We start from the raw sequence: 288,358 nt of genomic DNA on the forward strand, positions 1-288,358 counted from the left end.
AAGTCCCCTTAGAATATTGTGTTTCAATAAGGTCCACCTCTCAGCCTTCTAAACTTCAATGGGTAGAAGCCCAACTGGTTCAACCTTTCCCCACAAGATAACTTCTTCATCCCAGGAATCAGTCATGTGAACCTTCCCTGAACTGCTTCTGATGCAATTATATCCAAGAGTTGCTTAGTCGAACAGAACTTGAGTATTGCTGAAAAAAGACATGTTTTTCGTTTTGTACTCATCAGGACAGATGCGAGAGAGCCAAATTTCAAAGGGAACAGCAATTTATACTTCATGAGGAAAGGGATGCTGATTGGTTGGCAATCAGATCTGATTGGTCAAGAAATGACCATGGTGAATGCATCAGGAAGCTATTGACCCCCAGGCTTTTGTTTGTTCAGAAAAAGTGCAATGTCTGGACATATTCCGTTTGCCTGCAAAGGACCGGTCCCTGCACATAAATATATGTAGATTCTAGCAAGCATAAGTGAGCTTCATTGAGAACCTGACTGATAATCTTAAATTGGTTGTTGGTGTAATTCTTAGCAAACATGATTGTTTAGCAAATGCTGCCCAATCACAGAATCACATGTAATGTTAGACATTACATTTTGAGTTTTGCCAGCACTGGTTGGTTGAGTACAGTCAGTACTCTGCCTATTGCAAACAAGATCATGCTGTTTGATATGACCCACCAGTCATTGGGACGTTATGTTCGACAGCATGTCTTTTTTCAGCAATAATTATATCCTTCAAGTAAGGAGGCCAAAACTGTACACAGTACTCCAAGTATGGTCTAAGGCCCTGTGCAGCTTCAGCAACACTTTCCTACTTTTATTCCCCTTGCAAGTAATACTAATATTACACAAGCCTTCCTGATCACTTTTTGCGCCTGCATGACAACGTTGCATCCCATGTAACAGGACACTCAGATCCCTCTGTACCACAGAGTTCTGCAGTCTCTCCCCATTCAAATAACATACTGCTTTTTTATTCTTCCTGCCTAAGTGGACAAATTCACACTTTCCCACATTAAACTCCATAAGAGACTTGAGACTGCAGGACAGGTCGTATAACTAAACTGATCTGAGAGATGCCTCGTATCGTACAAACAATTAAAAACACAACCTATTGGAAACATTGCATGCAATACAATATTAAGTCTTGAGCTGCCATCACCAAAAGCAAGTACTTACATATCAATTCAGTTCCTTCAATTACTTTAAACAAGGTTTCCCATCACTTTCCCTTCTACCCATAATTCTAAAAGATTTCCTGCTAATTCATACCCCTCCTTTAGAGGGTAAACTGGAAAGTGAATTATTTAGCATTTGTGCAACTAATAAACAATTTAAATGTCAATCTGCAGCTCAGAAAGTAATTTAGTGGTACACAAACTAAGTACAGTACTGTGATCTTACTTCCCTGGTCAAGCTACTGTTCGGTGATATGACATTTTCACACCATACTGCGACAAAAGGATGGGCACTCACTCAAGATTTCTCTTCAAATTAGAATTACACATCTACTACTCAAGTCAGTCAAGAAGTTTAATAGTCTTAGTGCTGTTCAACCTTTTAAAAAAACTCCTTGCATCAAATTAAGGCATAGGCATCCAAGTGCAATGGCATGAACTACACAGTGAATTTTAATTAAGGCTTAAGTATTCATGTTAAAACTTAGAAGTGCTTGTAACATTCAGGCGGATTCAAATAGTATGAATTAATTACATTTGAGTTCCCACTGCTTAATGCTAAAACCTTCCAAAAGTTGAGGCATTCCATCTGCCTGCTTCTCATTAGCCTTGTTCCTTCTTTCCTAAAGCCAAAGGCTACATCCAGGGGTCCAGTACCATTCCGTATGCTTCCCAAGTGCCCATTGAACTAGTGCAAAGTGTCACCAGGCTATTTGATTACAAGGACCATCACAGTTAACTATGATCCTTCCCTCACCTATCGTATCCCCACACACGTTGTCAGCGGGGATAGCTGGGTATTAGTCAAAGAGCTCTGACTGATATACTCATTTTGTAATCCAAGAATATTTTGGTCAATTACAACATCCCAACTGTCATTGCCCTCCTGTCATTAGCTAACTCATCACACGCCAGGGATTGAACTTCAAACCATCTAGAAGAATGTTTGCTCAGCTACTTACTATGAAAAGTGAGCCCAGAGTTCAGCAAATTAATCTGTTGTCACCCATCTTCCAGAGAGCTGCTTTTAAGCAGCACTTATCGATGACTCATTCCTCATGCTTTGGCTCTCAAGATGCTTTTCTATTAAATGCCACATCAATGCCGCCAACTCACAATGCAGGGGTCCAATAAAGCAGCCAGTGGCAACCCCAAATTAAAATTTCAGAGCTTGCTACGACTTGGCACCTTAAGGCTCGAAATATCAGTACATATCAATATAAAAGTAGCTTGAGCATTATTTGAAACAACATTTAGAACGTCTTACATGCATGTGCATTGAATTTGTACAATTAAATATTTTTTCTCCCTCTTTAGAAGATTAAAGAGGCAAAGGAGAACAAGCCAAGCCTACAGGTAGGCCCATGAAAATTGCTTGGATAGCATAACCTTCAAATGGCTTCCTCCACATGACATTATCGACCTTATAAAAATATGTTATTGCATCATATTAAATGCTCTTTTTACTAAGATCCAAGTTGGAATGAGTGGTAATTTAAGGCATGGCTATTAAATTACACTCAGCTCAAAACTGAAATCCACATTCTCAGATTGGGAATTATCTCCAATTAAAGATTCTGATCAGAGTGGTGAATCCTGAGCTTCTTAACATTCCTGAAGATAGAATAAATGCAAGGAGTGCATGTGAGATTTCCATCTCCAGTGTGTACAAGAGGCTTTATTGTTCAAACTCCTTGATCACACAATCATATTAGATTGGGTAGTCAAGGTAAACTTTCAATCATAGGGGACTCGGGGTCGGGGGCTGGGGTTAGTGAAAGAAACCAGTGACTCTGAACCCAAGGAAATAGTGCAGAAGCAGAATTTTTAAATAAAGTTGTGTATATATTTAAAATCAATCATGGCATTCAGGTCATTTTAATAAACTAGCACACTGGAATGTTCTTCAAGGCTCTCAATACATCTTTATTTTATAACATTCCAAGGTATCTATTACTTTTAGGCAACAAAATAATCAAATAATTGTCTTGCCAAGTAACTTCCACAAGTGCAAGAGACACAAACGTTCTCGATGATCTAAAGATTGTGAACTTCATAGCTTGGGCTCAGAATAAATCAAAGCACCAGAACACATGTGGATAGACTATTCAGGATAAAGTACCAACCTTATATGGCATATATTTTTAGAATTTATATGATTCACTTTCAATCATTTCTAAACTATACTGTTAAACATGCTTCACAATTACTCAGTACAATTTAAATTTAGTATAAATAGCAAATTCTGCAAAAGCAATCAGAATCAACTCCTTCCAAACATCACCTAAGTTGGTACTGACCTTAGGCAGTAATCATCAGCATACCAGTCTGTTCCAGTAAACAAAAAAAAAACTGGATCCAAATGCTGATAGAACAAGGTAGACTGAGTCAGTTATAGCAATGATTGATGGTAGGAAACAATGCCCACAAATTCATAATGGAAAAATACTTTCACTCATGTCTGTTTTGAGTTCTTCCTACCAGCTACCTGTAACTGCAATTAAATGAAATTTGAGACATGCTACAGGAAGAAATGTGCAAGCTGCTTAGGAGTTCCAGCGATTGTAACAAGCTCTCACTCATTTATTCTATTTCATTTCACTCCACCGCAACCCATTCCCCCCACCAAAAAAAAATCCAACTAACCTCAGCCTCCATTCCTCTTTGACTTCATCAGGCCAGCATAATGAGCATACAAAGCAAGGCATTTCTGCTGAATACCAATCCATTTTCACTGCCCACTTTAGCAAAACTAAAAACATCAATTTTCTTCTCTCGGCTCCCAGAAGTCCTAGTTTGCGCAGATCCACAGGCACGAGCAGCTTTCTTCATATCTGCGCCTAAGTGAACACCAGCAGCATATTTTTTTAATTCATTCATGGGATGTGGGCTTCACTGGCTGGGCCAGCATTTATTGCCCATCCCTAGTTGCCCTTTAGAAGGTGGTGGTGAGCTGCCTTCTTGAACCGCTGCAGTCCATGTGATGTAGGTACATCCACAGTGCTGTTAGGAAGGGAGTTCCAGGGTTTTGACCCAGCGACAGTGAAGGAACAGTGATATATTTCCAAGTCGGAATCGTGAGTGACTTGGAGAGGAACTTACAAGTGGTGTTCCCATCTATCTGCTGACCTTGTCCTTCTAGGTGGTAGTGGTCATGGGTTTGGGAGGTGCTGTCCAAGGAGCCTTGGTGAATTCCTGCAGTGCATCTTGTAGATGGTACGCACTGCTGCTACTGTGCGTCAGTGGTGGAGGGAGTGAATGTTTGTCGATGTGGTGCCAATCAAGCGGACTGCTTTGTCCTGGACCGTGTCCAGCTTCTTCAGCATTCAGGAGGATCACTAGAGCAGAGCATCAATCTGCCCTCATCCAACCTCCACACCTACACTTTCCAGATAGAGTCAAAGAAGAGAAGCAGAAATTCTGGCTGATTTATTCTCCCAACCCTACCGGAGGGGCACTACAGCCAATTGTGGATTGAAACTGGGCCAAATCAAAAAACTGCAGCCAAAGATTAAAAAATTCAGCTGTCTTTTAAAGGTTCACAAAAAATTCTGGACTCCTTTTCATTAGTTTGATCTAACGAAAAGGAAAGTGAACTGCTAAAAGTTTTGCTGAACAGTTGAACCTTAATCCGATATTTCCTCATTATAACATTGTCTACTTAGAATAGGGAACAAGTCAATTATTCATGTATTTTCCCCCCACACAAAGGTGGCTATTTCACATCTAAAAAAAAAGTCAATGGAATATAAATGTTTAAACTTGGAAAAATTCAGCTACCAGTAGAACCTGTAAAATTCCAAACACACTGGATTCCACAGCTATTATACACCTTTGCACTTCACTTGACCCTTATTGTTTTTCAGGTGGTAGCTTTGTCTTTAGCAGGACAAAAGATTGCAACAGCCTTTAAGTAGTAAGTGTTTACCTGCCGGCACATATTTATTAACATGATGCACGAGCAGTAGATAAAAAGGAGTTCATTTGAAATTGACACACTTGGTAAACAACCTTATCGCAATTAACTGAAGAATGCGAACTGTCCTTAAATATTTTCTCAACTAATAACCAAGTGATAAATAAGATAAATACTGTATAATCCTGAGAAACATGAGTTTCTTAATGTGCATCTATACTGCAAACACAACAAATGACTCAGGTTTTCTTCAATTTTGGAGAGTCAATTTGACTGCATTCTCCAAATTCTAATTTCAGCTGCAGTTTCAAACCTGTTGAAACATCAAAACAGGGAGAGTGCACATGTTCAAAGGGAGAAAATCTGAATTTTAAAGCTTTATTGTCACTCATGTAAGGAAGCTATCTGCAAATCGTAAGGTCAAGAAATATCTCACCTGACGAGAATGTGCAAAGCTGAATAAAATAGTCAGTTTACTGCATTAGATAAGTGAAGTTTAACAGGAAGATGGTGTCATTACGCTACAGTTTATCAAGTATGGCCTCAACTATGCACTTGGAACTTAAACTGCAGAGGACTGTATTGACCATTTATAACCTGCAGTCTATGTGCAAAGCCACCAGCTCTATTTGTTTTCACTTTGGATTCTAGTATTGTCACTGTCAGGATACCTACCAAAAGATGCAGTGACACAAACTACTGATTCAAGGCCAGTAACTGGAGTTTGATTTATAGCGAGTGAGAACCTCAATGACTTTGCCTGATTGTATCTCACCTCATATTGGGATGTGCAAATGCCTGAATATAGGTGCAAACAATGCACTTCCTCCCCCAACAGTTAACAACTTAAGTACTTTGAAAGCAGTGAGAGGAGAATCCTGGAAAACAACTTTAGATCTTGAACTCCCTCCTCCATCCCCACCCCCTTTCCGTTTCTTCCCCCTCCCTTTTGTTTTTTCCAATAATTTATATAGATTTTTCTTTTCCCACCTATTTCCATTATTTTTAAATCTATACCTTTAATGCCCTGTTAGCCTTTCCACCCCACCCCCACTAGAGCTGTACCAAGGATACCTGAGTGTCCTGCCATCCATTCTTAATTAGCACATTCGTTTAGATAATATCACCACCTTCAACACCTCTTTGTTCCTTTGTCTGTGACATCTTTTGATTATATGCTCCTATCACTGCTTGCTTGTCCCTACAACCACACCCCACCCCCCCAACTTCACTCCCCCCCCCAACCACCTTAAACCAGCTTATATTTCACCCCTCTCCTAATATTACTCAGTTCTGTTGAAGGGTCATGAGGACTCGAAACGTCAACTCTTTTCTTCTCCGCCAATGCTGCCAGACCTGCTGAGTTTTTCCAGGTAATTCTGTTTTTGTTTGTAGAGGAGAATCCTGGCCCTCCGAACATTTAAAGCAGGCTGTGCAGGTTTACAAAATGTCCAGAGTCGCCAATGAATCCAAGTACATTATAAACCAGATTTGGCAGCCCACTGGAAAAGCATGTGGAGCAGGAGCAGTTTTCACCAAGTTGCACTGTTTTTTTCAGCACAAATCACCCGAAATCAGACAAACCAGGCAAAAGATCACAGGTTTGTTGGTGCAATTTAATTTTTTTTTTACAATCATTTTTGTGTTAGTTTAAAAAAACTGTCCTAGGTGCCAGCCACATCTGTAAGACTGGCAAAGCCCCCAGCTCAAAACAGCAGCAACTTCCACTAATTAAACTCACTTGTAAGCCTTCAAGGAGCCTCTTAAAATGAAGCTTTTCTTTTAGGCATGAGGACACCATTTGGCAAGTTTTAAATCCTCTGGATTTTTAAAATTAAGAAACTGACTGCTGTACTCCCATTTAACTTGAAAATGCTCTGTACACTATTAAAATTAATTTTCAGTTATTTAAAATTAGGTTACTGTACTCAGCTGGCGGATTAGACGCGAATTACAAACTCTTGATGTAATAAGCCCACTTTAAGTTGCATTAAAAAAATCTGCATCAAGTTACCACTTGAATGTGTCAAGGATTTTTTTTAAAGCATGGCTTCTTTTTAAAATGGTATTTTAAAATGTTGCCCGATTACGCTGGTTCATGGCAGAGTTTAGGTTTGACAATATGCAAGCTACCTTAAATGGAAACTTAAGAAAATATACACTTCTCAAAACCAGCACAATCTTGGGTGCAATTTGGATATGGATCCCTGACTGCATCCAAAGCAGAAACAGAAGTGTCAAACAGAAGAGATTCACTCCATTTCAATCAGGAGTCAGGTCAGGTCCTTAACAGGGACTGAAGCATCCATTTTTTTTATTCTTTCAAGAGATGAGAATGTCGTTGGCAACAGCAGCATTTGTCACTCAACCCTAATTATCCTCAAGGTGGCGGTGAGCCACCGTATTGAACTGCTGCATTCCATCTAGTGTGGGTACACCTACAGCTTTGTTAGGGAGTTCCAGGACTTCAATCCAGTGACAGTGAAGGAACGGCGATATAGTTCCAAGTCAGGATGGTGTGTGATTGGAGGAAACTTGCAGGTGGTCCTATACATCTACTGCCTTTATCCTTCTAGGCAGTAGAGATCACAGGTTTCGAAAGTGCTGTTAAAAGGTGCCCTGGTTAGTTGCTGCAGTGCCTCTTGAATATGGTGCACACTGCTGCTACTGTGAGTTGGTGGTGGAGGGAATGAATATTTAGGATGGTGAACGGGGTGCCAATCAAGCAGATGGTGCTGAGCTCGAGTATTGTTAGAGCTGCAATAATCCAGGTAAGTGGACAGTATTCCAGATTCCTGACTTATACTTTTCATACATTGTCCCTCCCTATCCCTTCTGCCAAAATGCATCACCTCATGCTTTTCTGCATTCAATTCCATCTGCCATGTGCCTGCCCATTCTGTTAGATTAACAGATAAATCAAACAGGTCAGTGTTCCCACGATGCTATGTGCATATATTTTACAGATTTCTTTTCAATATGATCAGTCAAAAAGATGTCCACATCTAATAACTGTTAAATGGTCTTATATCATATAGGACATAATTTCCCAGGGTCCATGCTTGCTTCAATACTTTTGCCCGAGTAAAAAAAGTTAACACAAGTTGCAAGCATGAAAATGCAATTTCAGTTTTAACAGACAGTAGCACAAACTAAACAGAACCATTTGGTGCAAAAGCAGATAATTAAAACAGAATTTAAAAATTATCATTGCCCCAGTAACCAGAGCATTGGTACTCTAACAAAGTCAATAGCTGGAGTTCCCTGTTCTATTAAACTTGTTAAATAAACAAGTTCCAAGTCCACACAGATTTTTTTAGGAAGCAGATTAAGTGTGTCACAGGCAGAATGTGTTTTCTTATTGTTCAAGATCAAAGTGTTTGTATGAGAGATGTGTGTATCTTCACCATCAAAGTGGTTGTCCCAATTTAAATAATTCCAGCAAACCATTTTGAGCTTTAAAATAAAGGTTATTTATTACCCCATACTTTCCCCGTAAGTTTAAAAAACATGTCTCACTCTCACAAAGTTCAGATACGGATGAAGAAAAAAATACAATAGTTACAACTTGGGATTCTTTCAGTCTCTTTTGTAGCAGGCCCGTGTTTTATTAGATGAGTTGATGCTTTGGCGAGAATGAAGGACTTCAAAAGCAGAGGATTCCCAGTAAGCCTTAAGGCTTCTTCTGCTAGGGGGTTGGTTCTCAGTTGAACTTGAAGTTGGAACAAGTTGGAGAGGGTCCTTCTCCCACTTTTAAGGTATGGCTGTTAATTACCCTGGCTGCTTAGTTGACTGCAGCTGGTTTAATAGTATTCTGATGGTCTGAGTCTCTGCAGAGCTGATTCTTGTGGTTTTAAATGCAGGCAACTAATATGGCTGTCTTACACATGTGAGCTGTTACAAATCCAAAGTCCTCTTCCAAACAGGTGGTGTGTTAGGCCAATAAACATCCTGGTTTGTGGCTTCTCAGGGTTTGAGACATCCAAGGTGTTTGTTCGGATGAGAGGCCACCACAATACAACAAAAGATCGATAGGATCAATTTTACATTCATCTAATACCCATGGAGTTTCAATGTCTTTTTTGTCTACGGTGAAAGATGGAAATGAGCTATCTGCCAACCCCATAGTCTGTAGGTTTTGATCCATCCTAACAGCTTGTGTTCACTTCTTAAAGTACAACTTTAAATTGTCTGTACTGGGCATGACAATAGGTTAGCTGCATGATTTGCACACTCCCAGAAAATGGATATGAAAACCTGTTATCCTATTTAAGAGTGTTCTAATCAAGCTGTTGAGAAATCCACACCTACTTAGATGGTTTCTGTTTGCCCAATAAAGGAATCCACACTCTCCCTCCAAGCACACATTCCAATTACCCAGGTTCAGAACATCGAAGTACAGACTGCCACACGTCCAAGCAATGTGTTGGGCACTGCTGGAATTGAGCAATACTGAACAGCTGCTTGTCCAGTTAGACCATTCTACAGATTGGGGCTTTGGCTTACAGATCTATCTGGGGCAAGTCCTGGTTCCCACCAGCAGCTTTAATAGGCCAGGCCAGCTGATTAAATTTTAACAGTACCACAGAGTACTGCAATCTTCAGCTATCAGATGGCTGAGTCCACCCCATAGTGCTGACTTGGGTTTAAACTTCATAACAAGTATGTGATCTTGGAGCCATGTTGGCCCCAAAGAGACTCTGCTTACTTCTCAACACCATCCCTAACAAATAAGCAAAGCAGCAGCATTTATTGTAGTACACTAAACAGTAAACACCCCAAGGCACTTCACAAGAGACACTGAGCCACAGGAGGAGATAACAGGACAGATCACCACAAGCTTGGGTGAAGAGACAGATAGTAAAGGAGCATCTAAAAGGAGGAGAGGGAGGTAGGGGGGGGGCAAAGCTCTTTAGGGAAAGAATTCCAGAGCTAGGTCCAATGCAGCTGGAAGCATGGCTATCAATGGCAGAGCAATTAAAATTGGGGGTGTGCAAGCTACCAGAATTAGAATAGCACAAATCTTAAATGCTCATCAGGGTGGAGGTCTTACATACACAGGGAGGGGTGCAATCATGGAGGGATTTGAAAACAAAGGAAATTTAAAATTGAGGTATTGCTGGAGTAAGGAGCCAGTGCAGATCAGCAAGCAAAGGAATGATTGGTGAATGGGATATGGTGCAAATTGGCAGCAGAGTTTCAGACGAACACAAGTTTATATAGGGTGGAAGGTAGGACTCTGTCCATGAGATTGAAGGAACAGTCAAGTCTAAAGGAAACAAAGGCATGGACAAGGTATTCAGAAGATGTGCTGACAGAGAGTTGGAGTCTGGTGATGTTACAGAAGCACAAACAGGCAGCCTTGGCAGATATGTGGGCAAAATCTTATCTTGGGGTCAAATACAACACTAAAGCTATGAAAAATCTGGCTCAGCTTCTTAGTTTTCAGGGTGAGGGATGAAAATGGTAGTCAGGGAAAGGACAATGGCTTCTGTGTTCCCAATATTTAACTGGAGGAAATTTCTGCTTATTCACTCCTGGATGATGTAAAAGCAATGAGATAAAGCTGAGACAGTGGAAAGGCTGTGGGAAGATTGTGGTGAAATAGAGCTGAATGTCGTCAGAGTACATGTGGAATCTGACACTGGTCTTCAGGTGATGCCACCAAGGGGTGGTATGCACATGAGAAACTGAAGGGAATGAAGTTTAGATTCTTAGCTGACTCCAGTGATAACAGAAGAAAGAGAAGCCATTGCAGACGATTTGCTGTCTATGGCTCTATAGTTAAGAACAGAACCAGGCAAGCTTACCCCACCCAAAGGAGGAGCATTGGATGAAGATGGTGTGGTCAACCACGTCGACGGCTGCAGACATTTCAAGGAGGATGAGGAATAATAGCTTAAACACTGTCACAGACACACGGAATGTCATTTCTTGCTTTGAGTCCAGCCATTTCGGTAGTGTGAGGTGGGGGAGAGGGGGCGGTGTTGCGGGAGGAGGCCACAAAAAGGAAGGATATAATGTGTTGGTAGAATGTCACCCTATCCTGCCCATAGCCAGAGTTTGTGTGGGGGCAAGGCTGCACAGACGGCTTTGGAAAGCCCTTGCATTTATTTACTCCCGACAATTTTAGGAAAATTACTCAAATGCACTTATTGATTTAATTTCAATGAGGGGCAGGAAGAGTTCCATATTAGCAATTAATTTATATAGAATCAAAACACATGCAAGAGTTTTATCATATGATACTGTCCAGGACTAATGTAGCATAACAAAGACAATTAGCAGCAGTTCACAATACAGTAAATAAACACGAGGGATAAACAATGCTCTCGCTTGCAAGTTGGTAAATTAGTTTGCTTCAAGCCCAGCAATATTATCAATAAAACTGCAAAGAACCACCTGGTACAAGTTAAGTTGTGCCCCTTTTTCTTTGGATCCTAAATTCTACAATGACAGCATATTTGGCTTTTGCATATTATTGAAGCATAAGAAAGCAACAAGGACTCATTTAACTCTATCTCCCCATACACTTGATATGGTGCTTTAACAAAAAGCTGTGGAACAATAAATATAACTATAAATTCTTCCAACTACTCAACACTCACATCAGAAAGTGCTTCACAGCAACTAATGCATGTCCTTGGGTAGCAATATCAGTTTACTTTTGTTATCCTGCTCCATGTGCAATAAATACCAAACAGGAAATCAAATACACACCAATAACAGTTTTCATACATCAAGACAAAAGTTCCATTGTGACTCACCTAGAGAACATTTTACAATCAGGAATTTTCTAATTAAAGGCACCAAGTCCTGACCAACTGGGCTTGCCCATGAAGTTCATAGGTTAAACCAAGCCTGTAAACTGCTTTTATTATTGAAAACAAAAGTGGCAAGATCAAAAATCATTTCATCTTCTTTCCAAAAATTCAGGACTCATTCAATTTCGTTTCACATTGTTTATTCTTTTGTTCTATTTGTTTTACCTCAGTTTATATTATTGTTCATAACATTTACTATTTTGTCATACCACTAAAATCATCTCAAAGCAATCAACCCAACAGGGAGATGTATACATGGGGAGAAAACCTGGACACAAGTAAAAAGGGTACCATGCTTAACTCTGGATTAATGCCAAAACAAAAGCTCTGACAGAGACTGGGAGCAAAACCTAATCTTCCAAGTAACAGAGAAGAAATGCAGAAATTCACAGAAATAAACCTTCACAACTACCATCTCTAACAAAGAGCAAAAGAATCAGCTGCATTATAATACATTCAGCATACAGCTGGACCACTTCCAACCTTCTGGCCCTGTCAATGCTCCCACTCCATACTGCCTTCCAGAAGGATTGTGCCCTCTCAAATAAGTCTCTTTGGTTTTCCACAACCTTATGAAGAATGAATCCACAGACATCCTGGTTCTGACTGAAACATGGTTCATGGGCAGCAACTCCTTCCAATCTCTCAGATGTGTAGACATTTCACCTCAAATAGCTATATCACATATAGGTTTCTATGCATAATGCGCTACCATTTTCTTTGTCAAGATCTACATCCTTTCTACCTTTCACTCAATATTTTCATTGTTTACCACCCCTCAAAGTTCCACACTGACCTTCTCAATGAGATATCCGCCCCATTCTTCTTGTTTATTTGTTCATGTGATGAGAGATTCACTGGCAAGGCCAGCATTTGCTGCCCATACCTAAAAGCCCTTGAGGCGGTGGTGAGTTGCCTTCTTGAACTGTGGTCCATGTTCATGTGGTGTAGCTGTACACAGTACAGCGAATTGCAGAATTTTGATACAGTGACAGTGAAAGAACAGCGACATAGTTCTAATGTCAGGATGGTGTATAGCTTGGAGAGGAACTTGCATGTGGTGGTGTTCCCATGTACCTGCTGTCTTGGCCTTGTAGGTGGTGGAGGTCACAGGTTTAGAAGGTGCTACATGGTGCCACTATGCACCAGTGGTGGAGGTTTAAGATGGTGTATGGGTTGCTGATCAAGCAGATGGCGAGTTACTCATTGCTCTTGTAGCCTGAGGGTTTATATGGTTGGTGCATTTAAGTTTTTTGTCAATGGTAATACTCAGGATGCTAATGGTGGGGGATTCAACAACAATAATTCCATTGAAAGTCAAGGGGTGCTGGTCATTGCTTGGTATGTGTGGCATAAACGTTACTTGCCACTTAGCAACCCAAGCCTAAACACTGTCCAGGTCTTGCTGCATGCAGGCTTGGGCTGCTTTGGTATTTAAGGAGTTTAAAAGGGTACTGAACACATCCTCAGATGCACATATTTATTTCAAATCATCGATCAAGTTATACAGCATTAAGATAACCTGCTTCAACCCAGGCATTCACATGGTACGTCCTATTAAGCAAATACCCTGGTTAACTATATACTTTATGAAAATTTTAATATTAATGCTCAAATCAGCTCTCCACAGACATTTCTTTTGTATGTAGTTTACAATTTCTCTCAATCTGCTTCATGAACCACTTATCCACAACCAGCAAAACAGGCTTGTGACTCAAATGTTTGAAGAACACGTTTTACTCCTAATATCAGTGTGTGCAATCTCTTCAAATGCAAGAATTCACGCACTGGACATAGCCTCTTCTTTTGACCAAACATGGCACAAAAAGACCAGTCGTGTGAGATTAGATAAAGCTCTTCCAGACTTCAACAAGGACAAAAGTACAACATTCTATGATTTTGTTTGCGCAGAAAACTCCAACATGAATAAACTATAGCTACGGTTTGGAATTTCACACCACACTACAAATACTGTGCCACTTCTAAAGCAACAATATGTTTCTTTCTGCATTCACAGCCTCAAAGTGCCAAGCGACCACTGAGCAAGCTATTACAATAGTATGGTTCAATTGCAATAAGATTTAATCACTCAGGACTTGAAAAATGCACAAATATCAGATTTCGTCTTGCAGAATAATGAGGCCCAAAGGATTTTGAGCTCAGCAAGAACTCAAAATAACTACATAAGAAAAAAATATATACTCCTATGCCTAATATGGTGAATGTATTAAAAAAGGGCAAAGAAAATGTGATCTTACAAACTATGTAGTAATTCTACACAAACACTTAAAAGATTAAATAGCTGTCTACTTACAAAACACATGGCACAGGAGATCACAACATGCTCGAAATGCTTTTAACATTAAAAAATTAAAGGCAGTTTATAACATTATCTTAATGTGCCCTACAGTTTATGCCAATCCTGCTGGACATAGAAACAATGTGGATTATAAAGCCTGCAAAGTCTTCAACAGCTGACAGTTATATTGCAGGTTCAGCTGAAGTCAGATTCACTGCAATGCCAATGAAACAGGCTGTGCCAGACATTGCAAAGTAAATCTACAAAAGAAAAGGTAATTTTACATGATTTTTCAGCCACCGATCTCTGTGCATCAGTCATTTGATCTGCAGAAGATGGATCTGAATCCAGTTCAAACTGATGACATTTCATTCTCCTGTCTCTGTGCTGGTTATAATAGGTCTGGACATATGGCTCAAGGTGCACTTTTGGATCACAGTATAGCAAACTCTGCTCTGTATTTGGCTTATGTCATCCTTACCTGGGAGTGACTGATGGCAATACAAGTTGATAACTGCAGGGCTGGGGACAGAATTTTTCATTTGCATCATCAGCAACCAGAGTTCTGTCCAAATACATATTTATCCAAAAGGTGATGTTGAAGAAACACGTTAGCAAAAAGTTCACAAAAAAGCTTTGGACCATGTTTCCCTCCAATTTTCAACTAGAGTATTGCATGCTTCAAAATAGTAAACAATAAGCAAAGCCACTAATTCTAACAAACACAAATGCTAAGGATCAGACAGGCCTTTTAAAACAGGGAAATCCAAAATTCAGTCCCAAGCCTCAACAATCCAGTCCTTGAAGCCAGGGAACACTGTCATACTTGCTTGTTGAATTTCATATTTGTGTAGGTTGGCAAAGAGCCAGTTTCATCATGGCTGGTGAATATATTGTAAATCAGAACATCAAGATGTGTTAGTATCAGCAACTTGCAGTATATGCATGAATTACAACTTCCTTGATGCTCATGGTACAAAATTGCTGTGGCCCACAGAAACAAAGGATTGGCCACATTGGCCTAGATTTTGCTGTCAAAATAACAGCGAGGCTAGTGGTGCCCACCTTTCTTTATGAACGAATGGCACAGCAACTTCAGACAAGGGGCAAATGTGTGGCTAAACACATCTAAAAGTGGTTCAAGTTATGCCACTCCATTGTTAGCTTCAAAATGTCATCTCGCCATTGAAATTATTGAGCAGTATGCAGCTGCTGCATTTCGCACAATATATACAAACTAAACTTGGAATACAGTTCAGTCAAGTCATTTCAATTCTAAATATGCTTTTAATGTGATAAATGTTACTTACTGCCAACCTGCTGGCAAATGGAACCTCATGTTAGATGCCCTGCTACAACAAATTATGGCTCAATATATAAAGGGATAACCCAGTAACAATGCAACAGAGAAGGTAAGAAATGGGACAACCAGTTACATCGATCAAATGAAGCCTGGACGTTAAATTCTAGAAAGCATATAGGTCAGACAAGAGGGATCATTAAGGACAGAGATGGAGTCAGTGGGGTGTCATGGGCGGAGAGGGGGGAGGGTGGGAATTGGACAAGACACTCCCCTCCATCATTTTGAGATTGGCCAATGATGCTTTGGAAGATTGCCTCCACTTTGCTCCCAGGAAAGACTGTCACCTGTCCAGACTCCAGATATGGGTCTGTGGGGTTCCTGGCTCAGCCTTCAGACTAGTTAAGTCAGCATTCTTCAGTTTCCTTCCCACCAAGTCAATGTCCCCTCACCTCCACCCACGCTATATCAACAATGCCCCCAACCCCATATCAAGTCAGTCGTCTGCTGATTAAAAAAGTGAGGAAATAGGGCACACAGTGAGAACCAGTATCCAGTAACAAGAAAACTAATAATGAAACAAGGAATACATCAACTACTGTATTTATTACTAACCATTGTTAACCAACACAGGCAGTAAGAAAAAAAAATTATAAGACACCACATAAAAAACAGATCAAAAGGGGTAGTCAGTATAGTCTTAGGCCAATAATCATGCCTCACAAATCTACCAGAACTCTAATGTGGTAACTAGATCAGTGGGCTGAAGGTTATAGAGTACATAAAAATGAATTGGATTTTCATAAGAAATCTGAAGAAGTTCACCTGTTATGCAAAGTTCTCCCAACGTTGAGCGTACATAGTTAACAGCACATTAGCTATCTAAATTGGAAAGCCAGCTTTACAGCAGATAAAGTAAGTACCATTAAAAAATTAAAAAGACTGTCTTGGACAATAAGTGACCATATTCCCATAAAGTTGGGCTAGCTTCTCTATTTTATTATTCCTTCTTGGGATGTGGACATCACTAGCAAGGCCAGCATTTATTGCCCATCCCTAACTGCCCTTGGAGGTGGTAAGCCACCAGCAGTTCTGGCGATGTCTGGAAGGAGTTGCAGAATTTTGGCCCAGTGAGAGTAAAGGAACATCGACACACTTTCAAGTCAGGAATAATTAAATAGGTACTTTAGTAACATTGCAAAAACACCGACATTACCGAGCCACATGCAACAAAAGCTGAAATGTGAGGTGGACGCTTGGATTTATTTTCAGATAAGGATGAAAGCTTGTACATTATTGCATGAATTTACACACTTATTATACAAAGGTGAAAAAATTTTTTAAAAGACAAATAAAATTGATAATACACAAATTGTGATCTGGAATGCATTACCTCAAGGATATTGGAAGCAGATCCAACAATAATTTTCAAAAGGGAATTAGATAAATACTTGAAGGGGAAAATGAGCAGAGAAGACAGTGGCACTAATTGGACAGTTCTTGCAAAGAGGTGACACAGTCACAATGGACCAAATGGCCATGCCTCCTCCTGTGCTCTAAGATTTTATGATTCACAGGAAGTGTCTGGAAAAAAAAATCACTCAATTTCTCTAGGACATTTGAGAAACTACAATAGCTAATTTAAACATTGTAACCCTGCCAATGAGATATGCAATTAGAATATTGCATGCAGCTCTGGGCTTCAGATGGCGAGTGCAAGAGCACAACCCTGGGAAAGGCAGTCAGCAGCACCTAGAGGAGGGTGCGTGGGGAGGACCTAAAGAGCGGGGGTTTAACCTGTGAGGGAGCGGAGCGGTGCAGCTGCATAAAGAGCTGGAGCTGATTTTACTCGTGAGGGAGCCGTTTCTCACCCAGACACTCGGCAGTGCTGGCGTTCGAAAGGAATGATGTCAGAGCAAAGGAGAGAGCTGATTGGTAGGTAACGGGTAAGTGTTTTTTCCCACTTTAAAGCGACATTACAGAAGGTAAGAGTCTCAGCACTTTTTTTAAAGAAAAACTAAATAGCTTTCTACTTGGCTTAAATTTAAGGAGAGAGTCTTTTAATTAAAAACAAAGTTTGGCAAGGAAGCTCTGTCCAGTGTGTTGAGTGGCCTGCAGCATATGGGAATTCTTAAGACACTCCTTGAAGTCTGGATGACCACATGTGCAGGAAGTGCCACTGGCTTGACCAGCTTGAGCAACAGGTTTCGGAGATGGAGCATCAGTTGGAGACACAGCGGTGCATCCGTGAGGCTGAGGGTTACATGGATAGCACGTTTTTAGATGTGGTCACTCCGCAGCTTAAGGAAGTGCAGTCAGAGTGGGAATGGGTGACCACCAGCCAGAAGAGGAGAGGTAGGCAGGTAGCCAGGAAAGCTCCAGAGTGCATCTCGCTCAAGAACCATTTTTCTGTTGGAAAACAGTGAGAGTGAAGGTTCCTCTGCAAAGTGTAGCGAGAGCCAAGTTCACAGCACTGTGGGTGGCTCAGCTGCACAAGGGTGGGGGGAGGAGTAAGAGTGCAAAAGCAATAGTGGTAGGAGACTCAATAGTGAGGCACTTCTGCAGCCGTAGATGTGACTCCAGGATGGTGTGTTGCCTCCCTGGTGCCAGGGTCAAAGAAGTCACAGAACAGCTGCAGGGCAAAGTCAGAGGTCATGGTTCACATTGGTAGAAAGAGGGATGAGGTCCTGCAACAAGAATTTAGGGAGCTAGGTAACAGATTAAAAAGCAGGACCTCAAAAGTTGTAATCTCTGGATTACTCCCTGTGCCACATGCTAGTGAGTATAGGAATAGGAGGATAGAGAGGACCAATGTGTGGCTGAAGAATTGGTGCAGGAGGGAGGGCATTAGATTCCCGGATCACTGCACCTGTTTCTGGCGAAGGTGGGGCCTGTACAAGTGAGGCGGGTTGCACCCGAACCAGAACAGGACCAACATCCTTGCAGGGGGAGGTGTTTGCTAATGGAGTTTGGGGCGGTGGGGGGGGGGGGCGGGGTTTAAATTAATTTGGCAGTGGGATGGGAAACAGAGTGGAGGCACAGTAGGTGGTGATGCACAGCCAAATATAGATGAGAAACTTAAGTCAGTCTGCAAGGCAGAGCAAATATAGAGGTTTTAAGGCACAAGGGAATAATGTAAGGCTGGATCGCATCTACTTTAATGCAAGGGGTCTTACAAGTAAGGCAGGTGAATTGGGGGCACTAGTTAGACCTCACCTAGAATACAGCGAACAGTTTTGGTCCCCTTATCTAAGGAAAGATATACTGGCATTGGAGGCAGTCCAGAGAAGGATCACTAGGTTGATCCTGGGTATGGAGAGATTTTATAAGGAGAGGTTGAGTAGATTAGGCCTGTACTTATTGGAGTTTAGAAGAATGAGAGGCAACCTGTAGAGGCTGGGTCGTTAAGTACATTCAAGGTTGAGATAGACAGATGTTTAATCAGTAAGGGAATCAAGGGTTATGGGGACAAGGCAGGAAAGTGGAGCTGAGGATTATCAGATCAGCCATGATCTTATTGAATGGCGGAGCAGACTCAATGGGCCGAATGGATAGAGAGTTGGCTAACTCATAGAAGACAGAGTTGGAATAAGGGGGGCATTTTTGGGATGGTAACCTGTAATCAGTGGAGTGCCACAGGGGTCCATGCTGGGGCCGAATGGCCTACTTCTGCTTCTACGTCCTATTGTCTTAGGGTCTTATGACATGAAAATTGGTGGTGTCGGAAATAGGGAGGAGGAAAGCCTTAGATTACAGGACGATACAGATGGGCTGGTAAGATGGGCAGAGCAGTGGTAAATGGAATTTAATCCTGAGAAGTGTGAGGTGATGCATTTTGGGAGGACTAACGCAGCAAGGGGATACACAATGAATGGTCGAACCCTAGGAAGTACAGAGGATCAGAGGGGCCTTGGCGTACATTTCCATAGATGCCTGAAGGCAGCAGCACAGATAGATAAGGTGGTTAAGGAGGCATATGGGATTCTTCCCTTTATTAGCTGAGGTATGGAATGTAAGAGCAGGGAGTTTATGTTGGAGCTGTATAAAATGCTAGTTAGGCCACAGCTGGAATAATGTGTGCAGTTCTGGTTGCTACACTAAAGGAAGAATGTGATTGCACTGGAGGGGGTGCAGAGGAGATTCACCAGGATGTTGCTTGGGCTGAAGCGTTTCAGCTATGAAGAGAGACTGGATAGGCTAGGGTTGTTTTCCTTAGAGCAGAGAAGGTTGAGGGGGGACCTGACAGGTATACAAAATTATGTTGGGCATAGATAGGGTAGATAGGAAGAAACTTTTCCCCTTAGCGGTGGTGTCAATAACCAGGGGTCATAGATTTAAGGTAAGGGGCAGGAGGTTTAGAAGGAATTTGAGGAAAAGATTTTTCACCCAGAGGGTGGTTGGAATCTGGAATACACTATCTGAGGGGGTGGTAGAGGCAGGAACCCTTACAACATTTAAGTATTATTTAGATGAGCACTTGAAATGGCATAGCATACAGGGCTGTGGGCCAAATGCTGGAAAATGGGATTAGAATAGATATGTGCTTGATGGCCAGCACGAACAGATGGACTGAAGGACCTGTTTCTGTGCTGTATAACTGACTCTAGGACAGTCAGATAAAAGCAAAATACTTCAGATGATGGAAATCTGAAATGAAACGAAAACAAAATGCTGGGAAAACTCAGGTCTGACAGCATCTGTGGAAAGAGAAACAGAGTTAGCGTTGGGTCTGTATGACTCTTCTTCACAAGAGTCTGAAAAGTCATACGGACTCGAAACATTAACTCTGATTCTCTCTCCACAGATGTTGCCAGATCTGCTGAGTTTTTCTTGCATTTTGTGTTTCTATTCCAGGAAGACACTGATTTTGTTGGATTTTTCAACCAAAGGGTAAAAAGAATTATTCTTATAAGCTGACAAAGATGCTCACAGAAGTAAGCATAATTGGATTATGTCTATTCTGGGTCTTTTATCTAAGTGTTAAAAATTGTCAGAAGAACTACTGGGCACAAGGAGAAACTTGCCCACCCTCAAGTGACATTCAAAATAAGGATTCTGTCACCATCGCTAAGAGATATGTGAACTCACCTGAAAGTATCTAATTTGGTCTCAATTAATCGCTTTAGAAGCCAGCGCAAGAATATCTGATGAATAATGGGTTTAAAAGCTCAAGATGTCAGATGCTTTTATGGGATGTTATCCGTCTTGTTGGGACAATAACAACTTACGTCTGTGGAGGTCAACCTAAGGTGCATGTAGGCTTACATCCTTGAGCTTTTATTGACTACATTCGGAGAAGTCTGATCCATCAGCTTCCTGGTTGCTTATCCCCTTTTCTCAAGAAATTAACTAAACTTGGACTTAACCAAAGAAGCAGAAATCGTCAGAAAGGATGACACGAGTCAAATGGGCATGTCTTTTTGATGGCAGATACATGCACAATCAGATCATTCCAACAATAAGTATCAATTAAGTTTTTTATCCCTTCATTATCTCCACTCAAAGTTTTATGTCCAGTATACAAAGGAAGTTTCTACATTCATATTACAGCCTCACCTCCCAAACGGCACATCATCTGGTGCAGTCAGAACAAAACCAAGTGAATAAAAACTACAAAGGGATGATCTTTTAATGAGGCAGACCAGTGCTGATATGGATCTCTAAACCTTTTGAAAGAAGTTACTGCTTTTAACCATCATCCACCCAAAACACAATCCCTACTTGATTTCCATTGAAATCTCACACAACCAATTTAGATAGCTCTTAATTCAAATAATTAACTTCTAACCCAATGGTTCAATTCATGATAGCTGCAATTATCACTTCAGCACATCCTCTTGAAGTGCAGTAAAATGACTTCTGACCAAAAAAATTTAGAAACACTATTCACTTTATTAGATCATACTCACAACGTGACCTACAGTGATATGAATCCAAGTGCTTTCAATAGTGCCCATCATAAAACCATCTTGAACCAAGAAAGGGAATAAGTCTATAAAATGACTACACATGAGCAGTTTAGATCCCTAAAGTCATTCAAAAATGGTTTGCTTTTATTAACTGTGGTTCCTAGTTCACATCTACATCTAATTTCCATTCCCACAATGAGAGCTAGCTTCATCAGAAAATATCAGGAAACTTCAGATGTCTTACAAATGCCTCCCTTAAATTTACCAAAATTAAATTAGTTTCACTCGGCATGTCTTTCCAAAATAGCATTTTTTCCATATTTCAAATGATCTCTTACAAATAGGATTTGGAAGGTTTTTTGTATCCTCCCTTTCATCAATGCTTATGTAATAAAAATAAAAGCCATAACCAAGACCCACACTAGGTCTTACAACTGAGAATGACCTCTCTGGATAGCATCTACCTTCAGCCAGCTCCAATTAAGTTGAGCAAGCCCAGCAGGTACTGAGGTTCAGTTTGAGATTACTCTGTTTTTGTTTAAACTTTCGTAGTGTTTTCAGCCATTAAACCTTTAAGAGTTTTCAATTATTAACTTTCTGAAAGTCCGCAAAGTATTTTGTATCAGCTGCTTACATTATCACACTGAAAAATCTGCAACTCCAGAACAATTTAACAAAAGTTAAACTGTAAAATCTACTGCTGCTCAGCATTTATATATTTAAATACAGTTTAATAATGGAAACATCATATTTATTTTGTAAAGTTGTAATTGAATGGGGAGCATGTCTTAAACCAGAAATTGTTTTTGAACACCTCGTTGTTTCTGCTATTCCTGTTTAAGGCGTTTCTGTGTCAATGGCAACATACAAGTGTACTCTTACATCCTTAGTGCACAGTAACAGTTACAGAGTACAGGTATTACAAACAACTAGACTTGCTCTACTTTGCAGAGCAACAAAACAGCAAGAACAAAATGAGCTGCAGAATTTCTTCATTAAAGACATGCCGTTCACATAAAAAGTTAATCACACCTATCCGACACAGCTTGCTGCAAACGAAAAGATCCAGAAAAGCAGACTGCCAGTTTACTGGCCAGGGCACAGACAGCCCTAGTAACGACAACAACCGTCACCCCTGCCCTGGGCAGGTATCTCCTCACCTCTCACCATCCGTGGGCAACACACAAGAATGCTTGGCATTCACTCCATATTGTCAAAGCTAAACTGGGATAAAGTTTTACCTGGAACCAGATCCCTGCCTGGTCTCCGGTTTCTAACCAACCCACCACCAGAGGAAGGGGACCGTCCACCGCCAACACACCCAGGATGGCAGAGTCTCAAATCCCCTTCACTAGTCCCAAGACAGGGACTAATCAATCCCCTCCACCAGAAGAGCAGCTCCCATTCCTCCCCCATTTCAATGCACTTCCTTATATGGTGGTGGAAATAGATTCAATAGCACCTTTCAAGGGTGGGGGGGGGGGGGGACTGAATAAAGACTTAAAAGGGGAAAAAAAATAACTGCACGGATATGGGGAAAAAGTAATAGAGCAGGAATACCAGGATAGCTCTTCAAAAAGAGTAGCACAGACTCAGTGGGCCGAATGGCCAAACGCCTGTGCTGTCCTATGATTTTAATGAATTAGTCGCATACAGGCTGGAAAAGCATTGTTATAACATGGGCTCCCAACCCCGGGACAGGAGGGTCTCCATCTCCCCACCCAGGACAGGGGGTGTGGGCCGGGGAGCCTCCTCCCGGGTGCGGCTGCCCAACTTCAGCACATTCCCCTTCCCTCAGAGCGGCCGCGGGAACCGGATCGGGATTCGAAGCCAAACCCGCTTCTCCCCCGCCCCAATCATACACACGGAGCTCCTGAGCGCCCCCCCACCCCATTCCCGACCTCTCTCACCTCAGCGGTCGGTCGGTCAGTGTCTCGGCTCCCGGAACCCGGACACTTGCCGTCGGTGTGCAGGCCGGTGGGTGGACCGCGCTCCCGCTCCCAACTCCCGGTGCGAAGACGAAAACTGAAAACGCTCGCGCTCCCCGCTCTCACCTTCTCCCGCTCGGAGCCGCGCCTCCACTTACCGCGCGCGCGCCCCCGTGACTCCGCCTCGAGCGCGCGCCTCCAAGGCGCCACCTGCCGTCAGGAGGCGGTGCCGGCAGCAGCTCCTCATTTTGCAGGCTCTGTCTGGGCCATTCAAGGTGAGCGTTTGTTGCCCATCCCTAATTGCCATTGAGAAGGTGATGCGGAACCACCACCACCACCATCGTTCCAGTCCATATGTAGGGAGGGTGTTCCAGGATTTTGACCCAGTGGCAAGGAAGGAATGGCGATATACTTCCCAACCAGAACGGGAGGTGTCTTGGGGGTATTGGTGCTCGAAGCACCTGCTCCCCTTGACCTCTGGGTGGTAGAGCTCACAGACTTGGGAGGAAGCGAGTTGCATCCCAGAGTATCACTTGCAAAGAAGTCATATAGACTCAAAATGTCAACTCTGTTTATCTCTCCACAGATGCTGCCAGACCTGCTGAGTTTTTCCAGCATTTTCTGTATTTATATCACTTGCAATGGCTTCTTTTCCTGCTCCTGCACCATTACTTTTTTTGTTCTTTACAGACCTATCCTTGGCCCCTCCTATTTCTCATGTACACACACAGCCCCTCAGCGACATCATCCAAAAACACAACACTAGTTTTCACATGTCTGCTGACAATACCAAACTCTCGCTCACCATCATCTCTCTTGACTCCTTCACTATAGTCAAATTATCAGATTGCTTAACTGGCACCCAGAACTGAATGAGCAGAATTTTCCTCAAATTGAATATTGTGAAGATTGAAGCCCTTGTTATTAGTCCCCACTCCAAATCTTCTTCGCCAGTTACCAATTACATCGCTCTCCCTGGCAACTGTCTGAGACTGAACCAGTCTGCTTGCAACATTGGTGTCACATATGATCCGAAGATGAGCTTCCAATCTCATATTTATGCCATCATTAAGACCACCTATTTCCACCTCAGTAATGTCACCCAGCATTCAATTTGATCATGGCTGATCATGTACCTCAACACCACCTTCCCACACTTCTCCTTATCCCTTGATGTCTCCAGAAATCTTTCAATTTCTGTCTTGAACATGCTCAACGATTGAGCTCCCACAGCCCTCTGACCTAATATCTCCTAATGTGGCTCTTATAATGCTCCTTTGAAGTGTCTTGTGCCGCTTTATTCCATTAAAGACGCTAGATAAATATAAACTTTTGTTTTGTTGAACCCACATTTCTGGTGATAATGCCATTGTAGTCCAATAGTTGCCGAAATGGAAAGGATCAGGAATGCATCCCCTGAAGTGCTCCAGAGGTGATCAAGAGGTCATGGAAGGAGTGGGGAACCACAGAGTGATCTGAAAACAGAGTGTTTTGTGAACTGAGTGTTAAGTTGGGAATTTGATGGAAGTGGGAATTCGGTGCAGTGAGGGAGGTCTGCTTTTTAATCTTTTTGTTTTGCCTCCAAGGGGTGAATGTTCTTCTTGTGTTTCCAAGATAGGAAACTGGAACTTGCTATTACTTCAGCTAACTAACTTAGTAACTAAATAACTAATCAAGTGTACATGGTTAGACAGACATGGTGGGGCTAGTGGTGCTCCATGACTACCACATGTGGGAATCTGTGGAATGCATTGCAATCCCGAACGACCATATCTGCAGTAATACCTGCAGCTTGAGCAACTATGGCTCAGAGTTCCCGAACTGTAGTCTGGAATTGCAGATGCCTTGGGGCATCAGCGAGAGGTAGAGACCTGGACACCTTATTCAAGGAGGCAATCACGCCCCTTAGGCCAGGTAGAACTTTACGGTTGATCAATGGTCAGACACAGGAAGGTGTGACTAAGAGTCAGGCAGGTATAGGGATCCAGCATGTAGTGATGGCCTTGACTTTTATCAACAGGTTCAAGTAAATCTACCTATGTGGAAGAGAAGAAGGGCTGCAAGGTGGTTAAGCAAACTGACCATAGCACCATGGTGCAGGATGCCATTCAATTGCGGGCAATGAGAAGGAATGTGATAATGATCGGGGGCGTACAGTCAGGGGGATAGACACTGTTCTCTGCAGCTGTGACTGGGAGCTCTGAAGGTTGTGTTGCCTGCCCAACATCAAGGTTAAGGACATCTCCTCACAGCAGAGGATGAATTTGGTGTGAAAGGGGGAAAATCCAATTGTCATTGTCCATGTAGGAACCGATCAACATAGGAAGCACTAGCAATAATACTCTGTTGAGAGAGTTTGAGGAGTTCAGGTCCAAATTATAATGCAGAACCTCAAAGGTAGCTCCAGATTGTTACCTAAGCCATACTCCAACTAGCAAAAAGCCAACCAGATTAGAGAATTAAACCATGGCTCAAAGAGTGGTGGAAGAAGAGGTTTTGATTCATGGTGCACTGGCACCAGTACTCAGGAAAAAGAGAGTTATTCTTTTGGGAAGGACTCCACTTAAACCGGGCTGGGATTAGTGTCCTGACGAATTATATAACTTGGGCTGTGGATAGGACTTTAAACTAACAAAGTAGATGAGGGTGAAGGGTGCTTTAGAAATCCAAAGAGAGAAGTTGAGACAGCAGAACAGTGTAATGAAATGGATAAAGACAAGCTAATCGAGACACAAAGGGACAGAGAGTTTAAGAGTAATAGTGCATCAGCAAGCAAGGTCCAGGCAAAGGATAGTAGTAAAAAAAAATTAAAGGCTCTTTATCAGAATGCACAAAACATTTGCAATAAGATAGATGAACTAATGCCACAAATAGGAATAAATGGTTCACATCTATTTGCCATTACAGAGACATGGTTACAAGGTGACCAAGGTTAGGAAATAAATATTCCAGAGAATCCCATATTTCAAAAAGACAAACAGAATGATGACAAATGACAGGATAACATAAAGACATTAGTGAGAAAGGATCTTTGCTAAGAAAATCAGGAAGTAGAATCAGTACGGGTGGAGATTAGAGGTGGAAACGTCCCAGATTTGCACTAAGTGCGGTAGCCGTCAGATAAACAAACGTTTTACCTGCCAGCCGCATTGACAGCTTTTCACGCCGTATCATCCTAAAGTCGCCGCATTAATCATGCATTCCCGGGAAACATGCCGTTTCCATGGCAGGCGGGCTTTCATTCTCCAGCCACGCCATCACCTTGCTGCTTTGTCACGCCAAGCGCCATATTTAAAGTCTAGTCATGCACCCACCTCTCAGTGCTTCCAGCCCACGACTGCTGCATGGAAGACAGAATAGCCCCGACAGGCAAAAAGACTGCAGCCTCCAGGTTTATTAATGTGTCCCACAAGCGCCTTTTGGACCCTGTGGAGGCCCGCCATGATATCCTCTACCCCCGCTCTGGCCATAGGATGGGCAGCTGCATCACCAATCCAGCATGGGAGGTGGCGGCAGTTGTGGTCAGCGCCAATTCCCTACAAAACAGGACAGTCACCCAGTGCCACAACAGGATGAATGGTCTCACCTGTTCTACCAAGGTAATTCATTCTTCTCATCATTCTCAACTCACACGCGCACAAACCCATCACACATCCACAGGGATCTCACACCTCAAGAGACAACACCATTAACTCTCTCACACACCTGCACATCTCCATCAGGGTCATACCCTCTCGAGCTTGTGTCCTCATCCTGTCCATGGCTCCGTTCACCACACAAACATCCCATGCACTGCCATGTGTCCTGCTCACACTCTCTCCATCTGTTTCCATACAGGAGATGCCTGATCACTACAGCAGGGAAAGGTCCCAGACCGGGGGTGGAGTGGTCCACATTTGGCCCCTCACTCACTTTGATGAGTGTGCCATTTCTCTGACTGGTGAGGACATGGACCATGCCTGCGGTGAGGGTGAGATCGGCAGCGAACACCCTTGTGAGGATCCTCAACACATCATCCCTCTTTCAATGCAAATATGAGTGCTCTGTCTCCTGCTTTAGACTCTGCTGCTATGCACTACTTACCTCCACTTTGGTTTACAGGGAGTTCCGCCAAGCAACCCATGACCGCAGTCAGCCAGTCCCTCAGCTCTATCCACATCCTCATCTCCAGCTAAGAGGACACCTCCTCCATTGAAAAGCTGGAAATAAGCAGCCTGGAAGACTCGTCAGAGTGTTTACCCACACCCTGCACCAGCGCAGAGACACACACCTCAGTGGGACCTAGATCTAGAGCAGGCTCGGGTTCACAATCTGGTGGTCACCGCACAAACACATGTGCACAGCAACAGGAGGCAGGTTCAAGGCAGATGCAACCACCCCGGCACTCGGACTGCTGGGGATCGGGCATCTGTGAGGCCCAAGTCTGATGACAAGCCTCTAGATTTGGTCTTCCAACTCATTCTGGAGTCAGCAGAAGGCGTGGGAACATCACACAGAGCTGTTGATGGAAGCCCTCAACAGAGTGGCATGCAAGTCGGAAAAGTGCGTCCGCCTGCTCTCTGATGAAGTGGTGCCCACTTGTGCGTGTATGGAGGACTTCATGGGGAGGATGGCGGACACCATGGAGACCCTGGCCCAGCAGAACGCGGTGATGTATGCAGACCTGCACTCCACAGTGGGAGCCATGAGTGAGTTCCTGCAACAGCAACACAAGAGGGAAACAAGGCACCTCGACGTCCCCCCAGGTGCTCCTTCCCCTTGAGGAGTCAGGGTGGGGCCCCCGGGCACCTGAAGGGAGGTAGAGCGGCAGCTGGACATCCCAGGGTCATCCACTCAGGAATCTCAGAGGCTTTCCACTCCCTCTGAGTCTCCTTTGCCTGTGACCCTCTGAACCTTGTCCTCTGTCACCACAGAGGGAGCAGCTGGTGAATGAGTAATTCTAGAAAAAGTGTGTGTGTGGCAGGGCCTTTTGGAACCTCATGAAAGCACTCTCCCACGCATGCGCGGCTTCACATATCATACTCACCTCAATGTCCTGAGCATTTTGAATGCTGCCTGCTGGGGTTCACTTTCAGTTGCCAACGTGCATCTCCATCCACCCAATGATCACATTCCCATGCAACAGCTGATCTTGCCCACCAAGACTGTCATTTTCCTTTCAATTTGGACAGCATGGTCTGGATTCACTTTTTCACCAGCTCCCCCGTCTTTTCCTTTCCCCTATCACAGTTGACCCTCCTGGCATCATCTTCCACCATCCCTCTTTGACCTACCAGCCACAACCCTTTTCCTTCGGGGATGACCAAGTGAACGTGCATGTTCCCTTCCTTGCCGAAAATCCCACCTCCATCCACATTCGCCTCCCCGACCTCCTCCTTCCCAACCCCAGGGTCCGCGTCTGCTTCCAAGTCCCCACCAACCACCTTCATTGTCCCTTCTACCGTTACCGTTGAACCCTCATCCTCACTCTGCCCTCGGGCATTCTCAGCATTCCCTCATACCATGCCCATACTTAGTTCATTTCCCCAGAAGCAGTCATGGACCCATCAGAGCCCTCCCTTGCACATTCACCTTTACATCCCCCTCTCCGGAACCCTTCACCCCCGGAATACCATCCGCACCCCACCCCCGCAGTCCTCCCACCCCATCCCAACAACCCCCCACCCCGGACTCCCCCCTGCCACCCCCCGCTTAGTCCCTCCCCCTTCCTGGCGCCCTCAGACACCCTTACTTCTTCCGTCACCCTTAGTCCTTCCTCCCTCCCAACTCCTTCCTCCAGCCTTACCTCTTCCTCCAGCCTCACTTCTTCCTCCAGTTTTACTCCTTCCCCTTTCCCAACTCCTTCTTCGACCCTTACTTCTTCCTCCACCCTTACTCCCTCCTCTCTCCACACTCCTTCTTTCCCATGGACTTCTGCTCTTCTCCGCACTCCTTCCTTCCCCTGGACCCCCCCCTCCCTCTCAGGACTCCTTCCCCCCTTGGACTCCCTCCCCTTGCCGCCCTTCTTCCTGCCCCTGGACTCCTTCCCCTCTCCACACTCCTTCCCCACTCTGAATGCCTTCCCTTACACCTTTCACCACCCTTACACCTACCTCCCCTGTTGCCATCATCTCCCCTGTTATCCCTTCCTCCCCTTGTACTCCCTCCCCCTTCCCAACCTCAACCCTGACACCTTCATTCCCCCCTCCCAACCTCACCCCCCCGACACCTCTTCCACTCCCAGAGGATCCTAGACCTTCCTCTCCCACCCCCTTGACCATCGTCCATTGTGAGCATCAATGGTGACTTTCCAACTTCCGTGAACAGCTTCACAGCAGAGCCATGTCAATGAGGATCCACCCAGCATGCCATGGATGTTCCTCCAGGATCCTGTTGCTGTCAGACTCCAGCATCTTCTGCTCCTCAGATGTCCGCATGTGAGCAAGGTCTGGCAGTAAGATCCGACTTCTACATGTCACAGTTGTCAAGAAGTGTTCTGCTCCTGCATGTTTTCCTGTTGACGTGGGCGGACGATCCTGTGGGGGCGGGGTGGAGGATGAGTCCAGTGGGCTGGCCTTATAATGATATGCTGATGTATTGCAGTGAGGTTCCCGATGTCTGATGGCAGGGAAAACGGCCCACCATCAACAGGCTGAGCAAACGATTGCAAACTGGTTTCACGACATTGTGAAACTGATTTGGCCTTCCTGCCATACTGTCCACTCACACCACCAAACATGCCCGATGCCAGCGGGCATGGACAATTCTGCCCTAGAATTACCAAGGGTGAGAAAATGCTGGTGGGAGTGATTTATGGGCCTCCTAATATACATCATTGGGCAACAAGAAATTGTTGGAGCTTGTAACAAAGGCAATATAATAGTTGTAGGGGACCTTAATCTTCATATAGATGGGATGAATCAAACTGGCAAAGGTGATTTTGAAGCTGAGTTTCTCGAATGCTTTCATGGTATTTTCCTGGAACATTTCCTCAACATTGTGGAACCAACTAGGGATAAAGCTATTTTAGATCGAGTATTGTGCAATGAGGCAGGATTAATTATTATCTCATAGTAAAAGATCTGCTGGGAAATCATAGTGATCATAATGTATTGTAATTGAAATCCATATTAAATTTGAAAGCAGCATTCTCCTATCGCAACAAGAATCTTAAACTTAAACAAATCCAATTAGATAGGTATGAGGGGAGAGCTGACTGTGGTTAATTGGGTAAATAGTCTGAAAGGTATGGCAGTAAGCAAGCAGCAGGAAACATTTAAAGAAACAATTCAAAATTTTCAGCATAAGTAGATTCCGCTGAAAAACTCAGTGAGAAAGGTTTATCCATGGTTTACTAAGGAATTTAAGGAAAGTATTAGATTAAAAGAAGCAATTTATAATGTTGTAAAGAATAGTAGTAAATCTGAGGATTAGGTGTGTTTTAGAAACCAATAAATGGCCAGCAAAAAGTTGATAAAAAGGGAAAAAAGTAGAACATGAGAGTAAACCAGAAAGGAATATAGAAACAGATTGTAAGAGCTTTTGTAAGGGTACAAAAAGGAGGAGAGTAGCTAAAGTAAATGTTGGTCCTGCAGAGGCAGTGACAGGAGAAATTATTTTGGGGAATGAGGAAATGGCAGACTTGTGGAACAAGTATTTTGTGCCTATCTTCACAATAGAAAATATAAGTTACATACAAAAATGGTAGGTAACTGGGGGCTAATAAGGGTGAGAAACTAATGATAATTAATATCAGCGGGGAAAAATACTGGAGAAACTTAAGTGACTAACATCCAACAAATTCTCAGGGTCTAATGACCTACATCCTCAAAGAGATAGCTGCAGAAATTGTGGATGCGCTGGTTATGATTTTTGAAACTTCCCAGCAGATTGGAAGCCAGCAAACGTAACATTGCTATTTAAGAAAGGAGGAAGAGAATAAACAGGGAATTACAGGGCAATTAGTCTGACATCTGTTGTGAGAAAGTATGAGTTTTTGAGTCTGTAACTAGTAGGGTAGATAGATGGGAATCAGTAGATGTAGTATACTCGGATTTCCAAAAGGCATTCGATAAGGTATTGCATAAAAGGTTAATGTGCAAGGAAAGGGTTCATGGAATTGGGGGTAATATTTTAACATGGATAGAGGATTGGTTAATGGACAGGAAGCAAAAAGTAGGGAAAACTGGGGCACTTTCAAGTTGGCAGGGTGTGTGGATTGCCGCAAGGATCAGTGTTGGGCCTCAGCTATTTACAATCTAGATTAATGACCTAGACAAAGAGACAGAGAGTAATGTATCTAAGTTTGCTGATGATAAAAAGCTAGGTGGGAATGTAAACTGTCAGGAGGATTCAAAGAGGCTGCAAAGAGATGTAGGCAAGTTAAGTGACCAAGCAACAAGGTGGTCAGTAGAGTACAATGAGGGGAAATGTTATTCACTTTGGTCGTAAGAATAGAAAAGCAGAATTTTTTTTAAAAGGTGTGAAACTTGTAAAAGTCAATGTTCAGAGGGACTTGGGTGTACCTCTAAAAGGAACAGAGAAAGTTAGCATGCAGGTACAGCAACCATTTAGAAAGGCAAATGGTATGTTGGCCTTTATTGCAAGGGGATCGAAGTACAAGAATAAAGAGAACTTGCTACAATTGTACAGGGCTTTGGTGCAACCACACCTGGAGTTTTGGTCTCCATATTTAAGGAAAGATATACTTGCATTTGCATTGCTACAGTGAAGATTCATGATATTGGTCCCTGGGATAAAAGGGTTGTCCTATGATGAAAAGTTGATGCACAGTGGCAGCAGTGTGTACTATCCACAAAATGCACTGCAAGAACTCACCAAGGCTCCTTAGACAGCACCTTCCAAACCATTGACCACTACCATCTAGAAGGACAAGGGCAGCAGATACATAGGAACACCACCACCTGGATGTTCCCCTCCAAGTCACTCACCATCCTGACTTGGAAATATATCACCATTCCTTCACTGTTGCTGGGTCAAAATCCTGGAACTCCCTTTTTAACAGCACTGTGGATGTACCTACACCACATGTACTGCAGTGGTTCAAGAAGGCAGCTCATCACCCTTCTCAAGGGCAAATGGGATCGGCAATACATCGTAGCCCTGACAGCAGTGCCCATGAATGAATTTTTAAAAATTGGGTTTATATTCTCTGAAGTTTAGAAGAATAAGAGGTGACCTCATTGAAACACATAATATTCTGATGCGGCTTGATAGGGTAGATACTGACAAGTTGTTTCCCCTGTCTGGGGAATCTAGAACACGGGGGCATAGTTTCAGGAGAAGGGGCTGATCATTTAGGACTGAGCTGAGAAATTTCTTCACTCAAAGGGTTGTGAAACTTTTTAATTCTCTACTCAAATTGGTTGCGGATGCCCCATCATTGGATATATTTAAGGCTGAACTGAATATATTTAAAGATGAGATAGACAGATTTTTGGTCTCTCAGGGAATCAAGGGATGTAGGAAGGAAAGTGGAATTCAAGTTGAAGATCAACCATGATTGTATTGAAGTTTGTATCATAAGATCGAAAGTGGGGATGTTTGCTGCTGATGGCTCAATGTTTAGTGCCATTCACAACTCCTCAGAAACTGAAGCAGCTTGTGTCCATATGCAGCAAGACCTGGACAACATTCAGGATTGGGGTGATAAGTGGCAAGTAATACAAGTGCCAGGCAATGACCATCTCCAACAAGAGAGAATCTAACCATATCCCTTTGAAATTCAATGGCTTTACCATTGCTGAATCCCCCACTATCAACACCTGGGGATTGCCATTGCCCAGAAACTTAACTGAACCAGCCATATAAATACAGTGGCCATAAGAGCAGGTCAGATGCTGGGAATTTCGCAGTGAGCACCTCCTGACTCCTCAAAGCCTGTCCATCATCTACAAGGCACAAGTCAGGAGTGTGCTGGGATACTCTCCACTTGCCTAATCAATGCAGCTCCAACAACACTCAAGAAGTTTGATACTGTCCAGGGCAAAGCAGCCAGCTTGATTGGCACCCTATCCAGACCTTAAACATTCACTCCCTTCACCACTGATGCACAGTGGTACCAGTGTGTACCATTTACACGATGTTTTGTAGCAACTCACTAAGGTTCCTTTGACAGCGCCTTCCAAACTCGCAGCCTCTCCCACCTAGAAGGACAAGGCAGCAGATGCATCACCATCTGCAAGTTCCCCTCCAAACCACACACCATCCTGACTTGGAACTCTATTGCCATTCCTTCACTGTCACTGGGTCAAAATCGTGAAACTCCCTTCCTCACAACATTGTGGATGTTCCTACAAAACATGGATTGCACTGCTTCAAGAAGGTCGCTCACCATCACCTCCACTAGGGCAATTAGTGATGAGCAATAAAGGCTGGCCTACTCAGCGCCGCCCACATCCTGTGTAAAAAATAAAAAAGTGGCTCAACAAGCCATATGATCTACTATTCTTGTGTTCTTATAATTAATTAGTAGCAATGTAATGACTACAAGGTAGGAGTTGAATATGCTAAAGCACTGCCACAGAAGTGGATTGTGTTGGAGAGATGTTCATGAAGAATGGGTAAAAGGAATATAGGAGCAGGAATATCACAATCAGTCCCTTGAGCCTGTTACATTAGTTTCAGATTGGTTAGGTTGTTTACCTTTCAATCTGAAATTATCTTTTTCCATTGTAATGTTACCTGCTGAGATTTATCATGTTCCGTACACTACAACTTCAAAAGTTCTTTCTTTCTTGTCTGCAGTAGAACATGGCCTTTGTAATTGAGTCCAAAGCATTTTCTGACAGTATGTTTAAAAAGAAATAAAGTAAGTTTGGATCAATGTGGCTGACTGAGGTGGTCTATGAAGATCTCTCTTCTTAACTTCATCACAATGCACTCTTTCATTGAAATGTTTGTGTATTAAGATATAAATAAGAGCCCTTCAACTGCAGTTTTCACTGCAAAAATGTTGCACAACAACATGGAATAGATTGAGAAGGTAAACCTTCTTTGTTAAGATCAATCTACACAAATGATCTGTAAAGACAGATTAGTGTTAACCAAGAACATGAGAACAGCATGAGAAGTATAGATTTTGAGTCAAGTAGGTGAGAATTTGTAAGAACTTTGTATGCATATCATGTTTTTTAAAATTTAACCTGTCTGAGAAGAATGTTCTGGATTCAGAAAACGAAAGATGGAACTAACCATCAGGCAGGACAGCTTCAGGCTGCTTGATTCACCAAAATTTCAAACGAAGGAAGTCAGTCAGTCAAGAATCGAACTTTGAATGGATCGAATTCACAGCTGCAGATATATACTATAATACACATTAATGCCTTTATAATTATATAATTGAGGAAAGACTCCAATAACCAGAAACAGTGAGGAGACAGGAGAAATCAACAGCAGAAGAAATTTTAAAAATCAGTTTCATCCTCTTCACATGTCAAGAAAAATACTGACATTATTTTCATTATTCATTTTTGGGATCTGGGTATTGCTGATTTGCACGGCTGGTCCAGTTCAGCTTCTGGTCAATGGTGACTCCATGGAAATTAATGGTAGGAACTCATTAATGGTAACATCACTGCATTTTATAGGGAAATGTTTCTGCCCTCTCATATTGGAGATGCTAATTGCCTGGCACTTGTGTGGCAAAAATATTACTTGCCCCTTATCAGCCCAACCAGTCGGAATAAATGTTGGAATAATGTTGCACATCATGCTAAATAATTATAGTGGAAAGACTTCACGTTAAAAAACTCAAAACGGAAGACTTGTGGAAAACAGAGAAAGAAAAGGATTCTGTTAAAATAGGACTGACATTTTGAGGCATAGAAAAAATCTATGAGAAGATTCTAAGAAATACACTTAATAAATAGAAAGAAAGTAACAACATGCACTTATATATTGCCTTTCATAAACACTGAATATCCCACAGCACTTTACAACCAATGAAGTACATTTGAAGCATATTGACATTGTTCAAATGTAGGAAAGGCAGCAGCCAATTTGCTCACAACCAAATTCACAAACAATGAGATAATAACAAGACCATTTGTTTTAGTAATGGTGGTTGTGAGATACATAAAGGCCAGAACTTCCCTACTCTTCATCAGATAGTGTCATGGGATCATTTTTGCCCAATGAGAAGGCTCTCACCTGCGTCAATGGACTGTGGGTTCAGTTCCACTCCAGAGATTTAAGCAAAATCTAGGCTGACACTCCAGGGGTGCATTATCAGAGGTGTGATCCTTTGGGTGAAATGTTTCATCTGCCCTCTCAGGTGGATGTAGCAGAGTCCACTGCATTATTTTGAAGAAGAGAAGGGAAATTCACTCCTGGTCAATATTTATCCCTTAACATCTAAAAAATATATGTCCAATTTTTTCAGAGCTATTGTTTAAAGAACTGTAGTATTCTCTTTTTCCCATTTAATTAATGAAGAGGAACTGTATTCTCAAAGGTAGAGTTGAAAACAGGATTATATTTGTATTTTTCATAACTGCACAGTTGTGTTGTCATTGAATTCTTTATTCTTTCATGGAATGTAGGCATCCCTGGCACAACCAACACTGTTGCCCATTCCTAATCACCCTTGGACTGAATGGCTTGCTGGGTCATTTCACTGGGCAGTTAAGAGTCAACCACATTGCTGTGGGTCTGGAGTCACATGTAGGCCAGACCAGGTAAGGGCATTAGTGAACCAGATGGCTTTTAAATGACAATCAATGATAGTTTCATGGTCACCATTACTGAAACTAGTGTACAATTCCAGATTTTATTAATTGAATGTAAATTCCACCTGCTGCCTTGGTGGGGTTTGAACCCATGTCTCATGGGCAATTAGCCTGGGTCTCTGGATTACTAGTCCAGTGACATTACCACTACGTCAACATCTACCCCTGTTGTCATTAGTTGACTACACCGAAATAATTTTATCTTTTTTTTTATGGGAAGTGGGCAATGCTGCATTTCTTTTGCCCATCACTTGTTGAACTATAACAGGTCCTGGTGTAACTGAATGGCTTGTTTCATCACTTCACAGGGTATTAAGAATTAATGCTGTAAGTGTGGATTAGACTCACACCCTAGTCCACAATTTCTTATATTTATTGAATTCAATTTTTAAATTTGTCAGGACAGGATTTAAGCTCATGAATTCTGAGTTACTAGTCCCATAATCACAACACTACGATGCCTAATTGTTACAGTATGTGCTTTTAGTCGGCAGCAACATATCTCCAAAATGTACAAGAACTGGACTTTGTAGCTTGAAGAAAATCTACATGTTTGACCACAAGGTGGAAAGCTGTTAGGATAGTGTGCATAGCGATAGGAGAAGGCTATTCAAATTAACTTAGCAGAATTATACTTCAGCTAATAATGACAAAGCTAAACAGTTCCCATTACAAAAGGCCACAGTACTTGATGAAATATGTTTAAATAATGCAATACCCTCTGACATCACTCCAAAGCTCATTCACTTCAGCCTAAAACAATTTGCTTGTTCCTATCACCTTATTCTGAGATATGGCTGGAATGTGACCCAAAATGGCATGGGTGAATAGGTCCATTATTTTCCCTGTAGTGCATTTCAGGTTCGATTATCACAGTTATATTTATGGCTAACTGCTAAATTCTGCTCAAAATAACCTGTGGTAAAAGAGGGTGCAAAAAAATCACAAACAACAGCTGAGAAAATTAAATGGTAATGTACCTTATGCAAACATAGGAATTAAATTTCATTTACAACATAAATGATTGACAAAACTGTCATATTTATTGTAATATTGGTGACATTGCACTGCTGTGAATTATCTGAACACTTTCTTATCTTTGTTCCAACAAATATATTTCACTGTTTGTAGAATTGAATTAATTGAAGTGTCATCCTTTCAAGGATGGGATGTGCTAAAATTGCAACTTTCACCATGCTTTAAGCTTCCCAATTAATTGTCAATTACCACAGATTGTGAATCCTTACAACAGCTGTGGCTCAGTTCATAGCACCCTCGCCTTTGAATCAGAGGGTTGTGGGTTCATGTCCCACTCCCGGAAAACCAAGAACTGTGATTGTACTCAAAAGAGTTGCAATCTGTGACTGTTGATAACTCGAAAGAGTATCCAGTAAGAATTTTTGGAGGAAAACAATTTCAGACTAAGACAGCAACATAGTAACAGGTGTAGGCCATTCAGTCCTTTGGGTCCATTCCACAATTCAGTTAGCTAATTTATTCTTTCATGGGATGTGGGCATCGCTGACAAGGCCAGCATTTGTTTCTCATCCCTAATTACCCCTAAACTGAGTGACTTGCAAGGCCATTTCAGAGGGCAGTTAAGATGGAAAATAGTGATGGGGAAAAAATTAACATAACAATAATAAAAGCAACAACAACAGGGATTTTATTGAAAGTCAAACAGGTTATGCAAAGAAGGAAGGCAGCATGGGTCGTTCAGTAGGATAGAACTCTTGTGGGATAAAATTGTAAAAGGAGACTTTACAATGCCACAGAACACGACTCATATGTTTTATAAAACCCTGCAGTCTCCTCTTTTAAAACGTGACATCCCAGAGGTGAAATTGAAAGCAGCACATAGGGCAGAATCATCCCAGATTTGTACAAAGTGCAGTAGCGGGCGAGAAAAAAGTTGGTTTACCCAGCCAGCTGCAATGATGGGTTTTCGTGACGTATTGTCCCATTCCCGTCTCATTAATTATGCAGCCACAGGAAACACGCCGCCTAACTGGCGAGCGGCCTCCGATATGCCCGCCATGCCATTACCTCGCTGCTTCCTCATGCAGAGCACCATATTTAACTGCAGCCACGTGCACATCTCTCAATGCTTGACGCCCAGGACTGCTCCAGTGAAAGCATGGCCCCAAAAGCCAAAAGGAGTTCAACTCTCTGATTCAGTGACACATTCCTGGAAGACCTTCTGGACGCCATGGAGGCCTGCCGTGATGTCCTCTGGCCAGAGGAGGTCTAGCAGTCTCACCACTCAGGCTTGGGAGGCAGTGGCAGAGGTGGCAGTGCCAAAGCTGCACATAAGAGGTTGGCCATCCAGTGCAGGAAATGCATCTCATCCATGCCACCAGAGAATGGCAACCATCTTATCACACTAAACTCACACACCCAAGGCCATCACACATTCACTGGCATCTCACTCACTGCCAGCTCAAGAGATATCACCACTCGCTCTCTCATACACACTCACACTGTGGCCATCTGGCCTCATCTCCTCTGGAGACTGCCTCCTCAGCCCTCACCATATTGAGACCACTTGTACAGATCAACATGTGCCCCTGCCACATACACCCTGGGATACCCCCTTCCTCAGTACAGCCCTCGTCCTGCAGCCTCTTCCCTTGCCTGAGGCAACTTCTCCCCCTTCCCCAAGTTATCACCAGTCCTGCAGCCATTGAAAAGCCACCCCACCTTTCAGCTGGTCAAGTAGGTAGAGACCTGTCATAAGCCCCCCTAAAAGTGATGTGGTGCTGCCTGCGAAGCCTGGCACTGATGAGCGTGAGTGGTGCCCAAAGCAAAGTAGGCAAACAGACCTTGAAGTCCCAAGTGTACTTATGTACAGTTGTGAAATACGTCAGCGTGATTGCCCGGACGATCCAACGCTGGGGGATGATTCCGGCAAGCAGGGCTTATAATGAGGTGCTAAAGCATTAAAATTAGGTTCTCGACATGCAGTGGTGGGAAATGCCACCTGCCATTGACGGGTGGAGCGGGCGATTGCAAATTGGTTTTACGACAGCTTGAAACCGGCTTTGGGCGTCTTGGCAAATTGTCCCCTCCCCTGCCTGCCATGACGCCCGACACCAATGGGGCCGGAAAATTCCAGCCATAGACTAAAAGATAACCAGAAGGAAATAAACAACTAATAATGGAGCAGGATGCTTAGATGAGCCTAGTTTAATTTCTTAAATGACTTATTCATTTTCATATCCATATTCTTTTATAAAAATTGATTGATTGTGGGTATTGTGACAAGTTTAAAATGTTGACTTTAAACGTTGACTTTAATTTCTCATATCACGCCTAACTAATGTATTAATGTTGCTTCAGGGAGGATTGCCTGACGCTGATGAAAAGAATGGTGAGACAAGTGTTACTAATGATTGCCATTCTTGAGGCTGGCCAATTCACAGGTTGGAAGAATGTCACTCTCTGTATCAGCACTGGAGTGATGGGGGAGGCAAATAAAGAAATTGTTTAAAATGAAAACAAGGTCAAAATGGCTGCACAGAAACAAAGATTTTACTCTGCTTAGCAACCATACTAAAGCTAATGCTAATAGACACTTGAGTCACAGCAAAAGGTAGTTGGATGAACCTGCAAGTTTTCTTTGAATTTTTTTTTAATAGGATGTGTACTCAAAAGGATTTTTATTTGCTTTGCAATCAAACTATTCACAGAGGGGAAATTGTCTTTGAAGTGATATTTTGCATACCAGTCAGGGATTTGCAACTCCTCCAACCTATGGAAAAGAAGAGAGCTGTAAAAAAATCCAGAATAGCGAATTAAATTTGTCCATGTTTCTGACCCCCTGATTTCAGTTGTAAAGAATGACGAGCAGAGACCATGAACATCAGTACCGGGATTGTGAAAGTAATCAGAGGGAGAGCTGTGGCTGTTTTAGACTCATTAGCCTGAGCTGATTAGATATTGCATGAATGATTGGAAGTGAATGAAAGGCAGAATCTTCTGCTCTCGTTGGTGTCGAACTTAGAGGCAGGAAGGCCATGTAATTAGGTTGGATGATGGTGTACCTGAATTAAGTTCTGGGCGGGAGGACCCATGGTTGACCTTCCTGCCCTGCTGCCAATTGAGGTCCTTAAGTGGCCAATTAATGACCGCTTAAGGGCCTGTTCCCACCGCTGCTGGTATTAACAGAGTGGAAAGCAGGCTTGTTGACATGTGGTGTGCACAACAGGTAAAACTGTGCGGTCAGCTTATCACCTCTGGCAGTGGTGGGTGGCATGGGCTCCCACAATCAAAGACATTCAGTGCCTGTTCGAGGGACTGGACATTGGGAAGAGGCGGAACTGCTGAGAGCCCCCTGCTGCCCTTTCTGCTGACCCCCCCTGCACCCCTCTCCGCGTGACACCCCCATCCCATGAGCCACCCCATCCCCACTTCATTTACCTGTGGCCTAGATTGCTCTGCAATCTTGGGACTGTGGTGCCTGTCCTGCCAGCAGCAGCCACACCCTCCCCAGTGGCATTGCTGAGCACAGGAGCTACCGGCATCTGATTGGCTGGTAGCTTTCGGTAGGCGAGGCTTCCTCCCCCAGAATCTTGATTCCAGGGGAAAACCCGCTGCTAGCCTCGCCGTTGTTTGATTGGCTTGTGCTTCAGTATGCCTTCCAGAAAAGAGGCACCTCAGGCCTCTCTCACACTCACTATCATTGTCCTCATCCCATCCATGGGACCACTCAACACCCATGCAGGCCAGGTATACTCGTCATCTGGCCTGGCAGGCGCCCTGTTTACACTCTCTCCATCTCTATTCATGCAGGACAAGCTGGCACACAACAAGAGAGAGAGGTCGCTGACCAGTGGCAGAATGCCCGAAGTCAAGGTCCTCACGGACTTTGAAAACAGAGCCATCCAGCTGGCCGGCGAGGATCTGGACCATTCCTGTGCTGACGGTGAGGTCGGTGCTGCTCTATCAAATGAGAATCCAGCAGTGCAACATCCATCAGACAACCATGCCATGAGTGGTGTCCTTTTTCACAGGCCACTGCCATGCACTAATTATCTCCCCTTGCTTTCGCAGGCACATCTGCCGAACAGCCAACAGAGTCCATGACCCAGGGGCTCCAATCGAGCCCCGAAGAAACCTCTGAAGAGGAATCTGGAAGCACCCTCCCTAAAGTCCCATCACAGCGCTCACTTACACCCTCAAAAGTCGCTTCAAAGGCAGGGCTGCACTTGCCCCCATCACCACCAATCAGACAGGGCAGCACTTAACCCCGACCCCTCGGTGCCCCTGAAGCCTGCAAAGCAACAGGCGAGCCTGGCGAGCTCTGCAGAACATTGCTGTTCACTCACCTCCAGTTCATCCAGAATGCAGGCCACCAAGTGCACTGTGCTGTTGTGAAATACGGCGGCATGCTTTCCCGCTGATGTGGACGGATCATCCAACAGGGGTGGAAGAGCCTGGCGGGATAGCCTGATAATGATATGCTGATGTATTACAATGAGGTTCCCGATGACTGATGGCGGCAAATGTGACCCGCCACCGGCGGGCTGAGTGGACGATCGCGACCTGCCTTCCCGTCATTGTGAATCCGATCACACCATATTCTCCGTTCACGCCACCTACCACGCCCACCACCAGCGGGCAGGGAAAATTCCGCCCTTTGTTGGGGTTTCGGGAAATATGGAATTAGAACAAGTGCTGAGCAGAAAACTTCCTAAAAATAATTTTGTGAAATTTTCAAAATGGTGGGATGGATTTACACATAACTGAATGATGCATTGAGTTAGGACAGTGTCTGAGACTGGATTTGAATCAATCCCAAGATAAAATGAAAATCTCCTCTGACTGCAATTGCAATGCTCCTAATCAAAATGAGGTACAGTATTAAAGCAGTTTCTGGTGGCCGGGAATCCACAGTGACAAACTATCCATACTTTTGGGCTAAATCAGACACCATTTTACAGCAGATTGCACATGCAGGAAAGTAAAGCTTTGCACTGTGTAGAGCAAGGTGTTCTTCTGAAGCTGAGGTTAAAGCACCAGTTCAGGCAGTTTTACTTTGCATTAAGTGTGCAGCGGTATGCACCGTACAAATTTCTCAAAGGGATTGCAGGTCACATATCCCAGCCCCCAATCCTCGTATTGCTGGAAAGATCTTTGCCTGCAGCACTGGGGTCCTGAGCTGGCACTGGTGACCTATATTCTCCCAGGAAGGTCATGAGACTTGTAAGTTTTAACTTGGAGTACGTGACACAGTGGTAGCACTCTCGCCTCCGAGTCAGAATGTCATGGGTTCAAGTTCCACTTCAGAGACTTAAGCACATAATCTAGGCTGGCACTTCAGTGAAATACTGAGGGAGTGCTGCACTTGCAGAAGTGCCATCTTCTGGCTAAGGTAATAAATTAACAATCTGGCTACCCTCTCGAGTAGATGTAAAAGACCTCTTGGCACTATTTAAAAAAGAACATCCTCATCCATCTGAAAAACAGCACTTCCAACAGTGTGATGTTCCCGTGGTATTACACCAGAATGTCTGCCTAGATTGTGTGCTCAAGTCTCTGGGGTGGGAATGAACCTATGACCTGACTCATAGAGTCATAGAGTTTTAAAGCATGGAAAGAGGCCCTTCAGCCCATTGTGTCCACGTCGGCCATCAAACCCCTATCTACTCTAATCCCATTTTCCAGCACTTGGCCCATAGCCTTGTATGCTATGGCATTTCAAGTGTTCATCGAAATACTTCTTAAATGTTGTGAGGGTTCCTGTCTCGAGTTCCAGATACACCCCACCCTCTGGGTGAAAAGATTTTTCCCCAAATCCCCTCTAAACCTCCTGCCCCTTACCTTAAATCTATGCCCCCTGGTTATTGACCCATCCACTAAGGGGAATGGTTTCTCTTATCTACCCTATCTATGACCCTCATAATTTTGTACACCTCGATCAGGTCCCCGTTCAGCCTTCCCTGCTCTAAGGAAAACAACCCCACAAATCTAGTCTCTCTTCACAGCTGAAATGCTCCAGCCCAGGTAACATCCTGGTGAATCTCCTCTGCACTGTTACGCTCCTTCTGTCAGGTCGCTTTGCTCAGCAAACACAGTTGCACGCCTATCTACTGGTCAGTGAGTTGGTAAGCAAGATACTGCAGACGCAGAGACCAATGTAAGATGAAGCACATGCTGTTTATTAACACAAGTAACAGAGCACTAGCACATGTGTGCTTCTCCAACCAGACCCTATTCTAAACTACTGATTAACATTGTAGCCCGTGCTACACAACAATTGGATAATACAGTTATGTGGTCAATCTGCTCACATTCTCTTAAAGGTGTATTGCACCTCAAATTACCACATCCCTCCCCCTCTACTGGAAAGTACAATTTACAATCTTTACAATACATCAACTATTTACATAAATAAACTATTTACAAATTCAGTCTCTTTGGAGGCTTCTTCAAACATGTCGAACGTCATAGTTCTACGACTTTGGATGTTTTGTCGGAGGCCTCCCGCTCAGGATTCATCTGTCCACTAGCCTCTCCAGTAGGAACCTGCAGGTTTGTTTCTTTGACCCTCTCAGGCTCAACGGATCCTACAGGTATTTCCAAACCAAGGGGAGTTCCTTCCATAGTGTAGATTCCAACGGGAATGGTTGGCGCATCTTTTCTTGTAGATCTGTTTCCCTTCTCCTGAAGTGATCTATGTGTCTTCTAATTATCCAAACTTCAACTGATATGTGATAGGAAAGGGGTCCTGTCACTGCATTAATTTCACCTGATAGCCATTTGGGCCCATCTTCAAAGTTCTTTGCAAAAATTGTGCTCCAACAGTGAAGTTTCTTTCAAGACTGTGTCTATTTTTCTGGGCCTCCTGACTTCTCTTTGCTCTCCCCCTAAATTCAGCTTTATGAGACTCAAACGTGTCCTGAGATGGCTCTTCAGCAATAACTCTGTGGGGGCAATTAGGTGGTCATGTGTGGTGTAGTCCTATGGCTGAGTAGGAAATGTGATAAGCTAGTTGCAATAGAGTCTCCATCCAGTATTTTGATTCCGGACTTGAAGGTCTGGACTGCCCTCTTGGCCAAACTATTGGATGCAGGGCGGTATGGCAAGGTCCTAATATGTGTTAAGCCATTTAGACCTGTAAATCGTTCGAAATCCCCGCTGGTGAATGCCGTTCCATTATCAAACACTATTATCTCCGGTAACCTGTGTATCACAAAACTCTGACACAATCTGTCTATGGTGGCAGCAGATGTGGGTCATCTCACCTCGTATACATCCATCCACTTTGAGTGAGCATCTATAATCAAGAGGAACATTGTGCCCAAAAAAGGCCCCCCATTGTCAATGTGGAGGTGGACCCATGGCCTTCCTGGCCAGACCCATGGCCTTCCTGGCCATTCCCAGGGATGCAATGGAGCCAAAGGGGGAAATTTCTGTACCTTTTGGCATGGCATGCAGCTCTTAACTAAGTTTTCGATTTCTGTGTCCATCTCCGGCCACCACAAGTAGCTACGCGCCAACATTTTCATTCTAGAGATGCCGGGGTGAGCACTGTGCAATTCGGTCAATAATGGCTTCCTTCTTCTTGAAGGCTCAATGACTCTTGTTCCCCACAGCAAGATGTCACCCTGGTAGGTGAGCTTGTATCTCCTATTAAAATAGGTCTTCAATTCGTCAGACTTTGGCTCATTAGACCATCCCAGTGAGACTTGTTCCCTGACATGAGACAAAACTGGATCGCGGTCTGTCCACTCCCTTATTTGTTTGGCACGTACTGGTGACGAATCCAGAAAGTTTAATAACAAGACAAGTTCTTGAGGGATGAGGACATTCACATTGCTGTCTTTTAGAGGTAATTGGTTCAGTGCGTTGGCATTTGCAATCTGGCTTCCCGGCTGGTGGATAAAAGTATATTCGTAAGCAGCTAGAATCAGTGCCCATTTTTGGAAGTGTGCAGAGGCAATTGGGGGTATTCCCTCATCTTCCCTGAACAAGCCTAGTAGTGGCTTGTGATCAGATACAATGGTGAAGTGGCGACCATGGATGTATTGTTGGAACTTCTTAATGCCAAATACAATGGATAAACCTTCTTTCTCTATTTGTGAGAATCTTCATTCTGCCATGCTGTGTGTTCTTGAGACATAACCAATGGGCTGTTTGGAGCCATCTGCCATCCGGTGGGAGAGAACTGCCCCTACTCCGTAAGGGGATGCATCGCAGGGCAAAATGAATTCTTTCTTTGGGTCCAAATGTACCGACAGGGCCGATGAATGTAGCAACTGCTTTACTGTCGTAAAAGCCTGTTGTTGTGGTGCTTGCCAAGTCCACCTGTGGTTTTTTTTAAGTAAACAGTATAATGGGGCCAGTACTGTTGACAAATTTGAGAGAAAACAGCCATAGTAGTTAACCATTCCCAAGAAAGACTTGAGTTTTGTGGCGTTTCTCGGTGCTGGCGCCTCATGAATAGCTCTCACCTTTTCTTCTACTGGGTGAAGGCCCTGCCATTCGACCCTATGACCCAGGTAAACTACCTCTTTTGCTTGGAAGATACATTTTTCTCTTCTCAAACGTACTCCAGCTTGTGAGAAATGCTTCAATACCTCTTCCAGGTGAGCCAGGTGTTCTTCTTCAGTTAGTCCTGTTACTAGGACATCATCAAGATAAACAACCACATGGGGCAAACCTTGAAGTAAATTTTCCATAGTCCATTGGAAAATGGCACAAGCCAGAGAGACTCCAAAGGATAACCTGGTATATTGATATAACCCCCTATGTGTGCTGATAGCCACAAAATCTCAAGAAGCTTTTTCTAGATCGACTTGCTGGGAAGCCTGGCTCAAGTCAAGTTTCATTTATGTGGTTCCCCTTGCCAGCTTGGAATACAGTTCAACAATTTTCGGTATAGGATGCCTGTCTAATTTGGCCACTTTGTTAACGGTCAACTTGTAATCCCCACATATTTGCACACTCTGGTCAGGCTTTAGTGCTGAAACTATGAGTGCTGTCCATTCGGAAAATTGTACAAGGTGTAAGACTTCAAACCATTCCAGCCTGACCAATTTGACATCAACTTTTTCATTTAATGCATAGGGGACTGGCCTCGCCGTCAAGAATCTGGGGGTAGCCTCAGGATCCACGTGGATTTTAGTTTGCAGCCCTTGAATTTTCCCAAGCTTTTCCCTGAAGACGGAGGCATATTTCTGTAATAATTCTTGCAGCTCTTTCATTCTGAATTGAAAAATTTCGTCCCCTCCAACTTTATTTCCTTGAGCCAGATCTGACCAAGTAGACCTGGACCCTCCCCTGCTACCACTATCAGGGGTAAATTAACAGACTGGCTCCCATACTGAACTGGAACTTTGCATATACCTCTTACTGGTGTGGGTTCACTAGTAGACGTCTTTAATTTAGCATCTGAATTTTCCAGATTTAGTGAGTGGCCTCCTCCATTCAGATATTTGAATGTATGTTGCCCTATAACTGTTGTGGATGCCCCTGTATCCACCTCCATAGGGGCGGGTTTCCCGTTGACTTTCATTGTCACGTAGATTGGTTCTAGTTTACCATTTTTAAGTTGTTTAGTGAGTCAATGTCTGACTCTGTTTCTTCTTGTTCCCCTATTATGCGGATTTCACAATTTCTAACTTCTTGCTTAAAGTTTTGTCTTAATCTGTCTTTACAATATCGCACAATATGCCCACTACAATGGCAGTAGAAACACTGGATTCTTTTAAATTGCCGTTCGCTTGCAAGCTATCTGGTTCCATTTCTGACATTATTGTTGTGGGTTTTCTCTATTAAACCATTGCTTTTTGCTGGTCTGGTAATAGTGGCTGTTTCCCTCCTTTCCATGGAGCCCAATGCTTCCATGCCATTTCTAACTGGTGTTTCCCTCCCCACGCGAAGGATGGTGCCATTTTGTGCTCCTTTGATTGCTTCTGAATCCTTGACTGCGCTCTCCATTGCGAGTGCCAACTCCAGTGCCTTGCTGAAGTCCTTAAGACCATAAGACATAGGAGCAGAAGTAGGCCATTTGGCCCATCGCGTCTCCACAGCCTTCTGTGGTAAATAATTCCACAGATTAACTACCCTCTGAGAGAAGAAATTCCTCCTCATCTCTGTCTTAAATGGGTGACCCCTTACTCTGAGATTATGCCCTCTGGTCCTAGACTCTCCCACAAGGGAAACCAACCTCTCAGCATCTACCCTGCCAAGCCCCCTAAGAATCTAAGAAGTTTAAATTTGTTTCTGATAACAACATTTTTTGAATGGTGTCTTCATTAATCCCACATACTAATCAGTCTCTTAACATGTGTTAATTGACGTCCCGAACTCACAGTGCTCTGTCAGTTGTTTTAAGGCTGCTACATAGCAAGTGACGGTCTCTCCAAGGGCACAACACCTCGAATTAAATTTAAAACGCTGCATTGTTACCAAAGGTTTCAGCTGAAAGTGGTTTTTCACAAAATTTATCAACCCATCAAAGTTCTTGGAATCTGGGACGTTGGGTGCCATTAGACTACAAATTAGGCCGTGTGTTTTACTGCCACATGTCGATAAGAGGATTGCTCACCTCTTCTCCTCCCCTGACATGTCATTGTCCAAAAAGAATAACACAAGGCGTTCAATTTAATGTGACCAGTCTGATCAAATGGTTCGATACGCCCAAACTGTGGCAGGGAGATAACGTCGATGACTATGATGAAGGCTATACTCACAATCGCCTTGCAAGGTATGGTGATTTACTTCTGTTTAATTTCCACAGCTTTCTTTGGGGTCGTGGTTTGTCACGTTGCCAGTTGTTATGTTCCTTCTGTCGGGTCACTTAGCTCAGCGGACACATTAGCACACCGATCTACTGGTGAGTGAGTTGGTAAACAAGATACTGCACACGCAGAGACCAATGTAAGATGAAGCACACGCTGTTTATTAACACAAGTAACAGAGCACTAACAAATGTGGGCTTCTCCAACCAGACCCTATTCTAAACCGCTGATTAACATTGCAGCCTGTGCTACACAGCAATTGGATAATACAGTTATGTGGTCAATCTGCTCACATTCTCGTATTGCACCTCAGATTACCACATGTACCCTCTCTAGTGAAAACACATCCTTCCTATAGTGTGGAGACCAGAACTGCACACAGTACTCCAGATGTGACCTAATTAACATTTTATACAGCTCCATCATAACCTCCCTGCTCTTGCATTCAATACCTTGACTAATAAAGGCAAGTATCCCATATGCCTTCTTAACCACCTTATCTACCTGTCCAGCTGCCTTCAAGGATCTATGGACATGCACACCAAGGTCCCTCTGATCCTTTGTACTTCCGAGGGTCCTACCATTCATCGTGTACGCCCTTGCCTTGTTAGTCCTCCCAAAATACATCACCTCATACTTTTCAGGATTAAGTTCCATTTGCCATTATTCTGCCCATCTGACCAGCCCATCTATATCGTCCTCTAGTCTAAGTCTTTCCTCCTCACTATTTACCACACCACCAATTTTTGTATCATCTGCGAACTTACTGATCATACCTCCTACATTCATGTTGAGATCATTAATGTACACTACAAGCAGCAAGGGACCCAGGACCGAACTCTGCAGTACACCACTAGACACAGGCTTCCAGTTACAAAAACAGCCTTCAACGATTACCCTCTGCCTCCTGCCACTAAGCCAATTTTGGGTCCAATTTGCCCTGGATTCCATGGGCTCTTACCTTTTTGACTAGTCTCCCATGCAACATCTCGTCAAAAGCCTTTACTGAAGTCCGTGTAGACTACATCAACTGCATTACCCTCATCTACACACTTAGTCACCTCCTCGAAAAATTCAATCAAATTTGTTAGACATGATCTCCCCCTGACAAAGCCATGCTGACTATCCTTGATTAATCCTTGCCTCTCCAAGTGGAGATTAATTCTGTCCCCCAGAATTTTTTCCAAATGTTTCCCTACCACTGACGTTAGATTTCCTGGCCTATAGTTCCCTGGTTTATCCCTACCATCCTTCTTGAATAATGGTACCACATTAGCTATCCTCCAGTCCTCTGGCATCTCTCCTGTGGCCAGATTGGATTTGAAAATTAATGCCAGGGCCCCTGCAATCTCCTCCCTTGACTCCCACAGCAGCTTGGGATACATCTCATCTGGGCCTAGGGATTTATCCACTTTTAAGCCCACTAAAACCTCTAATACCTCCTCCCTCTAAATGCTAATTTGTTCAAATATATCACAGACCCCTTCCTTAATTTCTATACTTACATCGTCCTTCTCTATAGTGAATACAGATGCAAAGTACTCATTTAAAACCTCACCTCCGTCTTTTGGCTCCTCACACAGATTGCCACTATGGTCCCTAATGGGCCCTAATCTTTTCCTGGCTATTCTCTTGCACCTAATATATTTATAAGATGCGTTTGGATTTTCCTTTATTTTTCCCACCAGTGGTTTTTCTGCCCCTTCTTCACTCTCTTCATTTCTTTTTTAAGTAACCCCCTGCACTTTCTCTACTCCTCCAGTGCTTCAGTTGTTTTGAACCCTTGGTATCTACCATAAGCTTCCCTTCTTTCCTTTATCCAATCATGTACGTTCCTCGACATCCAGGGTTCTCTGGACTTGTTGGTCCCACCCTTCACCTTTACGGGAACACTATTTCCTTTTTGAATGGCTCCTGCTGTTCTGATGTAGATTTTTCTATATGTAGTTGTTCCCAGTCCACTTTGGCCAGATCCTGTCTTATCATATTAAAATCGGCCTTCTCCCAGTTCAGAATCTTTATTTCCGGTCCATTTTTGTACTTTTCCATAACTACCTTAAATCTTACTGAGTTAGGGTCACTATCACCGAAATGCTCCCTCACTGACACTTCCACCACTTGCCTGGCTTCTTTCCCTAAAATTACATTCAGCACCACCCCCTCTCTTATAGGACTTTCTACGTGCTAGCTTAAAAAGCTCTCCTGGATACATTTTAAGAATTCCACCCCCTCTAAGCCTTTCACACTTTGTTTATCCCAGTTAATATTGGGGAAGTTGAAATCTCCTACTATTATTTCTCTATTATTTTTACACTTCCCTGAGATTTGCCTATATATCTGCCCTTCTATCTCTCCCTGACTGTTTGGGGATCGATAGTACACTCCAAGCAATGTGATTGCCTCCTTTTTGTTTTTAAGTTCTACCCATATGGCCTAATTTGAGGAACCTTCTAACATATCATCCCTCCTTATTGCAGTAATTGACTCCTTGATCAATATTGCGACACTACCTCCTCTTTTACACACTGCGCCCCCACCCCCCCATCTCGCCTGAAGATTCTATACCTATATTCAGCTGCTCCTCCCTCAACCATGTCTCCGTAATAGCAATGCTATCATATTCCCATGTGTTAATCAACACCCTCAACTCATCTACCTTACTCGCAAGACTCCTTGCATTAAAATAAATGCCATCTAGCCTTGCCATGCTCCCTTGTGCCTTAACTTGACTATATACGCTCTGCCTTCCAGAGACTTGGTTTTTCTTCTATACTTGTCTGTGCATCACCCCCTACTATACCTCCACTGTTACCCATCTGTCTGCTAAATTAGTTCAAACCCCCACCAACAGCACTAGCAAACACCCCCGCAAGGATGTTGGTCCCATTCCGGTTCAGGTGCAACCGTTGGAATTGTACAGATCCCACCTTCCCCAGAAATGGACTCAGTGATCCAGGAATCTAAAGCCCTCACACCTGCACCAACTCTTCAGCCATGCATTCACCTGCTCTATCTGACTATCCCTATACTCACCAGCGAATAGCTACAGGAGTAATCCAGAGATTATGACCTTTGAGGTCGTGTTTTTCAATCTGTTACCTAGCTCCCTAAATTCTTGTTGCAGGACCTCATCCCGTCATCCCCCTTTTTGCCTATGTTGTTGGTACCAATGTGATCTCTGACTGTTCGGCCCCCCCACCCTCCCCTTCAGAATACCCTGCAGCTGTTCAGTGACATCCTTGACCCTGGCCCCAGGGAGGCAACACGCCATCCTGGAGTCAGGTCTGCGGCTGCAAAAATGCCTGTCTGTACCCCTCACTATTGAGTCTCCTACCACTATTGCTCTTCTTCTCTTTCTCCTCCCTCCTTGTGCTGCTGGGGTCTGGCTGTACTCCCCAGAGGAACCGTCACTCTCACTGTTTTCCAACACAGAAAAACTGTTCTTGAGTGAGATGCACTCGAGGGGTTTCATGACTACCTGCCTGCCTCCCTTCTTCTGACTGGTGGTCACCTATTCCTTCTCTGACTGCACTTCCTTAAGCTGCGGGGTGACCACATCTAAAAATGTTTATCCATGTAACTCTCAGCCTCGCGGATGCTCTGTTGTGCCTCCAACCGATGCTCAAGCTTGGAAACCTGGTGCTCGAGCTGGTCAAACCGGTGGCACTTCCTGCAGATGTGGTCATCCAGACTGCCAGTAGCGTCTAAGACTTCCCACATACTGCAGGCCATGCAACACACAGGACTGAGCTCCCCTGTCATACCTCCAGTTAAAACACTCTTGCCCTAAATTTAAGCCAGGTAGAAAATTATTTAAGTTTCTTTATTTTTTTTAACAAAAAGCTAGAAGTCTTACCTTTCCTTAATGTAGCTTTAAAGTGGAGAAAAACAACCTACCCACTACCTACTAATCAGCTCTCTGCTTTGCGCTGACTGTCACTTTGGTCAGGCGGGGTTCTTGTTGGGGTTAGCTGCTGTTCCGACTGGCTCGATCTGGGCCTCGACCCTCAGGCTTTTACAGAGACTCTCCGCTTGCACCGTTCACTCCCAGGTTCACTCCGCTCCACTCCCGCTGCTGCTCCGACTGACTCAGAGGCTAGAGTACCCTGTGATAAACAGCTTATTCAGGAAGTTCAACATTTTGGTTACAGAATTTAATAGGGAGTTAACACATGGGTTTCCCAAAGCAGCAAGCCATTATTTGGAGTTGTGATGAGATGCTGATTCAGTTTTTAAAATGTGCAGTGGAATCTATGCAATGCTACAATTGTTGTATACCCTGTCTATAGAAAACAACAGGAAATTACATTTATATATCACTTTTAATATTGTAAAGTGTGACAAATATTTTCTATACTGCACAAATTCTATGCCCTAGGTTGCAGTGTTCCAATTATAAATGACATGAACTTTCTTAATTTAGTTCCCAGCGTATATCAATGAGTTCCCTAGGTATTGGATGGTGTGAGATCCAAATATAATGAATGACATGGTGATGTGCTGTGATGTTTGGAGTTCTGCTTTGTTAGCTATTGTGCTAGTTCTTTTTGCTGGGAGTATCATTTCTGACTTTGATGTCTTATTCAATGTGACTGGTCTTATAACCAGTACTAATTACGTTTCTTGTTTGGAATTTATCAATGTTCTGTGCATCTGCGTTTTGTAAAAAAAAATGTTGATACAATTTTAACAACATTTTCTTGGAGCCATTTTCCTCAATTCTGTAGCATTAGTTTTCTTCAAAGGTTAGGTGAACAAGCAATGTTTTAGATCTGGGCTAATAACATACCCTCTTCTACTAACATGACAAGTAATTCAAAAGATTACATGCCTGTATGAACTTCGGACTTTAAGGGGCAATTTTCCAACACAAATGGTTGGAAAACTGTAATGTAACCCATCTCCAAATTACTGGTATGTTCTCCTAGCAGACAAGACTCCCTGCTGAGAGTGCAAAATCAAAAAATGATCAATTTAATGTTAAATGCACTAATTACACGCTCACCACAGTGTATTTATTGAATGGGAGTTGACTTTCTAGCCATTTTTATTCACAACAGATGTCCATATGCAGGTCCGAGCAAGTCATCTATACATGATGCTGGAATGTTATTATTCCTTTTACAAGTTGACAGAATTCTGCAGGATGCAGTCAAGGTTCCATGCTTTATTGTGACCTGTCCTTTTTGAAAGTGCTATGAGAATGCAAATCATGCAATTATGCAAATCCCATTGCAAATAGAGGAGTATCAAACTTGTAGTCTGCCGTTTAGTAGAGATTATAATTAGCCTTGCTCCTCTTTTGGAAGGAAGAATAGAAAATCAGATAGTATCTACTACTTCCTTCTTAAGTTAACTAGTCATATTGGCATCACCTTGTGCGAATGAAGCTGCCTGTAATATTTGGTTGCAATAGCTGTACATTTTGACTGTTTTTCTCGCACTGTTATAATCAGATGAAGTAATATTCTTTAGTTTGGAATCACTTCAGGGGAAAATCTTTGGGTTGAAATTAATTTCTCTTTCTTGAACAGTGCATAAACCTCAGCCAGTTTGCTTCTTCATGACTCAATCACTAATATCCTACTGCTTCCAGAATCTCAGGGCGAACTTCTCCAATACTAGCATAGAATTTCTAAAAATGGAAGCGAAGAAGCACTTCTGTCCATCTATAATGATTCATGTTTATGATAAGCACCAGTTAAAGGCCGTAATAACTGTCATTTCCACCCTCTTGTGTATGGTCATAACAATATCATGGAAGGGCAAAGACAGACCAACCCATTGGATTTACTGGTATATGCAGCGAGTGGTTTGGGTCTGGAATGCGCTGCCTGGAAGTATGGTGGAGGCAGGTTCAATTGAGGCATCCACGAGGGCATTAGATGATTATTTGAATAGAAACAATGTGCAGGGGTATGAGGGAAAGGCAGGGCAATGGCACTAGATCATAATACTCATTTGGAGAGCTGTGCAGACATGATTGGTCGAATAGCCTCCTTCTTTGCTGTTAAAATTCTGTGATTCTGTGAACTGATCAAGAATAATCAGACTCCAAAAAGAATTGATGATTCTTTGATACAAAAAAAGCTATTGAACAAAAAAACAAATATTACTTTAAGGGAGAATATTTTGCTCCAGCGCTGCTGGGAAGCACATATGAACATACGAAATAGGAGCAAAAGGAGGCCATTCATCCCTTTAAGCCTGCTCCGCCATTCAATAAGATCATGGCTGATCTGTTTGTGTTTCGAGTTCCAAATTCCCATCTACCCCCGATAACCTTTGATTCCCTTGCCTTAAAAGGATCTATCTAACTCCATCTTAAAAATATTCAATGACCCCACTTCCACTGCCTTCTGAGGCAGCGAGTTCCAAAGTTGTACAACCCTCTGAGAGAAAACTTTCTCCTCATCTCTGTCCTATAAGGGTGGCCCCTAATTTTAAAACAGTGCCCCTAGTTCTCGACTCACCCACAAGAGGAAACATCCTTTCCACCTCGTCAAGACCGTTCAGGATCTTGTATACTTCAATCAAATCACCCCTCACTCTTCTAAACCCCACTGGAAACAAGCCCAGTCTGTCTCACCTTTCCTCATAAGACAACCCGCTCATTCCAGGTATCAATCTAGTAAACCTCCTCTGAACTGCCTCCAACGCATTTACATCCTTCCCTAAATAAGGAGGCCAAAACTACACAAAATAGACAAGTTGATCTCACCAATGCATGTGGTTTCACTCACTGAAGCATAACATCCTTACTTTTATGTTCAATTCTTCATGTAATAAAGGATGGCATTCGATTAGCTTTCTTCATTACATGTTAGTCCATCAAAGAACTACAATAAATTGGTTAAACATGATTTCCCTTTCACAAAACCATGCTGACTCTTCCCGATTACACTGAGTTTTTCTAAGTGTCCAGCCATAACCTCTTTAATGATCAATTCTAACCCCTTCCCCATGACAGACATCAAGCTAACTAGCCTGTAGTTTCCTGTTTTCTGCCTCCCTCCCTGCTTGAATAGAGGGGTTATATTTGCTACTTTCCAGTCTTATGGAACCTTTCCAAAATCTAGGGAATTTTGGAAAATTAACACCAGCGCATCTACTACCTTATTAGCCACTTCTTTTAAGACCCTAGGATGAAGTCCATTTGGACCCGGAAACTTGTCAGCCCGCAGATCCATCAGTTTGTTCAGTACCGCCTCCCTAGTGATTGTAATTTCACCAGGTTCCTCTCTCCCCTCCACGTTCCAAGTTATAGCCATTACTGAAATGTTTTTGTATCCTCTGTAATGAACACAGAAGCAAAATATTTGTTCATTTCATCTGCCATTTCCTTATTATCTACTATTAACTCCCCATTCTCACTCTCTAGAGGACCAATAGTCACTTTACTTACTCCAGGCTTGTCCACCGTTTGTTGTGGTGAGAGGGGGTGGGGGGGTGGTGGGGGGGGTGGCCACATCACAAAATTTTTCTTACTGATGAGCAAATTTTGGAAAGTTAATGTTTGGCACAACACTAAACATGGATTTCAAACAAATCCTGAGGTATGAAAAGAAAGAGCTTGCTGAGCAGAAAAACAATGAGTAATAAATGCAGATGAGTATTAGAGCGCATTTGAGTGTGTGTGTCCAGCTCACTCCCAGTCTCAGGGTGCTCACTCATTCACCCACTGTGACAGTAGGTGAGAGTGCGCAGGATTGAGGGTGAATGAGAACCATGACACAGGGAGTGAGCCAGACTCGTGGGTGCACTCTGCCCCGGCGCACACACACACACACACACACACATCCTTCACATTCTCTCCCTCCCTCCCTCACACTCTCTCTCTCCCCCTTCACATTCTCTCTCTCTCTCCTCACACTCTCTCCCTCCCCCCTCACATTCTCTCTCTCCCCCTTCACACTCTCTCTTCCCCCTCACATTCTCTCTTCTCCCTCACACACAGGTTGGAATCATCCATGGACACTGGTGTCAGGTGTGTTCAGTGGCGTGAGTGGATGATATGGCAAGAAGGCCAAAAATAGGTTTCAGGACGTCTTGAAACCGGTTTGCAATCGTCCGCTCAGCCTGTTGATGGTGGGCCGCGTTTCGGGAACCTCATTGTAACACCTCAGCATATCATCATAAGGCTAGCCCGCTGGACTCATTGCCCCCCAGCTGGTTCGCCTGCCTTCACAGCAGCATATATAAAGCATGCACTTGGCGGGCTGCACTTTGAGGGGAACTTGAAAGTGTGTGCACAGTAACATTGCGGAGTGCCCGCGAGGGAAAGCCTGTTGAATTTCAAGGTTGAGGTGCCTTGGAGGGGGTGGGGCAAAGGCTACCTTGCCGTTGAGGTGACTTTGTGGGGAGGGGTGGTGCACAAAGGCTACCCTGCAGTTGAAGGTAGTGCACAAGCAGGTGTGGAGTGGGGGTGGATGGGTGAGGGAAGCGGCCACGCTTTAAGGTCATCTTGTATAAAGTGACCATTCCTCTGCAGCTGAAACAGGCAAATTGATATGATTGGAGTTGGGCATCTAGCTTCTCTGCCCACTCAAGCAATGAAGAGGCATCAAAGTGCCTCCAAGTGCTCCAGAGCTTTTCACCCCTCAGGCACAGACTGCAGGCTAACGAGCATTTTAGTGGACTGCAGAACAGTTGGATGACTGCGCACGTTGTACAATCTCCTTGCTAAAGCTGCCATGGAACAGTCACTGGTGGAGGCGCTTACAGCCCCTTGCAATGTCAGCATCCTGGCTTGGACCGGTCTTCCTGTGGTTCAAGCTAACAGTGCAGCCTTGCAGCACAGGTTAGGAGAATGCCTGTGCCTGAGCTGAGAGCACAGCATGCAGTCCAATGGGCAAAGCTGCCGCCAATCGGTCAGGTGGAATGGGGTGGAGGTGGCTGGTGTTTCGGACAGCCATGCGGCGCACTCATCTCTGGGCATCTAAGTGGTAGCCAGCACTCTCTCGGATTCATTAAGGGGCCTTCAGACTTAACCTGAACAGGTTCTTAGTACACCCATGCTAACCCACGCATCTCTCTCTCATCCTGCAGGAGGAGTACATCAGGATCATGGAGCCTGGTAAACTAACTGTATGCCTTGTGGTGTACAGAGAGAGAAGACAACGGAGAACTGAGCGATTGAGGTGCCTGACTGCACAGAGGAAGGAGCAGCACCTTTTGGAAGAAAGGGCAGCTGGGGCTCCCGCATGCACTGCCAAATAGCCACAGCGAGCAGTCGTTGGTCGGTGCCTAGCTAGACCCAGGGTCTATAGATGCCACCTTTCATTTCTGCAGATGACCGAGAACCAGTGTCACTGAAGACTGCGCATATCTAGGGAACAGGTCGGTCACATATGTCACCTGCTGCAGGATTTCGTGCCACATGGACATGGAGGGCATTCACTGCCAGTGGCCGTGAAAGTGACCGCGGCACTCAATTTCTACACCAATGGCTCCTTTCAGGGCTCCATAGGTGACTTCTGTGGGATATCACAAGCCTCCAACCATAAATGCATCCATGAGGTCATGGATGTCATCTTCGCAAGGGCACACAACAACTCCTACATTCTCAGTCAATCACAGATCCCTGACGTCTTCCAGGGTCCACAGAGGCTGCAAGGATGGCTCCTAGGGGACAAGTGCTACCTGTAGAGGAAGTGGTTGATGATGCCTGTGTGGTGGCCTCAGACTGCAGCAGAGCGAAGGTATAATGAGGTCCATGCTGCAACTTGCAACTTGCTGGAGCAAAGCATCGGGATGCTAAAAATGAGGTTCCGGTGCCTGGACTGGTCTGGTGGAGCCCTGCAATATAGTCCACAGAGGGTGTCATGCATTTTCGTTGCCCACTGCGCCCTTTACAACCTGGTGCTGCAACAGGAAGAGGAGCTGACTGAGGAGGAGATGGAAGAGCTGGAGGTCTCCTCTGATGGGGAGGAGGTCGACGGAGATGAGGGTGAGGAGGTCCTCGAAGGTGATGATGATGGCCATGAGGGCCTCAAACTGGACAGACTAGGCAGGTGCACTCAGGAGGCCCTCATAGCTGCTAGATTTGTGGAGGATGATGACAACATGCAGTGAGGAAACACCATAAGATCCTCACATTGCATTTAGGAACGTTTGACTCCAGTCTGGCTTATGGTAGCACACATACCCTCTTTGATAAGACACCTGTCATGGAGATGCAGTGGAGGCCCTAATAGTTGCTCTATTGCAGGAGGATGATGACATCATGCAGTGAGGACACTCCATAGGTCTTCACATAGCCTCTGAGAATGTCTGACTCCTGTCTTACCGAGGACAGCTCGTTTGCATTCCCTGATCAGGGTCATACCATAGAGACGCAGCCATGAAACTTTAAAAACATCTGATCCTTTGTCTGCCTTCAGCACCTGAGGCCTTCAGGAGCACAGCGTCACTATTCACAGGTGCTGAAGAGATGGGGGCCAGCCCCACCTCAAAGGCGCTGAGAGCACACAGAGAGAATGACGGAACTCGGTGACGCCTGCCCACAACATTCTGGCAGCAATGACAAGCACCGTCGAGGTGCAGGCATCACTGACATGTCCAGGGAGTGTCGGACCATCACTGGTCTGAAGGCTGCACAAAGCACAGGGAAGAGGCCATGGACTGAGACACCTGCATTTATCTAGTGCGGAAAAGTCTCACATCTGAGTGACATGAACACTGCTCATCAGAACAAGGAGCCATAGGCAGGGAGACATTCTTGGGAGTTTATTGACAATAATGAACATTATGTACAAGTGATTAACACCCATGTCCAGGCTGTGCAACTACATCTTCTTTACGAGGTGTCAGCTGTGGCTCAGTTCATAGCACCCTCGCCTTTGAATCAGAAGGTTGTGGGTTCATGCCCCACTCCCGGAAACCAAGAACTGTGATCGTACTCGAAAGAGTTGTGATCTGTGACTGTTGATAACTCGAAAGAGTTACATCTTCTTTACGAGGTGTCAGCTGTGGCTCAGTTCATATCGCCCTCGCCTTTGAATCAGAAGGTTGTGGGTTCATGTCCCACTCCCAGAAACCAAGAACTGTGATCGTACTCAAAAGAGTTGCGATCTGTGACTGTTGATAACTCGAAAGAGTTACATCTTCTTTACGAGGTGTCAGCGGTGGCTCAGTTCATAGCACCCTCGCCTTTGAGCCAGAAGGTTGTGGGTTCATGTCCCACTCCCGGAAACCAAGAACTGTGATCGTACTCGAAAGAGTTGCGATCTGTGACTGTTGATAACTCGAAAGAGTTACATCTTCTTTACGAGGTGTCAGCTGTGGCTCAGTTCATAGAACCCTCGCCTTTGAATCAGAAGGTTGTGGGTTCATGTCCCACTCCCGGAAACCAAGAACTGTGATCATACTCGAAAGAGTTACATGCGATCTGTTGATAACTCGAAAGAGTTACATCTTCTTTACGAGGTGTCAGCTGTGGCTCAGTTCATAGCACCCTCGCCTTTGAATCAGAAGGTTGTGGGTTCATGTCCCACTCCCGGAAACCAAGAACTGTGAATGTACTCGAAAGAGTTACATCTTCTTTACTGCTTGGTGGGCACCGCGGGGATTGGGGTGTTTTATTGACCCCTTTAATCACATTTTGGTCTAATGTTTGTAAGTTTCCTTTAAACTTTGTCCTTGGTTTTACAGATGACCTGAATTAGGGACTATGCTTGATTTATCCCTTATTTTGTTAATTTAGTTTAATTGGTTGACTCTAAAAGAGTTACATCTTCTTTACTGCTCAGTGGGCACCGCGGGGATTGGGGTGTTTTATTGACCCCTTTAATCACATTTTGGTTTAATGTTTTTAAGTTTCCTTTGAACTTTGTCCTTGGTTTTACAGCTGAACTGACTTAGGGGCTGTGCTTGTGTTATCCCTTATTTTGTTAATTTAGTTTAATTGTTTTAACTCGAAAAGAGTTACATCTTCTTTACCTTCTTAACCCTGCCGCTATATCTTGTTGCTCCCCCGACAGCCATAGCAGAGGTAGAGGCAGCCTGCTGACTGCTACACCCTGTCTGTGATGACTGTGGCGCGCATCCTCTGGAGGACTGAGGCCTGGAGGGCCCCGGCCTGCTTTTGGGGTCCTGCTGTGTGGCAGTGGCACCCTCCTCGGCCTGTGGAGCTGGAGCTGCTGGGGTCACAAGATCAGGGTATTTTGATGGGCCGGACATTCCTGGGGTCACCTGGGTGGACGGCTCTGGAGTGTGCACCTGCTGATCCTCCTCCCTATGGGTGCCCAAGGACCTCTGGTTGACTCCTTGAGTAGAAGGGGCAGCTACAGTGAGATAAAGCTGCCCTGCACCCCTCTCGCATACATACTTTTGGAGGTCAACTATGGCATCAGTGATGGATTTCAGCCTGTGCAGCAGTGTAGGACTGATGTCCTGGACCAAGGTCCTCATGGCAGCCAACATCCTACTAGGGTTGACCTTGGTGCGTTGGCATGCCGGTGCTATCACCTCAGCCTGAAGGTGGACAGACTCCTCCATTTGCCTTGCACTCCTCAGATTGCAGCGGACACCCCTGCCTGATGTTCCTGAGCTTGCGTTTGCAGCTCCAGAAACTGTGACATGACCGACTGCAGAGGCTCGTCACCTGACTCGGACTCAGCAAATTTCTGGCCTCCAGCAGTCCTTTGAGTGCCGGACACCTGGAAAGTCCCTACCGCTGCGATCAGATAGTGTGATGTGCTCACCAGATTGTGATCCCAAGGCTACTCTAAAGCTAGGTCCCACTGAGGTGTGTGTCTTTGCGCTGGTGGAGGGTGTAGGTGAGCGCTCTGACGGGACTTCAAGGAGGGTGCCTTAGGATTCCTCTTCTGAGGTTTCTTCGAGGCTTGATTGGAGGCCCTGGGTCATGGAATCTGTCAGCTGTTTGGCAGATGTGCCTGTGGAAGCAAGAGGAGATAAATAGTGCATGGCACTGACCTGTGAGACAGGACACATCACTCAAGGCATGGCTGTCTGATAGATGTTGCACTGCTGGATCCTCACTTGGTACAGCACTGACAACCCCACCAGTTCAGAACCTTGCGAGCCAGCTGGATGGCTCTGTTTTCAAAGTCCGTGAGGACCTTGATTTCAGGCATTTCTCCTCCAGTAAGCAACCTCTCCCTTTTGTTGTGTGCCAGTTGTGCTGCATGAATAGAGATGGAGAGAGTGTAAGCAGGATGCCTGCCAGGCCAGATGATAAGTATGCCTGGCCTGTATGGGTGGTGAGTGGTCCCAAGGACAGGGTGAGGACAATGAAGGTGTGTGTGAGAGAGTGAATGATGATGTTCCTTGAACTGGCAGCGAGTGAGGGCCCTGTGGATGTGTGATGGGTTTGTGAGTGTGTGAGATGAGAGTGATGAGAAGAGTGACTTACCCTGGCAGAACAGAGGAGATCATTTATCTCTTGCGGCACTGGGTGTCTGTCCTCTTTTGCAGGGCATTGGCACTGATCATTGCTGCCACTGCCTCCCAAGCTGGATTAGTGAGGTTGCTGCCCATCCTGCAGCCAGAGTGGGGATTGAGGACATCACAGCGAGCCTCCACTGCGTCCAAAAGGCACTCAAGGGATGTGTAATTGAACTTGGGTGCTGCAGTCTTCTTGTCTTTCAGGGCCATGTCTTCTTTGCAGCAGTCGTGGGCTGGAAGTACTGAGAGGTGTGCATGCGGCTGGACTTTAATATGGTGCCTGGCATGATGAAGCGGCAAGATGATGGCAAGGTGGGTGAATGAGAGCCTGCCTGCCATGGAAATGGCATGTTTCCCGGGAATGCATAATTAACATGGTGGGTTTGGGACGATACAGCGTGAAAAGCCACCATTGCTACGTCATTTTACCCGGTTGCTACTGCACTTAGTGCAAATCTGGGACAATTCCACCCACAGCCTCCAATCACTCACTTACTCAGGCACCAGTGGGCTCTGCTCTGGCTGCCTCAAGCCCTCTCTGGCCTTCCCAGGCCCCACTCCCTGGCACCTCCACTCTGTGGGACTTGCTCCGTGGGGACCAAGCAGCGGGGCATCTTTGTGCAGTCATATGCTTTTTCTTTAAGTTTGAGCTTTCCCTAACTTCTTTTGTTAACCACAGATGTTGGGTCCTCCCTTTAGAATTTTTCTTTATAGTAGGAATATACTTATTCTGAGTATTCTGAAACATCCCTTTAAATATCTGCCACTGCTTCTCTATTGACCTATCCACCAGCCTAGTATCCCAGTTCATTTCAGCTTTCATGCCCACATAGTTGCCCTTATTTAAGTTTAAAGTATTAGTCTTAGACCCACTCTCCTCCCTTTCAAACTGGATGTAAAATTCAATCATATTGTCGTAGCTGCTACCTAGGGGTGCTGATTCTGAGGTCATTAATTAATTCTGTCACATTACCCAATGCCAAGTCACATATGACCTGCTCCCTCGTTCGTCCCAGAATGTGCTGCTCTAAGAAACTATCTCAAAAGCATTCTATGAAAGCCTCATCCAGGCTACGACTGACAATCTGATTTTTCCAGTTTCTACGTAGATTAAAATCACCCATGATTATTGCCATCTCTTTATCACAAACACCCAATATTTCTTCTTGTATACTTTGTCCTACATTGTGATTACTTTTAGGGGGTCTGTAGACCACTTCCACTAGTGACTTCTTTCCCCTACTATTCCTCATCTCCACCTAAACCAATTCTACATCCTGATCTCTTGAACCAAGGTCATCTCTAACTATTGCACAAATGCCATCTTTGATTAACAGTGCTATCCTTCCACCTTTACCTAGCTTCCTATTCTTCTTGAAGGTCATATGCCCCTCAATATTCAGGACCCAATCCCTGTCATTCTGCAGCCATGACTCCATAACAGCAATCAGTTCATATTTATTTACTTCAATGTGTGCTATCAATTTGTTTACTTTGTTATGAATGCTACACACATTCAGATACAGAGCCTTTAGTTTTGTCTTTTTGTTATCTTTGTAACATCTAGCCTTGATTGTTGGTGCATTCTTAGGTTTTTTTCTCTCTGTCCCTTCCAGTCATTCCCTGACCCTCATTTCCCACATTACTATTTTCCTCTCTGCCCTTGTCTCTACTCTTTAATATACCACATTTTACCACATTTGATCCCTTGCCCCCACTATTTAGTTTTAAAAGACTCTCTACTTCCCTAGTTATACAGTTCGCAAGAACACTGGTCCCAGTGTTCAGGTTCAGGTGTAAACTGCCCCAATGGTACAGCTCCCACTTTCCCCAGTGCTGGTGGCAGTGCCCCACAAACTGGAACCCACTTTTCCACACCAGTCTTTGAGTCATGTATTTATCTCTCTAAGTTTATGTACCCTTTGCCAATTCACACACATATCAGGTAATAATCCAGAGATTATAACCTTTGAGATTCTGCTTTTCAATTTAATGCCTAGCTCCTCATATTCCCTATGCAGAACCTCTTTCCTAATTCTATGCTGCTGGTATCTACATGGACCACACAACTGGATCCTCCCCGTCCCACAGCAAGTTCCTCTCCAGTCCTGAGCAGATATCCCAAACCCTGGAACTGGGCAAGCAACACAGCCAACTAGGCTCTCGTTCTTAGCTGCAGAGAAGAGTGTCAATCCCCCTCACTATACTGTCCTTTACCACCAATTTCTGCTCTCCCCATTTGGATTGCTTCTTGTACCATGGCGCCATGGTCAGTTTGCTCATCCACCCTGCAGCACCGCCCCCCACATCTGAACAAGCTGAGAAAACCTCAAACCTATTGGACAGTTGCAGAGGCTGACACTCCTGCACTCATGCCCTCCGGGTCACCTTACCTGTCTCACTCAGTCATATGATCCTGTCCCTAATCACTGACCAAATCAAAAGGTCTACTTTAAATGGTGTGACTGCCTCCTGGCACAAAGCATCCGGGTAACTTTCCCTCCCTGATGTGTCTCAGTCTGCAGCTCAGCCTCCAGCTCAATTACTCTGATCTGAAGTTCCTCGAACTACAAACTCTTACTGCAGACGTGTTTGCCCTGGATCACACTGATATCCAGGAGCTCCCACATGCTGCAGCCTTGACACATCAGCTGTCCTGCCATCCTTAATGTGTTTTAATTAATTACTAATATTATTCACTTATTTATGTTGCTTTTTGATATATTGTATTAACTTTACCACCAATTTGTATACTATTTTGAAACTTAGGAATAGAATAGCAAGATACTCACCAAACACCTAGCCCCTTTCCCTGTAGTAGAGGAAGAACCAATTCCTACAGGGTGAGAAAGATAGATAAAGCAAAGGAAACACCTTCTTCCCCCACATCACCAAACTCCCCCCATTCACCAAACTCTCAGGTTTGCACCCAGTTTCCTCAGCTGCCTATATTTGGGAATTGTACATAAAATTTGAAGTTTTTAAAGGTATGGAATATTGTTATCATATTAAATAAGCTATCTTATTTGAACATTGGGAAAGACTCTTCTTTTGCTCAACAATATAATTTTTTAATTAGTCGCTTTTCTTCCTCTCAATCAATCTAGTTGATCAATTTTGAGGGTAGGGGCAATCCCAATCTTTTCTTACTGAATATAAATCTTTACCTTCCTTTCCCTACCCCTTCATGCTTATCTTTTGTCAGGTGTGAGGAACTCATGGATTTCTTCATCTACAAAATTGCAGTTCTCCACTGAGCTGCCTCAGCATTATTCTCCTTTATCAAATATTACCTGTTGCCTTTCACTTGTTAAGTCAATGCTCCACAAGGCTCTTTCCAACAATTTTGTCTGACTGATGATTCACATCTGGAATTTCAAATAAAATTTATTCAGGGTGCAAAATAATTTATTCCCCTAGCCCTAAACTTAGCATCCAGATTGTTTTAGTGATCTTGCATGAGCATGATGATATTGCCCTCAGCGCAAGTTAAATAAATTAGTTTGCTTCCTGCACAGGTTTTACTTAAATTTCAGAGGTGAACCATTACAACAACTTATACTTGTTCAGCACTAGCATGTTGTCGAGAGGGAGGTAACAGATAGTTGAGGATAAGACATCCTCGTGTTTGATTTTGAATTTAATAAGACCACAAGGGGGCCTTCTCTTCATTGCCCAGGGGATGACATTTAGCATGTGTGAAAGCTGAAGATGGGGTTTACTGTCGGGCTGTCATAATTACTGTCTTCTGTAATAGTCCTATTGCTCTATCCAGCCCACAGGAAAACTTTCAAGACACAAGAATAAGTAGTCCTGGCAAAAAGCCAAGTCAAGTAATCGTTAGAATTGTGCCTGATATCTTTTTCCTCTTTCCTCAGAGGCATTCCTGAAGAAAAAAGTTCAGTTCTTTTTGTCATTTTGTCCTGATCTTTCTCCTTCTTCAGGAACTTCAAGCTGGCGACCTTGTGTTTGAAATTCCCTTTTATCCATTCATCAATTCAGGCACCATCTCAGGCCTAGGAGTGAGTCATAGAGTCCCTGGGAATTGTCTTCAATGTCATACCAGTTGAGCCATGCTTTAGAAGCTGAGGTTCCAAGGGAACCATAGAAAAAGCTCAGGCTGGAATTTTCCGCTCTTGTTGGCAGCAGGGCCATGGCAGGTGCGGGGTTGGGAAGGGGACGATTCGGGGAGGGGCAGAAATCGGTTTCACGCTGGTGTGAAATCACAGCGGGACCATCTGATGGCGTCTGCCATGGCGGATCACAAATCCAGCTGGAGGCCAACATGAATCCAATTTGCATCCATCTTCCATGGTCTCCATTGACGCTTTGGGCCTATTTCAGAACTTCACGGACTTCACCATGGGCTTGTATGGATGATTGGCGAGGGGGGTTGGTGGAGAGGAAAGTCTAGGTTGATGAATGGATAAAAGGGAATTTCAAACACAGGGTCACCAACTTGAAGATCCTGAAGAAGGAGAAAGATCAGGACAAAATGACAAAAAGAACAACTTTTTTCTTCAGAAATGCTTCTGGGAGGAAGGTTTACTGGAGAGGGAGGGGTGCAGGTGAGGTTGAGGCGGGTGGCAAAGGCGTTGGGGGTAATTGAGGTGGGGGGCTAGTTTGGGAGGGGAAAGGAGGGTATCCGGGGGGGGGAAGAGGAAACACGGAGAGAAGGGAGTATGGGGATGGGAGGGTCTAACAGGGGAGAATTCTGCAAATGAGGAGGTAAGTGTAAGGGAGGGAGTTTGGAGGGGGGAGGGTGTCCGGGGGAAGGAGGGAGTTTGAAGGGGGGAAGGAGGGAGTTTGGCAGGCGATGGTATCCGGTGGGGGGAGGGTGAGGGGGGGTGCGAGGAGGCAGCTCGGAGGAAGGAGTAAGGGTGGAGGAAGCAGTAAGGGTGGAGAAAAGAGTAAGGGTAGAATGTCCAGGTGAATGTGCAAGGGAGGGGTCTGTGGAGTCAATGACTGCCTCCTGGCGAACGAACTCAGGGAAGGCGTGGTAGGATAGAATGGTGAGTGTGAGAGGGGGCAGAAGGAGCTGGTACGATGGGAGGGTGAGGGTGTGTAAGTACCAGTAGAAGGGGGAGAAGGCTGTTTGGTGGGAACACAGAGGCAAACACGGACCCTAAGGGTGGGAAGGAGGAGGTCAGGGAGGTCATTGTGAAAGGGGGTGGGATTTTCAGGAAGGTAGGGAACATGCTCGTTCACCTGGACATCCTGGAATGACAAGGGTAATGGTGGAGAGGTGGAAGGTGATGCCAGGGCCTGGACTGTGATGGGGTAAAGGACATGGGTGACTGGGGGAGGGGAAAGGGTGGGGGACCTTATCTCAAACTTGACAACTACCATTTTGCAGAAATCATAAGTGAGCGGAGCCTCGTGTTGGGCACAGGTGCTGCATGGGAGTGTGATCAGTGGGTGGGCGGAGATGCAGGTCGGCTCAGATGGACAACTGAAAGAAAACCCCAGCAGGCAGCATTGAAAATTCTTGGGACATTGGGATGACTGTGATGGATGAAGGCTCCACATGCATGGGAGAGTGCTTGCACGAGACTCAGAAAGGCCCTACCACACACACACTTCTCCCTCCAGAATCAATAATGGTCTGGCTGCCTGCAACTGAATTGTTTGTGGGGGTATGGGGGCACGGATGGAGTGGGAGGACTCGCAAAGCCTGTAATTGAAACTGAAAGACAATATTTCACATTATTGAGCGAAAGTGAATATATTTTCAGTTTATAAAGTAAAAAAATGTGTTCACAACCACTTGTGATCAGGATTTCTTAACTTTTCTAGGCCTACCACTTCTTCTAGGTGCTGCCCTGACATCCGCAGCAGGGGTGGTGACAGCCTGTGCAACGATTGGCCTTGTTGCCTCTGATGTCTTCAGCATGCATCCTCTGGACAGTCAAGGCCTTGAGGGCCTTGGCTTGCTTTGGCTGTCCTTCTGTGGGTCAGCCATTCCCTCTGCAGTGACAGAGGACGAGGTTGAGAGGATCACAGGCAAAGGGGACTCAGAGGGAGCAGACAGCCTCTGAGATTCCTGAGTGAATGACTCAGAGGTGTCCATCTGCTGCTCCTCCTCCCTTCAGGTGCCCGATGGCCCTGGCCTGACTTCTGGAGGGGAAGCAGCACTTGGAGGGATGTCAATGTGCCCTGTTTCCCTCTCGCGCTGCCACTGTGGGAACTCGCCCATGGCTACCACGATGGGAATGCAGATCCATGCGCATCTCTTCACCTTCCCATGGAGACCTCCATGAGCATACATGTGGGCAACACTTCATCAGAGAGCAGGCAGACGCACTTCTACCACTCGCGTGCCACTCTGTTCAGGGCTTCCAACAGCTCTGCATTATGTTCTGCCACCTTCTTCTGACCCTCCACAATGAGTTGGGAAGTCAACTCCAGAGGCTCGTCATCTGACTCGGACTTCACAGATGCCTCTTCCCCAGCAGTCCTCTGAGTGCCGGAGAGTTCAGCTAAACCTGCTTCTGCCTGCTGTGGACGTGTGTCAATGCGACAACCACCAGATTGTGAATCTGAGTCTGCTCTAGATCTAGAGGTGTGTGTCTCTGTGCTGGTGGAAGGTGTGGGTAAGCGCTGTGACGGGTCTTCCAGGCTGCTTATTTCCAGCTCTTCAATGGAGGAGGAGTCCTCTTGGCTAGAGGTGAGGACCTGGATGGAGCTGAGGGACTGGCTGGCTGAGGTCACTTGGCAAAGCTCCCTGTGAACCAAAGTAGAGATAATTAGTGCATGTCAGCAGAGTCAAAAGCAAGAGAGAGAGCACTCACATTTTCATTGAGAGAGGGGTGATTTAGTGCAGGATCCTCATGTGGGTGTTCACCACCAACCTCACCGTTGCCGCAGGCACGGTCCACACTCTTACCTGTCAGCACAATGGCACGCCCTCCAAAGTGAATGAGGGGCCTAATGTTGGCCACTTTATCCCCGGTCTGGCACCTCTCCCTCCTGTTGTGAGCAGGCTTCTCCTGCATGTAAACAGATGGAGAGAGTGTGAACAGGACACATGCCACTGCATGGAATGTTTGTGTGGTGAGCAGAGCCATGGACAGGATGAGGGTGTGAGCTCCAGAGGATATGAGCCTGATGGAGATGTGAGGGTGTGTATGAGAGTTAGTGGTGTTGTCCCTTGAGGTGTAAGATCCCTGTGGATGTGTGGTGGGTTTGAGAGTTTGTGTATTGAGTGATGGTGTGGTTGACTTACTCTGGCAGAATGGATGAGAGCATTCATCCTCTTCCTGCACTGGATGGCTGACCTCCTCTGCGTTCCAGTGGCGCTGACCACTGCTGCGACCGTCCCCCAGGCCAGAATGACTACTCTGGTGGACCTCTTGTGGCCTGAGTGGGGGTTGGGGAGCTCACAGCGGCATTCCACTGCGTCAGCAGGTGTCCCAGAGAGATGGCTGCTGTCACCTTTGCTTGCAGAGGCCATCTGTGGCCAGGAGCAGTCCTGTCTGCCGACATGAAGTAGGCTGTGCTCTGGTGCACTTTAAATATGGTGCGTGGAGTGAGGAAGCACTGAGGTCACGGTGTAGCTAGCAAATATCAGCCCGTCTGCCAGCGATCCTGTGTGTTTCCCATGAATGCATTATTAATGAGGCGGGATGTGCTGGGAAGGAGACCAAGTGGCGCGAAAACCCGCCATTGTAGCCGGTGGGATGCCCGCTATCGCACTTAGTGCAAATCTGGGGCGATTCTGCCCTCAATCTTCCATCCTATTAGTTAGTTGTACAATATCCAACCTGGGTCATTTCTGCACCCTTGTCAGTCAAAATAAAACCATCCAACATTCAGAGCCTCAAGAGTTTTACAGTTTCCACCTTTTTTACTTATACTTTTCGTGAATCTTCTGCTTTTTAGGGCGAGGGGTGTTTGTGTTCGAGATGCAAATTTCCATTTTGCTTACCTAGTGTGTGGGTCAAGCACTCATAATTCATATATAGCATGGCTAAATGCAGAATAAAACTCTCCTTGCTTTACCTGATGCCCACAAGATGTCTCGGACATATCTTATAAAGGTGCATGTCCGATATGAGCCATTCTGAGGTCTTCTGTGTGAAAGTGAAGGACAGTGGTTGCTTTGGACCCTGTGGAAACTGGATTAAGCATTCATTGAGGAGTCTTAAAGCCACCAGAGGGCTATTTTAATTGAACCAATAGGGGTGGCATTGAGTTGCCCCAGTATCACCTGACAGAAGTTAGCAGCACATGGGCCCTTTTTGAAGGGCACCACTAATTTAATAGTTTAGCATGCAGCTCAATTAAATTGAAGTAAACTTAAAATATAACCACATCAGGAAAATGCCAAAATTAACCAACAACTTAGAAAAGGTATAAACAACTTATTGAAACATTCCAAGGTGTTTCACAGGAGCATTAGAGAGCAAAATTAAACACCGAGTCACATAAGGAGACATGAGAGCAGGTGGCTCAAGGCTTGGTCAAAGGGATAGGTTTTAAGGTGTATCTCATGGAAGAAAGAGAGCTAGAGAGGCAGAGAGGCAAGGAAGGAATCCTAGAGCTTAGGACCTTGGCAGATGAAGGCACAGCCACCAATAGTGAAATAGTAAAATCAAGGATGCTCAAGAGGTCAGAATTAGATGAATACATGTGTCTCAGAGAGTTCTGGGCTGGAGGAGAAAGGGAGGGGTGAGGCCATTGAGGTATTTGGAAACAAGATGAGAATTTTAAAAACAAGATATTTATTGATCAGGAGTGATGCAGGCTTGTGTGCATAGAAGTGATAGGTGAACAGAAATTAGAGTGAGTAAAGACATGGCAGGTGAGTTTTGAATGACCTCAAGACCATGGAGGATTGAATGTGGGAAGCCAGCCAGGTGTGCATTGGATTAGTCAAGCCTAGAGATAACAAAGGCACGAATGAGGGTGTCAACAGAGATACACTGAGGCAGATGCAAAGTCTGGCAACATTGTGGAGGCGGAAATAGGCATTCTTAGTGATGTGTAGTAGGAATTTCATCTTGGGATCAAATATGACACCAAGATTGTGAACAGTCTGGTTTAGTCTTGGAGGGTTGCTGGGGAGAGAGATAGGCCAGAATTTTTCATTGGAGAGTTGGGGGCGGGGCCTGCTTGCTGACGGGGGATGACGTCAGGGGGAACCCCCGATGTCACCGCGCTCCATTTATATATTCAGGAAGGCAAGCTGACAGCGAAATCAGCCCCCCCGCCCCATGCACAGAGCATCCAATTGGTTCTAAAATTGCAGGGATTTCGTTTACCGTTTTTCAAGCATGAACACTCTCCTGACAGCTGCTGTGCTGCTGTTGACCTTTGGGCAGCTTCGGTTTTCTGGCAGGATTTTCACAAAAAAATCAGACCCACAAATCTGCTCAGAAGCAGCAGGTCAGCAACTCAGTGAAACTGACACTGACAGACTGGCTTTAAAAGATCAGAACCCTACAGTTCCGATTTTTTAAAAGCCGCTCTGTGGCTCTGGCTGCTTAGTCTGGACGATGAGAAACTCTATTTAAAACACAGGGCCCGGGCCCCCTCTAACCATGGCCCTCAATGTTTGGCACCACCTGGATTCACCTCTCCCAGGCCATGCATCTTGTAGATGGATTGCTGTCACTCTGCACTGGTGGTAGAGGAAGTGAAAGTTTAAGGTGGTGAATGGGGTGTCAGTCAAGTAGACTGCTTTGTCCTAGGTGATGTTGAGCCTCTTGAGTGTTGCTGGAGCTGCAATTTCCTCCCTAACAACACTACAGGTGTACCTACACCACATGGACTGCATCAGTTCAAGAAGGCAGTTCACCACCACCTTCTCAAGAGCAATTAGGGATGAGCAGCAGATGCTAGCCTTCCCAGTGAAGCTCACATCCCTGAAAAAAAATGAAAGAATAAATTGTTCAAAGAACATTACTTATAGCAGCATCTTGGAGATTAATTATAAACTTCAGACAATCCTGGTAGCTGGCAGCATCTGTGGAGAGAGAGAGGAACAGAGTTACATTTCAAGTCCATATGACTCTTCTTCAGAGCTAAAGAGAAGTAGAAATCTGATGGATTTTATACTGTTTAAGAGGGGTGGAGCAAAATAGAAGGCCAGGGATAGGTGGGAGCTCAGGAGAGATTGACAAAGATGTCATGGACACAAGACAAAGGGAGTGTTAATGGTAGCGTTAAAGACTAGAGAAGGTGCTGAGAGTGGCATAAAGGTAAGATAGCAGAAGGAGTTAATAGCAGAACAAGGCTCAGCACTCTGTGAAAGCACAACATAGAGAATAATGACAGATGGCTCTGTGGACAGTGGCGTGAGGGGGCATTGGGGGAAAAGGTTAATGCATAAATTAATTAATTAATCAATCAATAAATGAATAGAAAAAATGAATAAATAAAAATAAAAAATATATAAATAAATACATTTTTTAAAAAAGGATTAAAAAGGGGTGAAGATGGAGGAGAGGGTTCATGGTCTGAAGTTGTTGAATTCAATGTTAAGTCCGGAAGGCTGTAAAGTGCCTAACTGGAAGATGAGGTGCTGTTCCTCCAGTTTGTGTTGGGCTTCACTGGAACATTGCATCAGGCAAAGGACGGACCTGTGGGCGTGAGAGTAAGATGGTGTGTTGAAATGGCAAGCAACAGGAAGGTCTGGGTCATGCTTGCGGACTGAGCAAAGGTGTTCAGCAAAGCGGTCACCCAGTCTGCGTTTAGTCTCCCCAATGCATCTGTCATTACTTTCTATGCTGTGCTTTCACAGACCGCTGACCCTTGTTCTGTTATTAACACATTCTGCTATCTTACCTTTATGCCACTCTCAGCCCCTTCTTTAGTTTTTAACACCACCATTAACACCCCCTTTGTCTTGTGTCCATAACATCTTTGTCAATCTCTCTACGTCAGTATCTCCCTTAGTACTTTCCCTGGTGTAGCAGCGTAGATTTTGACCTCGTCTTTGGAGTGGAGCTTGAACCCACAACCTTCTGGCTCAGAGGCAAGAGCCATGCTGACACCCAGTTACACAGTGCCCATCATGTCCTCAGGATGTGCAAAAGAATTTCATGGCCAATGAAATATTTCTGAACCTGAGGCACTGGTGGAATGTAGGAATAAATAGCAGCAAATTTATGAAAACAGGGAGAGCTCCTCTGCTCTTCTTTGAATTGCGGCAGGAGATTTTTTTACATCCACCTGAGAGGGCAGAATGGTGTAACCTGTCATCTGAAAGGCAGCACCTCCAACAGTGCTGCACTACTTCAGTAATGTACTGGAGTGCCAGCCCAGATGTGGTGCTCAAGTCCTGGAGTGGAAGCCACTGTTATTGGCAATTCAATGAATTCTGCTACAAAAAGGCTTATTTTCTGTCCTGCAAATTAAAAAGAAAACATTGTAGTGTTTAAGGTATGTGATGGATTTATATGATTCTATTTGGCAGGCAAGTTCCATGTTGAGATTTTGCATTGGGGTTGGATGGATTTTATGAATGGAGCACTGTCAATGGAAATGCGCATGTGCGGTTGCTGCATCCCAGGCCGCCTGACGCTATTTCCGCTGCGGCTCACGGGGGATCTCGAGGCACTGGCGGCGGATCGAGGGTGAGAGGGACTGTCACTGTCGGGTGGGCGGTTAGAGTGGGCGAAGGAGACCGACCGAGACCCGGAGGGGCGGGGAGTCCGTCTCGCGTTCGGGTACTGGGGAGGGGGATCGGGGGCTGGGGAGCCGTGTCGGGTCCGGGCTCTGACCGCCTCTCTCTCTCTCTCTCTCTCTCCAGGTTGCCGACGAGAGGAGCCGCGCTGCCTGGTGGCCGCTCGGCCGAGGCCTCGGGATGGCGATGAGACAAACTCCATTGACCTGCAGCGGCCACACCAGGCCCGTGGTCGATTTGGCTTTCAGCGGGATCACGCCTTACGGTTACTTCTTAATCAGCGCCTGTAAAGGTGAGGCCAGGCCCCGGGGGGCGGGGGGCTGGGAATCATGGTTTAAAGCCTCTCCACTAGGCCTGTGATTGGGTTCAACAGATTCCATGTGTTGACTTGGCAGCTTCCCACTTGTTCCATCTTTCAAATGCCATTTTGTGTTAAGTTACTGTCTAGTTAGGGTTTGTTAATGACATGACTGGGATAGAACCAAAGCACATTTAGACTTTTTTTATAGAATTTATTTTCAACAGACTGTAGATTTTTTAAAATTCTCCATAGTCACTGTATTTTTCAATGGAAGCGATTGAGATTGTACTGCATGTATTGATATTTAGACCTTGTTTATGCTGTTACCAGATATCCCCGATTTTGGAATGAGGTGGGTTAAAAATAGAGATGTCAGAAAATGAGTTTGAGTACTCTGGTTGGAGGGCTTCAATATCCATCATCAAGAATGATTCAGTAGCATTACTAACTGAGCTGCCTAAGTCCTGAAGGCTTGTGGCCTGTAGCAAGTGACGAGAACCAATGACGGAAAGACCTACTTTAGTTTGCCCTCAGCATCCTTAAGCCTGAGGTGAATTTGGTCATGGTGGTATTGATTGGACTGACCATGTGACAGTCCTGAAATATGAGCGTGCAAATTAGAAGTAGACCACTTGACCCTGCTCTGCCATTTAATAAGATCATGGCTGATCTGATTGTAGCCTCAACTCCACAGTTCCACCTATCCCCAATGATCTTTCACCCCCTTATCAAGGATCTTGCTACCTCTGCCTTAAAACTACTCAAAGACTCTACTTCCACCGCCTTTTGAGGAAGTGAGTTCCAAAGACTCACGACCCTCAGAGAAAATTTCTCCTCACCTCTGTCTTAAATGGGCAACCGCTTATTTTTAAACTGGGACCCCTGGTTCTAGATTCTTCCACAAGAGGAAACATTCTTTCCACATCCTTGTGCAGCGAAAGCCCTCTGGTCACACCGGGACACTTCACTTTTGCTGTAATTCTGACTGTTAAATGGGATATATTCAAATCAGATCTGGAGCTCAAAAGTGAATCAAGCTAGGGGAATAAGTCTGGTTCAACAAGAGTATAGGAGAGTATACCAGAAGTGGCACCAGGTATATAAAAATGAAGTGCTAACCTGTTGAAGCAACAACACCAGACTACATGCATGCTGAACAATGTATGGGATTGCTTAGCTGTATTCCATCCAACAGATCAGATTAAAGCTCTACAGTCTGACCACATCCAGTTGTGAATGGTAGAGCCCAATTAAACAATGAATTTAAAGAGGTTCCATGAACATCACCATCGACAATAATGCTGGAGGCCTGCAAAAGACTAGACTGAAATGTTTGCAACTATCTTCAGCCAGAAGTGCTGGATGGATGGTCTATCTCAGCCGCCTCCTTAGGTCTCTAATGTCACAGATGCCAACCTTAAGTCAATTTGATTCACTTCATGGATATCAAGAAACAGTTGAACACACAGGATATATCAAAGGCTATGGGCCCTGGCAACATACTGGCAATAGTACTGAAAAGTTATGCTCCAGAACTAGCAGTACCCCTAGCCAAGCTATTCCAGTACAGCTATAACATTGGCATCTACATGACAATGTGGAAAATTGCCTAGGTATGTCCTGATCACACTAAGTAGGACAAAGCTAATCTGATCAATTACACCTGCCCCCCCCCCCCCAAAATCCTGGCCTGGAAATATATCACTTGCTTCGCTGTCGCTGAGCCAAGATCCAGGAACTCCCTAACAGCAATGTGGGTGTACTTACACTATGTGGGCAGCAGTGGTTCAAGAAGGTGGCTCATCACCACCTTCTCAAGGGCAATTAGGGATGGACAAGTGAAAAAAAATCTTGTACCTGTGCTTTAAGCATAATCATGTAAAAGAGGAGTTTATTATGCTGACCTTTTCCGGTTGAATATGTTGAATTGTCTGATAACTTTCATATTTTAGTTGTCTGCTTTGTAAAGCTGTAAAGCATGGATTGACAACTTGGGTGAAACACCAGTTAAAAATGATACATCGGGTAATGCCTCTTCAAGTGACAGCATGAATCAACCCTGTAGAGTAAGAACAAGATTCAGAGGCTGAATTAAATTTGAAATGTTGTCCTAGTTTGGAATTTCAGCTTGGATTAGAGAACTAGGTTCTGCTTAAAATCTTGGAGTTGACAGACTAAATATGAGAAATTGATGTGCCTATAGCAGAAGAACATATGAGCAGGAGTAGGCCATTCAACTCTTTGAGCCTGTTCTGTCATTCAAACATCATGGCTGATCTCTACCCTCCCTCCAGACGAGGCTCCAGATCTCTCTCATACTGTTGGCTTGTGAAAATATTTTTATCTCTGATGTAAAATACATGAGCGAGCATCTACTGCCTTTTTATGGAGAGAGTTCCACACTCTTGCTGCTCATTGTTTCCTTGCTTTGGTTCTGAATGCCTGACTCTGATTTTAAGCCTGTAACCCTTTCTCCTTGACTCCCACACCAACAGAAAATCTCTCTCTCTCTCCCATTCTTTCTCTCTTTCAATTGCTTTCAAAACGGTAAAAACATAATTCAATCATCCCATAACCTTCAATAATCCAGGAAATAAAAGTTTAGTTCAAAAGGGCTCCAAGTTTAGATTAACATTTTAGTGAATCTGCACTGCTAGGCAATACTTGCTTTCTAAGTAGTGATGCCCAGCTCTATAAAACTACAGTAAAACTTGTTCCCCTTTCTATCCTAGCCCTCGAATTTGAAAGCTAGCATTCCATTAGCTTTTTTGATTTTCTCTTAGTGACCTGTGTGTGGCCCCCTAAATCTCTTTAGACCTCTGCTGTTCCTAATTTACACGATATAAATAATACCCTATAGTGTGTGAATAGTTGAAGCCCTAGCACATACCCTTGTGGGACATGAATAGTCCCTTCCTTCCAATTTGAGTGCATACCCATTATGCCTGCTGTGCTTGACTACTTAACAAATGTGCTAACTAAATGAATAATTTGTCTTCAATTCCATCAGCTTCAATTTTAGCTAACAGTCTCTTTGGTGGAATTTTGACAAATGCCTTCTGGGAGTCCATATAAACTGTTTATAAATGCTCACCTGTCTATTACTTTAGTTACTTTCTCAAAACAATTCAGTTTCTTTTACACAAGACCTACATTTGACAAATTCATGTTGGATCTCTCAGCTCCAGTTTCTCAAGTGTACAGTCACTCTGCCCCAATACCTTCCCCACAATAGTTGTTAGACTCTGAAGTCTATAATTTTCTGGTTTCTCTCACTTTTACTTTTTGAATCCTGCTATTTCTTTGGACATTTTAAGAGGCCCAGGCCTCAAAGGGACTGCAAAATCCCTTGATCTTTTTCCACTTGATCTCTGTAAAAGCAATGTATATTGAAAAATAACAACCCTTGTTGAAAAATTTTGGGCTAAATCTGCCCTGAACATTGTAGCTAGCATATTCTTGATTTAATTTTGCTTAATTCAGATAATTGGGAGAGTTTTAATTTTTAATGTAGATAATGGCTGAATGATTAGAAGTAGACTTATCCATGAGTATTGAACACAATTAAACTTTGGAAAAAGATACATGCTGCAGAAGACAGTGTTCCATTTTAATGAACATTACAACATAGTATGGCAATAAAAATGTTAAAATCCCATATCAGCGGATTTGTGTGCAAGGTATCAGAGAGTGATTTTAGCTCTCTTGGCTGAGAATTATGCTTTAAAGTTTAATGAATTGTCTTGGTTTATTGCCGCCTAAGTATTTTGAGAATGAATGTTACTTTTTCAGAGGCATTATCGCGGCTATTTGTAGAATTGATCTTTTTCATCTTCACTACTTTCCTCCCTCAGTCTATTCACCAAGTGACTTCTCTTTTGGTCATTCCACCCTGTACCTTAACTCATCATGCTCTCCCTTCTGAATTCAAGATTCCTATCTTCCCTTAAATCTCTCATGCAACATAAATCTTTCTATCCATATTCATTGGCACCCCCTTGATCTTGTCATCTTACATGACCTCGCTCTCCTGTGTCAGTCACGAGACCATTTCTGATCTCTTCCTTGTATTCTCCGCCCTGACCCCCACACCCCAGGCACGCCAATCTCTGGGGAAAATACTTTGCCTAATTACTTAAAATTGCATTTCTAAATTCAAAACTCTTTACCCTTTGGCCCTCCATTGACCAAGAGATTTCTGCAACTATGATCTGCTCAACCCCACCCTCATTCCACTTTTTATGTCACAGTCCCCTTCAAAACCCCTACACACTCACACTGCCCTTTGTTACTGTTATTCCCAGCATAAAGACTCAAACCAGGCTTCTTTCAGTATACACACAAAAATTGCTTTATTAGAAAACAAACTGCTTTTTAAAAAATAAGTTAATAAACTGGTTAACAAAGAAGTTGCAGTTTCGAATGATAACTATTTTCTCCTTTTTTAAAAAAACAGACTTTTGAACCCCCATACACTCTCAAACACAAAATAGGGCAAAACAAACACAGCCCCCTGCAGAAGCTGGAGTATGGGAATGTTTATTTTAAAATATATAATTCGATAAGATCCTGATGTTGATCAAACAGAATTCTGGTCACAATAGATCTGGAAGTTCCTTCAGATGGATTTTTTTTGGTGAAACTGTCCTTGATGACTTTTATGTATCCCAACTTTGCGAACTCTCAAAATAAAGCAGATGATTTATCCCGATGAGACATTTCTGTGGAAAGTTTCACACACAGGTGGGGCAGAGCGAGGGAAAGAGAGTCTTTTCTTGCAGCCTGCTTCTAAGGCACACCCACACTCACTCTGACAGAGTTTTAAAGACTAAAATGTTCAAAGAATACTTCTCTCATCAGGTGTTTTTAACCAGTCAGCAATTGTCTTTAGCCTGGCGACAGCAGTTCTTTCTTAATTTAGATATACAAAGTATCTCTTCCCTCTCCAGGTGTTCGCCGCTGGACATCTATCTTGATCCATGGTTTCTTGAAGAATGACACTTTCACAGCCCCGAATTAATATTGCAACTTTTAAAAATAACTCAGGAGGGAGAATGTCTAAAATTCAATGTCCTTCAAATTTTCCAAAGACCGGTTCCTCACAGTTGTTACCTCTCAAATCCATGCCTATCTTTCCTGCAACCCCTTGTTTGAATCCCACCGTTCATTTAACCCTAAGATGAGCTTCTGATCACGTAACTGCTGCATCAAGTCCATCTATTTCCATCTCTGTAAGATCACCTAACTGCTGCTGAAACCCTTATCCTCTGCACCTGACTATTCTTATGCTTTCCTGGCTGACCACCATCATCTACGATACATAAACTTGAGTTCATCCACCACTATACTGCCTGTATCCTAACTTGCACCAAGTCCCATCCATCCATCACCCTGTGTTCTCTGACCCACATTAGATCCCAGATTGGCAAAATTCAATTTTAAAATTGTCCTTGTTTTCAAATCCCCCATGACCTTGCTCTTCTCTCTAACTTCCTTCAGCCCTACAGCCCTCCTCGATCTCTGAACTCCTGTAATTCTGGCCTCTTGCAATTCTCCCTTTTTAATTGCTCCATCATTAATTGCTGTACCTCCACCTGCCTAGGCCCTGAGCTCTGAAATTCCTTCCTTAAACCTCTCCACTTCACTATCTTTCCTCCTTTACGATGCTTCTTGAAACCTACCTCTTTGACCAAGCTTTTGGTCACCTGTCCTGATATCTCCTTGATGTGGTTCAGTTCCAACTTTTGATTAATGCTCCTGTGAAGTGCCTTGAGACATTTTGCAATGATAAAGGCAATATATAAATGCAAATTGTTGTATAAATTCTGTAATTACAATTCATTTTAATATTTGATATCCATTCAGATGGCAAGCCTATGATGCGCCAGGGTGACACAGGAGACTGGATTGGGACGTTTCTGGGTCACAAAGGTGCTGTCTGGGGAGCCACTTTAAATAAAGAAGCCAATAGGGCAGCAACCGCAGCAGCAGATTTTTCAGCGTGAGTACTTCTCACTTTTGTATGTAGCGGCGGCGTGAATGGCTCATCACTAAAGACAATTAATAATCTTATTCATCAAAGAATATATTGTAATGAGATCAAGGAGGTTGTGGATTTAGCTTATTTAAAAAAAAACTCTACTGCACTGAAGAGAGAAAGTTAACCCAAATGGAAAAATTACTTTATTTGTCTAAAGTTTAAAAAAAAATGCAATTCTATATTGGCTAAAGGTCTACAAATGAGATTCCGTGAGCTGTGTGGCTGCACACGGCAGGCATTTGTCCAACCAACCCCTGGCAACTCGTTGCTTTGTTGTGTTTGTACCTTGAACCTGTGGAAGAGATATTTGTCAAGCTATTAACTCTAGTGGGCAATCCTAAATCAAAACACTAAGATCTGTTAGTATTAGCAACTGGAGAGGTACACAAATTAACCTCACATATATGCAGACTTGGAATGTCACTTCGAAGCCTTGATGTTTCATGTGGCCCAAGGAAATATTCACACTGCCACTCGATGTGCATGATAACTTAGCTGCTTTCGGTGGCTTTGTAGGCTGGATGAAGCCTTTGTAAGTGCCAGCCAAGTTTGGGATTAAAGTTGGGTCTGGTAGTTGGTATTCAGGAAAACTGTTTCAGCAGTCGTATATTTATTTTCACATGGTAGAGAGTTACTTCACCTGAATTTGTTTTTCTTTTTCCTCAGCAAGGTGTGGGATGCTGTGACAGGTGATGAATTGATCGCTTTAGCCCACAAACATATTGTCAAAACTGTAGACTTTACTCAGGTAAAATCTATTTCTAATCTAATTCAGTACATAGTCCTATCCATAATTTTTGGAACCATTTTAATTTGATTTTTTTTTTTCAGGATAGCAACAACTTGCTGACTGGCGGGCAAGATAAAGTTTTGCGTATTTATGATTTGAACAAACCTGAATCAGGTGAGGCGTGATTGCTATTGAAAAGGCTTTCTCTAGCTAGAATGTAAAACTAGGGCTTTTATTTCAACAGCCATATTGCGATGTTGCTGGAGAGATCGCATAAATGTATAATGAGCAGTGTTGCACATGGTGTTCGTTACTGGGTTATAAATGTGATCCAGCTAACCTTTTTGCAGTGATATAAGTACTTGGCTGTCAAGAAATTTTTCATTTATGTCGTATTTGAAGGAAAAGTACACATTCATATTGTTGATTATGGGAGAATGTTTAATGATTAATGGTTTTACATTGAATGTTGCTGGTTAGAACTTGTTCTTGTCTGGGGAGTTGCTTGAGACGAGTTTGTAAGCGCTTTCACCTGGATTAAGTATAAAAAGAAAAAGACTTGCATCTAGATAATCATGGCGGCTGCATCTCCCTCTATAGCCAATTAAATGATTTTGAAGTATAGCATAGAAAACGTGGTCACCTACTTGCCAGTTAAAACATGGCAAGATCCCACCAACAGCAATGTGATAATGACCAGCTTTTTATTTGTTCATGGGATGTGGGTGTCACTGACTAGGCCAGGATTTATGCCCATCCCTAATTGCCCTTGAGAAGGTGGTGATGTGCTGCTGCCTTGAATCGCTGCAGTCATCTTTCCATGCTAATATGTTACCCCCTACCTCATGAGTTCTTATTTTGTACAGTAACCTTTGATATTGCACCTTGTCTTCTGGAAATCTAAGTACACCACATCTACAGGTTCCTCTTTATACATGTTGCTTGTTACTTCCTCGACAAACTCCAGTAAATTAGTTAAACACAATTTTCCTTTCACAAAGCCATGTTGACTCTGCCTAGTGAGTTGAGATTTTCTAAGTGCCCTGCTACAGCCTCCTTAATAAATTCCAGCCTTTCCCCTATGACGAATGTTAAGCCAACTTGCCTGTGGTTTCTGCTTTCCATCTTCCCCCCTCTCTTGAATAGAAGAATTACATTTGCTATTTTCCAATCTGATGGGACCTTTCCAGAAACGTAGGGAATTTTCTTCTAACCTGTCACTAGCCTTTGTGGAATTGTAAGCTTTTCCTTTCAATCTGGTACCATCTTTAACTTCCTTAGTTAGCCACAGATGGGTAGGTCTTTCCCCTAGAATCTTTATTTCTCACTGGAATGTATTTTTGTTGATTATGAAACATCTCCTTAGATATCTGCCACCGCATCTCTGCTGACTTGTCCCTTAACCTAATTTCCCTGTTCCCTTTAGCCAGCTCTGTCACTGCCTTGCAATTTTCTCTCCCATGAACTGAATGTGAAATTCAAACATGTTGTGATCACTGATACCTATGAGGTCATTAATCCTGTCTCATTGCACATTACCAGATGTGTAACAGCCTGCTCTCTGGTTGGCTCTGGCACGTGCTAATCTAAGAAATTGTCCTGAAAACACTTATGAACTTCTTCCAGGCTACCTTTTGCCAATCTGATTCACCGATCTATATGTAGGTTAAAATCACCCATGATTATCGCCGTACCTTTCTCACAAGCCCCATTATTTCTTTCTAAAGTGTGGCTACTGTTAGGGGGCCTTTAAGCTATTCCTACATCTTTTTTTAAATCTCTGGGTAGATCTGTAGAACTAAGGCCATCTCTCTCCATTGTACTAATGTCGTCCTTAATTAAGAGTTACCCCTCCACCTTTTCCAGGCTTCTTGTCCTTCCTAAATGTCATGTACCCTTGAAGATTCAGCTCTCTCTTTGTCATCCTGCAGCCATGTCTCTGTAATGGCTATTAGATCATACATGTTTATTCCTATTTGAGCTATCACATGGGAGGGCAGACGGAGCCTCGGTTTAAAACCTCATCTTAAAAGATGACACCTGGCATGCAGCACTGCCAATTTGAAGTAGATCAGCTATTGTAACAAACATTTTTTGAAAATCCCAAATTGATCCTTTTTATGATCTTGGAGAAGGGATGGAACATAATGCAGGATTGTGTTGTACTTAAGAGGCTTATTAAACATTAAGAATCTGCTGACTAGATAAATGTGTGCATAGTACTTCAACGGTATTTGAAACTAAGGCCATTGAGGGGAAACAAGCGTCACGGCAAAAACATATTTAAAGATGAACTGGTAGAGAGTGAAATTGAAAATCCAAGCATTTGTATAGGTCACTGAGTTATATGTCATGTCTTCGGGTGTCAAATTTGTTAACAGGTTGGTCATTCTTGGAATGAGAAAAGTTCACTTGTCATTGTTGAATATGGTGGTTGCATGTAAAACCTGATGTTCTTTCTCTGTCAGAGCCTCTGGAGATCAGTGGTCATAGTTCTGGTATTAAGAAAGCCCTGTGGTGTAATGGGGACAGGCAGATAATTTCAGCAGCTGATGACAAGACTGTAAGGTAAGCATTTTTGGTGTGAAGTTGTCAAGTTTAAAATGAATAAACAAATATATACTTAAAGATTTTACGATAAGTAAAATCTGACCTTTTTAAGGAAAATGGTTGGGTTTTTTAGCTTCTCTGGTTGGAGAGGTGGGTTGAGAGGAAATGTCTGAATTCAGGTGACAGTGATTGAACTGCCTGACCTGTTGAGTGTTTCCAGCATTTTCTGTTTCTATTTCAGATTTCTTGCATCCACAGTATTTTGCTTTTATGTTAGCTATTTTCTGATGTCTCTCCCTCTGCTACCTTCCCACTTCTCCAACATTATCCTCTCCCTATGCTCTGCTGCCTTTGAGGCTGCTTGATGTGGTTATGTCAGGAGACCTGGCCAAAATCCCAGGACAACACATGTGACTCCAGACTAGAATTGGAAGAAGATTCTGGTAGTGTTAAACAGCTTAAACTTAACATGAAGATGGTATGAATGAAGGGAGGAGAGTATCCCTCAACCTATTGAAACTGTACATGAAACTTCTTTATTGAAAGAGTGTTTTATCTTCCTGTGTTTTTATTTGGACAGGCTCTGGGACAGGTCTAGCATGACTGAAGTGCAAACCATTCATGTTGGATCATCTGTAAGCAGTGTAGAGTACATACCTGATGGCGAGATATTGGTTTTAACCTATGGAAAAACGATTGCTTTTTACAATGCACTAAGGCAAGTTGAATACTTTAACATTTATTTTCTTTTGACTTTGTTCAACAAAATGCTGTCTTTCTTATAACTTAAAATAGTATATGATTCTGGAATTTAGTGAACCCTCTGAATTTATTAAATCAATTTGAGTTTTAGAAATGTACTGCTGTACCTGCAAAACAGGTTCAATGAAAATGTTTAATTATAAGAAATCCCACAAGTCATTAGAGAAAACATTTACTTTGCATTTATATAGTACCCATGTCCCACAAACCTTTGCAAGTGTAAGGTAAATTGAGCACTACGAAAAGGGACAAAGTTAAGAGGCCAAAGACTTGTAGAAGGAGGGCCTTCGGGTCGGAAGAGGAGGTGGAGGATTTTAGGAAGGTAATTCCAGAGCCTGGGTGGCTGAAGTCATGTCTGTCATTGATAGGTAAAGATAGGGTGCACAAGGATGAAGGATTGGTGTGGGGGGAAGAAGCAGTCGTGGTGTAGGACTGGAGGAAATTGGAGATGGCGAAAAAAAAAAGGCCATGAAAGATTTCAACAGAAAGGTATGAATTTTAAATATTTTGTTGAACTGATGCTTACAAGGCGGGGAATCAAGTTTATCAGGAATGATCCAGTCTGCAGGTAACAAAAGCAGAAATATGAGTTTCAGTAGCAAATGGATTCTGTGAAGGGTTGGAGGTGGGCATGTTATGGAGTGGAACTAGGTGGTTATGAAGGGCAGATTGAAGTTAGGAAATTCAGCTTGGAGTGAAACAAAATGCTGAAGTTGCAATAGTCTGGTTCAACTGGAGACTGGAAGGGTTGGGGGTAAAGAGTTGATGGCTGTATGGAGTTTGTGGCTGTGGTGGTGGTGGTGGGGCAGGGAGAGCAAGATAATTATTTCAGTTTTTGCAATACTTAGAGGAAATTATAACTCATCAAAGCTGGATGCTAAATAGGCTGTCTAGTGGCAGCGAAAGTGGAGAGGGATTTGTGTAGAGTGGGAGCCCATTCCATGTCTGTAGTTGTCAATGGGTCAGCAGGTAAAAGGCCAAAGATGGATCCTTGAGAACTCTGGAGGTGACTGTAACAGTGGGAAAAAAAGCCCATGGCTAGTGATGTTGCCGCTACAGAATTGATGCAGTTGTGTAATTAATTAGGAAGTGCCTGGCACACAACACCTAGGTTTAAAAAAAAAAGTAAGAGGTAGGTAGATTGGGAACCAAAGGTGGTGTGAATGTAGGCTTCAGTTTTAAATACCTGGAGCTTGTTGGATGCTGCAGAGACTTCTCCCCTTGAAGTCTGTCTTTCTCACTGGGATACCATCTAAAGATGCATCTCTACTGAGCTATCCCTTAACCTAATTTCCCAGTTCACTTAGCTCTGTCTTCATGCCCTCAATTGCCTTTATTTAAGTTTAAAACACTAGTGTTGGATCTCTCCCCAAACTGAATGTGAAATTCAATCATATTATGATGACTGCTATCTAGGGGTGCCTTCACCATGGCGTCATTAATTAATCTTGTCTCATTGCACATTAGCAGATCGAATGTAGCCTGCTCTCTGGTTGGTGCTAAAATGTGCTGCTCAATGAAACTGTCCTAAAAACACTAAGAACTCATCATCCAGGCGACCTTTACCAATCTGATTTGTCCAATATATATGTAGATTAAAATCACCCACGATTGTAGCTGCACCTTTCTCACAAGTCCCCATTATTTCTTCCTGTATATCCTGCCCTACATTGTGGTTACTGTTAAGGGGCCTATAAACCACTCCCATAAGTGAGTTCTGAGCTTTACTATTTCTCATCTCCACCCAAACTGATTCTACATCTTGATCTCTAGAACTAAGGTCAGCTCTCTCCATTGTATCAGCTCTTTCTATTGTACCAATGTCGTCCTTAATTAACAGAGCTACCAATCCATTTTTTCCTAGCTTCCTCCTTCCTAAATGTCATGCACCTTGAATATTCATGTCCCAGTCTTTGTCATCCTGCAGCCATGTCTCTGTAATGCTGCCAGATCATACATATTTATTTCTATTTTTGCTGTCAATTCATTTGTTTTGTTGAGAATGCTGCATGCGTTCAGATAGAGAGCCTTTAGTTCTCTCTCTCTTTTTTTGTAACCTCTCGTCTTATCTGCTTGGTGCACTCTTAGGTTTGTACACTCTGCCCTTCCTGCTACACTCTGATCATCATTTCCCTTGTTCCTACCTTGCTCGTTTGCCTTGTCTTCTCTATTTAATTCAGTATACCTTCCAAAACCTGATCCCTTGCCACCACTATTTAAAGGCCTCTCTGTGCTCTAGTTATACAACCTGCCAGAACACTCGTCCCAGCATGGTTCAGGTGAAGACCATCCCAGTGGCACAGCTCCCACTTTCCTCAGCACTGGTGCCAGTACCCCATGAATCAAAAGCCATTTCTCTCATACTAGCCTTTGAGCCATGCATTTAACTTTCTCATCTGATTTACCCTATGCCAATTTTCTCATGGCTCAGGTAGTAATGCAGAGATTATTACCTCTGAGGTTCTGCTTCTTAATTATAGCTCCTAGCTGTTCATGCTCCCTCAGCAGAAACCTTTTCCTACTTCTACCTATGTCGTTGGTACCTACGTGGACCATGACCACTGGATTGTCTCCCGCCCGTTGAAAGTTCCTCTCCAGCCCAGAGCACATGTCCCGAACCCTGGCAGTGGGCAGGCAACATAGCTGCCTGGATTCCTGCTCTCGGCTGCAGAGAACTGTCTTTCCCCTGACTATACTGGCCCCAACTACCACTACATTCCTATTAACTCCCCCTACTTGAATGGCTTCCTGTACCAATGTGCCATAGTCAGATTGCTCAACTGCCCTGCAGCCACCGCTTTCAGCCATACAGGCCAAGAACCTTGTACCTGGTGGACAATTGCAAAGGCTGAGGCTCCTCCACTTCTACCTTCTGGGTCTCCATAACTGTATCACTTGCAGGCACATCCCCTGTCCCTGATCACTGACGAAATCAGATGACCCTGTCCTCAGGGCAGTGACTGCCTCCTGGTACAAAGTGTCCAGGTAACTTTCCCCCTCCCTGGTGCATCGCAGTGTCTGCAGCTAAGCCTCCAGCTCAGTGATTCTGAGCCGAATCTCCTCAAGCTGCAGACACGAACTGCAGACGTGTTTGCCCTGGATCCAGGAACTCCCACATGCTAGTGGAACTTTGAATTGTGTTGTGCATTACTTTATTTAGTGTCATGAAACATAGGTGCAAAATAGTCAGGACTGGGAACTGAATAAACAAGTTGTATGGTCTAGAGCAGTGACTTCCAAACTTTTTCAGTCGTGTACCCCGAGTTTGAAAAAGACACGCAGAGTGGGAGAGACTTAGTTTGAAAAAGATGCGGAGAGCAGCGGGGACTTCAGTTTGAAAAGGGCGCGGAGAGCGGGAGAGACTTCAGTTTGAAAAAGATGCGGAGAGCGGGAGAGACTTCAATTTGAAAAGAACACAGTCGGGGAAAAAGAGAAAAAAAGCAACTATGATGTCACAGGAAGGTAGTAAGTTGATTGGCCAGTAAGTACTCAGTATAAGCGACAGTGTGTGAAAAACCAGCTTAAGACAGGCGAGTTGAGTGGATCTATGAATAAAAAGAACTAAAACATTAAAGTAAAAGAAACAAAAGTTGAAAACTTTAAAATTAAAATCATACTATAAAGATTTAAAAAAGCAATAAAAATAAAATAAAACAAGCATCTAAAACACATACCTTGTAGCTAAGAAGCATGTAACCTATAATTGTCTGTGGGACTAGCATTCAATAAACACAGGAAATTGTAGCATAGGAAGAAAGTAATTAAAGTAAATTTAACTAAATAAGTTAGAATAGCGGGGCGGTGTTATGTTGCAGCTGTGAGGTGTTAGAGCTTTTGGACGTCAAGGCGATCCATGACAAACACATCTACAGGAAGTGAAAGCAGCTTGAGGAATTTTGGATTAGGATTATAGATCTGGAAGCCGAAATGCAGACACTGCGCAACATAAGGGAGAGGGAAAAATACCTGGATACTTTGTTCCAGAAGACAGTCACATCTCTTAGAAGAGGGTCATCTGTTTTGGTCAGCAGTGAGGGACAGGAGGATGTGACTGCCAGTGAGGCAGGTAATGGGACCGAGCAGACAGTAGTGGACGAGCCTCAGGCTTTGAAATTGTCAAACAGGTGTGAGGTGCTCTCAACCTGTGTGGATGAAAGCAAAGTCTGCATGGTGAATGAGCTGGCTGGCCATGGCACTGTGGAACAGGAAGCTGTTCAAGCGGGTGGAGCAAAAAGGAATGTAGTAGTAGTAGTAGTATGCAATAGTATAGTGAGGGGGATTGACACTGTTTTCAGCAACAAAGAGCGAGAGTCCAGATGACTATGTTGCTTGCCTGGTGCCAGGGTTCGTGACATCTGCTCAGGGCTGGAGAGGAACTTGCAGTGGGAGGGGGAGGATCCAGTTGTCATGGTCCATGTAGGTACCAATGACATAGGTAGAACTAGGAAAGAGCTTCTGCAAAATCAGTATGAGGAGCTAGGTACCAAATTAAGAAGCAGAACCTCAAAGGTAATTATCTCTGGATTATTACCTGAGGCATGTGCAAATAGGCATAGGGCAAATAAGATTAGAGAGACGAATGCATGGCTCAGACTGGTGTGGGAGAAGTGGGTTCCGGTTTGTTGTGCACTGGCATCGGTACAGGGGAAAGTGGGGGCTGTACAGTTGGGACGGTTTACACCTGAACCATGCTGGGACAAGTGTCCATGCAAATTACATAACTAGGGAAGTGGAGAGGGCTTTAAACTAAAAAGAGGTGAGGGATCAAGCTTGGGTAGAGGTAGCAATTCACAGTGTAGAGTCAAGACAGGAGAGTAAAATAGTAATATGAGAAATGAAGGTCAGAGTGGCAGGAAGGGACAGAGAGAAAAAAAAAGAATACATCAGTCAAGACTACATGTTACAAAGGTCAAAACTGAAGGCTCTCTATCTGAATGCACGTAGTGTTCTTAACAAAGTAAATGAATTGATGGATCTGACAGCAATTACGGAGATGTGGTTGCAGGATGACAATGATTGGGCCCTTAATATTGAAGGGTACGTGACATTCAAGAAGAAAAGGAAGCTAGGTAAAGGTGGAGGGATAGCACTGTTAATCAAAGAAGGCATTGGTGCAATTGTTAGAGATGACCTTGGTTTGGGAGATCGGGATGTAGAATTGCTTTGGGTGGAGATGAGGAATAGTAGTGGAGAAATGTCATTAGTGAGAGTAGTCTACAGGCCTCCTAACAGTAGCCACAGTGTAGGACAAAGTATTCAAGAGAAAATATTGTGTGCTTATGATAAAGGGACAGCAATAATCAGGGTGATTTCAATCTACACACAAACTGGAAAAATCAGATTGGCAGTAGTAGCCTGGATGAGGAGTTCTTAGAATGCTTATGAGAGAGTTTCTTAGAGCAGCATATTCTGGAACCAACCAGAGAGCAGGTTATATTAGATTCGGTATTGTGTAATGATGTCAGAGTAAAGGCACCTAGGTAGTAGCGACCACAATATGATTGAATTTTACATCCAGTTTGAAAGGGAGAAGAGTGGGTCTAAGACTTGTATTTTAAACTTAAATAAGGGCAACTGTGGGAATGACACCTGTGCTAGCTGAAGTGAGCTGGGAAACTAGGCTAGAGGATAGATCAATAGAGAAGCAGTGGCAGACATTTAAGGGGATATTTGAGTCTTCAAAATAAGCACATTCCGACTGTAAAGAAAAATTCTAAGGGGAGGACCCACCATCTGTGGTTAACCAGAGATGTTAAGGAAAGCATCAAACTTGAGGAAAAAGCATACAACTCCGCAAAGATGAGTGGCAGGACAAAATATAAAGAACAGCAGAGAATGACTAAAAGGTTAATCATCAGAAAGAAATTAGAGTACGAGAGAAAGCTAGCTAGAAATGTAAAAACGGATAGCAAGTGTTTCCACAGGTACTTAAGAAGGAAAAGAGTAAGTAAAGTGAGTGGTGACAGCGGGGAGTTAATAGATAATAAGGAAATGGTGGAAGAAATGAACAAATATTTTGCTTCTGTGTTCACTATAGAGAATACAAAAAACATTCCAGTAATAGCTGCAAATCAGGGTAGGTGAACAGGAGAAAGGAACTTGGTGAAATTGAAATCACTAGGGAAACGGTACTGAGCAAATTGATGGAGCTGCATGCTGGCAAGTCTCCGGGCCCCGATGGGCTTCATCCTAGGGTCTTAAAAGAGGTGGCTAATGAGGTAGTTGATGCGCTGGTGTTAATTTTCCAAAATTCACTAGATTCTGGAAAGGTTCCATCAGATTGGGAAGTAGCAAATATAACTCCTATATTCAAGAAGGGAGGGTGGCAGAAAACAGGAAACTATAAGCCAGTTAGCTTGACGTCTGTCGTGGGGAAGTTATTGAAATCGATCATTAAGGAGGTTATAGCTGGGCACTTAGAAGAGCTCAAGGCAATTGGGAAGAGTCAGCATGGTTTTGTGAAAGGAAAATCATGTTTAACCAATTTATTGGAGTTTTTTGAAGGATTGGATAAAGGGGAGCCTGTAGATGTACAGTAGTTAGGATTTCCAGAAGTAATTTGCTAAGGTGCCATAATCCAAGATTATGATGGAAAATAAAAGCGCATGGTGTAGTGGGTAACAAATTAGCATGGATAGAAAATTGGCTGGTTGGCAGAAACCAGAGAATATGCATAAATGGGTCTTTTTCTGATTGGCAGGATCCCACAGGGGTCTGTACAGGGGCCTCAACTTTTTACAATTTACATCAATGATTTAGATGAGGGGAGTGAATACATGGTAGCTAAATTTGCAGATGACACAAAGATAGGTAGGAAAGTATGTTGTGAAGAGGACATGAGGTTGCAGATGGATATAGATTGATTGAGTGGGCAAAGATCAAGCAAATGGAGTTTAATGTGGGGAAAATGTGAAGTTGTTCACTGGCAGGAAGAACAAAAAAGCATAGTACGACTTAAATGGAGAACAGCTGCATAATTCTGAGGTGCAGAGGGATCTAGGTGTTCTAGTACATGAGTCACAAGTTAGTATACAGGTACAGCAAGTAATTAAGGTGGCTAATGGAATGCTATCCTTTATTACCAGAGGGATTGAGCATAAAAGTAAGGATGTTATGCTTAAGTTTTACAGGGAATTGGTGAGACTATACCTTGAATATTGTGCAACTTTGGTCTCCTTATTTAAGGAAGGATGTAAATGCATTGGAGATGTTTCAAAGGAGGTTTACTAGATTGATATCTGGGACGAGTGGGTTGTCTTATGAGGAAAGGTTGGACAGATGGTTTGTTTCCACTGGAGTTTAGAAGAGTGAGGGGTGATTTGATTGAAATATACAAGATCCTGAATGGCTTTGACTAGGTGGATGTCTAAGGGTGTTTCCTCTTGTGGGTGAGTCCAGAACTAGGGGGCACTGTTTTAAAATTAGGGGTCGTCCTTTTTAGGACAGAGATGAGGAGAAATTTTTTTGAGGGTTGTGTGACTTTGGAATTCTCTGTCTCAAGGTGGTGGAGGCAGGGTCACTGAATATTTTTAAGGCAGAGGGAGATAGACTCTTGTTCGGCAAGGGAATCGAAGGTTATCGGGGTTAGATGGGAATGTGGAAATTGAAACACAAGTAGATCAGCCATGATCTTATTGAATGGTGGAGCAGGCTTGAGGGGCTGAATGGTCTGCTCCTGTTCCTATTTCTTGTGTTCTTATTCAAATTTACCAATTTTTTGCCTATCCCTGCAGGCAGTTTCTGTTTGATGCCATGTTGTGTGACCATTGAATGGAAACAAAGCGCACAATTTTTTTCTGCGTTTGCTGTACTAATTGATACATTCAAAAATAATTGAAATATTCTAGTTACATTTTTTAACAATACAATGAAGAAGCTAATTACAACATTTTGATCGTGTTGTGAAAACATTTGTTAACTAAAGGATATATCAGTGAACCCCCTCCCCCACAAAGAATTGCTCATTCAGCAGCCCCACTTTCTAGCCCCGCTGATCCCTTTGTATCTTTGTGAGTTGGCTCCAACAGGACGATGCCCTGACATGGGAGGTCTTGCCTGCCCAGCAGCTCTTGTTCTCGCACCACTGCAATGCCAGAGCTTGGGCTTATGTGCTGCTCCAATCAGTGGTTGTTTTTCTCCTGCGCTAGTTGCTACTAGGCACACTTTTCATTCCAGTATTTTCCTAAAATTTTCAGTATAGTACTAGTGGAACTTTTATTAGTGCAGTTGTGCCGATTAGCAGCAAGCATATGAGTGCAGCAATCTGTAATTGGGGAGAGCAGTGGGAAGGTGAGTCGTAGCATTTGAGTACCAGATACAATTGTTTGGAAGCCCCTGAACAATGGAGAACAATTTCCATCCCTTAAAATCTGCCATTACACAATTAAGAGTAATTAAAGACATATGCAATAGCCCCAAGGTATGCATAGCCCACTTTGGGAACCACTGGTTTACAGAAAAGATAGCAAAAATGTTAGAAGGGGAGGAGTGGTCTTTGTGATTAAGGTTGAAATCAATGCTAAGTGAGGATGTAAAGAGAGTGAAGTAGACAGTGGAAAATTCTAGATAATTAAATAGAAAAGGATTTAAGGTAAAGGGAATAGTGTCTAGGTCCCATGGTTACAGCTGTGAATTGATATAGTATATGAATGCAGAGGTTAGACAAGCATGTAAAGGCAGGGTGGTTTTCATGGGGATGGGGGCAGGGTGCAGGCTTAGGTTCATAAAGATTGGGATAAATTGATGTCAGAAACGTAGTCAATTTCTGGAGGTTCAGGATAGCTTCCTGCGACAATTTTTCCTAGAAATATCGAGCAACTAGAAAACTTAGCCCAAATTTGAAGGACCTTCGTTTCTTTGTATTTTTGGCTAGCTTGAAAATTGTAGTACTATTGGCTGTATCTGCCCGAACGGTTTATAGAGGACATGAATTTAAGTAATCTGCACTGTTTTTAGAGTTATTAGGCATGGGTTGCTTAACTAAAAGCTGCTATCAAGGGAGAAACTACATCATTTAAAAGTTATTTTATTAAATATTTGAAGAAGATACTGTTGGAAAGCTGCGCCTGCCTGAAAATAGCCTCAATTTAGTATTGTTCAGCACTAATTAGACCACAAGATGGCTGTCAGAAATGGAAAATGTCACCCTGAATTTAGTTTGAGGTAATCTTCTATATTCAGGCTAAAAATATTAACAAAGTAGAGATATTGCTGAAAAAGAGACATTTTTGTCGGAGCTTTTCGCCTTGCATTCATCAGAATAATTTGTAAGAATACCAAATGTAAAGGGAGGTGGAGTCCACTCGCCAACCAATCAGCACTCTCTTCTCATACAGTATAAATTATTCCCAAAACATTTGGTATTCTTGCGAACTGCCCTGATAAGTGCAAGACGAAAAGCTTTGACAAAAGTGCCTCTCTTTGTTTTCAGCGATACTCAAGTTCTGTACCGCCAAACGACTGTTAGAGGTAGAGATAAAAAGAGATGCATTCTTGACCTAACTAACCAGATTGTTTTTGTAGTTTTAACCCTGCCTCCTCCCCACATTAAGTTTGTGGATTCTCCAGTCGAGTGCGTGATGGTGCCTTAGGGCTCAAACTGGTCATGCTTTGGAATCCTGTTTCTGTTTTTTGCTTCAGGGTACCAGTATTTTCATGCTTGTAGAATACAATTTTTGTAGATGAAAACAGATTTAGGTGCATTCCGTGAGGTTTTGTACTGGTTATTTTTTTACAGTCTTGAGCTGATCAAATCTTTTGACACACCAGCATCAATCAACTCTGCTTCTCTTCACCCTGAGAAAGATGTCTTTGTTGCAGGAGGTGATGACTTCAAACTGTACAAGTTTGACTACAATACAGGCGAGGATTTGGGTAGGTCTTCATATTTTTTCAAGTGGATTAGTTGCTTTGTGTGAATTGTATTTCAAATCAGTTTTTTGCCACTGCACATAGGATGGCTATTGCTTGGAGTTTAATTCCAGTGTATAGAATGCCCATAAGGAAATAGAAATTTCACTGTGCCCTTAAGGTACCTTACAAATTGTACAGATTAAAATTCATCTCAATTTTTGTCTGTAACAAATGTTTAGTTAACCCAGATACAGTTGTGCTTTGCTTTGCATTTTTTATTCAAGTGGATCTGAGGCATATTTTCTGTTGTCAGCTGGTGTGCTTTGCGTTTCTTTCTGGATCAGTGTAAAGGCTTGCAGCGATAAATGAGCTTGACAGGGCATTCCATGATTGTTTTGTTGGGTGGGGTAGCTGCAAATTTGACTTCAGTTACTCCATTAAAATGGTTGCTCTACTGCTTTCAAAATGAGGATATTGACCGCTGAGGAAAGAGCAGCAACAGGAGCTCAATGCGAAGAAGCCCATTAGAATTCAGAAGGACAACATAAACCTTGTGTCCTCCTATGCCCAGTCTCGCTATTGTTTTATTGGAAATTGGGTTCTTCAAGACCATTACATAAACTCCACCCTATCAGTTTCAGTGAAATTTTAGCACTATCAGTCAGCGCCTGCAGAATGAACTTTGTAATTACAGGAGATGAGCCCATACTGCTCATAACTCTTGGTTGCTGCAGGTTGACTATCCCTTGTTGATTAAAACTATGGATGCCAATTCTATTGAGGCTAACAGCAATACTGTACAAGAAACACTGGTTTTTGGCTGGACTTCTACTGACAGTAGTTTAATAATTTATAATTCTACAAATTAAATCTCAAGTTTCCTGTCTGAAATGAGACAGATTTCATGACCAACTTTAATCTGATTACACAACCAAGAACAAAACATGGTAGCATTGTAGCTTTTGCACCAGGAGAGGTGAAAATTATTTCTCTCCAGTGTGTGCAGAGTCTGGTATGCTGATTTATTTGTTTTTGAGAGCCTCTGCCCCGTAATTCTTTTGAATTAAATCTCCTGGATGAAATACTGGGGATATGTGCAGTTGTCAAGAATTGTAACCTCGTAATGGATACCTTTGAATGTTGACAAATCGAGTCAGCAGCAAACAAAGGCTGTTGAAAAATGGCATATCAGTCAAGATTAGTGAAGAGAAGAAATGAGTTGTGATTCCTGTCTGTTCACATGTGAAAATTGAATCTCCTTTGGTCTTGTTTACAGTTAGTTGGAGAAAATGGAAATGGTACTTAAAGCTAGCTGAAATCTGAAGCAAGTGAGAATTTGTTCCAGTAATACTGTTCTCAAAGTTTGCAGTGCCATCCCTGGAGCAAGCAAGAACAGGTGTTACTATAACAACATTGTTTTCAATGCCCTAGGCTTGTTTATGACAGTGCCATCAACTCAAGGATTTTAATATTATCACAGAATTGTTACGGTGCAGAAGGAGGCCTTTTGGCCCATCATGTTACCCACTATGGGTGCACTTCTGATGACCTTTTTGAACAAATCAAATTAGGAAGAAGGATGAGTTTAAATAATGTCTTTCATGACAAAGGATGTCCCAAAGTGCTTTACAGCCAGTGAAGTATTTCATACATGCAGTCACTATTACAATTTAAGAAACATGGCAGCTGATTATGTGCACTGCAAGATCCCACAAATAGCAATGTGATGAAGACCAGATGGCCTGGTGATGGGGCCTTTGTTTATGTCTCATCTGAAAGACTGCATCTCCGAAAAGTGCAGCACGCTCTCAGAACTGCACTGGCTGGATTTTTGAGTTTGTAGTCTCTGGAATGGGACTTGAACCTACAACCTTCTGGCTCAGCTGGGAGCGCTACCAGCTGAACCATGGCTGGATATTCCTGTAATTTTGAATTTTACAAAGCAAAGCACAGCAAAGTGGGAATTTAATATTTTAAAATTCAAGTGTAACAATTATTAAAAATCAAGGGTTAGCTGTATCTATTTCTGCTATGATCACTCTGTTCTAAGACAAATATAAATCCTTTTGTTAGAGTCATACAAAGGGCACTTTGGTCCAGTCCATTGTGTAAGATTTAGCCCTGATGGAGAACTATATGCGAGTGGTTCTGAAGATGGAACTCTTCGTCTTTGGCAGACAACTGTTGGTAAAACCTATGGGTTATGGAAATGTGTGCTTCCTGGTAAGTACATTTTGTTACATAGTTAACTGTGATATCAATCTTATTTCATGACTTAAATCTGAACCAATGCGTCTTTGTTATATAGAATCATTTGATTTTCTGAAGGAACAGTTTAATTCTCAGATGGCATGTGCTGAATGTGCAGTTCGATCATCCTTGAGTGAAATACTTGTTATACGAACATAAGAAATAGGAGCAGGAGTAGGCCATTTGGCCCCTCAGGCCTGCCCTGCCAATCAATAAGATCATGGCTGATCTGCCCTGTGCCTCAACTCCTCTTTCGTGCCAGCTCCTCATAGCCCTCAACTCCCTGATATTTCAAAAATCTATCTACCTCCTCTTTAAATACTTTCAGTGATCTAGCCTCCATCTCTCTGGGGGAGAGAATTCCAGACATTCACTACCCTCTGAGAGAAGAAATTCCTTCGCATCTCAGTTTTAAATGAGTGTCCCCTTATTCTGTAACTATGTCCCATAGTTTGAGATTCCCCTACTAGTGGAAACATCTTCTCAACACCTACCCTGTCAAGCCCCCTCAGAATCTTGTACGTTTCAATAAGATCACCCCTCATTCTTCTAAACTCTAATGAATAAAGGCCTAACCTGTTTAGCCGTTCTTGATAAGTCAATCCCTTCATCCCAGGAATCAGCCTAGTGAATTTCTTTTGAAGTGCCTCCAATGCCAGTATATCTTTTCTTAAATACAGGGACCAAAACTCTACACAGTACTCCAGGTGTGGCCTCACCAAAACCCTGTGCAGTTGTAACAAGAATTCCCTATTTTTAAACTCCAGCCCCCTAGCAATACAGGCAAAAATTCCATTTGCTGCCTTAATTACTTGCTGCAACTGCAAGCTAACTTTTTGTGTTTCATGCATAAGAACACCCAGATCCCTCTGCACTTTTTTGGAGCCTCTCTCCAATTAAATAATAGTCTGCCGTTTGATTGTTCTTACCAAAGTGCATGACCTCACACTTTCCTATATTAAACTGAAATTAATCTGCCATTGTGGCCAACTGCATGCATTTTACACTTGCTTCTTTGAATTACAGAGGAGCTTGGCTCTGAAAACTCTGATTCTATCTATGGCACCCCTCCAGAGGTAAAAGCTTGAGCTGCCAGCTTGAGAAAAAGGAGCAAGCAGCAATATCTGATGAACTGAAAAAAGAGCAAGCCTTCTGTTTTATATGGTCATGGCAAATGCAGACATCTAAATGGAATCATGTCAACTGAAGACAACTGTAGTTAACTGTATATAAGAGAAGAACTTGCTGTCTGCAAGGAAGGAAAGTAGTCGACCCGTTGCATGTTCAATGTAGCTGCCTCCCATCTTGTGTTGGTCTAATTGGGCCTGACCAGTAACATCTGTATATATTGTATCTTGGCAGAAGTTTCTCATTGAGGAAGTGTGGTCAAGTTACAGCTATAGCATAATGGATTCAAGTATGTTTTCCTTAGAAAGGAATCCATTTTTCTTTGCCCTCCATAAATTCAATGCTAATACTCTGGTTTAATAATAAAAAGTCATTCAAGCTGTCTTGTCATTCTATTCATTTAAATGATATACAATCTGTCACCATTTCAGGCATCTTATTTTTGCATTCGATGCCTCAAGCAGTATTAAACTGGCCCACACATGTGCAAAAATAAGCAAACACAAAATTCTTGTGTATTTGTACTCTTCAAATTTTGCGTGTTTACGGGTTTTTTTCTGTTTTGTGCAACTAAGTGTATGTTCAAAAGTACATTGGATCTGGATATGAGTGCTTATTGAAATCTGTTAATTCTTCATTGTCCACTGCAAAAAGAAATGTGGGCAGTAATTGCAGTGCTTTATTTGACAGGAACTATATTTGGTTTATCTTATGTGTTTACAATGTAGGTTCGCAATGTTGAATGGTTCACTTTTTATAGGCAACACCTTTGATTACTTACAGCATTATAAGATCAATGAGTGTCTTAGTAAGCTCTGGTTATGTTTAATGCTGCACCCCAATCATGGGCTTGAGGGTGACCTTTTGAGTTACTGCCTGATCCTGATATGCCCATTTACTTTTTTCCTAATTTTTCCCATTTGCAGCATTGTTGGGTTATAATGCTCTTATGAAAATGTTTTGTGACACTTGTGTCCCGATTTTAAAAAATTCAATAAAAGTGGGCCAGGATATGAAGCCTGCCTTTGCTTTACTAGACCATGTTCTGATATTACATTATAATGTGGACTAATGAGAAGTTAGTTTCTCAATTTGGTGTCACTAGTACAAATTGTTGCTTAAAATTCTCAAACTAACCAAAATGGTGGTTAATTCACAGGTGCTGTTAATAGAAGCGAGTATTTTAATATTGCAGTACTCCAACGTTCCAAATAGTAATACTCTTGTGTTCTTGAAGTAGTGGTAATACATATTACAATTTCTTGTGCTCGTGTCTCAAACCTCATGCGTGCAGGGGCCTGCTGAGTGAAGTTTTGAGTATCTGTCCACATGAAAAGGAAAAATCAGAATCATTGACCCCCCTCCCTTAATACTTTAAAAAGAAAACAGCCTTAGTTGCAAGCCTTTGAGCAGCTGCCGTTGAGCAGAGGGAATAAATTAAGGGGAGGGATGGGTGGTTGTTGCTTTGTGCTGAGCAAAATAAAGATAATGTACCCCCAAAAGAGAGATTTCTTACAGCACTGAATGCATGTGGGAAGGTCGTATGGGTGTATTATGTAAAATTTAATTTCAAACCATTTGTGTTTTTAGCGCCAAAGCCTTGATCAGATGTCGGTTAATGAGCCACTGCAGATGAAAATGAGTTCAAAACATGACTGATTCCAGATAAGATGACAAAATGACCTGGCACAAGAATATTAATGTATTAGAATACAACTAAAATTTCCTATGGATAACTTGACGACATTAACTCTAAGAGTTTCATCTTTTGGCACAAATTGTATTGTTGAATTGCTTTAAAAATTCGTCATTTGTAGATAGGGAAGCAATATGCAGTAACAGAGATTTAATGAGTATTTTTTTGGTTGTAAAATGCAATAAGTAATACATGGCTATATTGTTTCCAAAACTCAATTGAGTAGGGATTACATAACATTTCTCAAGTTGAAATGAATTGAATTTTTCAAGAAAGTGGTTTGAAACAAACCAACGTCATGACAGACTTCAGTCTTGCGTAAGTAATTAGCAAACTTATGGAATTGACTATTTAAGATCAAATGTCTGATGACTATCACTTCCTAATTTGTTACTGCTTGTTGGGTAGAACCTTGAAACCTGTACTCAATATTTGTCACTAAGAATAAAGGTGAGGAAATGCTGCAGAGAAGGTCATAAGTATATCCCCTGGTGCTAACAAGATGAACAGACTCATTTAGTTTTTTCTATGTATCCAGCCCCTGGTTAGTGTTATATATACCTGCCCATGGATAAGGTGAAAATGTGCACTCTATTCATAATTGATGTGATGGGTTCTACTCTCGTCATTGCTGATGTGGGAGCTTCTATAAAGGACTGAGTAAATGGATTCTGTATTGGGCAGTCTAACCAGTGATGATGAGATGGGGTCTGTAATAGTCTACCTGAAATGACTGGGGTGGATTCAAGATTGACCAACTCTATTAGATATTTACTTCTTGCTGATAAGATGCGTGGACTGTCCATTGCAGACCCTGAGACTGATTAAATAAATCCTATGATGGCTGGTCTATCTGGTGAATGGGCAGATGACTTGGGGTTGATGAGCAAGGCTCTATAATTGACAGGGCAGAAGGATTCTCTGTAAGAAGAGTCATACGGACTTGAAACGTTAACTTTTTTCTCCACAGATGCTGTTAGACCTGCTGAGTTTTTCTAGCATTTTCTGTTTTTCTTCTATAATTGATAATCTTATGATTCATGGACTACGCTGATTGGCTGGACTGGTGAATAGGCATTCTTCTTGGAGCTGATTGGCTGGACTTTAAGGGGCGAAGACAAAAAATACTGGAAAAACTCAGCAGGTCTGACAGCATCTGTGGAGAGAAAGAGTTAACGTTTCGAGTCTGTATGACTTCAGGCTTCCTCAGGGTCATACAGACTCAAAACGTTAACTCTGTCTTTCTCTTCGCAGATGTCAGACCTGCTAAGTTTTTCCAGCATTTGTCTTTTTCAGATTTCCAGCAGCTGCAGTATTTTGCTTTTATTAATAAAGGGGTAGTCTGCCTGGAGCTGATTGGCTGGACTCTAATAAAGGGACCCTTTTGTCCTTTTGTTTATGACATTTTTGGCAATCTCTCTTTGCCTCCACCTATCACTGGCCCTTTATCCAGCTCCACCTGTCCCACCTCACCTCAGTTCTGATGAAGAGTCATATGGACTGGAAACGTTAATTTTTTTTTTGCAAAAATATACTTTATTCATAAAATATCTTCAATCACATTCCAAACCATTCCAAAAACACCATTACAAGGGTACAATCCGGTTCAACTTTTACAAAATGTATCACCAGGTGCATCAGTACAAACAATATTACAATCATTTACAGCCTTTCATTTTGAGCTGTACAGCCCGAGGGGGTTTAAACAGTTCCCAGCCCCTCGGTGCGCTGTGGCAGAAAGGTCTTAGACAGCGACCCTTCCCCATTGCGCCTTTGCGGCAGCTGCCCCAAGCTTTAGTGCGTCCCTCAGCACGTACTCCTGGACTTTGGATTGTGCCAGTCCGCAACACTCGGTCGGGGACAACTATTTGTGCTGGAAGACCAACAAGTTTCGGGCAGACCAAAGCGCGTCTTTCACCGAGTTGATGGTCCTCCAGCTGCAGTTGATGTTTGTCTCGGTGTGTGTCCCTGGGAACAGCCCGTAGAGCACAGAGTCCTGTGTCACAGAACTGCTCGGGATGAACCTCGACAGCAACCACTGCATCTCTCTCCAGACCTTCTTCGCAAAGGCACAATCCACAAGGAGGTGAACAACGGTCTCTTCCCCACCACAGCCACTTCGAGGGCAACATGCGGAGGGGGTGAGACTCCTGGCGTGTAGGAAGGATCTGACGGGGAGGGCCTTTCTCACCACCAGCCAAGCTATGTCTTGGTGCTTGTTGGAAAGTTCTGGCGATGAGGCATTCTGCCAAATGGCTTTGACAGTCTGCTCGGGGAACCATCCCACAGGATCCACCCTCTCCTTTTCCCTCAGGGCCTCTAAGACGTTACGTGCTGACCACTGCCTGATGGACTTGTGGTCAATTCTGTCTTCCTCTGCAAAGATGCTATCGGACCTGCTGAGTTTTTCCAGTTTTTGTTTCTAATAAAAGGGCATATAATAAAGGGGCTGTCTTCCTGGAGCTGATTGGCTGAACTCTAATGCAGGGGTCGTCTGCCTGGAGCTGATTGGTTGGGCACTGTAATTAATAGTATTCTTCCTGGAGCTGATTGGCTCGACCCTAATTAAGGGGAAGTCTTCCTGGAGCTAATTGGCTGGGTTCAAAATAAATGGGCAGTTTCCTGAAACTGATTGGCTGGACTCGCTAATGAAGGGACAGATTACCTGGAGCTCATTGGCCGGGTTCTGTAACGAAGTTGATGCCGGCCTAGAGCTGATTGGTTGATCTCTGTGACGGAAGTGACAATTAGAGCGGAAGTGACCTAGTTTTAGTATTCGGTGCTATGGCGTCCCGGAATTGTGGGTGTTCGCTGGGTAAGGAATGGCCGAGTGCGGCCCGGGGCTGGCAATATGTTGTGCGGTGGTATCGGCCTCCGGGAGACTTTGGAGCGGGAGGTGAAGCTGGTGGGTGGGGGTGAGCCAGAGTTTCAGTGAACATTGACCGGTCAGGAGGCTGCGGACAGACTCTGAGCTCTGGGTCTCTGCAAGAAATGGCCTGGGTCAAAGTCCCCGTTCGACCAGTTAGAACCACCGTGGGTTTGGTGGAAGGAGCCCTCGCAAGTTAGATGCAGTATGGCCGGGAATAGTCAGTTGGCAATTGTCACCTGGCCCAAAGAATAAAATTCATGAAGCTGGAAAAAAACCAAAAAATGCTGGAAATATTCCCCAGGTTTGGCAGCATCTGTGGAGAGAGAGAAGCAGTTGACATTTCGTGTCCGTAACCTCTCAAATGTTAAAACGTACTTTCTCTTTCCACAGATATTGCCAAACGTGTTGAGTGTTTGCAGCATTTTCTGTTTGATTTTCAGCATATGTTTTCTTTTGCTTTTTGTATTGCTGAAGGTGAAATGGCACAGGTCATAAACCTGCCTATCACATAATATAAAGAAGCTATGTGAATTTTCATGGGCCCCTGTCTCTTTAGGTTCAAGTAGTAAATATATGAACATATGAATTAGGAGGAGTAGGAGACTTGTCCCTTTGAGCCTGCTCTGCCATTCAATAAGATCATGGCTGATCTGATGGTAACCTCAACTCCATATTGCTGCTTGCCCCTGATAACCTTTCACCCCCTTGCTTATCAAGAATCTATCTACCTCTGCCTTCAAAATATGCAAAGACTCTGCTTCTGCCTTTTGAGGAAGAGGTCGAAAGGCTTACGACCCTCTGAGAGAAAAAAAATTCTCCTCATTTATGTCTTAAATGGTGTGAGTAGAAATTAATTTGCTTCATTTGCAAATGTTGCGTTTCATCAATATTTATTTCTTAATCAACATTATTTAAAACATCTGCTCATTATGACTTTATTTGTGGTTGTATATTGGCTGCTGTATTTCCTACGTTATAATAGCGACTACGCTTCAAGAGCACTTATTTGGCTGAGTTCATGAACTGTGCTGTACAAATGCAGGTTTTTCTATCTTTTAAACAATTGAGCATAATGATGCATGTAGTGGGATAACCCAAGTGATGTTCCACTTGTAATCAAAGAAATTAAATATTTTACACACTTGATGGAATCTCAGCTTTGAAGCCAAATAATGGTAAAATAACAGATATTTCATAGTTACCAGTGAGGTAATTCATTAAAAACTGATGCAGAGGTTGAGCATCATGTGAAAATCCTTTGAATACTGCATATATCCAAATAGAATTTAATTACACATATAAGTTGCTTTCCTTCCAAAGATTTTAACTGTACATGCATGATCTATGAGAAGATGCAGTTGTTACAACTGTGAGGTTTATAAGATTGTTTTAGGACTGTGTCTTATAGGTAAAATGAAGGAGGTCGTGTGAGCTATCCTGAAGTTTGCCTGACAGTAAGCCTTGGTAATTGTTGGATATTAAAGGGGCCCGGGTTGCTTTACTGGGAAGATGGTGTAAGGTGTTTGCACTAGGGGAGAATGGCAGCTCCCTGTATGTTAACAGTAGATAGACTGAGCGCCTTCAAATTCTCAGAAAAGTGTTGCGAATGTCAGATTATAAACAGTTTTATTTTAAACTGACCTTTTAGTTCCAAGATAAGAGATTTGGAGTCTCAAGGACAGCTAATCAACATTTCTACTTGGATGCACGCTGTATTCAAGGCCAATGTGATTCACGCTGCCATGGAGCTGGGCTTTGAGAAAGGAAGGATCTAAGATATCTCTGAAACCTCACAGAAAGGGTTAGTCTGCCAGTGAAGGACAGTTCTGATATTAAAAGTTCCCAGTCTGAGAAAGGAAAAGAACAGAAGAAAACTCTCAGGAGCTAAGAATCACCTTGAACTGGTTCTGGAAAAGCTGAATGTCTACCTAAATGACAGTGTAATGTATATCGATGGTGTGTTTTTGGTTTTGCTAGAAGAAAAAGGGGAATGTTCTGTTTTGTTATCAAGATAATGTTTAGTCAATAGTGCTTTTGGTCTTTTGTTACAGTAAGCCCTAAAATGTGAAATCTTCTCGCCCTTTCGACTATTAACTGGAAGTTTGGTCTCCACAGAGATCGTAACACAATATGTCTGACTGCACTTTCAAATCAAAATTTGGTTGTTTTGATTTTTCATTACTGCTAAACTGATGTTTCCTAAATTTTGGGTGTTAAGGTCCAAAGTTAAGCAGCATGAGACTTCCACGGAATTCTCTCAGATTTACTCCTATCGGACTAATTTGCCACAAGTATACATTCCCTTAAGAAATAAAACAACAGGAAAAGTGGCCCAACAACAACTAACAAGCTGTTTTAAGATTAAGAGGCTTATAACATTGCCAAAAAAAAGAAGCCTGAGGATTTTAGAATTCAACAAAGGATGACAAAGAAATTGATAAAGAAAATATAATGAACTCGTAAGGGAGGCACAAACAGATTGTAAAGGTTTTTATAGTTATGTGAAAAGACAGTGATTAACAAATTAAAATTGGGCCCGTTAGAGGCAGAGATATTGGAGATTATAATGGAGAATAAGCAAAAGGCAAAGACATTAACAAATATTTTGTATTTTGTTTACAATAGAAGTCACACATTTTCTGGGAATAGTGGAGAGCTAGGGATCTAGTGAGAATGAGCAACTTAAATTAGTCAAGAAATAATACTGGAGAAATTAATGGGACCAAAAGTTGTCAAATCCCCTGGATCTGATGATTAGCATCATAGAGGTTTTTAGAGAGTTAGCTGCAGAGATAGTGGATGCACTAGTTTTGATCTTCCAGATTTCCCTAGATTCTAGAACAGTCCCCATTGGATTGGAAGATGGCAAATGTAACCTGTTATTCGGAAAAGGAGGGAGAACGAAAATGGGGAACTATAGGCTAGTTAGCTTGGCATCAGTATTTGGGAGAATTCTAGAATCTATTATTAGGAACATGACGACAGGGCACTTAGAATATCATTGTAATTAGGCAGAGTCGACGGATTTGTGAAAGGGAAATTATGTTTGACATTATTATTGTGTTTGTAACTAGTGGTTGTAATCTAATTGTATTTTCAAAAAGTATCCGATATGATGCCACACAAAAGATTCGTGCACAAAATTAGGGCCCCAAGTTGGGGTATTAGCATGAATTGAGAATCGGTTAGAGGACAGAGAATAGGAACAAACGAGTCATTTTCAGGTTGGCAGGCTGCAGTTAGTGGGATACTGCAAGGATCAATATTGGGGCCTTGGTTGTTTATAATCTGTATCAATTATTTAGATGAAGGGACTGAGTGCATTGTATCTAAGTTTGCTGACTACACAAATTAGGTGGGAAAGTAAGCTGTGAGGACAGATGCTATAAAGGAATATAAGCAGGTTAAGTGAGCGGGCAAGAACATGGCAGATGTAGTATAATGAGGGAAAATGTGGTTTTTAAATGGTGGAAGAATTTGTGCTGCAACACTGGGAGAAGCACTTCCTGCACATGCTCAGTTGCGGTCTGTGTCATTTGGCAGCATTAAAATAAACAAGTTGGCTTGACACAGACTAACAAAGTGCAAGCTATCCATTTTTAGGTCAGTGCAGTCCTTAACCAATTGCAAGTTCTTGTATCGAGTCCACCTTTCATTTAGTAACTGTAAAACATGCTTCTGACGATTATATATCTTCATCATTTACTGAATCAGGAAATTTCAGTAAATGAGATTCTCAACTTCCAATATGGAGAATTGATTGTAATATTTAGTTTAAGGACACTTTTGGTTAAAAAAAATCAATAGAAAATTTTGACTAAAATGTTCAAGAAAAAAATAATTACTCAGTGTGAGACTCAAAATGATCCCTGGGATGAAGAGCCCCTTTATGTATCAGCTGAGCTACCTGGGCTGCATCGAAGCTCCCTGCACAAAGCCTTAACACAATGGATCTTGCCTAAGAAGGGCTTTAACCTCCATTTCAATGTCTTAAGTTGATCAGTGGGAGATACGGCAAGATTAAAATCAATGATATGCAGACTAGATGTGTAAATTAAGCCTGTTGTAGCATCGCTCTGAATTTTTAAAACAAGATCCAAACTCCTACCGCTGACCAGAAAGGTGTCAGGAGCAGTTGCACATGCACTGGCGGCTAAAGAGTGGGCTGAGTGCACGTGTGCAAATATTCCTGACGCCTTTCCAGTCAGTGGCAGGAGTTACGGTGTTTGTGCAGTGTTGGTATTGAGAAGACCAGGGTGTCCACATACATGAATCACAGAACATTAACATGCAGGTACAGCAAGCAATTGGGAAGAAAAATGGTATGTTAGTCTTTGTAACAAAGAAATAGGAATATAAAAATAAAGAAGTCTTGCCAACTGTGATTAAATGTATTCCTGGAGGTTTCATCATGTGACTTGCCTCCACGCTCCAGCCATTAGTTGACCAATACATGCATCCTTGTGACGCACTGCCTTCCTACGCCAATTGGAAAGCAAAAGACTCATTACCGAATTGGATGCTGCTTAACTGCCAAACAGTCGCCTTTTCCCTATTTTCAATATTTTTGTATCTGGTAAAGAGAAATATTCAAAGAAAATTTTTTTTAAAACTTTTATTTTGATGTTCCTATGATTTTTCTTCAACGTTGCACACAGCAGTGCCCTGGAAATTCCAGCAATCCTGGAGGGTTGGCAATCTTATTTGGTGAGATTGCACCTGGAATAGTATGTCTAATTCTGGCCCCCTTATCTAAGGAAGCTTATACTTGCTTTAGGAGTGCACTGAAGGTTCACTAGACTGTTCCTGGAATGAGGGAATGTCCTTTTGAAGAGAGATTAAGGCCTGTATTCCCTAGAGTTTAAAGGAATGAGAGTTGACTGAATTGAAACCTATACAATTCTTAAGGGGCTTGACAGGGTAGATGCTGGGAGTCTAGCACATGGGGTCATAGTCTCAGAATAAGGGTCTTTGATTTAGGACTGTGGTGAGGATTTCTTCGCCCAGATATTTATGAATTCTCTACTTCAGAATATTGTACTCGGTTGCTGAGTGTATTCAGGGCAGAGATCAATGGAGTTCTGAGTACTAAGGGATATGGGGAATAATACAGGAAGGTGAGGTTGAAATAGAAGATGAGCCATGATCTTATTGAATGACGGAGCAGGCTTGAAGGGCTGAATGGCCTACTCCTATTTCTTGTGAGTCAGAAGGTGGTAGATTCAAGTCGCAATAAAGATATTGCTGATTGTGGGAGCAAATTGGCTGCCACGTTTTCTATATTACAACAGTGACTACACTTCAAAAGGTGACTTATGGACTTAACTTAATTATTGCTCCAAAAGTAGTTTTGAAGAAGCTGTTTTGCATTATATCATTTCTCCTTTGTAACTGTATCTCTTGGCTAATATGCTACTTTACTGAGTTTTTACAGCTGTTTAGATAAAATGTCAAGTTGAGCAGTTCCCTGAATTTGACAATGCAAAGGTATTAGCTCAGTGTGAGTCTTCAGCTTTTAGCATATTAGGGACAAAATAATACAAATTTAAAAACAAGGGAAAATCTTTCAATTCCAAGCAGAAACCTCATACCTAATCAAAATATTCTATATATCGGGAAGGCTGAAAAAGTATATGATTCAGCGCACTCAATTTGTTTGTTTCAATTTCAAAATCATCTCATCTATTGATTTTTCTTTTTCGAAACCTGTTCTGGTCTGTGTCTGCTGCATTTACTAAAGTAATCTTAATTATGTGGTGTGTTTCCTTTATGTTGAGAAACCAAAGTCAAGGGCGCCCCCCCATAAGCTGAGAAGAGAAAGTGAAGAGATGTAATAATTGGGGAATAGTGCTGAGCTAAAACCAAACTTGGATTTAGGTGGTGAATACACACTGAGCATGGAGGGCAAAGGGAGGATGTATTTCTGAGTTCTGTGGTAACCTGATGATAAAATATTCACTTTCCAGAGGTCTTTTACAAGCTCTTACCAAATTGCTGCAATACCCTGTTTCTGCAAGTTATGGTTCTAAGTACAGAATGGAATCTCCCTCTAGTGTACATCAATAATACTACATCATTTCATTGTGCTTGAGTCCCAAAAAGGGGGAAAAAAGGGCCTTTTAAAAAAAATTTGGCAGGGGGGGAGAAATGTTGGCCAATATTCATCAGAAATTGCCTTGGCAATGTAGGTGTGTCTTATGTCAGGGATACAATGCACCAGGCATAAACTAACTGCGCTATGGATTTAATGTGGTCTCTGAATGCCTAAGCCTTCCTGTCAACAGTTTATTTTCTAACATTGGTAACTTTTACTTTGTTTTTCAATGTATTTTGCTGTGGCATTGTGTGAAATGCATGAAGGAACAGCCACATGCTTGGAGATTCTCCTTCAAAATGGCATTTCAGAGATATTAAGCGGAAAGGAGAGTAATAAAGAAGCAGATTGTGCAGGCATGGTCTGCAACTTATGCCATGACGTTCTTTTAATAAGTTGAATGGAGGAGGGTCAGTCAGAGACAAGGATCTTGTGTAAAGTACATTCTGCTGCACAAGGTCAGTCTGTTGCGTTACAGTCTGTATCAACCGTGTCGAATGAACCTGTGACTTTATTATTAGTTTTAAATTTGATTCCAGGAGCATAAATCTAAGGCAGCTGAAAGATGCAGTGTTCTAGAGCTGAAGGAATGCATGTGAATTGAGTTAATTTGAGAACTGTAGTTGCTCTAGGGCCTGGTCAGCGTAGAGTGAATCTGATGATGTTTCATGTGTAGAATTTTCGATAGTACAAAGGCATTCAACACTGAAAGCAGTTACCAGGATTTGAGTGTACTCCTTTGCTGAACTTTCAGAATCTGTAGTGCTATACAGGCCTTTAAGGAGGCTTTGTATTAAAGGAGGACTATTAGAATTTTGGAGAGGCAAAGAATCTTAGAAAAATGCAGTCACTTTTCTACAATTGCCAAAATGGTGCGGTGATTTTATGACGTCCATGAACTAGCATGACACGTTGGTAATTTGGATGGCCATTGACTTTGGGTAGTTGAACTGGCCTGCCATACCTTGAACCAGGATTCCCATCAGCAGTGCAGACTTGTAACATTATCCCAATTGGGTCAAGGTGCTATTGCTTTCCCTCCTTCCAGTATCTTACAGATCCCAAGCCAGATCTTAGATTTCGGATCAGTTCTGTGGTAACTGGGAGTAAAACTTCCACTTCAAAATCACATGATACAGATGAGAGAGGTCTTTTGACCAATCTTGGCTAATCCATGTAAAATACTTCCAGCATGTCGGTGCACCCATGCATTGTGACTTATTGGCATATTGCTGCACCTTATGTCAGGGATGCCCAGATACGTTTTTCAGGCTTTTGTTGGGTGAATTATTTACTCTTCTAATTTAAGCACTGGCAATTATTTTGATATTGAAAGGTTGGATGTAATTTCTTTCAAAACTTGATAACTTGTCATTGTTTTTAATGTGTTAGTTGTGATGTTTTGTGTGAGGAGAGGAGGGACAACATAGTTTCATGATCTGACTCTCCATTCAGATTTGGGCTGGATATCCAGAGTTCGGGTGAACCAACCTGCTGTTGTGAGACGTGCAGAGCAAATACAGACGAGGAGGAATTTGGCCAAGGAGTGGCAAGTAAGTATTTAATTTGACATTCTTTCCTCGCCAATTTTGTTCGCAAAACTGAAGCCCATGGGATTCGAGGGGCAGTTGCTGTGTGGATATGAAATTGGCTAAGAGACAGAAAGCAGAGAGTAGTGGTGGACAATTTAAGACTGGATGGAAGTTTGTAGTGTTGTTCCCCTCAAGGGTTGGTTGGTTTTCAGACCACTGCACTTTTTGATATACATTATTAACCTGGACTTGGGTATATAGGCTGTAATTGCAAAGTTTGCAGATGACACCAAAACTTGGACATGTAGGAAAGCAGTGAGGAGGATAGCCACAGACATCAGGAGGACATAGACTGGTGAAACGAACAGACACCTGTCAGACGAAAATTAATCAGAAATATGAAGTGATGCTTTTAGATGGAAGATGGGGGGAGACAATATAAACTAAATGATGGAATTTTAAAGGGGGTGAACAGAAACAATTCTGGGCACCACACTCTAGGGAAGATGTTGAGGGTTTGGAGAGGGTGCAGAGGGGATTTAACACAAATGGGGGAATCTTCAGTTGTGTGGAGAGACTGGAGAAACTGGATGTTGTCCTTGGAGTAGTGCATGTGAAGGAAGGATTTAGTAGAGGCACTCAAAATAATGAATGTTTTTGATGGAGTAAAGGGGGAGAAGCAACTTTCACAGGTTGGAGGGTTGGTAACCAGAGGACACAAATTTAAGTTAATTGACAAACCCAGAGGGAAATGTTTTTTTCCTTTGTGATGCTTATCATGATCTTGGATGCATTTCCTGAGAGTGCTGGAATCTGATTTACCAGTAATTCAAAAGGGAATTGAATATGTAATTAAATTAGATATTTTGCAGGACTATGGGAAAGAACAAAGGAGTGGGACTAACTGGAAACTGGATCGCTCTTTCAAAGAGCCAGCATAGGCACAGTGAGCCAAATGGCTGCCTCCTGTGCTGTACAATTTTATTGGTTTTTCTCCAGCTATTTTGGTCTTATTCCCTCCACCTCTTTCCCCACCCCCGCCCCAGTCTCTCTCCAGCCAAGGCATTGACTCCTTCCAAGAGTCTGTTTCCATGGGTGCTATTTTGCTTCTGGTATCACATGCAAGTTACTGTTCTTTAATGTGTGAGCCTTGAAAATTAGTGTTGGCGGATTGTAATGAAGAGGAGAGTCTCAGATGAAAGGGATCCTATTCTGCATGTGAATTAGGAGCAGGAGTAGGCCACTCAGCTGCTCGGCTATTCAATAAGATCATGGCTGATCTGATTGTAACCTCAACTCCACATTCCTGACTACCCCTGATAACCTTTCACCCCCTTGCTTATCAAGAATCTATCTAGCTCTGCTTTAAAAACATTCAAAGACTCTGCTTCCACTGCCTTTCAAGGAAGAGGATTCCAAAGACTCACGACCCTCAGAGAAAAAACTTTCTCCTCATCTCTGTCTTAAATGAGCAACCCCTTATTTTTAAACAGTGACACCGAGTGCTAGATTCTCCCACAAGAGGAAACATCCTCTCCACATTCAACCTGTCAAGACCCCTCAGGACCTTAAAGGGTCCACAAATGCATACTTTCAGCATAAGCCAGTGATCAACAGCAGGAATCTATCACATTTCCCATTTCCCCCCCCTCCTCTCACCCCCATAATTCAGAAGATGAGATGTATTTACTCAAAATAGGCAAAGGATTGAATGTGAATCCTTCCTGGCCTGCATGACTGGATGCACTTGCTATATCGTTGGGATCAGCTGCTTTGAGTCCATTCATCAATTATAACTATGCTATTCCTCAGACGATACCAAATGATTATTGGTCATTGCTACAGAGAGCGCATAAGCCAGACCTCCATTGTGATGTTCTGTACCAGCACGAGAAACATGCACAGCTTAACACTGATGAAATTTCATATACCATATTAAACCTAAGATCTTTCTAGTCTTGTGACTCAGCATCATACTAAAGAGCTGAAATTAGAAGCTCTTTAATAGTGGGTGGCGGACTGCTTTTTTTGTTTTGGTGGGATTAACAAAACTAATGATATCACCTAAGTCATAAAGATCTAGTTTGAACTTGCATCTCCTTGCCATACTGTCCTGGATTTGGTTAAAGTAAATTCAAACCTCCCTTTTCAATATCATCCACTATTGTTTGCTCCTCCGTAACTTCATAACCCCTTTCAAGGTTGCAAAGCTCAAGTTTTTCCAGTCTCTGTTTATAATTTAGCTGTCTGAAACTGGGGGTGAGCCTTGTATTTCTTCACTGATCCATCACTTTAGTGACTTTATAACAGAAACGTGTGCCCTGGGCACCGTACGGTTTGAGCACGGTTTCCTCCGATCTGCACTCTACTGTTTTCACTTTACAATTCGGCATTCTGTTTGCTGGCTGTTGCTGAACGTTTTTTGGACTTGCTGAGAGCTCTTGTCCAGGCTGTATTTGCTTGATAGCCTGCTTTCCTTTGAGCAAGCATGAATGGCAAAGGAGGTCCTGTTTGAGATGCGAGAAGGGTTCATCAGTCAATCCTGCCATGCACCCTTTCTTTCCGAACCTGTGAATTTATTTTCTTTTTTACGCAAACAACCCCTAAACATAATTCGATCCCAGAATTCTGTAGCTTGGAGATAAAAAAGAAAAGCAAAATCCCAAAATATGATAAACTGAAGGGCTCTGAGATGCCTTGGGAATGTGATAAGGTGCTATATAAATGCAGGTTCTTTCTTCAAGTAATAAATAATTGGCATTAAACAGCAAGAGGCCATGATTTATTCTGAGCTGTAAACTGAAGAGCTTTTTCTGGGAATGTGCTCTATTTGTCTTGTGGGGTGTCGCTATAAATTACAACAATCATTTCCGCACAATGCGCACTCTTCCTATAGAAAGTTTTGACTGAATCAGCAAATTGATTTTTTAAAATTCCATTTACGGGATGTGGGCGTCATTGGCTAGGCCAGCATTTATTGCCCATCCCTAAAGAGAAAACCAATAACCCAACATAATGTCAAAGGAAATGGTGGAATTTGGTGGGGTAGGATTGGAATGGTAGCCACTTCAATCAGTGCTGCTGTGAAGAAGAGCTGTGCAGTTGAGAAATGTTTACATTGATTCAACACCCCATAAACATGATGCACAATAATTGTGTGTACCACAGTATTTAATGCAGTGCATTTGTAACAAATCCCATTGAGAGTTTAAGGATTGCTTATAGGTTATGACCAAATATCCACCATCAACAATACTGGTCAGTGAGGAAGTGTTCACTTCTCTGTTTTCTTCAAAAGAAAAGGATCTATCCAATTTATTTCTCGTTAGTGGTGAGTTTTGACTATATCTGGAAACAAATTGCTAATTATCTTGGAAGCCCAAGCATTTTAAACAAAATGAAGCAACCCCAACCATAACGGAAATAAGTTGCAATTGAAGACTATTTTGTAGATTGATGCACCTTTAGAAATTTCAGGCGAATCTCAAATAAACATTGGGCTTGTGCAGAATCTGTATGGCTGAGTAATAATTAGTATGGGGCTCTTCAAAGTCTAGATTCTACTATTTAAAACTTGTGAAATTTTACATGGAAGTGACAAGGAAAATAGGGTTGGAACAGGTAGCTTCGATTGAAAAGCTAGCACTGGACCAGGCATAATGGCTCAAATGGCTGCTTGCAGGCATAATGGATGAAATGGCGTCCTGTGCTGTAGTTTCTATGTCTGTATGGCAATCTGCTACTTAGCCAATTATCCTTTTAGTTTGAAGCATCAGGACTCGAAACGTCAACTTTATTCTTCTCCGCCAATGCTGCCAGACCTGCTGAGTTTTTCCAGGTATTTCTGTTTTTGTTTTGGATTTCCAACATCCGCAGTTTTTTGTTTTTATTCCTATGTTCAAACCCCTCCCTCAGCTGGGAATTGTAATGATGAGTCTGTCTGTAAACAGGCCTGTGCAAATCATTTGTGTGGCTTATTGTGGTTTATGTTAATAAGCTTGTGTGACTGTGGTACACACTAAGTTTCTTTCAATGTCACTTTACTCAGCCCTGTAATCAGTTGGGTCAAAATTGATGTCGGAGAACTAGGCTAGTCAAAAGGCCAAAGTTCAATCCAGTGGACAATTTCTAGAATGCTTTATCACTATCCACACCCTATTTCAAGGACTGGAATGTGTTAGCTCACTGGGTCTGTTTGAAAAAAAATTGTTCTAACTGTAGCTTCCACTGAGATGTTTTTAAATACTCTGTTCACAGCTAATGGCATGAAGTACAGAGTGAGACAAAAAAAAGCATAAAAATGTTCTCTTAATGTCACTCTAACCATATGGATATTTCAGTGATGCTGTACCTGTCTTTGTCAGAGAGAGGGGAAAGGACACTGATCGACAAACCTTTTGCACCAGGATTCAGAGCTGGAGTGCAGCTGTCAGAACTGTTGTATTCCTGCTGTTAAAGCTTTTGGTGACGATTGTGAATGTAGAATCTCTGTCTTATGGCAGAAAATGAATATCGCAGTGCCCTTTCTTCTGACAAATTATGCCAGGCTGATTCTTTGTCATCTCTTCTCTATCCCTATCCCCTCCCATTTACCTTCTGTTGTTTCACAGGCTGCATGGCTGTTGAAGGCTGTCACCTGTATCGACCTCACCACGCTATCTGGCGATGACACACCTTCAAATGTTCAGAGACTTTGCTACAAAGCCAAGCACCCAATCAGAGAAGACCTGCTAAAGAGTCTGAACATGGACAATAAAGGTAGTGGGACTCGAACAATGTTGAACACCTTCTGCAGGCACTGGTTATTTTTAAAGTATTGAGAAGCCTTTTTGGCCTAAACGGTGGATGGAGATGGCTACTTCTGGCTCCCTACACTTCTGGGCTTCTAAGGAAATTGGGCCATGAAGGCTAATTTATGTTTCTAGTCATATGTCACTAGTAGCCATTGCTGTCTCAGATTTGCTGGCCTTTGGGGGCAGGATTTCTTAGAAATTTTCCTGAAATTGGCCTCTGACTTCTGTCACCTTTCCCTAGGAGCCCGCGTTAATCATGATTGAGCATGGTAGAACATGAGATCGCCACTTCTGATAAGCTGAGCATTTATTCTACTCTTTCCATTCCCTGAGTCTAGTATCCACTGTATCCCTTTTCCTTTTATTGTGAAGTGATAGCCATTTGTCACATGTTTATGCCAAATAGTCACTTGACCTTTCATTTTAAGGATCGTGATGTTACTAACGACGAAGTTCTTGCTGAAAAATACTACGGTCTGACAATTGATCATTGTGGTGTTTGCTTCAGACGCAAAGGCCTTTGCTGTAAACTCCTTTTAACACATTCAAAGTATGACAAGATTTAGAATGATGATAAGCCACTGAGGACCTCAAACCTCTTCCTTTTGCAAAATACAAACTACCCTATCTTAGACTCTGATACACCCTGAGGGAAAACTGTACATAATCATTCCCTGATCTCCATATGTTTAGGCCCCAATCTCCAGAATATCATGTATTTTAACCTTTTAAGCATTTTACCCCACCCCCTAAATTGTAGCTCTGTTAGGGAAATATGTGGGAACTGTGTGAAAATGGAGCTCCTATTGCAGTGTAGCTCAAGTTTTTGGTCTTTATGGATTGCATAGAAATTTTAAATCCATGTTCCTGCTATTCTAGAGTGGGCGATACTAATAGATCATGGTGTTTTGATCTTAAGATTTATCCAATTAGTGAGGCAGCAGAGTTTAAAAACAGCCTTTGCAAACTTCTAGTCCTGTGAAACCGCCCTTGCCAAGGAATAAGAAGTACAAGTATAAATGGGGCTGAGATGCTCAGACATTGAAGGTTGGCATGTCAGGATTCATGGTGCGAGGCAGCAGTCTGTTCTATTCCATGTATATCTGTGGCAAAGTGTTTTGATTTTAAAAATATGTAGAATTCATAGGGCACTTCTGTTTTAACAGAAAATAATAAGGTCTTGGCTGTGGTGTATGAGGGTACTGTTGGGTTTAATTTTATAGTATATGTAGTTTACACCTTTATCCTGTTCAAAGTATTAAAGAGTGAATAGTTGATCTCTGCTGTCTTTGTAGGTATCACTACTGGTGCAGTGTGCGTTTATCCATCTCGGGTGTCTGATGCAGTACAAACATTGAAGAATATAGAGTGCAATATCCCTGTTGCTTCAGGTATTGAAGTTTCTTTAAACCTTTTTTGAGATGGTAGTTAAATATGTTGAACTTTTTTTAAAAAAAAATGCATTCAGTAAATATTTAGGCAATAATTCTTATGCAAACTCTGATCTAGATTTTCTGATTGGTATTATTTTATCTATGTCACTGTTAAATTATGACAATTTGAAAATGTAGGCTTGTAGTTTCTGGTCTTAATACTGAATCATGGTGTTTGCTCCGCTTCCTCTCCCACATCCATGTTGCCAAAGCACTTTTCATCCTCCTGTGCAGCTGTTCACCTCTACCCATATCTCTCGCCTCTGCCACTGAAACCCTAATCCAGCCCTTCATTAACTCAGCTGGATTTATTCAGTGGTCTGCTGTCTGGCCTCCTTGCAACAACTCTTCAAGTGTTAATTCATCCAAACATATGGAGCTTATGTCTTCCCCTGCAATAAGCTCCATATACCCATCGATTCTCCCTTATCCTCTTTCTGCTCCTCTAGCTTCATCCACCCAGCATGTTAATCTTGTTTCAAATCAAGAATGGCTTGGTTCCATCCATATCATAGCAATCTCCTGCTGCCATAAATGCCTGAATGCACCCTCTATTCCTCCAACACAGGGCTTTTCCTGTCCTCTGTTCCACAGCCACTAAGCTGTGTTCTTGCTTTCTAGTTTCTGTACCTAGTTCCCAAATATTTGTAGAACCACTTCTTTGATTGTGACTTTGGTTCCATACTGGTTTCTTTATGACCCTATCCTTCCCCCTTGGCTGATTTTCATGGAATCCCTTTTGGCTTTTTATTGCATAATGTTGTGAATTGTCTTCCTGTACACGAGGAGGACTATAGAAATGCAACTTATTTCTTTGTCTCAATTCAGTTTCAATATATATTTTTTTAATATATCAGTGGCAACTGGTTTTCCTGCTGGACAGACACCACTGGCGATACGTTTGCAGGAAATAAAATTGGCAGTTGAAGAAGGTGCTAGAGAAATTGATATTGTAATCAACAGAACCTTGGTGCTGAAAGGCCAGTGGGAAGGTAAGAGCTGTTCAATTGTCTGCAAATGAGAACTATTTAGATTATCTTTTGTTTTGTTTAAAAATAAATTGCAATTTGTACTGCTGTGACTACCTGCCTGCATTCTCTTCTGAACTGAGCACTATCAAAGGAGCTGGTTCTTTTGCTTCCGTTATATAGAATGGTAGTTGTCGTTGAGACAAGCTGTTTTGTTAAACAGATAGAGGGTGATATTTGAGCCTCCACTGTCGGCACAGAGCCTCGCTACTGGTGACAGTGCATCAGAAAAAAGTGTTTGCTACGCTTGTTAAAATATGCTTTCTGTAAGTTCTTCATTTCTGATCCAACTGGGGACGTTGATCAGAGCAAAGGGAAGGTGCTTGCCCGAAAGCAGGAAAGGAAAAATTAAGGATGAATTGTTTTGCATTAGTTTGTGTTTACAGAAAATATAAATGCCCTGTTGGATGCTTCACTGTCTCAATTACTGGGCTAATTGTCATTTCTGCTACAAAGGGTTTCCTGCTGATATCTACCTGCCAATTTGGAAATACCCATCATTGGTTATGGTAGTGTAGTGATTATATTCCTGGATTATTAATGAGTTCAAATTCCACCATAGCAGCTTAAGAATTTGACTCATTTTTTAAAGCTGCGAACAGTGAAAGTAACAATGAAGCTGTGCATTAAAAATCCAACTGATTCATTCCGGGGAAGGAAACCTGCAATCCTTAGTTTGCCTAGTCTATATGTGACTTCAGTCCCACACCAACTTGTTTGACTCTTGACTATCATCTGAAGTACTCTAACAAGCCACTCAGCTGTATCAAATCACTGCAAAAATTAGGATTGTGGGTGCACCTTCACTATAGGAATACATCAGAGGGAGAATGGGAGTAGTATATCAGGGATAACACATTGGACAAAGTGGAAGCAGCCTACAGAGAATAGATATCAGGGATGATATTTTAGGGAAAGTGCCTCTGATATACCAGGGAAAGCACATTGAGAAAAAATGGGAACAGCATAGTCATATTTGTAAATTGTAATTTGCTGTTTAAAGCTCTCAACATATATGGTGTTTCTAGAGCTGTATAAGGAGATTGAACAATGTCATGAAGCCTGTGGAGAAGCCCACATGAAGACCATACTAGGAACAGGAGAATTGGGATCCTTGACAAACGTCTACAAGGCTAGTCTTGTAGCCATGATGGCAGGTAATTTTAAATTCTGTTTGGAGTCTTACAAAAGTTTACATAAAGATCAGTTGGTAGCACTCTTGCCTTTGAGTGTGAAGGTGGTGAGTTCAAGCTCACTATTCAAGGTTGGTACTCCAGTACAGTACAGACGGAGGGCTACATTAGGGGAGATGTCAACTATTGGGTGAAAGTTCAGCTAGGTCCAGTCTGGCTTTTCTGGTGGTTAAGTAGGGCATGAAAGATCCTGTGGGTTCAATCAGAAATGAGCAAAACACTGACCCAGATCTTTCAGTCTCCGGATGGTCGGAGACAGGATGTACCCTGAAAGATGTGCTTTGGGACCCCTTGGATGTCCCAATGCAGGGACTCTGTGGGAATTGCCTGGGACATTTGAAATTCCAATGGGCAATTCCCTTACTCTCTGGCATCTTCTGAAAAAGTGTCCAACTCTGAGTTAGAGTTGGACACTTTGGACGGTTCCAACTTACTTATCTAGTTATCCAGAAAATGTCAGACAGAAAAAAACCTAGTTAATACCTGAGTAACTATACAACTGACCCCACTCGCGCAACCCCCAACCCCCAGGCAAGCTGACTAGCCCTCACCACCCAACAATCCCTCCCTGACCTGGCCTGACTAGCCCCCACCATCCGACCTGACCCGACTACCCTGACCTACCTGCCACCTTACCTACTTACCTTACCCACCCTATCCGCTTACACTACCTCCTCACACACTTGCCTTCCTTCCATAGCTTTTCAAAGAAGCTCTGGGACGTTTAAACTCTTTACTTACCGGAATACAGCAACTAGTGCCGTAAAAAGGGGACGTGGCTTCACAGATTCTCTCTGCTGCTCCCTCTGAGGTTTGCTGCACCAAGTCAGTTCTGCAGGATCCTCCATCAGAAGATCACTCAGAAAAATCAGGGGAAGGTAAATGTGCCTTTTTTTTGTTTGACCTGGGTCAGTAATAGAATTTCAGATCCTGATCGGAAGATCTGGGCCACGGTCTCATTATGTCGACCAACATCTCGTCTTCAACTAACAGTGCCAGAATCAAATTATTGTGTTTGTGTGATCCTGCCATTCGCTAATTGGCTATACTGGGCATGACTGTTTGTGTAGCACATTGAGAATTTTCCGACTGTGTGCATATGCAGCACTTTATTTCAAGTGTTTTCATTTCATTGAGCAAAATTTCTCCAAACAACAGTCTTCATAAAAAGATGAAGTGTATTGTTTTGTTGGTGCACTGCCGTGCTTCAGCAAATCGTATGATTGTGATGGTGTGAGGAGAACGAGCTCCTCGTCTTATCTGAACTTTTCAGTGGAACAAAGAGCTTTTCCACAAGAAGTGAGAGAAAATTATCAGGCTGGTCTCATCTCTTAGCAGCTTGCTAACTTTGCATTGCCAGAGGCTCAGGAGGATTTCTCATGCCTCTGACATTTTGCACAGAGGAAGGTGTGATTTAAATTTTAAAAAAGGATGATGGAGAACGCACAGAAATTTACGAGTTGCTTTGTCTAATGTTAGCATTAAAATGATTGCCTGACCACGCAGCGTGGTGAAGTTTCAATATGTTTTGTTACGTAGCCATTCAGCCCATTGTGCCTGTGCTGGCTCTTTGAAGGAGCCATCCAATTTTCCCCATAGCCCTGCAATTTTTTCCTTTTCAACTGTATATCCCATTCCCTTGTGAAGTTATCACTGAATCTACTTCCAGTGTCATTTTAGGCTGTGCATAGCAGATCGTAACAACGCATTGCGGGAAATGCATTCCCCTCATTTCTTTTTCGAGTTAACTTAAATCTCTGCCTTGTACCTACTGACAAATAGTTTCTCCTTATTTACTCTATCAAAACCATTCATAATTTTTAACACCTCTACTGAATCTCAGCAACACAGGTTTATACAACCTCCTCATACTGTGAGCTTTTTGACCTTAGTGGTGGGAAATGCCCAAAATAGGGACTGGTGATACCAGAAAAGGAAGGCAATAAACCTGAGGGACGGTAACCCAATGTTGCACCTATGGACCTCCAGGCATGGCTTTGAGAACAGTTATCAAGCCTGCTAGTACTGCTCAGAAGGTCCATGGAATGGTGAGACTTCATGAAAGAAAGAGATGAGAAATGATTGTTTAAAAAAAAAATGTGTACACTTCAGGTACAGCTCAATGTAGAATCATAGAAATGTAGAGCATGGGAGGAGGCCATTTTGCCCATCATGACTGTGCCAGCACTCTGAATGAAGTATTGCCTTAGTCTCAATCCATGCCTCTTCTGCATATCATTTTCTTTTCTTCTTCGTATTTATCCACTTCCCTTTTAAAAAGCTTTTAGGCATTCTACTTCCACCATTTCTTTTAGGAGAAAAATAATGGCACCTCTCCAAACATGCAAACTGCTGATCCAAATTGCTAGCAATCTTGTCATTCTGTTTGAACCTGAAGTGAGCTTCAAACCTCGTGTTCCATCCATCATCGACAATAGTTAATCCATCGCTGCAATATTGCCTAGCTCATTGCGTCCGCTGCTGAAACCCCCGTCTTTGGCATCATCAGACTTGACCATTCAAACACTGAGGAGGGTAAGACGGTAGTCTGGATACATGTCAACTTGTCCAAAATTCTGCTATTTATATTCTGTCCCATACTCAGACTGACTGATTTCTCAGCCCCATCCTTGCTAATCTACACTAGCTCTTCTTCCCCCAATACATTGCGTTTAAACAAAAGCTAAGTACTGTGGATTGCTGGAAACTGAAATAAAAACAAAAACTCCTAGTGGGTATCTGTGGAGAGAGAAACAGTTAAAGTTTCAGGTCAATGGTCTGGTCTGAACTGGAAGAATTTAGAGATTTTAACAGTTTATAAGCAAGTACAGAGACACGGGAAATGGGTGAGGGAGCAGGGGGAGTGTGGATAAGAACAAAGGTCTGTGATATTGTGGAGGGCAGGTGTGATTTTAAAATCCACATGCCCTGCAGAATGCTGAATCTCCTCTCTTTGCCTTGCTGTTGACAGCAGATCCATCAGCTGCTTCTGTTTTATTCACTGGAAATCCCCCACCTCAACCTTTTTAAAAAAAACCTTTTCAAATTCAATATTCTCAACCATACCTCTAATCACTCTTCCTAATTAATTTCTCCCTCATCTGCTTTCCCTACGCCTATCGGCAAAAAGCCTTGGTATGTTCCTTTGTTTTAAAGATGCTGTATAAATACAAGCTCACGCTGAAATCCCATGTGCTGACAGCCTTCAGCATAATAAACTTTCTTAAACACTAACCTTGTTCTTCATTTCTCAAATTTTTACCCTCCAGTTACTGACTCACAAACAAGTGGAAATAGTTTTTATTTAGCTTGTTCAAAACCCTCAAAATTTTGAACATTTCTATGAGCCGCCCTCATATCCCCTATTCTAGTGAAAAAACTCCCTCGTACTCCAGTTTCTCTTCAGCTCTGATATTAGAAAGCCCCTCCTGTACCTCTCCATGCCATTTTTACTTTATAATTCTTAAAAAATTGTCCATTGTTAGCATAAATGCATTTTCTCTAAGTACTGTAGGGTTTTAGCTGGTTGGATAGTTAGGAGTTATTTTAATGAAACTTTTTTTTTGGATAAGCATTCCAGTTGTTCCTAAGGCGAAGGAAATGTGCTCAAAATTGAGGGGTTTTGACAAGCTAAGTAAAAACCGTTTGGTGAGCCAATAACTAGAGAATGCAACCGTTTTAACCACAATGCTATCTTTGCTCGGTTACCCCATTTCTCTGCATCCATTGTGATGTTTGTTGAACACGATTGGCTCACTAATAGTATAACAGTGCAGGGCTGATTTTAGGACTACACGTATGCCCATCAGGAGACATGGAGAGTTCATCCCTAGATTTTTCTGCCCAAAAGTTGGCAGACAAATAATGGCATGTGTCTCCGTGATTTCTTGATGAGCATTCCTGTGATCTACTGACCTTTTCTTGTCTCTTCCTCCCCCAAATTTGATTTTAGTTATAACAGCAATGAAGTTGCAACATAATATCTTTTATATGAAAAAGGCAAAACATCATTTGAATGGCTAATTTTTTAAATGCATAAACAGTCCAGACTCTTCAATGTCACTAATATTGTAAATTACCTACTGTTGAGTCAAGGTTTTATGAAGTGTGTGTGCGTGTGTCTTGGAAGTTAATTGAATGGATTCCTGAGCAAGGAGCAATGGGGGGGGAGAGAAAGTTACAAATGTATATTTTTTAGAGGGAGGGAATTTTTGGAACTTTTTCTGTAGTACAGAGGAAGAGTTACATGCATTGGGGATGTATGAACAATGTGTTCCCAGTTGCCCACTGGCATTTACTGCTTCTGTAGACTACATTTTCATATAAGGGTGACAAGGACAAGATTAGGGAGGAGATAATTAATTCATTGTCGTGAATATAATACCATGTATATTTTGTATATATTTAAATGGCAGATGAACAAAATGTGGATTTCTATAACACCTCCCAATATTATTTGAAGTGTAATCACTTACATATGCAGATGTGAAATCTTATTGGTAGCCCCTTCCCCCTCAAGTCCTTGAACATGTTGCCTCCCAAATCCATGCTCATCTTTCCCAGATCTCTGTATTTGAATGCCTGAGGTTTACACCCCTGTCACTGTGCCAAAATAGTTCTTAACCAAGTCACAAATAACATCCTATGTGACGGTGACAAAGGTAAGCTACCCCTCCTTATCCTTTCTTGACCTGCCTGAAGCCTTTGACATAGTTGACCACACCATCTGACACCTCTCCACTGTCATCGAGCTGCATGGGACTGCACTTGCCTGGTCCATTCTTATCTGTCTAATTGTAGCCAGTGAATTGGCATCAATGGCTTCTCTTCCTACTCCTGCACAGTTAACTTCTGGTGTCCTCCAAGGATCTATCCTTGGCCCTCATAGTTTTCATCAACATGCTGTTCCACTGTAACATCACCTGAAAAACAATGTCAGGTTCCATGTGTACACTGACAATGCCCAGCTCGACCGTACCGCCACCTCTTGAAGCTTCCAGTATCTTTAAATCATCAGACTTCTTGCACACGCCCAGCACTGGATAAGCAGAAAAGTCCCCCAACTAAATATTTGGAAGGCCGAAGCTGCTCCGGCACAAGCTGTGTTCCATAGCCACCGACTCCATCTCTTTCCCTGGAAACTGAACCAGATTTCTTACAACCTTGGTATTGCCCTTGACCCAGAAATGAGCTTCTGACCACATCCATGCCATTACTAAGACCGCCACGTCCACTACTGGGCCTGACTCTGCCTTTGTTTCTGCTCACTTGCTGAAACCCTCATCATCTTCCATGCTTTTGTTACCTCTAGACTTCATTATTCCAATGTCCTTGTGGTCTGCCTCCTAACTTACACCATCTGTAAATTTAACTCTCCTGCCAATATCCCAGCTTGCACCAACTGCTTTTTACCCATCACTCCCGTGCTCGCTGACCTAAATTGGACCTGCCAAATTGAGCAAAGCCTCAGCTTTTAAAATTTTCTCCCATGTTTTCAAAACCCTCCTTGGCCTTGTTGCTCCCTATATCTGTAACCTCCTGCAGCCCTACAACCCTCAAAGGTATCTCAATCCTTCAATTCTGGTCTTCTCTGGATCAAAATTTTTTATTGCTTTCTTGTTGGCAGCCTTGCCTTCAGTTGCTGAAGACCTGAGGTCTGGAATTTTCTCCTCGAACACCTTCCCCTTACTACGTCCCCTCCTTTAAGATATCCACACCTATCTTTTATGATCACGATCTTTGGTCATCTGCCAAAATATCTCCTTATCTGGCTTCTTTGATAACTCAGTGTGGAGTGCCTTGAAACATTTTACTAGCTATTCAGTATATATTGGGAAATTAGTTTCTATTTGAAATGAGGTGAACTAAAAAGATTTTTATATTATTTTTCAGTTTGGGGGCATCATGCATTAGCCAGTGTTTAAATGTATCACTTAAGTAATCACACATTAGCTTTGCAGATTTTTAATTTTGCTGTAGGTGGTGCTGTTACTTGTGGTGCCTGTATCTCGTAAGTCAGAACTAGATGTTATTAAAGTGCTGCATACCAGAATCGTCAAGAATATATAGATATTCTGTGTCATCCCAACTATTTTTGTTGTGGTTAATTTACACTTTTTTTTTCTCACTGGCCCATTCATCCATTATATATTACTTTTTAAACCAAAAAGACAGGAAGATATTCTGACCCCATTGGAGACAGCTTGCATCTTCTAATCTGGCCAAATGCAGCCACTTTACAGAGATATGAATCTTGTGGGGCCAGCTACAATCTGAATTAAAGTTGTTGAGACCTGTGAAGGCCAGCTTCCGGGACTGCCATTTTTTGGGGCGGGGGGGGGGATGCTATCCAGTCAGTCTGAGTAGACTGACGACATAAAAGCAAGGGTGACCTGGGATAGCCTTCCCTCTTAAGATTGACCCCTTTAGAAAGAAAAATATCGACCACCTATTTGGGTGCACACCCAAGATTGTGTGACACCACTTGAAAAGGATCAGGGGAGTTCTCCCAATTTCTCAGCTAGCATTTGTCCATTAGCCAGCAGCACAAAAACAAACTCTGGTTGTTTATCTTATTTGTATTTTGTGACCTTGCTGTGCACAAGTTGGCTGTTACATTTGACTTCATAACAGTCATTGCACATCATCAAATCATTGGCTATAAAGTGCTTTGGGACTTCCTGAGCGCATAAAGAGTTGCAATATAAAAGCAAGGTCCTCATTCCTTTCCTGAAAGAGTGCCATGTTCAGCACTGGCTTTCGCGAGAGAAACTGAGAGCCACATTCTGTTCTGATGCTGTCCAGCCAACCGTGCTGATCCACAAAGTGCTCTGGCTGCTTTTCAATCCCATTGCATCCATTAGTTCTGAGTAACTTGTTCAATGTTAAAGCTGTACAATTCATGTTTTTAAAATACTTTGTAAAATTCTTGTCTAGTAATTTAATTTCACTTTATTACACACACTTGCGTTTGTCTGAAGCTATTTCTGACTGTTTAACACATCTTGAGCAGATGAGCAAATGGCCTTTTTTTTGTGGAGAGCATATGAATTGAGATGAAGATAGTAAAACTGTTGTGAAGGAAGATTCACATTATTTCTTGAGCAAGGTCAGTGATACTGCATTTCCTTAATTCCTTTAGTTGACAGTTGTTCTAAAGAGTATATTACAGTTCAAATCAATGAAAAAGGACTTTTGTGTTACTACATGTTTTGCTAGCAATGTGTAACTTATGTTTGTAGGACAGTAGTTCATTAAAATACAAATAGAACTAATTTAATGTAACTGTGGATGAGCTGGTGTGAAACATTTATCCTTCTACATTCATGTCTGCATACCAAATGTTTAATGCTGCCATCAGAATGGGGACTGGTGGGGTCACAGGTTCTTGCCCATTTAAAGATTTTTCTGACAACACCCTACTGCATTGTAAAGATGGATATATTTAGTACTTAATGCACGAGCACTCTTTACTTTAGGCCAGGTAGCCTACAGTATCATCTTGTGGCTTGCACAGACATTGCTGTGTTCTTCCTGCTTTGGTGAGGCAATTAAAACACTCTAGTTGCATTCTTATGTCAAACTTGTTTTTAGGTCCTTCAAGTTAGAAGGTGAAGGTACTCAACTGAATGGCAGTTTTATGTTTCCCCATGGTGCCATGTCTTCTGTACCCAGGGTGCACGACTCAGAGTTTAGACAGCAGGTCAGTCAGTATCTACAAAGAGAAAATGTAGGTTCAGATTTTGGGTGTGACATTTCCCCAGAACTGAAAAGCAAACAAGCATTTCAGTGAGGTTGAGAAACTTGGGAAAAGGGTACACTCCCTAAAAGTTTAATCCATATTTTCTCTTTGGAGATGCTGACTGACCTGCTGGATGTTTTTAGAATTTTCTGTGTTTATTTTGGATTTCTATTAATTTTTTTTTCTTGTATTCCTATTCCTGCAAACTTTGTTACAGGCTAAGACTCCATCCTAGACTTTCCAGAACTGCTCTTCCTTTGGGATTTTTGAGATTTCCCTTCCAAAGCTTCTGTGAAATTTCACAAACTTGGCATTAAGGAAATAAGAATGACTGAACCTCAACCACCATGTGTCATGGATTTGTTAGTGGAGGGAGTGTACTCTCAAGGCACATTATAGACAGAAGGGGCTGCTTATAAGGGCATACATTCTTTGTGCAATGTGACTCAAACCTTGTTCATAACTTTATATGCATGTTGTGCAGACCAAAAACCTATTGAAGTTTGCAAATTCTGATATGACAGAGGCAGGATGTAATGTGATTGTGTACCAGATTGTGATAATCACCATTTTGACTTTGTAACATCCTAGACTATCGTTGAATCAGTTAGCCAGTTGGCTTGTAATTGCCTCCTGCAATACCCTGTAAACCTTTAAAACCATACGACATTGAAGTTGTTCTGTCCTCTTTTGAAAAGGTCTACCCCTCCCCCAACATGTGCGCACGCCACATGCACACGCATGCGTGGCTCCAGTACTGTTAAATAGGATACTTCTTATTTGCCGAAACTTGCTCTTTCCAGTAACATGAGAACACAACCACGTGTTTTGGTCATCAGTTATGAAACAGAGCTAACCTCAAAGAACTGAATTATAATTTCTGTCTTTTATCATAATTGAAGATAAAGCTGATTATAACTAATTGCATGCTGATCTACTTTGAAAATTAATTTAACACTTTTTTCCAAATAATAGATCCTTATAGTCTGGTCTTTTCTCATTAAATAATCCGTGACTTTGAATTTTAAAATTAGAGTAATAATTTGATACATTGATCTTTGGAGTCAGTAATTTTATATCACTCTTCACATAGTCTTTTGGTTTGCAAATGAATAGTGCTTTAATACTGGAAAATATATTTAAAAAGCATTAGCCATTACGTGATAATTAAGAAAGATGAGTACAAAGGAAATAACACACAGAACATTTCTTTAATGAACTGAAAAATGTTAATCTTATCCTGTTTAGTGATGAGGTGCAGAATTGCATCAAAAACCCTTGGAGAATTGAAGCAAATGAATTTAGTAGTGGATGTAATTAAGACACATTGTGTAGCATCGAAAATAAGAATGTTATCTATCTTTTTCATCAAAAGCCGATTATTAAATGTCAAAAGAAGAAAAATCTGATTATGGACTGTATAAAAGATGAATTTGCCTGTGTAAAAATGAAGAATCAAGGCTACAGAGGCAACATAAAAAGTAATCCTATATTTTTCAATTGAAAAGTCCTACAAAAGAATCTTATTTTTTTAACAGAAATTTTCATTTATGTTTCAAAGTGATACGTTTAGATTCTATAGAGGTGGAAATGATGTCGAAGTAATTGTGTTATTGCTTATAATCGGGAATTAAAAATTGCTATTTTAGAGCTGTATGTTTTTCGGTGAATCTGAAAAGGATTCCTCCTTGATCTGCATATGTCTCTCTCCTGCCTAGACTGATAGTATGGAATGATTTGTGGGAGGATTTGATCTTGACTCCTCGGCATTTTGTCGCTCTACTTTCCATGCCTTGTTGGGAAGCGATGGATAGGCCTGGGGCAAGCCAGTATTCGGGTATATTAATCACTGCAGTGTGTGTCACCTAATGGTGTAGTCAAAACATGGACAATGCACATACTTAACGTATTCTTGCGCTCCTAGCATCAGCTTAAGGCAGAGTCATACAAGCAATCCTTTCCCATCTTTTGTGCCGGAGATATTCCAATTTGTTTCTAACTTAGTTTATCTTTAGGTTCAAGACTTTTATGATTAAGTTCTCTAATCTATTAGTGTGACCTGCACGTTTTTAAAAAAAAAGTGTTACTAATCTTTTGTGCACTGCAAGTGTTTGAGAATGCCTTATATTTAACAAATGTAACGGGGCATCCTTGTATTACACTTTTTAATTGCAAGGTCCTGGAAATCATTTGTTCATCCTGCACTTTACAAAGATTTAGGCTGTTCTCAAAGTGGAGATCACCACAGGATATTGCCTCTTTAAGAATTTTTACTTGTGGTACTTTTCATGTGATCTACCCTCTTGATTTCCTATTTGCTTCACTTGCTCCCATTGTCCACATAAGTGGATCTAAACAAAAAGTGCTTTGTAGTATTTCTTCAGAATCTCATTGAAATTAGTTTGTGGCCATATCCCAGTCATTTTATTCTGACAACATTATTCTCTAGCGATCATGTCCAAATCTTTAAGGCTTCAGTTGGCAGCCATCGTGACCTACCTCCCTCCTATGGAGGGACAGTCTGGTGGACAGCATCCACTGGTATGGCGACTTATGAAAGCTGCTTGGGAACACAAGCCCTTAACACCAGCTGAAATATTACCTTCCGCAGACTGACATATGCTCCCTTTTGAACAGATGGCTTCTTGTGACCTCAGGTTTCTTGCACTAAAAACTGTCACTTTGCACTCATTTTTGCATGCTGAGTAAATGAGCTTCACTCTCTAGTGGGGGATCCAATATCATATTGCATTTGGAACTTGGAAAGGGCTGTTTTAGGACCTTGTTCAAAATGCTTGCATAAATATAATTTCTCAAAATATTTTGTCTCCAGCAATGGTGTGTGGAATTTCCTGGAACCTTGTTTTGCTCAGGTTGAAAAGATTCCATAGTGCTAATAACTTGAAAGCCTCCCAATTCAAAATGGATGAAACTAAGGATATACGCCATTTCAGGCTATCGTTTGTTTTCAAATAAACCTTCGGTCACCTACTTGACAAAGAGTACTTTACTCTGAATTTAGTACTTTAATAATTAATATTAATAATATAGTTTTATTATATTCTGAATTACTGCCAAAGAGTAGTTTACCTTAAGCCTGATATGTATATGTGACCCAGCTTTAAATCAAATGGCAATACTCCATTGCCATGAAATGTATTGTCCTGTCTGCATAAAAGAAAGAAATGTGTTATTCATGTCAGTGCGTCCCATTGTATTTCACATCCAATCGGCTACCACAAATGCAGTCATCACTGTAGATGAAAATGGCAGTGAATTTACACGCTGAATTTAATCATCTCAGTCCCAGGACATCACTGCAGGAGTTCCTCAGGCTAGTGTCCTAGGCCCAACCATCTTCAGCTGCTTCATCAATGACCTTCCCTCCATCATAAGGTCAGAAGTGGGGATGTTTGCCGATGATTGCATAATGCTCAGCACCAGTCGCGACTCCTCGGGTACAGAAGCAGTCCATGTCCAAATGCAGCAAGACCTGGACAATATCCAGATTTGGGTTGACAAGTGGCAAGTAACATTCGTGCCACACAAGTGCCAGGCAACGACCATTTTCCAACAAGATTTAATCTAACCATCGCCCCTTGACATTCAATGTCATTACCATTGCTGAATCCCCCAGTATCAACATCCTGGGGGTTACCATTGACCATAAACTGAACTGGGCTAGCCATATAAATACTGTAGCTACAAGAGCAGGTCAGAGGCTCAGAAACCTACAGTGAGTAACTCACTCCCTGACTCCCCAAAGTCTGTTTATGATCTACAAGGTAAACGTCAGGAGTGTGATGGAATATTCTCCACTTGCCTGGATGAGTGCAACTCCAACAACACTTGAGAAGCTTGACATCATCCAGGACAAAGCCAATCAAGCCTACATGATTGGCATCCCATCCACAAACATTCACTCCCTCCACTACCGATACACAATGGCAGCAGTGTTAACCATCTACAAGATGTACTGCAGGGAAACTGCTACCATCTAGAAGGACAAAGGCTGCCACCATCACCTGGAAGTTCCCCTCCAAGCCACTCACCATCCTGACTTGGAAATATATTGCCATTCCTTCATTGTTTTTGGGTCAAAGTCCTGGAACTCTCTTCCCAACAGCACTATGCGTGTACCTACATCACATGGACTGCAGCAGTTCAAGAAGGCAGCTCCCCACCATCACCTCAAGGGCAATTAGGGATAGACAATAAATCCTGGCCTAGCCAGCGATGCCCATATCCCGTGAATAAATTTGAAAAACACAGCAAGATCCCACAGCAAGTGACTGTTCAGTCCGTTTTTGGTGGGGTTGGTTGAGGGACAGAGGTTGGCCTGAGCACTGAAAGGGCTCCCAGCTCCTCTTCACAACAACCAAAGAAATATCCTTTCATCTTGATTGCTTCTGCTGTGTTTTATAATTGAAACCTCACTTTGACATCATAAGCATCATTATTTTGGGGCTTTTCGCATCCACAAAACATGGAAGTCGGGGCCTTGACTAAACATCTCATCTGAATGATGCACCTCCAGCACAGTACTGAGTAAATGCTGTATTGTTGAAGTAATACTTAGATTGTTTGCCCCAATCATTGTGATCTTGAACACAACCTTTTGACTTGTGCAAGAGTTGCTACCAACTGAACCATGTTGATATCCCTTGATTCTTTCTCTTATCCTCCTCATTTTGGTCTTTGGTTTTTTTGAGATTATGTACAAGTGAGCTTTTACCCCTAGTTTATATTTACTACATTTCTACTTGACATGCTTGTTTTCTCTACATTGCTCTTCGTTTTTCTCTTAGTTTTTTAGGCCTCTTTCATCACCATCATCAATACAAGTTCTGAACAGTTAAGCAGAGAATTTCTGCTTTTGTTCAAAGGTTTACCTCCAAGGGATAAGATGGTGGCTTTCTATTAAATTTGCTCTATTTTAAATGTTGCTAATTTTTTCTTTAGGTTCTGATTTTATTAAAACCTCTACAGGAAAAGAAGGGGTGAATGCAACATTCCCTGTTGCCCTAGTGATGGTGCGGGCTATCAGAGACTATTATTGGAAGTTCGGCTACAAGGTACACCAGCAATCGGAAAATATTTTGGAGTAGAATTTCTAATCTTCATGATGGTTCAGCATTCCAAGTATTTTTTTTAGAATGATTTGTTTGCCTAAAAATATAAGCACAGCATAATGAACAGAAGCAGTGAAGATCTGCAATTTCATAAAAATTAGAGTTGCCAATGATTTGAGCGGTTCAAGAAGGCAGCTCACCACCACCTTCTCAAGGACAATTTTGGATGGGCAATAAATGCTGACCCAGCCAATGAAGCTCACATCCCATGAATGAATGAATCAAAAAAATATATATATTGTTTGGATTGAAAGATTGGATTGGAATCTTCAAATCTGGATATTCAGACCTGTGTGAAAGCCACAAAAATCAAGTTTTCTTTAATTGAAAGGTCAAGGACCCCTTTTAGATGGGCTTATGTAGGTTGGACAAAAACAAGTAAAGTTACAGAAAGAAAGTGCAGTTCTAGCAAAAATTCAATTATAGTATTACAGAGTAACAGAACAACACTGGAGTCAAATTTATATACAATTAGTCATGTAATTGCTTGCTTGGAGCTTGTATGCTTAATTCAACAGAGATTCCTAGTAAAGGGCTGTACATACCCTATGCTTAGCAGTGCTTTTGCCAGGAAATGTCAAAGTTGCAGCCCCATATTATGGCTTTTGCACTCTGAAGGATGCAGCAACTTGTTTTATACACGCAAATAAGTGATTACCTTTCCATTGTGTTAGTTTAAGCTCTTCAGTGTTTCACTGTGTAGTGTTACTTACATGCCTAAAGATTATGAGTTAGAGTTTCTTCTGTGTTTTTGTTCAATGCAACTCACTCAAATGATTACAGGATCTTAAGCAAAAATAATTCAGTGCTGATCAAGTTTCCACAATTTTTTTGTACTAGGTTATAATGTAAAATTGAGCAAGTAGTAGGCCCCACCCTCGGAACTGACCATGCCACCAGGATGAATTTCCATCATTGGAAATTCCTACTAACTGTGCTAGTTTGTGGGCCATATGAGGAGGCTCTTTAAAAAAAATTAAGTAGTTGTTACGGGTGCAAGGGCACTAATGGGTAGGTTTTTAAAGCTTTTGAATGTCATTTTTTAATTTACCAAGAAACTGTCTACTGTTCCCCAATATAATTAACAAATGGTTCTGTATATTTTTTAATGTTATTTTCAGTTTAAAATATGGTTATTCAGAGGTGGTGGATTGACTATGATTTAAAAATGCTTTTTTTTGTGATAAATCCATTTCAGTTGTATTAATCAAACTGTACCTAGTTACCACTCAAATATATCAAGGAATATTTTAAAGCAATTTTTTAAGCTGCATTCTTACAATACTGCCCAATTGCACTGGCTCATGGCAGGATTTGTTAGCTGATATGAAAATAAGTTGGAGTGGAAGCTCTAGGAAAGAAAACACTGCAAAACCAGTGCAATTTGCACCTAAATTGCCAATTGCGCTTAAAGTTGAAATATTACTGGATGTGCTTATGTGTCTTCAGCTGTTAATGTAGTAATTTTTAATTTTGCATTTCTTTTAAAAATGCAATTTTTCCAGATGCTATTGCTACAAGCATGTTTAATCATTACATATTTCCCTTTGCAGTATTCTTCGGCTTCCTGTTTGTATAATAATTATTAATATTAATTTAATAGATGTTGGAAGAATAGCTAAAGGGCCAGCATTATTTTATTTTGATTACAAGTAACTTCAACCAGCGTGGTGTTCAGTGCTTACTTTTGTACTTTATAATTGGGACTCCTAGTTTTGTATTACTGTTGAAATCTTAGCTGTCAAGTGCATTGTTGTATTGGAGCATTTGAAAATAATTTTTGCGCGATTCAAATCAATTGTCATGAATGAATCCAACCCATGCTATTCTATTAGTCAAATGGTCTGCATGCCAATGATGCATACTTTCTACAACCACATAGTTTAAGTTTAAATTGTGATATTGCATATTTGCTCTGCTAAAACTTTGATAATTCTTGGATAATAGTGATTCTTTATTAATAATATTTTGCATATGGCCTCAGCACTGCCACTTTGACTCTTCAGGTTGAGGGAACTGCAACAGTAGATTCTGACTGCCTGCTCAGTGATCCAGTTTCCCAGGATGATAGTGAGTCAGCAGGTTCATTGTTGTCTATCTGTCATGGAGACAGACTGGAGGGAGATGGAGTCAGCTGGAATAGGTCTTCAATTTTATTAAGTCAGCTAGTCATGTAGAAATTATTTTACAATAGATGTTGACGTTTCCTGTATCAACCCTAGGTGTGCTTGTATAGGAATGGCTGGATCCTGAGAGGAAGATGTATTGTTCAACACAGTACTTGTACAAGATGGTTATTGTAATGTAAAAGTAGATATTCCTGGCAAGCTAGTCACAGTAGGGACATAGTAATATGTAAAGACTAGTAGATTAATTGCAAAAGCTGATTATTATGATTCAGCCTTCTATTTTGAATGGTCCACTTAAGTGGATAGCATCCACTTTTTTGATCAAAAAGGTGTAAGCTTTAAACAAATGGAGCTTATCTTTCACCTGCCTAAAGCTGTAATTAAGTTTTTAAAAATTGCATTCCACTTTGCGCTGATAAATAATCTTCTCTTGAAAATTTCACATCAGTTGTATTCTGATATTTGGATGCAATTCAGTGGCATGTTTTGTTGATACACTGCACCCAAGAGCTGATGTATTGTCAACAGCTGCTTGATAACTTGCCAGGTAAAGGTAGATTAAGACTGACCGGCTGGGGTGGTTTATCTTGTAAGACAATTGGCAAGAAAGCTGCTCAGTGGGCATTGTGTGCGAGGAAGCTTTTAATTACGGCCGTGATATCACTGAGTGGTAGAACAGACATACTCTTATGTTCCAGGTAGAAATTGGAAATTTAAAATGCTAAGTTTAGAACGAGTGCTTATATGTCTGAGCTAAAACTTCTGGTGTAGCTACATTAACATTGTATTCTGTTTTGCAGGTTGGGTTTAAGCCAGCAGGTGGTATTCGCAGTGCGAAGGATGCATTGACCTGGCTGTCACTGATCAAAGAAGAGCTGGGCAACGGCTGGCTAAAGCCAGAATTGTTCCGACTGGGCGCTAGCACTTTACTTTCTGACATTGAAAGACAGGTTAGGATTCCAACAGCAAACTTTTGTGCTTTCTTTAAAAAAAAACAAAAATTCTGTTTGTTTGAATTGGTTTTGGTAATTTTTTCTAACTGCTGAGAATTTTTCAGAGTGTAGTCAAGAGGATCTGGTGTTTCTAAATATATTGAATTCTATTTAATTCTATTCAGATCTATCATCATGTGACAGGAAGGTATGCAGCAGCTCATGAATTGCCAATGGCTTAAAAGAGTACGTGTTACTGCCAGCCCAGGAAATGGTCTCAATTTTCATTCCCTGCATCATTTCTCCACCTCTGTGTATGTTACTTTTGCTGGAGCTTTGAAAATGTACATTTTGTTCCTTTTCTAATCACAAAGAATCAACTTTGTCACTTTTCACATCAGCTCTAAGTTTTCCATATTCTGAATATATTAAGTTGAGTTGTTAAAATACAAATGTTTTAAATATAATTTGATTCTGAATAAATTCAATTTTATGTTGATTTTATACTAAAAGTATTAAAATTGAGTTCCTTTTGGGAATGTGCAAATGGTGGCCTAAGTTTCTTGTGTCTGATTTGAAATGCTATATTCTGTTGCATAAAATAGATATATAATTTTATTTGGTCTACACTAAACAGTAAATTCAGTGATCCCTTGCTGCCTGTCGAGAACCTTCCTCATTAGGACAGCAATGTGGGGCTACAACATTGGAATTTGAGCTCTGATCTCTCACTCCCATCAAGGAGGCTGTCTGCTAGGAATGCATGGTCACTGAATTTACCCTAATGTTCTTGTTCTTATTCAATTTGATGAATGCAAATTGGCCAAGTAAGTGTGACTGGATTAATATGACAAATATTTTGAAGCATCCCAGGCTTTGCAATTATTTTGAGTTTTGAGAATTTTACTCTGAATATCAGATTAACATATGTTTGTTGTATAAAAATGTTATTCAAAGCTTAAAAACGGAAACACTGAAATATCTACGTTCAGCCTTTTTTCTTCATTCCTTTCTCATTTTTAATCCCATAAATATTAAACTGTGATATTTCAGTAGTATCAAACATGAACTTTTATTTGAACCAGGCCTTTCAAACCCATATGTGACTTCTATCCAGACAATTTTTCCAGGATTTGTACAGAAGATTTTTCATGTTAAAAAGTTTTTGTAGGTGTTTGTAGATTAGCGAAAAACATTTTTTTAAACCACAGTATCAGTGTACTAATAGGGTTTTACACCCTCCTTGAGATAACTGAATGTGAATAACCAGCTCAACACCTCTTTGAACCTGTCAACTCAGTGGTGCTCAGTTTCCATGGCAATTCTTTCTTCTGTGCTGTTTTGAGATGGTTAGGAGTCCATGACTTGCCAGCTCCCAGTTTGAAGTGCAAGGTCAGAACTTCTCCATTGGTAACCTACTTCATTAGGGAATTAACAAGAGCATTGCATAAGACCCCTTTGGTCAGGGCATGACTCGTTCAGTGCAAAGGTTGCCTGAAGTTCATTTGGTAGCTCAGGAATGCTGTTTTCCCCATGTGTTGATCCACAGTTTCAGTTCACATAAAAACTTGCTGCTTTGACTTTTTGCGGGTTTACTCTTGCAGCATACTTTTGTCACAAGGAGAGTTTGGCAAGGTATAAGCCAGCAGATGTCTGTGACAGCCAAGGTGTGGAGTCCAGCTTGCAGTCACTGTGAGCTGCTCCTGCAGACTACACAGCTGTGGCTATCAAGTTCACTAGAAGTGTGAAAAGGCATTTCTTCAGGGTAAGGAGATGAGGCCCAGTGAGGTTACATGAAGATAAACCCACAATATATGCAATGGGTAGCAATTTCTAGCTTATCCCAGATTTTATCTGCTGTTGAAGGAACTTTCTCAGTAGCAGACTGAGGTGTCTAGAATTTGGCACATGAGGTTGTCACAGTTTTAACTTTCAGAAACGTCTTCCACTTAGGAACAGTTCCAAAAGCAAACTGCATTGCTTATGAACTGAAAACTTTTGTCTTGTACTATTTGTACTGAGACAGCATTATTTAACAAATACCACCAATTATAAATGGTTTGCAGGAGAATATGAAGGGCCCTGTTTCCTGTCACTTGAAATGATGCACCATTGGAGCACAAAACTACAGACTAAATTATTGAATGTCTTTATACTTCAACTTGATTAGATACTGAGGCACAATCCACAATTAATGATAGATGCAAACTGTTTGCTTTAAAACAGTCCAGAATTCTTACAGTTTCTCTTGACAAACTCTTAAAGACAATGTGTTTGGGGGGTGGTAATTTTCAACTTGGTACCCAGATGGTAAACTGGGGTTCTGGATTGGCCACTTGTGATAGAAACTGTCCGACTTTCCTTTTCTGTTGAAATTGATTTCTCTGATACAAAGCGATTGCTTGTGGAACTGTACCATCTTAATTTATAGTGACAAGTGAACAGAAACTATCAAACACTGCAAGCTATTTTCTCTTTGAAATTTAAGCCATTTCTTTGGACTCAGGCAACCAAAATGTAACCAGTTTTGATACCTTTTGTCAACAGTGGTATCATGGTCTGCTACTCTTGCACTTCCTCTTGCAATCCCCTGCTTATTTTAACTCCCGATGATCTGAAATTGTGCTTTTCATCTGGCCTATCACAGCAGGAGTGATCTGAAAGAACAGATGCGTAAGATTTTTGGATTTGGGACCACATGCCTAAATAGGCAGTCGACTAGTCACAAGTAATTTTAAGATGGTTTATTAAGTTGATTAAGAAACAACAGTTTAGATATGATATATTAACTAGACAAGGAAAAAAAAAATACGACCCATAAAAGCTTGTGATAACAGCATTCCACTCTCTAGTCAAAGTGTTAGGAAACTCTTCCATTGATCTCTTGATGATCCTCCTCTGATCTCCTTCCATCTCAAGAAAGCAGCTGCCCAACAAGCACTGCTACCTCACCAGTATGACACCAATCTATATACCCTTTTTTGAAACTGGGTAAGCTGCCAGCCTCCCAACCATTTATCTAACTAACTATTCTATCCAATGGATACAAGACAGGTACTCAAAATGTCAGGGTGGACCACCCCACCTCCCCCCCCGCAACCCCCTTGTGCGTCACCCTGCTCGAAGTCAGCTTTTTAGTTTACATCTTACAGAGGGTCATATCCTGGTCATTTTTAACAATTGCAATGATAAGGGGGTACAGAAGACGCCATCTTAACTTTCAATGACAACATGAACTGAGTGACCTTGCCTGTTTCCACAGACTGTTTAAAAATTGTTGCCTTTTTAGAAAGCTTTTTAGGGAGTGTTATGTTATGCAGAAAATATGTTTTATTCAAGACCCCAATTTATTACAGATGTTTTTGATCAGTGTTCTCTAGCTGCAAGCTTTGCAAAGTGCCTCAGCGGCAATTTTAGTTTCCAATCAAACTTATGTAGGCCATTTTAGAATTATTAACCACTTTTAGAATGAGTTACAAGATATATATAATTAACAGAATGAAAATTCCATTTTTGTCACAAAGCCAATTAGGCTTGCTGGCAGATTGCAGACAAAGCTAGTGGAGATAGAATATGGCTTTTGGTGACTATGCTCTGTGGTGATGAGCAATAAAATCTCAAGGCTATCCATGAGATGGGCGCAAGGAGCAGGCCCAACTTTCACAGTTCATGTGGATCCATTGTGTGGTTCTCAATGGGTTCTCTTGGACTGAAGTCAGTTTAATACCACATCTAAAGATGGCACCTACAACAATGGAGTATTATCTAGGTACTGTACTGGAAAATGATCCTAGATTGTGTGCACAAGTTGAACTTGAACCTACTACCTTCTAAGCAGGTGAGAAATTTGTAACTTTACCAAGCTGACATCAACCATTTAGCAAGAAGTTATTTTAATATAGTGTTGAAATCCTTCTGATTTCAAATCTTTCAGGTAGTTGCCTCAATTAACAGAAAAAATATGTAATGCAGGACCATGTGTCTTTATTTACCTCATGTATCACAAAACAGACTTAATAACCAGATTTGGTGGAATCCTAAGTATGGCTTTTATTGGAAATTTTGAATGAGACTGCTGATCCTGTATCCAGATAGGTTTAGTTTGGTCAAAATTGAGTTTATCCAAATCACTCAGTTCACTGATTCTGGTAGGTAAGACCAAAGCCATGATGATGGCAACCTTCCACATGCAAAGTTTGTTACAGAGGCTCTTTGCTGTGAGGCAAAGGTGTGAATTCAACTCTAGGTAGAAGTGGTAATCTTATGAGGTAAGACTCAACAGTGGGTGATGTACTAGTAAAATCTCCCCACTCTCCATCCCCACAAAAAGAATACAAGATGATTATCTGGCCTTGTCAGAAGTGGAAGTGCTAATGTGCAAGTTGAATTGTTCATTGTTTCAGTGTCTTGATGTACTGTTTGGTTTCCTGGAGAGATCAAATATTATGAACTAATTTGTTTCCTAGCTGTACTTTCTATCTCGTCGAACACGCATCTGGAATTATTGTGGCTGCAGTTGGATATCATTCCTGAGTCTACCATTGAAAGGTTTATAAAGACGTTTCAGGCCGTTGCTCATTCTGGGCTAGGTGGGTGGGGGTGGGGATGGTTGAACAGGCACTTCATTAACCAATTTAGCTGAAATGGCCTCCTGACAGCATGGTGTACTAGACAACATAGAGCCAGCCATCCATTTAAGAGTCCTGAAGCAAGTTCCTGCTGTGATGTATTGCCGGTGTGAATTGAAGCCACCTGTTTTTGAATTTCCACAACATGTCCTGGTAACAGGTATGCTTATTCTCCATACTTAAAGCCTGACTCTTGTGGACCCAATAACTTAGGAGAGTTCCATGTAATAATGTGAGAAAATAGGAGTGAAAGTGAGATGACTCGATCATAGAAGTCATCAGGTCACTTTTCGAAGCAGCAGAGGAAACAGTTTGGGTGGTGGCCATGTTTCCTCCAGTCTGGGTATAAAATGGCAAATGTCAGGGTTAAAGTGGAAGTGGAAAAAGATAAACATATTTTCTGCAAAAGCAATAAACAGCCTACATGACTAGTATTTTTTGGTGAATTCTAATTTAAAGAGCCCTCACCAATTATTGTCGCTCAGGAATTCAAAGGTCACTACAGGAAAACCACTTTGCCCCCTCCTATCCCTGGCAGAGTTGTTTTTGGTGCCAGCATTCAATCTCAGTCTTTTAATTATGAAATTTAAAATTCCACGCAATGCCCACCTGAAGTGCCAAAATAATTTGGTGCAAAATATTCATAATTGGTTGAATCTCATGGGTTTAATCATGCAGGGTGTTACATAATGTGCATTTTAGTTGTCAGCAACCTGTCATAGAATCATAGAAATTACAACACTGAAGCAGGCCATTCAGCCCACATGCCTGTGGCCAGTTTTCAGCTGGAGCTGTTTTTCTAGAATTAATCCTGAAATGGAAGGTCAAAACACAGCACAACTTTAGTGTTGAATATAAGTACCATTTTAAATCATTCCAATATATGGAATTCTCTTTCCCAGAAAGTTATGGAGGCTGTGCCGTGTGTTGGCATGAATCGGTTCGTCTCCAGGTGGATTTCAGTGCAGCCCAAAGTAATAGGATGAAGGTCTTTCAGTTGGTTGTAACAGTGCTGCATTGAATGAGTATAGGGCACTTTCACTTCTTTACAGACGTGAGCAACTGCACACAATTCGGCATTTCATTCCTAAATATGGCGACTGTGAGAAATGGAAATCAATAGGTTGTTGCAATTCTGATTTAGGGCAAATTAAAGGGAGCTTTTTGTTGCATTTAACTATGGCATGAGAATGCTTGACCATAAGACTGGATTTCTAAAGTGGAAATGTGTTTTAATTCCAATGTTAATATCCCTGACCTACATCAATATGAAAATGCAATGAATAAATAATGCCTTAAACAGGTCGGTATTACCTTTGTGTCAACTTGACCTGAGCCATTTTAAATGATACAGTATTTCAATCGGCTAAGTTTTCATACTATGTTCCTGTGGGAACTGCTTTACACAGGCATTAATGTTTATTTTAAATTCAATGTTAAAATAGGCCCCCAGGACTGCTTTGAATGCATCACACATTTATATGTGAGCTTTGCTGATTGTAATTGCCACCTCCTGTACTTCCGACACTTTTTAAGAGAAAGAAAAAACCTTTCCTATTACACATTGCACTGCTTTAGAGATTTGCCCTCTGCTTTATGGCATTGAAAGAATAGTTTATGTAGTTTACAGCTACAAATTTTCAAAAAAAATAAACTCATTGCTAAGATAATCAGAGGCAATGGACTGTAAACCTCACCAACTGTTGAGAGGATAGAGATAACCTAGTTTTAGATCTAGGAGAGTGAGACTACTCGGGCTGGATTTCCGGTTGTTGGTGTGGGTGTGATCTAAAAATCGCTTTCCTAGATGGCATTCCTAGAGCCTGACATTGACGGAACATGCTCCGATTTTCAAAGAGAAAGCAGGGAACAGGGACCCATTTGCCTTAAATAAATGGCCCATTTAGCTCCTTAAGCTTGTTAATGGCTAGGGAGGGTGAGAATGGAATTTTCAAATGTTTTTAAATATTTGTTTACGGGATGTCGCTGGCTCAGCTGGCATTTATCGCCCATCCCTAATTGCCCTTGAGAAGGTGGTGGTGAAATGTATTTGGAGAACAGTCCAGTGCACATTAGCAGCACATGATTATCGGCTTCAAAGCAGACAGAAGTGAAAGGCTTTTTATATGCAAATGAAAAGTATTGGGACCTGAAGGATTTTGCTTATCTCTCGTTTGGTCCTTTGGTGTTCAGATAGGCTGCTGACCCTTCTTTCTTCAGCAAGGCAGCGGCAAATCCCATCCTGGCTGCCTGCTACTTGTGCTCTGCAGACAGCTCCCGCCTCCTGAGAACTCTCGGCTCCACTAATTGGGCACCAAGCTCACCTCAGGTCCAATTAGGGCATTTACATTTGAAAATTGCCTGGCGGAGTCGGGAGCCAGGGATTATCTGGACGAAGAGTTCCTGACGCCACTTTGAAAACCCAGCCTCTAGCATCTGATTAGATTGCTATTAGTTTGCAGCATTTTTACCCGCCACACTGATGAAAAGTCTGAAGCAGTTGAGAGACAAGTGAAGAAGCAAACTCTTTTTTAAGAAATGACGTGATGCAAGGGTATGAAAGACAGACATAGTAGGAAGCAAGTAACCAGACTATGCTCCAAATCACTGCTGTAAATTTTGCAGGAAGAAAGATTGCACGTTGTAACAGAACCAGCTGAATTTCCCTTTGCTTTCAAATGACTGGAAGGAAAACCGGCAGGTTCCGCAAGGGAGGAGCGTCGAAGGTGTTGCAAAATTTCCTGCCTCACTTTATTTTCTGCACCATTCGGGGAAAATTCATCAGCAGTAAGGATGAAATCTGCCACTGTTTTGCTTGACATGCACTCCGTTTATGAACAGTTCTGGAACAACTTAAGGGACTAAACATGGACAAATCTCCAGGACCTGATGGCTATAGATAGTGGATGCACTGGTTATGATTTTCCACAATTCCCTAGATTCTAAAATGGTCCCAGTGGCTTAGAAGTTAGCAAATGTAACACTGCTATTCAAGAAATGTGTATGTGGCCAGGATGTGACTGCACATGGGCAGGTTGGATTTTTTTTTCAACGTAGTTCGGGCCTATCACACATGCCAACCGGGAAAGGGCTGCACATGCGCAGTTAGTCTTTTTATGTTTGTAAGGCAGTCAGACTGGTTGGTTCACGTCTGGGTGGGTTGTTGAGAAATCCATGGAATTTGCTATGGCCATGTCTGTCACTTACTTTGGAGTGTTGTGTGTCTGACTACAAATCGCCCGTTGGTTCACGTACCACATACTTGCCCTTAATATTAGAGTATAAGATAGATATAGTGAATTGTTTATCTTTTTGAATTTGTGTCATCTAAGATATAGCTGGGGTGAGGGAATAGTGAATATTGAATCATTTTCTTGTGTTTGTATTGAGATCTTTCCAACCTTTTTTGTCTGGTGTTGTATAGTTCATTTTTTCTTCTTTTAATAAATATTTTACTTTTTGTGTTAACAGTTCATCAGCAGACTCCTGTGAATTTGTTCAGTAACTTTCCTCCACTCTTTCTTAAAAAGTTGGATCCATCAAGCCAGGTTCCCCTCTGGAACCTGACTTGTCTGATAGTAACATCAGCTGGGATCATAATACTATTACTAAGCAAGTCTTAACAATGCACTTAAATCATAGTATGGTCACACAAAGTCAAAATGGTTTTACAAAAGGGAAATTATGTTTTGACAAATTTTTGGGATGGAACTAGTAGGGTAGATAAAGGGAAACCAGTTGATGTAGTATACAGTACTTGGATTTCCAAAAGGCATTCAAGAAGGTACCATACATAAAGTTAATACACAAGATAAGGATTCATGGCAATGGGGTTAATGTATTAGCATGGAGGATTGGTTAAGTCAGGAAGCAAACAGTAGGGATAAATGGGGCATTTTCAAGTAGGCAGGCTGTGACTAACAGAGTGCCACAAGGAACAGTGCTATGGCCTCAGTTATTTGCAATATTATATGAATGACTCAGACAAATAAACAAGTGTAATGTATGGAAGTTTGTTGATACAAAGCTAGGTGGGAATGCAAGTTGAGGGGAGGACACAGGCTGCAAAGAAATACAGAAAGGTCAAGTGAGTAAGCAACAAGATGGTAGATAGAGTATGATGTGTGGAAGTTATTCACTTTGGCCATAAGAATAGAAAAGCAGAATATTTTTTGAAGGCATGAAATTTGTAATGTTGATAAGACTTGGGTGCACTCGTACAAGGAACACAAAGTTAGCACACAGGTACAGCAAACAATTAGGAAGGCAAATGACATGTTGGTGTTTATTGCAAGGGGATTAGAGCACAAGAATAAAGAGTACATGGAATACTGTATGCAATTTTGGCCTCCATATTTAAGGAAGGATATACTTGCATAGGATTTGGTACAGCAAAGGTTAACTAAATTGGTCTGTGAGATGAGAGGTTTGACCTATGATGACAGGCTGAGTAAATTGGGTCTTTATTCTCAGGAGTTTAGAAGAATGAGAGATGATCTCTTTGAAACATACAAGATCCTGAACGGAGTTTATAGGATAGACACGGAGAGTTTGTTTCCCATCTCTGGGGAATCTAGAAACACTGGGGCACAGTCTCAGGATAAGGGGCCAATCATTTAGGACTCAGAAGAGGAGAAATTTCTTCATTCAAAGGGTTGTGAATCTTTGGAATTCTCTCCCCCTAGAGGGTTGTGAATGCTTCATCATTGAATATATCAAAAGTTTGAGATAGACAAATTTTTAGAGTCCCAGGGAATCAAGGGATATGGAGAGCAGGCAGGAAAGTGGAGTTGAGACAGAAGATCAGCCAGAACTGTATTGAATAGCGGAGCATGCTCGAAGGGCAGTATGGTCGTCTACTCTTATTTCTTATGTTTTTTTAACTGTAAACCTGCAAGCAGTTTACGATATTTATGATGGGTACTTTTGAAGAACATAAGTTGATGTGGGTGATGTGAATGCTACAACTAATCAGCGCTTTTGTCTGGAACATATTCTTTTCATCTGACACCCCATCAAACCTTTTCACAAAGCTTTTTGTCACAAAATGGTTTGTTCTGAGGCACTAGTTGCACAGAATTAAATGTTAAAGGGGTTAAACTGCATTTTTGACTTTTGAAGTAATGATAGAAAAGTGCCAATAAAGCTGCAGTTGATTTGTTTCCTGGATGTGCATCTGGTCCTTTACAATCAACTGAGAGAAGAGAGTTTTATGAACCAGAAGAAGAGACTGGAAATGCTGATTGCTGAAACTCAAGCACAAACACTTGAAGAGCTTATTCTACAATCCTGTGTTAAAGGACAATTTGTTCAGGTACTGTTCATTTCCCAAATTCAATACAATATTGGCTTCACATGAATATTTGGATAATGGGTTTGTTTTGCTCATGGTGAGGGAAACTTCAAAACTGTGAGGGACGTTTACCCGCAATAAACTTGAGCTCATCCACATCTCTTTTGCCCATATCCTAACGTGCACCAAGTCCTGTTCACCCCTCTTGTGCTTGCTGGTTCCCTTGTCCTATGCTCCGGCAATGTCTCAAATATAAAATTGTCATCTTGTGTTCAGAACCCTCCAGGGCCTCACCGCTTCCTATCTCATAGCTTCTTCCAGCCCTACAACGGACTGAGATCCCTGTGCTCCTCTTAATTCTGGCCTCTTGCACCATTGGTGACCTCATCAGCTCGTTGAATCCTTTCCCTAAACCTCTCTCTCTTGTCACTTAAACCACCACTGAAACCTAACTTTTTGACCAATCTTTGGCCAACTGACCTAATATTGCCGTAGTTGGTTCAATTTCAAATTTTGTTTGATAACAATCCTGAGAGGTATTTTGAGGTATTTTAGTACTGAAGATGTTGTATAAATACAAGTCGATGTGGTGGTCAATTAGATATAATAGATCTTGTGGTTTTATTTTAAAAAGGCAAGGTGTTCTTCCAGCACTACCAGAGCAAAAACAAATGACTGATCATAGATCTTATCTGTTGTTTGTGGTTCTGTGTTGTATACAATTAGATACTGTAAGAACAGGACATATTCAATACTAAATCATTGGCTGTGAACCACTTTGAGATGCATTATTTTAGTTCGTGGATTAGTAAAATCTGCTTAATTGCAATATATGATAAGCCTACACTAATGTAGACATCCTGATGACTTGATCTAAGCATCTTTCTATGCTGTAGTGGAGAGCTGAGCCAGGGAAATAAATCATGGGCTGTGATGCTTCTATTTCCAGACATGTTATCCCACTCCCATTAACCCTAACCCTCACATCCTTTGGGTGCCTAGAATTGGGAGCCATAGTCATAGTGGGGTCGAACTGTTTCATATAGGTTTAGCAAAACTTCTCGGTTTTTGTACTCAATGCCTCTATTTATAAAGCCCATCGAAAACTCAGGTATGATACACTTCATCACCACTGCTTTGTCAGACAATTATACACAAGTTGGTCATTCATATTATGCAATCAGCTCCACTTCTTTGAACCTGGACAAATGCAATATCCGGACAGCAACATTCAAAAGACTTGAACCTCAAGCACCACAAACAACAATCCTATGTGCAAATGAGAATATGTTGCACTAACAGTGACATATTCTAGTAGCGCACAACTCCTTGTTTGACTTCCAAGTTTAAAAATGGCAAAAAAATTAATGTCAGTAAATTAGCACCAGTCAATTCACCTGCAATAATGTGCTATTTCTATCCATTCAAGCAGGCTTTGCACTGAAACAGAAAACTTAACGCTTTGCACTGAGTGATAAATATTTTCTCATTTTAAATTGAAACTAATCACACTTACAAATGTCCACCACGGAGCAGATAATAGGAGACTAAAGTACTGCAGATGCTGGAAATCTGAAATATAAACAGAAAATACTGGAACTACTCAGCAGTCCAGGCAGTCTGTGAAGAGAAAAACAGAGTCAACGCTTCATGTCCACGATCTGCACTGACGAAGGGTCACTGAACTCTGTTTCAGTCTGCACAAGTGCCGCTAGATGGCTGAGCATTTCCAACACTTCCCTTTTCTAATGGAGCAAAAATAACCTCTTTTACTAGCCCTCCAAAAAGCAATCAGACTTCTTGTGAGCCTCTCATTCCCCTTCAGCAAGAAACCCAGCAGCAGCTGCCTGAGATCTGGCTTGGCACAACATTTAAACATGAATTTCAAAAAAAAATGTTAAGGTATGAAGAAAACATAAACAACAATGTCAAAGCAATAAATTGATCATTTTAAAATTGAGTAATTAAAATGATCATTAAAAAGTGGCAAGCAACAGAGCTAACTAATAAACCTTTTTTTTAGCCTTTTTCACAGAATCACACAGTGCAAAAGAGGCCCTTTGGCCCATCAAGTCTGCACTGACACGTGAGAAACACCTGACCTACCTATCCCCATTTACCAACACTTGGCCCATAGCCTTGAATGTTATGATGTGCCAAGTGCTCATCCAGGTACTTTTTAAAGGATGTGAGGCAACCCGCCTCCACCACCCTGCCAGGCAGTGCATTCCAGACCGTCACCACCCTCTGGGTAAAAAGGTCTTTCCTCACTTCCCCCCTAAACCTCCTGCTCATCACCTTGAACTTATGTCCCCTTGTGACTGACCCTTCAACTAAGGGGAACAGCTGCTCCCTATCCACCCTGTCCATGCCCCTCATAATCTTGTACACCGCGATCAGGTCACCCCTCAATCTTCTCTGCTCCAACGAAAACAACCCAAGTCTATCCTACCTCTCTTCATAACTTAAATGTTTCATCCCAGGCAACATCCTGGTGAATCTCCTCTGCACCCCCTCCACTGCAATCACATCCTTCCTATAATGTGGCGACCAGAACTGCATACAGTACTCCAGCTGTGGCCTCACCAAGGTTCTATACAACTCCAACATGACCTCTCTACTTTTGTAATCTATGCCTCGATTGATAAAGGCAAGTGTCCCGTATGCTTTTTTCACCACCCCACTAACATGCCCCTCCGCCTTCAGAGATCTATGGACACACACGCCAAGGTCCCGTTGTTCCTCAGAACTTCCTAGTGTCATGCCGTTCATTGAATACTTCCTTGTCAAATTACTCCTTCCAAAGTGTACCACCTCACACTTTTCAGGGTTAAATTCCAACTGCCACTTATCTGCCCATTTGACCATCCTGTCTATATCTTCCTGTAGCCCAAGACACTCAACCTCACTGTTAACCACCCAGCCAATCTTTATGTCATCCACAAACTTACTAATCCTACTCCCCACGTAGTCATCTGTCATTTACATAAATGACATAATAGGGGACTGAGCACAGATGTGGTACGTCACTGGACACTGGCTTCCAGTCACTAAAGCATTCCTCTATCATCACCCTCTGTCTCCTACAACTAAGCCAATTTTGAATCCACCTTATCAAATTACCCTGTATCCCATGTGCATTTGCCTTCTTTATAAATGCTTAAGAAGCAGAGCTAGAGAGAGACAGACTAAGCCCCAAGTCCTGGTCACCAAGGAAGAGGAAGGGGGAGGGGACTGGGGCCGAGCTAAACATTTGGATTTGACTAACACTGACCTTGCGTTTGCCTGGTGGAGCACACGTCAAGCTGACCTCAGTAGAATTCATATAAAAGTGGGGGTTGGAAGTGGTTTGCCTTTCAGCCTGGGTTTTCCTCCTCACCTGGCGCTGTGTGTGGATAGGTTTTTGGAGAGGAAGGAGGGGGGTGTGAGATGGCATATGTGTATGTGTCCCTGCACCAACCACCATGTGTGTGTCCAGTTCACTCCTAGTCTCAAGGTTCTCAAAGCAATAAATTGATCATTTTAAAAAATGAGTAATTAATAAAAATGACCATTAAAAAGTGCCAAGTGGCAGAGCTCACTAATAAAACCCTTCATGACTCTTTGCTTAAGAAGCAGAGTTAGGAAGAGAGAGACGAACTATGGCCAAAGTCCTGGTCACCAGCGAAGGGGGAGAGGACTGGGGCCGAGCTAAGCAGTTGGCTTCACCCAACACTGACTATGCATTTGACTCTGGTGGCACACACATTGAGCTGACCTCAGTGGAATTCATTGGAAAGTGGAGTTTGGAAGCAGGTTGCCTTTCAGCCTGGGTTTCCCTCCTCACCTGGCCCTGTGTGTGGATAGGTTTTTGGAGAGGGAGGTAGAGGAGTGGAGGTGCGAGAGGGCATGTGAGTATGTGTCTCTGCACCAAGCAGTGTGTGTCTGGCTCACTCCTAGTCTCAGGGTTCTCAAAGCAAATTGATCATTTTAAAAAATGAGTCATTAATAAAAATGTCCATTAAAAAGTGCCAAGCAGCAGAGCTAACTAATAAAACCTTTTTTGACTTTTTGCTTAAGAAGCAGAGCAAGAGAGAGAGACGTGAACTGTAGCACAATTCCTGGTCATCAGGGAAGGGGGATGGGACCGGGACAAAGCTGAGGAATTGGGTTTAACTAACGCCGACCTTGCATTCTCCTCTGGTGGTGCACACTCCGAGCTGGCCTCGGCAGAATTCATACAAAAGCGGGGGTCAGAGGTGGGTTGCCTTTCAGCCTGCATTTCCTCCCCTCTTGGTCCATTGGTGTGGATAGGTTTTTTTGGATGGATGGAGGGAGGGAGGTGGAGGATTTGTGTGGGTTCCAGTCTCAGGGTGTCCACTCTCTCTCTCCCAGTCACTCACTCACTCTGCAGCTTTACTGAAAAAGCCCAAACTTCTCAAGTTTCTCTTCCTAACTCTGCCTCCTCCCCCTTCAGTCGTGTGCCTACAACGCACCTTTTCTATTACTTTTATATCCTTTCTATTTGAGGGTGCTCAAAACTACACAGTAATCCCAAGTACAGGCTAATAATGGTCCTGTAAAATTCCAATATCACCTCCTTTCGTTTGTATTCTGTACTTCTAGACACACCAAGGATTCATTTAACTATTTTATGGCCCTGTGTAGTTATGCTCCATCTTTTTAAGTACCTGCATATCTGCACCATCAAATTCCCCAGCTCCATTTAACCTCTTACATTTTTGAGGCCTGTATTTCCTTTCCATGTTCTTACTTGCAAAATCTCTTCACATTTTTCTACGTTGAATTGCGTCTGCCCAATCTCTGACCCTGACTATATCCTGCTACAGTCTTTCACAGCCGGCATTCACTCGAGGTTTGGAGATTAATATTGCGGAGGGGGAGTTCGGGGGTGGGGTGGCTGTGAGGGTGTAAGACCCGCTCCCGCTCTGTCCTGTCTAACACTCTAGTTGCCGCAGCCGCTCATTTTGCTGCACTCCGAGCTCCGCCATCTTGACTCGTATAGTCCGTTCGCGGGCCGGCGCCTGCGCGGGCGAGCGGGCGAGCGCGCGGCCGAGGGCGGACTACGTCACCCAGAATGCACCCTGCCGGCCAAAACAAACCGCCGCCCGGCGTCGGGCCTCTTGCACCGGGACCGGGGTAGTGGGGAGGTCTCGAGTGCTGGAACTTCGCCCCGGAGCCGAGCACCCACTGTGCTCGCCAGCTCATTGAAGGGTGAGGGGGCATTGCTGCCCAAGCCCTGCCCCACGAAGGCACAGGCTCAGGCTCCGGCGATTAACACCACGTCTCCCGGCCCTGGTGCAGAGGTAGAACTGCGAGTCGAAGAGCAAAGCAGAAGCCTGTGTTTTGAGCTGAAGAGCTAACAGTGATGTAACACTGCTTAATCGCTGCGGTGTTTGGCCTTTCTGAACAGATACCTCATCTTAGATGCGCCTATTGGATAAGGGACAGGGCACTTGTTCAGGTCTGTTTTTCTTTGTCAAAAAACAGAAAATGCTGCAAAAGCCCAGCAGGTCTGGCAGCATCCGTGGAGAGAGAAGCAGAGTTAATGTTTCGGGTCTGTATGACCCATCAGAGCTCTGAAGAGGATCAATATGTTAAAGGAGCTCTTCTGGATAAGTTAATAGAACATGAAAAAATCTCTGAAATTCTATGACAGAGAAACAGGGTTAATGTTTCGAGTCTGTATGACCCCTTCTTCAGAGCTCTGAAGAAGGGTCATACGGATTCGAAACGTTATCTGTTAATCTCTCCACAGATGCTACTAGACCTGCTGAGCTTTTCCAGCATTTTCTGTTTTTGCTTCAGATTTCCAGCACCCGCAGTATTTTGCTTTTTTTGTGTCAAGCTTTGTGGTGCTGTATACTAATCACAAGAGTTTTTGGCTTCTCCTGATATAGTTTGGTAGCTGTCGACAGAAATTTCTAGTCATGCACCTTTTTTATTAGATACCTAATAAAAAAAAGCAATGCACAGAAAAGTCCAGGTCATAATTTCGTCATTATTTATGAAGGAAAGTCTTTAACTCTGACCACTGCAGCTTTGTCTTGACTGTTGATGAAGATACTGGAGAAACTATTATTTTAGGGAATTCTGATGGACTAACAGCAAAGTGGCCCTCCCCACCAGAAACAGATGCCATCAGAAAGTCTTCCGCATAGCTGTGTTCTCACAATTCAGAGAAAAAAAGACAAGTAACTAATGGTCACAGTGCATAGACATAAACAGAAACTGACTGTAATGGTAATTGATCCAACAACTCATCCAACTGTAATTAGCACTGAGCTGTAAATGTAAACATACCCCATTTTGCGTTTAAGAGTATTCTATCTCAGCTCCAGTCATTGTGAAAGAACTAATAATACACTTGTGAACGGCATGATTAATAAAGATTTGTCCTTTGAAACTGAATGGGCTCAACAACAGCAGATAGCTCCTGTAACTCTACATGCTGAAAATATATCAGTACTAGCTTTGAAATAGATTGTATTTATTTTTTAACTTATTCCATCACTGCAATCAACCAAATGTTAAGTAATTTCTAAATTAAACTTTTTTTTACATTAAGAAATGTACTGTTTTACATAAGGAAACGCCAGATGCAAATGAAATATTTTTTGCATTAAACTATATGTGTACATGATACAAAAATATTTTTTACCTACCAAATATTTAATTTTGTTTCATTTGTAAACTTCCAACACAATTTCATATCAGTATTTCAATTCGCCAACCAAAACCAAACTAAATAGGGACTGACGAGAGCAGAACTCTCATTCAAAATGATGCCAGTTTCTTATGGAGAAAAGAACTGATACTTAAAGGTTAAGCAACAAGAGACAAGGTGATAACTAAAAAACTTGACACGCGTAGTTCCATGAAAAAAGATCGGTCGTCCATTCCCTAACACATTTCATGGCAGGACAAATTTAAGGGAATAAGGCAGGTAATGCCAGCACTACCCACTTTGAATTTGTTCTCATAGCGCTATCTCCCCAGGATGGAAGATGGAGGGACATTCCAGAATGCTGTCATAGAACTTCAGAGACTTTTCATGTTCTATCAACTTTTCCAGAAGAGCTCCTTTAACATATCGATCGTCTTCCTGTTGAAGATCTCTGTACCTGTGCGACAAGGCAAAAACATTACTTGTCTGCAACAACACAAACTGGAACATAGATGTATTACTCTCAATGTAAATACCTGTGAGAAATTCGCCATAATCCCAGAAGATTTAGCAGCAGGAACGCAGCCATGAGGAAAAAGAAAGTGTCCAAATTCCCAACATTCAGATTATTTGGAAACCAATCGCCTGATGAGGAAATAGCCAATGTAAAAGGAAACAGCAAAAGTAATGAACCAACGGAATGGATCCGGCCCCAATCAGAATAAATCCCACTTTTATCTATATATTCCACATTCAAGAAACACCATCATTAAGGCTGTGCTTGATAAAACTTGTCTGACTCTAGTTATTTTTCTGCATAATTTTGATCAGAAGACATCTCCAATCAAGAACAGTTGAAACAATTAACAAAGAATATGTACAATCTGATAGAAACCTTTTAATAATGAAAATACCATGAGCAAAACATTTCCTTTATCCAATTGTTCATATTAAGCAAATGCTGCAAAGTATGTGGGGAATGAATCAATGCCTGAACAAATGTTCTTTTAAATGAATGTTCCCATTAACATGATGCTCATTAACTCAATGTATGGTACTTAAACCGACATTCCCTCTGAAAAATTGAATTGCCAGTTAAAAATTAGACATTTTTTAAAAAAATTATATATTTTTAAAAATCTACATATTCATCTTTGCAGTGTGAGTATTTTGTCCGGCTTAAATAGCTTTTTTTGTTAAAACTGTTGCATTAATAATCAGGTTTAACCATAGCACTCAACTGCTGGGCTGAAGGATGGTGTTGTAAATGGGATAACAATTTAGCTGAATAAGAAAATACAAAGGGTAGTAAGCAATGTGATTGCTCTAATTAGACAACTTTGACCACTGGAGCTTTCCAGGGGCAACTGCAAATCACAGAATGCTTATAAATGATCTTGAATAAAGTATTAAAAAATAAAATGTCTAAATTTGTAGATTATGCCAAATAGTGTAGGAAAGATGAGGAAAGGGATATAATTCAAAGCAATAAAAAATCTTTTGCAACTTAACAAGATGAATCAAAAATGGACTTAACATTGATAAATGTGAGGTAGCATGATTTGTACTAAAAATATGATTACAAAAGAAGGATATATAATTAAATACAATAATTCCCAACATGATCAAAGTATAATATCTGGCTAAACACTGCCATTATTTTCACAGTGCATGGCTGCAGTACATACGAACATATTAACATATGAATTAGGGGCAGGAGAAGGCCACTCGGCCCCTCAAGCCAGCTCCGCCATTCAAAAAGACCATCGCTGATCTGGTTGCAACCTTCATTCCATGTACCTGCCTGCTCCCGATAATCTTTCACCACCTTGTTAATCAATCTACCTAGCTCTGCCTAAAAAATATTCAAAGGCTCTTTTTGCACCGCCTTTTGAGGAAGAGAGTTTGAAAGACTCACAACCCTCTCAGAGAAAACATTTCTCCCCATCTATGTCTTAAATGAGTGACCCCTTACTTTTAGACCCTAGTTCTAGATTCTCCCACAAGAGGAAATATCCTCTCCACATCCACCCTGTCAAGACCCTCAGGATCTTAAAGGTTTCAATCAAGTTACCTCTCACTCTTCTAAGCTCCAGCCTAATCTGTCCAACCTTTCCTTATAAGACAACATGCCCATTCCCGGTATTAGTCTGGTAAACCTTCTCTGAACTGCTTCTAACGCATTTACATCCTTAAATAAGGAGACCAATACTGTACACAGTACTCCAGATGTGGTCTCACCAATGCCCTGTATAACTGAAGCATAACCGCCCTACTTTTGTAATCAATTCCCCTCACAATAAACAATAACATACTATTAGCTTTCCTAATTACATGCTGTGCCTGTATACTAGCCTTTTGTGGTTCATGCATTAGGACACTCAGATCCCTCTGAATCTCAGAGATCTGCAACCTCTCACCATTTAGATAATAAGCTTCTTTTCTATTCTTCCTTCCAAAATGGACAATTTCACATTTGCCCACATTATACTCCATTTGCCAGATTTTTCCTGTAGTAATTATAGTTCTCATAAACATAGGATTGTAGCTTTAAGAGTGTTGAAAGATCAAATGGTCTATGTAAACCAATGAGTTAACAGCGCCGGGAATCTCTAGGTGAGAGTTCTTTATTTATGGAGTTCGATGTACGCAGGTAGCTCTGCTGTTGTCTTGTAAATAAAGTTCAATGTTTCCACCAAGAAAAGTTGCCTGGAAAATCAACTCTATAACAAACTGGTGATGAGGATAAATCAGATGCAGTGCTGTCCCTCGCCCAATGATTGTCAATATCTAAAGTAATTAAAAAGAAAGGAAGATATACTCATCTGAGATGCCATAATTTGGCAGAATCGATCCCTTTGAACCAGCCACAGACGACTGACCTTAATATGTAGAATGCCTTGCATTCTACTTTCAAGCCAACAAAATCACAGGGGAGGAAAAGAGGAAAGCGATTCTCCTGAGTATTTGTGGGAGCAAGACTGCCAGTTTAATTTGAAACTTGACGGCCCCCAGTGCCCCTGATTCAAAGGCCTTCAGTGAATTAGTAGACCTCATTAAGTGACATTTTCAAACCAAGCCCTCAGTCACAATGCAGAAGTTCAGGTTCGATTCACGGAATAGGGCTCCAGGGGAGACCATTGCTACCTACACGGCGAAATTAAAACTACTAACGGAATATTGTGATTTCGGTGAAACCCCGAATGATATGCTCAGGAATCGTTTGATTTGTGGCATGCAAGAGGCTGCTATTCAGTGAAGGTTGCTGACTAAAGTGGATTTTGATTTTAAGAAAGTGTTAAAAATAGTGCGATGGAAAGCGCTGTAAGGGATTCACAAGTGATTCAAGGTGCGTAAAATGGCGCCGTTTTCCTAGTTGGGCAGGAATGGTCAATTGAAAGTGGTGCCAATAAACCGGGACTCTGCTGAGAAGTGGGAAACTGCCCCCGCTAACTGAAAATTGAGAGGAAACGGTTTAGCAACAATTTAGAAAATTAATTTTATCAATGTATATAATCATACTCCTAACGATTGGCAATTTAAAAACATGGAGTGTAATTTTTGTCACAAAAGTGGGCACATATTGAAACATTGCAAAGCGAGATTTAAACAGGCTTCCAGGAAACAAATTAAGTCTAGTGAAGTATATAATGTGGAAGAGCCAGAAACAGTCAATTCTGACGTTTATTCCCTATTCGACATGAAAGTTGGGAAGACAGAGCCAATTACTGTCACATTGCAAGTGAATGGTAAACCCTTAAAAATGGAAGTTGTCATGGGTTCTTCTATCACTGTAGTAGGAGAACACACTTTCAGATATATAAATAAAGGTGCTCAACAATTAAATTTGGAACGAACGTCTGCCAAGTTGAAAACATACACAGGCAAAGAAATCCAGATAAAAGGTATCACCAGAGTACATGTTTATTATAGATGCCAAGCAGCACAACTACCAGTGATGGTGGTAGAATGTGAAGGACCAAGCCTTCTAAGTCGTGATTGGTTGGAAGAGATTAAATTAAGCTGGTCTGAAATCTTCCAGTTGCGAGCAGGGGGACTGCCAGAGGTGCTAAAAAAAATGACACCATCTTCAAGGTTGAACTGGGTAAAATCCAAGGCCTACAGGTTGAGATTTACGTAGACCCAGGGGCAACTCCATGCTTCTTGAAAGCAGGACCGGTGCCATATGCTCTGAGAGAGACAGTTGATGCTGAGTTGAACTGGCTAGAGAGGCTGGGTGTCATAAAAGTGGTCCAGTGTTCTCAGAGTGGGCAGCAGCTATAGTCCCTGTCCTAAAACTGGATCAGACCATCCGGATCTGTGGGGACTATAAGCTAATAGTCATCAAAGCTGCCAAACTGGACAGGTACCCTATCCCCAAACTTGAAGACTTCTATGCCAAACTAGCAGGAGGGACAACGTATACAAAGCTTGACATGAGTCACACATATCAGCAACTGGAACTGGATAATGCCTCCTGAAAACACCCACAATGGGTTATATCAATACACACGCCTCCCTTCGGTGTTTCTTCGGCCTGTGCCACTTTTCAGAGGAGGATGGAGAGCTTGCTACAAGGATTATCTCAAGCAAAAGCAGAAAATGCTGGAAAAACTCAGCAGGTCTGACAGCATCTGTGGAGAGAGAAACAGAGCTAATGTTTCGCGTCCGTATGACCCTTCTTCAGACCTACAGAAAAGTAGAAAGTTGTGGTCTACCTGGACGATGTACTAATAACTGGATTCACAGAAAAGGAGTAGTTTAGAGGCATCTAACTATTCTGGAGGAACTCCTGAAACATTATTTAGAAGCAAGAATGTGCCTAAAGAAGGAAAAATGCTCTTTTCAGGCAAATGAAGTCATTTATTTGGGCCACTGGGTAGATGCCCAAGGGCTACACCCTGTTGAAAAGAAGGTTAAAGCAATCAAAGAGGCACCTGCACCTAAGAACATCCCCAAACTTAAATCATTTTTAGGGATGGTAAATTATAATGGCCAATTTCTACCACATTTATCAACAGTTCTAGCTCCTCAATATTCACTGCCAAAGAAAAACTAGCATTGGGTTTGGAAGTCACCCCCAAGAAGAAGCCTTCATGAAAGTAAAGCAGCTTTTGCACTCTTCAAATTTGTTAGTGCACTATGACCCGACAAAGGAGTTGGTGCTAACCTGCGATGTGTCCCCCATGGAGTGGGAGCGGCACTATCTCACTGGATGGATGATGGTACAGACAGGCCGATAGGCTATGTATCCAGGACACTTACCACAGCTGAGAAAGGATATGCTCAGATCGAAAAGGAAGGTCTGTCGATTATTTTTGGTGTAAAAAAATTCCACTAATACGTGCATGGGTGACATTTCAAGATAGTATCAAACTACAAGCCACTTTGGGTCTGTTTAGCAAGGAAAAGGCTATCCCCCCCCCATAGCTTCTGCATGAATTCAAAGATGGGCCCTAATTTTAGTAGCATATGACTACATCTTTGTGCATAGACCAGAGATTCATATAGCCAATGCCGATGCCCTAAGTTGCCTTCCTTTGCAAGAGATCAATGACCATGTCCCAATTCCCCAAGAGCTCATATTAGTGATGAATTTCCTGGATTCCTCACCAGTCTGTTCCAGGCAGATAAAAAACTAGATGAACCGTGATCCAGTCTTGTCTCGAGTGAGAGACCAAGTGTTACATGGTTGGTCCCAGGAACTTGTCTCTGATGAATTGAAGCCATTTTTCAACTGAAGACACAAAATGAGCAGTCAAGATGGTATTCTATTATGGGGTGCATAAATAGTAGTTCCTTCACAAGGAAGGGAACCACTCTTACACAGTGTCCATCCAGGAATCTCACGAATGAAGACGATAGCGCAGGAATGGACAGTGATATTGAGAAAGTGGTAAAACACTGAGTGCAATGCCAACAGCTACAAAAGTTGCTGGTGGCAGCCCCATTACACCCTTGGGAGTGGCCTGGTAGACCCTGGGTGAGATTGCAAATAGATTACGTCGATCCTTTTCTTGGAACCATGTTCCTACTGATTATAGATGCTCATTCCAAGTGGTTAGATGCTTATGGTTTATGGGTAAACTTCAGGCGCTACTATAGAAAAACTACACCAAAGCTTTGCTATCCTTGGATTGTCAGAAGTAGCCGTCGCCAGAGAATTTGCTTTTCTATCCATGGATTGCCAGAAGTGATCGTCTCAGATAATGGTACTGCATTTACTAGCGCTGGATTTCAAAGATTTGTCAGCCTAAATGGTATCAATCACGTGAAGACTGCACCATACCATCCGTCATCTAACGGACTGGCGGAAAGAGCAGTCAAAAACTTTTAAGGCGGGAATGAAAAAGTTAACAGGTGAATCATTGGAAATTAAACTTGTTCATTTCCTATTTCACTACAGAACAACCCCCCCACACTACTCCAGGTGCAACACCTGCAGAATTACTGATGAGGTGCTGTCTGCAAATAAGACTAAGCCTGTGTTAGGGGGAAATATAGGGGTACAGTAAGAACTTATTGAAAGGGAATGAATTACTTAAAATCTCCAAGCACATTGGCAGTTAAAGGTTACCAGATGAACCTTGCACAGCCTTAGGGCCTGCAAAAAACAGAAAGACCTTGGGAACCGGACTGGAGTCAGAGCATTGGCAATAACAATCAAGATTAAGTGTGCTCTTCAACAGATAGGAGGGAAGGTCTCTGCCTGGATGAAAAATAGGGACATATGATGCGTGAACCTGTTACGAGATGTCTGTTTAATGTAAACCTATATATTGACGAGATCGGAATCTGGAAACTGTTCTTGTACGTGACCAATAATGTATAAATATGTTGAACATTTGTAATTTAGCAGAGTGCTATCTCAAGCTGCATTGAGATGGTTCTCCCCTTGCAATTTCTCGAATAAATGATCGTGACCAGTACCTGAGACTCCTGTGGTCCATTTGTCGAAGTGACCACAACAGCCTGATACTTCCCAATTTGGAGAGAAGGTGGAGAAATGTCAAGGGAGCCAAAAATCGACTGCTCTGAAAGGTCCAATGGCATATTTTTTCCAAGGAGCGGGAATTCTCTTTGTCTCCTGAGCAACATTTATCTGCAACCACTGAAAACCACTTTATTTCTCACTGTCTGTGAAACCTTGCCGAGCACAAACTAGCTGCCATATTTCCCACATAACAACCAGGACTGCACTTCAAATATTAAATCACTGGCTATGAAGCTCATTGGAATGTCCTGAGGATGTAAAAGGTGCTACATTAATGCAAGTTGTTTCTTATTTTTTATATAGTTTTTTGACCTTTAATTTTTGAAAGTAAAATGATTGACAATAAAGTACTACAATTGATGGCTCTGGACTCCTGCAGAGGATGTCCTGATCTCCTAAAACTAAAGAGGCCAATTAACAAAAATGCTTTGCATCTATTTGATAACCATCTGAGAAGCAAACCATCTGAGAAGCAATTCACATTTATTGTTCACAGAAAGATAACACAGCGGCTTATTAATGTGGGTTTCTCAAAATATATATTCCCAGGATACCTGGTCAGTGATGTAAATGTTGGTTAAGTCACTTTCAATGCCAAAGGGACATTTAATTTCATATCTCATCAAAGTTTGAAGGTCAATATTGTTTGGTGTACAAAGTCAAAGGAGAATAAAATCAGGTGGGGCATAAAGTTGGCATTTGACCGTACCTACTAAGTTTCCTGTCAGGTGAGTTAGGCTAAAATTAGCCCAAATGTTTCTACCTGGACACCGTAACAATTCAACAGCTTTGCACTGTCCTATGGTTCCACCCGTGATCTCGCGGGAAACATCTTACCAGACTGAAGCCTGGTTATGCAGCTTCATCATTTGTTTGGAGAGTTGAGCAAAAAGTGCCCTTCAAAAGTTTCCAATGGCAGAAAACAGGTTTTCTCAAGGACCACTAACAATGAACAGATATCTCTGGCTTCAGAAGAAAGAACTCTGAAGCTCAGCCACATGAACTTTATACCTGATTGCTGACCAAGTATCAATATAATAAGAAAAATAATAAAACCCACACTCCAGCTCATGTTCAGTCATTTGTTATTGTATCACAGGCAAAACGTACTTGTGCTAAATTGTTTTTTAATTGCACTCAGTGATTTTTTAAAAAATACATCCCTTAAACAAATGGCTCTCACCTCCAGATATTTGGTAGATAGTCTGAATAATAATCGCTCCCACAAAGCAGCCTGCACCATTGAAGAGAGTCATGAACTGCATTGCAATTCCTTGAATGCTCTTTGGAGATAGTCTGAATGTAATCAGTGTACCTGTAAACAAAGCTAAGCATTAGACTCAACCATTTACAGTAACTAACTTTGGAGTGCTTTCAATGCCATGGAACGCTGATTCTTTTTCACTGCTGCTCACTTGAAATAGGCTAGTTTAATTAACATTTGTATTTTAATCAACTCATTTGTACATATGAGCATTAGCCAACCCTTATAACAAAATATGAAGCCTCTGTGCAAATTAAACTGAATGGAATGTGTGCATATTATAATTTTTAGGACAACAGTTTGATTATTCAAGTTACCTGAGGATGAATTTTAGTGAATTCTATTTTATAAGTGCTTCAGCTGCTGCATTAAAAGATTCCTGGGGAGCACAGTGTTATCAGTAAATTGCTTTAAGAACACTCATTGTGATCTGTAACAAATGCATTACGGAAAGAGCACTATAGCTGCTATGTGAGTTAATATAAATTTATCTATGCATAAACATATGCATATTTTATACATACATTGGGAATGTGTCCTGAGCTCCTGCCAGAAACAGGGAGCCTTTGCCATCAGTCACACATGTCAGGGAAGTAAGATTAATTGATAGAAAATTGTGGGTAGCAAGTCCATGTCTTCCCAATGTACACTGTGGTTCCTTCCCAGCAATGAAAACTTAGAAAATTAATCCTAATGTTTTCTGGGCATGGTCGAAAGCAAACTGACCAAGTGCACTGTTATCAACATTGACTACATTAGCTGTGCATTACAATAAGTTCATTCACAGGGAAAATAATTTTGCAAATAAAAAGGCACATTTATTAGGCTGTGGAGGGGGCTGGCTAGCTCAGTTGGTTGGGTTGCTAGTGTGTGGTTCAGAATAATACCAACAGTGCAGGTTCGATTCCTGTTCCAGTTGAGGTAGACTTGGGGCCTGCCTCCTTGTCCTGCTCCTATGAGTGGAACGCAAAGGCAAACCACCACTGATAAAATGGAACTACCAATAAAACAGCTCAGGATGAAGCATCAGCAGGCAATGAGTCAAGGACCTGCCTTGAGTCAGAGATCACATGCCATGGCATTAGGATGTGGTTGTCAAAGGAAAGGTCATATTTATTGCTCATCCCTGAAAAGCTGGCAATGTGCCTTCTCCTTTAGTCTCTGAATTCCTCGTGATGATGGTACTGTGTAGGTAATTCCAGGATTTAACCCAGTAGCAATGAAGGAACGATGGTATCTGTCCAATCCATAAGCTGGATGTGATGGTGTTTCCATGACATTGCTGCTCTTGACCTTCCCCGTGGTAGGGATAATAGAGTTCAGAGGCTCTGCCAAAGTGCCTTTTGAGTGCAGTATGCTCCTCTCCAGCAAAGCTCCACATCAAGAGCAGATGATTACAACATTAGTCCAGTAGAGTGAGCATTCCCTGATTCCAGTTCAATTTTTGGAAAATTTTTGGGCAGACAAAATTTGTCACATGTAACATTTACATGTTTACATGATTTCAGCACAATTGCTTTCTGAAGAGTTAACATGTATGAAGGTTTGTGAATGAGTGTTAAACCATAAAATCTATCTGGTGAATCAAAACTCGAGCATTTATCAAGCTACCGGGGTTGCAAGGAAAGTCTTTTGGAATTTTTCAGAAGTAAAATTCTGGAAATAATTCTTAAAATGAATCACCAATCACATAAGAGACTTGTACTTACAGGCAGGTGTTACTAATGTCTCTGCAATTCCAAGCAAAAGGTACTGAGGAGCGAGTTGAAAGCAGGGCATCGAAGACACGAGGAGCACCTTTCCAGATAGCGTCTGCTCCACCAGCGGAAAGCTTCTCCTGTGCACCTCTGATATCCCAGCGACCACTATGGACAACACTGCACACAGGTGACCAGTAACTGGAGGAAGTTAAAAGTCATTGTGAGTTAATGACAGAAGGGGAGTCTGTGCCTCACAGGTCTTCCTCAGCTACAGGCTCATCAAAAGCATTATCCACAAATACCCATCTATTCACCTTTATGTTGTTTCTGCTGTTGGCAGACAAAAATATATCACAAAGATAATTACAGTTGAGGGAAGTCATGTTGTCTATATAAAAAGTTTTGAAAAAACTTGGGGACTTGGAGTTTCCTCTTTGGGTGCAATAAGCGCTTCAGATGCAAATCGCACCCACAATTGTGTTAGTTTTAAAAGAGTTTTATTTGCTCAGGTTTTAGATCAAACTGATTTACATAATGCTAAATATAAAGTCTGCCATGAACCAGCTCAATTGACAAATGTCAACTGGTTGCTGTGTTTGCCAACATTACAACAGCCACAACACTTCAAAACCACTTCATTGGCTGTGAAAAGCTCTAAGATATCCTGCAGTCAGAAAGGCACTATATATAAAGATGTAAGATAGTACTTTCTACTTAACGGACCTGATAATTTGGCAGTTTGTGTTATTACTACCCCACAGTGATGTATTAATTGCCAAATCTACTATCACCTCCATATTCCTTTCTTCTCAACATTTAGCTACTTTTACATCCTTTTTCTCTTCAGGGACCATGACCTGATGTTGGTAACCATGGATTTCTGTATTGCTCCATGGTTATGCTTGAAAAGAAACTGCAGTGGTTTGCCGTTGTCTACTGCAGGTGGATGACCAGGAAACTTGCTCGCTCTTGCCACCTGCCATAAGCATATCAGAAGGATTTACAGGTTGATAATCAACCTGTTTGGCCACATTATGAGCGCTACCTACTTCACCACAAGACCTTGCTTCTACATTACCCTTTGTACATCGTGGTACTCATTTTTTCTTTCCAATACACACACTACATTCAACTTCTACCACTGATTTGCCCACTTGCTTTCTCTGACTGAACTGCTCCACCTACAGTTTAATGCCAACTGCAAAGTTGACCACTTTAAGTTGAGCTTCTAAATCCATGGGCTAGGTTTTATGCTTCCCCGCCGAAGGGGCTGAAGGCAGAGGAGCACAATTACACAATTAATGGCCACTTAAGGACCTCATCCTGCTCTGCCGACATCTTACCGGTGATGGGGGGAGGTCCACCCATCCAGGAAGCTGGCAGCTTTATCTGCCTGGGCTGGTGTTAGGCAAGGAGTAAGGGAGGCCTCCTCTGTGGCTCCTCTGCGTCCACCAGAGGTAACCCCCCTACCCACTGCAGGAAATACTTCCACCTTTACCCTCCCCTCTGGCCTCTTGTGCCCAGTCCCCTCACTCCCCTCTTCTCCAAGACACCCAAACCCAGACTTACCTGTCAGTCCAGACTCCTCATCATCGGGACTGCTGGGACTACAGAGCTGCTGGCCAGTTAGATTGTCCAACAAGCCTCAAAGGTGGGACTTCCTCCCAAGGTAGGGCTGGAAATCTTGCATTAAAGCAATTAATGTTGCAGCCAATGTTAAATGCTGTGGGGCAGCCAACAGGATCGTTGGCAGGCTCCCCCCCCCACCCCTTCTTCCAACCCACCCACCTTTAAGCCCAGGGGGTGGCAGGGGGGGGAAGGGACTGCGGCACCCAGCAAAAATCCAGCCCCATTAATCTAGATTAGAAACATTGGAAGGCTTTAGTACTGAAACCCATGATAGCCCAAACAGAACTTCCCCTCCTGCTGACATCATTCCTCTAACAAGCACCCACCATCAATGCTCCCTCTAAGCGACATGAGTGTGTGGCCACGCAACAGTCCAGAACTTACCACGTGCGAGACCCTTTAAGACATGTGTGAATGCGACAATCTTAAAGGGACTGTACAGAGTGGCAACTAGACCGTGCACAGGAAAGGAAAATTAGGGAGAACATTACCCCCCACTTCCTTTCTCTCAGCCAGTTCTTTATCCACCCCCATGCTTTGCTTTGAATTCCCACTGGTCTCAGCAATCATTTGTAAGAAACTTTTTTGGAAGGCTTTTGGAAAGCTATGTTATATGGTTTTCCACCAACCACATGGAAAGTCACCTGCTCAAACATTTCCTCAAAATTGGATGAGCAATTTATCGGATTAGGCATATTTTGTTATTCCAGTCATATTTTCCAAATAGGTCAGCTCAGCGAAAAATGTTATTCACAGGAACTAGTAACACATAAAGCAAACAAGATGAATAAATCATTACTAACAGCCAGGCTGTGGAATAAATAAGTTATTCAAGGGCAGATATGACAGCTTAATGTTGGTGCTCATCACCCATGAAATATGTAGATATTAATCTTCAGTAGCATAAGAACATAATATGATGTGTGCATCACCTATTGAATAGCTTGAATTGCTTCCACTAAAGTCGCCCTATTCTAAAGAGATCAGAAGATGTTGTAAAAATTCAGTATGGAGAGAAAAGATCAAGTGTTTATGAAAAGTATTACTGAAATCAACAATATTGATAACTCTATGGCTCGTTTTGCAAAGACTCATTAGTGGCATGAAGTTTTGCATGCCTATCGCACACATTGAGAAATTGCTCATAATTTTTTAATTTTCTGACTGTGCAGCAGACAGGAGAGGCTTCCTCCTGCACATTCAGAAACTCGAGCCTCATGAATAAAGTTTGTCCTTTCTTCCCTCCCTCCCATTTTCTCCCCATGGACCCTGACCTCTGCTGTTCGCTTGGATGCACCTCCACAAATGCGACCAACTCTTCAATACCTCAGTCAATTTTTCATGTTAACTGAGGTGGTGAGGGTGGGCAGGCTTTCACGGCCCTCTGTCAGGGGAAGCACTGCTGTCTAACAAGACTACAAAGTGTCTTGGGAAAGCTTAGCAGCACTTGAAATTTTGAGGCTGCATCACCCACAGACTTGGGGAGGTGACCTGGAAAGGCTGCTTCCTGGGTCTCTCACTCTTACCTGAAGGTCCAGCTGACAGATCTGAGGGGCTGCAGTGAGGTGAACTTTCCCAAGGGTGAAAGGAAGAGGACAACCTCTTCAACCAAGCAAGTGTGGATCCAAGTGGCCAAGGAGGTCAACAGCAGGGGACTGCTCCCTCCAACCTGGGGACGGTGCACCAAGATGATGCAGGTTCTAAGTTGAGTGGCATAACACTTTCAGGTGCCAATCCTCACACTGTGAGAAATGCAGCATTCTCCTGCACAGCACTCCTCAGAACACACCTTGCAGTTCCATTCATTCCTCTCTCTCCAGGCACCTCATATCCCCAACTGAATAGCCAACACTCACACTCACCATCAGCCTATCGCCCTCTGACACCCATACCTCACAGTCACCCTTCACAGTTCAGTGTCCTTCCCTCTACTGTGCACAAGCAATTGTCAACACTCACCCCTCTCTGTGTTCTTTCCTTGAGAGAGAAGAGAGTACAGAACTTGAGGACAGGCAGAGATACAGATGGTGGATGGATTTCCAGTGACAGGCACCTTATTGACCACTGGGAGTGTGTGCCCACCTGCTCCACTGGGAAGGGGATCTTGTTCCAGGAGGCTGCAGATGTCAGCAGTGCCCTGCAGTGACAGCCCGAGCCTCCTGAGGCTTTGGTACTCAGACATGTCGCGAGATCTGAGCCTCTCCCTGTAGACCCTGTGTTCGGGGTCTTACCTTCTTCAAGTTGGATCTTGTGTCCATCCTATCTGCCCTGTGGAGGCGCATGTGGCTGAGGAGAAGGCAGCTGGTGCTGCTGCTGCTGATGGCAATGGTAAGCCCCACTGCTCTAGACCCTGCAAGATGGAGCTGCTTAAGCTGCTCCCACGTCATGGCTGGCAACGGAGAAATGCAATTGGGGGTGACTAAAGTGCTGGATGGGGTGAAGTGACTTCCAAGTAGTTAGCAAACACCTGTCAGTGATAGCGCTCTCCGAGAGAAGGAGCGCTTTGAATAACAGCCTCTTACCTGACCATAATAATAACAAAAAATTACTGCGCATGCTGGAAATCCAAAACAAAAACAGAATTACCTGGAACAACTCAGCAGGTCTGGCAGCATCGGCGGAGAAGAAAAGAGTTGACGTTTTGAGTCCTCATGACCCTTCAGCAGAACTGAGTAATATTAGGAGAGGGGTGAAATATAAGCTGGTTTAAGGTGGGGGGTGGGGTGGGGGGAGAGAAGTTGGGGGGGTGGGGCGGTTGTAGGGACAAGCAAGCAGTGATAGGAGCAGATAATCAAAAGATGTCACAGACGAAGGAACAAAGACGTGTTAAAGGTGGTGATATTATCTAAGAGAATGTGCTAATTAAGAATGGATGGCAGGACACTCAAGGTACAGCTCTAGTGGGGGTGGGGTGGAAAGACTGACAGGGCATTACAGGTATAGATTTAAAAATAATGGAAATAGGTGGGAAAAGAAAAGTCTATATAAATTATTGGAAAAAACAAAAGGGAGGGGGAGGAAACGGAAAGGGGGTGGGGATGGGGGAGGGAGTTCAAGATCTAAAGTTGTTGAATTCAATATTCAGTCCGGAAGGCTGTAAAGTGCCTAGTCGGAAGATGAGGTGCTGTTCCTCCAGTTTGCGTTGGGCTTCACTGGAACAATGCAGCAAGCCAAGGACAGACATGTGGGCAAGAGAGCAGGGTGGAGTGTTAAAATGGCAAGCGACAGGGAGGTTTGGGTCTTTCTTGCGGACAGACCGCAGGTGTTCTGCAAAGCGGTCGCCCAGTTTACGTTTGGTCTCTCCAATGTAGAGGAGACCACATTGGGAGCAACAAATGCAGTAGACTAAGTTAGGGGAAATGCAAGTGAAATGCTGCTTCACTTGAAAGGAGTGTTTGGGCCCTTGGACGGTGAGGAGAGAGGAAGTGAAGGGGCAGGTGTTGCATCTTCTGCGTGGGCATGGGGAGGTGCCATAGGTGGCATCCGCCCTCACGCCTTCTCCTCCCTCCCAGAAACATGATAGGGTCCCCCTTGTCCTTACTTATCACCCCACCAGCCTCCGCATTCAAAGGATCATCCTCCGCCATTTCCGCCAACTCCAGCATGATGCCACCACCAAACACATCTTCCCTTCACCCCCCCGGCGGCATTCCGTAGGGATCGTTCCCTCCAGGATACCCTGGTCCACTCCTCCATCACCCCCTACTCCTCAACCCCCACCTATGGCACCTCCCCATGCCCACGCAGAAGATACAACACCTGCCCCTTCACTTCCTCTCTCCTCACCGTCCAAGGGCCCAAACACTCCTTTCAAGTGAAGCAGCATTTCACTTGCATTTCCCCTAACTTAGTCTACTGCATTCGTTGCTCCCAATGCGGTCTCCTCTACATTGGAGAGACCAAACGTAAACTGGGCGACCGCTTTGCAGAACACCTGCGGTCTGTCCGCAAGAAAGACCCAAACCTCCCTGTCACTTGCCATTTTAACACTTCACCCTGCTCTCTTGCCCACATGTCTGTCCTTGGCTTGCTGCATTGTTCCAGTGAAGCCCAACGCAAACTGGAGGAACAGCACCTCATCTTCCGACTAGGCACTTTACAGCCTTCCGGACTGAATATTGAATTCAACAACTTTAGATCTTGAACTCCCTCCCCCATCCCCACCCCCTTTCCGTTTCTTCCCCCTCCCTTTTGTTTTTTCCAATAATTTATATAGACTTTTCTTTTCCCACCTAATCCATTATTTTTAAATCTATACCTGTAATGCCCTGTCAGTCTTTCCACCCCACCCCCACTAGAGCTGTACCTTGAGTGTCCTGCCATCCATTCTTAATTAGCACATTCTCTTAGATAATATCACCACCTTTAACACGTCTTTGTTCCTTTGTCTGTGACATCTTTTGATTATCTGCACCTATCACTGTTTGCTTGTCCCTACTACCACCCCGCTCCCCCCCACCCCAACTTCTCTCCCCCCACCCCACCCCCCCACCTTAAACCAGCTTATATTTCACCCCTCTCCTAACTTTACTCAGTTCTGCTGAAGGGTCATGAGGACTCAAAACGTCAACTCTTTTCTTCTCCGCCGATGCTGCCAGGCCTGCTGAGTTTTTCCAGGTAATTCTGTTTTTGTCTTACCTTGGAGCTTGTCAGATTCACTGAGGAAGTCCTTCCCACTGTGCAGTCGCCTTCTCCAGCCTACTGGGTTGCTGACACAGCATGGAACTCCTGTGCCTTTGGGAAGAGGGAATCCATGCACAAGTTTGCTCCTAATTACTTTCTATGGCGTTTCAATTGGCTTCCCCCGTGTCAATGGAGCTCCCCTGCTGTGTTCCCAACATACCCCTGGGAAAGCTGAAAGGAGCTGGATTAAATTGGGATTCTGACCCCGTGTCATCTTATGCAATTTTCCTGCTCTATGTGCCCCCAAAGTTGCCTCCACTGGCCTGGGGAAATGACCTCATAAAAACAGAAAATGCTGGAAATACTCAGCAGTGCTGGCAGCATCTGTGCAGAGTGAAACAGAGTTAACATTTCAGGTCTGCCACCTGCATGGTAAAAGTGAACACCTTAGGACATTCTGAGGTTGTGATAAGTGCTTTATATAAATGCAAGTTCTTTCTCTATTGTAGAAAACCATCAGCCCAGGTGAGAAAAACAGCCTGCAATGAAAAATGTCAACAATGAGGCACTGTTAATAATGTGTTGACTACCTAACACCTACCCATCTGTGCCAATGGTGATAATGGGTCTCTACGAACAGACAGTAAGCAAGCTCCAATATATTCCAGAAAAGGTGCGAGCAGCAATACAGGAATGAGACCTATTACATTCAGTGCTGCTATTGGAAGGAGAAATCCCCTCAGGTTCAGATTGGAGTGCATTGTTTGTATGAAATATGTTGACGGGATCTGTGTTTATAAATGATAACGTTAGCAATGATTTTGACAAGCCTCTTATCTTGGAATACATAGCCAATGTAAGTAAAGATTTCTAAATAGCATTTTATACATAAAATTCACCTCAAATATTTCCTGCAATTAAATCACATATAGAAATATGAAATTTGCAGACTAGATTAAATATAAGCACCACTAGCTATCAGTAAGAATAGAACTTTGGAATTTTATGACACAGAAGGAACTATTCAGTCAATTGTGACTCTTCAGTCCTTCCCCCATATCCTTGCATTTTTTTTGTGTTTTCTAATATTTCTCCTCTTCCCTTTTAAAGGGTATTGTGGATGCTGTCTCCATCACTGTTTCTGATAGAACATTCCATTACAATCCACTGAGTAAGAACATTTTCCAAACATCTCCCTTTGTTCTTTTGGTGATGATCCTAAATCTATATTCTCTAGTTACTGATTTACTGAACAGTGGAAATAGTTTGCCCTTCTGTACTTTATTAAAACCTTGAATGCCTCTCTCAGATCTCTTGTTAACCTTCAGTGCTCTATCGCTGGTATCATATTAGTGTATTATCAAATCACCCCCACATGGCCTTGACATATTTCTTAAAGTAAGGCATCTAAAAGTGGACATTGTATTCTAACTAGGACCTAAACAATCCTTTATACAGATTTAGCACTATTTCTTTGCTTCTGTACTCTGATTTATAAAGCTACAAACTAGCTATAAGCAATGAGTTTTTACAGTTTATTTTATTCATTCATGCGATGTGAGCATCACTGGCAAGGTCAGCATTTATTGCCCAATCCGAATTGCCCTTGAGAAGGTGGTGATGTGTCACCTTCTCGAATCGCTGCATGTCTGAGTGGTGTAGGTACACCCGCAGTGTTGTTAGGGAGTGCCAGGATCTTGGACCCAGTGACAATGAAGGAATGGTGATCTACTTTCAAGTCAGGGTGGAGTGTGGCTTGGGGAGGAACTTGCAGGTGGTGCTGTTCCCATGTGTCTGCTGCCATTGTTCTTGTATGTGGCAGAGATTGCGGGTTTGGAAGGTACCTGTTGAAGAAGCTTTGGTGAGTTACTGCAGTGCATCTTGCAGATGGTATGCATTGCTGCCATTGTGTACCGGTGGTGGAGCGAATGAGTGTTTAAGATGGTGCCAGTGAAGGGGGTTGCTTTGTCCTGGATGGTGTCAAGCATCTTGAGTATTGTTGGGGCTGCACTTATCCAGGCAACATGTCCTTGATGTCAACTTGTCCTTCACCTTTTAAAAATTTATGGATCTAAATCCATAAATCTTTCTGCTCCTCTACTTACTTTAATGTTTTGCCATTTAGTGTCTATTTACACTCATTCTTCTTCCCAAAATGCATCATATCACACTTCTCCACATGAAATTCATTTGATACCTATCCAATAAACTAACCTGCCTATAATCTTCTGCAATTAGACAGTCCTCTTCATTGTTAGCCATGCTATTTTTGTGTTGTCTAAAAAATTGATACGACGCCCCTACATTCAAGACCAGATCTTTTATATAATATATTGACAGAAAATATTAACAATCTCAGCCTTGCCCCTGAGTTACATTTGTTCAATCTAACAAAACATTCTTTACCCAACTTCTTAGCTAAACTGCCACATTTATTTTAAACCTTATTAAATGTATTTTATTTATGTACAGAAATCTGTTGCATTTCTTTTAGTAATACTATCCATTATTTCCAAATGTCCTCTATTATGTTTGTCATACATGATTTAATTTTTACAAGTCTATGCTGGTTGTCCTTAATTAACCCATATCTTTCTAGGTTTGTATATTTTTTTGTTCTGTATTATGAAGTGTGACCACGACTGATGTTAGGCTAGCTGGTCAATGTTTACCTTGATTATCCTTTTATTCTCCATCTTGAATTGTTACATTGGCCTGTTCTCTGGCACAGCTTCTGTATCTAAGGATGTTTCAAAGATTGTCTGGTCAAATTGTCTGCTTCTATGACTTCCCTCAGCATTGTGGGATGAATGCTGCCGAGGCTGCTATCTTTTCCACTTCAAACTACACCTTCTTTTTGGTTTTACTCCTTGCCTACTATTCTTCCCTTCTTGTACTGCCCCATTCCCACCATCATTCTTCTGTGAAAACCGAGACAATGCACCCATTTGGTATCTCCACAATTCCTTCATTCTACGTAAACAAGATTTCTTTTTTTCCTTTCTTTGCCCCGAACCTTTCTTTAACTATTCCTTTATTTATTTATAAAATTCTTTCCCTTTCCCCTTTATATTCCCTCGGAGTCTTTCCTCAAACTCTCCTTTAACCTTTCTAATGATTTTGCTTCCCCTCTCTATTTTCTATATCTTGCTTGGCTTTATTTTGTATTATAGCCCTAGTTTTCTCTTTTGCCCCTTTCCCTCCATTTTGCTTTGAACTTCACTGAATGAGAAAGACAGTGGTAAAGCGAAATGTGGGCCCATTAAAGGCAGATGGAGGTGAGACTATACTGGATCATAAGAAAATGGCAGACTTGCTTGATGAGTATTTTGTAACCATTTTCAAAAAGTGCAAAATACCAGAGGTGCAAGGGAACCTTATTAAGTTAAGGAGGTCATCATTCAAGAGATTCTCTTCACTTTCTGGTAATTTCTCATTTTTAACCTTAACATTTGCTGCCTGAGTACTTCCCTTAAAGAATTCACTCAGCTTATTTGAATACACCAGCTGCTGCAAACAGCTGAAGAAGCTTACCTGGAGTATGCAGAACCTATATAAAATCTGAAAGGCAAATAGTGGAATTAATCTGACAAGACATTTGACATTGTCCACATGGGCTTCGCTGTACCAGCCACCGTAGTTCTCCTTAGCTCGATCCAACCAACTGCTCACGTCTCCACTGATGTGACGGTATCTCATGCAACACATCTTCAGAGCGTTGACTAAAACACCAAAGACTGTCATCAGGGAGCCACCTACAAATAGAAACTTAAAGTAAAGATATGTCAAGGATCGCTGTGACATGTAACAGGTTACATCTGGTACTCTCTAACAATGCCTAAGACTTTTGGACGAAGATTATGGTTCACTATAAAGCAAGTGCTGTGACTTAGTCCTCTCAATGCAGACCCTCAAGTGACAGGAGCGCCCATCCTCACCTGGTTTGGTCTACATGTGACTCCAGACCGACAGCAATGTGGCTGACTCTTAACTGCCCTCTGAAGTGGCCTAGCAAGTCACTCAGTTCAAGGATAATTAGGGATGGGCAGCAAGTGCTGGTTTTGTCAGTGATGCCCACATCCCATGTAAGAATAAAGAAAAATATTGCCCAGGCCTGGTTGCCTGGAGAAGGTGATAGTAGGCAGCAGTTTTTCATTACAACTGAATGGTTTGTTAATGGTTGGATTAGAATACAAGGATGAGAATTTTAAAATTGAGGTGTTGCCCAACCTGGAGCCAGTGTAGGTCAGCAAGCACAGGGTAGATGGGTGGGTGAACAGGACTCGGTGTGTGTTAGGATGCTGGCAGCAGAGTTCTGGATTATGGAGGGTGGAAGATGGAAGTCCAACCAGAGGGCATTGAAATAGTCAAGACTAGAGGTACCAAAGGCAGTGATGTGGGTTTAAGCAGCAGCTGAGCTGGGGCAGCTGTGGAGTCAGGCAATGTTACAGAGGTACAAATAGATAGTCTTAATGTTACAGACAGGGGGGTGGGGGGAGTTAATTTAAACAGCCCTAATTCCTCCTCTAAGTTGTTTCCCTCTTTATAAGTGGTGGCGTATTTCCCAACCCCTAGGTTTTTTGTGTGATCCAATTTTCTATTGATAACCCCCACAGTAAACTCAAGATAGGGTGAACTCAAAGGGTTAGTTTACTTGCACACACTCAAAATGCGGGAAGGTTCACAACATCACCTCCACACCCAGGTAGCATAGGGAGGGATAGAGAAAAGAAGGTTTTTACAGTACTGAGACCCCAGAGAAAATAAGTATTGGTTCACATGAATCAAAGTCCAATGAGGCATTCCTTCACGGAGGTCGGCGGGTTGAAAACCGATGCTGTATAATTTCACTTTCCGATAGTGTTGACTTCGCAGGATGTGATAAGCATGCAGAGATGAATCAGTCTTGTGGGTGATGATGCAGAACTTCCAATGAAGCAGTGTAGATGGGGCTAGGTATTCAATCTGGGCAGAGCTCCTTTCCATGTGGCTGCTAGTCAGATGTTAAAAAGCAGAATGAGATATTCAGCTCAGCAAGGCAATATTAACTTGTTGAACAAGCCACCTCTCCACCAGGTCTCCAACAAAGGATGTGTATCCATTGTCTGGAATTCGGCTGGGAGTTCAGGAAGGTAGGGTAAAGCTGGATGTCATCAGCTTATATGTGGAAACTGACACTGTGTTATCAGATGATGTTGTCAAGGGGTGGCATGTAAATGAGAAATCAGAGCGGGAGCGAGGGGGGCAAGGATAGATCCATGGGGGACACCAGAGGTAACTGAGCGGGAGTAGGAAGAGAAGCCATCACAACTGATTCTCTGGCTACAATGCGATTGATAAAATTGGAACCAGGTGAGCGCAGCCCCACCCAACAGGACAAGAGTGGAGAGGCGTTGGAGGTGAATGGGGCGGTCAACCGTGTGACCCAAGTGGTGAAGTCCCAGGTTTTAACCTTCCACGGAAAATCTGGACAACCCTCAACCACTTGAGAGTGAGCCAGGGAAGATGTGGCCACTTGTTCCACAAGTTGAACATGAGGAACAGCTCAAATTGTGACTGTCAGAACATTGCGCATGTACTGAACGCCTGCCCCCTGAGATCCATTCCTGGTGGCATCACAATCATTCACACTGTGTAAGCTAAAGCCGTTGAATGGTTTGTTAACCTCGATTATGAACTAAAACTGCTTCCCCAGCCATACAAATTTTAAAAACTGTTTAAAAGTTGACAGGTCAAGACTGATAACAGACATTTCAGTACTCTGGCTGGGGATAAACATGCTTGCAGGGATTCAGTTCAAACATAGAGTTCTGGGAAAGATGGGCTCGGATTTGGGAGGGAACAACGCGTTCAACACAGACTTGAGAGGAAAGGGAGGTTGAAGATAGTGGTAGTTTGCAAGGATGGAGGGGTCAGGGTTTTTTGAAGAGAGAGCTGATGATGATAATTTGAAACAGAGGGAGACAGCACCTGAAGAGAGTACCGTTAACAATATCAGCTAATATGGGAGCCTGGAAGGGAATAATATGATCAGCAGTTTAAGGCAGTGGAAGGTAGCCCCAATGCTGTTAGGTAGGGAGTTCCAGAATTTTGACCCAGCAACAATGAAAGAATGGCAACATACTTCCAAGTCAAGAATACCTGTGTCTTGGAAGGAAACCTGATGGTGATGGCATTCCCATGTTCACTCATTGGTTTTGAACTCTGACTTCTCTTCCTCACTTTTGCTTCTGTTTGACTACATGCATCTTCATGGTGATCTGGATCAGATTGAAAATGGTGTGGGCTGGAGGGGTGAGAGGAGCAGAGTTGTAGAACAGAACCCATGCCCTGGCTTGTAACTTCATATTGTGATGTTGTTAATGCACTGACCTATTGGTTCTGGGGAATTATTGTTTTTGATTTATTGTGATAGCACCATGTACCAAAAAAAAACACAGCAGAGATAGAAGCACTGCTGAAAAGGAGTTACTAAAACAAACCAAGCACATAATTAATTTGAGGCAGTCAGCATTGCCATTTGGCATGGTTTTTCCAGCTCACTGCTCCTGAAACGTCCAGCACAATTTCTTGTGCTGGGGTAATTCAGTTTCTACATACCCATTTGCAATGATACTCATAGTGCCGCTATAAGTGAAACAATTTGAAATCATATCCATTATCTGAGCTGTAAATAGCACTGACTCCACAGGAATCACTATCAACACACCATCAAATTGCTCCCTGTACTGCATTTAGTGACAGCACCTCATGAACCTGAATCAGTTATGGTGAAATGTTAACGACCAACTTCAGTCTTCAAAACACTTGTTTGACAACTGTCACAGACTGCTCATAGCTACGATCACTGAACTATGGGTATTTTATAGCTCGACTCCTCATGACCAGCAAGTTTTAGAACTCACTTTAATTGCTACAGCTTGCAGCTAATTGTTAACAATGCCGTTTCATGTGATGAGCAAAATGGCTTCCGCCTCAATCTTTTGTTTACTGAAGGTGACCTCGGAGGTCACATGGCTATGGCAGGCCAGTTCTCAAAAGGTAACAGTGCACAAAGGCATTTCTTCGAACTTCCCCCTTTTCATAAAAAGGGAAAAAACAAATAACATGCACCATCATTTATAAAAACAAAAAGCTAAAAGCTACTGCGGATGCTGGAAATCCAAAACAAAAACAGAATTACCTGGAAAAACTCAGCAGGTCTGGCAGCATCGGCGGAGAAGAAATCAGTTAACGTTTCGAGCCTTCATGGCCCTTCGGCAGAACTGAAGCATAGTTAGAAGAAGGGAGAAATATAAATATAAATATAAATTTATATTTCTCCCTTCTTCTAACTATGCTTCAGTTCTGCCGAAGGGCCATGAAGGCTCGAAACGTTAACTGATTTCTTCTCCGCCGATGCTGCCAGACCTGCTGAGTTTTTCCAGGTAATTCTGTTTGTGTTATGCACTATCATTTGCAGTTACAAGTTTCCCACATCCATGGTCTATAAAGAAAACCATCACACGTGAACAACAAAACAGTTTGTTCTTTCTAGTCTTTTCTGGGATGTCATGAGTCGTGAATGGCTTTTTAGCTTGATGGCCATTACAAGCACTGCACTGGCTGATGTGGTTCTAAATCTCAATGCTCATGTTTGGCCAGTAGAGAAATTCTCCTGCCTTTCTCAGACTAGACTTGATTCCTTGATTGCTTGCATGGATGTGCATCAGCATCTCTTTCCTCATCTCCTTAGGGATGATGACTCTAGTTCCTTTGTACAAGATGCGCTCTTGTGCAATCACTTCATCTCTGTATGCTCAATACTCTCTTGTAACAACAGGTGTGCCTTTATGGTTTCAGGCCTTCCTTTCATCATTGCTTCCTGCAGCACTGGGAGAGTTGCATCGTTGCATCGTTGCATCTCATTGCGTAGTTTGCTTGGTCTGAGCAAGACGCTTGTCTTTTAGATTCAGTGTCTCTGCTGGGTTGATGACTTCCAGAGCCATCTCGTGCCATTTCTTCTCGTTGAGCCTGGATGATTTCACACTCTGTGCCAGCGTCATCAACTTCCTTCAAAGGGAGTGTGGCTCTCGACAGCATATTGGCGATATACACCTGCTTCCCTTGCTTGTACTTCACTTCCAAATGATATCCCTGCAAAGAAGGTAACATTTTTTGCAAATGCTGTGGAGCAGAAAGAAGCGGTTTGTGAAAGATGCTTTGAATGGCTTGTGGTCAGAATCTACAAGCAAAGATAATAGCCAGGCACACTTTCTTAATATGTGCATAGGGTCATTCAATTTATGTTAACACACTGGATGCAAACACAAGTGGTTGTCCTTGCTGCATGAGGGTTGCTCCAAGTCCTGTTTTACTGGCATCACACTGCAGAGTGTCTTCGTCATTGACATCATAGTACCTCAACACTGGCATTGTCATCACTAGTTGTTTGACATGAGTGAAAGCTGCTTCCTGTTCTGTGCCCCAATACCACTGAGCATCCTTTACAGTGAGCTTGTGCAGAGGTTCACACTCTGATGACAAATTGGGCAAGAACTTGGCTAGGTAGTTCGCAAATCCAACTAATTGCTGAACTGCCTTCACATCTGTTGGTTGCTGCATCGTTGCTACAGCTCATACCTCATCAGGATCAGAATGAAGTCCTTTTGCTGTCAATACATGAGCAATGTACTTACCTTTAGTCACTTTCAGTTGCAGGTTTTTTCTTGTTTAGCTTCAGGTTCATTTGGCGAGTTCTCTCTAGCACTCACTAGATTCTGATCGTGGTCTGTGATGGCTTCTTCCAACATATCCCCACATCCAGAGACTAACAGATCATCCATGATCGATTCTACTCCTGGAAGATCATTGACTATCCCATGCTATCTACATTGATACTCTTCTGGAGCAGTAGAAATGCCAGATGGCATGCACAATCTTCTATACCTCCCAAGTGGCGTCCAGAATGTAATCAGAAAACTACTGCTTTCATCCAGCTTCACTTGCTAGTATCCATCCCTTGCATCTAGGGTGGCAAGAAGTGGCAAGCTTTCTTCAATGGTTGGCATGGGGTAGTGAGATCTCTTCAAAGCTTTACTGAGATCCTTTGCATCTATGCACGCTCTCAGTTTTCCAGGTTTTTTCACTGTTACCATGCTACTAACCCAGTCTGTAGGAGTTGTCACTTTCTTGGTTACTCCCACCTTTACAAGCTCCTCTATCTTGTCTTTCAGACTGGACTTGAGGGCAGCTGGAACTCTCCTCGGATGATGCTCAGTTGGTCTCACATTCTTATCCGCTTAAAGATGATGTTCACCAGGAAGACATTCAAGACCTGGGAAATCCTCTCTGTAATTTGTCAGGATCTGCTCTGCAGTCAATGGTTTGGTGCCATGAGAAACATTGCAAAGCTCTTCTGGTACATGAAGGGTTACCAGTCTAAGCTTGTGGCTTGATTCAGCTGAGATGCAGGGATTTTGCTCAATGTCTACTATCTTCTTTCTTCCCATTGCATTGGACTCTCAGCTTAGTTTGTCCTCTTGGAGTGAGTATTTTCCATCAGAGAGCCTCAACTTTACCTTCAACAGATTAATTTTCAGGTCATCATCGTGAGCCACTTCACACAGGCCTGAGAAGCTCATGATGTCACACATAGCACTGGTGTCTATCTGACACTTCACATTAACTTGATGCTCTCCTTCTGTAATCATCATTCCCACAGTCACAAATCATTTTTTACCCTGAGATTAGATGGTGCCAACCTGTTCTAAGGTGTAGTGTGATTCGTCAGAATCATCATCCAACATCTCTCCAGAAACTGTCTTTATAGCCTTTTCTTCTTTCCAGCAAAACAGTTGTGTGCAAAGTGATCCAGCTTCTTGCAGTTAGAACACTGCTTTCCCCATTCTGGACAAGCTTCCTTTTCTTTTGTGTGGTGTCCTCCACAATATTTACAGCAGTTTTTTTTTATTAATTCATGGGATGTGGCCATCACTGGCTAGGCCAGCATTTATTGCCCATCCCTAATTACCCTTGAGAAGGTGGTAGTCAGCTGCCTTCTTGAACCGCTGTAGTACATGTGGCATGTGGTGCAGGTACACCCACAGTGTTGTTAGGGAGGGACTTCCAAGATTTTGACCCAGCGACAGTGAAGGAACAGCGATATATTTCCAAGTCAGGGTGGTGAGTGGCTTGGAGGGAACTTCCAGGTGGTGGTGTTCCCATGTATCTGCTGCCCTTGTCCTTCTGCATGGTAGAGGTTATGGATTTGGAAGGTGCTGTCGAAGGAGCCTTAGTGAATTCCTGCAGTACATCTTGTAGCTAGTACACACTGCTGCTACTGTGCGTCAGTGGTGGAGGGAGTGAATGTTTGTGGATGGGGTGCCAATAAAATGAGCTTGATTGGCTTTGTCTTGGGTGGCTTTGAGCTTCTTGAGTGTTGTTGGAGCTGCACTCATGCAGGCAAGTGGAGAGTATTCCATCACAGTTTATGCTAAGACTTATGGCTTGTGGATGGTGGGCAGGTTTTGGGGAGTCAGGAGGTGAGTTACTTGCCACAGGATTCCTAGCCTCTGATATGCTCTTGTAGCCACAGTATTTATATGGCTAGTCCGTTCAGCTTCTGGTCAGTGGTAACCCCCAGGATGTTGATGGTGGGGGATTCAGCAATGGTAATGCATTGAATGTCAAGGGGCAATGGTCAGATTTTCTCTTGTTGGAGATGATCATTGCCTGGCACTCGTGTGGTGCGAATGTTACTTGCCACTTGTCAGCCCAAGCCAGGATATTGTCCAGGTCAGCGAACACCCCCACTTCTGACCTTACGATGGAAGGAAGGTCATTGATGAAGCAGCTGAAGATGGTTGGGCCGAGGACACTACCCTGAGGAACTCCTGCAGTGGTGTCCTGGGGCTGAGATGACTGACCTCCAACAACCACAATCATGTTCTTTTGTGCGAGGTATGACTCCAACCAGCAGAGAGATTTCCCCCTAATTCCCATTGACTCTAGTTTCACTAGGGCTCCTTGATCTAGCCTTGATCTTTCTGCTGGCCCTTTTTTTAATAGTTCTTCCTTTTCACCATTGTCTTATGCTCAGAAGGCCTGAACTGTCTCTCAGCATAGTACAAAGCCTCTCTAGTTTTCCCACCAATACTCTTCAGCTGATGATTAACCACCTTAGAGCTTCTGCACTTTTTAATAGCTTTCTTGAGAGTAATTTTATCTTCTCTCAGCAGATGTGCTTTCATGGCAGGATCCCTTATTCCTAAGACATTCCTATCTCTGATCAGATAATCCTTCAATTGCTCAATTTCACAAGATTCAGCTAGTCATCTCAGGTGCAGTCAGTCATATGCTGATCATTGTTCTCCCCATCTTCCTGAACTCTGGTGTTGAACACATAGTGTTCATAAATAACGTTAGTAGAGGATTCAAAGTGAGCCTTCAATGCCTCCAAAATTTCAGAAGACTGGTTTTTCTGCTCCTCAGTGAGGTCAAGGGTGCAATACACTGATAACAGAGTTACTATTCTTATTTGTTCAGAATTCTCGTTTAACTCGGTGGAAATTTTGTAGTTCTGCCATTGAGACTGGAAGAATATCAAATTCATTTTCAAATCTCCCTTCACCTCTATGAGAGCAGGTACTGGAATATTCAACCCCATAGTGACTCACCCAGCAGTCAATGCCCTGTACAAAATTTCCAGACTGAAGTTTGAATTATTCTCTGCTGTTTCTTACAGCAGCTGCCTCTCTTCCAGCTATCCGAATCCACTCAGTTTCAGCTGCACACTCCTCACACCATGTTCCATGTGGCGACCTCAGAGGTTACATGACCATGGCAGGCCACAGTACTGAAAAGGCAACAGTGCACAAAGGCATTTCTCCCAACTGAGTTCAGATCTCCTGAATTATGACACACAAGTTTAAATTACTGCCTCAACAACTTCTGTGGTGCCTTCAATCATCCCAAGGCACTGCACATAAGTGTGAGGAATTAGATGGTCCTTTGGTCAAAGAATGGGAGATTAGGAGCAGTGATGAAAAGCTTGGTCACACAGGTGGGTTTTAAGGAGAGTCTTAAAAGAGTGAAGGACAGTGTAGAAGCAGAGTGTTTTGAAAGGAAGTTCCAGAGAGTGAGACTCAGGTCTGCTAAGGACATAGCTCCAGTGGTGAGGCAAAGGGAGGGAAAGATTCACAAGAAGCCAGAGTCAGAGGGACTGGGATTTCAGCAGATAGAGTTTGCAGAGCTGGAGGATGTTACAGAGATAGGGAAGATCAAGGTCATGGAGGGCTTTAAATACAAGAATGGGAATTTTAATTTTGAGGAATTGGGGAGTGGGAGCCAACACATTGAAGGTCACTGAGGGTGGACAGTTTCTTTTGCTGAATCTGAGGTTAATGGAGCAGAACTAGAAAGCTGCTTGATGGGAGGAGTTATTTGCTCCAATGAGTCCTTTCCTCTCTTCCAATATTACCTGGCTGGTCCTTGGCATCATATTATGTCCATATGTGGCTGGGCTTATGATGATTGCACATACTGTAAACCTGCACTTTTTGTGTTCTAGACCATGGGGCCCGCTGTTAGACCCCAGCATCAGTGGAGTGGTCTTGGCCCACAAAGAGGAGATTTTAGAGGGTTTGGTAGAGATAATAAGGAAAAACTATTTCCACTGGCTGGAAGAGTCAGTAACCAGCGGTCACTGATTTAAGTTAAAAGCAGAGGGGAGTTAAGGAAAAATTTCTTTAAGTAGCAAGTTATGATCTAGAATGCACTGCCTGAAAGGATGGTGAAAGCAGATTCAATAATAATTTCCAAATGGGAATTAGATAAATATTTTAAAAGCGAATATTTTCATGGCTATGGGGATTGGGACTAATTGGATCACTCTTTCAATGAGCCAGCAGAGGCAAAATGGGTCAAATGGCCTCCTTTTGTGCTGTTTGATTCTATGATTGTAGAGGCCTGTGCAAGAGCTTCTAGAGCAAGCTGTGCACCAAGAAATTATTTCATTTGCACATGCAATTATCTGTCTGGCCTCTTTCTCTCTATATGCAACAAGTTTAGGCCTCAAGGCCAACATAATCCCTGGCCTCTGCTGGACAGTCTGCCTCCTGTAGGTTAATGACCCTGGGGCTGGAAACACAATGGGGTCAGAAGATATCTCCGAGTATGTAGAAGAATGTTCCATTGAAGATGTACCCAGTTACCCAATATATCTTTTTGTTGTGTTTGTAACAGGCTAGGAGAGGCTGCAACAGCACCTCTGGCATAGGCCAGTTTGTAATATGAGCTTTTAGCGGTGGTTAAAGTGTCAGCCAGTGGTTGAAGTAAGAGCTGCTGGTGTTGCCATCACAGCAACAGAATTTTCCAGCCCCGTTGGCATGGGAGTCATGGCGGGCAGCATTGGACAATGTGACGAGAAGGCCAAAAATCGGTTTCACATCGTTATGAAACCAGTTTGAGATCGTCCGCTCCCATCAATGCAGGCTGCATTTCCCACCGCCGCATGGCGGGAATCTAATTTCAATACTTTACATCTCATTATAAGCCCTGCTTGCCAGAATCATCCCTCCCACTACACTGGATCATCCAGGCAATCATGCTAACGTGTTGCACAAAAGTACATAAGCGACGTGCACCTGGTGGGCTGCACTTCACTCGGGAATTTGAGGTTTGTTTGCCAACCTTGCTTCAGGCAGCACTCATGGTCATCAGCGCCAGGCTTCACAGACAGCACCACATCATGTTTAGGGAGGCTCACAGGCAGGTCTCTACCTACCAGACCAGCCATAAGGTGGGGGTGGCTTTTCAGTGGCTGCAGGGCTAGGGCTTGCTTGGGGAAGGGGGAGAAGTGGCCTCAGGCAAGGGAAGAGGCTGCAGGGTGAGAGCTATACTGGGGAAGGGGGGTATGCCAGGGTATGTGTGGGGGCGCATGGCCTCAAGAGGGTGAGGGCTGAGGAGGCAGTCTCCCTAGGAGATGAGGCCAGATGGAGATGTGAGGGTATGTGTGAGAGAGTGAGTGGCGATGTCCATTGAGCTGGCAGTGAGTGAGATGCCAGTGAATGTGTGATGGCCGTGTGGGTGTGTAAGTTTAGAGTGATGAGATGGTTGCATTACCCTGGCGGCACAGATGAGAACATTCACGCGTTTTCTGCACTGGACGGCCGACCTCTCGTGTGCAGCATTGGCACTGACCACCTCTGCCACTGCCGCCCAAGCCGGAGTGGTGACACTGATGGGCCTCCTACGGCCAGAGTTGGGGTACAGGACATTGCAGCGGGACTCCACGGCGTCCAGAAGGTGTCCCAGGGATGTGTCACTGAATCAGGGGGCTGCACTATTCTTGGCAGTCCTGGGCAGCAAGCAATGAGGAGTGTGTGCGCGGCTGCAGTTTAAATATGGTGCCCTGCATAAGGATGCGGTGAGGTAACGGCGTGGCGGGGAAATCGGAGGCCACCCGCCAGCGAGACGCCGTGTTTCCTGTGGCTGCATAATTAATGAGGTGGGAATGGAACGATACGGCGCGAAAACCTGCCACTGCGGCCAGCGGGTAAAACGATTTTTTCCCACCTGCTACCGTATCTCTAGGATGATTCCACCCATAGGCCGGAATTTTCTGGCCCTGTCATGGTGGGATCCGTCGCAGGAGATATGGCAGCCTAGCCAAAAGTCTATTGACTTTCAGCGGAACTGGAAAATGCCGCCCATAGAATAACACTTGTGTTTGACATAGTGTTACTAATCGGAAATGCAGCCAATTAAAACTAAATATTCCCTAAACTGTTTCAGTCTGAAAACAACCTTGGGAAAGCTTATTTGTAACACAATCGGGAAAAGTATTGCCAAAGTGGGTAAGCAGTTGCTAACAATTGCCAGTTAATTACTGTCTCACCTGATTTGGGTCGGTATATAAGTCTGTTCTGCACCATGTGTATGGTCAGCAGGGTTGTCAGGACGGATGCAAAAGGAATAAGGAAGCCCAGGTTCTTGGCTATAGATTGTTGAATATAGGCGATACTCACAAACACAACTGCAGAGTTCAAGTTCACAAACCAGTGAAACCTGTGGGAAGATGGGTCAAAGGTTGGAGTTGAAAACAAGATGGCAGATTTTGGTTGATTTACATGGTGATCTTAAAATTCTAATAATGTTACTTTGCCATGAAGCATTGAAGCTTGCAATGCACAAGGCCATTTTTTGATCCATATTGCATCTCTGCGCTGGAGCCATCCATAAATAATCGCACTACTCTTCTCTCTCTCCAACCTCTTGCTTTGCCCTGATCACAACACCCACAGGCTGCTCTCCCGGTCACCTTCTGACCCAGTCACCTTCTCTCTTGTGTTGTAGCACCGTTTCACCAGTCTCCCCCCATCCAACCACCCCCCACCCTACCCCACCTCATCTCAAAGCTAATACAATCTGCAATAGTAAACAGTCTAACAGCTGTCCTGCCTGGTATTCCACTCAGTAAACTTTCTAGCCACCATTCTGAAGGACTTGTGTTTCTCTGGGAGTTAACCCACTGTGAGGTGAACTGGATTGAGCATAACATAAATCTGTGTTGTAAAATTCTATGAAATCAAACCAGAGCATATAGGTAAAAATCCAAAAATATGTCACAGCCATAAAGAGAGAGAAATGAGAGAGTCAGAGTGTGAAAGAAAGAAACAGTAACATTAAAGAATGGGAAAAGCAGCAGAGAGATATACATGAAGAGAAATGTAATTCTGTTATCTGTGAGTAATAATGGGGCTCAAATATAATACATTGTTCCATTCACACACTCACATATACGCACGCTTTCACACAAACACACATGCAAACAAATGAAGCTCCTTCTAGGGGCTACCGACCTCCTTCAGCAGAAACAAAAAATGGCTAAAAATTCAATATTGCAAATAATTCAACATTTCACACATAGTAATGAATTCTACGTGAGTCACTTAACTTCTGGAATAAGCTGTACTAGACAGAACAATACAGTCTTTTCCTTAGAAAGAATGAAGCCAGTGACAAATGCATACTTAACACACCAGCACCAAGAGCATGAGGTCTCCTTTGATCATTCCAGTGAGATTCACTGGATTCACTCCAGTGAAAGAGGATTGTTTTAGTGAAGACCAGCTTTGTTTTGAACAGCAATGTAAATATGGCATAAAGGATTTCCTTTGGATCAATATCCATATCTGTAAAGGCTGCTTCCTTGTATGAAATGTTATTTGTTTTTCCATTAAATATACTAACAACAAACTGAGGTGCTCAGTTTGTTAATGCACTACTAAATTTTTCCTAAAGCCATGCCTTAGTGAAATCAATCCTTTTCTTTACCAGCCTATCAGCTGAATTTAAATTTACCACAATCTGAGACAACTCCCATTTGTTGCAGGTTTTATTACCTGATATTGTGGGGAGGTGATGGCATCGTGGTATTGTCGCTGGACTAGTAATCCAGACACCCAGGTTAATACTTTGGGGACTTGGGTTTGAATCCTGCCACAGTAGATGGTGGAATTTGAGTTCAATAAAAAAAAAATCTGGAATTAAAAGTCTAACGATGACCGTGAAACCATTGTTGATTGTTGTAAAAAAAAACCCCATCTGCTTTACTGATGTCCTTTAGGGAAGGAAATCTGCCAACACTACCTGGTCTGGCCTACATGTGACTCCAGACCCACAGCAATGTGGTTGACTCTTAAATGCCCTCTGAACAAGGGCAGTTAGGGATGCCCAATAAATACTGGCCTGAGTAAAAAATATATATATTTTTGGGAAATGATAGTTAAACACTGAGGTAGTGTTGAGGCAGTATTTTAAATTCTGCTTGAGGCTCCCTCTGTTTAGTAATGGTAGTTCTGTTGGAATGGAGCTCAGTGCAGTGCCAGGGGATTCAAGGTAACGGCTAGGTAATGATTTGTTGTGTTTAGAGCTTTGTCAGAGATAATGTTTGTTTAGATGTTGTTCATTGTCTAAAGTTGGCAATCCTTTGATGGTTTATTGGATCTATTTTTTCTGGCCTTGTTTGCTAGGTCTTCAACCTCATACTTGATGGTTTGTGAAGTGTTTGTCTGACCTTTGGCTTGGTAAAAATAAAGATGGATGGTGTCTTACCTCTGAGTCAGAATATTGTGGATTCAACTACACTTCATTGACTTGAGCGCAAAATCTAGGCTGACAGTCCAGTGCAGTACTGAGGGAGTGTTACACTGTCGGAGGTGCCATCATCCTGATCAAACCCTAAACTCTCAGGTGGACATAAAAGATTGCACAATACTATTTAAAGAAGAGAAGGGGAGTTCCTCCTGGCCAACATTCATCCTTCAACCAACATCACTAAAACAGAATATCTGTAATGATCAAATTGCTATTTGTGGGAGCTTGTTGTGCATTGTTTTCTACGTTACAACAATGACTATACTTCAAAAGTAATCCATTGACTGTAAAGTGCTTTGGGACATCCTGAGGTCACGAAATTTGCAACTTAAATGCGAGTCTTTCTTTTTTTAGGCAACTTCAACTTTCCTGCAGTGATTCCGAATGTCGATCAAGATAAAATCAAAACATGAACTAAAAACAGATAGTGCTGGAAATACTCTGCAGATCTGGAGGCATCTGTGGAGAGAGAAACAGAGTTAATGTTTCGAATCAAATATGGCTCTTTCTCAGAACTGACGGAAGGGTCGGCGAGAACAACAGAACTTTAAGTGGCAGTGAATTTACCACTAAATCAAAGCCAAATACTGCGGATGTTGAAAATCTGATATAAAAACAAAAAGTGCTGGAAATACTTAGCTGTTCTGGTGGTACCTGTGGAGAGGGAAACGGAGTTAATGTCTCGAGTTGAATATGACCCTTCTTCAGAACGGAAGAAAGGAAAGAACCAACACATTGTTTTCAATAGCCACAGCTGAAAGGCTAGCAAACTTAGAAGTGTGCAACATCAACAAAATTAATTTGCATTGCATATCTTTATCAGAAAAAAGACACCCAGGAAGAGCACTAACCAGTTGAAGAAAGTTAAAAGTTGGCCTTGGCTGTACTCCTGTAGGCGGTAAGCACTGAATGGACAAACAACGGCCCGGATTCCTCCTGAACCCAAAGATACTGACATGAGGCCAATGTAAAACAGCACAGTTTGCTCCTTTTTAGCAAGAGCATGAATGGTATGGTGAGTATCAATGTAGAAATCCTCAAAGGGGAATGCAACAACAGGCAGCATGACGGTACCTTTGGGAAACAAACAGAGAAAATCATCTTTACAGAGATAAACATCTCTTATTTAATTTATAAAGCACCTTAATACAACCTCAGGACACTCCAAAATATTTTGCAAATAATGAAACACCTTTGACTGCCTTTAGGGAAACACAGCAGCCAATTTGTGTGCAACAAGCTACCATAAACAGCAAATTAGATGTTTTCAGTATTGTTGATTGAGGGAAGAATGTTGGTCAGGACACTACGGAGAACTCACTACTTTTCCTCAGTGTTATAAATAGAATGTTCGTGTCATTCCTGAATATGCAGACAAGGCTTCACTTTAACTTTAAAGGATCTCTTGTAACATCTTGAAGGAGGGCAGGGAGAATTTTCCTTTTGTTCTGGCTAACAATCATCAACCAACCTCACAAAATCAGATCGGGGAGAAATTTGACAGCAATGCGATCATTTTACATATTAATGACAAATCTAGCAGTGTGATGGCACACACTCAGTCTTGGCATGCATTTGGATAATCACTAAATCTGTATTTTCAGGCATTCCAGCAGTCGCCCAGACCAGATCACAGGCCCCTATTGTATGTTAATGAGGTGGCTAACACCTGTTTAGGGATCCCTTGGAGAAAGTTGTGAACGGAGCAGGCATTGATTGGGCTTTCAGTAGTTTGTTGAGGCCTAGTCAGCATCTGCCAACAAGCAGGTTCATTTTAAAAATATACTTTAATGTGGAGTCTGGAGGAGCAGGAATTTCATAAGAGTTCTGATTCACAGCAGCAGAATGGCCTGCTGAGGTTTGCAATCAGCGCTCTCATGTTCTCGCTTCCTACCCCCCCAGGAATTTACCCAAGGATGGCTGCAAATAGGCCCAATTTTGATGTGGTCACATGGCCAGGCTGTCCCTGGCACTGCAATGGGTGCTAGTGGCAGACAATCAGCCCTGAGGCCCAATTTAAGGTGAGTGTCAGGCCTCCTGGTTTGTGTGCGTGCTGGAGGAATCTGGTCAATTATCCGATTGCTGTTTGTGGGATCCTGCTGTGTGTGATATGACAGCTGAGTTTCTCCAAATTACAGCAATGACTACACTCCAAACATATTTCATTGACTGTGAAGTATTTTGGAATGTCCTGAGGACACGAAAGACAATATATAAGCACAAATTAGTTTTTTTCTTTGTTAATCAAAATTCTGCACTTCCAACATTAAGTAATTGTACATTCATTCTGCCTAAATACAAATAAATGTAACTGCATATCATTAAAAATTACATGATAATAAAAAGACAACATTTGTAATAGATTTTCAATCAACAAAGCTCATAGTATAACTAATCTTGCAGTATTCATTAACATCATGGTGTTAAATGAAATTGTATTATTGTGACAATTTACAGTTCTTTCTGGAACATTCACTTATGTTGACCAGGCAGTGACAGGTACAAAAGATGATAAAATTGAACATCTCTATATATACTTTACTAGTGAAGAAGCTCGAAAAAAAATGTTTACACAATAAATTCGTACAAAATAAAGTCTTGATTCTGTCACAGTGTAACTAGATGTAGAGTGTGAAGACCAGCACCAAACCATATTTCACTTGGAATTCACTGCCTTGTAAACAAATGCCTTACAGAATTAAAATGTGCTTAAGCAAAGAATAATAAGCCAGTTCAGATAGTTAATAAAATGTATGTTTTTAACTGGTCAGTTATTAAAATGTTAACCTTCTATTTTTTACACCGTGCATCGGCATCACTCTTGCCTTTTGCAGTACAATATTATCACAAGTCACATTTAATGCAATGTGTTGTCCAGTCAAGGTTGTGGAAACTGAGGCCTTTGTGGCTCACCCTTGTTAATTTTTCTAGTTTGGCCTTCTGTGTCCACACAATGCCAAGCCCCGGGAGCTGCAGGTCAGTTGCAATCAAGCTCCACAACCACCTTCTAAGTTGCCTTCTGGCCACTTGGCCTCTACCTGCCTTTGTGCCCAGCTGTGCTCCTCAGTTTCCTATCAAGACTGACAGTTATGGCCAGATCAGCTCAGCATGTGAGCTGGGTATAATTTCTTACTCTGTGGGCTGGCTGCGTTGCTATTCAGAATCACTCTATTTCCAAACGATCTCAATATTTCAGTGATGCTACTAATTTGCTTGTGCAATTTCTGACTTTCAGTGAACTGGTTCCCACTAAGGCTAAGTAGGATTTCTTAACAAACAGAAGAGAAGACTATTTAAATGGGAATGTACATTTCCACTATTTATAATATTTTAATATTTATATTGGAGCAATTTCTTCTTAAGTAATTTTAAGAAAACAAGAACAGAATAATACAACATGATAATATTTTTAAAATACATATTTTCTTAATACCTAATACTTTTGCATTTGATGGTATTTAGAAAGAACAGTCAAGTTTAACCTCCCAATATGGGCACTTTCATTGGAAAATCAGAGAGTACATTTTTCAATCCCGCACACCCAGCAGCGAGCTGCACTTGAAGGGAGTACAGTTTTGAGAGGGTGCTACAACACTGTAGGACTAATTCTCACCCCACACTCTCTTCAGGCACAGCTCCCAGCTGTGAGGGCAGTGGCGGTGAATTTACATGCCAGCTTGCTCACAGGAGAAAGTAACCCCATAGAATTCTCTTCAGAAGCACTAAGAGCACAGTTTTTCTACAGCCACTGATATGTACAGTGTGACGCTCAACATACAGATGCAAGTTATACTACCAACTGTACCTGCCATTGGAACTCAGTGGTAGTGGACCTCTGTGCATTTGTGCTTGGACTGGTCATTTTAATATTGTAAGAATGGGAACCTTTACATGTTCTTAACATTACAAAGTCCTAAAAGTCTTTAGGAGGCCCATGAACTAATTGACTTGTTTAAAATATGGTTCCCACTGGATTGGAATTATATTGGTCACCCACATGATATGTCATATGACAAAGCTGCAACCTTCATCACCCAAAAGCAGCAGGCACATGGGAACACCACCACCTGCAAGTTCCTCTCCAAATCACACACCATCCTGACTTAGAACTATACTGCCGTCCCTTCACTGTCACTGGGTCAAAATCCTAGCACTCTCTCCCAACAGCTCTGTGGGTGTATCTACACCACATGAACTAGGGCTGTTCAAGAAGGCAGCTCACCACCACCTTCTCAAAAAACAACTAGGGATGGTGGTCAGCAACACCCACATCTCCAAAATAATTGTAAAAAATCATACGTTATTAACATTCAACTTTAAACATATTGAAATTTCCTCTTACCACTACACAACCTTAACAATTGCATGCTGCAAATGGATTTAAGAGAGGGAACGGTAGAAACTATAACAAATGCACATGCAACAATAACTCATTCGGAAATTCTAACATTCACTCATACCTATAAAGTGGAGGAATGCACAGATGTAAACCACTTTGGTTCTCCCCATGCAAGACTCTGCAAACCATCCTACCAACACTGGAGTCAAGGTACTAGCTCCAACAAAACACAGGTTGACAATCGCAGCCTGATAGTTCTTGTAGCCCAGTTTCAGAGTGCAGAAGAGAATCATGTTGCACACAATCCCAAAGTAAGTAAAGCGTTCGCACAGCTCCACCGACAGCAGACAGATGACAATCTGCAATTTCTTTCTAGAGTACCGTGCCCCTGCACTCTGCTCCGGATTAAAGCCTCTCGGTTTCCTTCTCTTTCGTTGAGAAGGATTAAGACTACCGATTTCTTGCAGATGTTTCAAATCCACCACTGCCATTGCGGACTGCCTCAGCGCCAGGCGGACTGAGGGCCTGGGCAGGAGATCTGTCAGTTCTCATTATCCAATTACCAGGCTGCTCCGACTCACTCCCGAATTCCACATGCAAGCACGACTATTTCACAGCTTTTTATCGCACTTTGATGTTCCTTCATCGATAACCACACGGCAATCTCAATAATTGAGTTTTGGGAGCTCAGGGTATATTGCAGCGTATAGCATCATAAAATAATTCGACTAGGGGTCCGGTAAAGGACTGGAACTGAAATGTTTACCTGCCTGGTTTCTCGAACGAGACTGACTGACTGACTTGAGTTGTGATTATCTCGAGGTTTCTGTTTTTTTCTCAGAATACCAAGATTTTCAGATTTGGTTGCGTTTACACGTCAAACAATTTGCTTGCAACGTCCTGTTTATCGATGTCAATGTTTTGCTATCCCTGTATGAGAGAGAGAGAGAGAGCATAACACTTCATCAATAATTCAAGAACGTCAGAATTACAATCGTCTTCTTTAGTTAAATAGATTTTCTTTTTGTTAGCCTGGGAAATTAAAGGTGTGTGGGAAAATGTATCACTTTATTTAGAAAAAACAAAATCCGTTTAAATGCTAAGAGAGGCGTGTTGGAGAGATTATCATTACAGTGGAACTTCGGGTCAGACCTAAAACGGGGTAACCCATGGAGGCCGCTTGAAAGATATTATACAGTCCGCAGTCCATGAACGACAACTAGAAGCAAATGATTAAGAGTCCCCTCAGTATGGACTCTAATCGCCGCCTCCCAGTTTTAGTATGTGGACTCTACATTGCTTTGCCTGGTGTGTGTGTGTCTTTGGTGAACCACGTGTCCGCCCATGAGCCCATAGCCTGCACGGCTGTACAAGGGCTGGTCACGTACAGACAGACAGCTGCCAAATTCCAGACAAGCGTTTCGAGGACACTATTAGCGGCGTGGACCCAGCCCCACTCCTGCATCTCAGGCTAACCCCACCGAAAAAATGTTTAGCTGTTTGTTGCTAAAAAAGAGAAACCGTCCGACCACCTCTGAAGTCAAAACGTGAAGTTCTGCACCCCTTAAAATGCAGCGCGCACTAAAATGCGATGTAATCATTTGAAACTCGTGTATTCGGTGCTGGGCAGGTCAAAGATTTCAATAAATCTGAGAGAATAGCCTCATTGAGGTTCTGCGAATCCAAAAAGAAACGCGAGCCATCCAATGATTTGCTTTATGTGAACAGGACACTTACCTCTCTGTGAAGTGCCAGTCTGCATTCTTGGCGGTGCGAGTGCTGGCATTTACTCTCTGTGCCACCTCCCTTCACGTGGCACTTTTGGTAGATATCCTAATACACTCACCCAGTATTCTCCTGTCCTACTTCATTGGGGAGATTTTGCAGGTCGGAATCTGAAATTGTGGCATCATCTTCTCTGGCCTTTCTCCTTCTTTGGCTGTCTCTGCCTCTGTCAGCCATTCCTGGAACAATAATAATAATACTAATAATGAGACAGCTAGCTGACAGTAAACTCACTGATCCGAAAATAATTGCCCCAACCAACTGCTGTAATCTTTACCTGGCGTCATCTTAAAGGCTGCACTCTAACATCAATGCACACAATGCAATGCCCCTTCTTTATAAGAGGGGAGGTAGGAACATAGGACTTAGGAGCAAGAGGAGGCCATTCAGCCCTTCGAGACTGCTCTGACATTCAATAAGATCATGGCTGATCTGGTTGTGGTATCAACTCCACTTTGTCACCTATTCTCAACCCCCCCCCATAACCTTAACATAACAGGGGTTGGCTTTCAGCAGCAGTCCCCTTCCCCTTCCCGATGCTGATTCCCTCAATCAGGCACTAAATGCCTTTGAATGAGGGACCTCCCTGGTGCACGCAAGCAAACATGCCAGGGTTTGCTTGTCGTGCTTGCCGCATGATGACCCCCCTGCCCACTGTTGGGTTGATACCATAGATGGTGGGTAACACCCTTAATTGGGCATTAATTGGTCAGTTAAGGGACTCAAATGTTGGTGGGGTGAGCCGCCAAGGACTTAATTGGAGGCAGGAAGATAGTGGGGCCCCACCCGCCACCCTCCTGCCTGATTAAATAGCCCACCACCACCAAACTCACCTGGGAGGGCATTAAAATCTGCCCTGTGTGTGCGTGTGTATATGTGTGTGTTAGTGAATATGTGTAAGCACACCGTATGCTAGGACTAGGAAGGAATGTTGTTTAGGGAGTGCTTTAAAGTAGTGACATCTGTATTGAAAATTACAGCTTAAAATGTAGTGTACATGGACTTCCAAAAGGCATTCAATAAAATGCCACACAACAGACTTGTGAGGAAAGTTATAGCTCATGGAATAAAAGAGACAGTAGCAACGTGGACACAAAATTGGCTGAGTGACAGGAAACATAGGGTAATGGTTAACAGATATTTTTTGGCTGGAGGAAGGTTTGTAGTGGAGTTCCCCAGGAGTCAGTAATGGGACCCTTGCTTTTCCTGATATATATTAATGATCTAGATCTTGGTGTGCAGGGGACAATTTCAAAGTTTGTGGATGATCTAAAACTTGGAAGCAATATGAACTGTGAGGAGGATAATGTAGATCTTCAAAAGGACATAGACAAGTTGGTGGAATGGCCGATAGGTGGGAGATGAAGTTCAATGCAGAGAAGTGTGAGATGATGCATTTTGGCAGGAAGAACATGAAAAGACAATATAAAATAAGGGATACGATTCTAAAGGGTGTGCAGGAGCATAGGGACCTTGGGTATATGTACATAAATCATTGAAGGTGGCAGGACAGGTGGATAGAGCAGTTTATAAAGCATACAGTATCCTAGGCTTTATTAATAGTACAAGAGTATGGAGGTTATGCTGAACTTGTATAAGACATTGGTTAGACCTCAGTTGGATTATTGTGTACAGTTCTGGGCATCACACTATGGGAAGGATGTGAACGCATTGGAGATAGTGCAGAAGAGGTTTACAAAAATGGTTCCAGGAATGAGAAACTTTACTTATGAAGATAGACTGGAAAGTTGGGGCTGTTCTCCTTGGAGATGAGAAGGCTAAGAGGAGATTTGATAGAGGTGTTCAAAATCATGAGGGGGCTGGACAGTGTAGATAGGGAGAAACTGTTCCCGCTCATAAAAGGTTTGTGAATGAGAAGGCACAGATTTAAAGTGATTTGCAAAAGAAGCAAACATGATGTGAGAAAAAACTTTTTCACACAGCGAGCGGTTTGGGTCAGGAATGCACTGCCTGGAAGTGTGGTGGAGGCAGGTTCAATCGAGGCATTCAGGAGGGCATTAGATGATTATTTAAATAGAAACAATGTGCAGGGTTATGGGGAAAAGGCAGGAGAATGGCTCTAAATCATTATGGTCATTTGGAGAGTCAGTGCAGGCACACTGGGTCAAATGGCCTCCTTATGCACCGTAACAGTTCTGTGATTCTTTGAAAGCAAAGTCACCTTATTTAAATGGCTCACGACCGAAAGTGGGATAGATACGATCTTTCAGCTAATAAATCAAACATCATTTCCTTTTTTATAGCTTGACAATTTATTTTTCAAAATGAAATCACCATTTAATTTGTGCTCATTATTTTAATGATTAAGAACATCTCAGTTTTTTAAGGAAAACCTCTAATGCAGAGCTAACTAAATTTGATTTTACTAAACGATAACATTTTTGTGCAAGTCCTGAGAGTTTGTGTAGGATTTTTAAATGGTTACACACTTTGGACCAGCTCGGTGCTGTTAGGAGTTAAGAAAAATGATTTATGATAACCAATTAATAAAAAAAATCTGGAATTAGCAGTAACAGTGAACCACGAAATTGTCACTTATACCATCAGGTTCACTAATATCCTTTGGGGAAGGAAATCTGCTGTCCTTATCTGGTCTGGCCTGCATGTGACGCTAGAAATGGTGGGGCAATTAGGGATGGGCATACCAGTGACATCCATATCTCATGAAAGAATAAATGATAAAAAAAACTCTCTTTTCTGCATCCTCTCCAAGGCTTTGACATCCTTCCTAAAGTGTAGTGCTCAGGATTGAACGCAATACTCTGGCTGAGGTCTAACCAGTGTTTTAAAAGGGTTTAGCATAACTTTATTGTTTTTGTACTCTATCCCTCTGCTAATAAAGCCAATGATCCTTTATGCTTTTTTAAATCAGCCTTCTCAATTTGTCCTGTCATCTCCAAATATTTGTGCACATAGAGCTCCAGGTCTCACTGTTCCTGCACCCCCTTTCAAATTGTACCATTTAGCTCTATTGCCTCTCATTTCCCTCCTACCAAAATGTGTTACTTCACACTTCTCTGCATTACAATTCATCTACCATATATCTAGCCAGTCTTTAATTAAAATATTTGAGCACAATTTCTAATGTGGGACATTGTAGAGCAAACTATTAACCCTAATTGAAAAGCTCTGTATAATATGCATTTAAAGGAGCAGTGTCAAGAAAAATGAAGGAATGCTTGCAGTCAAGTAATAATCAGATCTCACAAGGATAAAGTTCACACACGGTAATTATGACGTCCATACATCAATCCACTTGAGGGAGTCATGTTCAACTTTTGTGTGATATACAGTATCACTGATAAAATGCTGTCAAATATCAATATGCAAAATTTTGTCAGCTCTTTTCCCTAAATTCTCAAACTAATCTACCACGCGAAGTTGTTAAAAAGAGATTTACACTTAGATCATCAAGTGAATAAAATTCTGTGTTAATAATGTTCAAATATCTTGCTGTATGTTGTTCTACTTGACTCAGATCCGTTTGATTGAAGTAGCAAACAAAACAAAAGTACAAAATTTTCTGTTTTGGTTCGCCCTCCTCACCTTTGCTGCAGACACCGACTCTTCACTTGATACACTTGAACCATGATAGTGAGGATCAGCAGGTGGGTTGAGTGTGGGGAGAGTAGGACATTCTTAGACCGTGTAAGTTGACAGCCTGGGGCTCCAAAACAAAGCTTTCCCTGGATCTTTGCACGCCGCGCTTAACAAGGATTATCAAAGTCAAACTTGCCCATTCCGAGTGCTTGCTGCCTTACATTGGATGCTAGCCTGGCAATGCCTCAAATTTAAAACTCTTACCCTTACGTTCAAATTCCTTCACAGCCTCGCCCCTCCCTATCTCTGTAAGTTCTTTCAGCTTCACAACCCTCTAAATTTTCTGCCTTCTTCCACTTTTGGCCTCATGTACTCGTGGCCATGCCTTTGGCAGCCTAAACCCAATGCATTGGAATTCCTCCCATAAACCTCTCTCTACCTATCTCTTGGTTAGGATAGTCCACAATTCAAGTTCCACAATTGGTGCAGGTTGTAGAATGATGTATGGAACATTTGGTAGAACACTCTATATCTGTTTCAGGCTCTCTGTAACATAGCATCCAAATTGTAGCAAATGTCTTTGTTTGCATAGTTTGTAAATCAATACTTGTTACAACTTTAACCGGGCCTAGATTTTGCTCTGGTAATGATGGCACAAGTACTGAATCAGCATTCACCCTCATCACTCCACTGACAGCAACTTTGAAGTCTGCAGAATAATGAACAGAATAATGCAGAAATCCAAAAGCTATTGTCAGTGATTCTATGCTCCTCTATAGAAGTTTCCACAGTCTGCAATTGCAACCGTGAGTTAATGACTAATTCCACTTTAATGCTGGTAGTCTCAATGTTAAAAACCCGTGAAAAGTTACACATTATTGAATGAAGTGTAACTGGGTTGCTAATGATGTGCTAAGTTCAGAATAATGGCTAAGCACCCTCTCTGGTCCTGAAAACCTAATTTTATATTTGTGGATTGTCAAATTTTTCCACAATGGATAAAAAAATCCACATTTTTATTTTTTTAAAAATTATCTTTATATTAGCTTCTATCTTAATCCAAGTGTGATCATTTATTTCACTGCCCGAAAATTTAAATTAAGGGTTTTAACTTCCTGGTTTGTTGTGTGTGAATACTTTAACGTGATTTGTTCCTTACCCTTTGCTTGCTGCCAGATTTAAACTGCCATTGGGAGAGGAAAACTACTCTACAGAAATCACTGGATCACGGGGCAGCTTTTTTTGAGGTCAGCGGAGAATGTCCCCGCTTTGCCATGACACAATGGCAATTGAAATGAAATGCTTCATTCCTGAGCTCCTTCCATTTTTGTCCTTTGCAATGCACACAGTTTGAGAACTACTGATTTACAGAGGCTATCTCCCATACTATGATAGAATGTTGTAGAGTCACACAGGAGCAGGATAGGTGGAAGCTGAAAAATCAAGCTGTAATATCTGCACCTCTTTATTTCCAAGTCTGATCCCCCAGCAGGCTTTGTAGGGTGGTTTAGTGTATTCCCTCAGAAAATAAGGCATCACAATGAAGAATCCAACTGCTTCTTCATCCATATCGATTGCCAGGCCACCAACTTCAGCCAGACATGCTGCACTGTTGAGTAGTTGGGGGGAGGGTTCCCCAGGAAAGGAAACAAGACGCTGTGGGTATTGCCACTTCATATTAGATATTCTACTCAAGCACAGCATTACTGACTGTTCCCATAAGCAGATCTTGTTTTCCCTAGAGTTAGTTAAATGATGGCAAGACCTGGGATCAAACAGAGAAACCCTTCCCAGCGTATGCTAGTCTATTGAGAAGTATCACATGCCGCCATATGATTACTCTAATCTTTGGCAGGCATATTGAATCCGTTTTATTAAACTGAGGCTCAGACTTAAAATTATCTGATGATTTGTTTAAATAAAGTGGGTACATGAATGAAATACTGCGTAAGACAATGTGTCATAGTCTATCATCGCAGCCTTCTGTCTCGCGAGAAGATTTTTTTGCACTGTGGTGGTCAAATCTGTTATAAGTGTGATTATTTTTCTACATATCTATCAAAATATTAAAGTGCTGCTCCCTGAGCTGTCTCTCACATATGTACACCGAACATATGCAAATAGACATTCACTTCTTGTGTGGTGAAGTTCACAGTGGAATCAAGGATAGGGTCAGCTTGTTTTCATGAAGGTTCTATGTCACTGTATGTCCTCTGCTTGCTGAAGACTTACTATGACATGCCAACTAACCACCTGACAACTCAGACAAATTTCCCCAGGAATATTATTCCAATCCCTTTGGAAATACAATATAGCCCCCATTGATAAAGGATGGCAATTCCTATAATTCAATTAGAAAGTCAGCCACTGTTTGACAACTTCATAAGGTGCTTGTCATCAAATGTAATAGCTCCACCCATTTAAATAATTAACACTGTAAACTTCCTCTGGTTCATAAGAACAAGCCATTAAATTATAGATTATATTTGTGTAGCCCAAGAAAGCTACTCAGCAAAAGTGTCTGGTTTCTAAGCTAGTTTTCTTTGAAGAATACTCAGTTATCTCTGTTTGACTCTAAAATTAACCCTTCATGTGATGTTTTTCCAGAGCAGAAGTTAGGAGCTGGCAAGAGTCGGAAGACAAATGGGTATTAGCTCAGACATTGGAGATAAATTGTGATCTTGTGGGTATTTGGAAATGAGGGTGAGAATTTTCAGATCAGTGCACTGTGTTTGTGAGCTATGGAGTTTGGCAAGTACAGGAGTGACAGGTGAGTTGGATGCTGTACTGGATAGGATGTGAACGGTGGTGGTTACAACAAGTTGGAGCTTGTGTAAGGTGCAACTTGAGAGGCCAGAAGGAGGGCACTGTCAACCTCTGATCTACAGGCAATTAAACCAGGGACATAGATGGTGTAAGCAATGTTGGGGTATGGGGGTGCTTTGGGGGAAGTTGGTCTTGGTGGTGAGGTGATGGTTGTTCAAGGTATTCAAAGATGCTGGAAATTTCTATATTTTTCTTTCTAGGAGACTCCTTTTGAAAGAAAGAAAGATCTCTTGACAAAACATAGAAACATTGGATGGTTTTCCAGCTCTAGTCAATTCCAGATTTCAACCAGTGCAAACCAATTAGTTGGGATGGATTTAGTAAATGTTCGCTGGGATATTGCAGTAAATTATGGTGAATTTTTCATTAGAACTGGACATTAGGACTCATGCTTTAGAGTTTCTAACTGACTTGGCTGCCCTTTTCCTCGTATTTACATAATGTTGGATTAATAGAAGTAATAATGATTCGGTTTGAACCTTATTGTGAAATTGCTATTTGTAAAATAGACCTTTGGAATAGTTTTCTTTGAGTTGGCTAGCTCCAATCTGTATAACTCTGAAAGAAATTCCTGCTGGTGTCACTGTGTTATATTACTACAAATGCACAGTGACTTTAGATGTACATATGCACATTAATAACCTGGATCACTACTGAGCACATTAAAATCTTGACATGTTTAGCAGTTCCCCAGCAGGGTGTTTTAACAAATGCAGTATAATACAGCATGAAACACAGCCCCTATGAGCACTTGGAACTGTGCTGGCTCCTTAAATTAAGAGTAAGTCAGTTAAAGGCATTTGCATTACCATGAGCAAAGCCCACATATTCTAGTTATTTGACCTTGCTCCATTTGCCTTTACAATGTTTAAATAACAATAGCAACTTTCACATAGAGCCTCTAACGTAGCAAAAAGCCCCATGATGCTTCACAAGAGCAAAATGAGATAAAAAATTGACACTATGCTGATAAGGAGCTTTCAGGAAATGTGACTAAAAGCCTGGTTAAAAGGCAAATGTCCAAGTGTGTGTCTTGAAGGGGGGAGATGGAGGTGGAAAGGTTTCAGGTGAAAATTCCAGTGCTTTGGACCAAAATTGTCATGGAGAGCTTTTCTTTTAACATTTTATTTTAAAGGTGGAACAGAATGTTTTGTTATCCAAAGCTGACCAAAAACCCTGATAAAATTGAATTTTCCTTTGATTTAAGCTCCTTCCTAATGTATCACTACCAACATTAACGTGTTGCTGCATAGCAATTGTCAGGGAGCTACTGCTGGTTTTACATATCCACAGTGATAAAGTACACTTACATATTTACATATCTAACAGCATCAGCTGGTTTACCTTAATCTTTTCAATTTTGATTCCCTCCCTATCATTCCTGGGATGTTGCCATTGCTGGCAAGACCAGCATTTCATCCCAAGATGGTGGAATGGGTCTTCTTCTTAAACCACTAGTACACCACTTGAAAGTTCAACCACTTTGATGTGGGACCTGAAGTCACATATAAGGTGCATCTCTCAATCATCAGCAAAGTGATGGAAGGGGTCATCAACAGTGCCTTCAAGCAGCATTTACACAGCAATAACCTGCTCACTGATGCTCAGTTTGGATTCCACCAGGGTCACTCAGCTCCTGACCTCATTACAGCTTTGGCTCAAGCATGGGCAAAAGAGGTGAACCCAAGAGGTGAGGTTAAGAGTGACTGCCCTTGACACCAAGGCTGCATTTGACCCAGTGTAGCATCAAGGAGCCCTAGCAAAACTGTAGTCAATGGGAATCAGGTGGAAAACTCTCCACTGGTTAGAGTCATACCTAGCACAAAGGAAGATGGTTGTGGTTGTTGGAGGTCAATCATCTCAGTCCCAGGACATCACTGCAGGAGTTCCTCAGGGTAACGCCCTCAGCCCAACCATCTTCAGCTGCTTCATCAATGACCTTCCTTCCATCATATTCTCAGAATTGGGGATGTTTACTGATGATTGCAAAATGTTCAGCACCATTCACGACTCCTCAAATATTGAAGCAGTTCAAGTCCAATTGCAGCAAGACCTGAACAATATCCAGGCTTGGGCTGATAAGTGGCAAGTAACATTTGTACCACTCACGTGCCAGGCAATGATCATCTCCAACAAGAGAGAATCTAACCATCGCCCCATAACATTCAATGGCATTACCATCACTGAATTCCCCCATTACCAACATCCTGGGGGTTACCATTGACTAGAAACTGAAATGGACTAGCCATATAAATACTGTGGCTACAAGAGCATGTCAGAGGCTGGGAATTCTGTGGAGAGTAACTCACCTCCTGACTCCCCAAAGCCTGTTCACCATCTACAAGGCACAAGTCAGAAGTGTGATGGAATACTCCCCACTTGCCTGCATGAGTGCAACTCCCACAACACTCAAGAAGCTTGACACCATCCAAGACAAACTAGCCCACTTGAATGGTACCCTATCTGCCATCTTAGACATTCATTCCCTCCACTACTGGCACACAGTGGCAGCAGTGTGTACCAGCTACAAGATGCACTGCAGGAACTCACCAAGGCTCTTTCAACAGCACCTTCCAAACTTGCAGCCTCTACCACTGAGAAGGACAAGGGCAGCAGATACATGGGAACACCACCACCTGCAAGTTCCCCTTCAAGACACTCACCATCCTGACTTGGAACCATATTGCCATTCCTTCACTGTCACTGGATCAAAATCCTGGAACTCCCTAACAAGCACTGTGGGTGTACCTACACCACGTGGGCTGCAGTAGTTCAAGAAGGCAGCTCACCACCACCTTCTCAAGGGCAATTAAGGATGAGCAATAAATGCTGGTCTATCCAGCGATGCCCACATCCTGTCAATGAATAAATAAAAATTGTAAGCAACTGCAACTTGCATTTATATAGCAACTTTAATGTAGTTAAACATCCCAAGGCACTTTACAGGAACATTATTGGACAAAATTTGATACCTAGCCATATTAAGGATGTTAGAAAAGATGACCAAAAGATTGGTTAAAAAGGTGGCTGTTAAGGAATGTCCTAAATGAGAGTGAGGCAGAGAGGTGGAGAGGTTAGGGAGAGAACTCCAACACTTTGGCTCTGAGCAGCATGGCCGCCAATGGTCAGCCAATGGAAATCGAGGATTTGCATGAGGCCAGAATTGGAGAAGTGCTGAGATTTCAGAGGATTATAGGACTGGAAGGGGTTACAGTAACAGGAAGTAATGAGGTCATGGAGCGATTTAAAAACATGGATGAAAATCTTAAAATCAAGGTATTGCCAAACCTGAAGCCATTGTAGGTCAAGGGCTACAGGCATGATGGGGGAGTTAAGGGATGTGGAAAATAAAAGCTCACGGTGTAGGGGGTAACATATAGGCATGGATAGAAGATTGGCTAGCTAACAGGAAACAGAGAGTAGCCATAAATGGGTATTTTTCTGGCTGATGGGATGTAACGAGTCATGTGCCACAGGGATCAATGCTGGGGCCTTAACTTTTTACATTTTATATAAATGACTTGGATGAAGGGACTGAAGGAATGGTTGCTAAATTTGCTGATGACACAAAGATAGGTAGGAAAGTAAATTGTGGAGAGGATGTAAGGAGGCTACAAAGTGACATAGATAGGTTAAGTGAATGGACAAATACCTGGTAAATGTGAAATTATCCATTTTGGCAGGAAGAATAAAAAAGAAGCATATTATTTAAATGGAGAGACATTGCTGAGCTCTGAGATTCAGAGGGATGTGGGTGTCCTAGTGAGTGAATCACAAAATGCTAATATGCAGGTACTGCAAGTAGTTAGGAAAGCTAATAGGATGTTATTGTTTATTGTAAGGGGAATTGAACACAAAAGTAGGAGGTTATGCTTCAGTTGTGCAGGACACTGGTGAGACCACACCTGGACTACCGTGTAAAGTATTAGTCTCCTTATTTAAGGAAAGGTGTAAATGCGTTAGAAGCAGTTCAGAGAAGATTTACTTGACTAATACCAGGAATGGAAGGGTTGTTTAATGAGGAAAGGCTGGACAGGTTAGGCTTGTATCTGCTGGAGTTTAGAAGAGCAAGAGGTGACTTGATCGAAACCCATAAGATCCTGAGGTATCTTGACAGGATGGATGTGGAGAGGGTATTTCCTCTTGTGGGAGGACCTAGAACTAGGGGTCATGGTTTAAAAATGAGGGGTCACTCATTTTAGACAGATATGAGAAGAAATTCCTTCTCTCAGAAGGTTGTGAGTCTTTGGAGCTTTCTTTCTCAAAAGGCAGAGTTTTTGAATATTTTTAAGACAGAGCTAGATAGATTCTTGATTAACAAGTGGGTGAAAGGTTATCGGGGATAGGCGGGAGGTTACAATCAGACCAGCCATGATCTAATTGAATGGCGGAACAGGCTTGAAGGGCCGAGTGGTCTACTCTTGCTCCTGGTTTGTATGTTTGTATGTTCGTATGTTAAGATACGGGTAGCAATGTTTTAGAGAAACTTAGGTTTATGGTTGTATATAATTAGTTAAAGGACATTAAGGTACCAGTTGTGGTTTTAAATCAATCCAGCAGCTTTATGGTTACTGATAGCCGTTTACCATTCCACATGTTTAAAAATAAATTCATATTCTAAAACTACTATGGTGGGATTTGAACTCATTCTTTGGATCACTAATCCAGTAATATAGCCACTATGTTACTGTACCACGTGTGTATCTCATCGGGTTGCATAACTAGTTTTGTTTCTTTGTATTGCTGAGTGAAAATATTAATCACTGCCTGAGATACAGAGAAAGACACATTGACACAAGATCATGTAGTTCCCTCAAACTGCTATATCATTTAAATCAAAAAGTAACTTTATATGTGAAAGTTCATGTCACATGTTTGAGCCGGACTGATATAGCATTTCGATGTTGCAGCTTTCTCAAGGCTTGTAAGCGTTACAACAAGCAATGTTGGAACTAGTCCCATCTGAAAACGCCCCAGTATATATACTCTTATAAGAGAGCAATGCCTTGTCATTCTTGGCAAGCTGCAAAATAAGCATTCTTCAACAAGAGTTGCCAACATCAATGACACATCAAAAAAGAGCAAACTGCAAATGTACTTTCCCCCTGAGCTGTATCAAATTACAACAGCAGTTGTTCAGTAGGGATATTTTTCAAACTATTTTACTTAGTTAGGATGAGGTAACCCTTAAACAAAAGCATTTAAAACAACAACTTTCTATCCAGCCATTCACACCTCATTTATGACATATCTTTTGTTTTTCTTACTTTACCCATTACCACTCCCTTTGGTTTTTGTAACCATGAAGCGTTTTGTCATTTAATCTCTCCTACCCTGCATCCTATCACAGACCTTTCTCTGCCTACTCCCCCAACCCCCACCCCCACTTTACTTGGTCAAAACCTATTACATTTCTATCTTTCCTCAGTTCTGATGAAGAGTCACCCATTTCAAACATTAACTCTGATTCTCTTCCCAAATGCTGCCTGACCTGCTGAGTATTTCCAGCATTTGAATTCAGATTTCCAGCATCTGCAGTATTATATGTTTCAACAACTTGCATTTATTTTGCACATATAACACAGCATCCTAAGATGCTTCACAAGTTGATTTGATGCCAAGCCAAAAAGGAAATATTAGAGTAGAAGGCCAAAGGCTTGGTCAAAGAGGTAGGTTTTAAGGAGTGTTGTAAAGGAGTGGACAGAGAGAGCTAGAGAGGGGAGAGCTAGAGAGGGGAGAGGTTTAGAGAGGGGTTTCCAGAGTTTAGGGTCTTATCAGCTGGAAGCATGACTGCAAATGATGCAGAGATTAAGTTTGGGGATGTGCAAGAAGCCAGAATTGGAAGGGCACAGAGATCTTGGAGGATTAAACACTTAGATCATAACTGCCCCCTTTTAAAGAGGCAGAAACCATGAATTCCAAATTCTAACAAGTGAAAAGGGCACTCAGCAGAGGGCGTATCTCTGCCGTGTTGCGTTAACTCAACATTATTACAATTATACAGCTCTTCCTTAAGGCTTTTCTCTGCCTTATTGATGCTCTGTAACAACAAAGCTGAAAAAGAAATTATCAAGAGCTTCCATCTCAATAAGGAGACTTCAGGCCAATCCACATCCAATATCCTGCTCTAAAAATCCCGCTCACATTTTAATAACTGCGAAAAATTCCACCAGAGCAGCTGAGATGATCTACAACATTCTAAACAATCAACAACACTCTAAATATATCAATGACATTCTTCATAAATCGACACACAAAATTCTAAAAAAAAAGCCATTTTGTCCTGTCTCCCAATGTTAATGGACCCTTTAAACAATTCCAGGATCTGGATGTGGATCTTTGCCAAAAACTAATCAATACTTCCTTGAGCCATAACCCATCTGAGTACTATGTTTCCTTGAAATTTGTCCATCAGTTTTTGAGATATATTGTTTACAGACAAAATAGACCAACAGGAGCGAAAACATTACCTCCACCCCTCTTCAGTGGTGGAGGTAATCAAGAATCTTTTCATATTTCAATATTGTTCCTTTTATCTACAATGAACTCCAACCTGTCAGATGCCAACTGCTCGCTGGAAGCCTCAAGAATATTCTTGGACACTGCGTTTTTCTTTATTGATTTGTGGGATGTGAGCATCACTGGCAAGACCAGCATTTATTGCTTATTCTTAATTTCCCATGAGAAGGTGGAGGTGAGTGACTTTTTGAACCATTGCAGTCCATGTGGTATTTTACACAACAACCACAAACATCTTCTTTTATGCTAGGTAATCCAACCTAGGTTGGAGGTTCCACCCACCACTGTTCCATTCCCACCCCACCCACCAATTCCCAATGACTTCAGTTTTGCTAGGGTTCTTTGATGCTACACATGGTCAAATGTGGCCTTGATATCAAGGGCAGCCACTCTCACATCATCTTTGGAACTCAGCTCTTGTCCATGTTTGGACCAAGGCTGTGGTCTGGATCCAAACTAGTCTCAGGGACACCCAGTGCTGAGTTCAAACAGACCCCATTTTTGCTGGTGCAAGGTCTGTTTCCTGCAGTGTGTGACATACAATTTTTAAGAACAGATGCGAATATGTGTAAAAGGTGGATAAGATCTGTGGAACTATCACGATGTCAAGTTATTTAAATCCCATGCTCTTTAAAATGTCCCTGAGTTGAAATTTCAATAGCTGTCTGTTGACATAAGCCTGAGGGCTATCATTAAAATATTGTTGCTTGACTGATTCCACAATCTATCATTATCACTGTGGGGGGCCTGTAAGCCCACAGTCTGATTAACAGCTCCAAGAGTTTATTAAGGTTTTAGCTGTCTTTGATGTGGGGTAATGAACACAAACATTTGTTTTTTTAAATCAGCGATTAAGTACTCAAAGTGATTTAAAGGTGTTGAATGGGCTTTTATTGATGGGAGTTTTTTTTATGTAGTGAAGTCTGTAATAGATACTTATAACTTTAGTTTATTTATTGCCATATATTGCCACATTGCGAGCCCAACTGATAGTCTTACGTTTGTTGCCATGTAATTATTAGCAGACTCAGGATTGTTCAGTAAGTTCTATCCAATCACGGAGAATCACATCTGTTGTTGTAACTATCTACTGTGTTTTGCAAGCGCTGGTTGAGTATGGCGAATACTCTGCCTATTGTGAACAACTGAAGGGATATGCTGTTTGATATGATCCACCAGTTGTTGAGATGTACGGTCTACATACCTGGCATCACACCAGTGTTTGTTACCATGGGATTCCCTCTAGGGTCAGCTCTCACTTTTCATCAGTTTCAACAAGATACACAGTTTCATTGAATGACCCCTAGCTTCCTACCCTTGTATATTTCCAATACTTGTATGATACATTTGCTACTATTGGGTCTGCAGCTACATGTAAGGATTTCCTTACACACCTTAATGGGCTCCATCCTGCACTCAAATTCACCTCCGAAATGGAGCAGTCTATCAAGCTCCCTTTCCTTGACAAGCTAGTTGAGAAATCCACTAATGGGCTCTCTACTTCTGTCTACTGCAAACTTACTTTCACTGGTCAATAAATGCATTGGAATTCTTTCAGCTCCACACAGCATAAGATTTGCCTTATTGGCAACCTTGTAAATAGGCCCTGAGCCATTCGCTCACCATGCAGGCTTGGTGCCAAAATAGGGCACATCAAAGCTATCCTGTGGGAATAGGTATAGCTGGAGCAGATCATTGCTCATTATATATCACGTAAACTCATGAACAGCCTAAGGCTGACACTTTTGGTCCTGAAACGTGTAAGTCTACCTCAAATTACCCTAGAAGGGTAAGGTGTCTTAAAGATTTAAGCAACAAGTGAAGCTAGCCATTTCACGCTACTACTATGCACAAGTGGTATTCTTCACTAACAGGATGCTGCCATCAAGCCAAAGAGATGTTCTGCCTACCACACAAATGAGTAATGTGGTATATGAATTTCAGTGTCAGTTTTAGTCCAGGTATGTAGGCTGTACATCCCAACAAATAGTGGATCGTCGTCAAATATTGTTCACAACAAACAGAGTACTGACCATATTTAACCAGCCCCTGCTGAACATAGGCCAGGATTTTCTGACCCTGTCGCAGGCGGGGCTTGCTGCGGGCGAGGCGGCGCTCCAGCCAGAAGTCCATTGGCTTGCAGCAGGACCGGAAGATTCCGGCGACGGGCGGGTGTGGAAAATCCCACCCATAGCGTCTAACATTAGATGTGGTTCTCTGGTTGGACAGCACTTACTGAACACTCCAAAGTCTGCTAAGAATTACACTAACAATGAATTTAAGATTATCAATCAGGCTTGCAATGTGGCTCACTTACGCTTGCTAGCGCTCATATTTTAATATGCAGGGTCCTGTCCTCTGCAAGCAGAAGGAATATATCCAGGCATTGCACCTTTTTCAATTAAACAAAAGCATGGGGGATAACTGCTCCCTGGTGCATTCCTCAGGGCAATGTCCCAACCAATCAGAATTGGTTTGCCTTTTTTGAATTTAAACAAAAATTTGGGATAACCATTCCCTAGTGTGCTCTCCAGGGCAGCGTCTTGACAAATCAGAGTCCACTTGCCAACCAATCAATATCCTTTTCTCATGCAGTATAAATTGTTGTTCCCTTTGAAATTTGGTATTCTTGCATCTATCCTGATGAGTGCAAGACTAAAAGCTTTGACAGCGCGTCTCTTTTTTCTTCAATACTCAAGTTTTGTACGACCAACCAACTATATATTTTATTTCATCTTAAGATATTGAGATATTGGGTGAGTTGGCATGGAGGGCCTAAGACCAATGGGCAGTGGAAGGGGGGGCATGAGTTGGCATAAGTTAACATTAACTTGTCATAGGAACCAAAGGGAGCTTTGGGCATGAGGGAGCTCATGAGTTGACATGATTTGGCACTAAGTTGACAAAGGGACTATAAGGGGCCATGGGGTGGGTAGACAGGCATTGGTTAGCATGGAGGGTATAAGAGGACATAGAGAGTGGGTAGAAGGGCTTAGATTAGAATGGAGGATATGAGAGGGAACAGGGGGTAGGTAGAGGGACATAGGTTGGCGTTGAGGGTATGAGGGGCCATGGGGACGGGTGGGGCATGAGTTGGCATGGGTGAGGCATGGGGCCTGTGTGAGGGGTGATGGTCTAACTACTTTTATTACAAATGGGACAAAGTCCTGGGGCACCGAGGTGGGCCTTTTGAACATTCTGTCTTGGCACACAGCAGCGCCTGTGGCTGCTCCACACAGTTTCAGGGGATGGTGATCCAGAGTTCAGCATACGCCCACACTGCCGGATTGAAAATCGGACCATTCGGGCTGTGTCTCCCGAGGCAGATGCACCGAGCCAGGAGATTTCCCCACCTTGGAAGTGAAAATTCGTGCCTTCCCATCTCTCCCCCATGCCCAGGTTCCCCCTGGGAAAGGAACCAGAATGCTTGAGGCCTTCAGCGACTGGAGGCCCCAGAGGAACTAGACTGCTCACCACAAACAGGAACCTCAGCTTAATTTGATTGGCTGAGTTTCTTTTACAGATTTCAGTTTTTGTTAGAGTACATTAGTGGCGTATGCACTTCCTCTTATTTGGCAACCTTCTGGTTGGATCAAAATGAGGCAGAAACAGAGGAGGAGCCCCTGCTTTAAATTAGGGATTGTTCACAACTGACAAGAAGTGGAACAGAAGGATCTAAAATTCCTCAAATTTGGAAGTCATGTCAATTCCCCTTTCCCAATAGCACTTTACATTATGTTATCACAGGGTCTGGGAGAAGGGGTGCAGATGGTGCCAAACACCGGGCCCGGGGCTGGAGGTGGTTTGGGGGGTGCCGGGGGTGGGGGGTGGTGCTTTGTGTTTTAAACAGAATTTCTCGTTGTCCAGACAGGGCAGCCAGAGTTGCAGACCGGCTTAAAAAAATCGGAACTGGACCCTCCGGTTCCCATTTTTAAAAAAGCCAGTCCGTCAGTCTCAGTGTCAGTTTCACTGAGTTGCTGAGCTGCTGCTTCTGACCTTTGGGCAGGGTCGTGGGTTTGATTTTTTTTTTGAAAATCCTGCCAGAAAACCAAAGCTGCCTGAAGATCAACAGCAGCACAACAGCTGTCAGGAGAGTGTTCTTGCTTGAAAAACGGTAAGCGAAATCCCTGCAATTTTAGAACCAATTGGATGCTCTGTATGTGTGCATGTGTTGGTGGAGTGCTGGAGGGCTGTTGGGGGAAAGGTAGGGGGCAGGTTGGTGGTTGAGGGGAAGTTGGGGGGAGGCTGGAGTGTGGGTTAAGGGGCATTGAAGGGGAGGATAGAGGGGAAGTTGGGGGAAGGTTGGAGTGGCGGTTGTGGGGGGGGGGTCCAGGGGCTTTGGTGGGAGGTTGGAGTGGGAGTTAGGGGGCATTACGGGGTGGTTGGAATAGAGGTTTGGGGTGTTTGGGGGGGAGGTTGGAGGGGAGATTAGAGGAAAGGTTAGAGAGGAGGTTAAGGGGAGTTGGGGGGTGTTGAGGAAAGGTTAGGGGGGGGTTGGTGGAGGTTGGAGTGGGGTTGGAGGGGGTGTTGGTTGCAGAGGCTAGTGGCAGATTGGAGGAAGGTTAGCTACAGAGTTGAATTGTTTTGTAAATGTAGTGATTTCTCTGTAGCCACTTTCCTAACATCAGTTGATTGCTCTGTCATTACTCATCCTTAGAGAATCAGCATTGGGCCTCTAATTTCACCATTGCTACAGTCACTCTGCCTACTGCAGGCAAGTGTAATGAAAGAAAGACTAAACCTACATTTATACAGCACCTTTCACGATGTCCTAAATCACTTTACAGCCAATTAAGTACTTCCGAGTTGTAGGCTCCAGTATAATGTAAACAATGTTATCAAATGGTGGAGCAAGTGCAAGGGGCCCAATGACCTATTCCTGCACATTATATATTTGCTGGTACGTCATTCTGGGTGGATGAGATGAACTGGGCTAGATGGGCTTTGTCATCCATAATTATTTTGTGAATAGAGGGTGGAATCATGTTTGGAGTTCTGTTTATTTTATTGCTAATGAAAGTTTACTGTGAGTGGGATTTGTAGGGTGAGATTGCAGGCTTTGTTGGGTAAGAGTATGAGATTACAGACGGAAGTGTGTAATAGGCTCATAGTGAATCAGTGACCTGTTTTACACTGCACATATTCTCAAGACAATATCCATTGTCTTCATTCTTGTCCTATTGTCTACTTACCTATTATCCCACTCTACCTTGGTGCTTATTGTGAACCTTTGAGGTATTGAAGTATTGTGATAAAGTTGTATTGCATAGTAGATGTTGAAGATATATTGTAGTGAGAAGCAGTAATTAGCAGTCTTCAGACTGGCTGATCAAGAAAACATAATTATGAACCATTCAGTCTGTGTTCTGGCCTCTTAAAAGTTGTGTTGCACAGAGACACCTGAGGGCTCCAATGCCTTTTACTATCAGTGAAGATCTATGTTGTTCGATCATCCCATTTTGTTGCTTAGGAGTCATTTGATCTTTCTACCGTGAGATTATTGATAAAATAGAATCCAATTACACCCTTGTATGAAATAATTATATTGAATAATATCATGCACCCAGGCAGAAGAAAGCCTGCTTTTACTTCTCCAGAATGGAAGAGAACTTGTGCAGCTTATCTGGGTTGCAAGTATTGAATCTTTTGCCCAAATATGAATTTACTGTTACCGTGTCCATATGGTGCAATATGCAGAACATGTTAATGAGGGCTGAGGTAGTCACCCAAATCAGTGTTATCACACAGTGTTAGAAATAACTAATGGGATATTTTCCTGTCAAATTAGCAATATTGCTGTTAAAGTAAGATTTGTACTTTCTGGTTTGTTTAATAGTCACAGTGGGATCACCTATTGAATGCACACAAACTAACACTGAATTACATCGTTGCTGCTCTTAATATTATTGACCTATGCTACATATATACCGTACAATATTTGTAACTAGATGCCAACAATGGACATCATTTTACTAGGACCTTTCTGTGATTGGTGAATCTTGAAAGGGGAAAAAGTATCGTGCATAGGAGGGGGAGGGGGTGTTGAGATGGTGAGGAATAAGGGACCCGGGAACGATTTCCATGATTTTTCTCTCCCTGGTCCCGGTCTTATTGTTAGGTTGAAAAAAAATGAACAACTCAGAAAAATACTCTTAATGCCTAAGACCCCAGCATCAAGCCTAAGGGCACATTATTACCAATAACCTAAAGCTTGAGAGAAAAACACTTTTGAATTTAATGGAAAGCTGTGGTTAGGAGACACACCCCAGCAGGGTGCAGTCCTCCAGTATCCCATCGACCCAGCGGCTTGGACTTGCCCCGCCCCCTCGCAACAAAGTTACAAGTAGGGAGTTGAGGTGTCGGAGTAGCAGAGCAGGGTAATCAGCAGCGCTCAGAGGTGGGTTTAAAGTGGCTGGGTTTGATTTTTATTTGTAAATCCTTACTCGATTTTCTTTTTAATTGCAATTTTTCTTCCCCACATTTTTCTAGTGTTCATTCCTGATTTGGAAATGTCCGAGTTGTTGAACAGCGAGGTTTTCCTCGCCTATTCCACCTACGGCACCATCGTTCTGTTGAAAATGTTGTTCATGGGACCCCTGACAGGCTATTTCAGGATGACTCGTAAGGTAAGATCCAATAGCCAGAGTTAGAGGAACTGAGTTAAAATGGTAGCTAACTGCGCCCTTTTGTTCCTTTTAGCTGTCTTTAGAGGCATGTATTTCACAACTTTGAGAGAAACCTCTTAAACCGTGTCAGTGATTCAGGGAAGTTGCTAATTGAGGGAGATGTGTGTGCCTATAATGCACTTAGTTTAAGTGCAATATTTCTGGACCCGATTCTGCCTTGCTGCATTTCTATCAAGGTTAAGCCGACCCCCTGCTTCTTCTGTGCAACTTTGATTATCTCATTCTGCCCATGTGATGGACTCTGAACTGTATATGCTGTTATCTCTGCTGTTAACTGTGCCTCTCGTTTCAGCAGGTGCTGTGCTCAATAGCTCCACCCTCCTGATCTCTGAACTCTGGGTGTCTCATTCAAATTGCTGCCCTGTTCTCCCACTAACCAGCTCTTTCCCGTTTCTAGAATTAAACCCTTTCTTTCCAAATTCTAACACTCTTCTCCACTGCCCCCCAGATGCAAACACATCTTTGCTTGTTGCTGTTATACCCTGGAGCCTCCCTTCTCCTGGTTCCATGACCTCAGTTGTCATCAAATGACAGTTATCACCTCTTTCCAGCTGTTCAAAAATTCTGTTGTGATTCTAGTCTAAGTACCTCTCTGATAATTAGATAAAAGCAAAATACTGCAGATGCTGGAAATATGAAATAAAAACAGGAAATGCTGGAAAAACACAGCAGGTCTGAGCATCTTTGAAGAGAGAAACAGGTTTCATGCTTCAAGTCCGCATGACTCTTCAGGGTTGTGTGGACTCGAAAAGTTAACTCTGTTGCTCTCTCCACAGATGCTGTCAGACCTGCTGAGTTTTTCCAGCATTTTCTACTTTTATCTCTGATAATTAGTTTTCTTAATTTTCCCACATACCTGAGCCCACTGTAATGTGCAATATCGTCCACCCGCAGCGAGTTTTTTCTACTGCATGTTGCCAGGCCAATGTGATCTTTTTCTTGCTACCAGCACTGCCCCATCCTCCTCTCTGTACACTTACCAAGTTTGGTAAACCTAATGACCCTAACCCATGAAGCTGTACATTCCTGAACAGTCTCAGCTCTCCCAAACCAGTACTTCCAAACTCAAAGCCCCACTTGTTACACCAGTTTTACCAAGGAGGGTAATTATTCTCCGCACCCAACTTATCCCTGAACTCCTTATCCTCCTTTACTCCCCCCTCTCCAGTCCTCTTAAGCACTGCCCGCCTTTATGATCATATTCTGGATCCTTTGTTTTCAAAAAATATCTAAAAGTTGCATACATGTGTAAACCTATCTATAATGTCACTTATTTATATTTTTCATAGAAAAATTGCCAATTGAGAGAATCTGTCAAAATGGGTGTGTACACAAAAACATGGCCTATTTGGTTGCTCTGTATATCTGAAGCATTCCTGCTGCTATTTAAGTACAGTCAGCATTTTGCTTTATATTGAGTGCTTGAGCTAAAACTCCCATCTGCTGCTAATGTTGTGAATAAGTTAACATGTCCCCTTTATTGAACTTGTGTATTGTTCATAGTAAGTCATGACATATGCTGTTTAATGATGAACAATATCAATATATAGGGTCAATATTTACATCTTTATAAATCCCATTCCAATAGAGATGAAGTGACTTCCTTGCTAAGAAAGAGCTGTGTTTGACTTGGCATGCCCCTTTATAGCCATTGCTATACATTCCTTGTGGGGCAAAAGCAATACCTGGATGTCCAAGGCCAATTAGAGATGAATTGCAGGTGCTTAGGAAAGTTTGTATCTCAATTGCAGCTGCTCTTAAATTTCCAGCTCTTTTGGGCCTGGAACATTAAATTAATAAGCTTATCAAGAAGCTTGTTTTTAGTTATGATTCACTTTATGAATCATTTTTGAGTGATTAAGGTGCTTGTGTGATTTACAGGTACCAAGTAAGAAATGTAAGTGCATGAAATCAAATTTTTAGGGTCATGGCTCAGACAGTAAGCTGTCGATTTAGGAATAGATCCTGGTGTTTTTCTGTGTTCTATGAACTGAAAACTGGATTTCTTCCAAGAGACAACAGAAATTTAATGCCAATTAAGATTTGCACGTCACAGAAATGGTTTATGCCCTGGAGACCAGTTTACACTTATATCAGCGTGGCCCAGTCCATTGATATATAACAACTTTTATAACCTATTTGTGAACAGGTGTTTGCCAATCCTGAAGATGCCAAGGCCCACGGTGCAAAGGATGAAGAAGGCAAGAAAAAATATATGCGGACTGATCCCGATATTGAGCGTGTGAGAAGGTGAAGCTTGACATGGTGTGAAAAAAATGACATAAGTGGCTTCATTGTAACCACTTTTATTTCCGTTATGTTGCTTTCCTGTTTTTCATGCCCAATTAATCTCATTTTGTGGACATCAAGCTTATTGCAAATGAATAGTTGTTTAGTGTCTATTTAATGTATATTCAATGAATACTAATTGCTTTGATAATGCTATTCATCAAAAAATATTTGATTATAATCAAACCTGTAGCTTACGTTGAGTTATAAGATTGAAGGGTTGACGTTTTCTGCATCCAGCACAGGCATTTCATGTGTTTTATACATGACTGAATAATGGTTGCCATTTACCTGTTCACTTTTTGGCAGATAGTTTTGGTTTATGACAGGCTTATTGAATACTAGTGAGTTGAATTTAAATCCTGTTATACTAGGTGAGTTGACCTTGGTGTTATGTTGGTCTCCACTGTAAGTTATGGGGTTTGGTAGTTATGTGGCAGAAACTTGTACATGTGAAAAATGATCAGAATTTCTCCCTTCCTCTCGTGACACCAGATTCACAAGTGTACGGCTTGAGCAGAATGACCAGCGAGGCAAGTTTCTTATAAATCAAAATTGCTTTAGTGAATCACCCACAATCCCACAGTACAAAACCCAAAATTTAAAACAACCTATTTCCAGTTCCTGACACAAAGGCACCACGACTCGGATAAAACACAGGCAAAACATCACATCTGTCCTGAAACCTTAAGGGAAAAAACCCTCAGACCAATATCACCAAGATATGGCTGAGACAAGTTACAAGTTACTGGCAAAAAACACCAAATTTTCACCCCAAACCCTCACAAAACCCTCAGACCAATATCACTATGATTTGGCTGAACTTACAATCCCTAACACGGCTGGTCTGTCCAGTGTTGACTGAGTCAAGGTGACCAAACTTGACCCTTCTTCCCACTGTAGCCCAAATGCTCAAATCTGCTCTGCTTTTATAATAATTTAACTCAGACATGTAAAAACCTATTTCCTGTTGTTCCAATGTCCATTTAGTTGATTCCACGCAAATTCTAGACAAATGTCATCAGCTCCTGCTGGTTGAAACAATACAGGGTTTTCCATGGAAGATGTATTCAGAAAAATATTATCAGTTCTTATTGTATGAGCAATTCTTCTGCTGTTTGAGGTGGCACAGTAACAGTACCTGGCTCCAAAGTTAATGAGGGTTTGAATGACCCTATTCCAGTACTATTGTTTGTGGTGGTTGAATGATTCCATGAGTGTATTGTATTGATGAGATGTCCTTTGTGCCATTGTATTAGGTGATCAGACTTCTTGATTGTGTTAGTCAATGTCCAAACCCTTTTGATGAGTCGCTGTGTTTTCACTAAACGTCCAAATTAACCCCTTGCTGCCCAGCGCTGTAGTGCTGACTGCAGCTTATCTTTTTGAAATTTATAGTTCCAATCATGGGTAAAAACATGTCCCTGGGGTTCAAAATTATATTCCATAAATTTCCCAGTTAGAAGGGATTTCGATCCTACATCACCCCCCTTTAATATCTCTCTTATACCTTAAATGAGATATTAATGCTTATGAATCTTCTGCAGTGATGAGATATTGCAGGTCCCAGCCAAACCTTACATATTTTACAGAATCTCTACATTTAAATCCATCAACCCAAATCCCCCTTTAAATAACCCTTCCAATTTCACCTGTTTTGCCTTATGTTTTAATTTACATGATAGTATAAGTAGGTATAACACCATAACTAACTGTACAATTACTAATACATGTGATACAATTCAAATCCAAGGGGGTCTTCGATATTGAGACCAATATCCCACCAAGGTGGGGTAATTATCTCCCTGATCTCGTCACTTATTTTACTATTCTCAAGTTGGAGAGTATAATGTTTTTGTGAAAGCTCCACTTCTGTTAAATGCTCGGGTAATGGCAGGATGTCATATCCAAAATGAGATATTAGTGCTCGGTCACCATGTCTTTTGTCAACCATGGGTGACTGTAAGTGTTTCCTTCTCCTTAACTAACTAAGTTACATACTTATTTATCTAAGCAGTTACAACATCCCTTCTCTTTGCAATTTCATATAATCATACAGACATCTGGTTTTCTTACATCCACGTCTTCTCAAACCACACAGTAAATATAATACAATAATGAATTGCACAATACAGATCCAGGGATGGATCTGAATATCAGTGCCAAAATCCATCCCTAGTATCACTGATCTCTCTGGGTTGAAACAGCTTTTCCATTGTAACTTGAAAGTGATCTCTGAATAATATCAGCTTAGATTGATACTCCTTTCGGTATGACACTCCCGACCTGCAGATCACTTCACTTAATATCATTAAAATTACATCATGCACAGTCTTAAAAGGTCCTCCAGCTCTCCCTTCATCTGTATCCATCTTGTGGTTCCTCACTCAGGGTTCTTGCAATTTTTGTGCTTTTGCTCACCCATCTTATGGTTTCCCACTTGGGGGGGGGGGGGGGGTCTTGCAATTCCTGTGCTTTTCACATCTCAAAACTGTCCTAAATCCAAATAACAGCGTTGTTGGGCAGACAGATTTCTTGTAATATGTAATTCACTTTGTCCTCGGAAGAAACCTCTTTTCTATATTCATAGAAACCACATAGATGGTTTGTGTATGCCTTTTTTCCCCCCCTAGAATCGCTTTTGAATTTCAGATAATTTTCCCTCAAAATGTTTAGAGTACCAACCCATATGAATTAAAATTAATTAATCAATTTCTTGTGCCCAGACTTACTGGTTTTGAAAAGTCATAAACACATTGACCAATGAATGTCAATCAGATTTCCCATACTCGAGCACTTTGTTTGGGGAATAACCAATGGCCTGAATGGGTTAAGACCAAATTCCTGTTGGTTTTCCTTTGGTCTTTAGTCCATGACTATTTTGTCGAAGCTACTGCAGATCATGTTACTTGCAGTTTACCTGTTGAGAAAAACACAAAAGATCCATTTTGCTCGGGGCAAAATGAGTTAATTCGTTCAAACATAACTGACAATTGAGAAACTTAAAAATTTTGTTATGCCCAATACAAATAAATTTTAAAAAACAGAAACTGTTTCTATGTTTTGAATTCTCATGATATCTTTTATACACTTGCTCAGATTTCTTAACATTCTCCTCAGGCAGTATTTTAAATTACCCTTCCAATTGTTTAAAATTCCAAGCTCTCTTTTTATTTCCTCTACTTTTGGCAGTCTGAACACGTTCCAATTAGCAGTATCCAATTTCAAAATGATTCCTTTTCTAGGGACAAAATTCCCAAATCCGTAAACTTTGTAACAAGTTTCTAACCCAAGACCAATCCAATTAGGATTAGCCATGATTACTTCAAATATCCAGATTCCAATCAACCCTACCAAACATTAAAACTACCTCGCCCACGCTCTCATGTGTGAATTTGTATCCGGATTAAAATTCCCACATGTTTATCAAAATACCCTGGAATCATGATTCTGGCCAGTAATCATGACTCTGGGCTCAAACATTGAACATTTTACTTCACTAATTATACCTCCCTTTTAAAGTAGATATCACAGTTTCAGGAGAAATTTTAAAACGTACTCATCCACACAAAATCTTTATCACACACATTCTCTCGCAATATTACAACTTTTGAAACACATTAAACAACCATCTGTTTGAAAGCCACAAACGAAAACAGACCGCAAGAGATTAAGCAACTTTGAAGTGACGCAGACACACAGAGAAATCAGAGACAAAGACCCACTCTCTCTCTCACTCAGCACAAGTGTACAACACAATTGGATTTAACACTTCCAACATCCACTCATTGGCAGGCATTGGAGCACAGACACACAAATTCAAACAAGACACTCCATTAAAACACACAGAAACTGAATCCACTCATACACACAAGGTTTCTTTTACCATTCACACAGCATTTTAACTATACAGTGGGCGTAACAACTTAATTTATTTCTTTCCCCTAACCGTTTTCCATGACCCCAAAGTTTCTCTTATATCTCACATTAGCAAACAGCTGGAACATGGTCTTGCTGACAGAGGAGCTCACCTCTTCTCATCTCAGCAGGGACCAGTAGCTGTTGCCTGCCCATTTTCCCTTTTAAGTTCCCAATTCCCTTGCTTGCCCTGCATCTTACATTCTCTGACTCCTGAAAAGCCTTGCCGCATTTCTCAGCACAATAAATTGTTCTAAGCAAAAGGTCTGTCGCCTTTTCAGCTCTTAGCTGCTTCTCCTCCATCCATTTTTGAATGAACAGAACTTCTGCAAAAGGGACTCTGTCCCCCTCCTTCAGGCACTCAGTGAGCAGTGTCTGGACCTCTTTATTAGACAACTTCTCTATTTCCAAAGGCACCTTGTCCCTGTTCTGTTCCTTTACGAAATGGTAAACCACCTCCATACCCTCGTACTTCATCTTCAAGTCCTGAGCCTGTGCCTTGACCTCATAATATAACCTCTAATACTGGTTACTCTCTTCCTCTACCTTACAGACTTGGCCCTGATAGTAACTCACAGTCTGTTCGTGCTCTGACTGTTCTGTGGCCCTTTCTGTCTTTAGCTCCTCAAGTTCCTTCATCAAACGGTTAACCACCACTTCTCTGTCTGAGGCTTGTTTCCTCAGATCTCAACTTCTTTTCTGAGTTTAATATTTTCACACTGACCTTTACAGTGTTGATGGTCGCATCCATACAACCACACTGCCTTTTCTATCTTTTGCCTTTGAGATGACTCAGTCCACCCCCTGACCCATCCTAATGGATCCTCTGAATTAGCTATTTCCCTTAACCAAACCTCACTTGGTTTTAGCTTCTCACAGACTTCAGTAACCTAATTTCCCTTGTCATGGGAGGATCACTTTTCCTCCTCCACTTTGTCCACAGTGCCATCTGTTACTCCATATCACCTACTGGTGTCCTGCCGTGGTCTCCAATTGTGCAGGGGTTCCCTTTTCCCTCAGAGACCCTCCCCACTGACACTAGATTCACAAGTTTATGGCTTGAACAGAATGCCCAGCGAGACAAGTTTCTTATAATTCACAATATCCTTATTGAATCACCCACAACCCCACAGTACGAAACCCAAAATTTAAAACAACCTATTCCCAGTACCCGACACACAGTCACCACGACTCAGTTAAAACTTACAAAAACACAGGCAAAACACCATGTCCTGTCTTGAAACCTTAAGAAAAGAACCCTCAGACTAATATCTCCAAGATATGGCTGAAACGTACAATCCCAACACGGCTGGTCTGTCCGGTGTTGACTGTAGGTCTGAGTCAAGGTGACCAAACTTGACCCTTCTTCCCACTGCAGCCCAAATGCTTTGATCTGCTCTGCTTTTATAATAATTTAACTCACACATGTAAAAACCTATTTCCTGTTGTTCCAATGTCCATTTAGTTGATTCCACGCAAATTCCAGACAAATGTCATCAGCTCCTGCTAGTTGAAACAATACAGGGTTTTCCATGGAAGATGTATTCAGAAAAATATTATCAGTTCTTATTGTATGAGCAATTCTTCTGCTGTTTGAGGTGGCACAGTAACAGTACCTGGCTCCAAAGTTAATGAGGGTTTGAATGACCCTATTCCAGTACTATTGTTTGTGGTGGTTGAATGATTCCATGAGTGTATTGTATTGATGAGATGTCCTTTGTGCCATTGTATTGGGTGATCAGACTTCTTGATTGTGTTAGTCAATGTCCAAACCCTTTTGATGAGTCACCGTGTTTTCACTAAATGTCCAAATTAACCCCTTGCTGCCCAGCGCTGTAGTGCTGACTGCAGCTTATCTTTTTGAAATTTATAATTCCAATCACGGGTTTGAAACATATCCGTGGGTTTGAAATTATATTCCAAAAATTTCCCAGCTGGAGTGGATTTCGATCCTGCCGTCACCTGTCCTAATGTCTCTCCCTTTGTCTTGGTGTGAATTTTTCTTTTGACACCCTTGTGAAGCGTCTTGAACATAGTAAAAAGATCTTATATAAGTGCGGGATGTGTATTAAATAGTGCCACATTTGCAGCAGCTGCATGGAAGTGATGTAGGGAGGTGTGGCTATGCTTTCACCTGAGGCCGACAAATATATGATGAAACAAAGCAGTTGCACGTTTTGACCACCTTATGGAGTTGCAGAGAGAAATTTGTGTCCATAGTCAAAGCTATCTGAGATTTAAATGGCCTGTAAATGTTCAGATATCTTCAAGATGATGGCAGTGACTTTTCAGTGAGGGGCAGCTCACAGGGTTGTAGTAATTCTATTAAGCAAAGTTTTCATTCCACTGTTGTCCTAGTGGAATCTCAAATTGAAGAAAGCTCTTCCGACTTGTGTTGTAGTCTGAGTATTGCATTAACTTTGCCCCCATTCTTTGCTGTTCGGTCCCATTAAGCACCTTGCTGATCTCCAGTTTGCAGGCTGGATGAAATAACTCCATCTGAAATTTGAAGCTGTCCTCTGTATTTTCAGGCCCCTGAGAATCCTGCTTGCTATTTTCTTTGCAAGATTTTCAATTTTAAAAGGTTCAGGTTAAGTTATTTTGAACTTGGTATTTTCAACCAGCATTTTTAAAACTGCGTTAATTTGCATAGATTGCCAAGTCAACCATTACTCGGTGCCTTAACCTTGAATTAGCTGGATGAAGGATATTGCATACCCTTGCTAATGGGTGCAGCTTGCAAGCATGTGGTCTATTTATCTCCTAATTGGCCACAACTGCAAAGTGAAATGTCACACAGGGCCCGCTTCTAGTCATTTGCAGCTCGTCTGATCATTCTGCAGCCAAAGTGATTGGACATTACCCATAAGTGACATGGATGATCAAAGCCAGGGGTCTGAACTTTTGAATCCGTCACTAAATAGGCATTGGCTATGTTTGAAGCTCTTGCAAACAAGTATGTAAACTGGAGGTAACATCCAGGCTCCTTAGAGGAATTTTCCAAAGAGGGTTCCTTGAGCTCTATGGATTAGACACCGATTTTAAACCAGGCAGACATGGCAAGCCTTCCACCTTAAGGAGTAGGTTCTGCAAGGTGACCTGTTGCCTAATGTCAGGAGAGACAATTCTGGACAGGGCCAGCAGTTAGGCCTGGTTAGTTGGTCTGATGGTGTATGTTAGACAACGTTCATTCAACTGTGTGCCCATACATCTTGCATGAACAAAAGTGAACCAGACTTGGAAGCAGTACTCTGCAATAGAATAATTCCAGAATTTCTCGATGTCTGTGTATTGGCTTCCCAAGTTGAACCAGCTAGTCTGCTGATCAAGTCCTTGTCCAACCAGGATTGAGAGCATTTGAAGGGATAATTTTAAGCAGGTTCATTCCCTGGGCAGAGTTTAAATGCTTCATAATTGAAGGCAGTGGTTTGCATTCGTCTGTGATACATTTCACTAATACTAATAAGGGCCAAATTGATATTGTATTTTCTCCAATAAATGGGTAGTAGTAATGATAAAGAACAAAGGAGCTCTTGAACTACTTTGGTTATTAATAGCTTTTTCATACTTGACAGGAACTTTAATTTTTGAGTATAGGTGATGGAATTTATTAACTAATATTCAAATGTTTAACAGAGGTAAACAAAATCCACTTTTTCTAAAACCAATTACCCAAGTATGATGTATGCTAATATTCTAATTTATTTAAAAGAATATTTATACTTTGGTTTGGAACTTAGAATGAGTGGGTTGTCTTATGAGGAAAGGTTGGACAGACTGGGCTTGTTTCCACTGGAGTTTAGAAGAGTGAGGGGTGATTTGAATGAAGTATATAAGGTTCTGAATGGTCTTGACAAGGTGGATGTCAAAAGGATGTTTCCTCTTGTGGGTGAGTCCAGAACTAGGGGGTACTGCTTTAAAATTACAGGTTGCCCTTTTAGGACAGAGTTGAGGAGAGATTTTTTTTGATGGTTGTGCAACTTTGGAATTTTCTGTCTCAAGGTGGTGGTGGTCATTGAATATTTTTAAGGCAGAGATAGATTCTTGTCAGGCAAGGGAATCAAAGGTTATTGGGGTTAGATGGGAATGTGGAACTCGACACACAAGAAGGTCAGCAATGATCTTATTGAATTGTGGAGCAGGCTCGAGGGGCTGAACGGTCTATTCCTGTTCCTGTTAAGTTCTTATGAAAGCATTGCACAACATTGTCCTTTTTTAATGGACTTTATTAATGGTCCAGCAGTGAAACAGTCTATAGGCTTATAAACAAGCTGCCTTGAACAAACCTGCTCCCAAAACACATCTTCTAACCTGGTCCAATACTATTTTGCCTAAATACTTTCTGGATATACTTGTAGGAATTGCTCAAAGTCATAAAGTCCTATGTGTTTGTGATCACTATATGAAAGGAGTTTTTTTTTTAGAAGTCCACATAAAGCAAAGCCAACGACAAACAACTGGCTAAAAACAGTTGAGATGAATAACATAACGTTCTTTATACCAGTTACCTTATTGCACAGTACATTCTTTCTGCAGTTGTTTAGGCTTCAAGCTTGAGAACCTGTCGACTCCCCAGTCTATTTAATTCTACATTTTGCCAGTGTGATGATTCTGCAATCCAGTATTAAATCTAACTTTTCATTGATGTATCAATTCTATTTTCCAGTATTAAGTTGCACTTTGGTAATTGATTTCATATTTCTTCAGTGTTGAGAATGGAATTGTTAACTTCTGTTTGTACAAAGCAATTCTTAGTGTTTGATGCTTGTTTCTGCTTTCTGTAGATGTCATCAGAATGACCTGGAGAACATAGTTCCATTCATTGGCATCGGTCTGTTGTACACCCTCACTGGCCCTGACCTGAGTACAGCTTTACTGCACTTCAGAATCTTTGCTGGCTCCAGGATCTTCCACAGCATTGCTTATCTGGTTCCTCTTCCCCAGCCATCTCGAGGTTTGAGTTGGTTAGTTGGCATGGGAGTGACCTTTTCAATGGCTTATAGAGTGCTGAAGACAGTAATGCATCTTTGAGTGGAAGCAACAATTAGTAACACAGCATTCTATTTGGCAAACCTTCTTTGTTCATTCTGCTCTTATTCTTTTGATGTGTAACCTCACTAATCATGTTGAAGTAATGAAAATATAAAATTTGTGTTTAATTGTTGAAAATGAAGGGGTGAGGGAAGTAAAAGCAAAAAACAAACTCTCCAAACTAGGTTTAATTTTGTGTGCGTGTGTGGGAACAGCCAGTGACAAATGTTTGTCTTTTCAGTGGAAAAACTTGTTTGGGGACAGGTTTCAACCAGAACGATTTGAAGATTGTTAACCAAATACAAAAGACCCCACAGGAATTCAAATAGTAGAAAAAATCCACCGCAAACTAACTTGAATGTGAAGTACCCCTTTTTATATGTGTAGCATTTTGCCTTCCTGTTCTTTAAAAGGGTTTTACTGTGCAAATGTGTAACTGACAGGTAGCGCAGTTTTCGTGGTAGTGTGTTGAACCAGTTTTTGACCCTTGGGTGTTACTGCTCAGTACTTTACAGGGGAGGTGGCCAGAAGCATTGACTGGCACCAAGAGATGGCAGCTGAGGGAATGATCATGGGTGTGGTGCTAGTCTGCGGGGGCTAGTACTGATGGTGACAGCTGCTGATGGACAGCAGGAAGTGAGTGTCAAAAAACATGTACAGGACCTGGTGGTTGGATAGGTAATGACAGACAGGTGGCCAGGCCCTTGGCAAAGGTATCAAATAGCTTAGATATTTTTCAATCTTGCTTTCACAGTTGAAGTGTTGTCATTTTATCTTAGAAACCATCAGTTAGCAAAGCTTTACGTCGTGAGTGCAGAGGTTTTAACTTTCAAGCTTAGTGGGTACAGAGGAGATTGTTTTGACCTGATGCCTGGAGAGTATGAATTTCGGATTAAATAGGCCTGTTTGTATAATGTGACGCAACAAGTATGATCCCAAAAATTGTGCTGCACAATCTGTGTCTAGGCAGAGTTTTTTAAAATGTAACAAAAATCCTGCATGATGTTGTTTTAAAAAAATGTTATACTCACATACATGTTGCTGCTGGTCTGTTTACACCTTGCATTCAAATGAAATCTATTTCATCTCTTAAATTTATGCATTGCTAATAAATAAATATGTACAGTGCACTAAATCTTCACGTTTCTTATGGGTGCATGACAATTACAAGATAATAGCTGGCCAAAATGTTTAAAGCATTGTAGTAAGTATGGGAGTTTGAGGGTTTCCATAGTAAAATCCTGTTCATGAAGCTGTTGTCACAGGTTCATCTAATATGTATCTGAACCCAATGGTCTTTATGAATGGAGAGAGATCCCGCTAAGAAAAGTGTTCTGTACCTGCTACTAGTCAGTGGATTTACACACTGTGTAGTTCAGGCCAACTAGATGATTCCAGCATCTGCTGTGCTTTTAGCTGGGGCTGGTTACCTACACTTGGCTTTAACCACACTCTTTTCCTGCCCCTTCTTCCATCATAACCCCATAGGGAATGAAAGATGGGGTGAGGATTCCTGGTGCCGCTTACCTCTGTTAGAAGTGCATGCGTGCGAATGTTGGACAAGGACGGGATTGAATGTAATACCCCCACTGTTGTACTGCTTACTCATGAGACTAATGGCCCACTTGTGCCTGCAAGACAACATCATTGATACAGTCCCCCTGCAGGATGGCAAGGAATAAAAACAAATGCACCTAAAACATCTATTCAGTTATAATTGACCAGTTTTGTTTCAGGTTAAAGCTTGTTTATTGATTTTTGGGTTGGTAATGAGTTCTGCTAATTTTAATAGCTATTTGCATTTTTTTGCTTTAGATGGGAATGCATATTTTGTACTTCTCTCAATTTTTCTTCCAGTCACACATCCCTCAATGTATTCCACTTTATGTATTAATAAACACCTGAAGCAAACCTGTATTGTTGTGCTTGTGTTTTAATAAACCAGGACCTACTTTTTAGCTGAATTTACTTGGGTATCAGTGGGGAGAAAAAAGTCAGACTACCAATGCAGTTAATTTGACACACAAGATGTATTAAGGGGTGTGAGGAGGTGGGTGAAACAGATGGTTTATTATGAAGAGACGTGATGGTGAATTATTAAAAAGCTGAAAGCATTGTCTGAATGAGTTTTGATTTGCTGAAGATGCCAGAATTTATCCTGGTGTAATTAATTTATTGAATTTATTCTTTCACTTAAATTTGAATGTTTCCATGTCAATATTGTTAAGATATGGTGGTTGGCAGGGTTTATTCCCATTAAACAATTTGTGATAATGGTAACTTGTTTATCCCTCAATCAACATCTCAGGGGAAAAAAAACCTGGTCATTACCACATTGCTGTTTGTTGGAACCTACTGCCACCTTTTCATACATCACAACAGTGGCTACATTTCAAAAGTCCTTTGGCTGTAAAGCACTTTGAGATGTCCAGTGGTCATGACTGGTGCTATATAAATGCAATTTTGTTTTTAAATGGAAAATGTTAAGATATAGAGATCAAAGATGTGGTTCCAGGAATGCCATCTGATGTTCAGTGAAGCATTGCCTGTGAGCTGTTACTTAGTTTTATTCGTAAAGGTATTGAGGTTCAGTGAAAAGCATTAAGAATAATACAGGGTATGACTCAGTGAAGACTGGCTGAAAAAGCTGACTGACTTTTAGAAAATTTGGTTCTAAAGTTTTAAAAATCTTGCATTATTGGGTTAGAACGCAGCAGTTTAGTGTGCAGAGTTAGGAGAACAGTGCAGAGTACAATTACAAACTGAAGAAATGTGGAATTAATGCTACTCGAGTAGCCTCTTTGTTTTTGAACTGTGGAAATGGTACAGCCATAAGAATGTTGCCCTCCCAGTCACCAGAGAAACCACCTGAGCAAGACAGGTGGTCTGGAGGTGGGGGGGTAAAAAGTCACAGGTGAGTGAGCAAGAGTGCTAAAACTACAAAGTACAGCAGGTGAGGAAAAAAATGAGCCAGAGTAAGAACAGAAGCAGAACGATAATGTGGGATGGAATGAATGGTGACCATGTAAAGGTGAATAAGAAATAGCTGGTGTTGGAAAGCCTCATGCCAGCTGACTCACCAGGAGTTGGGGCAACCAACAGGATTGAGAAGCAAAAAATGATGGGTTTTTGGAAAGCTGTTTGAAATACTTGTTAAATTGTACTGTCCCTATATTATAAGGAATTGCAGTTTAGTCTGGCAGTGAAACAATAATCCATATGGGAGGAGGTGGTGAGATATTAATTCCCTGAAAGCTTACCTAGGCATTGTGGCTGAGACTGCAGGTCTGAAGCTGGGACAGAGCCTTGAGAAGCTGATGTGGATTTGGAATTGGGCTCAGTGTTGCACATAAATCCTGTTGGTATGGAAGTAATGGTAAATTGTGGCACTGAGACTTTTCTGGGACAATTTCCCCACTAGTGCCATTCCCCCGCATCTTCTCCCTGTGACCCTGCGCATTCTTCCTTTTCATATGACAATCTTTTTCTCTTTTGAGTGAACCTGTCTCCACTACATTCTCAGGCAGTGCATTCCAGACCTGAACCGTTCACTGCATGGAAATGTTTTCCCTCATGTCACCTCTGCATCTCTTGACAATTAGTTTAAATCTGTGCCCTATTGTTCTCAATCCTTTCACAAATGGGGACAGTTTCTCCCCACCTACTCTGTCCAGATCACTCATGATTTTGAAACCTCTATCAAATCTCCTCTCGGCCACCTTTCCTTCAAGAAAAACGGTCCCAACTTCTCCAATCTATCTTCATAACTAAAGTTCCTCATTCCTGGAACCATTCTTGTGAATCTTTTCTGTACTCTTTTCAATGCATTCACATCTTTCCTAAAGTGTCGCGCCCGGAACTGGATGCAATACTCCAAATGAGGCCGAACTAGTGTCTTCTACAAGCTCAACATAATCTTGGTCTTGTACTCTATGACTCTATTAATAAAGCCCAGGATACTGTATGCTTTATTAACCACTCCCTCTTAACCTGTCCTGCCACCTTCAATGACATATGCACATATACACCCAAGTCCCTCTGCTCTTGTACCCCCTTTAGAGTTGTACCCTTTATTTTGTTTTGTCTCTCTCTGTTCTTCCTGCCAAAATGAATCACTTCACATTTCTTTGCATTGAACTTCATCTGCTACTTGTCCGCCCATTCCACCAACTTGTCTTTCTCCTTTTGAAATTCTACACTATCCTCCTCACAATTCACAATGCTTCTAAGTCTTATATAATTCATAAATTTTGAAATTGTGCCCTATGCACCAAGGTAAAGATCATTAATATATATAAGGAAGAACAAGGGTTCCAACACTGAATCCTGGGGAGCTCCACTACAAACTTTCATCCATTCTGAAAAACATCCGTAAACCACTGCTCTCTTTCTTGTCACTCAGCCAATTTCGTATCCACATTGCTACTGTCCCTTTTATTCCATGGGCTGTAACTTTGCTCATAAGTCCGTTGTGCAGCACTGTATCAAATTCCTTTTGGAAGTCCGTGTATACCACATCAACAGCATATACCTCATCAACCTTCTCTTAACTGTTCAAAAGACTCCAGCAAGTCAGTTATACATGATTTTCCCTTAAGAAATCCATGCTGGCTTTCCTTAATTAACCCACATTTGACCATGTGACTTTTAATTTTGTCTCTAATTATAGGTTCTTGAAGTTTCACCACCAGACTGGCCTGTAGTTGCTGGGCTTATCTTTAGACCCTTTTTTTTTAAACAAGGGTGTAATGTTTGCAGTTTTCCAGTGCTCTGGCACCACCCCTGGGTCTAAGGAAGACTGAAAAATTATGGCCAATGCCTCCGCAATTTCCACTCCCACTTCCCTCAGTATCTTTGGATGCATCTGGTCCCGATGCCTTATCAACGTCAAGTGTAGACAATCTATTGAATACCACCTTTATCAATTTTATATCCTTCAAATGTATGAATTGCCTCCTTCACCATGACTGTGCAGCATCTTCTTCCTTGGTAAATACAGATGCAAAGTACAGTTAAATTTTTTTTGGTATCCAATGTGTTGCCAGTTAATCAAAAATGTCAGTTAATGGCGAGTCAATGGGTTATTTAATAAGTCAGGCTGGTCAAAATTTTAAGAAGTCAGTAGTTGCTAGATTTGCATTTCTGAAAGCTTACTACACGATACACAAGGGGATCGGAATCTGGGGCATACTGAAGCATAACAATTGGAAATCTTTGGGTTCTGGATAACTTCTGAATGGCTTCCAGTTGGTAAATTGACTGCACTGGGGATATCAGAAATTCTAGTTAATAGAGAATTCGGGTTGGTACATTGCTGGATAACACAAAAGTTTACTCATTTAATCTGAAAGATTTTCCCCTCGGCGATTTGGGGGTGGGGCCCGCTCGCCGAGGGGAAAATGACGCGGGATGACATCGGGAGGAACCCCCGACGTCATCCTGGTCCATTTAAATCTTCAGGAAGGTGGGCGGACAGCGAAATCAGCTGTCCGACCGCTGACCTGTCAATGGCCAATTAAGGCCATTGACAGGCTAATTAACCTTGTTAAAGACCCTGCCCGTCCAACCTTAAGGCTGGCGGGCAGGCCAGAAGCCCCGGCGGGCTCCAGATTATTCATGAAACTTCATCCACTGGTGGGATGAAGTTTCATGTCCGTTTTTTAAAAATTTAATAAACTTTGTTTCTTATTAACATGTCCCATCTCGTGTGACATTGTCACATGAGGGGGACATGTTAATAATTTTAATATTTCTCTATTTTTTGACTTTTCTTACCTGTCAGCATACTCCCTGAGACAGCACTTTGCCTCAGGGAGCAGTGCGCGAAAGAGTGCACTTTGACAGATGGGAATCCCCCCCCACCGCCCCCCCCCCCAACCCCTCCGTCTGCGCTTCCTGCCGGGCAGGCCGCTGAGTGGGCCTTAATTGGCCCGCCCACTCAAAATGGCGGCAGGCCCCGTTTCGGCGACAGGGGTTGGCTGCCTGCCTGCTACCGAGCTGGTGGGGCCCGCTCGCCCATCGAGGGCTAAATTCTGCCCATTTCTCAGCTCTGCCCCCTGCCTCCATGCGTAAATCTCCTTTTTGAACCCTAATCGGCTCTACTCCTTTTACCACATTTTTAATATTTATATGCCCATAGAAGACTTTTGGATTCCCTCTTATGTTAGCTACTAGCCTCTTTTCATACTCTCTCTTTGCTTCTCTTATTTGCTTTTTCACTTCCCCTCTGAACCTTCTATATTCATTCTGGTTCTCTGTTATATTTTCTACCTGAAATCTATCAGAAGCATACTTCTTCTTTTTCATCTTTAATCTCTATCTCTTTTGTCATCAGGGAGCTCTGGGTTTGTTTGCACTGAGCTGCTCCTTTGTGGGAATATACCTTGTCTGTGCCTTAACTATCTGTCCTTTTAAAGCTAGTCCATTGATCAGCTATTGTTTTTCCTGGCAACCTTTGATTCCAATTTATTCGGCCCAGATCCATTTTTACCCCATTGAAGTTGGCTTTCTCCCAATTAATATTCTTAATCTAGGTTGCTCTTTGTCTCTTTCAATAGCCCAACCTAAACCTTATGATACAATGACCATCATCTTCTAAATATTCTCCTTTTTATACTTGATCCACTTGGCCCACCTCATTCCCAAGAACCAGGTCTAGCAGTGCCCACTTTCTTGTTGGACTGGAATCATACTGTTGTAGAAAATTTTCCTGAATGCACTCTAGGAACTCTTATCTCTCTTTGTGCTATCCCAGCCTATATACTTGATACAAGTATATAATACAACTCACCAAGACTCCTTTGACAGCACCTTCCAAACCCGCGACCTTGCCTAAGGGCAAGGGCTGTAAATGAACGGGAACACCACCACCTGCAAGTTCCCCTCTAAGTCACTCACCATCCTGACTTGGAACTGTACCACTGTTCCCTCACTTTCGCTGGGTCAAAATCCTGGAACTCCCTTCCTGACAGCACTGTGGGTATACCTACAACAGATTGCAGAGGTTCAAGAAGGTGGCTCACAGCCATCTTCTCACGGGCAATTAGTGATGGGCAATAGATGCTGGCCTAGCCAGTGATGCCCACGTCCCATGAATGAATAATTTAAAAAAATTGGATAATTAAAGTACCCCATTAAAACTACTTTAAAATTCTTCCACCTCTAATTTCCTGCAAATTTGCTCCTCTACATCCCGTTGTTGGCGGCCTATAGACTACACCGAGCACCTTTTATGTTCCTTAGCTCCAGCCAAATAGATTCTGACCGTGAGCCCTCTGGGCCATCCTCTCTCTAGCACTGCCATGTTCTCTTTGATCAACACCATCACCCCTCCCTCTTTTCTTCCTTTCTTATCTTTCCTGAACACTTTGTATCCAAGAGTATTTAACACCCATACCTGTCGTCCTTCGAGTCAGGTCTCTGTTATAGCCACAGCCTCATATTTCTACATGGCAATCTGTGCCTGTAACTTATCAATCTTATTTACAACGCTCCATGCATTCACATACATGCACAGTAACCTTGCTTTAGATAAAAACAAAAAACTGCGGATGCTGGAAATCCAAAACAAAAACAGAATTACCTGGAAAAACTCAGCAGGTCTGGCAGCATCGGTGAAGAAGAAAAGAGTCGACGTTTCGAGTCCTCATGACCCTTCACGAGGACTTGAAACGTCAACTCTTTTCTTCCCCGCCGATGCTGCCAGACCTGCTGAGTTTTTCCAGGTAATTTTGTTTTTACCTTGCTTTAGACTTTATTAGTTTCTCCCTTACTCTGAGCCCGCCTAATAACTAACTATTCCCTACTCTAGTGCTATCTATCTCTCCCAGTAAGCTGAAGTAATGGTTTATAAATTGTAATGAGCCTTGTCAGGTTTCTGAATAGCAGCAAACTCATTGTGCAACTTTCTATCACTACCCTTGTGTACCCTGGTTATCTTTCCAGCTTATCACTTGTGCAGTTATAAGGGCCTAATATAGAAACAATATGACAAACCCAACAAAGAGTCATGCTCAACTCAAAACATTAACTATGGTTCTCTCTCTACAGATGCTGTCAGACCTGGTGAGTATTCCCAGCACTTTCTGTTTTTATGACAGAGCCAAATGCTGGATGGCACAGAGACACTAACTAGTAGGGGAATTGTGTATATAATGGACGATTCTAGATCCAGAACTCCACTCTCAATGATATAGAACCCATGAAACCCTGTCCATTAAAATTAATGGATGGGAAATTTTGGCCTGCATGCTGATATTACAATGTGCATTCCTTGGCCCCAGCAATCCTCTCAGTTGTGGAATCAATTGTGTGATGTACTAGTGGGAGTATTTTGAATGCATGAATCACCCTATTGTGTGTATTCTAAATATTTTTGAATGGGCTCCCAGATACTAAAATCACATCAGTTTTGATGACGTTATCAGATTAGCTTGGTCATTCTTCAGTGTGGCACATGCTATCTCCATAATGAGCATGAGGCTGAGGTCTGAATTGGGTGACTCTACAGAACAAAGTGCTGCTGCAAGACCTCTGTGATAAACTTGGAGTGCAGGGCTGGTTTCTTGTAAGAAACAGTAAACATTATTTACAGACTCCAAATGAGGCTACAAGCTTGTTCCAAGACGAAGGCTAAAAAGCTCCACCCCTAGGATTCCCCGCGCTTAGGGCTGATTCATCTGTACAGTCACATGATCCCCACAGCAGTAAGAAATAGTTTAACTTACAATTACTACATTCCTTCCCCTTTAATTTTATTTTACCCTCTTATTTACAAAAACATCTTAACCCATCTTATATACAATGATATATAGCTCATGCCATTATAAATTTAGTCTTTAAGAAGGTTTTCAGATTCGGGTAGAGCGATGCAACTCTACAACTAGAAGTTCTTCCATTGGATCAACTCAACAGGAACTGCAGCATCAGGGAAATCCTAAAGGCAGTTCGGAATTATTTACTTCAACAGAGACATCAGGTCTGTCTACTCTTTGTCGATTTGGCACCTCAGGGTCGAAGTTTCAACTTAGATTTCAGGCGGATTAACTGGTTGTTGGAGGGTTTCTCGACTTCTGAGATGATCCACGTGTTTCCTAACAATCCTGTTTTCCACTTCTACCTGGTAAGATAAAGGTTTCGTTTCAGAGATGATTGTACCAGGGAACCATCTTGACAAGTTGCCAAATTTCGTACAAAAACACTCTCTCCCACCTTTACTATGAACTCCATGATTCACTTTCTGACTACCCTGGTTTCTCTCCACCTTCCCCTCTAAGTTAGGGAATACGAGACTCAATCTTGTACGAAGTCGGTGCTTCATTAACAATTCTGAAGGTGTTAAACCTGTGATCACATGAGGAGTTGTGCGATAGCTGAACAGAAATCTTGAAATTTGTGTTTCTAGAAATGGACCTATATGTAGTCTAACCCAGGGTCAACCAGGCCACTCCCACGGATACAGTGGAGCTGAAATGGGCAACTTCTGCTGTTGCTGGCACTGGAGACAGTGTTTCACCATTTTCTCTATATCACCCTCTATACCTGGCCACCAGATATAACTTCGTGTGAACATCTTCATTTTCAAAATACCAGGATGCGCACTATGAAGTTCGTCCAATAATGGCTCTCTACCTTGCACAGGGACAATGACTCTTGCTCTCCATAACAAGATATCATCTTGACAACTCAGTTCGTTTCTATGTACAAAAAATAGTTTTAATTCTTTAGGGACTTTTACACTTGACAATCCTTGTAATACCTGTTCATGGACTCGTGCTAAAATCGGATCCAGATTTGTCCGATTCTTTCTGTCTTGCGCAGACTGGTGAGGAGTCCAGGAAATTCAATGCAAGTACTACCTCTTGAGGTAGTAGATTGTGTGTAATACTATCTGGCAAAGGGAGTTGACTGAGGGTATCTGCATTTGATATATGCACACCCGGACGGTGCATAAAAGTGTACTTGTATGCCGATAAAATTAAAGCCCATCTTTGAATTCTAGCAGAGGCTATCGATGGAATTGCCTTATCTTCACTAAACCAACCTAACAGTGGCTTGTGACCTGACACTTTGGTGAAATGTCGACCATGCAAATATTGATGGAACTTTTTTACTCCAAATATGATAGATAAATCCTCTTTTTAAATTTGTGAATAACCTTTCTCGGCTGCAGAAATGGTTCTGGATAGATATCCTATTGGTCTTTCAGATCCATCTTCCATCTTGTGTGATAATACTGGTCCCACTCCGTAGGGAGATGCATCACAAGTGAGTATCAATTCCTTAGATGGATTATAATGCACTAGCAGACATGATGAGTGTAGAAGTTTCTTGACTCTTGTGAAAGCTTCCTCTTGCCAACTGTGGTTCTTCTTCAATGATAAGTGTAAAGGGGCTAATACTGTAGATAGATTAGGCAAGGACTAACCATAATAGTTTACCATGCCCAAAGAAGACTTGAGTTCCGTGACTGTTGCGTCCTCTGCAATGGTGAATATATCCAAATCATATTTAAAAATCATGTGTATACTTCCTGTATACAAACTTTTATTGTCTAGTGTCACTACTTGTGTCAACCTTTTCCATTGTATTCCTATGCCCACAATTGTAATAGAAATTGCCTCCTTCAGCTCTCTGCATGGAATTGCACAATCTGGTCAACAGGTGGTGCTGCACTATCTTATCCCAAAATTGTCCAAAATGTTTTCTGAAAATATTTCAGTTGGCATTTTGCTTGGTAGATATTGACAAATTCACTAACTAAGCATTTAAACAAAATAATAATTCATGCATCTGAGTTCATTAATGTTTAGGGATGAAATTAGAAATTTATTCATTGAATTTTACTTGACTGTCTCAGCTTCTCTTCAAAACCCCAGGCTTGACAATGATGCTTTTGTCCAGATTTCTGATGTGGTCATCTGAATGTTGACTGTGTGGCCTGAGCACAGTGTGGCTAAATTTCCAGGATTTATTAAGATGTTTGCATCAGCTGTGCTGCTGGAATAGATTTTTTTCTTATGATTCTGGCAACTTCCATTGTTTACCAAATTATTTGAAGAAGAACTAGACTAGAATTTTCAAAAACCTTTCTTTAGATGAGATTTATGTTGGATTTCTTTTTCAAAACAGAAGTTTTGTGTTGTTTAAAAAAAAGAATAGCACATACCGTTTGCACACCTGTGTAGCTTATTTTTGTGTTCTTTGGAAAATAAATTAAACTGAGATAGATTTCCTCATGTTCCTTGCTCAATTTCCAAAGCAAACATGATAGTTGAATTTTGAAGCTGACTTGTTATTTCACCTATGTTTTTTTTGAGTTAGGACAAGTAAATTCTGAATGTTAACATCTGCAAGATAGAGATTCTATTTGCTAGCATCAGTAAGGCAAAGAAACAGCAATAGAAAGGAAGTCTTTACTCATTCTAAATTCTAAATGTGTGTTGAACTTTGAAAGTGAACAAAAGCTGCAAGGGAATCAAATGGGAAAATACGGTGGGAAAAGGGGGAGTTGGAGAGGAAAAGTAGTGCGTGAGATGTGCTATATCTCTCTCTTTGTTTTTTTTTGGAGGAGTGAGTGGGGAAGAATTGATGGAATATACAAGATGAGATGAGTGAGGGAGAATAGAGGATAGGAGTTCTGATTGGTTTTAAGTGGATAGATAGGGTGACTAATGAAAGGATAATGAGACTAAAGGATAGATGGTACAAAGGGAGCATGGTGCTGGTGGGGGATGGATGAGAACTGGGGAGCAGCTGAAAAGGGAATGAAGCCACTGAGAAACATTATCCCCCTATCCTGGTAAGGGTTGCACTCCAGTTGATGGTAGTGCACAAGCATGTGCTGGGTGGGGGTAGGAAGCGGCCATGCATTCGGGAAACCTTGTATAAAGTGACCATTCCTCTGCAGCTGAGACAGTTCAGGCACAGCCACATTGATATGATTGGAGTCGGGCCTCTAGCTCAACAGCCCCCTCAAGCAATGCAGAGGCATGAAATTGCCAACAAATGCTCCTGAATTTTTCATCCCTCGAGTACAGACTGCAAAGTAATGAGTGTTTTAGTGGACTGCAGAACAGTTGATTGACTGGGCACGTTGTACAATCTCCTTGCTAAAGCTGGCCATGGAGCAGTCACTGGTGGAGGCGCTCACAGCCCCTTACAATGTCAGCATCCTGGTTTCGACCAGTCTTCCCATGGTTCAAGCTAACAGTGCAGCCTTGCAGTGCAGGTTAGGAGAATGCCTGTGCCTGAGCTGAGAGCACAGCATGCAATCCAACGGGCAAAGCTGCCGCCAATCAGTCGGGTGGAGTGGGGGCAGAGGTGGGTGGGGTTTCAGGCAGCCATGCAGCGCACTAATCTCAGGCCATCCAAGTAGTGGCCAGCACTCTCCGGGATGCATTAAGGGGCCTTCAGACTTAACTAAGAGAGATTCTTAGAACACCCATGCCAACCCCCCACGCGCCTCTCCCTTTCATCCTGCGGGAGGAGTACATCACGAGCATGGAGCCTGGTGACCTAGCTGTATGCCTCATGGCGTACAGAGAGCGGAGATGAAGGAGAAGAGGGCTATTGAGGTGCTTGGCTGGGCAGAGGGAGGACCAACAACTTCTGGCTGGGGCTTCTTCACATGCAGCTGAAGAGCCACAGCAAGCTGTCGCTGTTCGGTGCCTATTTAGACCCAGGGTCTATAGATGCTGCCTTTCATTCCTATAAATGATCGAGAACCAGTGTCGTCAAAGACTGCGCATGTCTAGGGAACTGGTCGGTCACATCTGCCACCTGCTGCAGGATTTGGCGCCATGGGGACAAGGAGGGCATCCATTGCCAGTGGCCGTGAAAGTGACAGTGGTGCTCAATTTTTACACCAGTGGCTCCTTTCAGGGCTCCACAGATGACCTCTGTGGGGTCTTTCAAGCCTCCACCCACAAATGCATCCATGAGGTCACGGACGCCATCTTTGCGAGGGCACACAACTTTGTGCATTTTGCCCGGGACCAGGACAGTCAGGATGCAAGAGTGATTGGATTTGCCCAGACCTCAGGTTTCTCACAGGTGCAGGGTGCCACCGACTGCACTCAGGTGGTGCTCAGATCTCCGTCACAACAAGGGGTTAACTATGTCAGCTGCAAGGGCTTCCATTCACTGAATGTGCAGCTGGTGTGCAAGCACCCCAAGCGCATCCTGCAGGTGTGTACACGGTTTCCAGGGAGTGTGCATAACTCCTACATTCTCAGTCAGTCACAGATCCCTGACGTCTTCCAGGGTCCAGAGGGGCTGTAGGGATGGCTCCTCAGGGACAAGGGCTACCTGCAGAGGCCATGGCTGATGACACCTATGTGGCAGCCTCAGACTGCAGCAGAGCGAGGGTATAATGAGGCTCATGCTGCACCTTGCAACTTGGTTGAGCAAACCATCGGGATGCAGAAAATGAGGTTCCGGTGCCTGCACCAGTCTGGTGGAGACCTGCAATATAGTCCACGGAGGGTGTCACACATTGTTGTCGTCTCCTGTGCCCTTTACAACCTGGCGCTGCAATGGGGAGAGGAGTTGACTGAGGAGGAGATGGAGGAGCTGGAGGTCTCCTCCGATGAGGAGGATGTCGACGGAAATGAGGGTGAGGAAGTCCTTGAAGGCAACGATGATGGCAATGAGGCCATTGCACTGGTCAGACGAGGCAGGTGCGCTTGGGAGCCCCCATAGCTCCTAGATTTGTGGAGGATGATGACAACATGCAGTGAGGCGACACCATAAATCCTCATATTGCATCTGTGAATGTTTGACTCCAGTCTGGCTGATGGCAGCGTGAATACCCTCTGTGATAATGCTCCTGTCATGGAGACACAGTGGAGGCCCGAATAGTCGCTCAATTCCAGGAGGATGATGACATGCAGTGAGGACACTCCATAGATCTTAACATAGCCTCTGTGAATGGCTTACTCTTGTCTGGCCGAGGGCAGCTTGCTTGTGCTCTGTTATTAGGATCAGTAGCTTTTGCAACTCAGACACTGAAACAGTCTGTACCTACATGCAGAATAACCTGGATAACATTCAGACTTGGGCTTTGCACTACACAAGACAAAGCAATGACCATCTCCAACAACAGAGTACCTCACCACCTTGATGTTCAATGGCATTACCATCACTGGAAACCCCACCATCAACATCCTGGGGGCTAAAATTGACCAGAAACTGAACTGGACCAGCCATATAAATGTGGCTATGAGAGCAGGTCAGAGTCAGGGATTTCTGCAGCGAGTAACTCACCTCTTGACTCCCAAAGCCTGTCCACAATCTGCAAGGTACAAGTCAGGAGTGTGATGGAATACTCTCCACTTACCTGGATGAGTGCAGCTCCAACAACAGAAGCTCAACACCATCCAGGACAAAGCAGCCCACTTGATTGGCACCCCATCCACCACCTTAAATATTCACTCCCTCCATCTCCATCACTCTGTGGCAACAGTTTGCCCCATCTACTAGATCCACTGCAGCAACTTGCCAAGGCTCCTTCAACAGCACCGTCCAAACCCATAATCTTTACCATCTGGAAAGACAAGGGCAGCAGATAGATGAGAACAGCACTTCCTGCAAGTTTCCCCCTGCGCCTCACACAATCTTGACTTGGAACTATTTTGCCAGCTTTCACTGCCATAGAGTGTTTACAGCAGAGGAGGCCATTCAGCCCGTCATGTCTGAGCTAACTTTATGAAGGAGCCTAGTGCTACCCTCCTGCCTACCTGCACATTCTTCCTTTTAAGAATAATAATCGAATTTAATATCGATAATAATCCAATTCCCTCTTGAATGCCTCGATTGAACCAGCCTCCACCACTCACTCAGGCAGTGCATTCCAGATCCTGACCACTCACTGTGTGAAAAAGTTTTTCCTCATGTTGCTATTGCCTCTTTTGCCAGCTATCATAAATCTGTACCCCCTGGTTCTTGATCCTTCCACCACTGGGAACAGTTTCCCTCTATCTACTCTGTCGAGGCAGATCCTGGAACTCCTTTTCTCACAGCTCTGTGGGTGTGCTTACACCTCATGGACTGCAGCGGTTCAAGAAGGCAGCTCACATGCTCAAGAGAAATTAGGGGTGGTCAATAAATGCTGGCCTTGTCAGTGATTCCCACATCCCATGAAAGAATAAAAGATGTGTGGGCTCAGAACTCTCAAAATGGAGTGTCATTTAGTAATGTTAGGGATGCATAACCCTTTTAAATCTACAACTGATTGTACAATTTCCTCATCATTTGGGTGTCATCATTAATTATGCAAAAAGTTAAATAATGTCTTTGACTTCTTCTTATGAGCAGGTGAGGAGGGGTGGAATAGTTCCCCTCTTTTCCCACTCTTAGTTTGATTGTAGCAGAGGTTTGAATTTTAAAAAATGATGGATTTGCCAATTCAGTGCGTATATGTGTGGATGATAAAGAATTAAACAGACAGGATTTCTTGAGTTAAATAAAAGGGGCTCATTTCATTTGCTAAAACCAACCCAGGTAAAAATATTAAAAATGTAAAAATACGTCCTCAGTTCTGTAAAATGTACACGTATGTACACACACACACACACACACGAACCAAGCATAAAGATAATACAAGTCACAGAGTAAAGGAGGTTAAGGTTCAGAAAGGAAAAAAAAAGACAAATATGAGTTCACTGGTTGGTGTTCTGAGGCAGTTTTAAAGTCAGAGCTGAAATGTCCCTCTTCTTCTGGAGATGCTGCTGTAGGAAGTGAATGACATGAAGTGATATCAATATCTATAATGTTAATGGAAAGTATTTTTTAAAATAGAGTTCTAGTGGGGTCTGTGTCTATGTGTGTGTCTTAATTGGATTAAAGCCAGCTCGTCTGGGTGCTTTGATGTATAGTAGTTTTGAGATGTTAATTAGGTAAACGTAAGGAGGGCAGAAGGTAAAGTGTAAATTTGCATTTGTTAAAAGAAACCATTCAAGACTGGGTGAAACCTTACACCTAGCTAGAAGATGCCAAGCAATGTATTTATTTTTTTTCACTTACCAATAAAATTGGTGGGATGAAAGGATGTTATTGTTAGAAGAGGTAAAGTTAACAGCCTAGTGATACAATGGAAAATTTACATTCAAAGAGAAAGATATGTATAAAGGAGAAAGGAGATTGTGTGTAAGGGAGAAGCATTTTAAGATCCAACAAGTGTAAGAAGCCTCCAGCCTGTAAGCCTCAAGCTGCTTTCTGCAAGAACCCAGGGCTGAAAGAAACTCATTTTGAATGTGACTGTCCAGGTTGTGTTTCGCCAGGTGTCTCTTTAAATCTATGAGATTCACTCTTGCCTTAACGAAGGTGTAACTGAGAGTCAGATTAATTAGGGGATTTTTGTAGTTATTATAGTAGTAATTTTGTAGATGTATGTATGTGCTTACAATCAATCTTGTGTTAATAAATGTTCAATTTAGTTTTGTAAAAAACCTCTTGAGACTCTATGGTCTTATTACTACTGAATGCAAAGCCTGCATCTTGAAACATACAAATTGCAAAAATGGGTTATGAAAGTTGTTTCAAGTTTCCCTCCGGGATTTGAACAACTCGGCCTTTACCATTGGCTGTGTCATAATAGTGAAGTATATCAGTAGAATTTCTTGTTTGCTATGACACAGTCCAATCTGGCAAAACAGGGTCCAACCCTAGAGGAGGGAGAGAGAGCGAGCAAACAGCTCCTCCTCATGGCTGCTGGTACATTCTGCCAGCCCAAGTTCAAGTACTCACATAATGAGTTGTATCATGTGACCTCTTTCCATCTTGCCAACAGAAGTTCTAATAAGTCCACTGTATATCCAAAAAGGTAGCTTTGATTAGCTCAGGCCTCTATCATTGTCTTAGCCATTGTGTGTTATGGCTAAGGTGATTAATTTTAATATCCAAGCAATTAACTTCTGAATGGTTTGCTTTTCCAGGGTTGAACACTGTGAATCTTCATTTTTGATAAGGTAGGAAGGAAGTGGTTCACTGTGCTCCAGGGAAGCCATCGCCTCCTGGTGGGCTTTCGTAAACTTTTCATTTCCGCTGCAAGAAAATGGGATGTGGCTACATAGTAATGTAAGTTGGCAGCCATCTTTAGTTTCAGTTAATGTCCTTGTTTTGGTTAAAAACTGTCTTAAAAAAATCCAAGGTCTGTCTCCAGCCGATGAATTAAAAATTAATATTTGACATAAGCATGTCTTTGTAACAATCTATTTGAATTATTTAAAGTGCATAGATAGAATGCTTATTTTGAGAACTGTGGCAAATATTTCTCATTCCATTTTTTAATTTGCTTGCAGCTCAAGACTTGCCTTTTTGGCTGTACTCTTGTTTATCTCCCATGAAATTCCCCGTTTCATGCTTGTATTTGCTGTTCAGGCTTGCCCACTTCTCTGCTTTGCCAATGACCATCACATTTACTGTGATCCTGAACCTGTGCTCTTGCATTAGCTGTGAATAGGTGGGAAGCTAGGAATGAACAAACTTGACTTATCATCGTTCCTTCACTGTTGTCGTGCCAAAATCCTACAACTCCCTCCCTAACAGCACTGTGGGTGTACATATATCAGATGGACTGTAACAGTTCAAGAAGGTGGCTCAACACCACATTCGCAAGGGGCATTTATGGATGGCAACAAATCTTGCATTGCCAGTGATGCCCGCATCCCATGCAAAAAATTATTTTGGAAATTGTGGTATGGTTGTGTAGCAGTTATGTTACTCAACCAGAGGCATGGTCTATTAACTCAGAGAATTTGTGTTTAAATTCCACTATGGTAATATGAGAATTTGAATTCAGCTATATCAAATAAAATAATATGGAAACAAAAATCTGGTACCATAGATCATGGCGTAAAAGTTGACCTGGTCTATAAGATGGCCCTATTTTCTCGGCACCAAAAATCATATTTAGGTCTATAAGTTGACGCCCCTTTTCTGCTAAGACATACTAAAATTGCATTAAGACTCAGCCTCAATTTTTCACTTCATAAATGCATGTTTTACTCACATTATAAGTCGGCACATGAAAGTCGGGCGAAATGAGCCATGTTGCCAAAAAGATGCGCGTGAGATTAAGACGTGCCCACGCAGAGCAGACCGCGCATGGCGAGCGACAAAGATAAACGGGTCGCCCCGCAAAAAGAATGAAGTGTGAAGCTGGTTTCGCGCTAATGCCTTGACATTGCTAACGTGTCAAATAACTGCTGCAGCGAACGAATTTGGTATTAGTGAAAAACTGCTGTAAGAATGGAAGAAGGAACCCGCCCTGAAGAAGATGCCCGAGGCCAAATGTACCATGAGAAAGGGACCAGTCACTGGTCTGATCTTGAGAAGCATGTATTGGAATGGGTCCTCGAAAATTGTCAGAATGGTTACATCGTCACCAGAAATGCAATGCATATCGATGTGCTGAAGTGTACCAAATCAAACCCTGAGTCCAGCGAAGTTTTCAGAGCAACAGTTAGCTGGTGTAGTTGCTTTATGGACCTAAATAGTCTATTGTTGTGGCAGAAGACCAAGGTTGCTCAGAGACTAGAAGACCTTGATGCCAAGATTACTTTGCGTGGATGCGGAAGAAATGAATTTGACATTTCTAAAAAAGTTTTGATTGTGGTTTAAATGTATCCTTGTAGAATTAATTTATTGAATAAAATGTGTCACATTGGTTTAATTTGAATTACCCGCGTGATGTTTTTCTTCACATTTCAAAATGGCGACCACCCACACCAATACTGGTGGTTCACATTTTATACTTGGCGCATAAGTCAACCCCCATTTTTGGAAGGATTTTTTGAGGCTTCAAAGGTAAAGTTATATGTTGCGATCTACGGCATCTATTTTGGAACATATCTTTGGTGAAAGACAAAATATTCTGGATGCTGAAAACCTGAAACAAAAATAGACAATGCTGGAATTACTCAGTGAAGGTCAGACAGCAACTGTGAAGAGAGAAACATTTTGTATGAAAGGTCATTTTTACTTCACATTGGTAAAACATCTTTTGATAGATTTTGAAATGCAGTGTTGAATTGCCCAGAACTGTACACAATACTCCAGATGTGGCCTGCCCAATGTTTTGTACAAATTCAGTATCATTTCCTTGTTTTTATATTCACTAACGCAATGAATAGAAAGAGGAAAAGATATGCATTTATATAGCATATTTCAACATCAGGACTGCCTTTTACAGACATCAGAATAATTGTAGCACGGATGGAGGCTGCTCAGCCCATCCTGTCTGTGCTGGCTCTCCAAAGAGGAGCATTTCACTTCGTGCCATTCGCCCACCTTCTTCCCGTAGCCCTGCACATTCTTCCTTTTCAAATGATAAACCAATTTCCTCTTGAATGCCTTGACTGAACCTGCCTCCACCACACCTTGAGTCAATGCATTCCAGATCCTAACCACTCGCTGCGTGAAAAAGTTTTTCCTCATGTTGCCATTGCTTCTTTTGCCAATTACCTTAAATCTGTGCCCTCTGGTTCTCGATCCTTCCACCAATGGGAACAGCTCCTCCCTATCTACTCTGTCCAGACACCTTGTGATTTTGAATACCTCTCTCTAATCTCCTCTCAACCTTCTCTACTCCAAGGAAAACAGTCCCAACCTCTCCAAACTATCCACGTAACTGAAGTTCCTCATCCCTGGGACCATTCTTGTGAATCTTTTCTGTACCCTCTCTAATGGCTTTACATCCTTCCTAAAGTGTGGCACCCAGAACTGGACACAATATTTCAATACTCATTTAAGTACTTTTGAAATGTCATCACTGCCGCAATGTAAGGGGCAAAATATAAAACACAAAATTTCATTTGTGTCTTGTTATCCCCATTACAAACTTTAAGGGTCTATTTTCCGCACCCTTGAGTTTTTACTCTTCCTTTACTCTATTAGGAAGCTTAATGTTTAGTGTATACTTGCTGTCATTGATCTAAATGCAGTACTTCAACTTCACCTTTTCGTCCACTCCAATAACTGATTGTGGTCCTCCTGAGATCTTATGTATTCTTTCTCAATATTTGTTGTGCCTTGGGTTGCCAACTGTGATTAAATGTATTCCTGGAGGTTTCATCACGCGACTTGCTCCCCGTCCCCGCTCCAGCCATTAGTCAGCCAACACGTCCATCCTTATGCAACACGCTGCAACACATCAATTGGAAAGCAAAAAGGCTTTCAACCCAATTGGATGGTGCTTGACTGTCAGCCAAACAAACTTCCACCCACCGCCTCCATCCGCCCCCCCCCCCCCCCCCCCCCGCACCGCCCCACCATTTTCAATATTTTAGTACCTGGTAAAAAATGTTCAAAGAAAATTAGAAAAAGAATATTAATGGCCCTATTAACTTTTTGTCCAGGGTTGCATACAACAGTGTCCTGGAGACTGACCTTCAATTGCTTAAGACTCCAGGCCAATCCTGGAGAGATGGCAACCTAGTATTTGTGCCCCTTAATTTTATATCATGGATAAACTTTAACATCATTCATAATGTCTCTATCCCAAACATATGTATGGATGGAAAGCAAACAAAAAAATCCCAGCATCGACCCTGCGGACACACCTATAACTTGAAGCTGGGAGAAAAAATCTCTCCTGTGTTTCATGGGATGCTGCAGTTGCCTGACACGCCCCAGCAGAGCCCGTTCTTCAGTATCACGTCGACTTACCCCACACCGTCTCCACAAAGTTACAAGCAGAGAGTCCGGGTGTCGGTGTAGCAGAGCAGGGGCAACAGCAGCGCTCAGAGGTGGGTTAATATGAATATGCAACAAGGAAGGAACAAATCGTTCTTTAATTGTCGAATGCAATCCTTCCAATTTGCTTGTTTTCGGTGTCTATGTGAAGGTTTAAAGTGGCTCAGTGTTTTTTTAAATTTCCTGCAATTCCGGCTACAGTTCAAAAGTATTTCATTGACTGCAACGCCCGGTAGTTGTGAAAGGTGCTATATAAATAGTTTAACATATATTAAACTTTATTTTAGAAAACTTAGTTTCTTTTAAATTCTATTTTTTTCCACATTTTTTCTAGTGTTCACTCCTGAAATGTCCGAGTTGTTGAACAGCGAGGTTTTTCTCGCCTATTCCACCTACGGCACCATCGTTCTGCTGAAAGTGCTGTTCATGGGACCCCTGACAGGCTATTTCAGGGTGACTCGTAAGGTAAGATCCAACAGCCAGAGTTAGATGAACTGAATTAAAATGGCATCTAGCTCCCCCGCCCCACTCCCAAAATCACCCTTATTGCTCGTTTTAGCTATTTCCTAAAACTGGATTCTGGCATGGGTTTTGCCTGCTGGGACAGCACCAGGCACATCTAACTTGAAGCTGCAACACAGGGCCACCCAGCTCTTCTTCGGCAATTCCTCTGGAGTGAGGATAACTTGCTTCCACTCTGTTGCGATGGGTTTTGAGATAAGTCCAATGCGCAATATTGTAGACTCTGTCATATGCGGGTGTTGTTTGAAGGATCGGGTAGATGGGTTGTCTGGGGGTTTGTGCACTCTCTCCAATGCCTCGACATCATCTCTGCACGATGAAGCCTTTCAATGTGTTTAGTACCTTCCTGAATGAATCTTCTCCATTTTGATCGCTCACACAAGCCAGGGACTCCCGTGAGTTGATGGGAATATTTGATCTCTTCAGGAATGCTTTGAGGACATCCCGGAGGCATTTCCACTGACCTCCTGGGAGTTGTCTGCCCTGCCTGAGTTCCAACGTGAACTGCTGCCCGAGAGGCCTGGTGTCATACAAGTGATAAGTCCTGCCCAACAGAGCAGGTTTTAAGTGATTAGCGCTTGATGCTGGACATGTTGCCTTGGGCGAGGATTCTGCTGTTGGACTATCTTTCTTGCCACTGGATTTGGAGGATCTTGTAAAGGCAGCAAAGGTGGTATTTCTCCAATGTTTTGAAGTGCCTGCTGCAGGTCATCCAAGTCCCTGAAGTATACTGGAGTGCGGGGGTTAATGCTATCCAGTAAACCATGGCTTTATTCTCAGGTTTGAGATCGTAGCCCTTAAATATGCTTTTCCTCAGCCGGCTGAATGTTGAACTGGCACACTGGAGGTGATGATGAATTTTATCACCCGTGTTTGCCCTTTATTGAGAGGAGACTCTCAAGATACAGAAAATGGTCCTAATTTTCCTGTGCCCCTTAATTTCATTTCGTGGATAAACTTCCCCCTGTGTCTTTGGGTCCTAAGCACTTATATATGATAGGTATTAATTCATGGGGTATGGATGTTGCTGGCAAGGGCAGGCATTTATTGCCATTCCCTAACTGCCCTTGAGAACAAGGTTTTTTTGGGGCGGGGCGGGAACCTTCTTGAACCACTGCAGTCTGTGTTCTGATCAATTATGAGATTTCGTGCCAGAGCTAAAACCTCCATCTGCACCTTATTCATGCATATATTAACAGATCCCCTTAGTTTTTTTTTATTCTTTCATGGGATGTGGGCATTGCTAGCAAGGCCAGCATTTGTTGCCCATCCCTAAATGCCCTTGAATTGACTTTGCTAGGTCATTTCAGAGGGCAGTTAAGAGTCAACCACATTGCTGTGGTTCTGGAGTCACATGTAGGCCAGACCAGGTGAGGATGGCAGATTTCCTTCCCTAAAGGGCATTAGAGAAGTGGACTTCCTGTAATGTTGTTCATGGTAAGGCAGATCATATACAGTTTTATGATGAACAATCTATTAAGTAGGGTCAATATTTACATCTTTATATGTCCCCGTTCAATTGGGGTGAAGTGACGTTCTTGCTGGGGTGGAGCTGTGTTTGACCTGGCATGTCCTTTTAAAGCTGTTGCTATCCACTCCTTGTGAGGAAAAGTTCTACACAGGTGCACAAGGCCAGTTAGAGACTAATTGCAGGTGTTTAGGAAAGTTTGTACCTCGATTATAGCTGCTCTTAAATTCTCAGCTCTTCTTTTTACATTAGGACATAACAGTATAAAAAATAGGAGCAGGAGTAGGCCATTTAGTCCCTCGAGCCTGCTCCACCATTGAGCAAGATGGCTGATTACCACTTTATTGCCTGATCCCTGTGACCTTTGACTCCCTTGTAGATCAAAAATCTGTCTAACGATGGGGCTGGAAGATTAGATTATTAAACTCAGCAAGAAGATTGTTTTCAGTTGTGATTTACTTTATTGAGTGAATAAGATGCTTATATGTTTTGCATGCACTATAAGAATTGTATGTGCAATACGGTCGGATTTTTATGGTGGTGATTCAGACAGTAAGTTGTCTTCAGAAATGGATCCTGGTGATTTTCTGTGTTCCATGAGCTGAAAACTGGATTTCTTCCAAGAGACAACAGAAATTTAGCATCAATTAATATTTGCCCGTCACAAGAAATGGTTATACTCTAGAGACCAGTCTGCTTATATTTTGGTATGGCCCAGTCCACCGGCAAATAACAATTTACAACCAATTTATGAACAGGCATTTGTCAGTCTTGAAGATGCCAGGGCTCACGGTGCAAAGGATGAAGAAACCAGGAACAAATATATGCGGATTGATCCCAATGTCGAGCGTGTGAGAAGGTGAGGCTTGACGTGGTGTTGAAAAAAGACATAGTGACTTCATTGTAACCATTCTTATTTCCATTATGTTGCTTTCCTGCTTTTCACGCCCACAATTAGTCTCATTTTGTGGACATCAAGATTATTGCAAACTAATAGTTCTTTAGCACGTATTTAGTATATATTCAAGGAATACTAGATGCTTTGTTAGCATTATTCACCTAAGAAATATTTGATAGACTATAATAAAGCATGTAACTTACATTGGATTATCAGGTTGAAGGATTGAAATCTTTTACATCCTGAACAGGCATTTCATGTGTTTGATATGTAGATAAGTTCTGGTTGGCATTTTCTGGGTCCCTTTTTGGTAACTTGTTTTGGCTGGTGGCAGACTCTTGAGTGACAAGCAGTGGAATTGAATAATAGTGAGTTAAATTAGTTATACTAGTTGAGTTGGCTTTTGTGTTAAGTTGGTCTCCACTGAAAGTTATGGGGTTTGGTATATATGTAGGAGAAACCAGTGCTTGTGAAAAATAACTGGAGCTGCTCTCTTCTTCAACCGCTGCCATAAAGCTGCTTTTGGTCATCTGCCCTAATGACTCCTCTTTTGGCTCAGTGTGATTTATTTTCTTTTGATACCGCTGTGAAGCGCCTTAGGGTGTTTCACTGTGTTAAAGGTGCTATATAAATGCAAATTAGTGCAGCAGCTGTGGGAAGGTGTGGCTATGCTTTCCTCAAGAAGCTGACAAAGTTGTCTAGCTGTTATAAGTTTTGAACTTCGTATGGAGTTGAGGGGTAAATATGGACGCTATTTCCATGGGAGAAGCTACCTGAGGTTTAAACAGCCGGTAAAAGTTCAGGGATCTTCAAGATGGTCGTGACTTTCCAATGAGATACAGCCCACAAGAGTGATGTGCCTTTCATGCTTGTAATAATTCTATTAAGACAAATTTTCATTCCGCTATTGCCTTAGTGAAATCTCAAACTGAGGAATGCTCTTCTGATTTGTGTTATAGCCTGGGTATTGTATTAACTTACCCCCATTCTTTGCTGTTCCATCCCATTAAGCATCTTGCTGATCTCCAGTTTGCAGATCGGATGAAATAACTCCACCTGAAACCTGGAGCTGTCCTCTGTATTATCAGACCCTGAGGGAAGGATTTTCAGATCCGGCCGGGGGCAGGGACAGAGATGGACGGGGCCCCGAAATGCTGGTGCCAGCTGGCATGCCAGTTTGCTGCACTGTTCCTGGTGTCTGCCATTTTGGAGGAGGTGGGTTTGGGGCCGACAGGTCTACTCTCCCCATGAGGTGGGTAGCCAATTAGGCTCGTTAAGAGCCTCATTAACTCTAAAAGAGGCTGACTGGGGATGTTTTCCAAACTGGTGGGGACGGATTAGGTGCCTGGAAGTGGGCACCTGGAGGTGGGGAACCTGGTGGCAGACACCTGGCGGCAGTCTGCGGTGCCAGCGATCCAGGGAGGTTTAGTGGCCCTTCCTCCCTCCCACCTTCCCTGACTGGATGCAAGAGCAGACACATCCGAGAGTCCTGCTGGCTTTTTAAATGGTTTTTATTACATCTTTTTTTGACTTTCAATTTTAAATTTCATGCCTCTTTTTTTTTTGGAGTTTTGTGTCTTCAACAGGTTTTTTTTTAACAGTTTGTATTTGCATAGACTGTCAAGTCAACCTTGCCCTTAACCATTCAGTAGCTGGGTGGAGGACATTGTGTATATTTATTAGGGAACCAGGTAGCCCTTGCCAATGGACACAGCCTACACATGCATGGCTTATGGGGAGGCTGTGGCATTGTGGTATTTTCACTGGACTGGTAATCCTACACTGGGAACCCAGGTTCGAATCCCACCACAACAGATAGTGAAATTTGAATTCAATAAAAAAAAAATCTGGAATCAAAAGTCTCATGGTGACCATGAAACCATTGCCGATTGTTGTGAAAACCCATCTGGTTCACTAATGCCCTTTAGGGAAGGAAATCTGCCATCCTTACCTGGCCTGGCCTACATGTGACTCCAATAATGTGGTTGACTCTTAAATGCCCTCTGAAAAAGGGGCAAGTTAGGGATGGGCAATAAATGCTGGAAGGCACATCCCATGAACGAAAGAAAAGATATTTTCTTACTGTCCACAGCAGCAAAGCAGAATGTCACAAAGGTCCCACTTGTAGTCATTTGCAGTACACCTGATCATTCTGCAATTAAAGTGATTGGACTTTACCTACAGGTGGCTCAAAAGATCAAAACCAAGGATCTTCACTGTTTGATCCATCACTAAGTAGGCATTGGTTATGTTTTAAGTTCTTCCTTGCGAACCAGTATATCAACTGGAAGTAACGTCCAGGCTCCTTAGTGGAATTCCCCAAACAGGGTACCTTGAGCTCAGATCGCGGATTGAATGCCAGTTTAAACTAGGTAGATGCGATTGATTTTGCACCTTAAGGAGCAGGTTCTGCAAAGTGGCCTCTTGCCTAATGTCAGAGGGACAATTATGGACAGGACCATCATTCAGGCCTGGTTGTTTGGTCTCATAGTGTCTAATATACACTGGGATGAAATTTTGCGGTCCCCTGCTCATGGGTTTGAGGGCAGGGGCTTGCAATGCAGTATGTGGCCTGCACAGGAGCCTACCTGCCCGCCCTGTCTCCCATTTTACAGGGGTAGTGGAGGTGTTGGGGAACCCATCTGCCCTTGGACCTATTGAGGCCCTTAAGATTTTTTTTTTCGATCATGGGATGTGGGCGCCACTAGCTAGGCCAGCATTTATTGCCCATCCCTAATTGTCCTTGAGAAGGGCAATAAATGCTGGCCTGACCAGTGATGCCTACATCCCATGAACGAATACAAAAAAAAATGGCAGGGGAGGCCCACACTGGCTGGATAGCCTGGCAGCTTTTACTGCATGGGTTGGTGTCAGGCAAGGGGTGGGGAGAACTTCTTTAGGGATCTCCTGTGCCTACCAGAGGTATTCCTCCTACAAGGTCATACACCCAGCCACCAACCCCGGCCAATGAAACCCAGTCCCCCATCCCCTTGCTGGGCCTGCCAGCCAGGCCCCCCCAGTACCCCTGGACTTACCTGAAATCCGGCATCCATAACTACCTCCTCTTTCAGCTCTGACTGTAGCCCTAGCAGTAATCACTTGAACCTGGCGCTGTTGGGCCTACAGAACTACTGGCCAACCTGATTGGTCAACAGCCCTCTAAGGTGGGACTTCCTCCCCAAAGAGGGGCAGAAGTCTCGCCCTCAGACAACAAATGCCCTGTGGAGCATTAATTGACTGTGGAGCAGCCGGGATCTGTGGGGTTGCGTTCTCTGTTTACTCTTCAGGTGGTGGGGCAGCGACCCCCACCATCTGAAAAATCCTGCCCCTGGTTTCATTCAACTGAGGATCTACTAATCCTGTGCGAGCAGAGTTGAAGCACACTGGGGAGCAGCACTTGAAAAGGAATAACACATGGCAATCCTAGAGTTTGACTCTTTGTGCTTTGGGTTCCTAAGTTGAAGCCGCTAGTCTTCTGATCAAATTGTTTCTTGCCCAACAGGAATGAGGACGCTTCAAAGGCTAATTTAAGAGACTGAGCCCTTGTGCAGCGATTAAATGCGGTTTGCATGCCTCTACTATTCATTTCAGTGTTAATAATACTTAACGGGAAGATTAATATTAGATTTTCTCCAATAATTGGGTTGTAGTCACGATATGAGAAACAAACCTGGCAAGGTTTGGAGCTCTTCAATCGAGACTTTTACCACTTTTAGTATATGTAAGTATGGGGAATTCATCATTAAGCAATGATTAAAGTGGTTGATACAGATTGTAGACCAATTTATTAGAGTTTTTAAAGAATATGTTTATATTTTGGTAAGGGACGGTAAACGAAGGCACCCCACGATATCGTCCTTCTTAATGGGCTGAATTGATGATCTTCATCAGTGAATCAGTCCGCAGAGTTCTGGGACCAGGTTATTTTGAATAGACCACATGTTGTTGATCTGAGAGACCTGCCCACAAAAAAAATCTAACCTAGGCCAGTGCTATGTGCCTGACTACAGCCCCACTCTTAAAGCCCCACGTGTTGTGATCACTATACTAATAGAGTCCATGTAAAACAAAGCCAATGGTCCTATAACTGATTAAATACCAGCTGAGGAGATGAATAACATAACATTCTTTGTACCAGTTACCTTATTGCACAGTACATTCTTTCTGTAGCTGTTTAAGCTTCAAGCTTGAGAACCTGTCGACTCCCCAGTCTCTTTAATTCTACATTTTTCCAGTGTGATGATTCTGCAATCCAGTATTAAATCTAACTTTTCATTGATGTATCAATTCTATTTTCCAGTATTAAGTTGCACTTTGGTAATTGATTTCATATTTCTTCAGTGTTAAGAATGGAATTGTTAACTTCTGTTTGTACAAAGCAATTCTTAGTGTTTGATGCTTGTTTCTGCTCCCTGTAGATGTCATCAGAATGACCTGGAGAACATAGTTCCATTCATTGGCATCGGTCTGTTGTACACCCTCACTGGCCCTGACCTGAGTACAGCTTTACTGCACTTCAGAATCTTTGCTGGCTCCAGGATCTTCCACAGCATTGCTTATCTGGTTCCTCTTCCCCAGCCATCTCGAGGTTTGAGTTGGTTAGTTGGTATGGGAGTGACCTTTTCAATGGCTTATAGAGTGCTGAAGACAGTAATGCACCTTTGAGTGGAAGCAACGATTGGTACCACAGCATTTTTTTCAATTTTTTTTTTCCCATTCCATGCTTGCATTTATTGAAATCAGTCATTGTGTTTAAGCGATTAAAATGTGTTTAATTATTGAAAATGAAGGGGTAAGGGAAGACAAAGTGAAAAAAACTTGCCCTCTAAGCCAAATTTAACTTTTTGTGTGTATGTGTGACTAGCTGGTGGCAATTTTTTGTCTTTTGTTCAAGTGAAAAAAAACCTGCTTTTATATTGTAGTTTTTGGGACTTGGGTATTTGTTGACCAGCTCCCAGAGTTCATACTGTTATATCAGTTATATCACTCGTAGATGTGGTTTTACTTATGGGGCCACAGAAAATGGATTTAATGCTAAGTCAACAATTGCCTTACAACTGGTAAGCTTACGAAATTCAAATCGAGTCCATCCAGTATCAGCACATGTATAGTTCGAATCTGGCACCAGAATGAGTCAGTATTCATAGGTTAAGGGCTAAGGTTGAATCCTAGTCACCTAAAGGCACAGAACTTGCTTTTTGGGAACCTGACCCTCTAATGTGTCTGATATTTAAAATGTTTTCATTCTTTGCTGCTTTGGTGATTCACTTTGCAGGAAGATAATGACTGTGTGAGGTTCCCTTGCAAAAAACATACTTTCACACACCTATGACTGCATTTAGGATCAGAAAAGTCACCTTAATGTAAATGTGGAGAGCAGAGGCAGGGATCCTATTTTCCCACAAACCAAACGACCGAGACAGCAAATGCACAATAGTTAAAAACGTAGTACCTTGTAAACGCTAGTGCTATTGAGGGTTTGTCCTTTTAGCTTAGTTGTGAATTTATATTCCTAGCAACAACCTCCATTGTCAGAAATTGCCATAAAGATAGTGAACTTGGATGAGTGTACTATGAACCCTCAATTTAAATACTAAACGATCCTTCTCAATTTGGATAAAAACAGTTGTGGCACAATTTGTTGGATTAGCATTAGTGTTAGTTTAGCCATCTCAAATTTGTACAAATTCTTTTGTACAATGTACAAAATACCTGGCAATTCACGTAGTATCGTGAGAAGCTAGTGCAAATTAACTTCTATATGAAGCATTTCTTTGAACTTTTTTACAGGTAGCCTATTGCTATCCTGTTCTTTAAAAGGGGTTTACAGTGAAAATGTCTAACGGGCAGGTAGTGCAGTTTTAGTGGTAGTGTTACTGACAAAGCTTATGACCCTCAGTGTTACTGCTCAGTACTTTAGAGGGGAGGTGGCCAGTATACTCTCTGTTACTTAGAGATGGCAGCTGAGGGAACAATAGGGTGTGGTGCTGGTCTGGGCTGGTAGTGGTAAATGGCGGCGCGGCCCCGATCGGGTTCGCGCCCACCCCCACACAACCCCCCCGACGGAGGGAAATTTCTGGCCTTAGTGGATCTCTTGAAAATTTATACATTTACTAATGAACAAATAATGTGCACAATATACTAAACCTTCCACATTTATTATGAGTGAATGATGATTACAAGGGAATAGCTGGTCAAAACGTTTGAAGCAAGGAGGTAAGTATGATGGTTTCCACAGTAAAATTCTGTTCATGAATCAATTATCACAGGTTCCTCTACTGCATATTAGAAATGCTGAGAACATAATGGTCTTGGTGATGAATGGAGGGAGAACCTGATGAGTAGAAGTGTTCTGTAACTGTCACAAGACATGATGGGTTTACATAATAAGTAGTTTTGGCCATCCTAGATGATGCCTATATCTGACCTCTGTTCCACTCTTCCTCTCCCCCCCCCCCACCCTCCGCTATCCCTCATCCATCCCCAGCCCAAGGAAAGAAAGATGGGCCTGGATTCTTGCTGCAGATCACCACTCAGCAACTTCTGATAGAAATGCTTGTGTGTGAAAATTGAGCCAGGATGGGATTGAATGTGATGTTACCACAGTTGTATAGCTGCCACCACTCACGTGGCTAACATGAGTGAGGGAGTATGGGACTGTCACCCAGCAGAATGGCCGGAAGTAAAAACAAACAACGCTTAAGGCATCTATTCAGTTGTAATGGAACAATTTTTTACTTAAAGTCAAAACTTGTTTATTGGTGTTGTGGGTTGCGAATGAGATCTGCCAATTTTAATAACTATTTAAATATTTGTTTTTAAAGGGAAAAGTGTTTTCTGTACTTTCAACAATTTTTCTTACAGTCACACATCTCTCAATGTATTCCACTGTTTTCGTATTAATAAACATTTGAAGTAAATCTGTTTTGTTGTGGTCGTCTTTTAATAAACTGGGCCCTACCTTTTTAGCTGAGTTTACTTGGGTACCAGTGGAAAAAATGTCGGACTGCAAATTTAGTTCAACACAGGGTTCTTAAGAGGCAAGGGTGGATGGGCTTATTATGAAGAGAAGTGATAGTGAGCTATTAGAAAGCTGAAAGCATAACCTGATTCTGAATTATGATTTGCTAAAGATGCTAAAATTTATCCTAGTGTAATTAGTTTATTGATTGTATTTCACTTAATTTTTAATCTGTTTTACCCAACTCATGGTGGTTGGCAGCATTCTATAACAGTGCCCACCAAACCCCCATTAAAACATTTGTGATAATCATTTAAACAGAAAATATTAGGATAAAGAAATTGAAGATAGGTTCCAGGAACAAGCTTTAATGTTCAGTGAAGCATTGGTAAGATTACCTGTAGACTATTACTTAGTCTTAATCACAAAGGTACTGAGGTGTTGGGATTCAGTGAAAAGCATCAAGAGTAATAGTATTTTCTCCAAAAATGTCCAGAAACTTTGATCTGCTGCCTGGCATTTTTAAAATGGAATTGTACTTCCTATGGATATAGCACAAACTATTCAAAGGAAGTCTTATACCACTTGAATGCTGTGTGTCCTGGGCTGCTTGCACTATTGAATTTCTGCTATAATTGATGGAGATAAGCTCGATTAAATTCAAACAAAGGTCCCAGAGTTTGAAATTATAAAGTTAGCCTGCAATTGTCCCTAATGGTTCATCTAACAGCCTTGAGTGGTCAAAATAGAGTCCGCTTAAATCAGGTCCAGGAGAATTGCTAGTGGGCAGTTTTCAAATCCCCATTTCATTATCTGAGTATCTCTTGTAGTTGTTTTATATTGTTGAATAGTGGTGAATTTCCCCAACATGAGTAGTGTCTGTGTGAAAAAGAGGGCTTTACATTTATACAATATATTGTGTATTCCTGTCTAGTCTTCAAGGAGTGAACTGTGGAATTTTGAGTAAAGCTTACTGAATTTTTCATAAAGTGCCTGTTCCCTAACACCTTATTTCAATAAATTACTTATGACTTATGGTTTGAGAGTTTAGTTTTACTATTGTTCCCCTTCATAAGATATTGCATCCTCTGCAACAGTCAATATATTGAAATCATTAAAAAATCTCTTGCACACATATGTGGCCTTCCTATGTTCAAAGCCTTACTTCCTATCGTTACTATTTTTATATCGTGATCCTTTATATTCACGTTTATAATAGAAATTATCTAATTAAAGTTGTCGTCTGGATTTGCACAATAAGCCACCAGGTACGTGTACATTTTCTTATCCCAACAAATTGTTCAAAGCGGACTAAAAGTTGCATCGCAGTTTAGCCAGGCCATAAACAAATACAAACTAAGCACCAGGTTTATTTCTGGAGGGACAGAATTGACAAGTAGGGAGGTAATGCTAAACTTGTGAACCTTGGTTAGACCATGTTGGAGTACTGTGTGCAGTTCTGGTTGCTATATTATAAAATGTGTTATGGCAGGCGGATGGTAAATGCCAAGCTGCTCAAATCCCAGAGGGGAACTTGAAGCAGCTGCTACAACTATTTGCAATTTGTATTTATTTCGAGATGCAGGCTTTGAATTCAGTAAAAAGAAGGCCACCGAGGCTTAGAGGTTTTTTTTTACAAAACTAAATTAAACATTTATTAATAAAAGAAAAGATTGTAAGCCTCTACATATGTCTACAAATTACTGCTATAATAACTTCTAAATCCCCTAATTAATCTAACTCCCAGTTACACCTCTGTTAAGGCAACAATAAAACATACAGATTTAAATAGACCCAGGCAAAGCACAGACCCAGGCAAAGCACACACCCTGGGAAGTCAAATTCCAAGGGAGCTTTTTGTCAGCTTTGGTTCCTTGTAAACAGCTAATTTGAGCCTTTTCCTACTTGTGTTAGATCTTAAAAATGCCTCTCCTTGCAGACCGCCTTCTCTCCTTTATACATATGTTCTCCATTGAATGCAAATCCCCATTGTTTCACTGTGTCTTTGGACTTTAACTCTCTAATAATAAAAATCTATCATAGTACCAAATTTGCCAGTGATCTTTAGGAAAAATAACCTTAACTTCTAACTAGGTGAAACATTTCACCCCCTCTTTGGAATTCAAGCGACTGTGGTTTATTTAAAAATGCGAATGTTCCCTTTACACCTCACGTTCTAAAACTTCCTCCATGTTTACCTAGCTTCTCTTATTACATCAAAGCCTTCAGACCAGCTGTCTCTAATTCAGTTAAGTCCCACACAAACAGACACACACGCACACACATCCATGGACACAGACCCCACTATTACTCGACAATAAATTCCAAATAATATAATGAAACTTATATCTTCCTGACAAAAGGGTGTAGAGGCAGTAGAGAGGGTGCAGAGAAGACTTACAAGGATGATACCAGAAATGGGTGGGTATACATATCGGAAAAGGATTGCCAGGCTGGGTCTCTTCTCTCTTGGGGAAAAAAAAAAGGCTGAGGGGTGACCCAATAGACATTTCTAAAATTATAAAAGATTTGATAGAATGGATACAGAGAGAATGTTTCCTCTTGCAGGGAAGAGCATAACTAGAGGCCATCAATATATGTATCGTCACCCAGAAATCCAATAGGGAATTCAGAAGAAAATCCTTTATCCAAATAGTACCACAGGGAGTGGTTGAAGTGAATAGTATAGATGTATTTAAGGGGAAACTGGACAAGCATATGGGAGAGAATGGAATAAAGGGTTATGATGATAGATTTAGATGAGAAAATATGGGAGGAGGCTCTAGTGGAGTATAAACATCAGCAGAGGTGGCTGGGCCTGTTTTTGTGTTGTATATCCAATGTAATCCTATGCTCTGAAAACATTTTAGTTGATTTTTTCAGTAACTGAAATTGCTGATGTCTCCAAAGGTTTCAACAAAGTAAGTATCACTGCATCCAATTTCACCAACATTTAATGAAATTATAAATTAATCCATTGAACTGTTTTTTTGTATTTTAATGCCTTCAATTTTTTTACCTAAACGTCTTTGCTTCTCTTCAAAAGCTGGGCTTTGCCTTGATAATTTTGCCCAGATTTGTTTCACTGTTTGCTGAATTTTGACTGTGTTGTCTGAGAACATGGAGTGTGGCTAATTTCCCAGGGTGCATCGGTATTGTTGCATCAGCCACATATGAAGGAATGTTTTTTCTTGAGATTCTAGCAGATTCTGATTGTTTAGAAGTCATTTGAGGAAAGGTTAGAGCTCAAATTTCAAAAGCTTTTCATGAGGTAAGATTTATATTGAGATTTTTAGGTAGAGTTTGTATTCATGAAAAATTAATAGAATACTTTTTACACATGTATGTCGCTTTTGTTTTGTGCATTCACCTGCGAGAAACTGATTTCCTCATGTTAATGGTTCAGCTTCCTGCACAAAATGCACCAATTTAATTTGAAAGTTGATTAGTTGTTTCACCTGTGTTGTTGAGAGTTAGAGAAGTAAATGTTCTAATTGCTTACACTTGGGGAAACTAAGGGCTGGATTTTCAGGTTCTGAAATAGGCTGGAACGGAGGGGAAATGGTGGTGATATAGTGCATTTGGGGTGTTCCATCTCCGTTCCCACTGTCGTCAAATTTTCCTGAGGCATGGTGGGAGAGGGTGGGGTATTTGGGCCTGTGAACTCACCTGTGCTCCTAAGCAGGCTAATTAAGGTAATTGAGAGCTTGTTAAAAGTTCGTCTCTATCAATGGTTTGCATTTTCCTGGAGGTGGCCAGCCTTTTGGGGCTGCCTGCTTCAGCCCAGCTGAAGGCAGGTGTGAACCATATCGAGGGTGAGTTATGGTAGCCAGAAAAGTTTCAAATGTGAGTGTTCATGCTTTTCATAGGCTAAAAGGCGTACTCCTTTGAAATTAAAGTAGCAGAGGCCCATCGTAGGTCAGGGGAGGAGTCAGCATTAAGAACTTTGCCAATGACATTGCATGGGCACCAGAGCAGTGGGCAAGGCTAATTGGACTCCATCTGAGCACCAGGAATGGTGCAGCTGGAAATGAGTGCTGCACCCTAGGAAACCGAGGTCATTAGAGATGAAGAGCAACAGCCTGCACAGGAAGGCAGAGTGCCAGGCATCAGGAGGCCAGAGGAGAGGGATGAGGCATACAAAGGAGAGGGAGACACTACCCTGAGCACAGGAGCTATAGGCAGAGACAAAACTACCTGGACAGGACTGAGAACCAGTTCTGAAGGAGACTGTGAATCTATAGGCAGATGGTCAGAGATATCTGTGCCCTCATCAGTGTGGACCTCTGCATTAGCTCACAGCTGGCTGCACACTGGTGCATTACCCAGATGACAGATGCCCCCTTCACTAAGGCTGGAAAACCTATCAGAATCACAACTGGGACATGGCAGGCTGCGAGGGCACAGGGTCTGGTGCTTGGAACTTCGGGTGGTCCCCTCCAATATGCTCTTGCAAGGGTCTCTATCTATCATTGTGGTGGTCTGCTGTGCTCTCCATAACATGGCCCTTTAGAGAGGTGTGGACCTTGAGGACGGTGAGGCTCTGGATGAAGCCAATTTAGTGGGGCAGGAGGTAAGAGCAAAGGAGGAATTAGAGGCAGCGGGAGATGGTGCTGAATACAGAGGTGCCCCTGCTGCATGATAACATCTGTGACCCTGCTAGAGGAGGACCTCTCCCCTCTCCCTCATGGGTGCCACGCCTCTGACTCCAACGTGATATCTTGCTTCCCTGTGGCAATGTAGAAGGCTTTGGCACAAACTCGCTCCATCAGGCCAGCCAGCAGCTTAGTGGTGGCTGTCATGAGTGTGTGTATGAGTCCTCCTCCACTTCATCTCACCCACCACTGTTCTTGCCCCTATTAGCTTCAATTGGACAGGAAAATCATCTCCATATCAATTAAGGGGCTTGCCCCCATGAAAGTCTGAACTTTGTTCAGTTTCCACCTGGAGGTGATTTCCTGAAACAAAAATGGACACGACTCCTGTTTTCCATCTCCATGGCAAGAATCCTGCCCTAAGATTCTACTTGCTACCACTTGTAAGACAGAGCGACAGCAGGAGAGAGAGAGAGAGAGAGAAAGTATCTTGCCTCATTCTAAACTGATACAGTGCATTGAAATTTGAAAGCAAAAATAACTTCTGAAGGAATCTAATAGGAAAATACAGTATGAAGAGGGGGGACATGGATGGGCAAGACAGTAGATAAAATATCATAAATACTCTTGCCACCCTCCTTTAGGAGGAGTGAGTGGGGAAGAGTGGACGGAAGATACAACATGAAATATGTGAGGGACAAGAGAAGATACAGATGCTGAGCAGTTTTTCAGAGAGATAAAGAGAGGACTGCTGATGGAAATGAAGGCATGATAGGAATTGGCGAGTGCAAGTATGAGTGATCATGGGGGCAACCGAGAAGGGAAGGAAGCCATTGAGACCCATGTTTTTGCACAATTCCCACTACAGCAGGTTGATCCACTCAAGATCTGAACAAATCCCACCCGAAATGCATCTGCAACCACTGGTGGCTTCCTTTCATGTTGCAACACCTACCATTGCCACCCTAAAGTTATGGAAAGTGACTGAGACAAACAGCAACATGAAGATGGCAGTACAGATAAAGAAAGGGCTGCATTTTATAACATGTTTAATGACCTCCGAATGTTCCAAAGTGCTTGACTGTCAATGAAGTATTTTTGAAGTGTAGCTACTACTGTAATGTAGAAAACACAATCTATCCAGCAACTATAGGCAGTCAGTTTAACCTGGGTGGCAGGGAAGCTTTTTGAGATGTTAATCTGGGTCAAAATTAATAGTCACTTGGGACAAATGCAGCTAAATTAAGGATCGCCAGCATGGATTTATTAATGGAAAATTATGTTTTAACTAACTTGTGTGACTCTTTTGATAAGATAACAGAGAGGGTTGATGAGGGTAATGCTGTTGATGTGGTATACATGGAGTTCCAAAAGGCATTTGATGAAGTACTGCACAACAGACTTGTGAGCAAAGTTAGAGCTCATGAATTAAAAGGGACAGTAGCAACACGGATATGAAATTGGCTGAATGACAGGAAACAGGGAGTAGTAGTTAAGTTGTTTTTCAGACTGGAGGAAGGTTTGTAGTGGAGTTTCCCAGGGATCAGTGTTAGGACCTTGCTGTTTCTGATAAGATATATATCAATGGCCTAGACCTTGGTGTTCAGGACACAATTTCAAAATTTGTAAATGATACAAAACTTGGAAGAATTGTGAACCATTAGGAGGATAGTGCAGAACTTCAAAAGTACATAGGTCGGAGGAATGGGCAGACAAGTGGCAGATGAAATTTAATGCAGAGAAGTGATTCAATTTGGTAGGAAGAACATGGAGAGACGATATAAACTAAAGGGTACAACTCTAAAGGGGGTGGAGGAGCAAAGTAACCTGTGTGTATATGTGCATAAATCACTGAAGAAGGCAGGACAGTTTGAAAGAGCAATTCATATGGCATCCTGAGCTTCATAAATAGGGGCATAGAAGACAAATGCAAGGAAGTTATGTTAAACCTGTATAAAGCCACTTCTGGGCACCAGTTTGGGAAAGATGTGAAGGCATTAGAGAAGGTGCAGAGAAGTTTCTCGAGGATGGTTCCAGACATGAGGAACTTCAGTTATGTGGAAATATTGGAGAAGTTGAGACTGTTCCCCTTGGAGAAGAGAAGGTTGAGAGGAGATTTGACAGAGAGATTCAAAATTAAGAGTGGTCTGGACAACATAGCTAGGGAGAAACTGTTCCTATTGGTGAAAGGGCCGAGAACCAGAAGCCACAGATTTACTATAACTGGCAAAAGAAGCAATGAAGACATGAGGAAGAAGTTTTTCACACAGCGAGTGGTTAAAGTCTGGAGTACACTGCCTGTGTGTGGTGGAGGTAGGTCAATTAAGGCTTTCAAAAGGGAATTGGATCATTATCTGAAATGGAAAAATTTGCAGGGCTACCGGGAAAAGGCAGGGGAGTGGCGCTAGGTGAATTGCTCCTTCAGGGAGCCAGCAGACACGAGGGGTCAATGGCCTCCTGTGCTGTAACCATTCTATGATTCTATTTGCACACAGCAAGTTCCCACAAGCACCAACGTGTTTAAGTTGATTGTGGGATAAATATTGACCAGCACAATGGTGAGAACACCCTTCTCTCAAAAATAGTGCCATGTGATCCTTTGCGTTCACTTGAGTGGGCACACAATTTAACATCTCATCCAAAAAGACAGTGCTTCCAATAGTGCATTACTGCCACCCAGCCCCTCCACCCTCTGTCCTGCATCAGCAGACCTGCCAATGTTGGAGAGCTAGGGGTGCGGATGGGGGGTTGTGGGGACGGGGGAGAGCCAGGGTGTTGGGGGCTGAGGTTTTATACCACACTGCCTAAAAATATATTTTTTTTAACAGGTAGTAACTTTTGATTCCCAATTAATTTCTGAATATAAACTGAATTCAAGTTCTCAATTATAGAGTGAGATTTGAATCTGAGTTCTCTGGATTTTTAGTCCACACCTCTGGTCCAATTACGTAACAAACACAAACAAAACATTGGTCTCCCATGCCATTCACAGCAAATGCAAGGGCACAGGTTCCAAGGCATAGGGTATGTGATAGACAGTTAACAAAACATAAAAGTTCATGAACAGCCTAAGCTATAATCAAAAGATACAGCTGTTGTCACAGGAAACAGAAAAGGGTGCAGCCAAAGAGGCAAGTCTTGAGATGCAAGCAAATTTTAAAAATGGAGCAAGTAATGTTTACCACAGATCCCAAGCTGAGTGTCCTATCTGTGCAATTTACATTAAAGAATTTAAATGTAGAAAATATAAACTTATGAAAATTATAGAAGAATAAGTTATAGATTTAAAAGGTTATACAGTTCTGGCAAAACTAATAGCTTGTCATTTTGAGCATCCTAAGCTACATACATATGATAACAATAGAGAGGTAACAATAGTCAGCATGGATTTCAAAAGGGAAGGTCTTTCTTGAACAACACTGAATTTTTTTGAGGAGGTAACAGAGAGAGTAGACAATGGTAATGTAGTAGACATAATTTATCTGGATTTTCAAAAGCCCTTTAAAAAACGTCCATAAGAGACTAATGAATAGGGTCAGAGAATTCAGAGTTAGGGGACGAGTGGCAGAATGGATTGCTAGCTGGCTTCAAGACAGAAAGCAGAGAATGGGAATAAAAGGTGGTTATTCAGAGTGGCAGAAGGTGGGACGTGGAGATCCACAGGATCACTGCTGGGACCAACCACTGCTCTTCACAACTTGCATTATCGATTTGGACTTTGGAATCATAAACACAATTTCTATATTTGTGTTTAATGCCAAACTGGGGCGGATGGTCAATACTGAGGAAGACTGCAACAAATTCCAGGAGGACATTAATAAATTTGCAGAATAGACAAATAATTGGCAAACAAAATTCAACATAGATAAATGCGAGGTAGTACATTTAGGTAAGAATAATAGGGAAGTCACTTATTGGAAGGTGCGAGTCTAGGTGGGATAGAGGAATAAAGGGAACCCGGAGTACAAATGCATCAGTCACGAAAAGTGGCACCCCAGTTTAGCGAAAATAAAAGCAAGCCAAGCGCTTGGCTTTATTTCTGGAGGGATTCTGTCTTCTCTCTATTACAGCCACCAGCAAGAAAAGGAACTGCGACACTGCTAGCCAGCCTATCAGCCCCAGCCTTCAGAGCACCTCGGATGAGGATCCTGAGGAAGCATCTGCTGAACACCTGCATCCTCCACCAATGCAGAGAGACACACCTCAATGAGACTAGTTCTAGAGCAGGCTTGGTGTCACTATCTGGTGAGCACAGCACAGAAATGGGTCCACAGTTGGCGGCGGCAGTGACAGCCAAGGTCACCGATACTCATGAGGGTGACTGGAGGCCAGGCCCCTGCTGAGTCTAAGTCCGAGTCAGATGAAGGGCCAATGGAATCGGCCCTCAGAGAGATGTTGGAGATGCAAAAGCAGGCAGGGGAACAGCAGGCAGAGTTGTCAGAGGCCTTTAGTAGATCTGAACGAAAGATGGGGGTCTCCACATTCTGTCTGATGTTGTGGCTCTGGCATGTGAGTGCTTCGAGGTCACCATTGGAAGAGTGTCATTCGTAATGGAGACCCTGGTCCGGCAGTTTCTGCTGGATATGCGCTTGGACCTGCACACCTTCACTTTGGCCATGAGTGGGATCCATCAGTGGCCAGGCACTGGTGGAACAGAGCACTTCGACCTCCCTCCAGGTGACCCTTCTCCTCAAGGAGTCAGTGAGGGGCCTTCGGACACCCGCAGGGTGGACGAGCATCAGCCAGACACCCTGGGGCCCTCCACACAGGATACTCTAAGTGCTGAGCTGCTCCAAGTCCCCTCTGTCTGTCACCCCATCAATTCCAGCTGGTCAGGTCGAGGAGGGCGCACCTGCCTGCCCTCTTCAGGCCGGGTCCCTCCAGGCCTCCAGAGGATGTCTGTCAAGGTCACCTCAGACAACAGGGTGTAGTAGTCTGCAGGCTGCCTCCACCTCTGCTGCGGATGTTGGGGATGCACCTAGATGTAGCAGTAGGGTTAGAAAAATTAAGTAGTACTGAGAGCACAATGGTGGCACGGGTGTGTATATTTTGCACATATGTAAATATATTATGCTTGTCTGTCTCAAAGTCTCAGCTAGTGAATGGTTCTTCCATGTGATACAATGTTCTGCAGTCATCCAAGTGTAAAAAGATGCCCCCCAACCCGACCCTCCTCCAGCATCTTCCATCCTGTCCCTTAGGTATATGGTGTTTTGCTCAATCTCTGTTCAATCAGTCACCTTTATATCCACGGAAGCAATATGAACAAAGCCAGTTGCTATATGAATATGGTGGTTGGACAGGACGTGGTGTTTTGCCTGTGTTTTTGTAAGTTTTAACTGAGCCGTGGTGACTTTGTGTTGGGTACTGGGAATAGGTTGTTTTAAATTTTGGGTTTTGTACTGTGGGGTTCTGGGTGATTCAATAAAGCAATTGTGAATTATCAGCAGAAGCTTGTCTTGCTGGTCACTCTGTTCAAGCCATACACTAGTGAATCTTGTTCAAGCCATACACTAGTGAATCTGGTGTCACAAACTGGAGTGTGGGGAGGGTCTGAGGGAAAAGGGGAACCCTACAACTTGCACAGACCTGCATTACCTGCTTTCGGTGATCACGGTTCAGCTGCTTGTTGAGAGAGTGGAAGTCGTTTCTGTTGATAAATTTTAGTGGCTGATGCCAGGGAGCTCTTAAGGCCACATGTGCAGTTGATGGCACCCTGCACCTGTGGGAAGCTGGAGATCGCTGAAAATCCTACTGCTCTGGTGCAGCCTGGCTGGCTTCATCCAGGGAGGACTGGACTTAATTGTGTGCCTTATTGAAAAGGGCATCGGTGACCTCTCTTATGCATTTGTGAATGGAGGATTGTGATATTCTGCAGAGGTCCCCAGTGGAGCCCTGGAATGAGCCGCTTGCAAAAAGGTTGAATGCGTCACCGTTACAGCCACTGGCAATGAATGGCCTCCCAGTCCCTACGGCATCAGATCCTCCTGAAGAATGTGGGAGATGTGAGGCACAACATCCTTTGATGAGCGAAAGCATCTGTGGCACTGTCTCTCGCTCATTTCCGAGCATGAGAGACATCTTTGGTGCATCCTGGGTCGCGCCAAACACCTCCATGGAATTGATCTTTCCTCCTCAGCTTCTGGGTTTTCATGGGGCCTTGCTGGTCCATGTTCCTTGGAGCGAGGCTCTTCCGTTAGTCCTGCTGGGTGGCGATGGGCCCTTCTTCTCCTCAGTTGCCTCAAAGCCATGAAGAAGGCAGCATTGCCTGTTGCCTGCATTCTGCAACCTTTCTTGTGTCTGTGGAATAATAGTTCAGAGACATGACTGCACCTTACCCTGCAATGATCACCTTGCATCGCCAAGCCAATGTGTCATTATGAATCCCTTGGGCTGTCCTCATTCCAGGCGTTCCATCCCCAGGACCTCCCTTGCGGCTGAAGCACATCCTGAAGGATCACAGGTAGCTGAGCTTTTGTCCCCTTGCCACCACTACCCCAGGTACAACAGTGCATTCACAAAGGGGGTTGGATCTGGATAAGTATAGCCAGGTGCTATCAGCCTGAGTCAGGGCACTGTCAAGCTGTCTCCTTTTGAGTATACTAGATCTCTGTCTTGTACTAATTTAATGACTGCAATTGTTGAGCTGTGTAAGCTCTGAACATCTCAACTGCATTGTGTAGGGTTGGCTGGAGCTTTTTAAAAATTCATTCATGGGATGTGGGCTTTGCTGGCTGGGCCAGCATTTATTGTGCATCCCTAATTGCCCTTGAGAAGGTGGTAATGAGCTGCCTTCTTGAACCGCTGCAGTCCATGCGGTGTAGGTACACTCCAGTGCTGTTAGGGAGTTCCAGGACTTTGACCCAATGACAATGAAGGAACGGCAATATATTTCCAAGTCATGATGGTGAATGACTTGGAGGGGAACTTCCAGGTGTTCCCATCCATCTGCTGCCCTTGTCCTTCTAGGTGGTAGAACCTTCAGTGTTGTAGGAGCTGCACTCATCCAGGCAAGTGGGGAGTATTGCATCACACTCCTGAGTTCTGCCTTGTAGATGGTGGACAGGCTTTGGCGAGTCAGGAGGCGAGTTACTCGTCACACGATTCCTAGCTTCTGACCTGCTCTTGTAGCCACAGTATTTATATGGCTAGTCCAGTTCAGTTTCTGGTCAATGGTAACCCCCAGGATGTTGATAGTGGGGGATTCAGTGATGGTAATGCCATTGAACATCAAGGCATTATGTTCCATATGTACTGTAGCTGTGGCCTTTCAATAATTTGATCCTTCCAATTTTTTCACATTCCTCTGTAAGGGACAAATGATCAATCATACCAAATCTACATTTGGCCCCAAGCCCTAATGGATTCTAGCAAAAATGCACTTCACGAATTAAGGTGCCCAAATTCTTCAATTGACATTTAGGTCTTCCTAACATGTCTCAGCTGAGCCTTGATCTCCATGTCCTGAAGCAGAAATTATTAGGGTGTCCCTTCAGTCGACCCAAAAGTGCAGTAATCGACTCCTCCCACTAGTCCTCAGACCCCTCCACGTAGTGATTTTTTTCCAAGGTTATTTTTCAACTGCGTCATTCCATCGGCTGCAAGATGGTGCTGCTCTGCTTCTATCCGATTCCAACCCCCTCTTGTTACTATCCAAGTCCCTCCTATCGTCCTGGAAGAGCATCTTTTGCAGGTTTCCCTCCCTCCAATCACATTCCTGCCTCCCCCTTTAACCTTGGAACCCCTTGTCATTGGAGTCGATATCCCTGTCCTCCCCTCTGAAACATTTTCTGTTGATGTTGCCATGCCAACCTTACACCTCCCTTATGCACAGTGACCTATTGGGACATCCCCATGAGACCATCAACTACCCCCATCTTACTTACCAGTTACCCATTTACAGGCTGAAGATGCCTCCCCAACCGTGACTGTGCCATCTGCTATCCAGTACTAAACAACCAGCCACCAGGAGCCAAATGTATGAGGAATTGACCCTGCCTTGCACACCATGCTGTGCACGACCAACACAGCACAGACAGGCCCTCCCCATCTTTGGACTGGGACCAAGATATATGTGGCAGGCATAGCTCTGTAGCATGCTCCGTACTGCCCCAAGACGGCCTTTAAATTTTGCCCCTGACAATGTGATCTACATTGCCCCAGGACTGCCTTTAAATTCTGGCCCCGACACTGCTGCGCACTACTCCAGGACTGACTCTCACTTGTACCCCGCTCTTCCTGTGTCTTTGTCCACCGCTCCCTTCCCAGGCTCCAGTCAAGTGCAGCCTTCCAGCCTTTCCCTAGTCTTTGTCCAATTACTGGCCACTGCCACCCCGCCCACTGTCATGTGTCTGCCTCCCATCCCTTCTCTTTCCGCTGGTCTTACCTGAACAGCCTTGGCACGGAGTTGGAGCAGCTGCAAAAGCAGCGCAATGAAAGGTAGGCGAATGCTGCTGTGTGAATCAGACTGATCTAATTATCCGCTGGTGGGGCGATTAAGTTCAGAGTGCGAACATGATTCCGGCGAGCTGGGCTTTTAATGAGCATTCATGAGATGCAAACGGATGCAAATGCGGCTCCCGACATGGAACAGTGGGAAACTTGAACCGCCATGCAAGTCGGGAGGGGAAAATTCCAACTTATTTTCCTGCTGGCGGAAAATTGACTTTTGCCATCACTCCAAATTTTGTGCCCCTGCCCCCCATGGTTCCCCCCGCTGGCGGGAGCGAAAAGTCCCGCCCCATATGTAATCCTATGCACATAATCAAAGAAATAATTGAACAGTGAATTTACTACTTCACTACATATGTTCTTGGAAGTTCATTATATAGAGATTGGAGATCATTAGAGATGATTTTAAAATTGTGCTTTATTCTAATCTGGCTGACACCAATTAGACTTTATACATATCGTTAATGATCATATCTAACAATCTTAAGAATGATTCTTGCTGGGTCAAAATCCTGGAACTCCCTTCCTAACAGCACTGTGAGTGTACCTACACCACATGGACTGTAGTAGTTCAAGAAGGCAGCTCACCACCACCTTCTCAAGGGCAATCAGGGATGGACAATCAATGCTGGCCCAGCCAGTGAAGCCCTCATCCCGTGAACAAATTTTTAAAAAATCAAATTTTTAATACTTCCAAGTGTCTAATACTTGTGTATTTTACTTATTGTCTTCCAGTTCAAAGGGTAGTATTAGGAAAAGACCAGTCAACAAGATGAGAAGCAATACCAATGTCACTTTTTGATCATTCTTTTTGGTTTTGGGACTGAACTGTGTTTTGGGGATATGTTTAAAAACAACAGATTTGTGCAAATTTAAAATGAAAGGCTTGCAGGCATTGGAGACTGAGTATCAAAATCAGATGAGACCGCTTCAGATTATCACCGCTCACAGACTGTTTGATACTGAGAATGAACCATCCTAGGCCCATCATCTGGGTGACCAGGAACATCCTGTCTGTGATGGCCAAACAGTCCCATCTACAGTGGTGAGGATCATTCTGTTCATATTGGAATGAAATGGGGTGACAATGATGCATATACTCCTGGGCGAGGGGCTGTTAGTGTGGTTAGCAGGCCTGTTGACGAATGCCTACATGGAGAGGTGTCAGAGACACCGTATCTCTTGGTTTCCAGGGGCCACAATTAACCAGGAAGTGGAGACAAAGGTGATGTTTTTGAATCGAGGATTGTAAGACTTAGTCTGGAGTTGGAAACAAAATTGTAAAAAGCTCAGTTTTACAGTTCGTAGTCTGGTTGAGAGGAATAATGCCAAAACATGTATAACCAAGGAAGGTACGGGGGCAAGCTTTATTAATTTTTCCTCATGTCCTTTGAGGAAAAGTGAAGTTGAGCTAAGAAAATGGATTTTTTCTTATTGTGCCTCTGTGTGTTCACTTACTCTGTGAACTAAAGCAGCTTAATGATTCATGAGTGGTTTCTTCTCTCTAAATGGCTTGTTCTTTGAAAAGACCAGAGAAACCGTGCGCCAAGAACACAATACCCAGTTCACATCTGTTGTTACCCACCCCTGGCTTCTGTTATTTATATTAGGCAGAATGGACACATCCCTAAGCATAAAACCCTCTAATCACTACAAGTTCTGCTCCTGGGGGAATATCCAAGACACGTGTTAAACCCGTAACAGCCAGTTACTGTAGAAAGAAAAGCATACAGGGGTATTAGATTGACGATTTTCAAACTATTATTTTACCTTTTGAAATACTAGCCCCAATAGGATTGTCTTTCTCTCTAGTACTAATAAGGGTCATATGAAGGGATGAAATAGAAAAATCCATTTTGCCCATCAATAATCCAGTCTATTGTTAAATCAAGCCAATCCATTCACCATGTAGTTTCTCTCTCTTTCTGGCTCTTTCCATAACAAGTAGAGTTACAAACTAACCTTCCCATTCCTTCTTGGTTGTCTTCCTTCCTTTGCATAATATTTCATGCTCTCCCTACATCAGGTATGATCATGTTCCACAGGGTGATCATTGGGATTTATTTTCCCGGTCCTCCGTTCCAATCTATATAACCCTGATTTAACAGCTTATTTTTAAATTGAAATCAGCACAGCAATAACCACTATAGATGTGAGCCTCTTCCAGCTGCCACCTATTCTTGTGAGGGAACTAAATTTTCAAATCTTGTTTAAGGCTTGTTAATTTGATAGATTTGAAATCTCACTGAGAAACCATCAGGCTTTATGTGGTTTGACCATTTACTAATTCAAGTGGGTTGCCATGAAGCTATTAATGTATATAATATTATTGGAAAATATTTTTCTTTTAAAGTAGAGGTTTAGTCTGTGGCTGTGTCTTCATTGGATTAAAGCCAGCTAGTCTGGGTGCTTTGATGCGTACTAGTTTTGAGATATAAGAGAGGTAGAGTGCATTTGCATTTTTTGAATAGAGCATTCAAGAAGGTGAGTGAAATGTGGCACCTAGCTAGCAGAGACCAAGCAATATGTTTGTATTACTAATAAAATTAGTACTATGAAAGGGGTTTTATTGTTAGAAGAGGCTGGTGATACAATGAGAATTTACATTCAATGATAGGTATAACTTCAGTTTTCGTGTGTGCAGAGCAGAGGCAATGTAAGATCAAAGTAGCTGTAAGCCTCCAACTGTCTCCACAGGAACTAAAGAGAGAGGAACCTCATTTTGAATTCGTAAGGTGAAAATGCTTTGCCTGGTGTCTGGTTAAGTCTATGGGTGGAAACAGGCGTTAAAAATAGAGACAACCTATGCAGCTCTTAGGGAAGTTATTCGTTTGGAAGAATTTAAAGATTCAATCCCTTCAGTAGTGAGAACTCATGTGGAGGAACAGAGAATTGATCTGTAAGACAAGCTGCAGAGATAGCTGATGATTGTGAGTTAGTTCATAGAGCTAAACCTTTTTTCCGTCACCCTTTCAAACTGGAAAAGGTTAAAAAGTGGGAAGGTGAAAGGAAGGTGGGTAGTCAGGGAAGACGAGTAGCTGGAAGTTCCCAGGAAGTTTTTTCTCAGAATAAAAAGGAAGGTGCTGAGGGTAGAAGTGACATTTGAAAATTGAGGCATTTTCATTGTAATAAAGTGGGGCACACGAAGTGAGTGTTTTGGAGATTGCAGGAAAAATCTGTTGGAATTGTTGGGGTACAGAAAAGCTCTGGAAGTAAAAGTATTGTGGGTACTGAGGTTCAGGAGAAACCAGTGTTTTGTGTACAGGTGAAACAGGCAGAATCAGTGAAAGGCCAAGAAGTGGGAATGTGTTCACAATTTACTCAAAAGAATTCTGAGGAGCAGGTTGCAGAAATGTTTAAAGATTTTGTATGTGAAGGGAAAGTCTTTCCATGTGTACAGGTGGAGTAGGTAAAGATGTTAAAATTTTAAGAGACATGGGCTAGTTAATCCTTAATGTTATGGGATAGTGATATTTGTTGTTCAAAGGGAGTATTGCAGGAGAAGCTAATAATAAGTGGGATTCATGATGATGCTAAATCTATACCATTGTGGAAGGTAAATTTAAAGAGCGAGTGGAAGACAGATGAAGTTATAGTTGGAGTGGTGGAAAAATTACTCATTGCGGGGGTTCAATTTATTCTGGGTAATGATATAGCTGGATCGCAAATGTGGGTGATGCCTATGGTAGTTGAGCAGCCTGTAGAAGTGTTTTCAGCAGAGGTGTTACAGAAGGAACATCCTGGATTGTTCCCTGATTGTGTCATAATGAGATCCAAGGCTCACTGGGAAGAACAAGATAAACGAGATAAGCAGGCAGTTCAAAGGTGAGGACAAGGTATCGAAATCCAATTAGCTGGCACTGTATTTGATAGAATTGTTCAAGAGGAAGGAATACAGGAAAAATCAGTTGAAGAGGTTTAACTTAAAGAGGTCAGTGGAATTACAGAAAAATAATTTGCAATTAAAACAGTTATATCAGAAAGCTTATTCAGAAACAGAAGCAAAATGTATTCCAGTATGTTATCTTCAAGGAGGTATTTTAATGAGAAAATGGCGGTCGGATCATGTCTCAGCAAATGAAAACTGGAGGGAGGTGCATTAGATTGTTATCCCATTAGGGTATAGAAATGAGATTCTGAGGATTGCTCATGAAATTCTAGGAATTAGGAAAACACAGGAAAAGATACAGAGGTATTTTCTTTTGGCCAGGATTGCATAGGGATGTAATCAAATTTTGTAGAACCTGTTATACATGTGAAATAACAGGAAAACCACAAGCAGTGATTAAGCCGGCACCTTTAATCCCAATACCAGCATTTGAAGAACCTTTTAGAAGCGTCATGATTGATTGTGTAGGACCCCTCCCTAAGACTAAAAGTGGAAATCAGTATTTATTGACAATAATGTTTGTGTCTACCAGGTTTCCTGAAGTGATACCTTTAAGAAATATTATAACTAAGAAGATTGTGGAGGAGTTAATTAAATTTTTGTTTTACAAGTTATGGTTTACCTAAGGAAATACAATCAGATCAGGGGTCAAATTTCATGTCACAGCTGTTTAAGGAAGTAATGAACCGTTTGGGAATAAAACAGTTTAAGTCAACAGCTTATCATCCGGAGTCACAAACTGCTTTGAAAAGATGGCACCAAGCTTTAAAAACTATGATAAAAGCGTACTGTCAGGATTATGCACAGGATTGGGATACAGGAATTCCACTTTTGTTATTTGCTATTAGAGACGCTGCTAATGCATCAACTGGTTTTAGCCCTTTTGAACTAGTTTATGGTCATGAGGTAAGGGGACCACTGAATTTGACTCATGAGAAATTGGTGGGTCAAAATTCAGAAACTACTTTCCTGGATTACGTATCAAATTCCAGGGAAAGGTTGAACAAGGCATGTGAGCTGGCTAGGGAGCATTTAAAGATCTCACAGTAAGTGATGAAAGTGATAGCAGATAAGAAGGCTAAAATTCGTAGTTCTGTTTCTGGGGAGAAAATACTAGTTTTGTTACCAGTACTAGGTGATTCATTAAATGTAAGATTTAGTGAGCCTTACAGGATTGAAAAGAAGTTGAGTGAAGCAAATTATTTAATAAATACTCCAGATGGAAGAAAAAAGCAGAGGATGTGTCATGTAAAAATGCTTAAAAAGTACTTTGACAGGGAAGAGGAACAAAAAGAGCTGTTAGTGATGGTGGATGATGAGAAAGAGGTAAAAGTACAGGACTCTGAAATTGATTTTCTTCTAATCAAATTGGATAATGAGGGGGCGCTTAAAAATTTAAATGAAATATTGAGCTACCTTCCAAGCAAGTGTCAAAGTGATTTGGAAAAGCTATTACGGTCACACAAACCCATTTGTGGAAATAAACTGGGAAGGACAAATTTAGCTTTACATGATGTATATATTGAAATGTCACCTTCAATAAGGCAACAACCTTGTAGATTAAATCTGGCAAAGTTATCACAAGCACAAAAATAAATTGATTTCATGCTTCAAAATTATATCATTGAGTTTAGTTGCAGTAACTGGAGTTTGCCTATTGTACTGGTACCAAAACCAGATGGAATACAAAGACTGTGTGTGGACTATTGAAAGATTAATGCGGTGACAAAAGTGGATTTATATCTCATACCACAGTTGAAGGATTGCATTGAGAAAGCGGGACAATCGAAATTTATCACAAAGATTGACTTGCTAATGGCAGGTACCATTGTTGGAGAGGGCAAAGGAGATATCAGCTTTTGTAATGCCAAGTGGACTATATCAGTTTAAAGTCATGCCATTTGGTATGAAGAATGCACCTGTGACATTTCAAAGACTGATAAAGTAATTGCAGGCCTAAGCAATTGTGCTGTTTATATTGATGTAATCGTTTTCAGTCAGACATGGGAGGTGCAATTACAGCATGCAGAAGAATTATTTGCTTGACTACAAGAAGTTAATTTGGTGATGAGCTTGGCTAAAAGTGAACTTGCAAAAGTGCAAGTTATATACCTAGGCCATACCACTGGACATGGTAAGGTGGCTCCAAGAGATGCGAACGTCAAGGCTATCATGGATTTCCCAGTGCCTACAACAAAACGAGAAGTTTTGAGATTTCTGGGCATGAGCGGGTTTTGCTGGAAATTTGTACCAACTTTTAGCCAAGTGGTTGCTCCACTGACTGAACTATTAAAAAAGAACAAGAAATTTCAATGGACACTGGAGTGTCAGAAGTCATTTGATAGTTTGAAAACTGTATTAATTACAACACCAGTTTTGGCAGTACCCAATTGTGCCAAGCAATTCAAGTTGGCCATTGACGCAAGCAATATAGACATTGGGGCTGTACTGTTACAAGAAGATGACATTGGAATTGAAAAGCCGATAGGGTATTTTTCACGGAAGCTGAATGTACAATGATACAAAGATATTCAACGATCGAAAAAGAGACTTTGATTTTGGAGTTACCATTGCAGCATTTTGAAATTTATGTTGCAAACAATTCATCCAAAACAATTATTTATACAGACCATAATCATTTGAAGTTTTTGGACAAATTTCGAGGCAGAGTGCAAGGCTTTTCAGATGGAGTCTATTATTACAATCATTTAGTCTACAGATTATATATGTTGCTGGAAGAGAAAATCTGTTTGCAGATGTGTTATCAAGAGTTTGAAGCTTAAAGGAAAATGGGAGTTAAAAAAATACCCTGGAACTGAACTGGAGTGTTCCTGTTGATACCAAGGACTTGTGTACATATATTGTTATGTTAATGCATGCATCTGGTAATGTAATAGTGTAATAAGTGTAGGAGATAGTGTGAGATGGGTTATTAAAATGAAGCTATCTTTTAGAATTATGATGGTTCATTTTTCGATAGGGAGGGGAATGTCATGAAGCTATTAATGTATATATTATTGGAAAATATTTTTCTTTTAAAATAGAGGTTTAGTCTGTGGATGTGTCTTCATTAGATTAATGCCAGCTAGTCTGGGTGCTTTGATGTGTACTAGTTTTGGGATGTAAGAGAGGTAGAGTGCATTTGCATTTTTTGAATAGAGCATTCAAGAAGGTGAGTGAAATCTGGCACCCAGCTAGCAGAGACCAAGCAATATGTTTATATTACTAATAAAATTAGTACTATGAAAGGGGTTTTATTGTTAGAAGAGGCTTGTGATACAATGAGAATTTACATTCAATGATAGGTATAACTTCAGTTTTTGTGTGTGCAGAGCAGAGGCAATGTAAGATCAAAGTAGCTGTAAGCCTCCAACTGTCTCCACAGGAACCAAAGAGAGAGGAACCTCATTTTGAATTCGTAAGGTGAAAATGCTTTGCCTGGTGTCTGGTTAAGTCAATGGGTTGCTGTTACCTTAATGAAGATTAGTTTGGGCATTTATTAAAAGTTATGATAGTAGTAACTTGTAGCCATGTATATGTATTTAACTTGTGTAAATTAATAAAATGTTTCATTTAGTTTAATATAAAACCTCTCGAGAACTGGTGGTCTGATTCCTGAATTTAGAGTTGCATCCCAAACGTACCGCTTAATATATAGGTTATGACGGTTTTAAAATTTTCCTTCTGGGATTTTTAAATAACTTAGCTTTACCGAAAGGCTGTCTCATAACATGGGTGTTAAAGCAGATTGTATGGTCAGAGTAGGGGCACCTCAGTATTCACCTGACACTGCTTTGTCTGTCTTGGCACTGGCTGCGCTGATACTGGGTTTCTTAAAAGACAAATATCTCCCCTTGATATTCATTGGCACTACTATCACTGAACCTCCCATCATCAACATCCTGAGGGCCACCATTGACCAAAAACTTAACTGGACCAACCGTATAGATACTGTAGCTACAAGAGCAGGCCAGAGTCTTGAGAATTCTGCAGCGAATAACTCACCTCCTGACTCCCCAAAGTCTGTCCAGCATCTACAAGGTACAAGTCAGGAATGTGATGGAATATTCTCCACTTGCCTGGATGAGAGCATCTCCAACAACACTCGAGAAGCTCAACACCATCCAAGGTAAAACAGCCCGCTTAATCGGCACCTGATCCATCACATTAAACATTCACTGCCTCCACTGCCGGCACACCGTGGCAGCAGCGTGTACCATCTACAAGGTGCACTCCAGCAACTTGCCAAGTTTCCTTTGACTGCGCCTTCCAAACCTGCAACCTCTACCAACTAGAAGGACAAGGGCAGAAGATGCAAGGGAACACCACCGCCTGCAAGTTTCTCTCCAAGCCATACTTGGAACTATATTGCCGTTCCTTCACTTTTTCTGGGTCAAAAACCTGGAACTCCCTGCCAGCACTAATGGTGTATATACACCAGATTGACTGCAATGGTTCAAGGGCAATTAGCGATGGGCAACAAATGCTGATCTTAACAGCAATGCTGACATCCTAATGGCAGAAGTAAAAATAAATATTTGCTTCCCCAGTTTTGCTATTCCTCATCTTGATGACAACTAAACTTAATGAAACAAAGCAATATTTTGTTTAAATATTTTGAACACTATGGTATTTTAACAAAACATGGAGATTTGAAAATTCTCCACCTTTCATTTTTAAGTTCCTTATTATGCTGGAACGCGGAAAATAAGCATATGTTGTGATATATTCTTCAAATTGCAGTCTGCCTACATAAGGTGGTTTTTAAAAAAGCCTGGTCTTGGATTACCAGACACAGTTTCATTCTCAAGAGCAGGATTTTCCAGTCGTCAGGCAGGCGTGGCGGGCGGGCTCGGGAGTGGCTGGGAAACGGCCGGCTGCCCGCAATTGCCACCCCCCTGACTGCAATTTCATGCTGGCTGGCTAGTTCAGCGCTGGCGGGAGGAGGGTGAGCGCTAAAGCCTGCGCCATGCGCGGGGGAGCGTGGACTGAAAGGTCCTTGAAGGCCCAGAGCTGCCTCAGGAAGCTGAAGAATCGTAGAAACAAAAGTAAAGATCTCAAAAGTGAGAGAAACATGTCCCCACATATGACTCGTCACATGAACAGGGACAGATTAAAAATGATGTCCAAAAGTTTTTTTTTAAAATTACTGTTGGAAACCTCAATGCACCCATGGATGAGGTTTCATAAAAAATCTAAAGGCCGCCTGGCCGATTCGCCTGCCCACTAACTGTAAGGTTGGACGGGCGGCGAACAATGGGTTTCAATTATTTGATTAAAGGCCTTATTGGACCTCTTAATTGTTGGTGGGTGCGCTGCCGACTCTCACGAGGCGCCCGCCGACTGAAATATTGCGCGAGTGTATGATGACGCCAGGACGCTTGCCCGATATCATCGCACGCTATTTTATGCCCAATCGGGTCGTGCGCGTGCCTGCCCACCCGCAGGACGCAAAATCCTGCCCCAGATGTCATTGTTGTTGCTTAAGTGCTTTTTGAATCGTAACGATTTTTCAGACCTTTGACATGAGGCCTCATGTGCACCTTAAAGCCTAAAGGATTAAAATTCCACTGTGAAGCTGTAATAAGATTTTGATTCTCCTGTGCACTTTAGCCAACACGAAAATATTCCTGGCCCTTGTGTATTAAAGTTGCAGTGTATGGTTGTCCCATGACATTGCTTAGATAGAAAATAGTATTCATTTGTCAAGTCTGTTCAGTGACTCCGCAAGCATGTTTTGGGGGTCAGATCTGAAGCCATCTAATGTCATTGATGCATTTAAGTCAACAGCGACTGGTGGGAGCAAAACAGTGGTGTGGCAATAGGCTCTGACTTTATTGGATTCGAAACCCAGGGAAGGACAGATTTCTCATAGGCAGTTGGTATTCCGAATCAAATCTCTCCAGTCCAATTCTATTATTTGAAGATAAAAAGGAAAACAATGGCAAATTTTGGAAATCTGAAATAAAGTACAGAAAAAGTTAGAAGTACCCAGCAGACCTGTCCTAAAGAGTGAAAAATAGATTAATGTTTTGGCTAGTGACTATTTATTATACAGTGTACAGCACAGACATTGTTCATCAAGCTTTTGCCGGTGTTGACTCTATTGCTGGAGCTACCTACATTAGTTCCACTTCCTCAGCCTTTTATATGCTTTTTCAAATGCTTATCCAATTTACTTTTGCATTTTATAATCTTTGCTTCAGTAGTTAAACATTGTATTGTAATAACCACCTTTAAAAATCAAACTTTCTCCCCTAAGCTACCTTGGTGTTTAACCCTGAGTCTACAGCTGCTTGTCACCGACAGTAGAAACTTTGCTCAAAATGTTTCAATATTTTGAAAACGTCTAAGACTTTCCTTAACTTTCAATGCTCCAATAGAAAAAAAAGGCCAACTTATTTGAGCTTTCCTTTATAAAACTCCATTATAAAAATTCCTGGTATCATTAATAAATATTCACTCTATCCTTCCTCTTTGTATTTTTCTTATAATGGATTGCCCAGAACTGTATATAGTACTCCAAGTATAGGCTACTCACTGACTTATACAAATTCAGCATCATTTCTTTGTTTTTATATTCACGATCCCGATTAGGGCATATTTTCTGTCATTTTTCCGAATGTACTATTTCAGATTTTTTTCCATTGGACTGTGGAGCCAGCCATCTGCCTATTGCAAAAATTGAGCGTTGTCCTCCTGCAATCTCTTGCCTTCTTTCTTGCAGTTTGCTGTAATTTGTTGTGTCCCTTAATTTCAGATGATTTCATATCATTTCTCTTGTCTCTATCCAAATCTGTTCTATAACTGGAGAACTCCCTTCCTAACAGCACTGCAGGTGTACTTATACCACACGGACTGCAGTGGTTCAAGAAGGCAGCTCACTACCACCTTCCCAAGGGCAATTAGGGAAGGCCAATAAAAGCTGGCCTAGCCAGTGATGCCAACATTCCATGAATGAATTTTTAAAAAGGAGCAAGTGAGACCCCAACGTAGATCTTGGGGGCCAACAGCGATCCACAATCTGAAACCCTAGTAATGTTGTGGAGTTTTACAGTGTGGCCATGGGGCACCACTCTTTCGAAAGGATATATTAGGTTTGAAAGGAACGCAGTGCTGATTTACCAGAATGTTATCAGGGCTCCAAGGGTTAGATTATAAGGAAAGAATGTATAAACTAGGCTTTTATTCTCTGGAGTATAGAAAATTACAGGGTTGATTTGATTGAGATTTTTTACGATTTTGAAAGGAATCGATAGGGTGGATAGTTTTTTTTCCACTGGTGCAGGAGTCTAGGATGAGGGGTCATAACCTTAAAATCAGAGCCAGGCCAGACAAGAAAGAAGAAAGAAAGAACCCTTCTTAATGCAAAGGGCAGAAGTGTGGAACTCTTTCCTACAAAAAGTAGAAGATGCTAGCTCAGCTAATGGACTTTTGCAGGCCAAGGGTATTAAGGGATACAAAGTGTGTTGATGGAATTAGGATACAGATCAGCTGTGATCTCTTTGAATGGTGGAACAGGCTTGAGGGGCTGAATGGCCTATTCCTGTTCCTATGTTTCGATGTACCATTGGACAGTGAGATTATGAGTATGTTGGAGAAAGAACACCAAGATTTAAGTCACTGTCACTATTCTAATGAGTTAAAACAAAGCTTTGCATCACACTGGGTTTTCTAAAATTGACAAATTGAGAGAGCTGGCAAATTCAGTGGGTTTACAATAGAGGGTACATGAGATCATATAGAGACAGCAATCTAATTATGCATCAATCAGATAGGGTAACAGTGCTTTGTAGGTACATTTATTAGTGCAAGGGAAAGGAAGACGATTAGTGCCCTAGGTAGTGACAGCCAGTTTATTACCTAGAGAGACTAATGTAATGGTATCTAGACCCATTTGTTGGTGGTGATAAATTGGAGAATGGTTAAGATAAACTACTGGCACCACATGCTGAATCTAAATGCCACTGCATGATTCACAGAGCAGACAATTCTCGGTCATTGTGTTGTCTTCAGTGGATTGTTTGAAATGCCTCTTTCCCAAATAGCATTCAGCTCCCCATAGGTTTGCTGTTTGCACTTAACTCTTAAAGTGCCAATTCGATGAATAAAACATACATTGTGTAGATTATCTTCTTGATATGGTTCTGGAGATAACGCCAGTACAAAATACAAAAGATGATGGTGTAAGAACGAAGTCTTGTGCTGGCCTATAACAAAGGATGATCAGCATCATCACAAGCCAATTATGCATCATTACCAGCCAGATTCCTAAAAGTGCAGTTGGTGTGCAGAGTGGAAAGAAAATCACCAACCTTTATGTCAGGAATCATATTCCAACTGTCAGCCATGGCTCAGTGGTAGGACTATCGCCTGAGATAGAAGGTTGTGGGTTCAAATCCAGCTCTAGATACTTGAGCACAAGATCTAGGCTGACACTCCAATGCAGTACTGAGGAAGTGCGGTCTTTCAGATGAGAAGCCAAACTGAGGCCCTGTTTGACCTCATGGGTGGATGGAAAAGATACCATGGCATTATTTTGAAGAAAAGTGGGGGAGTTCTTCCTAGTGCCCTGGCCAATAGTTATCCGCAAACCAACATTGAATTAAGAAAGAACAGATTACCTGATCATTACCACATTGCTGTTTGTGAGAGCTCTCTGCACGCCAATGCCTGTTACATCTTCTATGTTACAACAGTGACTGCGCTTCAAAAGTACTTCATTGGTGCAGACAACCCGAGGTTGTGAAAGGTGCTACATAAATGTAAGTTTTTTTTAATTAAAATTTAGTTTAACAGATTTTTTAAAGTGCACAGGCAAAAAAAGAAAATGAACTCTGAAAAAAACATTTATATGAGGCGCAGAGATAGAGAGGCTAGAATGAAAAAATAGCTAAAGAAGCAGAGACAAACAGTGATAAGGATGGAAGAGACAGAGTCAGAGATAGGTTCACAAGACTCATCAATTAGGTTAACTAGCTTGTTTTGTATAATATATGGGTTTACTTTGCATGACAAAATAGATGAATGTATTTACCACTGAAGAAAAGGTTGGCTTTGGTGCCTTAGGGACATTAAGATTAATTGATTCTTTGGATAACAACAGATTCATATTGGACATATTTATTTATTCTGAAAGAAAATCTTTATATTGAAAATGTGTAAGTTTAGAGGTTGGGGGCATGAGAGGTTTCAAGGCATTTGTGGGGAAACTTAGTGATTTTCTTGTGTACTTGACCAACTGTATCGATTGTTACCATAGTTTTTTGGTCATGAAATATGAATTAGTACTAACGTCACTGTACATATTTTTTATGGAGGGATGTGGTTACAGAAGGTACCCATGAGTCAAATTTAGCAACATTATCACTCTGCCAATCTCAAAAGAATTCGATACAGCTATCATTTGAAAAATTTCTGAAGGAGCATCACAGAGAGGGTTGTTGGACTGGAACTTCTACCATCCTCTTTTATGCTGATCTTGTCTACAGCAATTTACACCAAGCATCCTGGAGAATCTCACCAGCATACATTCGCATGTAAAAGTCAGTGTAAAGGGGCCCGGGGAAAGTGGGAAACATATATCATCTATCTTAAATCCCCCTTTACCTTATTGATTTTATGAATATTAAAATTTGAAGGCAAGGAGGCAAGAGCATTGGGGAGAGTGGGACTCCTATTTGCAGAGCGCCTGTTCCCTGTATTCTAAGACAGAATCAACAGGAATTCTGCCAACTTCAAACACTCCCTCTCCACTCTGAAAGTTGGTATTTTGCTTTTTAATTGTGTTGCTGACTCTGCAGATTTTGAGATTTCTTCATAGTTCAGACTGTGATAACACACTCCACAATGCTGTCTGTACCTTCTGACACTGCTCAATCCTCTGGGCCTTGTATTTAAATATTGTCCTCCGTTTGGTTCTGTGCCTGAAGACCTTTGCCTATGATGATGTTTTATGTTCTCCTCTTAATCTCTCCCTCCCCCCGTTCGCTTGGTGGCCACTCAGACAAAGTGGTCTGAGTGTGTTTGCAACACAAATTTAAAGTTGATGCAAAGCAGTTTCATTCTCACAGCAGTGCCAACTTTGTATACTGTAATCCTGGGCGTGAATTATTCTGAAACTAAACCAAGCCAGACAACCTTCCCCATGGAGTCTTGCTCTACTTTATTCAGGTGTTGAGTGGAGCTCTGATTCCGGGTTCAAGCTACGTTTGCAGCATTAATGGGCAGAATGGGCGTGCGCCTGACCTGATCGGGAGTAAAAGAGTGCACGATGACGTCGGGCAAGCAGGAGCGTGCGGGAGTCAGCAGCACGCCCGCCGACAATTAATAAGCCTATTAAGGCCATTAAACTAGCAATTAATTTGTATTTTTCGCAGCCCGTCCAACCTTATGGTTGGCGGGCGGGCAAATAGGCCAGCTGGCCTTCGCATTTTTTAGGAAACCTCATCCACGGGCGGGATGAGGTTTCCAACATTAATTTAAAAAAAAATTTAAACATCATTTTTAATATGTCCCTGTTCATGTGACTGAGTCACATGTGGGGACGTTTCCCTTAGTTTTAAAATCTTTATTTTTCATTGAAAAATTCTTCAGCTCCCTGAGGCAGCTCTGTGCCTTCAGGGAGCTTTCAGTGCGCGGTTCCCCCCGCGAATGTGGAGACTTCAGCACTTGCTGTCCTCCTACATCCTCCCCCACCACCCACCCCGGCAGCGCTAAGGCTCTCAGCGCGCGTTTCACGCTGGCTGCCCGTTAGTTGACCAGCCAGCATGAAATCGCGGTTGGGGCCCGATTGTAGGCGATGGTCCATTTCGCGGACGCTTCCGGGCCTGTCCAACTAAGGGAAAATCCTGCCCAATGTGTGGGAAATACTTCATGTCAATGCTATAGCTGTTTTGTAAATGCACCCTGAGATATCGCACAATACGCGAGCAGCTCTATTGAAAAGTACGTTCTTGCTGTCCAGATGCTTATGATTTGATGTCCTAGGGCAAGAGCAACCAATCTTGCATCAAACCTTGTCTCCCACCCTCACAAAGACCTTCTGTCACCAGAAACCTCAATTTTGAAATCGATCTACTGAAATATTAATTTGGAAATATTCACCAGCTTTCTCAATGCTCCATCTTTAACTATATTCCAAGTTGCCTAGTTAGCTTTATTGCTGTTTGCACCAGACCTCGCTCCTGCCTTATTGCTGCTCCCCATTCGCTACATTCCCTGCCGATCACAAAATGGTGCCTCCTGCTGGTCACTAAATGCAACTCTTAGTCGAGTTTGCAGTAATGTTGTATCTGTGCCCTTAGTAACAGCAGGCAGGAGTTCAGGTTAGCACTAGTTCAGCAAGTGTAGGAGGGAATAAGAGCCATGGGATAGCCAACAAAATCAAATGGATAAATTTTTACACACACAGGCAATGAGTGTGCGATTAATGTGTACTATTCCTCCAGCTTCCGTTTAATATCGGATTCATAGAGTTGCTTTTTATCCAAACTGCATTTGTGAAATAAGTCAAAACAAAGAACTACAGGTGATGAACCAATCATTAAGCCATGTAATATTATTGGCGAACAGAGATTTGGGAAAACTCTCTAGGATATATCAGATTGCTGCAATGTTTCAAACTAATGCTGTAATCACCTTCTGGTGACAGATAACCTGCAACTTTTGTGACGATATTTGACATGTTTTGTTCACAGTCTTCACTTTTCTTTATATACATTTTTGTCACTGCTTTTTACATGCCTCCATTTTGTAGCTTGATTTTCAAACATTTTGGTTAGCCTTTTTAAAAAAAAAAATTTGTGCCTGCAAACTAAAGATTGTTTTTGCAACAGAAAAAAATGCAACTACTGTGATTGAAAAACTTTGCATTTTACAAATGCTGAGTCATATTCAGATTCCAGAAAACCAATTCTGATAACCACACCACAGCACACTCATTCCTTATTGTTGACTATGACTTCTGGAGGCAAAATATTTTTCTTTGTTTTATGTAATTTTAAATATTTTGTATATCACCTGCTGATGTAGTTGATTCTTCATAGAATCATCGAATGGTTACAGCAGATGGAGACCATACAGCAAGAGCAGCTCACCTAGTCTCACTCCCCTATCCTTTTTCTGTTGCTCTGCAAATCTTTTGTTTTCAGATAATTATCTAGTTCAGTTTTGAAAGCCATAATTGAATATGTCTCCACCAAAGTCAGTTCATTCCATTTGCTGTGTAAAAAAGGTTTTCCTCATGATGCCTTTGGTTCTTTTGCCAATTACATTAAGTTGGTGACATTGTGTTCTCGACTCTTCCACCAATGGGAACAGATTTTCCCTGTCTATCCTGGCTAGACCACTTATAATGTTGTATTTAATCTCCTGTCAACCTTCTCTTCCCTGAGGAGAACAGCAGGAGCTTCACAATCTGTACCCATATCTGAAGTCGTTCATCCCTGGGACCATCCTTGTAAATATTTTCTGCAACCTCTCCAAAGCCTTCACGTCTTTCCTAAAGTGTGGTACCTAGAATTGGATAGGCCAACCCAATGTTTTGTAAATGTTCACCATAACTTCCTTACTTTTGTACTCTATGCCTCTATTTATAAAACCCAGGATCCCACATGCCTTATTAACCACTTTCTGAACTTGCCCTGATACCTTCAACAATTTGTACACATACACTCCCAGGGCCTGCTGCACCTGCAACCCTTTTAGAATTATACCCTTTATATTGCCTTTCTTTGTTCTTCCTCCCAATATGTATCACTTTACACTTCTCGGTATTAAATTTTATCTGCCACGTGTATGCCCGTACCACCATCCTGTCTATATTTTCTTAGTCCTTCCTCCTCACAGTTGCCAATACTTCCAAGTTTTGTGTCATCAGCAAATTTTGAAATAGTACCCTGCATGTCCAAATGTAGGTTATTAACATGGATCAAGAAAAACAGTGGTTCTAGTATAGCTACTCCTGAGAAACCCCATTGTATCTCTTACTCCAGTCTAAAAAACAACTGTTCATGCACACGACACTCTGTTCCCTGCCAATCAGCTAACTTTATATTCCTGCTGTCCCTTTTATTCCAGGGGTTTTGACTTTGCTGACAAATATCTGGCACTTTATCCAACGCATTTGGAAGCCCATCAACTGCATTGCTCTTATCAACCCTCTCCATAACCTCATCAAAAAAACTCAATGATTGTATGTTGCTTGTGGAAATCTCCCATTAATAGTGATATTTCCCCAGGTTTTTTAATTGTAACATTTTTTGACACATGCAAAATTTGAGGAAATATTCATTGTGTTTACAGAAGACATTTAATTAAGTCCTACTGGAACAGCACTGGATGTGGGATAGAAAAATACCCTTTAGATGTTGATTAACATCTTTCATTTACCAATACTAAATATATGTGGTGTTATTGCCATCATAGGGAATGTAGGAGTTACTGTTAATGAATAATGAAACTAGACTGGTGTTATTGGCATTTGGACAGTGTGTGGTTAAAATCTAATATTAGGAGACCAAACAATGTTAATAAATATATAAATGAAATACATGATATGGTACAAACACAACTCAATTACTAAGTATGACTGAACAGCAACATTGGCCTGAATCTTCTGGTCAGCGTGCAGGGGGCGGGCCCCGCTCGGCGACGCATAAAATGACGCGTGGTGACGAGGATGTGCATTCAGACCTTCAGTTCAGTGGATGCGCACCGGAGTTGGCTGTCAAAGGCCTATTAAGGCCATTTAAATATCAATTAAAAGAATTAACAGAGCTGCCCGTCCAACCTTAAGGTTGGCTGGTAGACGAAGAGCCCAGGCAGCCTTCGCATATATCATGAAACCTCATCCACGGGCGGGATGAGGTTTCATGAAGGTTTTTAAACTTTAATAAAAAGTTAAAATAAAATTCATAGACATGTCCCAGCTCATGTGACACTTGATAATGAAATTAAACTCCCTGAGTCAGCTCTGTGTCTCAGGGAGATTTCTGCGCTCTTTCGCATACATGAGTGAAAGAATGCAGGCCCCGACTCAGCCTCCTCCCCCCTGCCCACACAGGGAGCGCTGAGCGCTTCCGGGTGCGCGCCACGCTGGGCAGGCCTTAATTGGCCTGCCCACGTAAAATGGCGGCGCACATCCGCCCGCTCCTGCTCAGCTCAGAAAATTCTCCCCATTTAGTTCAGGCGTTCAGGCTGTAACTTAAGGCTCTCTCTGTTAATCCAATCATTCTTTCCTTCTAATTCTCTTTCTGTAACTGATTTGACTCTGATTCACTCTTTCTCCTCCTCTGCCATTTGCTTTGTTTCTTACTCAATCCTTACATTTCATGGGTTAGGGTTCTAGGTCTTTGGTGCTGGCATTCACCAAGGTCCCAGATGCCCCATTGCTGTAATGATGTAACTTAAGGTTCATTTGCACTGCAACTTTAGCGACACTAGAAAATTGTTTTCACTCCACGTTAATTCTGAAACGGTGCAGGGTAAATGTGAAATGAAGGCCGGGCACTCTTTTGGAAACCATTAACAAAACACGTGACTTCAGGCCTTTCCTGATTAACTGCTTTGAAACCTGGGCCTGTTTATCTGAAAGCAGCCTTTTATCTATTACTCATTGTGCCTGCTCTCCTGTCTCTGTCCCCTTTTGCCCTATCCTATTCTCTTTCTCTGCTTGGCCGTCTTCTTTCTGCAGGAGCGTACTTCACTTTCCAAGAGAGGCAGTAAATACTTGGAAACGCTCAGCGCCATTTGTGAAGAAAAGTAAACTAGTTAACATTTCGGATATAGGTCTTTGTGGCATATGTTCTGATGAAAGGATACATCCAAAGTTGTAATTTTAATCTATTGCCCACCTGTTATATATATATTGGAAAGCAGAATTGAACAATGTGCAAAGTGGATAACCTCTCTAATTTAGTCAGGTTCCCACCAGGCTGGTTAGGTTAAAATCATCCCCCATTAACATTTTCCTTTCTTCAAGGATGCTGAGTGTGACTAACATGTTCTGGTTTTGTTTCAGATTTCCGGCATCTGCGGTATTTTGTTTCACCATGATGCTACAACGTGAGATCTCACAGCATGCCCCAACAATTAGACTTGTTCCCTCACTGGTCGGTTGGAACAATTTGAGGTCGAAGCTGATACTGAGAGCAATGGGGCATCTGGGACCTTGGTGGGTGCCAGAACCAACAGTCTATAACCCTAACTCGTGAAACGTAAGGATTGAGTAAGAAACGAAGCAAAGGCAGAGGAGGAGAAAGAGTGAATCAGAGTCAAATCAGTTACAGAAAGAGAATTAGAAGGAAAGAATGATTGGATTAACAGAGAGAGGAAAGAAACATTTTTAAAAACACTCCTATAACAATTTATAAACTGCAAAAATGAGATTTCACAGTTTCAATTGCTCCCTTTCTGGGCTGGAGAGGTTGAGTGATACTGCAGAACAAAAACCTCCTCATTAAAAGGAAACTTACACTATTAGTTACTAGCCCTAAATTTCCACAGTGAGTTTATTTGGTAATTACTGTACAAATGCAGCAATTTCATGAAACTTAAGGGGGAGGATGTTGATGGCAAGTTGCTGTTTTTATGATGGTAATGGTTAAGCAATGCAAATCATCCAGCAATTTATAATGACTTTGAAGTCATGGATCACAAGTTAGTGCGGGATTTATACACTAAGAAGAAAGGAAAAATGTTAATGGGGATGATTTTAATCTAACCAGCCTGGTGGGAACCAGACTAAATTAGAGAGGTTACCCATGTTACACATTGCCCAAGTCTGCTTTCCAATGTATATAACAGGTGGGCAATAGATTAAAATTACAACTTTGGATGTATCCTTCCATCAGAATGTATGTCACAAAGACATATATCTGAAGTGTTAACTAGTTTACCTTTCTTCACAAATGCCACCTGACCAGCTGAGTGTTTCCAAGCATTTACTACTTCTCTTGGAAAGTGAAGTATGCTTCTGCAGAAACAAGACGACCAGGCAGAGAAAGAGAAATGTATCTTACTGAATATTTTGCTGGCAAGTTCTAGCTCTATGTATCTGGACCTACCTGCTGCTCTCCTGCCTTGTCATGTGCTTACCACACTCCTGGTCTCTGTACACTGCCTCTCCTCATTTAGACTAGATACTTGGCTGCCACTAATTAGGGGCCCAATACATCCTGATGCTTTCCTGGAACTCTGTCTTATGTTTTCTTCATTAATATTTTAGTGCTCTCCCTAACCCAATGTTGAGCCCAATGCATTCCCAACCTTGTCCTGCCACTGAGTAGAATTTTGAGGACTTAGCCCCTGCTGGAATGGTGGTAACATTTGCCCGCTGGGTAACTTGATTTACTAATTGAGAACTTGACTGTGGCTCTTTCCCAGAGTGGCATTAGCATCCCCGTCTTTGTGTTCCCCAGCCAATCGGGGAGGGTAAATGGGATGCCTATCAAAGAAAAGATTTCTAATTAAAGGGACCATGGCATGGATTATGACATGTTAGTAAGACATGAAGGAAATCATAAACTATATAAATCAAACTTAATTCTTTTTTGCTTATTTAAAAAGAATGGTGTTGCATCTAAAGATGGCTGCCACAAGTCTCCTGACAAAGGCAAAATACTGCGGATGCTGGAAAGCTGAAACAAAAACAAAATGTGCTGGAAAAACTCAGTAGGTCTGACAGCATCTGTGGAGAGAATGGCAGAGTTACTGTTTCGAGTCCGTCTGACTCTTCTTCAGAACTAAAGCGAAATAAAAATGGTGAAATATATACTGTTTAAGGGAGGATGGGACAGGTGAAGCTGGATAGAAGGCCAGTGATAGATGGAGGCAAAGGAGAGATTGCAAAAGATGTCATAAACAAAAGGTCAAAGGGGTGTTGATGGTGGTGATACAAGTCTCCTGATGTCTGGAATGTCTGGACCATTATGGATTGCACTGAAGACATGCCCTGACATGTTGCTCATGGAATCTCACATGGGGACTGCCAAGATCCAGTTCAAAAATGAACTATTGAGAAGAAAAGGACTTTATTTACATCTTTATAAGTTTACCCCTCTAACGGAGTATGAGGATCTGAAAAGACACTAGCTACCTAGAACAGGGTTGTTAATATGGATAATGACTCTTTCAGAGACTAATGACTAGGACATAAGCCATATATCAAAAAAGTCAGGGCCAGACACTGTATAAATATCCCTTTATAAAATCACTGTGGAGGAAGGAGGTCACATGACTCAAGTGACCACTTTGAAATCCCTTTATACAGTTGAGAACTCAGAAGCAGGCCAATCTACTGATTTATCTCCAACCTGCAAGTTTCCAACAGCAAGGTTTCAGGCTGACCAACCAGCCAACACTCAAACACTCTCATCCTATTGCTCTCTTGTACCCATGTCTCTCAGTCAGTCTCCACTAATGCTCTCCTTCCATCCTCTCCACATAGGCCATTATGAACACTCACACATCCCTACTTTCTCTCATTATGAGAGAAGAGAGCACACAACTTGGAGAGAAGCAGAGACCCAGGTGGAAACAAGGGCTTTATCAAGCACTGGCAATGCACGCCCATCTGCTCCACTGGGAAGGGGATCTTGCTCCAGGAGGTTGCAGATGTCAACAGTCACCTGCCATGAGAGCCTGAGCCTTTTGAGGTACTGGTGCTCAGATACATTGGAAGAACAGATCCTCTGCCTGTCAACCGTATGTTGGGGGTGTCTCCTCCTTCCTGATGGGTCTTGGTGTCCATTCCATATGCCTCCTGGAGGGGCATTTGGCTGAGGAGAAGGCAGCTGGTGCTGTTCCTGCTACTGCTGATACAGTTGGTTTTGGCTTTGCTTCTCCTCTTGCCCATTAGCAGAGGTGGAAGGTAGAGTTACATAAGCTGCTCCCATGCTATGGTGAAGGCTAATAGTGGGGAAGTGCAGCTGAAGGTGAGTGAAGTGCTGGACAGGTGAAGTGCCTTCTAACAAATTGGCAATCACCTATCAAGCAGTGATAGCATTATCTGAGTGAAGGAGTGCTTTGAACAGCAGTCCCTCAATGACCATGGCTGGAGCTCTTCAATGTAACTGATCAAAGTCTTTCATTGTCAGTTTCATTGAAGAAGCTCTTCCTGCACTGCACTCACCTTGGTGAGTTGCTGACAGGTTGTGAAACAAGTGCCCTGGCTGGTAAATCTAGGATTCAGTACCTAATTGTTTTTAAAATTACATTAATAACTTACCTGACAGATCTGAGGGGATTGAATTTGTCTTCAATTCTGTCCTGGCGAAATCCAGAAGTGGGCAGCTTGATGTCAGGATCTCGATCTGATTCACTTTTAAAGATTTAAGTCCCTGCATGCACCCAAACCCATATCCCCTTGCCAGGTAAATATCTCCCACTGTGTCGTGTCTTTCTTACTCACAGCTTCATAACCTGCAGCAGGGCGTCCATTCTGGGGCATATGGCCCATGGGTACAGCTCTTGTAACCTTGCACTTGAAATCCAGGCAACTCAGTTCTGTTTGCATTGATAATTCTTAGGGACTGCTTGCTCTGTTTGAACTTTGGAGGTTTTAAAAAAGGGCTGGTTTTAATCTGTTTATCTCATTGGTAGATAATTCCTAAATCTGAACATTTGTGTTGGTATCAATGACTTGAGGTACATGGGAACATTGACTTAAATTGGGCCCTGGGACTCCATGTCATGCACCTTTGTCGCTCAAGAAGACATGAATTTCCAACGAGTTCTGTTCTACAGCAAGCACTTACCTGTTGCGGAATCCCATCTATCCAAATTGGGAGCAGCAGTGCCTGCAGAGATGTTTGTTGAAACCATCCCTTTGTTCAAGTCTCTGTCCTTCCAGGGGCTATTGCTGCACTTCACTTACTTTACTGCTCTGCCACTAAAGCTGGAACTGCTTTCAGTGCCACTGTGGTACAACAGACACAGCATAAAATATTAATGCAGCCAAGAACCGGACACCACAAAGTCAGCTTTAGGTGCACCATGTAAGCTGGTGAGGCCTATGTTACTTCTGTGACACCTCTCAACAGACCTTCTAAGCGGCCTAGCTTCCCTGAAGCAGGACTGTACAAATCTAAAACATGCTAAAGGAAGTCTCTTCTGGAAGACATTTGTTTCGAGTTAAAAATTGAACCCAGGAATTGTATCAGAGATAAATGCATAGGGTGCACCCAAAAAAATAGGAGATACTGAAGGTAATATCAACGAATAGAGCATCTGTGCAAGGCTCCTAAAGCAGATTAAGTCGTTAATCTTCCCCTGGCCATAGACAATCTTTTTCTGTGCAACACTATTCCAATCAAATGATGACTAAACATTTACTTAATGGCAAATTTAAAAACTGATTTAGGGTTTTATTTATCAATATTAGAATCTGACCCTAGTGTGCCAAGAATCAATCAGTTAATTTATAGACATTGTACATGCATGGGGTCAATTCCAAATTATGTAATTGGCTGCAATTATAGTTTCAATTTATAAATAGAAATGCAACTGAGCATCAGTAAAACCATTTGCATTCTGTACAACAATGTTGTGCATCATTTGTACTGGTCTTACTTTCCATCTCTGCCTTTCAGTTGCAATTTTCAGATAAAAATTACTTAATAAGATGCAAATTAAACTTTGAGCTAAAACTGAGCCCTTGAGACAAAATTCTGAAATTATCTCATTTGTATTGAGAGGTAGGTTGATCTGTATTAGATTGATACAGCACTCCTGGCTAAGTTTACAGTATATCATTTTCAGCAAGAAGGGAAGTATAAATGATATAATATTTACCAGAATTAGGTTAGGTTTCAGTCACCTGCACTGCAAGTGAGAAATGATACTAAATATATTCCGTGGGTGAGGAAGATCTATTAACCCCTAAGTGTTAAGGTCATAAGAGAGTATTGAAGACCTTCCATATATGTTATAAATTCTTAAGGCATTCCTAATCAGTCCTAAGCACAATTTTATGATGTCAAATACTCTCACCTATTGCCTGAAATATGTACAGAATGGGTCTATTTCCATGGTAACTCTCAGCCTCATAATAGTAAGCAAGGGGATATTCCACTTGACTTTTTTCAGAGGGATAATGTATTTGCAATTATAGTCATTCACTTGTAGCCTTATTTTTCACAATTATTTTCAGTAAGTTGTAAAGAGTAAATAATTATTAGAGCATGTGGGAAAATGTGTGGCAAAGGAAATGGTGGGAATTATGAGGGGGGCATGACAATAATGAATGGGGGAGCTCCTTAATGATTTCTGCTTCTTCTGATGTTTGCAAATGAATTCCGGGACTGCCTTCCTCATATACCAGGTCATGAAGATAGAAAGAAAAAAAAGACAGAACTTGCATTGTTCCTGGTCACACTCTTGCATATCCCAAAGCACTTCAGATTCACTTTATTATTTTTCAAGTGCAGATATAAGTTATGTAGGCCTACTTAACAGCCAGTTTGGACATCACAATCATCCCTGGTATACCAGATAAATGACCAGCTAATCTGTTTGTGGTGCTGTTTTTTGAGAGAAAATGGTTGGTCATGAGAGTAGGAGAACTCTCTACACTTCTTCAAGTAGCGTATTATAATCTTTTACATCCTTCGGGGTAGTTGGGAAATACTTGCATTTATATAGCACCATTCACACCCTCATGAAGTCCCAAAGTGCTTTACAGTCAATGAAATGCTTTTTAAGGGTAATCAGCATTGTAATGTAGGACATGTGGCAGCCAATTTTTATAGAGTGCCACACATAGTAATGAGACAATAACCAGATAATCTGTTCATGATGTTGGTTGAGGGATAAATATTGGCTAGGCTACCAGGAAAAGCGCTGTGGGATCAGCTGAGAGGGGAAATGGGTCTCAGTTTAACATCTCATCTGAAAGATGACACCTCCAACAGTGCAGCACCTCCTCAGTGC

General features: G+C 42.2%; 6 protein-coding genes and 1 long non-coding RNA gene across 13 annotated transcripts in view; 4 read left to right on the forward strand and 3 right to left on the reverse strand.

The window, feature by feature from the left end:
• The window catches only part of eps8a (EGFR pathway substrate 8a, signaling adaptor), a 160,845-nt gene extending 137,311 nt beyond the window's left edge, over positions 1 to 23,534 (reverse strand). The window contains exon 1 of one of the 2 annotated variants that reach the window (XM_078553566.1): positions 23,345 to 23,534. The gene's annotated coding sequence lies outside the window, so the exon portion shown is untranslated. The remainder of the gene's footprint in view (positions 1 to 23,344) is intronic. The other variant, XM_078553567.1, reaches the window with a different exon arrangement.
• A 49,226-nt stretch (positions 23,535 to 72,760) lies between these two features.
• On the forward strand, positions 72,761 to 97,524 carry strap (serine/threonine kinase receptor associated protein). Its single transcript, XM_078553565.1, has 10 exons — positions 72,761 to 72,823; positions 73,000 to 73,165; positions 79,040 to 79,175; positions 79,881 to 79,962; positions 80,046 to 80,118; positions 82,413 to 82,512; positions 83,075 to 83,212; positions 92,993 to 93,129; positions 95,182 to 95,331; positions 96,385 to 97,524. Exons 2-10 carry the CDS (start codon positions 73,054 to 73,056, stop codon positions 96,444 to 96,446), a joined length of 990 nt encoding a protein of 329 aa, XP_078409691.1. The 5' UTR covers positions 72,761 to 72,823; positions 73,000 to 73,053; the 3' UTR covers positions 96,447 to 97,524.
• Positions 97,525 to 100,896: 3,372 nt separating this feature from the next.
• Positions 100,897 to 133,605, forward strand: dera (deoxyribose-phosphate aldolase (putative)). The gene is made up of 9 exons (XM_078553572.1): positions 100,897 to 100,997; positions 108,601 to 108,698; positions 113,288 to 113,435; positions 114,766 to 114,861; positions 115,761 to 115,895; positions 116,960 to 117,088; positions 129,828 to 129,940; positions 132,927 to 133,076; positions 133,244 to 133,605. The coding sequence occupies exons 1-9, from the start codon at positions 100,967 to 100,969 to the stop codon at positions 133,298 to 133,300; spliced, it is 957 nt and encodes a 318-aa protein (XP_078409698.1). The 5' UTR covers positions 100,897 to 100,966; the 3' UTR covers positions 133,301 to 133,605.
• Positions 123,862 to 147,864, reverse strand: LOC144687430 (uncharacterized). The gene is made up of 3 exons (XR_013578139.1): positions 147,146 to 147,864; positions 127,956 to 128,033; positions 123,862 to 124,838 (listed from the first exon to the last, which is right to left on the reverse strand). It is a non-coding gene; the product is annotated as an uncharacterized LOC144687430 (long non-coding RNA).
• Positions 147,865 to 149,452: 1,588 nt separating this feature from the next.
• Positions 149,453 to 193,941, reverse strand: slc15a5 (solute carrier family 15 member 5). Of its 4 annotated transcripts, none has more exons than XM_078553571.1 (11): positions 193,840 to 193,941; positions 189,181 to 189,298; positions 188,101 to 188,264; positions 183,847 to 184,069; positions 180,735 to 180,904; positions 169,391 to 169,611; positions 166,458 to 166,644; positions 159,614 to 159,802; positions 157,824 to 157,955; positions 150,183 to 150,291; positions 149,453 to 150,103 (listed from the first exon to the last, which is right to left on the reverse strand). In XM_078553571.1, the coding sequence occupies exons 4-11, from the start codon at positions 184,059 to 184,061 to the stop codon at positions 149,959 to 149,961; spliced, it is 1,368 nt and encodes a 455-aa protein (XP_078409697.1). In that variant the 5' UTR covers positions 184,062 to 184,069; positions 188,101 to 188,264; positions 189,181 to 189,298; positions 193,840 to 193,941; the 3' UTR covers positions 149,453 to 149,958. The 4 variants fall into 4 exon arrangements, with proteins under 4 accessions (XP_078409697.1, XP_078409694.1, XP_078409695.1 ...); XM_078553568.1 differs by having other exon boundaries at positions 187,456 to 188,264; XM_078553569.1 differs by lacking the exon at positions 193,840 to 193,941 and adding an exon at positions 192,687 to 192,858 and having other exon boundaries at positions 187,456 to 188,264.
• Positions 193,942 to 206,000: 12,059 nt separating this feature from the next.
• Positions 206,001 to 221,864, forward strand: LOC144687431 (microsomal glutathione S-transferase 1-like). 3 transcript variants are annotated; one of them, XM_078553574.1, is made up of 4 exons: positions 206,001 to 206,139; positions 208,515 to 208,651; positions 210,861 to 210,961; positions 219,703 to 221,864. In XM_078553574.1, exons 2-4 carry the CDS (start codon positions 208,535 to 208,537, stop codon positions 219,947 to 219,949), a joined length of 465 nt encoding a protein of 154 aa, XP_078409700.1. In that variant the 5' UTR covers positions 206,001 to 206,139; positions 208,515 to 208,534; the 3' UTR covers positions 219,950 to 221,864. The 3 variants fall into 3 exon arrangements, with proteins under 3 accessions (XP_078409700.1, XP_078409702.1, XP_078409701.1); XM_078553576.1 differs by lacking the exon at positions 206,001 to 206,139 and adding an exon at positions 208,155 to 208,402; XM_078553575.1 differs by lacking the exon at positions 206,001 to 206,139 and adding an exon at positions 208,157 to 208,422.
• Positions 221,865 to 240,991: 19,127 nt separating this feature from the next.
• Positions 240,992 to 248,246, forward strand: LOC144687432 (microsomal glutathione S-transferase 1-like). Its single transcript, XM_078553577.1, has 3 exons — positions 240,992 to 241,108; positions 243,392 to 243,492; positions 247,950 to 248,246. The coding sequence occupies exons 1-3, from the start codon at positions 240,992 to 240,994 to the stop codon at positions 248,194 to 248,196; spliced, it is 465 nt and encodes a 154-aa protein (XP_078409703.1). The 3' UTR covers positions 248,197 to 248,246.
• Positions 248,247 to 288,358: the final 40,112 nt, after the last annotated feature.

Source organism: Cetorhinus maximus, chromosome 12 (genome assembly GCF_964194155.1).
Source record: "Cetorhinus maximus chromosome 12, sCetMax3.hap1.1, whole genome shotgun sequence".
Taxonomy (NCBI): domain Eukaryota; kingdom Metazoa; phylum Chordata; class Chondrichthyes; order Lamniformes; family Cetorhinidae; genus Cetorhinus; species Cetorhinus maximus.

What these genes read in the sequence shown, in the direction of transcription:
- strap (XM_078553565.1), top strand. Translation starts at nt 73,054, where the DNA reads ATGGCGATGAGACAAACTCCATTGACCTGCAGCGGCCACACCAGGCCC. An exon ending in AAACTGTAGACTTTACTCAG is followed by an intron (nt 79,963 to 80,045) that starts GTAAAATCTATT and finishes TTTTTTTTTCAG; the next exon opens with GATAGCAACAACTTGCTGAC. An exon ending in ATGGAAATGTGTGCTTCCTG is followed by an intron (nt 95,332 to 96,384) that starts GTAAGTACATTT and finishes TTTGAATTACAG; the next exon opens with AGGAGCTTGGCTCTGAAAAC.
- dera (XM_078553572.1), top strand. Translation starts at nt 100,967, where the DNA reads ATGGCGTCCCGGAATTGTGGGTGTTCGCTGG. An exon ending in GCTGAAAGGCCAGTGGGAAG is followed by an intron (nt 115,896 to 116,959) that starts GTAAGAGCTGTT and finishes TGGTGTTTCTAG; the next exon opens with AGCTGTATAAGGAGATTGAA. An exon ending in TTTCTGACATTGAAAGACAG is followed by an intron (nt 133,077 to 133,243) that starts GTTAGGATTCCA and finishes AATTCTATTCAG; the next exon opens with ATCTATCATCATGTGACAGG.
- slc15a5 (XM_078553568.1), bottom strand. Translation starts at nt 187,825, where the DNA reads ATGGCAGTGGTGGATTTGAAACATCTGCAAGAAATCGGTAGTCTTAAT. An exon ending in CTTTTAACTTTCTTCAACTG is followed by an intron (nt 180,905 to 183,846) that starts GTTAGTGCTCTT and finishes ATCTTCCCACAG; the next exon opens with GTTTCACTGGTTTGTGAACT. An exon ending in ATAGGTTCTGCATACTCCAG is followed by an intron (nt 166,645 to 169,390) that starts GTAAGCTTCTTC and finishes TTATAAACACAG; the next exon opens with ATCCCGTCAACATATTTCAT.
- LOC144687431 (XM_078553574.1), top strand. Translation starts at nt 208,535, where the DNA reads ATGTCCGAGTTGTTGAACAGCGAGGTTTTCCTCGCCTATTCCACCTAC. An exon ending in ATTTCAGGATGACTCGTAAG is followed by an intron (nt 208,652 to 210,860) that starts GTAAGATCCAAT and finishes ATTTGTGAACAG; the next exon opens with GTGTTTGCCAATCCTGAAGA. An exon ending in GATATTGAGCGTGTGAGAAG is followed by an intron (nt 210,962 to 219,702) that starts GTGAAGCTTGAC and finishes TGCTTTCTGTAG; the next exon opens with ATGTCATCAGAATGACCTGG.
- LOC144687432 (XM_078553577.1), top strand. Translation starts at nt 240,992, where the DNA reads ATGTCCGAGTTGTTGAACAGCGAGGTTTTTCTCGCCTATTCCACCTAC. An exon ending in ATTTCAGGGTGACTCGTAAG is followed by an intron (nt 241,109 to 243,391) that starts GTAAGATCCAAC and finishes ATTTATGAACAG; the next exon opens with GCATTTGTCAGTCTTGAAGA. An exon ending in AATGTCGAGCGTGTGAGAAG is followed by an intron (nt 243,493 to 247,949) that starts GTGAGGCTTGAC and finishes TGCTCCCTGTAG; the next exon opens with ATGTCATCAGAATGACCTGG.